Source organism: Neofelis nebulosa, chromosome X (genome assembly GCF_028018385.1).
Source record: "Neofelis nebulosa isolate mNeoNeb1 chromosome X, mNeoNeb1.pri, whole genome shotgun sequence".
Lineage (NCBI taxonomy): Eukaryota > Metazoa > Chordata > Mammalia > Carnivora > Felidae > Neofelis > Neofelis nebulosa.
In genome coordinates this window covers 101,458,132-101,746,489 of record NC_080800.1, presented here as the reverse complement: position 1 = coordinate 101,746,489, position 288,358 = coordinate 101,458,132, and the positions used below count along the sequence as shown (strand labels likewise).

The 288,358-nt window shown below is 40.4% G+C and overlaps 2 protein-coding genes, 1 long non-coding RNA gene and 1 pseudogene across 20 annotated transcripts; 2 read left to right on the top strand and 2 right to left on the bottom strand.

Moving 5' to 3' along the window:
* Positions 1 to 15,151: 15,151 nt before the first annotated feature.
* XIAP (X-linked inhibitor of apoptosis) lies at positions 15,152 to 72,701 on the bottom strand. 3 transcript variants are annotated; one of them, XM_058714353.1, is made up of 8 exons: positions 72,572 to 72,701; positions 72,183 to 72,309; positions 44,330 to 45,238; positions 43,170 to 43,269; positions 42,077 to 42,155; positions 41,360 to 41,402; positions 35,454 to 35,654; positions 15,152 to 15,195 (listed from the first exon to the last, which is right to left on the bottom strand). In XM_058714353.1, exons 3-8 carry the CDS (start codon positions 45,204 to 45,206, stop codon positions 15,167 to 15,169), a joined length of 1,329 nt encoding a protein of 442 aa, XP_058570336.1. In that variant the 5' UTR covers positions 45,207 to 45,238; positions 72,183 to 72,309; positions 72,572 to 72,701; the 3' UTR covers positions 15,152 to 15,166. The 3 variants fall into 3 exon arrangements, with proteins under 3 accessions (XP_058570336.1, XP_058570334.1, XP_058570335.1); XM_058714351.1 differs by lacking the exon at positions 15,152 to 15,195 and adding an exon at positions 26,963 to 27,905; XM_058714352.1 differs by lacking the exons at positions 15,152 to 15,195; positions 72,183 to 72,309; positions 72,572 to 72,701 and adding exons at positions 26,963 to 27,905; positions 71,950 to 72,083.
* A 74,331-nt stretch (positions 72,702 to 147,032) lies between these two features.
* On the top strand, positions 147,033 to 166,518 carry LOC131502589 (uncharacterized). Its single transcript, XR_009257085.1, has 3 exons — positions 147,033 to 147,370; positions 154,833 to 154,960; positions 165,592 to 166,518. It is a non-coding gene; the product is annotated as an uncharacterized LOC131502589 (long non-coding RNA).
* A 6,222-nt stretch (positions 166,519 to 172,740) lies between these two features.
* On the top strand, positions 172,741 to 287,355 carry THOC2 (THO complex subunit 2). Of its 16 annotated transcripts, none has more exons than XM_058713812.1 (40): positions 172,741 to 172,868; positions 188,303 to 188,361; positions 193,630 to 193,721; positions 196,799 to 196,850; positions 200,659 to 200,729; positions 201,600 to 201,721; positions 202,279 to 202,412; positions 212,898 to 213,064; positions 224,020 to 224,112; positions 227,258 to 227,413; positions 228,008 to 228,180; positions 229,396 to 229,591; positions 230,685 to 230,708; positions 240,776 to 240,817; positions 241,256 to 241,386; positions 241,484 to 241,585; positions 249,610 to 249,706; positions 250,297 to 250,390; positions 250,808 to 250,888; positions 252,482 to 252,578; positions 254,758 to 254,875; positions 255,365 to 255,544; positions 256,567 to 256,731; positions 261,147 to 261,422; positions 262,478 to 262,619; positions 263,076 to 263,233; positions 264,152 to 264,280; positions 264,633 to 264,764; positions 264,858 to 265,042; positions 265,536 to 265,714; positions 265,982 to 266,084; positions 267,004 to 267,434; positions 267,642 to 267,700; positions 269,336 to 269,467; positions 274,296 to 274,433; positions 274,776 to 274,845; positions 274,928 to 275,085; positions 277,279 to 277,355; positions 277,841 to 277,880; positions 286,513 to 287,355. In XM_058713812.1, the coding sequence occupies exons 1-39, from the start codon at positions 172,798 to 172,800 to the stop codon at positions 277,860 to 277,862; spliced, it is 4,908 nt and encodes a 1,635-aa protein (XP_058569795.1). In that variant the 5' UTR covers positions 172,741 to 172,797; the 3' UTR covers positions 277,863 to 277,880; positions 286,513 to 287,355. The 16 variants fall into 16 exon arrangements, with proteins under 16 accessions (XP_058569795.1, XP_058569794.1, XP_058569791.1 ...); XM_058713811.1 differs by having other exon boundaries at positions 284,441 to 287,355; XM_058713808.1 differs by having other exon boundaries at positions 277,835 to 277,880.
* LOC131502801 (tyrosine-protein kinase Fer-like) lies at positions 277,281 to 285,072 on the bottom strand (annotated as a pseudogene).
* Positions 287,356 to 288,358: the final 1,003 nt, after the last annotated feature.

Genomic DNA, 288,358 nt, shown 5'->3' with positions numbered 1-288,358 from the left:
CCTCGAGAATGTTTGTCCAAACATCTGGGAACCCTGTGGTCTAGTCAAGTTGACACATAAAATTAACCATCACAGACCCTCCCCTTGGCCACTTTCCCAACTTGTCCCTCTCCCTTCTTCCCATAGAGAAACATTTTTTAGTTTGATGAGCATTCTTCCAGATAAATCTTTTCTTTTTTTTAATGTTTATTTATTTATTTTGAGAGAGAGAGCACGAGCAGGAGAGGGGCAGAGAGAGAGGTAAAGAGAATCTCAAGCTGTCTCCGCGCTGTCGACAGAGAGCCGGATGCAAGGCTGCATCTCTCGAACCGTGAGATCATGACCCGAGCTGAAATCAAGAGTCAGACGCTTAACCAACTGAGCCACCCACGTGTCCCCTTCCAGATAAATCTTTTAAATACTTTTACCTAAATAGGTACAAAAATAAATAGTAGTGTAGTATGTTACATAAAAGGTATCATGCCATACATATCCTTTTGTGACCTGTGGTTTTCATTCAACATTATGTTTTTAAGATTTATCCCTGTTGATACATGCACTAATTCGTGACTTTTAACTACCGTATAATGTTCCATTGAATCAGCTACATTTTATTTAGTCATTCTTTTTTTTATTTTTAAATTTATTTTTGAGAGAGAGAAAGAGACAGAATGTGAGCGGGGGAGAGACAGAAAAAGGGGGAAACACAGAATCCGAAGCAGGCTCCAGGCTCTGAGCTGTCAGCACAGAGCCAGAGGTGGGGCTCAAACCCATGAACCACGAGATCATGACCTGAGCTGAAGTCGGACATTTAACCGACTGAGCCACCCAGGCCCCCCTTATTTAGTCATTCTTGTATTGATGGAGACTGAGATTGTTTTCTATTTGTTACTGTTAATGACAGTTCTTTTTTAAATTTTTAAAAAATGTTTATTCATTTTCTGAGAGGGAGAGACAGAATGCGAGTGGGGAAGGGGCAGAGAGAGAGAGGGAGACACAGAATCTGGAGCAGGCTCCAGGCTCTGAGCTGTCAGCACACAGCCGGACATGGGGCTCGAACTCACCAATCGTGAGATCATGACCTGAGCAGAGGTTGGAGGCACAACCGATTGAGCCACCCAGGCGCCCCTACTAACAACAGTTGTATAGTAAATATCTTTGTGCACACGTGGGGATGTTTCTCTACCTAGAAGTGCAATTGTATATAATTCTTTCAAGGGCAAAGAACTAGTTTAATGAAAACTGGTTCCAAAGTTTTAAGCTAGTCTGTTTGGTTTGTGTGCAATCTTGTCAACAGTTGCTTTTTGATAGAGAGACTTGCGATAGAGATAATGTGGCAGGGGATCAGCTCTTCATCCAAAACGGGCTTTGCTGGGTGGCTATCCTTTGGAGGAAATCACCGTAATTCAGAGTCCAGAACTCACTTCTGCAGATGCAGGGCCTGCATTTTGCTGGTGCACCCACTGAGACACCCTGTTTTCAGTATCCAGATACTACTGAAGCCACTTCAAGTATAAGAAGGTAGATTCTTCTTGTTTTCCATATTACTTCGTATTCTTTTTACGAGAATGTCTTCTCAAAGTCTTTAGGACTGCACTAGATTATTTATGTCTTCTGATGCTTGTGACTTTTAAATTTCATTATCGTTCATAACTATAAAGTATGAATTTTCAGGGGCACCTGGGTGGCTCAGTCGGTTAAGCCTCCGACTTCAGCTCAGGTCATGATCTCACAGCTCGTGAGTTCTAGCCCCATGTCGGACTCTGTACTGAGCTCAGAGCCTGGAGCTTGCTTTGGATTCTGTCTCCCTCTCTCTCTGCCCCTAACCCACTTGCATTCTGTCTCTGTCTCTCTCAAAAATAAACTTTAAAAAAATAAATAAAGTATGAATTTTCAGAGCTCACAAATGAAATTGCTGATTGATTTTATTGTTTTTTTAAATGTTTTTTATTTTTGAGAGAAAGAGAGCCTGAGCAGGGGAGGTGTGGAAAGAGAGGGGGACAGAGGATCTAAAGCGGGCTCTGCACTGACAATGGCGAGCCCATTTCGGGGCTCGAACTCACGAAGAACCATGAGATCATGACCTGAGCCCAGGTTGGACACTGAGTCACCCAGGTGCCCCTGATTTTATTGGTTTTCAGGCCTGGGTATAGGTGAACAAACTCCCTTATTTTGTAACTAGGTACTGTCACCCCTATTTTATAGATATGGAAACCGAGGTTCAGAGAGGTTAAGGGAATTTGCCCTAGGTCACAAAGCTCCGAAATGGTCAGGCCAGGATTCAGTCCTGGGTCTCATGGTTTCCAAGCCCTGTGCTTTTTCCATAGTACACTGCAGCTTTTCATGACATTTTCTTTCTCTATCCCTAACTCACTCTGTGACAATACGTATGAAAGCGCTTTGAGACATATAAAGAACCAAGGAAGTACTAAGTAAAACTACCATTTATCGACAACCTATTCTACATCAAGCACCGGACTAGGCATGGCACCTTATCTGTACATCTCATAACATCCCTCTAAGATAGATATTATCACCCCCAACTTACAGATGGGAAAACCGAGGTTCAGAGTTTAAGAGACTTGCCCAAGGAGCGTCAGGGCCTGGATTCAAACACAGGTTTATTAGGATGCAAAATACATGCGCTTTCCACAACTAAGCCACCTTCCAGTGTATCATTTCATTATACTTCTATGTATCATGAATATCTTCATTCTAGTCAAACATATCTTTTTTGGACAGCCTTTGTGTCCCTCTCTGGATTACCTTAGTAGTGGACTTCATTTCATTTCTTACCTTAATGGGGAGGAGTTGAAGGAAGAATTAAACTCTTGTTGTTATCTAGTGCCTTTTTCATTCCACTGTTGTATGTTTTTACTTAATAAAACGATTTTGCATGCATTTTTTAAACTGTTGACAGAACATCAGTAAACAGAAAATGTATCACCTATGAGCAGTCCTCTGTTCTTTTCCTTAATATAATTTGGGTCTTTATCAAAGTATGTGTCTAGTTCGGTAGGCATTTTTATCTTGAAAAAATGGCTAAAACAACAGAGTAAGAAGAATCATTCATAAGTTTCAGGAGTCACTCATCCATTCATTCGTCCATCCATCCATTGAGTGCACATTTATAGAGTGCCCATTATGTGACAGGCATTATTTTAGGTTCTGAGGATAAAAAGATGAATGTGACACAATTGCTATTCTCGAGAAACTCACAGTAGATGGGCGGAGACCTACAGGCAAATTGACAGTTACCATACAGTGTGATGTGTGCTCTGCCTGAGCAGGAAAGTAGTACAGTGATTTCAATAGTAGGTCCTTGAGCCAGGCACTTGGATTCAAATCCCAACTCTGTCACGTACTAGCCGCCACGGTAAGGATTGCCTTCATGCGGTCGGTATGCGAATCGAGTTATTCATGTGTGTGAGTGATCAAGAAGTATCATTATTACGATAGCAATAAGAACTAGGTGCTGTCACAACACAGATGAGAGGCACCTCATACATACAGAATGACAGGGGGGTAGAGGGCAAGAGAAGAGGGCAACGTTTTTTGACACAGAGTCTAGCATGGGCAAAGGCACCAAGACCTAAGGAGGCATGGAATGGATTGAGAAGCTACAAGAAGTTTGGATTGCTAATATATAAAGGGCGGCGGGGGTGGGGGGGTGGGGGGGAGTAGAGGGAGATTAGGCAGGGGCCAAATCACGGAGGGCCCTTGTAATCAGTGCTAACGACTGAACTCTATCTCGAGAGTGATAGAAATCCATGAAGGTTTGTGATAAAGAGGCTAACATCTGCAGATGACTTTGGTGGAAGTGTGGAGGACGGACAATGGGGTGAGACTAGTATCACGGAAACCTGTTAACAGGCTGTGACGATAGGTCAGAGGAGAGATGATGAGGCAGACCCTGGGCTAATGGTATGGCGGTGTAGATGGAGTATGGCCCAGTCAAGGGACATTTAAGAATTGTGATAAGCAGCACTTGGAGGCCATTTGGATGAGGTGAGTAGAAGACGAGTCTCCACTTCTGCCATTCACTAGGATAGGAAATATAGGAGAAGCAGTCAGGGGAGAGATGTTCTTGACTTCGGTTTTGAGTGCTTGCAAGATAGAATCTAAATTCCTTAGCATGACATTCAAGGGCCTCCACAATCTGGTCCTAAACTATATTTCCAACTGCATCTTGCCGGTATAGCTTCCCCCAAATCCGATTACTAAAAGGTATTCTTTCAGACTGGTTTCCTAACCCCCTGCCTCCTTCAAGTGCGTCAGGAGTCTGCCACAGTATAGTAAGGGGAACAGACATAGACACAGAGGGGTGCCTATATGGTTGGTTGAGCATCTGACTTTAGCTCAGGTCATAATTTCACAGTTCGTGGGTTCGAGCCCCGCATCAGGCTCTGTGCTGACAGCTCAGAGCCTGGAGCCTGCTTCGCATTCTGTGTCTCCCTCTATCTCTGCCCCTCCCCTATTCTCTCTCTCTCTCTCTCAAAAATAAATAAATGTAAAAAAAAAAAAAAGACATAGACACAAGAATGAGATCATGTCCATGAGATAATGTGATGGTTCTCTCCCTCTCCCTCTCTCTCTCTCATTCTTGGTCTCTGCGTGTGTATCACAAATAAGGAACAAAGAAGTGACATTTCAGCTGTATGATTGTTAAAAATGGCTCCCAATGAATGATGCCTCTCCTTGTTTCCTGTCCCTTTGCAGTGTGATTCTGTAGCTCCTCCTGTCAAGAAGTGCACTCTATTTCCCCTCCCCTTGAATCTGGGCTGACTGCGGAATTTGCTTTGACCAATAAAATGCAGCAGAAATGACATTCTGGGATTTCTGATCCTAGGCAGGTCTTAAGAGAACTAGCAGTGTCTGCTTTTGCTCTTGGAACCCAGTTACTATGGCAAAAAGTCTAGGCTATCCTGTTGGGAGGAGGCTGTGTGGAGAGAGAGGCCCTGGAGGAGGAGAGACCACATGGAGAGAGGACAGGTGTGACAGTGTCCCAGCTGAGCCCAGCCCCCCATGACCCACCAGCTGACTGCAGGCACAGGAGGGAACCCAGGCAAGACCAGCAGACCTGCCCAGACAACCCACAGATTCAGGAAATAATAAATAAAGTTGTTGAAAGCCACTCAGTTTGGGGGGAGTTTGTTATGCAGCAATAGGTAAATGAGAGGGACTTGGCAATTAGAAAGACGAATAAGAATTCTTTAGGAAGATAATGGAGGAAAGAACTTTTCCAGGCAGAGGGCATATTACGAACCAAGGCACAGAGGACTGAAAGGACACAGCCTATCTCAGGAAAGACAAATGGTATTTTGTGGTTTTAAAAAAAGGGAGGCCCGCCTGGGTGGCTCAGTCGGTTGAGGTCTGACTTAGGCTCAGGCCATGATCTCGCGGTTTGTGGGTTCGAGCCCCGCATCGGGTTAGCCGCTGTCAGTGCAGAGCCCGCTTCAGATCCTCTGTCCCTCCCCGCCCCCCACGCCTCTCCCCTGCTAGTGCTCTTTCAAAAATAAATAAACGTTAAAGAAAAACAAAACAGAAGGTGCGCCGCAGGGAGTGGGTAATGAAAAGGGGAAGCTGAATCTAAGTCTAGAAGGGAAAGGTGTTACCACTTGTAATTTACTGCTGAACTATGACTACATCACATCTTAGAATGTCATACAGGAATTGTGTTTCTCCGGTATTATTCCTTGTTGCTTTGTGAACCGTTTCTCCCAAACTTCCTCAAAGAAATGATTAGGTCACCATCTAGTTTCCTTCAATGCCTTCATGTAAAGATTACTAAGAAGCACGGTCAGAATTTAGCTGGTGACCAGTGGGTAGGTTAGTGTTGCCTTTCATCTTTCTTCTTTCTTTCTTTCTTTCTTTCTTTCAAGTAGGCTCCTCACCCAACATGGGGCTCGAACTCAGGACCCTGAGATCAAGAGTTGCATGCTCCACCAACTGAGCCAGCCAGGTGCACTGCTTTTTTTTTTAATTTTAATTTTAATTTTAATTTATTTTTAAAGTAATTTCTACACCCAACTTGGGCCTTGAACTCACAATCCTGAGATCAAGAGTCTCATGCTCCACCAACTGAACCAGCCAAGCACCCCCCCTTTCATTTTTCTTAAGTTTTCTTTGCTGTTCATTTATTAAAAAAATTTTTTGACGTTTATTTATTTTTGAGACAGAGAGAGGACAGAGTATGAACGGGGGAGGGTCAGAGAGAGGGAGACACAGAATCGGAAGCAGGCTCCAGGCTCTGAGCTGTCAGCACAGAGCCCAACGCGGGGCTCGAACTCACGGACCGCGAGATCATGACCTGAGCTGAAGTCGGCCGCTTAACTGACTGAGCCACCCAGGCGCCCCTGCTGTTCATTTATTAAAGAAGCAACCATTTATTGAATTCCTAGCATAACCCAGATACTTGGGATTCAGAAAAAGTAAGCCATGGTTTTTACCTTCTAGAAGTTTATAATCTGTCTGGCAAAATTGATAAGCAGTAGAAAATTATAATACAGCATGCTTAGCCCCAGAGAGGAAGAAGAGGCTTCCATATAATAATTATTAAGAGTGCCTTGGTGGCTTAGTCAGTTAAGCGTCTGACTCTTCATTTCAGCTCAGGTCATGATCTCACGGTTTGCGGGTTTGAGTCCCACATCGGGCTCTGCGCTGACAGTGTGGAGCCTGCTTGGGATTCTCTCTCTCTCCCTCTCTCTCTGCCCCCTCCCCACTCGCTGTGCTCTCTCTCTCTCTTTCAAAATAAATGAACTTAAAAAAAATAATCATTATTATCTAAGACAATATTGCATTTACAGAAAGAATTACCACCAAGACCCTTTATTTGTTTCTGAAATAATACACTGTAAGCTTTTAAGCAGCCATGAAACTGTGATTGGCCTGATGCTACCAGCTTGGGTTAGAGACCACCCGGGATACTTGAATGTCAATGTAAACTTTCCTCCAAAAAAGCCGAATTACATATAGTCAGATTCCCTTTCCAACTCCTATGTAATACGTTTCTGAAATCCTCACTTTTAAAATTCCTATTAATTATTTTCCTTTCATTTTCTTCTTACAGCCTAGCACTGGCTGTATGTTTTATACGTTTTTCATTCATGTATAATTTCTCAGCCATTCGGAGATCTTGGAATCAGTTCTGTGCTAACACTTGCAGCCTCTCCATCAGGTTTTCATTGCTTCTTTTTCCCATTTTTGCTTTCAGTCATTGTTTTTTCAATTCCTTTCACCCAGTCTTTCTTCTGGCTCCCTAGAAACTACTGTATAGCCCTTTAGTTCTTTTATAGTGTACCTAGCTGTCAGTTCCACTTTGCCCACGTGTCTTTGAAAACCTCTAGGAGAGAAGCATGTCCCTCTCTCACCATGTTTTCCCCAACACGGTGATCTTGACCCTGTGTCTGCTCTGTTATGAGCCCTCTCCTATTCCACACTGGCACTGAGATCCCTAACTCAGCCTGCAGGAAATTATTTTCCTCCTTGCTTGGATGATATCCTTCAAGTCTTTCTGAGGATGGAAAATATCATCCTGTTGAGCCTTCAGGATGTTGTTTGAAAGAATGCTGTAATTTGCCAGGAATATCTGCACAGTGGTTGGACTTTCAGTATATGCATTATCTGTTATTGTTCAGCCACACCTAGTTTTGCGTATTACACCAATAGGAAAGGAGGCAGAGATTTGACTTTGACCCAGAATTCTTTTCAGTTCTATATCAAGGTATTTGTTAGTTTGATGCTATCTGAATTACCTCATTATTGACTCCCACAGAATAATTTAATTGAAGAAGGTTTTCATACTCAAACAGATGGGCTGAGCTGGTTTTTCCTCTTTTATTCCCTCAACATAATAATTATCTAACAGAGTAAATCAACTGGAGTCTTTCTCACTTTGGTCCTATCTACTGTACCTCTTTGGTTCAAATATATATTCAAGTTTATTTATTTAATTTGAGAGAACACGCACGAGTGGGGGGAGGGGCGGAGAGAGAGGAGAGGGAGAATCCCAAGCAGGCTCTGTGCTGTCAGCCCAGAGCCCAACCGAGGGCTCAATCCCACGAACCGAGAGATCATGACCTGAGCCGAAACCAAGAGTCAGACGCTCAACCAACTGAGCCACTCAGGTGCCCCTCGAATATATATATATTCAAAACCTAGACTTAATATTTCTTCATTTACAAAACAAGCCTGGATCTACAACATTTGCTGTCACTTGATAGTCTTAATATGAAGATGTCACCTTTATAAGATTTATTCATTTCTCAAAAGAAATCTGAGCCAATCATTTTACAGTGATGGCACCTGGGTTAAGGTAAATTTCTGTCTAAATATCAGTATGATTTCCCTACCCTTATTCATAAAAATACAGTAAAACCTTGGATTGCAAGTAACCTGTTCTGTGAGTGTTCCACAAGATAGCAAGCATTTCTAATAAATGTAACTTGATAAACGAGCGATGTCTTGCAATACGAGTAGTATGTGATGCCGAATGTCACATGATCACAACTGAGCCAATGGTTCTTGAAATTCGCTGTGATATACAAGTGCTTTGGATTACAAGCATGTTTCTGGAATGAATTATGGCTCGCAAACCGAGGTTTTCCTGTAATTGTAAACAAATAATACAGAGAGATCCCTCGTACACTTTGCCTGGGTTCCCCCAGTGGTAATGTTGGGCGGTTGTTGAGTACAATGGTCAGGAAAGAATTCTTGAGACATTGTGTGGTGCAACTTAGTAATTTTATTTGAGTAGCACAGGGACGGAACCCTTGGGCAGAAAGTGCTCCACCTTGATGTATGAAGTTGGTGGTTATATGCTTAGTGCTCAAGAAGGAGGGCACGTGTAGGCAGGTCATAAAAGTCTTCATCAAATTTCTACTTGTAAAACTACTTTCATAAGATTTCTCTGGTGCTTATCATTCATTTTGAAATCAACCATCAGTGAGATATACAGGCAGTAATGAAACCCTTATAGAATGCAGCAACTAGCATGTATTTGATCCTTATTAAAACTATGCAGGCTATAGGTCAGCCTTCTGGGGTAAAGGTGAACATTTTTCTGCTTCCATCCCTCATCAGTAACATCTTGCAAAACTGTAGTATTGCTGGGAAGGAAGAAATTTGCGCTTCCCTTCAAGGTCCTAGCTGGACCAAAAATCACATTGACATGGGACAATTTAACAGGAGAAAATTAAATTTAGCTTTGTATATATGGGGAGTCCACGCAGGCATGAAATTTCAGATACAGGCAACATGAGGCTTAAATGACATTCTGAGCTAAGGAGAGGGGTAGGATCTGGGTATACAAATGGGAGGAAGACCATTAACAGGAAGGTGAGAAGAGATGTCTGGAAAACAAAGTTGCCCTGTTATACAGGTAAGCTTCTTAGGTAAAGAAGAATCTCTTGTAATAGCTCTCTTCCTGGTACAGCTAGTAGGCAGTTGGGGGTAGGTAAAGAGCTTTTCCCGAATCTGTTGGGTTTTTATATTGCTTTTAATTCAAAATAACCTTCATACCAAAGGGGCCTATCTTGGGGCAGCCTGCCCTTGGCCTCTACGGCATTATATCACAACCAGAACATTGACATTGATACAATTCACTGGTCTTATTCAGACTTCCCCAGTTTTAATTGTACTAATGTGTGTGTGTGTGTGTGTGTGTGTGTGTGTGTCTGTGTGTGCACGCATGCATACACATGTGCATGTGTATATTAATTTATATACAATTTGGAGGTGCCTGGCTGGCTCAGTCAGTGGATCATGCAACTCAATCTCAGGGTTGTGAGTTCAAGCCCCAACGTTGGGAGCAGAATTAACTTAAAACAATTTTTTTAAGTATTAAAAAAAATTTATACACAATGTTATCACCCATGTAGATTCATGCATCTACCAGCATAGTCAAGATACAGAACAGTTCCAGGGTGCCTTGTTGGCTCAGTCAGAGGAGTGTGCAACTCTTGATCTCAGGATCATGAGTCTGAGTACCACGTTAGGTGTAGAGATTACTTAAATAAATAAAACTTAAAAAAAAAAAGGCACGGAATAGTTCTAACACCACAAGGATTCCTCCATTGCTCTTTTGTAACCATACCCATCTCCCTCTGCCTTCCCCTCCCCAATCCTTGACAACCACTAAGCTGTCCTTCATTTCTTTTCTTTTTAAAAATTTTTATTTTATTTTTTTAATTTACATCCAAGTTAGTTAGCATATAGTGCAACAATAATTTCAGAAGTAGATTCCTTAGTGCCCCTTACCCATTTAGCCCATCCCTCCTCCCACAACCCCTCCCGTGACCCTCAGTTTGTTCTCCATATTTAGGAGTCTCTTCTGTTTTGTCCCCCTTCCTGTTTTTATATTCTTTTTGTTTCCTTTCCCTTATGTTCATCTGTTTTGTCTCTTAACGTCCTCCTTTGAGTGAAGTCATATGATATTTGTCTTTCTCTGACTAATTTCACTTAGCATAATACCCTCTAGTTCCATCCACATAGTTTCAAATGGCAAGATTTCATTCTTTTGGATTGCCGAGTAATACTCCATTGGATGTATATACCACTTCTTCTTTATCCATTCACCCATCAATGGACATTTGGGCTCTTTCCACACGTTGGCTATTGTTGATAGTGTTGCTATAAACATTAGGGTGCATGTGCCCCTTCGAAACAGCATACCTGATCCCTTGGGTAAATTCCTAGTAGTGCAATTGCTGGGTCGTAAGGTAGTTTTATTTTTAATGTTTTGAGGACCCTCCATACTGGTTTCCAGAGTGGCTGCACCAGTTTGCATTCCCACCAACAATGCAAAAGAGATCCTCTTTCTCCACATCCTCACCAACATCTGTCGTTGCCTGAGTTGTTAATGTTTGCCATTCTGACAGGTGTAAGGTGGTATCTCATTGTGGTTTTGATTTGTATTTCCCTGATGATGTGTGATGTTGACCATTTCTTCATGTGTCGGTTGGCCATCTGGATGTCTTCTTTGGAGAAGTGTCTATTCATGTCTTTTGCCCATTTCTTCACTGGATTATTTGTTTCTTGGGTGTTGAGTTTGATAAGTTCCTTATAGATTTTGGATACTAACCCTTTATCTGATATGTCATTTGCAAATATCTTCTCCCATTATGTCGGTTGCCTTTTAGTTTTGCTGATTGTTTCCTTCGCTGTGCAGATTTCTATTTTGATGAGGTCCCAATAGTTCATTTTTGCCTTTGTTTCCCTTGCCTCCGGAGATGTGTTGAGTAAGAAGTTGCTGCGGCCAAGGTCAAAGAGGTTTTTGCCTGCTTTCTCCTGGAGAGTTTTGATGGCTTCCTGTCTTACATTTAGGTCTTTCATCCATTTTGAGTTTATTTTTGTGTATGGTGAAAGAAATTGGTCCAGGTTCGTTCTTCTGCATGTCGCTGTCCAGTTTTCCCAGCACCACTTGCTCAAGAGACTGTCTTTATTCCATCGGATATTCTTCCCTGCTTTGTCACAGATTAGTTGGCCATATGTTTGTGGGTCCATTTCTGGGTTCTCTATTCTGTTCCACTGATCTGAGTGTTCTTGTGCCAGTACCATACTGTCTTGATGATTACAGCTTTGTAATACAGCTTGAAGTCCGGGCTGTCCTCCATTTCTTAAATTTTGTCATTTCAAAAATGTTATATAAATAGATACTATTCAAAAGTTTTGGGGGCACCTGGTGGCTCACTTAGTTAAGCATCTGACTCTTAATTTTTTTTAATGTTTATTTATTTTTGGGAGAGAGAGAGAGAGAGAGAGAGAGAGAAAGCGTGAGAAGGGAGGGGCAGAGAGAGAGGGAGACACAGAATACGAAGCAGGCTCCAGGCTCAGAGCTGTCAGCACAAAGCCCTACATGGGGCTGGAACCCACAAACCCGTGAGATCATGGCCTGAGCTGAAGCTGGACACTCAACCGACTGAGCCACCCAGGTGCCCCTAAGCATCTGACTCTTGATTTCGTCTCAAGTCATGGTCTCACCGTTTGTGAGATAGAGCCCCATGTCGGGCTCTGAGCTGACAGTGCAGATCCTGTTTGGGATTCTTTCTCTTCTTCCTCTCTCTCTCCCTCTCCCTGGCTCTGGCTCTCTCTCTCTCCCCCACCCTCCACCCCTGTCTCTCTCTCTCTCTCAAAATAAATAAACATTTAAAATTTTAAACAACAGAAGTTTTCTGCACTTCAAGTGAGAAGCATATGCAGTGTTATAGCATTTCGTAAAAGCCGAGCCCCCTTGGTGTTTTTTACTCCAGAGGGAAATATTTCTTACCTGCAAAGTAAAAGGAAACTTGACCCACTCTCTGGATATCTTAGTCTGGTAAAGTTCTAGTTTTGCAATGGTAACTGACGCCACTCAGCAATGGGCACTTCTTTGAGTAGTGGTTTCTATGAAAGGAAACTCTCCCCCAGGTAGTGCAGACATAACTTTGGGGTTCAAGAGAATGAAAGAAAGTGCCTGGGATTCATGTCAAAATTGTCACACATATTGCCCAGGCAGGTGAAGACACTCTTATCAAGCATGACATTCCAAGGGCTTAGAGATAACCTCTCGGAAGCCAAGAACAAAGGTCAGACCTCTTTTCGGGCAAGGTTAAATTCTTTCCTGCATAGTAAAATCAATTGTAAGATTATTACAAGATTATTTGAAGCTTTTAAACCCTTTAAAACTATCAGTTGCATTTTTTACTTACTTTAAAATAAAAATCATAACTTATTTTTTTACTTCAGTTATATAGCAAATAAAAATAAAGCTAATATTTAACTTTTGCTGGCAAGGAAAAAAAAGAAGGGAGGGAGGCAGTTCATCTGTATGTTCTTACATCTATCTTGCATTTTAACATCATCACTGCCAACAGACTTTATTTTCTTCTTTAAAATGGGGACATGCTGGGATGCCTGGGTGACTCAGTCAGTTGAGCATCTGCCTCTTGATTTCTGCTCAGGTCATGATCTCAGTTCATGGGATCGAGCCTTGGAGTCAGGCTCTCCGCTGACAGTGTGGAGCCTGCTTGGGATTCACTCTCCCTCTCTCTGTCTGCCCCTCCCCCATTCTCTCTCTCTCTCTCTCTCTCTCTCAAAATAAACATTTAAAAATATATTAAAATGGAGAAATGCCACAGACAGAAGGAAATTAATGAGACACACAACTATATGTAATGTGGGATCCTGGACTGGACCCAGGAACAAAATGCTAGGAGTGAAACTGGTGAAATTTAAGTAAGGTCAGCCGTTTACCGTGAAGTATTATTTTTGTGTATTGCGCCAATGCTGATATCCTGGCTTACATTATTGTTTGAATGTTACGGAACTTGGTCTGGATCACCCGGCACAAGAACCAAGTGGCATCCGGAGATCTCGGAAGGCAGGAGGTTTATTTCACACCGGTGGGCTCAGAGGAGATCACTCTCCAGAGGTCCGCACTCCAAGTGTAAGCAGAGGGAACAATTTATAGTCTGTCACTTCCACATTCCGCATTAGTAGTAATTTGGTGCCTGGGCAAGCAGGGTCGGAAGAAGAGCCTGGAAGGGGAGTCTTCGGTCAGGGACTGGAATTTCCCTATCAGTCCTGCCTGCCATCTTATAACAGATGTTTCCCTATCAATAATTCTGTGAGTTGTTACTATTAGAGAAAAGTTGAGTGAGGGATAAATGTGAAAATCCCGTATTATTCTTGCAACTTTTCTGTAATTCTAAAATGACTTCAAAATAGAAAGTTAAAGGAATTGTCATACATATTGACAGAATTCAAACTGAGCTCAAGAAAAAGCCTGATTTACACTCACAGTCTCATATTCCATTTTATATTCCATCCTTAGAAGCAAACGCTCAGAAAAAGCGTGCTTTCCTTTGAACATAAAGATGTCACTATGGATCCAGGGTCATTAGGATATATAAGCTTGACGTTTTTCCTGTGATGGGGAAGGATATCACATTCACTTGCTTCCCTCTCTCAAATGGCAAAATGGCAAAGCGAGTTTGTGGAAGGTGGCTCAGGGTAGAGGTCAATGGTCCTTTCTTCCAGTGTTCTCAGTTGGCTTTCTTTTTCTAGCTTTTCCCTTACTATCCAGAAGGATCCTGATGTGGTCACACGGTCTTGCTCGCATCTCCCCTCTAGTTTTCTGCTTGGCCGATCCCAGCACCCCTCCCTGCCCCCCTTCCCCCCCCCCTCCCCATTCAACAACTCAACATTTGGGTTTTAGCATCTCTTTTCTTCTCCTGCTGTGGAGTCATCTAAAGAATTTCACCTGCTGTGTGTTTCCCACAGGCCAATTAAAATGGGGGAGAGGGGAGGAGGGAAGGAATGAGAAAGGCATAGAAGAAATTAGCAAGTATTAAGCAAAGCCAATAAGGGTGTCCTTTTAGGTTTTGGAGAAGCCACTGAGATGATCTTTTACAACCTTTTGGGATTATTATCAGGGAGGAGATGAGTGAGTCGATTGGAAAATTGACAAATGTAGGTAGAGAGTGGTCTGGAAAACTGAACTCTGCAGAAGGAAAGACATTAAAAATCCTAAAGCCAGGGGCACCTGGATGGCTCAGTCAGTTGAGCATCCGACTTTGGCTCAGGTCGTGATCTCACAGTTCGGTGTGTGAGTTCGAGCTCTGTGCCACAGCCTTCTTCGGATCCTCTGTTCTCTTCTCTTTCTGCCCCTCCCCCACTCGTGCTCAAATAAACATTAAAAAAAAATCCTAAAGCCAAAGGATTAGTCTGGGTCCTTACTACTACTGTGGGCTGCATTTGATTGTAAAGGCAACTGCTGGGGCACCTGGATGGCTCAGTTGCTTAAGCACCGACTCGTGATTTCGGCTCAGGTCATGATCTCAAGGTTTATGAGATCAGGCTCCGCTTGGGGTTCTGCCCTGACAAAGTGAAACCTGCTTGGGATTCTCTCTCACTCTCTCTGTCCCTCCCCTGCACACTCACACACACATACATGCACACACTCTGTCTCTCAACATAAATAAATAAACATGAGCAAATAAATAAAGGCAATTGGCATCAGGGCTAAATATAGTAGTGGTAACTTGAGAACAAGGAAAATCTACCTGAGCTGGGTCATTTTGAATACCTGTTAAAGACCGAGGAGAGGGAACCAGTCAGAGACTCACCGCAGGGTGCAATCACGCGCCTTGAAAAAGCGGGGCTCATACAGGAATCTCAAAGCACGCTAGCTACCGACTTCAATTAGTTTTCATAACACTTCTGTGAGACCATCGCTTCCTACAGACAAAGGAAGAAACTGAGTCAGAAAGGTCACCAGGCCCCTTCAGTCATACCAAGAATCACCTGCTGAGTGGCTCCTATTTCCAATTTGTCATTTGAATTAATTGACCGTTTCCAAACGAAAAGGGGACGCTAGGGCGGTGCTTTGAGCGAATGTGGGCTTCTGTTTTTTTGTTCGGAAGCAAGGGCGGCTGAATTCCTTTTAAGACAGAATGCTGTTCGAAGAGTTATTATTCAATGGAATGTATGGAGATACATTAAAATACCCTCTAAGATACCTGCCAGAACACACAGATAAGCCTACAGAGCTTAACAGCCCAAGTGGGTCCTTTTGTCCTCCGTCATTAACCTTGCATACAGAACAAAACAAAACAAAGCAACAAATATGTCACATACAGTCATAAAGTTTTAGTATCTGGAACAGCCTTCAATAATAGATCTGTTAGCTCTGGTCACACCACTTTCATGAAACCCACTCTAATTATTGGTTCACACCCTCATTTAGCCTTCCGTGTTCCTGTTGTAGTGATAGGCTATACCACATGATCTAGCAATGTTGTCACACTGTATTTACACTCTTTTTTAAAAATTTTTTTCAGGAGTGCCTGGGTGGCTCAGTCGGTTGAGCGGCCGACTTCGGCTCAGGTCATGATCTCACGGCCCGTGAGTTCGAGCCCCGCGTCGGGCTCTGTGCTGACCGCTCAGAGCCTGGAGCCTGTTACGGATTCTGTGTCTCCCTCTCTCTGACCCTCCCCCGTTCATGCTGTGTCTCTCTCTGTCTCAAAAATAAATAAACGTTAACAAAGGTTTTTCTTTTCAGTATTTGTTTATTTTGAGAGAGAGAGTGCAAGCGGGGGAGGGACAGAGAGGGAGACACTGAGTCCAGAGCAGGCTCCAGGCTCTGAGCTGTCAGCACAGAGCCCGACGTGGGTCTTGAACTCATGAACCGCGAGATCATGACCTGGGCCAAAGTCGGACGCTTAACCGACTGAGCCACCCAGGCACCCCATGCTCTTTGTGTTTGTTTGTTTGTTTGTTTGTTTGTTTGTTTATTTTGAGAGAGAGAAAGCTCGAGTAGGGTTGGATCAGAGAGAGGAGAGAGCGAGAATCCCAAGCAGGCTCTGCAACGACAGCACAGAGCCCGATGCGGGGCTGGAACCCAAGAACTGTGAGATCATGAGCTGAGCCGAAGTCAGGTGCTCAACTGACTCAGCCACCCAGGTGCCCCTGTATTGACACTTTTTTGCTCCTTGGGTATTTCGAGTTAAACAACACCGCGTTTGCCAGTGGCCCATGTATTTATTATGTTTGGAATGGGGGAATATCTTGTGAATGATGAATGTAAATCTCTTTTTGCTAACAAGACTGTAAACTCCAGGAGGGCCATGCCTCCTCGGTCTTATTTTCTATCACTACCTCCCAGAATTTCTGGGTACACTGCAAACAATGCGCACTGTTGGCATGATTTCACAGGATTAAGAGACACTGGTAGAGGCCAGCAATGAAATGACACAAGGTTTCAGCTAACTCATGAAACAAGGTGGCTTAATTTGAATATATATTTCAAAGAAAAAGGTGCCTGTGTGAGACTCATATATTCCATTCAGCCCCAGCAAAAGCCTCTTACAGGTGATGGCTGCCTGGTGAATGAATATCTTTTCCCTTATCCCCCAACACACCTCACAAAACCTGCTTCAGAAAATATGGAACAGGGGCAGGGCACCTGGGTGGCTCAGTCGGTTAAGCATCCCACTTTGGCTCAGCTCATGATCTCGTGGTCCGTGGGCTCGGGCCCCGCGTCAGGCTCTGTGCGGACAGGTGGGAGCCCGGGGCCTGCTTCAGATTCTGTGTCTCCCTCTCTCCCTCTGCCCCGCCCCCACTCGCTCTCTCTCTCTCTCTCTCTCACAAAAATAAACATTAAAAAGAAAATAACAAACATGTTTCCTGCTCAGAAATTCAAAGCCCATCATACCAGCTTGAATCGGTCTCATCTGTAGGAGGAGACACGAAATATATCCTAAACGTGTCCCCCAGGACCCCTAGTGCACATGAAGCGCCCTTGAGAATTTGCAGTCAGTGGCCTCAAACCTCTCATTCAAAACCCCCATTTGTAGTTCTTCAGACAGGTCAGACTTTCTTGATTCTGGGCTCTGCACACGCTTCTCTCCTAGGCGGAACTCCCTTTCTCCACCTCCTTGCCTATTTCAAGGGTCCCGCCTTCAGAACACTTTCCCTGAGACCCTCCCCCAAACAGTTCGCATTACAGTTCCTTTGCCCTTCGGTGCTCTATGACAGAATGGATCCCCTAGCGCCTGGCACCCGGTAGGTGTTTAATATTTGTTCACAAAAAGGAATGAAATTTGGGGCGCCCGGGTGGCTCAGTTGGTTAAGCGTCTGACTTTGGCTCAAGTCACGATCTCGAGGCTTGAGAGTTTGGGCCCCGCCTCCGGCTGGCTGACGGGCGGGGCAGAGCCTGCTTGGGTTTCTCTGTCTCCCTCCCTCTGCCCCTCCCCCACTCACGCCTTCTTTCTCTGTCAAAATACATAAATAAACTTTAAAAAGAAGGAATGACATTTGTAGAAAATCAGTATGAATTCTGGATTGTATTATATTTGTCAATGCACAACTTTTAAATGAGGTTTTCCCAATCGGTTCCTTTATTAGTTTCTTCATCCATTCCTTCACTCAAAAAAATGAACTCAGTGCTTGTTAATGGACTAGACAGCATGCTAGTCATTTCGAACACAGTGATTAGGAAGACATGGTTCCTGACCTCCAAGGTTTGCCTTGGCAATGTAGTGAAAAGTTCTCTTTCTCACTTCCAAAGTTTTGAGATCAGAAACATACATTTGGGGGCACCCGGCTGGTTCAGTCAGTAGAGCATGCTACTCTTGATCTCAGGCTCGTGAGTTAAAGCCCCACATTAGGGGTAGAGCTTAGTTTCAAAAATCTTTTGGGGGGCAGCTGGGTGGCTCGGTGGGTTAAGCGTCCGACCTTGGCTCAGGTCATGAGCTCACGGTTGGTGAGTTTGAGCCCCACGTCAGGCTCTGTGCTGACACCTCAGGGCCCGGAGCCTGCTTCGGATTCTGCGTCTCCCTCTCTCTTGACCCTGCCTGCTCGCGCTCTGTCTCTCTCTCTCAAAAATAAATTAACATTAACAAAGTAAAAAAAAAAATTTTTAAAGAAACAAATTTTGGTTTTTTTAAAGTTACTTTAAATTTTGCAATTCTAGTCGAGTAGCCGCTAAGGACTACATAGACCTATTTATTACTTCTATGTGGTTTTCTGGTTTGGTATCATATGGCCAGCCAGGTCTTGCCATCGAAAACGGAGCCTGGATTTGGACATATATCCTCTAAGTTCAGACAGTGAGGCAGCCAATTTAGCTAATTCATGCCAAAAATTAGCTAAAAACATTCTCAGTGCCTAGAAGAACAGCTTGACTGGTGAATCACCATATGATTTAGGTGAGTCACATAACCTTTATGTCTGGGGTTCCTTAGCTGTAAATGACAGAGATGCTGGGACTATAATGAATGACAGACACAGTGCCATAGTGCAAGAATACCATACCAATTATTTTATTGTCCCTAAATTTAATCTGTTTTATACATTCTTATTTTCACATGTTAGAAAATAGAGTTGACCTGACTGCCTGAGTAGATGTGTTAGAGAGCCACTTGATTGGCAGGGTTTATGAATACAATTTCCACAATGGTAACACAGCACCAATTTCTCCAATTATCTCGGTGCCATTACCCATACACTTCTGATTTAAACACAAGGAGTAACCGTGTAGAGAGTGGAAGTCATTGAGATAATGTATACAAATGTTTTTGAGAGTCATGGAAATGACCACAAAACTTTACAAGTGAATTTCATCACTGGATATCCCTGATTAATCAGATACTGGTCCAGAACTGTTTCATTTTGTGTAAAACGAACCCACAATTAGTCCAGTAAACTCTAATTAGAGGAATGATTCCTTGGGCCTACAGAGAGGGTTTATACTTTTTGAAGCTCTTTCATGTACGTTTACTCATACGATCCTTGCAACAATCTTCTGAGGTAGGTGGAGAGGGATTATTATCCCTCACGTATTAATCTTTTTGTTGCATTTTATTTTACATATTATTTACATATATGCATTACATACATATAAATAATATTTACCTATTATTATATACCTAACCAAATCTTGCTTTATAACCCAGGCTTAGCATAACTTAATTCTTATAGGTCACATAACATAATCAAATGACAAACAAACAAACAAAAAACCTAGATGAAAGAAAAACAGGTTTTTCCAGATGAGTTAGGTCATTCTCTTAATGATTCACACAGGCCTTTGTTAAATTTCTACTAGGAAATCTAGGCACAATGTCCACGTAACAAAAAACGAGATGATTTTTCGTAAGTTCTTCTCCAATTCAGATTAATTTTATGGGGAAGAATTAGGCTCTTTTGTTTTGAAAAGAAGTTCCTCTGGAAAAAAAGGAAGTTAAGTTCCTCTGAAACATCAGTAAGTGTTCACGAACATACTTATATGTTCTTCGCTCCTCAATACAACTGTCAGAAATCTGGCAGAAGCAGAGCCTGATCGCTGCCAAACAAAATTCCAATATTTAATGAGAAAATACATTTTTGATGCTTTAGCCAAAAACGCAAAGCCCCTTATATAAGCTAATGGAATTAAAAAGAAATCCCTCGTACCTGGCAATGGAATAAAGTTAAAGAAATGCAGTGCACAGACTTAAAGAAAAGTAACTGGCAAAACTTTATGTAACGAATGGACGTCCGTAATTTTGTATGTGCAGCAGTCCCCCCTTAGCCGCGTGGGATACGTCCCAAGGTCCTTGATGCTTGAAACTGCGGATAGTACCCAACCCTAAATATACTATGTTTTTTCCTACACCTACATACCTATGATCAAGTGTAACTTATAATTTAGGCACAGTGAGAGATTAATAATAAAGAACAATGATAACAATAGACTGTAATGAAAGTTATGTGAATGGAGTCTCTCTCAAAACATCTTTTCTTCCCCACTCAAAACATCTCGTTGTACTGTGCTCGCCCTGCTTCTTGTGATGGAAGGTGATAAAATGCCTATGTGGTGAGATGAAGCGAGGGGAATGACGTAGGCATTGTGACGTAGCGTTACTGACCTTCTGATGATTCGTCGGAAAGAGAGTCATCTGTTTCCAGACCACAGTTGACCACAGGTGACTGAAACCGTGGAAAGGGAAACTGAGTAAGGGGAGACTACTGGAAAATATATCTTTCGAATATTGAATAAAGTTTATTATTCAATATTCAATATTCAATAAAGTTTATTGAAACGAAACTTAGATTTTGGAGCGAGATCATTGTTTAAATACTATTAACCTCAATTAAATCTACTCTAGCTGTGTTTTGTTTTGCTTTTTCAAATTTAAACTCCTTTGGGAAACTTTGAATGGGGAAAACAATGATCAGAGTCTGGTTTCTCTTAGATTTTTATTCCTTATTTGTTTTGAACCAGTATCCTTCCAATATTTATTCATAAGCCAAAGTTAAGTATAGGCCCATGCAAAAGAGTTTTTATGCTGTCATCATTAATTATGCTGCATACAACGTCTTGGAAATCGCAAATTAACCAGGATAAGATTGGGGGAAAAAAACACCTCTGAGCAGACCAAACCTATAGAAGCCAGATGTCCAGTTTATGTATTTGTTATAAGCAAATTAGCGGTTCCCAGGAATAGAACAGAAAACCACCGACTTTCATCTAGCCTGAAGACTTTAATTTTGGTTACAGTTAAAGAGACCAATAGTGACCTATGAGTGTGGATTTCTTCAACTCTAAAGGCTTGACGCCACTAGAGGAAAAAAGAATTCAGAACTGCTAGTTATTAACATTAGAGAGGCTTCCGACTTCATCACAGAGTAACTGTTCACATTTCATTGAAACTTTGGCTCTTTCTAGAAGTGCAGGTCTGTTCTGTACCATTTCAAGTGATTGCTGTCACACTAAGTGCTTACGAGTGTGTCGAGTGGGTCTTCGAATCTTTAACTCTTCCATGGCTTGATTGGAGGATAGTTTAACGGCACGGGCAGCGTGGGGCTATTCTGAATTTAGCAGTGAAAGGGCTGAAGATTTATACTCATAAAATTCAAAGAGTACTGTATGCAAGAAAGTTTTGTTGAAAAGTAGAATCAGAAGGGACTTTCAGGATGTATTTTGTGTCGCGTTTTGCTAACAGGAGAAAATACAGGACTGGATCAGCACTAAGAAGGAAAAGAAAGGTGAGGAGGACAGTCATTTGTAGAGGGCTGGACCAATTTGATTTCCAGGTTTCAGCCATTTAATTCTTTCTGGATTCGGACCCCTTACGATATCCCAGTGATTTCCAAACTTTAGCCTGCATCAGAACCACCTAGAGGGCCTGTTAAAACACCGAAAGCTAGGTCAAGCCCCAGAATTTCTGATTCAGGTTTGAGATGGGGCCCACACATTTGCATTTCTAACAAGCTCCTAGCTGACACAGATGCTGATCCCTGGACCACACTTTCAGAACAAGCCATCCATATGCCATGCAGTTAGCCTACTAACCGCATTATATATATATATGTACACATACATCTATACATACAATTTCTTTGTATTAAATAAACTCTGTGCCCAATGTGAGGCTTAAACTCACGACCTCAAATCAAGAGCCGCATGCTCTACCGACTGAGCCAGCCAGGTGCCCCTAGCCTACTAACTTTCAGTAAGTACATTTATTCTATCATCTATAAGCAAACTACAAATGATATGGTGAGAACATAGTTTTGGGTTTGTATTTTTTAAGATTTTGAAGTAATCTCTACACCCAGTGTGGGGCTTGAACTTACAACCCCGAGATCAAGAGTCACAGGTTCTACCGACCGAGCCAGCCAGGTGCCCCAAGAACATAGTTTTAAAGTATTTTTATTTTGTGTTTAGAGGGAGAGGGAGCGTGCACAAGCATAGGGGGAGAAGGGCAGAGGGAGAGAGAGAATCCTAAGCGGGCTCCCCGCTCAGGATGGAGCACGAAACGGGGCTCGATTCCACAACCCTGGGACCACGACCTGGGCCAAAATCAAGAATCGGATGCTCAGAGCCATCCAGGCACCCCTTTTAAGTATTTTTAAGTATTAGTTCTGAGGGGTTTATTTACACTAATTTTCAAAGAGGGGAAAGGGGGAATAAAGTTGCCTTTAATTCTTGTGTAGATGTTCATTAAAATTTAGCAATAGCGGGCAGTTAAAAATTCAGTGTTTGTAAAAAATGTTCTAATTACAGGAGAAATGACACAATGGCTAGGATTTGTTCTAGAATATGCAAGTGAACCAAGGATGGGGGATGGGGGAATCCCAGATGAAACGAGATGGGCAAAGTGTTGATATTTATTGAGGCTGAATGAAGAGTGCCATGGGATTAGCTCTGCTTTCCTTTCTATTTTTATGTAAGTTTGAAAATTTCTGTAAGAGAAAGCTTTTTTAAAAATTTTGTTTTTGGTGTCTTCTTTGGGGCTTGAACTGTAAGAGAAAGCTTTGAAAATTCACATCTTTATCAATATTCACTGAGAGTATAGTTGACACGTATGAAGAAAGGTAGACTGCATTTAAATGGTTTGTTCGAGATTTGTTATGGTGACTATATTATCCCTTGGGACAAACAGGCCACTCTTTGTGGGGAGGGGGTGTTACTATAGTTCATGTTTTTATACATCTTCAAAACTGTGCTTTTCATGCACAGACAGAATCCTACAAATTAATATGGAAACAGATGTCTGTTTTAACATGCCATGACTTGATGTGTACCTTAATGCCTGGTCCAATGGCAGAAAATATATATTATAGTTGGGTTTCATTTGCCTATTTTTAAGAAGGCTATTTCAGCTTTTCTGAGAAAGTAAAATAAATACAAAGTAATATGGTACCATTTTAAAGAATAGTGCTTTATTGAATAAGTTTTATTCACAGAAAAATAAGCTTTAATCTATGGTGACTGCCAGATTATACAGTGGAAAGCAATTTTCTTAGTTTTCCATACTGATGGAAAGGTTTCTACTAAATGAAAAAAGCCATAAAATTATATTCACAAATATAGCACTCTATCTCAAAACATTTCACATGATTATTCACAACACTAATACAATGACATAAGAACCTGTCATTCTGTCAGATTAGATAAAATATAACAGTAATGAAAAAAATGCAAAATCTTCTAATAAAAATTACATTAAAGCCTTTATTACAGCAAATTGAAAATGCAAATTTGTTACTAAGCATAGAGAAAATGACAAAATATACTTATATAGTAATCTTAAATGTTACATTAATGATACACAATAAGAATGTAGTAAATACCAAAAAAAACTATATGCATATCTGCAAACATTAGTCATCAAAATAGAATCTTACCACCCAAAACATTAATGTAGTATTGTACAATTTGAAGATATATGTATTTAAGATTGTCCTATGGTATTAGTCATAAAGTGTCATTTAATATGTAGTGAAAGCTACGGTATAGAAGAAAGAAGAGTTGAAAAAATAAACATCTGAGACCTCCCAGGAGAGGTAACTTGAAGTTTTTCACCTTCAAACTATGTCCCAGTCTGGGCTGCCACTGATTAGCTATACAGCTTTGAGTAAATCACTTCACTTTTGAGCCTCAGCTGCCTCACCTGTGAAATGAGGGGGATGAATCAGATACTCTCTAAGGTCACTTCTAGCTCTGACCCTCTATGATTCTATTAGGCCGCTAATGAAATTCACATTGTGCTAAGTGTACAAGAGTCAAACTGAAACTGATTATGAAAGTGGGAATAAGCCAGTTGTTTCCATTAGGAAAGCTCACCTGAATTTGATAAGAATAGTTTTTTCAAATTTTTTAAAAAAGAAACTTAAATATTTTTAAGGACTTGACCTATTTATTATAATTTACATCTTAACTATGAGAAACACCAAAAAAGAGGAGTTGAGAGTCACTGAAAGAGTTACCATCTAAGTGGTAGCCCAAATTTCCAGAGTCAAGGCAAACCCATGATGGGCGAGGGTGTGCTAGGAAGGGAATTAACATCTGTAGCAGGTATTTTACATACACAGTCTCCCCTGAACTCTCGTAATTTTGTAAGCTGGGTGAAGAAATAGCTCTCTCTTTTTAATCTTTAAAAAAAATGTTCATTTATTTTTGAGAGACAGAAGAGAATGCAAGCAGGGAAGGGGCAGGGAGAGGGGGAGACAGAGAATCCCAAGCAGGGTTCCACACTGTCAGCGGAGAGCCCGATGCGGGGCTCGAACCCACAAACCGTGAGATCATGACCCGAGCCGAAACTGAAAGCCAGACACTTAACTGCCTGAGCCAACCCAGAGCCCAGCTCTTTTTTACAGCAGAGTTGGCTTAAAAATAACTACCTCTGTCAAATATCCCCTCTCGTTTTCTTATTTCTCTAGGGGAAATGAAAAGCCTACCCTAGCTCTCCCGTTCCTGCACCTCTTCCCCCTCCTATTCAGCACCTGGGTAATCAGGACACAAATCGATGATTTGGGCCTAAGGAGTCCCATACATGCAACTAATGGCGTGATGGCAGTCTCCATTCAGAGAGTTCAAAATTCCAATTTTATCCACTAGAATGAAAACGGGAACAGAACCACCAAGATTTAAATAACGTAACAACAAAAACAAGATCATAACATGCAGGGCCAAATCATATTATACGCACCCATTACACCCACCCTACCCCACCTCAGCCCCTAGCCAAAAGGGAAAACAAACCCCAAAAATCCAAATCTAGCAGTGAAGGCAATACAAAACCGTTAATTAATAAACTGGGAGTTTACTTTATAAACATTAAACCCATTTTTCAAAAATTGAAACAAGGCTTTTGATCAGCACACCAAATTATTACGAATAAAGATAACTACTTATTACGGAACAACTTGACTCTTCACGTGACTGAAATGTAGTAAAATAGGTGGTGACTTCGAAATCTTTAGCGTGGACTCTAGAACAGAACAGGAATGTCTACATGCAGATATGGAGACCTATTTTGGGAAAGGGGAGGCACAGATTTGGATCTGGTTGTATTTGTGACCTTGCAAGTAATCATTTTTTTTGCACAACCGGATGGAAAGGATCCAGTGCTTTTTATAGTGAGAACACAAACATCGGTAAGTCTTTAAAAAAAATTTGATTCGAAGTTGGAGTGTGGAGTGATTTCAGGGTCTGAAGCAACAGCATTTCTAAACAATTCTTAAAATAAACTTGTTAGCCACATCAGCTTCATGCATTACATTTCACAGCTCACGGGGAGAAAAAAAAGGTCTTTCTGAACTCTAAACATACAAGTTTTAAAAAGAAGAGTTTTAAATGAACTGAGGCTCCCAGAACAGGAAAAGCCTTTTGTTAAAACAATTCAGTCCTTGGCCAACAACTAGATTGAACTAACTACCTGCCTCGGAGCTGACACGTTCTGGAAAATGCATTTAAAACACATTAACACTCTTCTCCCCTTATAATTTAAATCCCAAGCTTAGACTACATATGTAAAATTTAACTTAATGAGTATATAACTACGCCTGAGAGGATGTGCAGAAGGTAAAGAAGTGGGAACTTACACAACGGAACAAGAACAGGGCAGTCAGTATTTAATTTAAAAAGTTCTCACTGAAATTCGCAATGCCTTAAATGAGTATCACTGAAAATTGTCATCGACAGAGGTTAGGAGAACACGACGGTACTCTTTCTCTTAGAATATACAATGAAAACAGAACTTTGAAATTTCACTCTCAAATGTTTCTCTGCAGTAAAATGCCTCACTCACCTCTGTGACAGGTCAGTTTAAGAATCCTATTAAGAAAACCCTGGGTGTTCTAGGAAGCACTGTTAAACTTCCACTTTTTATCTATATTGACTCCTATTCAAGTTTTATTTTAAGATTTAAGCAAGTATTCTCGCTTTCCTGTCAATATTTTACAATTTCCAAGAGATTTTAAGGATCTTGAGAGAACATTTCAGAAGTATCCACTACTATTACTAATCGAGAAAAGAAAACAACTAGGTCAAGACTTGACATTTTGTCCTATATACATCTTAATTATCCTAACAGTAAAAACGCACATGAAACTTTAAGATACAAGACGATATGGGAACCTCAACACAGAAAGCTGTCACTCTAACTACAAGCAGTGTACAAACATGCGTCTACTTTTTCCTACATAAGCTGACAGATGTTTAAAATACTGGGTTAACAAAGATCTTTTAGTAAAGTGACTTAGGCAGGCTTAAACTAGCAAGGATTAAGGCTGAATCCTTACTAATTAATTGGAAGATCTGAGACATATTTTATATTTCATTTTACAAAATCAGGAATATTTATTTTGAAACAAGAGAAGACATGGTCTACCTGTCAGAAAACTACCACTCAGAAATATTTTTCATCCACAAAGCAGGAAAAAACATACAAACATTTAAATTTCACATTGGCATCAAAAAGGTTAACTGCTCTGCCTTCCTGGATTAGAAAAACTAAAGCTGAGCAATAAGTAGTTTTGCAGGCGTTTGAACATGCCTAAGCCTTTAAATCAGTAAAATACTTTCTAAAAATTCTGATTACAAAAGTAATACATACTTATAAAAAATTCAAACAGAACAAAATGAAAAAAAAAAAGAAAGTGAAAGGCCCCTGCAACACCCCCCCCCCCCCCCCCCGCCCCGGGACCCACCCCTTCCCATCAAGAGAAACCACAATTAACAATTTGATGCATCATCTTTTCAAATCTTTTGTTCTATACAAATACAAAACACACACACTTTCATCTGGCGCATTCTATACATAGTGTTTTGCCACTTCATTTTACACTTAATGTAGCTCTGACATCTTTCCATGTCAGTACGTGTTGGCTACATGCTATTCTATCCTTAAATACCCTTTTGACAATGGCAAAATCATTTTTTAAAATCACCCACCCAAGCACGTGTGTGTAATTTTAAAAGAGAATGGACAGAATCCTAAAACACAAAGACAAACGTCTAAAAATAATCTCTATCTTTCCACCAGTGTGGAACAGTTCATTCCTTTTTCACACAAAACAAATTATGTGATTGGGGAGATTAACTCTAATCTCCACGTTTACACAGAATGCTCCATTTGTTAAGCCTATATGAAAAGAATGAGAAATTCAGTTGATTAATTCACTTACACTTAGAAACCAAGTTAGTGTACTACAAATACACACTGCAGTCAGTTACAATATGATGCTTAGTCTAGTTTTCAATAACAGTAAAAAAAATAAGATATATAACATAGCTAATATCTCCCCCAAATCCAATCCAGAAATTCATATTTTAGATTACAAACTAGAGCAGCGTACTTTACATTTTGTCTACTTGGTAGCAAATGTTAATGGCATTCAATGCTGATTACTTAAAGTCGGTTCACATCACACACTCAATCAGGGTAATGAGAAGAACATAATGCGCCTAACTGTAGAGTTAGATTAAGACATAAAAATTTTTTGCTTGAAAGTAATGATTGTGTAGCACATGGGACATTTGTCAACTGCTTCAGCACATTGTTTACAAGTGACCAGATGTCCACAAGGAATAAAAACCACAGCAATATTTCTATCCATACAGATTTTGCAAAGCTTCTCCTCTTGCAGGAGCCTTAGCTGCTCTTCGGCACTAATCTCTGCACAAAGAGAAAAGAAATGGGTTAATTTTAGACTTCCTTAGCTGCCGACATTGACTGAAACAACATGAACCCCTACTACGTGCCAGGCACCAATCAGGTGCTGGGAGACAGGAGGACTCACGTGGGACACCTGTTCCTGAGTAGCTGGTGTGCCAGGCGGAGAGAAGGACGGGAGCGGAGGCTGTGCAGGGAAGCACAAAGTACAGAGTGATAAGTGCTATAATAAACTATGTATAAAGGACTCTGGGACAAGATGAGAGGCCAAGTTCTTCTGTTCAGATGCACCGGGGAGGGCTTCCTGGGCTGGTGGCTGCGCGGTGGGGACCTGGGTGATGTGGAAGAGTGACATTTACACACGGCCGGCGACTTGTCCGGCAGAGAAGCGAGGGTGAAGTAAAAGAAGGGACACATGGAAAGGCTACGGCTCACCCCGGAAGCGGAAGCGGATGGATGGGTCTGAGGGACACTTCTGAAGTGAGACTAGGAGGATGTGGTGATTGACTAGATGGCGGGGGGGGGGGGGGGGGGAATATGAAACGGGTTGATTGTAAGACTTCTAGTGTGGCTGGCAAGGGGATGGGAATGCCAAAAGGAAATCTAGAAGGAGGTACTGGCTTGGCATTTTTCAAGTTATTTTTGAGATGTCTGCAGGGCATCCGTACATAAAATGTCACTGGACAGCCATGTTTTGAGGTCTCAAGTCAGGGCTAGAGACAGAGATCTGGGTGACATCAGCACACAGGTGGCACTAAGGTACTTGCTTAATTCAGCTTTTCCCAAACTAGGTTTTGTGAAATGTTAAATATGTTACAAAAATGTGTTTTGTGGCCATAGTAACTGTAATGACCACAACCTCAATGATGGCAGCAGTTAACAATAATACAGTACTTATTACTATGTGCTAGACACTATTCCAAAGGCATTACGTATTTTAACAATCTTTGTAATCTTTGTATACGTGTGGTTTCCAAATCTGGCCTCACATGAGAATCACTTGGGGCATTTTTAAAAAATGTTTCTTCTATTTTGAAAGAGAGAGAAAGCTTGAGCAGGGGAAGAGCAGAGAGGAAGGGAGGGAGAGAGAATCCCAAGCGGGCCCCGTGCCATCAGCGCAGAGCCAGACGTGGGGCTCGATCCCACTGAACCGTGAAATTATGACCTGAGCAGAAATCAAGAGTCTGACACTTAACTGACTGAGCCACCCAGGCGCCCCAGGGCATTTTAAAACACTAGATTGCTAGGCTCCATTCACTAAATCTAAAATTTCTAGGGTTGGTTTTATTTATTTTGTTCTGAAATTAAAGCATGCAAAAAGAAACAGATACGGTTTTATACAACAACAATTTCTGGGCTTGCACACACTGGAGATTGGGAACCACTGCTATGAAGTACAGGACAGTACAACACAGTGTATGTCCCCTCTTAGAGAATCACAATGCATGTCCCTATTTAACTACAGAGCTCCTTTGTCACCACATTCCTTTTAACATGCTGGGGAATACTATTTTGAAAACAAGTCTGGGAAACAGTGGTTGTTTCATTCAATAAATATTTACTCAACACTTAACTAGGTTCTAGGGACTAGAGATACAATAATTAACATATCTAGGCCCCAGGCCCCTAATCGTTCATAGACAAGAAACACAAGTAGACAGGAAATTAGAGCGTAAGGATAAAGGCAATTACAATGTGTTATCAAGAACACAGGAAAGGTGCGAGTGTGTGCTGGAGTGTGTGCACACACACATAAATGGAAGGCCTCCTGGAGGAAATGATACTTAAACTGGGTCCTAAAGGATGAGGAGTTAACTAGGAAAGAGAGAGAGAGAAGGCCCTGGGGGATGGAGGCGGTGGGAGAAGAGTGTCTAGGCAGGGGAAATGGCATAAGCTGGCTCCAGGAGGAGGGACGGAACCAGACGTGCAAGTACACGGGTAAGGCTTGGGAAGAGAGTCACAGGGAAACAGCATGACAAGAGGCTATAGAAGGTTAACAGGGGCCCAGTCATGGAGATTTGGAAACCCATGGAGCGCCTGGGCCGCTCAGTTGGTTAGGCGTCCAACTCTTGACCTCGACTCAGGTCATGACCTCACAGTTCTGGAGCTCGAGCCCCGTATCAGACTCTGTGCTGACCGTGCAGACCCTGCCTGGGATTCTCTCTCTTTCTCTTTCTCTCTCTCTCTGCCCATCCCCTGCTCATGCTCTCTCTCTCAAAATAAATAAACATTAAAAAGAAAGATTTGGCCACCCATGTAAAGGAGTTTGGACTTGTTCCTGAGGACGCTGGGAGCCAGGAGGAGATTTGCGCTTTGGAGAGGTATGCCTGACTAGGGGTGGAGGGAAAGTATTATTTAATCTCTTTCTTCTTATTCTTTTTTAAATCTCTTTCTTCTTAAAAAGCAACCTAGAGGGCATAATCAAACCTATGCTCAAACATAGAATGCATCAGAGATAAGATCAAGTGCCTGTCCTCAAAAAGTTTAGTCTAAGGGGCAGGACAGAAAACAATGTTACAAATGCTCTAATAGCAGGTAAAATCGCGAAGAGGGAGCTCCAGAACGCTACTCTGGGTATGGGGGTAAGCTTGAAAGAATGACCTCTCAGTGGAGCTGGGAAGGAGGAGTTCACAAGATGGATTTAAGGGTGAGAAGGCATGGGGAGGTGTTGTTTAACGGGGACAGTTTTGGTTGTGTAGGTAAGAAGAGCTATGGAGAGTGGGTGCACAATGTCAATGTACTCAACACTATTGAACTGTATACTTAAAACCTTAAACTTTTTAAAGTTTATTTATTTAGAGGGGAGTACATGAGCACAAGTGGGAGATGGGCAGAAAGAGAGAGAGAGAGGATCTCAAGCAGGTTCTGTACTCCTCACCAAGTGTGACGTGGGGCTCGATCTATTGACTGTGAGATCATGACTTTAGCCGAAAGCAAAAGTTGGAGGCTTAACTAAGCCACCCAAGTGCTCCATAAAAAATTTTTTTAAGGAACGCTGGGGGCGCCTGGGTGGCTCAGTCAGCTAAGCGGCAGACTCTGGCTCAGGTCATGACCTGACCTCTGGGTTCACGAGTCAGAGCCCGCATAGGGCTCTCTGCTGTCAGCACAGAGCCCACTTCAGATCCTCAGTCCCCCTCGCTCTCTCTCTCTTAAAAAAATAAGGAAACCTGAGTTTTATTCCCAGCTATCTGAATGACGCTGGGCAACAGCATAACTAGCTTCAGTTTTCTCACTGAAGCGATGAAAGTTATTATATGATCTTTCAGGTTCATTTTGGTTCTGATGGTTTGTGATTCCATTTTACAGACCACAGGAGAATGAAATGTGAGGCCTACCAACCACTGTTATCATCAACCTTCTCTACCTCAGTTTGGCCTTATGTACAGCCACTTAACTCGGATGGTTTTACCCCCTCAGACCAATAGTTTACCTCTGAAAATTATAGTTCATTCAAGCCTTAAGGCAACTATCAGATTCTACATCCTTCACTTGGTGCCTTTCCCCTTCAACTTTCTCCAAGGCTTTCTTCCAGGTCAGGAGGTTCCTGGCACGTGAACTATGAAGGCAAGACCTAGATAACTTTAGATGGTATTTGCTAATATTTTTACTACATTATTTAAAACTTTCTAGAATATGGAGCACCTGGCTGACTGAGTCGGTGGAGCAACTCTTGATTTCGGGGTTGGCAGTTTGAGCCCCATGCTGGGTAGAGAGATTACTTAGAAAAAAAAAATAAAAACTTAAAAAAACCCATTTCTAGAATAAATTGATGTTACTCATGTTACTATCAGAGCAGATCCATGTGGACAGGCTGATAAGAAATATGTATGGTATTTGATTTTTATATACAGTAATACATACATAAAGGTTAAAATAAGCACTTTAGAAGTAAAGGGCTTTACAGCACACTATGTAATCTTGAAAAAGAAAGAATGAAAGATAGTATTTGGTACTGTTTTTAGAAGACCATTTACTAGGACATTCTCTGTCACACAGCCATTGGGATAAAAGCTAGCACTGGATGCAGGATTTCTCGGTAAGCAATAACAGTGTAGTTTTTCTAATAACTTCCACCTGCTCGACTTCAATTAGACCTGCCTTCTATTCTGTATAAAGATTCCTAGCGCCAGTCTTTCCTCCTCAGCCTTTGAGAAGAGGGATATGCAGCAGCCCTAGTGTGAGAAGACAGCCTGTATCAGTGACCCTGCCTCGCGATTCAGTGAGACTAAGGAGAGGTCAATTCCCGCCTCTGAGAGCTGCCCCTTGCTCAGACCCTGCTTCCCACACCATCCTAGCTTGCTGTGGTCTCAGTGATTATAGGAGCCGCCAAGGCCTCCTGCTGGCTAGAAAACAGACACTCCCCAGTGCACTCTGTCCCTGCCCCCCACTAACTCATTCTGTTGCATTCGACGCCTTCAGGTGTAAAAGCTAACACTTCAACTGTCAAACTTGAGTTATGGTTAAGACACAAGGAAAAAGGATACAATCACTTGAATTTCTATTGCAGTAGAAAGAGGACTGAGTCAGTGGTCCATTTTACCATCTCCAAGACAAGTGGAGCTATTACAGGTTTTAAATAAACGCATCGTTAGGAAAAGGGTGGTAAGCTTTCTGCTGCATGTTTTATATCAACTGATCTAATTTTATGTTTTTAAAAAAAAATTTTTTTAACGTTTTTTATTTTTGAGACAGAGAGAGACAGAGTGTGAACAGGGGAGGGGCAGAGAGAGAGGGAGACACAGAATCTGAAACAGGCTCCAGGCTCTGAGCTGTCAGCACAGAGCCTGACTCGGGGCTCGAACTCACAGACCGTGAGATCATGACCTGAGCCAAAGTCGGCCGCTTAACCGACTGAGCCACCCAGGCGCCCCTCAACTGATCTAATTTTAAAAGCCATTAAAATCATACTGGTTTTTGACTGAGGTAATTATCTGAATAATGTTTTAGAAGCATTTGAAATAACTTAAAGGTCAAAAGGGTCTATTTTTTTTAAGTAAGCTCCACACCCAAAATGGGGCTTGAACTCAGAACTCTGAGATCAAGAGTTACATGTTCTTCCAACTAAGTCAGCCAGGCACCCTAAAAGGGTCATTAATGTAAAAAAAAAAAAAATTAGTAAACTTTAAGGTTTATTAGCACTAGGGAGAATTTTCAACCTTTGGAAGAGGTGGTTAAGAGCTCAGAGAACAAAGATTATTATTATCTTTTTATTTTTTAGAGGGAGAGAGATAGTCCCAAGTAGGCTCCACACTCAGTGAAGAGCCCAATGCGGGGCTTGATCCCACGACCCTGGGATCAAGAGTCGGACGCTCAACCAACTGAGCCACCCAGGCACCCCTCAGAGACCAGTGATTATCACAACGTAACTCAGTACCCAAAATGTATTCACAATTTGAAACCTTTTAACCTTCAATGTTGCTGTCAAACATTAGAGTAGCTATCATCCTTAAAGAAGGAACCTGTATTTTTAATTTTTTTTCCTAAAGGGAGTTTATATGATTCTCTTGCACATTATTTAATACACTTTCTAGGGATGCCTGGCTGGCTCAGTTGGTAGACAATGTGACTCTTGACGTCAGGGTTCTTGAGTCTAAGCCCCATGATGGGTGTGGAGCCTACTTTAATTCATGTTTTTATTTACTTGTGAGAAACAGAGTGTGAGTTGGGGAGGGACAGAGAGAGGGAGACAGAATCTAAAGTAGGCTCCAGCTGAAAGCTCAGAGCCCGATGTGGGGCTTGAACCCACAAACAGTGAGATCATGACCTGAGCCAAAGTCAGATGCTTAACTGACTGAGCCACCCAGGCGCCCCAATATATGATTTACAGTGTTAGAGTGCCACTCATTCAAGCTCTATTTAGTAATATAGCACTTTTTATATGTTCACACCACATGAAAAGTTGCAGGACATTCAAAATCCGTTTCAACTACAAAACTTACAGATTCTATACACAGTGATAAAAGCCTTTTTTAAAAAATTTATTTTCAACATTTACTCGTTATTGAGAGATACAGAGACAGAGCATGAGCATGGGAGGGGCACAGACAGGGGGAGACACGGAACCCGAAGCAGGTTCCAGGCTCCAAGCTGTCAGCACAGAGCCTGACGCGGGGCTCAAACTCATGAACTGCGAGATCATGACCTGAGCCGAAGCCGGACGCTTAACCGACTGAGCCACCCAGGCGCCCCAATAAAAGCCTTTCTTTCTTGTTCTTTATCTGAACTAAAACACAAACCCACATTCTAAAATTTTTTTTAAGTATTTATTTTGAAAGAGTGCGCAAGAGACAGCACACGAGAGGGAATCCCAAGTAGGCTCCATGCTGTCAGCAGGGCTCGATCTCATGAACCGTGAGATCATTATCTGAACCAAAATCAAGAGTCGGGCATTTAATCAACTGAGTCACCCAGGTGCCCCCACACTTAAAATGAATAAATCAGTGGCTCTTACTTGGATCCCGATTAGAAGAAATCAACTGTTAAAAATGTTTTAAGACAAGGGGGAAAATTAAAACCAACTGATTTTCAGATGGTATTATAGAAGTACTGGTAATTTTTTAAATGGGGTAACAGTATGTTATGGAATAATGTATCTCCCCAAAATTCGTATTTTGAAGCCCCAAACTCCCAACGTGATGGTACTCACAGATTGGCCCTTAGGGAGGTAATTACATTTAGATGAGGTCATAAGGGTGGGACCCCCTCATGGAATCGGTTTGCTTTCTCTCTCCTTCTTTCCTTCCTTTCTTTCTATGTATTTTTTTAAGTTTTATTCATATATTTTAAGAGAGAGAGAGAGAGTGAGAGCGCACAAACAGTGTAGGGGCAGAAAAGGGTGGGAGAGAGAGAATCCCAAGACACAGCTCGGTCTCACAAACCATGAGATCATGACCTGAGCTGAAATCAAGAGTTAGATGCTTAACTGACTGATCTGCCCAGGCGCCCCTGTATGTATTTATTCTTAAAGTAAACTCTATGCCCAACCTGGGGCTCAAAGTCACAACTTGGAGATCAAGAGTCACATGCTCTACTGACTGAGCCAGCCAGACATCCCATGGACTCAGTGTATCTATAAGAGGAAGAGAGACCAGAGTGCTCTTTCTCGGCCATGTGAGGACACGCAGAGAAGGCAGCCATCTACAAGCCTAACCTGAGCACAGTTTAAGTTACTGCTTAACACATGGTATTAAGATTATGTTAAAAAAAATCCTTATCTGTTAGATATATATTATTTACAGGTAAATGGTGTATGGGATGCCTGGAATTTTCTTTGAAATACATAACAAAAAAAGTTGGGGAAGAAATCAAACAAGATTGGAAAACTGTTGGCAATTATTGAATCTGATCGATGGGTATGTCAGGGTTCATTATATGGCTTTCTCCACTTTTGGGTATTTTTGAATTTTTTATTGTCAAAAAGTCTTTTAAAATGTTTATCCTAAGGGGGATGTGAGAAGGAAGAAAATGAATGGGCCACAAAGTCATGTAAGATGCTGGCCATAAGGAAGTGCTGTTAGGTGTTTCTTGCCTTTTAAAAACAGTCACGCATACCTTTCTGCAATGAGGTCTGGCTTGGTTCATCCTGTGTATTGTCTTTCTGAGCACTCACTAGGTCTGTAACCAGAATCTCAAGTGATTTATAGTTGCTCCCAGATGTCTGAATTTTTTCTTCCATTACTTTCTTAATGTCTCTGAAATTGAATCCCATTCGTATAGCTTGCTGTACCATAGGATCTTGGAAGATGGCATCATCTGAAATAAAAATTGGTGAGAAAAAGGAACGTGGAATTTAAATAATTATTTTCATTAGCACAACTCAACAGCAAAGTATAGTTATAAAGGAACATATAAGCAGCAAGCAAAGCCCCGCTCCTCAAAAAAACCAAAAAAACCCAAAATGCTAACCAGCAAATCAAAGCTACTTTGGGAAGAAGATTTTAAAATATTTAAGCACTGAAGAATCTTTCAGAATGTTAAAATTGAAAATGCAGTATGTATTTTGTAGCACTATGAATTGAGATTAGGTGCTTTAAAGACTAAAACAGTGAACAATTAGGTAAAACTGAGAAGAAAAAGTTGAGTGCTTTGAAAATCAGAACTTTATCAAATCAGCTGAACTCATTAACAACTAACCTAAGTACTTAAAGAGTGGATGTCTTTCCCTTGTCACTAGCAATTATTTTGGAAAAATTGTGGGGAATACGGGGAAGTCCCAGTCTGTGACTTTGAATGTGTGTGTTTCCTATCTCTGAGACTTAGTTTCTGTAGCCAAGGGGGGTGAACTAGATAAGGCAACAAAATGAACAGAAATTCGCTTTAATGGTACTCAAAGTAAAATACAGGTTATATAGGGAACTGCTAAAAAAAAAAAAAAAAAAAAAAGAGAGACTTACACCCTCTGATTCATCAATTCTACTCGAGTATTAAAAATAAGTACAAAGGTCCACCAAAGACATCCACAAGAATATTCACAGCAGTGTCATTTATAACAGCCTCAAACTGGAAACAACTCAAATGTCTATCATCAGGTGAATGGATAAGTAAATTGTGGTATATTCCAATACTACACAGCAAGAAGGAAAAACAAACCACTGCCACAGACAATATGGACGAATCTCACAGATAAGATGAACAAAACGTCATCATAATGATGAACTAGTAACAAAGGAATACACTGTATGATTACATTTGTAAGATGTTCAAATCTAACCTATGGTAATAGAAGTCAGAACGGAACTTGGGGGTAGATACTGATTGGGAAGGGGCCTGAATGAGTTTCGGGCATGGTGGAAATGTTTTATTATCTTGATTTGGCTGATGACGACACATAAATGCATATTAAAATTCACTGAGTTGAATACTTAAGATTGGTCTATTTTATGCATTTTATTGTATGCAGATTATACTTCAATAAATGTTTTTAATTTTTAAATTTTTTAAGTTTATTTATATTGAGAGTCAGCATGTGTGCAAGCGAGCAGGGGAGGGGCAGAGAGAGAGGGAGATAGAGAATCCCAAGCAGGCTCTGCATTGTCAGCACAGAGCCCAAGGTGGGGCTCGAACCCATGAACTGTGAGATTATGATCCCAGCCGAAATCAAGACTCGGCTGCTTCACCAACTGAGCCACCCAGGCGCCCCTCAATAAATGTTTTTTAAAAAGAGAAACTGGAAAAGGATTTGACCATGAGAACTATTATATGGTAAGTAACAAAAGAAGTAAGAAACTAACTTAAGATTTCTGTTTGATAAAGAAAAATTCTGTTGGGAGGTTATAATGCAGACAAAAGACCATTTATGAGAATACTAATGCATCTGGATGAGAAATAAGGGCAGAAACTAGGGCAGAATCAGTGGATTTTAGACAATATTAAAAAGGTTGAATTCATCAGACCTGGTGGTTAATTAAATGTAGAGGGATTAAGGAAAGCAAAGAGCTTAAAATGACTCAAATTACTGGGCAACTCTGTGAACTGTGGAACTATTAACCAACTTGGGGGGGTGGAGAGCAGGACTGGATTCAGTCAGGGTGGTTTTTAGAAATGCGGAATTTGAGCTGCTTTTGAGATTTTTAAGTGGAGATGTCCAGAGATCAGCTGGACATCGCTCTTTCCTGGTTCTACTGTCCGCGTTTTGTTGTTTTTTTTTTCCAGCTTGTTTTGTTGGCTCCTTCTGCTCACCTTCCGCTTCCCTCATCGATGCACCCTTTTTAATGATCTCTCTGGATGCTTCCCCCCTACCACAATTTTACTTATTTAGGTGAGTTCCAGGTTTTAATATCCATGTACTTGGATATCCTGTAGGTATCTCAAGGTCACCTTGCTAAAAACTAAAGGCAGAGACAACAGGATATGAGAAACAATTGAAAGGACCCTTACCTTACACATACATAAAAATTAACTCAAAATGGATCAAAGACCTGAATGTAAGAGCTAAAACCATAAAATTCTTTTTATTTTTTAATAAAAAGTTTTTTAATGTTTATTTTTGAGAGAGAGACAGACAGACAGACAGACAGACAACACGAGCAGGAAGGGGCAGAGAGAAAGGGAAACACAGAATCTGAAGCAGGCTCCAGGCTCTGAGCTGTCAGCACAGAGCCCAATGCGGGGCTCAAACCCACAGACCATGAAATCATGACATGAGCTGAAGTCAGACTTTTTTTAACCCACTGAACCCCCCAGATGCCCCTAAAACCATAAAATTCTTAAAAGAAAACATAGATGACCTTGGATTAGGCAATGGTTTCTTAGATATAACACTATAAAAGCATAAGCAACAAAAACAGATCAACTGGATTTCATCACAATTAAAAACGTATATGCTTCAAAGGACACCAGCTAGAAAGTGAAAAGATAACCCACTGAACGAGAGAAAATATTTGCAAATCATATATCTGACAGGGGGCTTACATATAACAAACTAGAATATGTAAAGAACTCTTACAACTCAGTAACAGAAAGATAAATACAACAACTTAAAAAATGGACAAAGGCAATGAACAGACATTCTTCAAAGAAGACCTACAAATGGCCCATAAGCACATGAAAGGATTCCCAACATCATTAGCCATCAGGGAGATGCAAATCAAAAGCACAATAAGATACCACTTCACAAACCCACTAGGATGGCTGTAATAAAAGAACATACAATAACAAGCATTAACAAGGATGTGGAGAAATAAACCAGAACCCTTATGCACTGCCAGCGGGAATGTAAAATGATGCAGCCACCTTGGAAAACTGGCCATTTCTCAAAAGGTTAAATGTAGAGTTACTACGTGACCCAGCAATTCCATCCCTAAATATATACTCAAGAGAATTCAAAACCTGTTTCTACACAGAAATTTGCACACAGATGTTCATAGCAGCATCAGCATCATTCTTTTTTTTTTTTTCAATTTTTCTTTAACGTTTATTTATTTATTTATTTTTTTATTTTTTATTTTTTTTATTTTTTTTTTTAAATTTTTTTTTTTTAACATTTATTTATTTTTGAGACAGAGAGAGACAGAGCATGAACGGGGGAGGGTCAGAGAGAGGGAGACACAGAATCTGAAACAGGCTCCAGGCTCTGAGCTGTCAGCACAGAGCCCGACGCGGGGCTCGAACTCACGGACCATGAGATCATGACCTGAGCCGAAGTCGGACGCCCAACCGACCAAGCCACCCAGGCGCCCCATAACGTTTATTTATTTTTGAGACAGAGAGAGACACAGCATGAACGGGGGAGGGGCAGAGAGAGAGGGAGACACAGAATCGGAAGCAAGCTCCAGGCTCTGAGCCATCAGCCCAGAGCCCGACGCGGGGCTCGAACTCGCGGACCGCAAGATCGTGACCTGAGCTGAAGTCGGACGCTTAACCGACTGAGCCACCCAGGCGCCCCTAGCATCATTCTTAAAAGCCAAGGAGTGGAAACCCAAATGTCTACCAACTGATGAATGGGTAAACATTCATGGTATTATCCATACAAAGGAATATTTTTCCACCATAAAAAAAGAATGAAGTACTCATATAGGAGTACCAAAATGTGGATGAACCTCAAAGCCATATATTATGATTCCATTCATATGAAATGTCCAGAATAGGTAAATCCAGAGAGATGGAAATAAATTAGTAGTTGTTTGGGTTTGAGGGTGAAGGGGCAGCAATGGAGAGTGACTGCTAATGGGTATAGGGTTTCTTTTGGGGGTTACGATAATTCCCTGCAGCAATTAAATAGGTTGTGATGGTTCCACAACCTTGTGAATACACTAAAAACCACTAAAGTGTACAGTTTATAAGGGTGAAATTTTTGCTATATGAATTACATTTCTATTTAAAAACATTAACCCTAAACCAGAGCAAGAGTCTCATTTAGTCATAAAAAACACAGTGTGCATTGTAAAGGTGATTATTATCAAGAAATACTATAGAATCTTTGTTTCTGGATAATCTGAAAAATACAGGCTGGGATAAATGATTTCTTAAACTGTATTTTTTATGCTCATTACAAAACCTGTATCAAACATTATCAAAATGGCTCTCTTTCTTAAGCATATTCATGAGTATATATAGTTTTCTCTTGCCTTGTAACCCTTAGGATACTAAACAGATGATGCTATAAGGAGTGGGGAATCAGCAGGCATTCTCAATAAACTTTCTACTATTCTCGAAACATGATGCCTAAATTGAGAATGAGATCTACGGTGTGATGTAGGTTTCAGAAGACCTCGTTTACAGCCCTAGTTCCACTGACGATTTGTAAGGTAACTGTGGGCAAGACACTTAACCTCCTTGACTCTGTTTCTTCATCTGAAAAGTGGGGATAACAATATCATATTTTCTTAACATAGCATTTTTCTGGTTTTCAAAGATGCTTATGATGAGTAACTAATCTCTGAGATAAAAACCTCGGGGCGCCTGGGTGGCGCAGTCGGTTAAGCGTCCGACTTCAGCCAGGTCACGATCTCACGGTCCGTGAGTTCGAGCCCCGCGTCAGGCTCTGGGCTGATGGCTCGGAGCCTGGAGCCTGTTTCCGATTCTGTGTCTCCCTCTCTCTCTGCCCCTCCCCCGTTCATGCTATGTCTCTCTCTGTCCCAAAAATAAATTAAAAAAAAAAAAAAAAAAAAAAAAAAAACCTCTACCTCTCTATAAGGTAACAGGAGATAAACCGAACCGTGCCCCTCTGTGAAGAAACTGGGGAAGGCAGAAAGATGGCATGGGATAAGGAAGCAGGTAGGGCCGATCGTGGTGATGGCACATTAGCAGAGCACTGGATTCATGATCCTGGCTAACTGAAGAAGCACCAGGGACAAAAATACACTTAACTCTTCCTTTCGCAATTTTAACAGAAATGGCAATGGACAGCCTATAGCTGCTTCTCCTGAAATAGGAAAAGCTAACTGTCCAACTTCCATATGAATATTCTTTTTTAAAGTCTTATTTTATTTTTAATTTTTTAGTATAATTAATGTAACAAAATATATAATTATATAACTTATGGTTTAGTATAATTTTTAATTTTCCAGTAGAATTAATATAGTGTTATATCAATCACACGAATGTTCTTAACAGTTAAACATCGGACTTAAATTTACAGGCACTTGACTAATTCTTAATTCATAGCAATGTCATCTCAAATAAACACACCCTGATTACCTTGAAAGAATAAGCTTGTATTTCCAACCTATAAATAACAACTATAATAAATTGGCAATGATAGGGCTCCTGGGTGGCTCAGTCGGTTAAGTGTCCGAGTTTAGCTCATGTCATGATCTCGAGGTTCATGAGTTCAAGCCCTGTGTCGATCGAGCTCTGCACAGATGCTTAGAGCCTGGAGCCTGCTTCGAATTCTGTGTCTCCCTCTCTTCCCCCTTCCCCCACTCACTCTCGCTCGCTCTCTCCCTCTCTCTCAAAAATCAATGTTAAAAAAATAAATCAGTAATGAAATTAAAAGTATATTTAATAGGCATATTTACCAATTCTTTTGGTTAATGATGGCATTTTTTCAGCAGCTCTTACCTAAAACAGAAATACGGATTTTAAGTTAGAATTCTTTTTGGTAGAGGCAATTACCTCAATTTGAAAAGTTACATTAATCATGAATTTATAAATTGGCTTTATTCCAATGTTCACAAGAGGCATAAACTGATGAAGCTAGAAGTTAAAAGATCATTTAACCCAATCCATTCACTTTACAGACAAGAAGCTGAGACTCAAGGAGATTAAACAACTTGATGGAGGCAACAGAGTTCATGGTGGAGCCATAACGGCAACTCTAGCCCCCTGTTCTAGTCCACGGCCGTTCCCTCATGGTGCCAATACCTTGGCCACCCCAGGCCGCACCATCCACTTAGACACATTTTTGAGACTTAAAATATCATCTATGAAAAGTTTAAAACTATTTATGAGTATAAAACACATTACACAAAAGTCTAATTTCAGAAAGCTGAGGGATTAAGTATTTTAGTTCTTAAAGCCCAGTTCTGCTTACAGTGATAGTTCAATCAGCTCACAGGGAGTCTCTTCACAAATCGGCTTCAGAGTAAGAATAACAAGCCATTCTTCAAGATCTCCCCTTTAAAGCTCACCATACACTATTAATTTAAAATACTATACTGTGAATTTTACACCAAGAAATCATTGCAAAAGAAATTACGTATTTAAAAATATATATTCTACAATATGTGACTTACCATAGAGTCCTCAAGTGAATGGGTTAAATGAATATTGGTTACATAGTCTTGTCCCTTCTCTTCTAACAGATATTTACACCTAAACAATTAAAAGAAGGTTAAACTTTGGTAGCTGATAAATTAGTAAGGTAGAAGTAAAGATATAATCTCCATTATCTTAATTCCATTAACTTGCTTTTTGGTATTTCTAAGAAGTGGCAAAATAAAATGTTATTCAATTCCCTATCAACTGTCATTTTAAGGTCAAAAAATGTGTTCCCTTTGTTATGCTACTTTGTTAATCTTAGTGAGGCAAAAAATATCACCTATTAAATTATCACCTTAACATTTAAAAAATTTTCTTCAAACAGTTAATCTTAAATTTTATTTAGAGGATTAACCAACTGTACATTTTGAAGGAATTCTTTAGGCTTCTAACCTTTCCTTCTAAGGCTTTTTCAAGTTAAGATTTATTTTCAAACAACTGCTCTGAAGTTTTACGTTGTACTACTTTGCAGGCCACAAATTCACATCATTTACATACGTGTGTACTTGATTTTTAAAGAAGATGGAAAAGAGACGTTTAGCGTATGTCGCTATCATTCTAAGATGCCATTGATTATATGAAGCACGATTATTTTAAGTACCACCACTGCCAATTCAATTATGACCCACCTCCAGATGTGTCCTCATTTCAGAAATCTGCAAATGTGAACTACTGTGTGTGTTAGAATCACTGAGATAGAGTAAAATTGGCTAGGGGATGTCATGGGTTCTTAAGGAAACTCCTCGACAGCAAGGGCTCTACTGCCCATCATGAAAGAGCCTACCTCCAACAACAACAGAACCATATATTCCTAATCTGGCATTTAGAAACAGAATTATCTGAATGCCAGAGATACAATATACAAGCAATGAGTGCTTTCTCTGGTCACCAGAGAAGGCTTAGGACTTTTTTTTCCCCTATAAAGTAGGTGACCCCATTTTTATAAACCTGGTGTGAATTTCAAGCCATAGTGAGGGCAAAAATAGTTGAGGTGAAAAGTTATTCAAGATTTTCCTACTGCAAAGTGTCTAACTTGCCTGTTCTTGAATAAGCATTTAAATACCTTACCCTGGATACCACTTAGCATGTTGTTCCCAAGGGTCTTCACTGGGCTTCCAATCAGTTAGCCCTCCTCCACAGTGAAAGCATTTTACTTTATCACCTTCCCCTAAGAAAAGACACAAGTAAAAAAAATACATGTGTTTGTGCAATTAAAAGCTTACGCAAAACTACTCCTTTTAACACTGAAATTAACCATTTCTAAATACACGAAAGCCTCACGGCTTCAAAGAAGACATTCAAATTCACATCTAAGTAACAGACATGATTGTTTGAGGAGGAAACAGACACTAAATTCACTGAATTAATCTGAGGTATTTTACAGAAGACAAAAATAAAACTGTCCAATTTTTATGTGAAAAATTACAACTGTTACCTTCTAACATGTCATTTGGGGCCATCCATACTACACTCCTTCAAACTGAAACTTTAACAGTAAAGCTCAGCATAATGAAATTACTAGTAAGTTTCTCTACGGGTTATAGCTACGTGACACTAAATAAACCTTCATGGTTTCTGTAGGATACTATGTAAATAAAATATCGAAATAACTGCGAGTTTGTATTTTGGCACTGTTCAATCCTAAAGTAAATGGGTCAGATATATCGTGGTATAACTGAATATTCCTGGAAGGCATCACACTAATGGCCCTTCCTGACAAGTTTACACTAGTCCATTTGAGAAGTGCTTATTTGAAGCAATAAGGCATCATACAGGGCAGCTTTCAAACATATCGTCTATACATAAAAGGCAGATATCAATTTTAATATCGGCCACACTAAACTCTCGACGTTAACTCTTTTGTGGGGTGTAGAAAGCATGCACGTAGGCTATGCACTGAGCACACAGAGTAGGTGCTCGCTCCGTTATAGTCAGCCTTGCTGTCAGACCCATTCTTGTACCATCTTTTGCAGGTCACCCTTCTCCAAACAACAACCACACGAAGGGGAAGAGAACTCACAATATGGCGGTCGCTTTCACAGAAATGGAGTGCTTACATTGCAGATTCAACATAAGGGTTCACAGATTTAATAGTGATACAAACCATCAGGCCAGCCTGCACCTAAATATTTACCAGTTCAGGGGGCTACAGCAATCGATTTACTTTTTTAGGAACCCTGAGATAGTTGGAAAGTTATTTAACAGCCTGATTTTATAATAACGTTTACCTAAAGCATAAAATCCAGCTCTGGCAAGCTGCTCCTTGTTAACGGAGTACATCCACGTCCCAAAAGTAACGATCCGTGCTTCATAATCTGCCATGGCTGGATTTCTTGGAGCATTTGTCGAGTTTGGGAAATTCCTATCAGAACTCACAACATCAGATTCACTTCGAACATTCACATTCCGGCCCAAAACAAAGAAGCAATTAGGAAAGTGCCGCCTGTGTTCTGACCATGCACGATCGCAAGGTTCCCAATTTTTCAGTTTTCCGCCACAACAAAAGCACTGCACTTGATCCTCAATACCTGTGTAGTAGAGTCCAGCGCTAGCTAACTCTCGTGGGGTCAGGTGGGCATAGTCTGGCCAGTTCTGAAACGACTTTAATCTAGCTTCTTCACTATACATGGCGGGGTTCCTCGGGTATATGGTGTCTGATATATCTACAACCTGTCCAGTTCTCAAAAGATAGTCTGCGTGAGTCTCAGATGGCCTGTCTACAACAAAATGATTTCTGTTTCCCAGATAGTTTTCAGCTTTATACTGACCATTTTGGATACCAGGGTTTGTAGGTTGCGCAGCATGACTTTCAAAATAAAAGCCATTGATAAATCTGCAATTTGGGGATACTTTCCTGTGTCGTCCAACCGCTGAGTCTCCATATTGCCATCTATCTACTGCTGCGTGGCAGCTGAAGCAGCGCACAGTGTCTCCTTCGCCGGTATACAGAAAACCCGCTCGTGCCAGCGTTGATGCCGAGACAGGACTATTACTTGGAAAATTAGTGAAAGTCTTTAATCTATTAAACTCTTCTACAAAGTCTTCATCCTTACTGAGATCTGCAGGTACACAAGGTTTAGATGCTTCAAAACTGTTAAAAGTCATCTTCTCCTGAAAACAGGACTTGTCCACCCTTCCTAAAAAGAGAACATTACATGAAGAAATCCAAAGTGTGAGACGCAGCCAATATAATTTTGATATCAGAAGCTAATAAACTAACTACTGATGACATAAAAGTAATCATACAATCTCTAAGAAATATTCTAATTCTAAATATTAGAGTTCTACGTTACCACGTGATTCAAGTTACAAAGTAAAAACCTGCATTTTTTGTTTTTTAGAGGAAAGTAATATTTAAGTAGGTAGAACTATTCATTTTTAATTGCTTATTTTGCATAAATATGGAAACTATGTGATGCAGAATATATTAACATTATTAACCATGTAAAACCATTAATTAGGAAAAACAGAAAAGCATAAAATATGCAGATTCTTAAACTCCCTGCATAATTGTTATAATGGATCATTGTATAGTCAAGGCATCAAAGTTCAGCTTTAACAATTAAAAAAAACTGTGTATGTTCAGAATGTTAATGAACTAATTTTTAATATTTCTTTACTTCCCTGCAGAGCAAAAGATACCTGAGTTTTATGCACGGTATTGGTTCTAATATGTCCTTCAGGAGCATCAAATGTTTCTAGGGGCGCCTGGGTGACTTAGTCACTTAAGCGTCCGACTCCAGCTCAGGACATAATCTCACAGATCATGAGTTCGAGCCCTCCGTCAGGCTCTGTGCTGACAGCTCGGAGCCTGGAGCCTGCTTCGGATTCTGTGTCTCCCTCTCTCTCTGCCCCCCCCCGCTCATGCTCTGTCTCAAAAATAAAATATTAAAAAAAGTTTAAAGAAAGGAATATCAAATGTTTCTGATTTTCATGCATATGAAAATGGACTCTCGTAGTCCATTTTTTGTTGGAATTGGATCATTTCAGATATATGTATTACTGCCCTCTAGAGGGCAGCTCCAGAGAGATTCTGAGTATGCGTAGACCTTAACTGCAGTTACTTTTGCTATCAACTTCCCATGGTCAAGAAACAATCTGTTCAAATGGAAGAGAAGTACTAGTGTAGCCTCATTAAAGTTGCCAAATTATAGCTGTGTAACATTTAACCCAGAAAAAATTCTAAAAAAGAACTAGCTGGGTTATGAGAAGGGTGGCCAGATAATTTAGCCTCCAAACCTGGACACTCTGAAACTGAAAAATGATGTTACTAATAATTACACTGGGACAACAGGCATAAATCAGGGTTGCCCCAAGCAAACCTGGTTCTCCGGAATCTTGCACCCTTCCTAATACTGTGCTCAGTATATGCTTGGCAAAAAAAATTTAAAAAAGGACACAGTAATTTTTTTTAAGTTTATTTATTTTGACAGACAGCAAGAGAGCATACGCGTGCAAGGCAGCGGGCAGAGAGAGGAAAGAGAAGGAGAAACCCAAGCAGGCTCCATGCTGTCAGCACAGAGCCTGACACGGGGCTCAAACTCACGGAACCATGAGATCATGACCTGAGCCGAAATCCAGGGTCGGACATTTAACTGCCCGAGCCACCCAGGCGCCCTGGGACACGGTAATTCTGTCTCTACCACGTTATGTGCATTAATGGATTTCTTGGGAAGAATTAATAGCCCTGGCATTATGTTGGCACTACATGTCTCGGAACATCATCTCAGAGTCATGCTGAACACAAGGCTTCTGTCTTGCAGGCTGGCAATAAACTTCAGTTTCTCTTGGCCTTGTCAATTTACAATGGTATTAACTCCTACATATGCAAGAGCTCAGATATATCTGCAGGGAACAATTTTTGGAAGATAGTCTCCATGATTTTTCATCATTGTTTCCCAGATGTCTGAACGCATTTTGACACTAGCTTTAAGACCCCTCGTTGAATCAGAATAAGCTGGATGACAAAAATCAAGATTCAAAGAAACCAAAGCTGGCTGATATGCTGAGATGAAATTTAACAGGGATATTAAACATTACATTCTGACTTTAAAAATCTGTTGCACAGCTAAAGGAAAATGGAAACTTGGTTTGGAAAGAAGTCACGTGAAAGCAACTCTCTAGATTAATATCTTGGGATTTTAGTTAATTAAAAATTCATTTTGAGGGGTGCCTGTTTGGCTCAGTCAGTACAGCATGTGACTCTTGATCTCAGGGTCGTGAGTTCAAGCCCCATGTTGGGCACAGAGCTTATGTCAGAATATAAAAATTCATTATATGAGCCAACATTACATGGTTGCTAAAAAAAAAAAAAAAAAAAAACCCAAAAACAAAACAAAACTTAAAGTAACTCCAGGCTGCATTAATGTCCAGAAGTGCAACATCAACACAAGGATGAAGGGTTATAACAATCAACAGCAGTACAGAATGGATTGGGTTGCCTTGTAGATTCCTCCCATTACTGGAAGGCACAACGGCATAGACTAAGAGGCAGGACAAAACATTTCTAAGTCTATAATGACCCTGAAGAATTAATGCTCAATATAATCCAAAACATAGGAAAATTACCTTCTCTGAGGTGGTAAGTTTTATTTCTCAGGTCAATCAAAACAGACAGAAAATGTAAAATCAAGGATCTATTCTCATTTCGAGATAGTGGACATCTTGTATGGTTCAAGTAGTCACCCCATTTCAGATAATATTAGATAAAACTCCACCGTTCAATACTAGCAGGAGAATCTCTGTTTGAAGCTTTCAAGTGGAGACCTCATCTTACCAGGGGTCATTTCCATGCTAATAGTTTAGATTTCACTGTTTTGAAAAGCTGATATTTATTCAGAAACACCCAATTGAGCACTACATATACATTATCAGAGTGTGAGCTTTTGTTGCAGGGTGAGAAAGCAGAATTACTAGAGAGGTTAAGAGTGAAAGGGAGAAAAATGACTGACAAGACAGAAACCTTGGGTTTGGAGGAAGGCACCAAACGAAAAGGATGAGAGAGGATTTTTTTTTTTTTAAAGAAGGATTTAAACGGAATGAAGGTGGGAGAGATGATATTTAGAAAATGAGTATATATAGCACAGGAATTGTGAATAGAGAAGAAAACGGGGTATGAATACTGGAGAAGGGTGACCAAAAGGCTTTGGATGTAAACAGGTCTTAATACAATAAAGTATGCGGAGATAATTTAAGGCTTCTTTGTGAAAGCGTGCTTAGGCTTTGTATTAGGGAAGCAGAAAGGTAACAAGGCACAGAGGGAAAGATGTGAAAGAAAGCTGTCACAGGACTCGCAAATTTGTCTAGTTTAAGAACTTCTAAACCTCTGAGTCAATGACCTGGAATAGGCATGAGAACAGTGTTGCAAGTTTACAATGTTATAATGTTATTAAACGCCCAACTCTGGATTTCAGCTCAGGTCATGATCTCATGGTCAAGAGATCCAGCCCCGTGTTGAGCTCCACGCTGAGCATGGAGCCTGCTAAAGATTCTCTGTCTCTGGCTCTGCCCCTCCCCTGCTCACATACTTTCTCAAACAAAAAAGTTACTGAAATAAATAGCAACAGGAAGTAGATTAGTGGTTGCTAGAGCTGGGGGAGGAGGGGAATGAGGAGTAAATACACGTGGTTACTGGGTTTCTTTTTGGAGTAATGAAATAGTCTGAATTAGACTGTAGTGACGGTTGCACAACTCTGTGAATACACTAAAACCCACTGAACTGTACACTTTAAAATTAAGTTTATGGTAGGTGAGATGTATCCTGATAATGCTGTTTAAATGCTAGTTTGGTAATAGTATACACTTTGGAGCATCAGAGGTGATTTTCAGGCTAAAACAAAGGGACCCTTGCTAACGAAATTACTTTTTTATATGGAAACCTAGATGTTACAATACATTTTCGGAACTAGGCAGAGGCCTAAATCACTTCTATTTGAAGTGGTTACATATTTAACCTGTTACAAAGATCCCAGTTAATTTTTCTTTCAATTACATTCTTTAAATTCTAACGTGAAGTCTGATTCCTACCTCTTTTGATACTCTGAGGACCTCAATTCTTATGTTCACAATATTTTCTTAATGTCGTTCTTCTGTTGCGAATTGTTGTAAATCATCTTCTGAAGTGCATTTTTTTCTAACTTCTAGGAAATCAAACCAATTGGCTGTTTTTAGGAGCCAATTAGCTTCTTTCCACATTGTGAAGCACTGAAGCTATGTTCCTGAATTATGAAATTCTGTGTTTTTTTAACACTGGGTTTATTCATCTTACAGTTTATTTATTTATAAACTAATTCCAAATAGGTATAACTGCATTGACTCTGGTAATACAGAAGACTCTAATTCTTCATTTCTTCACATTGCAAAACATTCCTTTTGTTGTACACACACACACACACACACACACACACACACACACACACACACACACGGTGTGTGCTTTTGAACTCTTTTAATGTATTCAAGTAGTGTGAATTCTTTTGAATATAAGATACACACACATAGGTTAAAAGATTTTTATACACAGGACAGACTTGTGCACTTTTTATACAAAGATTTTGGATCTTCTTAAGTGGGATTGTTCCAGGAACACTGGCTACACTTTGGGAGAAAGTTGTATTTATCATGGACAGGTAGAGTTTATCCATATTATTTTCATTAGGCTATTTATTTCTCACACGTCCACTTAGACCAGTTAAGAGTAAGGCTGCCAACTTTCATTCTCTGCCTGAATTCTTTGGTATTTACCATTGTACAATGTGCACAAGCACTACAGTATGCATGTATATAGAAACTAAGAATATTATGAAGTACATAACTCCCCTATACTTTACGGATAATTCCCCCAAAAGCTATTTATTATTTTTTTATTTTTTAAATTAAGTCATCTCTGTGCCCAATGTGGGGCTTGAACTCATGACCCCGAGATCACGAGAGTCACGTGCTCTACTGGCTGAGCCATCCAGGAACCCCTATTAATTCTATGGTAGGGCTACTATGGATGCCTTTAGAACGTTTGTGTGCTATTAAAACAATGGAAGAATCAAATGACTCATTCTGAGGGACAGAGTCTCTAGATGGTTAAAAAAAAAAAAAAGATGAAATAAAGTCCTGATTAATTGGGGGGAAAAAAACCTCTAATGTTCAAGCAATAGAAAAAAAATCCTATGCAGAAGTATTTTTTGTGAGATTTAATATCAGAACACTACTCAGAAATGTATTTAAGTATTAAACTTTCTTTTTATTTTTTTTACTAAAAAATGCTTTTATTTTTAAAGTTTATTTACTTATTTCGACAGAGACAGAGAACTCAATGAATGGGGGAAGGTCAGAGACATAGACATAGACATAGACATAGACATAGAAAGAATCCCAAGCAGGCTCCACACTGTCAGTGCAGAGCCCAATATGGGGCTCAATCTCACGAATCATGAGACCAAGACCTGAGCCGTAATCAAGAGTCAGACACTTAACCAACTGAGCCACCCAGAGCTCCTAAGTATTGAGCTTTCTATTGCCTTACTTGAAACAAAAATTAACAGTAATTTTTTTAAAAAGCTGTTTGGGGGATACCTGGGTGGCACAGTCCATTATGCAGCCATCTCTTGATTTCTGCCTAGGTCATGATCTTGCAGTTCATGGGACTGAATCCTGCATTGGGCTTTGTGTGCTGACAGTGCAGAGCCTGCTTGGGATTCTCGCTCTCCCTTTCTCTCTGCCCCTCCCCCACTCATGCTCTCTCACTCTGTCAAAATGAAGTTAAAAAAAAGTTGTTTGGTAGTCAATTATTACTGCTTAGGCAATTTTTTAATAAATAATAGGTTTTTTTGTTGGCCCGTTTTAATGTTTATTTATTTTTGAGAGAGACAGACAGAGCATGAGTGGGGTGCGAGCAGAGAGAGAGGGAGACACAGAACCCGAAGCAGGCTCCGGGCTCTGAGCTGCCAGCACAGAGACTGATGCGGGGCTCAAATTCCGGAACCGGAACCGTGAGCTCATGACCTGAGCTGAAGTGGGACACTCAACCGACTGAGCCACGCAGGCGCCCCCTGCTTAGGCAATGTTTTAAAAATGTACTCCATAATATCATGAGTTTCAGTTATCACAGCATCTTAGAAAACGTAAGTAAGCAGTTTCATATGTGTACCAGACACTGATGAAAGTAATTTTGACTCTGCACAAATTTATTTAAGATGGCTAACTAGGAAATGGTCTCTGATGGCTGAAAATTAACTACTATAAATATCCATTACAATTTTTTGTTAGTTTTAATTTTATTTTAGAGAGAAGAGAAAACGGCAGGGGAGAGGCAGAAGGGGAAGGGGGGGGAGAGAGGGAGGGAGGGAGAGAGAGGGAGGGAAAGAGGGAGGGAGAGGAAGGGAGGGAGGGAGAGGGAGGGAGGGAGGCTGAGGGAGGGAGGGAGAGGTAAGGAGGGGGGAGGGAGGGAGGGAGAGGTAAGGAGGGGGGGAGGGAGGGAGGGAGAGAGGGGGAGGGAGGGAGGGAGGGAGGGAGAGAGGGAGAGAGAGAGAGAGAGAGAGAGAGAGAGAGAGAGAGAGAGAGAGAATATGAATGAATCCCAAGCAGGCTCCACACTCAGCATGAAGCCCAACATGGAGCTCAATCCCACAACCTCTGGATCATGGCCTGAGCTGAAACCAAGAGTCAGACACTTAACTGACTGAGCCACCCAAACGCCCCCACCCCCGGCCCCCATTAGAACTTTTTAAGTCAAAATGGTACCTGAATGACAAATCACCATTCTTAACAAATAAGTAGCAAAACCCTTCATGGTTTTATTTTTGTTTTTACCAAGCTCATAGATCTCTACGATCTATGTTTCACTCTTCCGGTGTCTGTAAGAAATTTATCCAGTCACTACTGGCTCACTTAATGAACTACATCTTTTTTTTTTTTTAATAAAAAAAATTTTTTAATGTTTATTTATTACTGAGAGACAGAGGCAGAGCATGAGCAGGGGAGGGACAGAGAGAGGGGGAGACACAGAATCTGAAGCAGGCTCCAGGCTCTGAGCTGTCAGCACAGAGCCTGAAGTGGGGCTCGAACTCACAAACTGTGAGATCATGACCTGAGCCCAAGTTGGATGCTCAACCGACTGAGCCACCCAGGTGCCCCTATAAACTATATAACTTCTTAACATTATTCCTGCAACCAAGGGCTTTGTTAACTTCTCATCATGAAGAAGCATCTAAGTAACTATACTGTGGCACAGTACAAAGGGAGCTGAGTGACTGTTACAAGTTGAATCCCGCCCCCAGGAAAGATACTTTTAAGTCCTACCCACTGGTTAAGAATGTGAATGTATTTGGAAATAGGATCTTTGCAGATGTAATTGAGTGAAGACAGGCTCATTAGGGTGGGCCCTCATCCAATATGACTGAAGTCTTTTCAAGAAGGGAAGAAACACGGCCACAGAGGCACGTGGGGAAGCCGGCCACGCAAAGATGGAGGCTGAGGCCGGAGTGCTAATGCACCTGTAAGGCAAGGAGCACCAAGGAGGAGTGGCAACTCCAAGAGCTACAACAAAGGCATGGAACAGATTCTCCCTAGAGCCTTCAGAGAGAACATGGCCCTGGCAACACCCTCATTTCCAACTTGTAGCGTCCAGAACCGTGAGAAAATAAATGTCTCTTGTTTTAAGCCACTCGGTTTGTGGTACCTTGTTATGGCAGCCCTAAGAAAAGCTAATAGGATGATGTTAAAAATACGAACCAGAATTATGTAAGCAACATAATCCTATTAGTTCCCACTGCAGTACTATCATGCTGGCTGAAACACATTATGTAATTAAATAAAGGCATCTGTTTAAAACTCAGAACACGCATGTTTCTAGAATCTCGTCTATGACATCTTTACTGATTCTCCCACTCCAAATCCCTCTACGTAATTTGCTGATGATCCAAGTTGTACTAGAACAAGATTTAGTAATTTCTGCATGTTTGTCCAACCTTCTTTTAAAAGTTTATCGATTTATTTTGAGAGAGAGAGAGAGAGAGAGAGCGAGCAAGCAGGAGAGGGGTGGAGAGAGAGGATCCCAAGCAGGCGCTGAGCCGCCAGAGCAGAGCCTGACACGGCGCGGCAGGGACCTTGAACTCATGAACTATGAGATCATGAACTAATCCAAAACCAAGAGTCACTTAACCAACTGAGCCACCCAGGCACCCATGCACGCGTGTTTGGATGTGTGTGTTTGTATGTTGTCAGCATGAAGGTCCTCTTGGGCAAGGACCGTGTCTTATCACGTCTGTATTCTCAATGCCTAAAACAACGCACAATATGCAGTAGTACTTAATAAATGTTGGGCAAAAGAATGAATGCTGCACCACTTCTATCACACTACTGCTGTCATTGTGCTGCACTGCCCTGGACACTTGAGATCACCGTGAGCACTAAAAACTGTTAGCATTTGCCTCGGAAATTGTTAATATATGCCTAGGAAATGTGACCAAAATAGTCAATACGTGTATACCATGCAAACGGTATCATTCTTCAGTAATAAAAAACCTATCCTAAAATCACATTTTAGGGGCACCAGGCTGGCTCAGTAAAAGGAGCATGTGAATCCTGATCTCCGGGCATGAGTTTGAGCCCCACCTTGGGTGTAGAGATGACTTAAATAAAAACTTAAAAAAACCCACATTTCAAAAATATTATAGGATTCACAAGCATTTTCATAGCAACACAATCAAAATTTTGTATGTGCTAATCATAAGACATAATTTTATTTTTTTAAATTTGTTTTACATTTATTTATTTTTGAGAGAGAGAGAGAGAGAGCACACAAGTGGTGGAGGTGCAGAGAGAGAGGAGACACAGAGTCTGAAGCAGGCTCCAGACTCCAAGCTGTCAGCACAGAGCCCTTTGTGGGGCTCAAACTCACAAACCATGAGATCAGACATCATTATAATTTTATCTTAAGATTCTTTCCCATTACATGCAGAAATATTACAAATTTTTCTCATCAGTTGCCTCTCCCCATAGGGATCTTGTCAAATAAGCAACATTCTCCCTGACCCAACTGAGGTCAATCCATCTTTTAATCACCTTAAGCATTAGCCAGTTATTTCCATGCTTAGAATTAGCATTTTGACTTACAAAGTTGTAGTATTTATGTAAACATAGCATAATATTAAGAAGCTGAGGGGCACCTGGGTGGCTCAGTTGGTTAAGTGTTGGACTCTTGATTTGGGCTCAGGTCACAATCTCACAATTCGTGGGATCAAGTCCCATGTCAGGCTCTACATGAGCCTACTTGAGATTCTCTCTCCTTCTCTCTCTGCCCCTCCCCTGCTTGCACTCTCTCAAAATAAATACATAAAAACATTTAATTAAAAAAACCCGGTATGTATGTATGTGTGTATATATGTATGTATGTATGTGCGTGTATATATATATATATATATATATATATATATATATATATATATATATATATATATTTTTTTTTTTTTTTTAATTTGAGAGAGAGAGAGAGACCGACCATGAGCAGGGGAAAGGGGCAGAGGAGAAAGAATCTCAAGCAGGCTCCAGGCTCAGCACAGAGCCCAAGGCAGAGCTTGATCCAATGACCCTGGAATTATGATCTGAGCAGAAATCAAGAGTCAGACGCTCAACTGGACTGAGCCACCCAGGTGCCCCAAGAAGCTGAATTTTAAAAAATGATACACCCTGAACAAAAAGGGTGTATCATTTTTTTTAATTCAGCTTTTATCCTATATTTACATACAAATTCAAATTTCAGTCAAATTGTTCATTTACAGTAGTGAGGTTCAGGGGCACCTGGGTGGCTCAGTTGGTTAAGTGTCTGACTTTGGCTCAAGTCATTATCTCACAGTTCATGAGTTCAAGGGCCACATCAGGCTCTGTGTTGACACCTCAGAGGCTGGAGCTTGCTTCACGTTCTGTGTCTCCCTCTCTCTCTGCCCCTCGCCCGCTCACACTCTGTCCTCTCTCTCAAAAATAATAAACATTAAAGAGATTATAGTAGTGAAGTTCTTCTAACCACAAGCATATTTTCTTTTAACTTTAAATGGGCCATAAAATATTTTGGAGATTACATTCAAGCAAATCAAAAGTTCATTCCCTAAAATTAAGTACTAGAGCCATTGAAATAACTAAATGGCATTAATGAGCACTTGGCTCATAAGCTCAGTTAATAAGATAAACTTATGAATACTGCTATATACAATTCTTGATCATGAAACCTACTTCTGTAAACATCCACAAGGGCATGCTGAGAACCAATATAGAGAATATCAATTACATGTTCCATACTTAATTTACAAAGTCATAGTAATACTCAAATTTGAGCAAAGACCTCCAATCTTTGCCTGATTATTGATAATAATTTACTCCACAGGTACAGTTTGCTCAAAATGGACACACAGTAAGGTATTCCCTCATTTTTTTTAAACAAATTATGCAACTGTGCTCCCCAAAATGTTCTGCATGAAGAATACACAGGTTTGGGGCTCAAAAATTCACTTAAGATCATAAAAAGGCTCAAGATCACTATTATTACTATTACTGCCTCTTCCATTTCACTGAAAACTGTTCAGACCATAAGACGATTTACAGTGCTTGCTAAACAGTAGCCTTTGATTAAAAAACAAACCATCTACAGTCCAAACTATAGATCCATGACACAGATGAATACTATTTATGCTTATTCAGAGCCCAGATCAAACCCTTTGTTAAAATCAGAACAGGCAGAAAAAAAATTTCAAGATGGATATTCATTCAGTCTTTAATACAAACACATGTTTTCCTTTTTCAAAGAGAGGAATTAAGAAAGAATCTTACTGGGGTACCCGGGTGGCTCAGTCAGTTGAGCATCTGACTTTGGCTCAGGTCACAATCTCGTGATTTGTGAGTTCAAGCCCCACACTGGACTGACTCGCTGCTGTCAGCGCGGAGTCCACTTTGGATCCTCTGTCACCCTCTCTCTGCCCCTCCCCTGCTCACTCTCTCTCAAAAATAAACATTTAAAAAAAGAAATAAGTAAAATAAAAATAAAAAAGAATCTTACTACCCAGGCTGTGGCTTTTAGTATATCTATCCTTTCAGAACCTTTTCTGTATGCATTGGCATATGCACATTATAAATATTTCTAGAGGAAATTTATTATACATGGTATTTTACAACTTGCTTCTTTTTCCATTTAATAATATATCCTAAGCATCTTCCTACATCAATCTTTATCTTGATTAGAACACTATTTTAAATGGATGACCAGTACAAATCCCTATTTCTGAACATTACGTTTACATGCATATTTTAAAAGAGAGACAATACACAACATGATCAAACAATGCAAGAAGTCATCTCATTCATGCCACCCCTTACCTTAAACCTCTGGTTCCCCTTGAAGGGTTTCAGAACAAGCCTTCCCAAAATGTGCCACTTTGGCATGTGGATTACTTTAAGCTGAAGTCAATCAAGGCCCAAAGACCCAGGAAAAGCTTTTACCTCCCCCTTAACTGCCTGAAGGAATTTAGATAGAGGGCTTGGTCCAGGAAGAGAACTACCATGAGAGATCACTACAAAGAATATGGGCTAGGTGTGGTTACGCTGGGGGAGGTTCTGCAGGGCCCGTAGATCAAATTCCTCTGGGTCTCCCTGTCTCTGGAGGCCAGGCAAATATTTGTTTATCAAACATTTGTTCTTCTCATCTTCTTGTAAACTGTCTTCCTCCCCTTTGAAGTCCCAGACCCCTACCCCTTTCCCTTATCTCAAGATGGCATGTAAGCGTCAACCACCTGACTGCCTGTGGATCTCATATTCTTATGTGGCTTCTGTATGGACTCAGATTTGCTCGTCTCCTGTTAGTCTGTCTTATATCAATTTCCCAGCCAAAGCACCTAGAAAAGTAGAAGAAACAAATTTCCTCCCAAACAGTTGGGTGAGCCAGGCAGGAGCAACTGTACTGGCTGATTACTGCTTGCTCCGCGGCTGCGGCAGCTGAGAAATTCTGGCACCTCTGATAAATGTGGCAGAAGGTAGGAATTCTTACCATGTCAGTCTTCTTAATCTCTGCCTGCAGGGCCCAGTGGAAATGAGAGTAGTGAGAGTCCTTTCTTTCCTTTTCTAAATTTAGATCAGTAGGAAAAAATATCTGTGGAACTAGTCCCTTGGGTGCAGCAACTCTGGTAAAGGTCTGAGCACTCCTGATTTTTATTGGTCTTTTTCCTCCCAGAGACGGTCACTGTTTTTGTCTCTGTTGTGTTGTTTGTCATAAGAAGGAAGGCCATGGGGTAGAACGCAGGCATAGGCCCTAGAAGCCTGCTGTTTGAGCCGGCCTCACTGATTGGTGAGTTCATGGTTCTCACCAGACCAGTGTCTGTTTAGACAAACTTTGCTGTGGGTTAATGAACACATGAGGTAAACGCTGTTGCTAAGAAACATCTTGGAAGCCAAAGCCACAAAATTGGAGGGCATGGGTCAAGTATTTAAGAACTGTTACAGCACTGGCCACCTAATCCAAAGTCTCCTGTGTTAGGATAAGTTGGTCACGGAACAGGTTAGATTTACACTAGGTCACTCGCCAACCTCAAAAAAAATTCCATGCCAGGTACTCTGTAAATCACACGATCCCCAACCCAGTGGCACACCCCTCTTAAGTATTAGTTTGGCTCCAAGAGACCCAAGGCTTAGCTAAAGCTGTTAAATACATATACAAAAAGCTAGATGAGGTTTTCCTTTTGTCTTGTTCTATGTCTTGAGAGGTTGAGAACATGCTCTCTTGTCTCTGCCAGCCAGAAGATGCATGTTCCAGTATGCATCTTGGTGACCAAATAGACAGGGTTCTGAGTCACAAGCAGCATTCTTTTCATCTGACTGTGCCAGCTCTCAGGGGAGTCTGTTATGAGGGGTCCCAGTCCATAAGGGGATTTTGTCATCTCAACCTTTGCTGTTTTGTTAGTGCTGGAAAAGCCCCATTCTAGTAGTGCCTGCCAGGTGTCAGATTAGTGGGTCTGGGACTGGAGGTGTCTCGTGTTCTTGTGGGAAAACAGAGATGCTGTTTTCACCACACCATTCTTACAGTCTGTAACAACAAAGGGCTTTACTTTCTCAAACAATCTTTGGGAGTGAACTTTCTGGATTTTGTATGGCCTGAATCTTTTACTCTCTCGTGGGATGCCTCTTGCATCCTTGGTTAAGCCATAAAAAGGCTTCCTGATTTGAATGGCTGTGGACATTAATAGATGCTACTTGTCAATGGCTAGATGATGGATCTTCTGAAATGAAAAGGTTCTATAGTTGAAAAAAGAATTCTTAGAGAGCTCTCATCCTAAACAATTGTCTTAATGGTACCTATGGGAAGACCAAATTAAAAAGTAGATACAAAGATGGGGCACCTGGGTGGCTCAGTCGGTTGAGTGTCCGACTTCGGCTCAGGTCAGGATCTCACAGCTCGTGAGTTCAAGCCCCGCGTCAGGCTCTGTGCTGACAGCTCGGAGCCTGGAGCCTGCTTCAGATTCTGTGCCTCCCTCTCTCTCTGCCCCAACCCACTTGCATTCTGTCTCTCTCTCTCTCTCAAAAATAAATAAACATTAAAAAAAAAATTTTTTAAGTAGATACAAAGAAACAGAAGAGCTAGCCTTAAGAGACTCCCTTAACAAAATGAAAAGAATGGAAATTAGACTTCGTACAAAAATTAAAGTCCCTAACATAAACTCCATTTCATAAAATCTGGCCCATCTCCTCAGCAAATTCCTTTAGCCCCCAAAGCTCCTTCACTTTCCCCAGAAAATCCCTTAAAACACCTAGCTGCTTGCTTCAGCTTCCCTTTCCCCACAAGATTTGCAGGGAGCACTCCAGCATGATCTCTAAGCCCAGGGTAGACAGGTTACTCATGTAAATACTAAAAGTCAGAAAATAAATTTCACAGAAACACCCAGGATGGACAATATGGCTCAGACATAAGGCTTATTTGGCTGGGTTCTATAATCAGGCTCCTCCAGCTTCCTGCCTTCCTGTGCAGTCCCAAAGAAGTCATGTCCCCCAGACAGGAGCAGATCTTTTCAATTATAAAGTCCTTTTACCTCTACTTTCAGAGGAGCCTACCTCATTTACAGAGGAATTAAAAAGACTAATGGCCATTTACAATCCCACACGTGGGGACCCTGTTTGGCCGCTAAGGGGTGTTCTTCCCACCAATGATTATGCAGACAAGCCAGACCATCCCCCTGAAAACCTCCCCACTTTGGATTTCTACTTAGGCCCTCCTACAAATATCAACTAAAGGCGAAGTTCAGGGACAGAAAGGGAGGCTTTTCCCCTTAAGGTGAGTCTGAGGTTCAACTGTACACTCAGAAAGAAGGCCTTTATGTAGACTTTACAAAGGCATATTGCATTAAACCCTGAAAATGCTTGCTGTTTATCTGCCTAAAAACTGACAAGATATTTAAAAGATTTTTTCAGGGGCACCTGGCTGGCTAAGTCACTAGAGCATGTGACTCTTGATCTCAGGGTTGTGAGTTCAAGCCACATGTTGGGCACAGAGCTCACTTTTACAAAAGTTACATATATGGGGGAGGGACGGGGAGGGACAGGGAGGGAGGGAGAGACATGGAGACAGGGAGAGACATTGAGACAGAGAGAGACAACACACAGCTCTGTGGTTGGAGACTAGCCAGACTGGAAGCTAATATTCAGAGCCTGACAAGAACTTTTTTTTTTTTTTTTTGGTCTCCTCCCCTAAGTAAAAGTAAAACTATGTACCCAGAGGGAAAGAAAAATCTTCTAAAGCCCTTATAAAAGGATTTATGTGTGGTTCAACCTACAAGGCCATTTAAATTGCAACCCAATTCTTTGAGGGATTGAGAGCAATTGTCCTTATCTTACAAATCTTCGCAGAACTAGAAATGCAACTCTAGAGGCAATTCAAAGTTCTGCTTATTCCTTTTAACCCATCCCAAATCCTCCCCTATTTATCTCACAAGGCTTGTAAATATTGGCCTTAGGAAACTGAACTCTTTCTCGGAGGAACTTGTACTCTTTCCCAGTGCCTTTGAGATTTAAGGGTAAATTCTTATCTAGACTATCCCCAATTTCACATGAAAAAAAAAAAAAGGAGAAAGAGAACTTTTCAAAATACAACTGCTAAAAAGGCACTAAAAAGGCACAACTGCTAAAAATTTTAAAACAAAAACTCTAAGGTCTATACTTGCGTCTGTCTGTATGTTTGTGTGTTGTAGATGGGAGGCATCTTCTACGTCCGGATGATATTACTAAAGTTAATGTGTACAAGAGTTCTATTTCATTGGCTTAAAATTCAGTGCTTATAAACAAAATACTACTTAGGTTCTCAGAAATATAACAGAAGGTAACCCAAATGCCTCTCAGGTTCATGTGATCTGGAAAAATACTCAGTACTGAAGCCAGTTGAAGTTCATTAGTCTCGGGGCGCCTCGGTGGCTCAGTTGGTTAAGTGTCCAACTTTGGCTCAGGTCATGATCTCGCGCTTTGTGAGTTTGAGCCCTGCATCAGGCTCTGTGCTGACAACTTAGTCTGGAGCCTGCTTCGGATTCTGTGTCTCCCTCTCTCCCTCTGTCCTTCCCCCACTCACGCTGTCTCCCTCAAAAATAAATAAAAACTAAACAACAAAAAAAAAAACAAAACAGGCATGTCTTTAGAGTTATCAACACTGAATATAATGCAGACATTCAAATTTTATTCTGCTTAGGTTTACTACTCAAATAAGTTCATGTTATAGCTCTTACAAAATATGTCAGCAAGAAAAATAGCTTGGGATAATGGCTGACTGTCTAATATCTCATGAAATTTTTCTGAGTAGTCTAAAGATAACTTTTGGGAGCAAGTGATTTAGATATCTGTGAGATTTAAGTGGGATAAGAGTTTTCAGGTGAACTTCTGAGTAATAATTATTTTATGGTATATGTACTTAAAACTAGCTTCTAAAATCTTTTCAATAACTTTCAAGTTTAGAGTTTGGCTAAGTCAAATGATAGAAATTTATTGAATATCTAGATCATTTCCAAATAAGATAAAATAATGAAACATTAATTACTGAAAACAGGTTTCTATCTACTTTTGGCTCCTATTACAGATAAACTAAACATAAATACATCTTTTTCTCTCTACCTGATCCATCCAGAATTTGTAAACTTAGGGAGTATTCTTATTTCCACGGCAATATAGTTACTTGCATAGGTTCAAGAAGAATCTGTTCTGCTGATAACAGGACACAATTGGAAACACTGTTTATAGTACCAAGGCTTTGACTGGAATGCTACGTTTGAGAGAGACATGCATAGACATAGGACCAGACAGCTTTAAGGAGCTAAGGTTGACTTTAAGGAGCTAATAAAGCCCCTTGGAAAAATCAGCCTGGTACTTTATTTACAGGGTCCCTGGTAGCCTTATGAGGTAAGGAAGGAAGGTCACTTTCTGGCAGGTACAGGAACCTAAGGACATCCTAGGAACCAGGATGAGAGGAATTAACCCAAAACTGTAAGTATTACAGGTTAAATCAGATGGCAGGTGTTTGGCTTGGCTTTCTACCCTCAAGAAGCTTTTAAAACGTCCAATCTGAGATTCCTTACGAAAAGTTTTAGCAAAGCAGATTAAAAGAACCTATATGATAAAAACCCTGAGTAGCGAAAGCAATCCTGAAAAAGAAAACCAAAGCTGGAGGCATCACATTTCCGGACTTCAAGCTATATTACAAAGCTGTAATTATCAAGACAGTACGGTATTGGCACAACAACACACACAGATAAATGGAACAGAATAGAGAACCCAGAAATGGACCCATAAATGTATGGCCAACTAATCTTTGACAAAGCAGGAAAGAGTATCCAATGGAAAAAAAGTCTCTTCAGCAAATGGTGCTGGGAAAACTGGACAGCGACATGCAGAAGAATGAACCTGGACCACTTTCTTACACCATACACAAAAATAAACTCAAAATGGATGAAAGACCTAAACATAAGGCATGAACCCATCAAAATCCTAGAGGATAAAACAAGCAAAAACCTCTCTGACTTCAGCCACAGCAACTTCTTACTTGACATGTCTCTGGAGACAAGGGAAGCAAAAGCAAAACTGAACTATTGGGACACCATTAAGATAAAAAGCTTCTGGGGGCCTGGGTGGCTCAGTTGGTTAAACATCTGACTTCAGCTCAGGTCATGATCTCACCGTTTGTGGTTCGAGCCCCACGTCAGGCTCTGTGCTGACAGCTCAGAGACTGAAGCCTGCTTCAGATTCTTTGTCTCCCTCTCTCTCTGCCCCCTACCCTGCTCATGCTCTCTGTCTCAAAACTAAATAAACATCGAAAAAGTAAAAAAGATAAAAAGCTTCTGCACAGCAAAGGAAACAATCAGCAAAACTAAAAGGCAACTGATGGAATGGGAGAAGATATTTACAAATGACATATCAGATAAAGGGTTAGTATCCAAAATCTGTAAAAACAAAAACAAAAACAAAAAACTTATCAAACTCAACACCCCAAAAACAAATAATCCAGTGAAGAAATGGGCAGAAGACACAGACACTTTTCCAGAGAAGGCATCCAGATGGCCAGCTGACACATGAAAAAATGCTCAACATCACTCATCACCAGGGAAATACAATCAAAACCACAATGAGATACCACCTCACCCGTCAGAATGGCTAACATTAACAACTCAGGCAACAAAAGATGTTGGCGAGGATGTGGAGAAAGAGATCTCTTTTGCACTGCTGATGGGGATGCAAACTGGTGCAGCCACTCTGGAAAACAGTATGTAGGTTCCTCAAAAAATTAAAAATAAAACTACCCTACAAGCCAGCAATTGCACTACTAGGTATTTATCCAAAGGATTCAGGAGTGCTGATTTGAAGGGGCACATGCCCCCCAATGTTTATAGCAGCACTATCGACAATAGCCAAAGTACCCAGATGTTCATCAACTGATGAACAGATAAAGAAGATGTGTATGTACACACATACATACAATGGAATATTACTTGACAATCAAAAAGAATGAAATCTTGCCATTTGCAACAACATGGATGGAACTAGAGTGTATTATGCTAAGGGAAATAAGAAAAAGACAAATGTATGATTTCACTCATATGTGGAATATAAGATACAAAACAGATGAACATAAGGGAAGCAGAAATAATATAAAAACAGAGAGGGAGACAAACCATAAGAGACTCTTAAATACAGAAAACAAACAGGGTTGCTGGTGGGGTGTTGGGTGGGGGGAAGGGCTAAAGGAGAGAGGGGCATTAAGGAGGATACTTGTTGAGATGAGCACTGGATGTTACTCATGATACATCACGAAATTCTATTCCTAAAATTATTACATTATATGTTAACTAACTTGGATTTAAATTAAAAAAGGAGCCTATATGATAAATCACTATTCTTGCTGCACTTATGTAAATAATCAGGCCAGGTTTATTGAGACTAGACTGAATTTGCAATTAAACTGATCTTACTGTGATTATCTTTGATAAAAATGGGGATGATTGCAGAGAGACAGTAATACACCATTATGAATATCAAATTCTAGTGCCATTGTCTCTTTAAAAAATTTTTTTTTTTTTAAACGTTTTTAATTTATTTTTTCGGGACAGAGAGAGACAGAGCATGAACGGGGGAGGCGCAGAGAGAGAGGGAGACACAGAATCGGAAACAGGCTCCAGGCTCCGAGCCATCAGCCCAGAGCCCGACGCGGGGCTCGAACTCACGGACCGCGAGATCATGACCTGGCTGAAGTCGGACGCTTAACCGACTGCGCCACCCAGGCGCCCCTAAAAATTTTTTTTAATGTTTATTTATTTTTGAGAAAGAGAGTGTGCAAGCAGGGGCAGAGACAGAGGGAGACACAGAATCCTAAGCAGGCTTCAGGCTCTGAGCTGTCAGCACAGAGCCCGCCCGACGTGGGGCTCAAACTCAGAAGCCATGAGATCATGACCTGAGCCAATGTCAGATGTCTAACCAACTGAGCCACCCAGGAGCCCCTATTAATTATCTTTTAGGTTCTACCTATAAACTGGACTGGATCTTGAATTCAGAAGTCTTCTCCAATATTTGGCTGCAACTCTCCAAACGAACATTTTTTTTAATGTTTATTCATTAATATTAATGAATGCACGTGCAAGAGAGAAGGAGTGGGGGAGGGGCAAAGAGAGAGAGAGGGAGAGAAAATCCTAAGCAATTTCCGTGCTGTCAGCACAGAGGCCAATTCAAGGCTCAATCCTGCGAACTGTAAGACCATGACCTGAGCTGAAATCAAGAGTTGGATGCCCCATCAAGCCACCCAGGCACCCCACCAAACTAACATTTCCAAATTTTTCCCACCCTTCTTTTTTAATTTCTTAATATGTTTGTTTATTTTGAGAGAGTGAGTGGGGGAGGGGCAGGGAGAGAGAGGGAGAGAGAGAATCCCAAGAAGGCTCCACACTGTCAGCTCTGAGCCCAACGCAGGGCTCAAACCCATGAACCCTGAGACCATGACCTGAGCCAAAATCAAGAGTCAAACACTTAATCAACTGAGCCACCCAAGAACCATCCCCCCCCCCAACCTTTCTGATTTGGAATCATCGAGAACTAATATTGTCCCTTTTCCAAAGCCATGCGATTTAAAGCTGGACAACTTGATATAAACTTTCGGAGAAATCACAACAGCTCACATATAAACAATTTTCATGCCTGTCGCTATGTGGACCACTCAGATCACCAGAGACATTCAAATTACAGACCAGGAAAATCTTTTAGAATGCCAGTGCCTGCCCTCACTCCATCTGAAGATGCTTTGAGCTGGACATCTACAAATCCTCTCAACTGGCTGCCTTCAGAACTCAGAAACTGGGACTATAATCTGCTCTAATTATTAACCTTTGTTTTTCTTTCATTTCCACAGAAATTGCTCTTATAAAATCCCAGATTGTTTGTACAATAGCCCTAACTTTGGAAGCCCACCTGCATCACCATCTCCTGAAATGAGACACCACTCTTTAACTGAACTGATGTATTCTCAGGACTAAGAGACCAATCAGTTCACTGAGATGGAGAAATGTACCAACTCAACTTCTGGGCTGTGAAACTTCTTGAGCAAGTTTCAGAGGCAGGTCTGAAGGGTTTCAGAACAAGCCTTCCCAAATGTACCACTTTGGCATAAGGGTTACTTCTTAAAAATTTATTATTATTAATTGATCATAATTTCTAGACCCAGTGTGGGGCTTGTACTCATGACTCAGAAATCAAGAGTCCATGCTGGCTATGTGCCAGGTGACAACACTTCCTTCATCTGTGAACACAGCCCAGCAAACTATCAATAGCAGGGCCTGGTATTGCAAGGTTTTGCCTTTTCATTCTCAAAAGATAATTTTTATAACTTATAACAAGGAGAGGGAAGGATATATTCTTGGCCCTTCTCTTTTTGCCTATCCTGAGAATTTGTGCCAGCCTTCTACTTTGTAATGTTACCGTTAGATTTACTAACTCTGAGCCACCCCAATGAGAAAGAACAAATCGTAAATTGATGTCGACACTGTTAATCACCAGGTTAAAAAAAAAGAGGGATACAGGTCATCTCCCAGTGATGAAAGCAGTCATCAGGTCATGTCCACAGTGGTTGGCCATGAACAAATGTCTTTTGGTCCTCTGCTTGGGTGGCAGTAAGTCGCCAGTAAGAGAGGGCTGAGAAACACAGGTGTAATGCCTGATTGCTACTTATTGTTAACTTGAGTTGAAAACAACAGGACTTTGTTGAAAATGATGCCTACGGCTGGAGTTCTGAACTGTTTAACTCACTTCCTTGTAAACATAATCAATTAATTTGGGGCCTGGTAAGAAGTGAAGAGTTTCCTGTAATCTTTGCCCCAAAATTTCCCTAATTTTTACTAAAGGGCAGCTCTGAATCAAGTACACTGTAAATTAAAATCATCTTACCCACAAGCAAAACTTGTTCACTATCACTGAATGCATTTGTGCTGACATAATAATAGAAATCACTCTTTCATTTTAAAGATATGGAAACGAAAGCATAAGGAAGTTAAATGATTTGGCTAAGGCCATAGAGCTGATTAGTGGCACAGAACTGGAACTTATTCTATTTGATATTTATTAAGATCAAGATGAACTTATCCTGACAGAGTGATTAGGACGCAGTACTTAAAAATCTGATGGTGATACAAGTGCCATACCAAGCGAGGTTCTTTTAACAGATGACTTGGTGAGAGCCTAACACTTACCCTAGATATTTCTCAGAATTAAGTACTCTCTTTCCTGATCATGTTAAGATCTGAAGCAAGTTCTAAAACAAATTCTTTATAAAAGCCAACATCTTTTCTTTTTCTCCAGTAAAAATACTTAGTTCTATCTGAAAGCCACTCAGCCGCCTATATATTTAGTGAGTGCTCACGTGTTCCAAACTATCTATATTCATTTCCCTCCATGCCATCATTTTAGCTACGTGTAAATATTTTTTCTAACCTACAACATGCTGAAACTAAAAAACGTCTAATTCCATTTAACAGAAGGTCAAAACCTAAGTATGAGCTTGTGTGATTCCACAGCCCATCCTCTTTTTTTCACCATGTTACTTCTGATAATAACTAAAATATGTATGTGATTTACATTGAGAATGTTTTCATTTGTGGTATCTAATTTAACCTATCCAACATATCCTAGCCCCATTTGAAATATGGGGAAACTGTGGTCTTCTGATTGTTACTCATCAAAGTTCATGCAGTAAATGACCGTCAAAACCAAACCCAGTGATTATAACCATTATAGGTCTAAGGAAATTACTGTATGAATTACTGGCAGAAGGGTTAGTCTGATGAGGTAGCAGAAAATGTTAGTTCCTTGCCCTTTCAAGGCTTGATAAATCAGCAGGTAAATCATATTGAAAGGTAAATCGTATAGCAATACAGGATTGTATACACAGCAGAGGCCTGTGTTTTGAGGCCAACAAAACTATTATAAGAATAAGTATAAAAGTTAAACCACACGTTAGTATTTATAGATTCCAAGGAAAGCACAGTGGTAGCAGCTTTACCCAGTTTAGAACATCAGCCTTAACTCACTCGGTTCAACCTCCGTATGACCATTTGAGGTCAAGCTATTCCCAGTCTATACAGGTAAAACCTCAGTTTTCACCACGACCCATATCCTTGAAAACACATTATAAAGGCAGATCATGATAAGTGAATCACACACATCCTTAACAAAGACTGGGTACCAATCATACAAAAATCAAACTCCAAAATGCATTATATAGCAGCATTAAAACTATACCATAATGAAAAATAATAAAAGCCCAGGCCAAGTCCTACAAAATCACCTAAAATATGCTTTTAGGGGCACCTGGGTGGCTCAGTCGGTTAAGCATCTGGCTCTTGATTTCGGCTCAGGTCACGATCTCACGGTTCATGAATTTGAGCCCCACATTGGGCTCCATGCTACAGTGTCATGCCTGCTTGGGATTCACACTCTCCCCCCCACCTCGGCCCCTCTCCCGCTCATACTCTCTCTCAAAATAAATAAATAAACTTTGAAAAATAAAGTATGCTTTTATCACACAAAGGACAACCTACCATTAGGTATAATCACAGCAACATAAAGCACAACTCATAAGTTTGGCCTCAAATTCTTATGGCGAATACAATTATCAACGACTGCTTTGGTTAATTTCTCAGAGCATGAAAAGTCCTTCATTTCAAATTATCTGGAAGGCCTTAGAAGTTTTCTCCCTTTTCATCTAATACATTTCTTTATCAACGCAGAGGAATTCAGTCAACAATTTTTTTTACCAGGCCCGCATTTGCTACATGCCAGCCACTGTTAACATACTGATGTTGGAGCTCAGCTCAAAGCAGAAGGTGCTCAAGGTGTGCTGTTTGGGTTGCCTCAAGCTGAAAACCATTTCCTAAGTGCTAGTTCAACATTTCCCACCTTAGCTCAATTTATCCAAAGATACCAAATTAGTCAATTTTGATCAAAGCGATACCATCAAAAAACGTGTAGCCAAGGGGCACCTGGGTGGCTCAGTCACTTAAGCGTCCAACTCTTGACCTTGGATCAGGTTGTCAAATCAAGTCCTGCATCAGGCTCCTTGCTGGGGCCTGGAGCCTGCTTGAGATCCTCTCTTCCTCTCCCTCTCCTCTCCCCAACTCTCTTGCACATGTGCACACTCTCTCAAAAAAAAATGTCTAAGAGATCTTCATCTTTTGAAACACAGCATGCAATGGAAGAAAAGCGTCACTACTAGAATCAGAGAAATGTGAACCCAAATCCTACCCCTGCACCTTAATAGCTATTTGGACCTTGGGCAAGTTACTGAGCACTTCTGAGCTTCCGCAAATTTCCCCTCCTCTGTACTATGGTAATCCCAGAATCTCAAGCCCAGAAGCCCAACTTATTCTTCAACCTATTCTATACCCATCCAAGTTGGTAAAATAGGCCATCTTTCAACACAGTAATGACCCATATATCATTCACATCTCCAACAAATTGAAATTCAAGTCTTAGCACTTGAAATTTTAAAATAAATGAAAATATTCAAATCAGAAAGGCAGAAAAAGATAAATGAAAGTAGAATTCACAAATTATTAAGGTTTATCTGTCCACCTTGTTCTTTTAAGAGAGAGAGTATGAGCACTGGAGTGGGGGAGAGGGGCAGAGGTAAAGAGAGAATCCTAAGCAGGCTCCAAGCTCAGCACAGAGTCCGACACAGGGCTTGACCCTACAACCCTGGGATCACGAATCAAGATCCCTGAGCCAGAGTCGAGAGTCGACAATCTACCACCATCGACCGACTGAGCCACCCTGACGCCCCTCCACCTTGTTCTTAATTCATTCTCACTTTAAGTATTTATTCCAAACAGATTTGGAATTGTTACATGGGATTTTTTTCCTTGATAAGATCTGAGATAATCAGTTTAAAAAAAACTACTATCACAGGTTTTGAATCTTTTAAATCAACTAGCCCAAATCTGTTACTTTATAAAACTGAAGAAACTGGGACATAGAATAATATGGAGGATAAATAAACACTACATTTTAAAAGACTTTTCATGACATAGGAGTGTTCAATACAGAATATTGAATGAGAAAAAAGGATTATGACAATCTACACACAATATGAGCCTAAATGAAAAAAATAAACATAAAAGAATGTGGATTATATTTATTCTTTATACAATTCTGAATTTCATAAATTTTCTATAAGAAACTATTTACTTTAAAATTTAAAATATTCACAATATTCTGTTTCCAATTAAATGGGGTATTTAATTCATAAAAAGTTATGAAGAAAATAGAAATGTGTAGGCACTGAAATATGTAGAAATATGTAGTGACTTGCTCACAATCCCACAGCTAAATGGAAACAAAGCCAAGACAAGAACCCAGGCATCAAATCCAGGGCCCTTCTCATTGTACCACGTGACCTCTAAGACACGAAAACAATATTTGCTGCCCAGTAATTGCAATGGAAGAACTGGTAAAAAGCTGGAAGCCTGGGACTTTTAAATTTTGTGAGCAATACATGCTCTTTTTTCCCCCTTAAATAAAAAGTAAAAGAAAAAGAGCACTTGTTCAATTCAATTATCAACTTATTTTACCAATACTGTTTTTGTCTCTTCAAATCTACTGCCAATGACCTTAAACTGTGCTACAGATTACATTTTATAATACTATTACCAGATTAGACCACACAGATAAAGCTGGAGAGTTGACAGCTCATGATAATCTCCCAGCCTCAAAAGAACAAGGACATCTATTTTGCCATATTTGTCTTTGGAACCCTGCACCACATAGTGCAATCCCTGGCATAGAGTAGGTGCTCAATAAATGTTTATTTTATAAAGCGTAACTTCCCACCCCTCACATTATCACTAGCTACCAGACTTTTAAATATTAGAACAAAACCAGTAAAATATCATAATTTCATATTTGTTGTCTGTAAGCATTTACAATATAAAGGATTTATTAAACAGATTAATGTTTACAACCAAATGTAAGGGGAACACGTCAGTAGAATATTTCAAGCACTGAACAAATTAATTTGCACATTACAATAATTCTTATCTATTGAAATGGGCCTAAACTTTACTCAGCATTTTTTTTTCTGTGTAGTTGGAGTCACTGAATGCACTAGAAAGCAATAAAGTTCCAAATATAGCACAAGGGGCACTGGACTAGAACCTAGACCCTAGTCCAAGCTCTGCCAATAATCAGATACATAATCTTGGGCAATTCACTTTTTCTTCTTTTGAGTCCTAGTTAACGTACTCATAAAAAATAAAGAGCTGAACTACAAATCACCAGGGATCCTTCCGATCTTAATTTTTTAAAATGATTTCTTATCCGTAAAGATTCTATATTCAGATATTTTTTCACTGCATCAAATACAATTATCTTGAATGTTAGTTTGCCATATTATTCGATAATCAAAACTTAGCACATTTCCTACAAATATAGAAATATTAGTACCATATATTCTTTTTACCATCTTATATTAGGAGCAACAGAAGAAAACAAGAAATGTGAGCATCTGATAGTCGGGCCTGCTTTGCCAGTTGGGCTGACAGGAACCACGGTGGATTTTACAATACAAACCACTGATACATAAATACACACACGTATATATCTATATATACATACAATGGGTGAATACTTATTTTTATTGATATACACATATGTGTGCAAATTTAAAAAATTGTATGTAATTATAAAATACTTGTTTATGGTAAGAAATCCAAACAGGACATTAGGCCACGTGCAAATTCAAAAGCGTCCCACCCCTCTCCATCCTCCCTTAAGTAGCCACTGTTAACATTTTTCTTGTGTACCCTTCAAGAAGTTATCCGAGGCCATTCAAATATGTAGATGCGTGTGTGTATAAATCTTTTTAAACCAAACTGCTGCCACTTCTTGAATGGTGGGGAAAAAATATCTCAAGCACTGGCTTCATAAAACGTTAAATACGTACATCGAAAGTGGTAGCACAGTTGTATGGTACCAAGTGTATACGCTTCAGAAGTGTGCAATGAACTGAATATTTAATTTTCTTCCTTGGAGGCTCTGGGCAGCAGTTGCGCAGAAAGAGCGGTGAGCAAGGAGCCAGACAACCTGGGTTCCAATCTAAGTAGTTGAGTAGCCTTAGACAAGCCTTGAAATCTTCCTGTGCCTTACTTTCTACTTTTGTAAAATATCAGTGTTGGACTAAGATCCCTTCCAACTCTGAAATGTTATAGTTCTAAGATGGCCGTCTGTAACAGTTCTATTGAACTGGTTTTAAGAAATGTGAAGTAAAAAAAAGAGAAGAAAGAAACACTATAGCAACCTCCAGCAAACTCCTTACAAGAGTACATTTCTATGTGTCATTAGCCATCCGAGGCATAGTGGGACAGACCTAGGGACAGAATTCGATTTGAAAGCAAAGTAGTAGATTATTAAAATCGGATAGGCAGGTTTTTACAGAGCTTTGATTGACATTTTTCTTTTTTTTTGGAGGTGGAGGGGGCTGTTTTAGTTTCAGCAATAACCACTCCCCCTCTTCCCGAAAACAATTAAGTGTATTAAGGAGTTAATAAAATGAAACTGAAAGTTAGACTGAATTTTGCTTTACTCACAGAATATGCTGGGGAGGTGACTAGGGCAGCAAAGATCGGAAAGAATTACTAGCTAATTTCCTCTCCCGGAAGCTCTCCGGTTCCTATTCTTTCTGCTTCATAAGCCCCCGGCAGGCACACTCCACCCAGCTCCGTACCTGCCACACGCATCAGATTCGGGGGTGGGGAGAGGGCGGTCCCTTTTGATAATTAAAAAAAAAAAAAAAAAAAAAAAGTTCTTTGACTCGATTTACCTTAGGGGTCACAGCGGTTGGGAGGGCACCGGCCCGCCCGAAGCCACGCACCCACCCACGCCTTCCTTCGGCGCTCCCGGGAACCTGGGCAAGGAGCCGCGGCTGGGCCACCCGCGCCGCGCAGGGGCGGCCTTCCCGCCCTCCCCCGCAGCGCGGGGCCCGCGGGGAGGGGAGGGGGAGGGGGAGGGGGAGGAGGAGGAGGAGAAGTAGGAACCCGTACGGGCAGTACCCACCGCGCCAGGAGAGTCAACCCGGATCGCCCGCGGCGCCCGGCGCGGTCCTGAGGGGAGGGTCCTGGAGAAGGGGCGGCCCGAGCCCCAATCTGGAAATGCCAACTCCGCTCGGCGGCCGGGCCCCAGCCTAGAAGGAAACGGAAGTCCCTTCGTCTCCCTCAGGCGCACCCACCAGCCCGCCCATCTCCCAGAGGAGCCCCGAGTCGGGGAACCCGAGGCGCGTCCGCGACAGGGCCTCAAAGAGACACCGGCCACGGTCCGACGGTCTCACAGCCCCGGCCGCGCCACTGGGCCCCCTCGCAGGCTTCTTTTTGCTGCCCCCGCTGGGAGGCCAGCCCCCCGCCCTGCAAGGCCCCTCCTTCTTCGCCCTCCGCCATTTTCGAACTTACCCTTCGGGCCCCGAAGTCCCTCGAAGAGCGCTGAGCCCTCCCGGGGCGCAGCCAAAGTCCCGCCACTTCCCTGGGCCGGAGCGGGGCTGCCAGGACAATCGTGGCCCTCTTCCCCCCCACCCACCCCCCCAGCTGGAAGCCCGAACCTGACCTGGCCGGCGCGCCTGCGCAGTGGGCACGTCGCAGTCCCCGCCCCCAGCTCAAGCGTTTCCTCTTTAGCCTCGGGGTGTTTTTTCCCACGGCTTTTACCTGCCTGACTCTAGGGTTGAGCAGCAGGGGAATTGGGGTAAAAGGATGAAAAGAGAGCGAACGAGTTTTCTTACTATAGACCAGGCACTGTGATAGGCTTGTGACGTGTTCTTTGTTGTGATTTTGGCAACCCTGTAAGATAGGCACTCTCTTATTAAATCCATTTTACAGACGAAATTGACATCCAGAGAGAATTAACTACTTCCACTAGCACGCAGCTAGTAAGTGAGGGAACTGAGGTTGGAATACGGTCCGTGTTCAGGGCGCATGGTTCAGTCGGTTAAGCATCCGACCTCGGCTCAGGTCATGATCTCATGGTTTTGTGAGTTTGAGCCTCACGTCGGGCTCTGTGCTGACAGCTCAGAGCCTGGAGCCTGCCTCGGATTTTGTCTCTCTCTCTCTCTCTCTCTCTCCTGCTTGCACTCTGTCTCTCGCGCGCTGTCTCTCAAAAATATGAAAATGAAGAGCCTGGAGGCTGCTTCAGATTCTGGTCTCCCTTTCTCTGCTTCTCGCCCTCTCTCACTGTCTCTCAAGGGTAAATAAATGTTAAAAGATTTTTCTTTTAAATATATGGTTTGCGTCCTAGATGGCAAGGGTAAAAGGAAAAAAGAATTGAAGACACTCAGTCGGGACAGGAAGGGGAATGGGAGATTAAGGAAGAGTAAATGAATAGGGAAGAAGCAGAAGGCAGGGAAACAGGAAATCTGGTACATAAAATGCTGATCTATCTTGGATTTATTTCAGATATGCTGTAAGATTGTCAAACAGACAAATGATTTTTTGTTTCACAAACTTGGGCTCCCTTATATGTTAGCATAGTGAGATGAGAGGTTCTGAATGAGAATATTTCATTGTAAGAGGAAGGTTGTAATTATCACCTGCCACCTGAAATCATGCTGCCCTTCTTGAGAAGGGAACTTGGAGGGAGAAGAGAGGAGAGACTTCTTTTTGGTTGTTAGGCTTTTGCTAAATATTAGCCCCTCTGATCCTCTCTTACTGTCATAGCTCTGGGAATCTCACATCTGACATATTGTGTAATAGCAATTGCAAGAAAATAGTTATCTCATTTATTTTTTTTAATGTTTATTTATTCTTGAGAGAGAGAGGAAGACAGAATCCCTAGCAGACTCTGCAGTCATCACAGAGCCCAGTGCGGGACTGGAATTCACAAACCGTGAGATTGCGTCCTGAGTGGAAATCAAGAGTCCACTGCTTAACCGACTGAGCTTAACCGACTGAGCCACCCAGGCACCATAGTTATCTCATTTAATTCTCACAGCAATCTTATGAAATATGTATCTAGCATTATTTCCATTTCACAGATGAAAACACTGAGGTTTAGAGAGATTAGGTGGCTTGCCCAAGTTTGTGAAACAAACTGTCAGCACAGAGCCCGATGTGGGGCTCGAACTCATAAACTATGAGATCATGACCTGAGCTGAAACCAAGAGTTGGACGCTTAACCAACTGAGCCACCCAGGTGCCCCCAATAGCTCAATTTTAGAGCAATTTGTTACCCGACAGTAAATAATTAATACAAAGGCTCTACACAATCACGGTCCTTCTTACCTTTATGTCTTCATTTCCTATTCTTTTCCCTTAATCTTTAGGTTGTCCTGCCTCAGGGCCTTTGCACTTGTTCACTCTGCCTGGAACACTTCCCCCAGATATCTTCATGGCTTGTCCTTCACCTCCTTCAAGCCTTTGCTTAATTGTCACCTTCTCAATAAAGCCTACCATGACCACCATATTTGAAATTACAACTTCTCTCATAGCACTCTCAATGTCCTTTCTCTGTTCTACTTCCCCCCTTCTGCATGGCATCTATCACTTTCTAACATACTATATGGTTATTTTCTTTATGGTGTTTATTTATTGTATGTCTCCTCCTTCCATCCCCTACTATGCTATAAGCTCCAAGAGGACAGGAATTTTTATTTTGTTCACTGATCTATCCCAAGTACTTAGAACAGTGTCTGGCACAGTTAGGTACTCAGAAGATATTTGTTGAATGAGTGAATAAAAATTTCATAAACATGCCAGACCCTTAGGTGAATTGTCAGTTGGGAGATATGAATAGCAAAGGCAGATACATCTGGAGTATGGTATTTAGGTTTTATACAAAGGGACACATAGAGGTGTGAAGTTAGAGAAACACAATCTAGGGGTGCCTGGGTGGCTCAGTTGGTTAAGTGTCCGACTTCTGCTCAGATCATGATCTCACAGTTCATGAGTTCAAGCCCCACATTGGGCTCTCTGCTGTCAGCACAGAGCCCACTTCGGAGCCTGTCTCCCTCTCTCTCTGCCCCTCCCCACTTGCCCTCATTCTCCCTCTCTGTCAAAAATAAATAAACATTGGGGTGCCTGGGTGGCTCAGTTGGTTGAGGGCTGACTTTGGCTCAAGTAATGATCTCATGGCTCGGGCGTGTGAATTCGACCCCCTGTGTCAGGCTCTGTGCTGACAGCTCAGAGCCTGGAGACTGTTTCCAATTCTGTGTGTCCCTCTCTCTCTCGCACTCTGTCTCTGTCTCTCAAAAATAAAATAAACATTAAAACCTTAAAAAACATTAAAAAAAAAACGAAAAACACAATCTATAGAGAGGTTGATGTTTTGTTGTAATTATTTTTGGTTGAGAAGAAGGAACATTTAGAGAGGGAAAGAACAAAGGTATATTAGCATGAACCACGTGAAACTGCCAATGTTCAACAATTGCCAAGTATCCCAAACAGCAATTTAATACGGAGAAAGGAAAATTGTTGGCATAAATACTCAGCAGAAATGAAAAGGAGATGGAATCAAGCATGAGTAGTGGCATTAGCCCTGAGTAGGAAAAAGGATGCGTCCTTAGAGGCTGAAAGCAATGAGACGCGGTAAGCAGAGACAAATTTTGGGGGTAGCCACCACACACCTCAATGGCAGCTGGATTCTGGGGAAAGTAAAATGTGTAGTTATCTGCGGAGAAGAACAGCCAAGGTTTAGCACTATAACACTTTTTTGCAAAGGCAGTTTAAGTCAAAGTCCAACTAAATAAAGAACAGAGTTGTTCTGAGTGAAGGAAGGTAGGCTGAGCCCTGACGTGTGGGCGTTACCCTCGGAGCCATCAGTTTCATGTACCTTCTTCTGGCAGGCAGGGGTACACACCTGCATAGGATTACCCTTGACTCATCACAGAACAGCCTCTGTGAAGGTCAGTCGTGCTGAACAGTGTCTATCAGCAGCACCTGCCCTGCAGTCTTCTGACTTTTGCTCGGGTGACCGGATCGCTAGCCTCTCACTGCCTCCTTGCTGCCAGAAAGACTGCGGCTGTAATTTCCTGTCTTTGAGCAGTCATAGAGACGCCTGGCCTTATCTCGCGCCAGCAAAACTTGCATCTCCAGCCAGCCCTCCCTTTTTTCCTTTGCCTTTATCTTCCAGGACTCAGTCATTCAGAAGTGACTTGCCTGTTTGTGGTAGAGATAGAAGAGTGCGCTCTCAACTTAAGCTAATGGAAAATTCCACCTGGGCTTTCTATATACGAATCTATTCCTATGGTTATACACAGTGTATTCGCTCTGCAAAAACCCAACAACAATATCAAGGTCAGGATGTTGTCATGGTGTGTCTGGAGTAGGGTGGAGATAAATGTTACTGGAGTTGAGGTCCAGGAGAGAGGCTAGCATGTTGGAGGGATCGTCGCCCAGGATGGTTGTGGGATTTGTGTTTAGGGAGGAAAACTATGAACAAAAGGCCACAGATGTCAAAGGATGCAAGGAAGTGTCCTGAATATACATAGATAATAATTGTTAGCATTTACTGAGTGTTTACCATATGCCAGGCACTGTCTTAAGTGCTTGGCATAGTTTGTCTCTCATAATCCTCTCAGTAACCCTATATGCTAAGTGTTCTTTGTTATTTTTATTCTTGTCTTGACTCAGAACCTGAGATGGTGCCTGGTATATGGTAGGTACTCGAGCCAGATCAGGTCACTCCTCCACCTTAAACCCTGCGATGGCTTCTCATTTGGTAGAGGCAAGCACTGGGAGATGTGGGAGTCTAGAGAAGAGCTTCAGATGGCGGAGAGTGGATGAGAGCTGGCTCTACACGGGACTTCAGTCTTGAAAGGGACAACCGAGAGTTAGCTAGGTGACACAGTGGGAGAAAGTCATTCTAATCAGACATGGTAGCATGTGCTAACTCATGGAAGTGGAGCAAAACAGCGTGTAGTTGGAGAATGGCAGTTAACGCCTTATGGCCGGACCGTACCTGCTAGTATTTATTGAGTGTTTTGTATGTTCACACTGTGTTAAATGCATTACACAGATGACCACATTTAATCATCGTGCAACTCTAGGAAGGTAATGTTATTATCCCCATTTGACAGGTAAGAAACCTGGGGACAGAAAGGTTAGGCGGTCCAAGGTCTCAAAACTAGTAAGGCGGAGGTGAGGGTAGGTGGTGATATGGGGATGGATGGAGCCTGACAGAGAGCTGAGGCTCTAGAGAGGTAGTCAGGGCCCAGATGAAATCCTTGTGTATTAGTCTACTTTAGCTGCCATAACAAAATACCACAGACTGGGTGACTCACACAGCAGAAATTTATTTTCTCATGGTTCTGGAGGCTGCAAGTCTGAGATCAAGGTGTTGGCAGGGTCACCGTTCTTTCGAGGTCTGTCCTCTTGGCTTGCAGATGGCTGTCTTCTCTGTGTGTCTAAATTTACATGGTCTTTCCTCTTGTTGTGTCCCTATCCTAATCTCCTCTCCTTGATGAAGACAGCTGTCATATTGGATTAGGGCACACCCTCATCACCTCATTTTAACTTAATTACCTCTTCAAAGGCCTTATCTGCAACTACAGTCACATTCTGAGGTACTGTGGATTGGGACTTCAACGTGAATTTGGAGGAGGGTACGATCTAGTCCATAAAACCTTGCGTGGCACATTCGATCATTTGGCCTCTATCATATAAGGCAGTGGTTCCCAAACCTGATGGTGACCCAGAATCACCAGAATCACCAGAACCACCTTTGTAATGCTACTCATTCTTGGACACTCCCCCTCCCCCCCCCACCCCCCCGCCCCCGGCGGCTGTGTGATTCAGAGTCAGTAAAACTAGGTTATGTTTTGGGGAAATGTAAAGCTTCCCCACAGTCTCCAGCTGATTCTGGTGCTGTGTCTATCTGGGCTATGTTTTGGGGAAATCAATTCCAGGTTGATTACAGATAGAAATGTGAAAGGCAAAACTTCAACATTTTTAAAGAAAATACAAGAGAGTACAATTTCATCATAGGGTAGAAAATGATTTCTTAGACTAGTGGTGTTCATGCTTTTTGCTCTAATGTCTCTAGAAGAATCTTGAAAAATTATGGATCCACTTTCATATGTTTCATGTGACATAAAAAGGTTTTCATTATAAGTTAATTACAAAGGATGTAATTTCCAGTATATTATAAAGATTGCATTTTTTAAAGGAATTTCTATACCCAACGTGGGGCTTGAACTCACACATCCCTGAGATCAAGAGCCTCACACTCCACCGACTGAGCCAGCCAGGTGCCCCTCCAATGTATTATAAATGTTGGCATAAAAACCAAATCTATCATTAGTTTGACTGAATTTTAAATACCATAGTGGTTTGGTACCCACTGTCATCCACTTGAAAATTAAAGGAAAAAGCTCTTCTGTAGGAGCCAGAAAATTTATATCTATTTTTGTCTTTAATTCATTTATCCATTCCACTTCCACCATAGAATTTTATGTTAATGTGATATATTTTATACTTCAAAGTCTTTTATTGATCACCCTATCATATTTCTTTGCAGCAGAACTGTGAATATAAAACATTTTTTTAAGGAAATGTCCTATCGACATATTTTTAGCTATTAAAACATTTCTTTAGATTGAGTTATTCATAAATTGGTATAAAATTGCTCAAAACATAAATATTTTATACATTGATAAGTGAATGGAAAACTTAAAAAGTCATATGTTATTAGAAATGCATCCTTGAATGAGCTGGATATTTTCCCCCTCCCGTGTATGGAGGGATGGATACAACCTGTTGCTGGAATGAGAGTTTAGGTTCAATTCTATTTCTGTTTTTATCTGATTGGATATGTGCACCGAGAAATTTGCTCACACATATAAGAATATGAAAATATAAATGGTATTGTAATAACATTGTAATTTAATTATCTGAACTCTTTCTGAGTTCTTTGCCAAAACTCACATGGCAATCCATCAGAAATGTCATTTTATGATCTATTGTCTGGCTACCGGATTAGATTTTCCTTCAAATTTGTTGAAAGCAAAAGATTGGAAACCACCTGACTGGCAAAAGGATTTGTTACTCATTCACTAGAGTCATTCACTTTCTCAGCTTCTAGGAATGATACCCAAAAGCCTTTTTAGATGACTAGTAATTATATTTCTTTACTTTTTCATTAACGGGTAACTTATTTAATCTGATATACTCAGAAAGGGTTGGGAAAATAAAAAATACTGTTAATTTGAATATTTGCCAATATAATATATTTTTTTCAATATATGAAATTTATTGTCAAATTGGTTTCCATACAACACCCAGTGCTCATCCCAACAGGTGCCCTCCTCAATACCCATCACCCACCCTCCCCTCCCTCCCACCCCCCATCAACCCTCAGTTTGTTCTCAGTTTTTAAGAGTCTCTTATGCTTTGGCTCTCTCCCACTCTAACCTCTTTTTTTTTTTTTTTTCCTTCCCCTCCTCCATGGGTTTCTGTTAAGTTTCTCAGGATCCACATAAGAGTGAAAACATATGGTATCTGTCTTTCTCTGTCTGGCTTATTTCACTTAGCATCACACTCTCCAGTTCCATCCACGTTGCTACAAAGGGCCATATTTCATTCTTTCTCATTGCCACGTAGTACTCCGTTGTGTATATAAACCACAATTTATCCATTCATCAGTTGATGGACATTTAGGCTCCTTCCATAATTTGGCTATTGTTGAGAGTGCTGCTATAAACATTGGGGTACAAGTGCCCCTATGCATCAGTACTCCTGTATCCCTTGGGTAAATTCCTAGCAGTGCTATTGCCGGGTCATAGGGTAGGTCTATTTTTAATTTTCTGAGGAACCTCCACACTGCTTTCCAGAGCGGCTGCACCAATTTGCATTCCCACCAACAGTGCAAGAGGGTTCCCGTTTCTCCACATCCTCTCCAGCATCTATAGTCTCCCGATTTGTTCATTTTGGCCACTCTGACGGGCGTGAGGTGATATCTGAGTGTGGTTTTGATTTGTATTTCCCTGATGAGGAGCGACGTTGAGCATCTTTTCATGTGCCTGTTGGCCATCCGGATGTCTTCTTTAGAGAAGTGTCTATTCATGTTCTCTGCCCATTTCTTCACTGGGTTATTTGTTTTTCAGGTGTGCAGTTTGGTGAGCTCTTTATAGATTTTGGATACTAGCCCTTTGTCCGATATGTCATTTGCAAATATCTTTTCCCATTCCGTTGGTTGCCTTTTAGTTTTGTTGGGCCAATATAATATTTTAAAATAAATGCTTCTATTTTATCTCGTCCCTTGAATATATTTTCATCAAAAGTTTTTGGAGCTGCTGATGTGAGTTTATTCAGTTTATGGAAAATGCCCCACTGTATAATCTAACTGGCAGTCAGTCCTATTCATCAACAACAAAAGTCAAATACTTATTTTGTTTTAAAAAGTCAGACTTTTGCTTTTCAATTCAAATATAAACGTGTTAATGCATTCCTTGTAACAACTATCTCATTTCTGAATTCGAATTCTAAGATAGATGAAGCTGAGTCTTGCCATGAAATTGCTGCCTGGATGAAATAAGGCACTGCCAGCTTCAGGATTTCTTACCAAAGCTCTCATTGCTTTCTTCTCATGGACCTGTCTCTCAGAAGCACAAAAAGACGGGAGAGTTTGACCAGCAGAGGCTTCCTCAGCATCAGTAGGTTTTAAACAAGTAGAGAAATTGATTGAATTGTACACACATGTCCATATCCTTGACACCTGGATTCTACAATTAGTATTTTACTATGTTCCCTTTAATACCCTTTTCCATCTACCTGTCCCTCTATCCATTGTCAGGGAGGAAGACCTTACTCTGCCCTCTAGTCTTTCTAAGTGGACTTAGAATCAAATTGTCATGAGACAGATTGACAGGAGAAAACCAAACTGAATAGACGTACATATGGTAAATCTACACTCGACAGAGATTCCAAAGACAGTGGGGTGACATGAAGCTTACATGAACTAAGGAGAGGGTAGGGGCTGAAGATACAAAGGGGAGAAGGCCATTAGCAGGAAGGTGAAAGGAGATGTTTGGAAAAACAAGGTCATTCTATTATGCAGGTAAGTTGCTTAGGTAAAGGGGAGTCTCTGTTGATAGCTCTTTTCCTGGTAGAGGCTCCCCTTTCCCACGTAAAATTAGGCAGTTTTGGCGGAGGCAGAAGCTTTTCCTGCTTCTCCTGGATTTTGGTTACTTTTAACTTGAAATAATCTTTATGCCAAAGTGGCCCATCTTGGGGCAGCCTGCTCTGGGCCCCTATACCAACGCATATCAACGCATCGTATGTGTTTATGCATCTTAAAGTAAGTTTCAGACATTAGTACACTTCACTCCCGAAAACTTTAACATGCATGTTATTTACTCTCGTTTTCTTTCATTTGAAACAATCTTCATTCTCACCCCAGAAGCGACCACTATTCTGATTGTTTTCTCTGGGAATTCATTTTCCCTGTTCTATAATTTAATGTACAGTATGTACACTTCAAACTTTTTTCTTATTTAAATCCAAGTTAGTTAACATATAGTGTAATCATGATTTCAGGAATAGAATTTAGAGATTCATCACTTACCGATAACCGCCGGTGCTCATCCCAACAAGGGCCCTCCTCAATGCCCATCACCCATGTGGCCCATCCCATCCCTCACCCACCTCCCTCCAGCAACCCTCAGCTTGTTCTCCGTATTTAAGACTCTCTTATGGTTTGTCTCCCTATTTTTATCTTACTCTTCCTTCCTTTCCCCCGTGTTCCTCTGTTGTGTTTCTTTTTTAAAAAATTTTTTTTTTCAACGCTTTTTATTTATTTTGGGGACAGAGAGAGACAGAGCATGAACGGGGGAGGGGCCGAGAGAGAGGGAGACACAGAATCGGAAGCAGGCTCCAGGCTCCGAGCCGTCGGCCCAGAGCCCGACGCGGGGCTCGAACTCACGGACCGCGAGATCGTGACCTGAGCCGAAGTCGGACGCTTAACCGACTGTGCCACCCAGGCGCCCCTCTGTTGTGTTTCTTAAATTCCACATAGGAGTGAAATCATGTGATATTTGTCTTTCTCTGACTTATTTCATTTGGATAACGCACTCTAGTTCTACCAGTACGTACACTTCTAACACCAATGTCTTGATTTGCTCCCTCGTTTGGCTCACCAGAGGTTTCATACTTAGCGGAATGAACAATACTAAGATTCAGACTGGGGAAAAGGGATACAGGCATTTGTGAAAGGAAAGGTGGAAAAGGAGACCCAGAATGAAGCCACCACACAGGCATTCTGAAATATTTCACTTTTGGGGCACCTGGGTGGCTCAGTCGGTTGAGCGTCCGACTTCGGCTCAGGTAATGAACTCGCAGTCCGTGGGTTCGAGCCCCGCCTCGGGCTCTGGGCTGACGGCTCAGAGCCTGGAGCCTGCTTCGGATTCTGTGTCTCCCTCTCTGTCTGCCCCTCCTTTGCTCGCACTCTGTCTCTCTGTGTGTCTCAATAATAAATAAATGTTAAAAAATGTTTTAAAAAGAAAGATTTCACTTTCAGGAAAGAATAGATATGAAAATGGAGGATCTTCAAAGCTGTCCATACTTGTAAACACCTTAAAAGTCTTCACATACCTTCAGGGAATATGTACCCTAGACCGAAGATCACTGTCCTGGATAGGGTGCATAAAGTATGACTGTAAAACAAAACAATGAGTAAATTTGACTGTGTTAAAAATGAAAACCTCTGCAGAAGAATAAACACCATAAACAAAGAGAAGAGACAAGATATTTACATCATGTAAGAGATATGCGATGAGCATGCAGAATAAAAAGAGCTGCTTCTTAAAGAAAAGCAGATGAAAGACAAACAGCTTAACAGAAAAATTAACTAAAGATAGAAGTAGATAATATATACAATAAAACATGTCTCATATGAAATTATGTTCAATTTCACTAGTAATCAGAGACATGCAGATTAAAACAATAAGAACCCAAGAGAGATGAAAATACATGTCCACAAAAAAAACTCGACAAGAATGTTCATAGCAGCCTTATTCATAATAGCCCCAAACTGAAAAGACACCAGAAAAATGGATAAACAAACCGTGGCATATTCATACAATGGAATTTTACTCAGCAATAAAAAGGAACAAACTAGGGGCGCCTGGGTGGCTCAGTCGGTTGAGCGTCCGACTTCGGCTCAGGTCATGATCTCGCGGTCCGTGAGTTCGAGCCCCGCGTCCGGCTCTGTGCTGACAGGTCAGAGCCTGGAGCCTGCTTCCGATTCTGTGTCTCCCTCTCTCTCTGACCGTCCCCCGTTCATGCTCTGTCTCTCCCTGTCTCAAAAATAAATAAACGTTAAAAAAAAAAAAAAGGAACAAACTAATGATAGAGGCAACAACCTGTATTAATCTCGGAAACATTATGCTGAGTCAAAGCAATTGTCCCCCAAAAGAGTACATACTGTATCTAGAAGAGACAAAACTAATCTATCATGGAAAAAAATCAAAACAGTGGTTACCAGGTGGAAGTGGGAGCAGGGGTTGAACTGGAGGGGAAATAGGGAACTTTTAAAGGGGGGGTGGTAATGTTCTATATTTTTACGGAGGTTTACATTACACAAGTGTGTATGCATTTGTTAGAACTCTGAATAGATAGTCCTGTGTATACATTTTACCTTAAAAATTTGTAAGCGAATGTTTAACTCTTGCAGACGATATGTATGCCGAAGTGTTTAGAGGTGAAGTTTATTTTTATTTTATTTTATTTTTTTAACATTTATTTATTTTTGAGACAGAGAGAGACAGAGCATGAACGGGGGGGAGGGTCAGAGAGAGAGGGAGACACAGAATCGGAAGCAGGCTCCAGGCTCTGAGCCGTCAGCCCAGAGCCCGATGCGGGGCTCGAACTCATGAACCATGAGATCATGACCTGAGCCGAAGTCGGACACTTAACCGACTGAGCCACCCAGGCGCCCCTAGAGGTGAAGTTTAAAGATGTTTTTAATTTACTTGGAAATACATAACAGAATATGATGAATTCAATTATGGATGGAGGGATGGACAGATACGCGATCAAACAAATATGACAAAATGCTCATAAAGCCACCGACTGAATTCACTGCACAATTTTTTAAACTTCACTGTATGTTTTTTTAATTAAAAAATTTTTTTAAACGTTTATTCATTTTTGAGAGACAGAGAGAGACACAGCGTGAGCAGGGGAGGGGCAGAGGGAGGGGAACAGAAGATCCGAAGTGGGGTCTGCCCTGACAGCAGCAAGCCTGACGCGGGGTGAGGTCATGACCGGAGCCCAAGTGGAATGCTCAACCGAGCGAGCCACCCAGGCGCCCCACCCTTTATCAATTGTTAGCAGGTTGCCACATTTGCTTTATCTCTCCATGTGTAAATATACACTTTTTCCCTGAATCATTTGAGAGTAAATCGCATGTAATCCCCGAATACTTCAGCGTCCATTTCCTAAAGGAAAAGGATTCTTCTACCCAACCACAATACAACGATCCCGCTCAGGACGTTTTAACATTTGTTACAATGTTATTGTCTGATTTATAATCCAGATTCAAATATCTCTAATTATTGTAATAATGGGCTTTAGAAGTGTTTAGAACTGCATCTAGAGTCCACTGAAGTGTCACAGATTGTATATAGTTGTCACTTCATTCAGTAAAGCTCCACAGCCTTTTTTTGTGCCTTTCCGGACATGGACTTTTTTGAAGAGCCCAGGCAAATTGCTTTGTGGGATGTCCTTACGTTTGCATTTGCAACATTTAAAAAGAAGAGGAACCGATCGGTTTCTAGGCCCCTCACTTAGTGTCAGAAATGGCAACAGCTTCCACTAGGTAGAAGGATGGAGACCTTGTCAATGGAATCAGCTGTAGCCTCAACCCATCGCGCTTCGGATGCAATCACAGCTTGGTTGTGTGGAGTGGCTCAAGGCTTGTCAAGCTTACACGTGAGACAAGGCAAGACCAAGGCCTGAGTGATTTGGCTGGGAAAGATACAGTGAGCGACTTCTAGACTTAGACATTTTATTACTTAAGCACACAGCAAAAAGAAGAAAAAGCCTAAGGTGCCTGCTCCCCAAGATCCTTGTTGCACACACTAAAAAGGACAACCCCGAAACAACAGTGTTTCAACATTGCTAAGGAGCCCATTCTGGGCTGCCACTGAGGGGTTTTATAGTCTGCAGCTCTATTCTGAAGACACAGGACAGAAAGCTTCCTATGCTGTCAGAACCGGGGAGGTGATGAGAAACGGTCTCATGACAGCCTCCCAGGGAAGATAGGGAGATGAGTGGGAGATGACCTCATAGTAGTTCCTTACGGAACTCCAGTGCTCTTGTGTTTCAGGAGGATCACAAGGCATTCTGCCAAAACTCAGAGATAGTTCAAGCCTTTGCCTGTGTGGAAATGCGTAATGTCACCATGGAAGAGCCATTGCCACGATAAGGCTATTTCTCTGTTGACAGTGGATAGAAACAGTAGCGGGGGCGCCTGGGTGGCGCAGTCGGTTAAGCGTCCGACTTCAGCCAGGTCACGATCTCGCGGTCCGTGAGTTCGAGCCCCGCGTCGGGCTCTGGGCTGATGGCTCGGAGCCTGGAGCCTGTTTCCGATTCTGTGTCTCCCTCTCTCTCTGCTCCTCCCCCGTTCATGCTCTGTCTCTCTCTGTCCCAAAAATAAATTAAAAAAAAAAAAAAAAAAAAAAAACGAAACAGTAGCAGCCGTGGCCTTGGGTGAATGCAAAGACTCAGGCCTCTCTCGCGTGATGTGGCATTGACCTGGATCGATCATGATTTGGAGGAAATCTAAGTTCAGATCTTTTAGGTAACTGGCTATATTAGATTAGTTCCTAGAACCCTTATGTTGTCCTAGAAATGGATTCACTTCCCTTCGCCACACTCTGTTAAGGGAGAGAAGGGATTAGTGGTAGTTCATAAGTTTGGCTTCTATGTTAATTGCAGTATGCTCTACTTTTTATTATTTTGTCCTTTCTAGAGTGTAGGCTCCATTTTCTCAATTAATTCTTTGGGTTTTCTTTAGACATTCCTGAGTGAAGCTCTCTTTCTATGTTAAGGAAAGAGCTCTTAACTGGTGGTTGGGCCTAAATAACAGTTGCAGCTAGATTTCTGTCCAGAGAGAGCACACCAAGTCAATAGTTCTACTTCAGGATGGTGTCTGAACAAGGCCCGTTCCTGTTTGGGTATGCTGCATGTTACGAGACATTAGGAAAAATTAAGACTAACGTTCAAAAAGTCAATAACCCACAGGAAGCCTGTGGACTATTTTAAACATACCGTATTGGAAACCTGAAAAAAAAAATGTATGCCAATGATCAAAAATACTAGGCACTTGGGAAATAAAATATGCTGCTTGGTTAGTTGGCAAAGTCAAAGGGGCTATTGTAAGGGGGGAAAAGGCATCTTTCAAAAAATGGAAATATAGCTTCTAATGAGGAGTCTGGAAAATATGGCAGCTCAGATACAAAGTAGAAATTACATGGGCTAAAAAAGAATGAGGAGTTCTTTGCCAGGGACTCTAAAACCCCTCTCTGAAATATATCCAGGAGAAAGCCAGCTAGAGAATCAGTGGGATTACAAGGATTAAAAAGGGATTTGACGTGTGGCAGGAGCCTGGGAGGTGGGGGTTTCAGGTTGCTGGTGGCTTAAATGGGAGGGCTTTTGCAAAGCTTTGGGTGAGGCCCTGGTGGAGAGGTGACTAAGAAAGTTTTATCTTTCTCTCTCTCTCAGTGTCTTCTTTCTACCTCCTACTTCCTTCTCTCCCTGCCCTCTTCCTGAATCTGCTTTGCTTTGCTCATGAATGTCCCTTATCTGCTTCTCCCTGACTGGATCTTGGTCATTTCCAAATTGTGGTGCCTAAGGAGAGGGCAGGATGCTAGAGCGTGGGTTCACTCTGTAGGCACACATGTTCTCACCTAATATTGGTAGTAAGAGTTGTCTGCACCTAAGTAGCTCTGATCAGGACTCAGGGAGGGGCGAATAGTCTCACCAAGGTCCTTTGCTTCTTCCTCTGGTGTTTGGAGAGGTTAGACAACCGGGTCACCCTTGGCCTAGTAGGGTTTAGCTAGGGGAGGCTGACACCTGGTGGTTACACTTGGGAGGTGCAGAGGAGTTCTTAGTAGCCCCACCCCTTTCCATTTACTCACCATTTATTGAGCTATTAGCATGATATGAATCATCTCATTTAAAACACACAACAACCCTCTGAAGTATCATTATTTTAACTTGACATATGAATTATTTGTGTTAAATCTTTATGAACTGATTTAAGCAATGGGGTAAGGGATTATCATTATTTTCTTCTTTACTCGGCTCCTGCGACAGTACCTACCACATGGTAGGTTCTCAGGAAATATTTGTTGAAATAATATTTTTTACTTATCAACATCATGAAACTTTAAGAGGACAGTATCTTTGTAATAGAATTGATGTGAATACAGTACCACCAAGCCAGATAAGCCTAGACTCAGTCTGTTGCAACTCTGGCTTAAATGCTCTTTCCTAGAAGTCTCCCCATCTCAGATACTTGGAGACCAAGTCTGCTGCTGGGAATATTTCAAATCTATTGAAACTCTACTCATCTGCAATCATCGTACACTCTATCGTGGACCTCACAAGGCTGAGTTTCTGTTCAAATGCAGCCATTTCATATTGAGAAACCACCAGAAAACTACAAGTTTCATTCAGCTGAGGCTGTTCAAATGCTGCTTTCTTAGACTCCTCTACCCGGACATTAGGTGCCCAAGATGGATTCTTGTTGATAGGAACACTGAAGATGTCTGGGACGATGGCCGATTTGTTAGAGAATCAAGTGGCAACATTCGGCGAATGACAGAGAGAAAGAGAGGGAGAGAGACTGACTAACCAGTAGGTTGTTAGATGACCACAATGAAGAAGAGAAAACGAATAGATGGGATGAACCTCAAGAAAGCAATGTTGGAAGAGTTATGGCCTGGAAGTAGTGATGAAATAGTAGGAGAATGCCAACCCTCTCTCTAGGTCCTGTGATATATGGAAATGCAGGGGAAGTGGTGCGTTGACGGGGGGGACCATGTTTCATTTAAGGTCACAAAATGGGAGAGTTTCCGTAGAAGAGTTTGCCTATCTTTGAGAATTGTCTAGGGCCAAATAGAAAGGTTTGGGAGGGAGAGGTGCAGTGGGAGTTTGGGTGGGTGAGAAAGCACAGAGCGGTGTGGAGACGAAAGGAAGAGAGAGGATAGATGGTCAGAGGAGGCTTCATCTCGGATAGTGGCCAAAATGCTAGAATGTAAAGAAGGGTGGTATTAGCTTTCCTCAAAGCTAAGGCAGCCTGAGGCCCTTGGTTATGGTGGGAGACTGGGACACTTGGAGTCATTATTTTAAAACTCATCAGGGAGGATTCAAGTAGAAATGGGGGTTGCAGAGATAAAATCAAAGCCATATGAGTGAATAACCTTGGCAGGTAGAAAAGACAGGGAGCAGAAGGTGAGTGGTGCCTTGAAAAGGCTGAAGAGTCCAAGACTACACGTTGGCAGACCCCATGTGAGAAAGAAGAGTGTTTTTAGAGGTCAGTACGCTGCCCCACAAGAAATGCTATGCTCTTAGCCCCACAAACTTTATTGAGCTCCTGGTCTTCTGATTTCAACATCTTTTGGAAGACGGCTTTCTGAAACTTCTTGGCAGGCTCTTCATACTTCCTTTTCAAAGTTCTTGTTGATCTTCATGGAATTGATTAAGGTCTGTGCTCCTTGAGAACATGGATTAACATGTTTATCTCTCAGATGCCCCTCTATTTCTGTCTCTGCCTATTTGACTGTTTTCATGATGGGAGTAAAAGAAGTAAAGCACTTGAGGATCCAGAGAGATTTTGAGGTGGCGGAGAGGGAAATTGAGGAAATGCATGTTGATGTTCTCACTGTTTCCTGTACAATGGAATGCATGGTCATGGGCTGAAGGTGAGGGGGGTAATTCTTATCTCATATGGTTGTAAGCATGAAGCAAGATAGCAGATGTGAAGCATTTAGCACAATGTGTAGTTTGATGAATTGGAGTTTTATTATTTTTTTAAAGTGTATTTTTTTTTTAGTAACCTCTACACCCAAAGAGGACCATTCTAGGGAAATAAAAAGAAATCCTCAGCATGTAAGCAGCATCTATACAAAAAGGAAGGGAATAGGAACAAGGTGTGTTAGTTTCCTGCGACTGCTGTAACAAATTACCCCAAACTGGGTCACTTAAAACAACAGACATTTACACTGTCACAGTTCTGGAAGCTGGAAGTCTGAAATCGAGGTGTCAGCAGGACCTTGCTCCCTTCAAAGGCTCTAAGGAAGATTCCTTCCTTGCCTCTCCTTAGCTTTCATTGGTTGCCGACAATCCTTGGCATTCCTTGCCTTGTAGACACATCAGTCCAATTTCTATCTGTCTTCACATGGCATTCTCCTTTCTGTGCATCTCTGTGTGTCTGTGTCCCAAATTTCCTTTTCTTATAAAGACACCAGTCATATTGGATTTAGTGCTGGCCCTAACCCAGTATGGCTTTATCTAAACTTGATGACATCTGCAAAGACCCTATTTCCAAATAAGGCCACATGCACAGGTTGTGAAGGGGCGTGAATTTGGGAGACACTATTCAACCTAGCACAAAGGGGAAATGTAGTCCCTCAAGAGCTGGTATTACCAGGACAGAAAGTGTACTCCGAGTTTCTGAGACTACCACTGGGGATGGCAGAGGGGTGACTGGTAGAGAAACTAAAGAAGAAAGGCAGAATTAATGATGATGGTGAAAGCAAAGGTCTTCACTACTTGTTCGTTATCCAGATTTCTCACTATCTGGGTAGAATGGATGTCTGGGGGGCTCCCTGGCCTGCAGACTGAAGCTATTAATGTGACCTATGTGGTCATTGTGTATAGAAACTAGTGTTGCTTCGGAATGAGCCTTCTGGGGCGCCTGGGTGGCTCAGTCGGTTGAAGCGTCCGACTTCGGCTCAGGTCATGATCTCACAGCTCATGAGTTCGAGCCCCGCGTCGGGCTCTGTGCTGACACTTGGAAGCTGGAGCCTGCTTCAGAGTCTGTGTCTCCCCCTCTCTCTGCCCCTCCCTTTCTCATGCTCTGTCTCTGTCTCTGACCTTCTCTCTCTCTGTCTCAAAAACAAAAGAAAAAAACATTAAAAAAACTAAAAAAAAATGAGCCTTCTGTATGGAGGAGTGAGTTAGGCCGTTCCAACAGAAATTCAGGGTATGGAAATGGGCAGCTCAGTCATACTGCTGATGGGATGTGTAGCACCCACCCAGACAGGGGCCCATATCCCACCACCATTCGGCATATTAGAATTTGGCCCCTTCCTGGAGCTGGGTCCATAGCTACACAAATGCTAAAAAGCAAGGTCCACCTTCACCTAAACTCAAACCAAGGTTCACATATATAATACCATTTAAACTCTTTAGAACCAGCCTCACCCTATGTCTCACCACTAGTCAATCCATTGCCAGACAGCCCATGTAGTGTCCCTAGCACTACTCATCAAGCCGAAGTGAAAGCTCATACACTGGCCACTATATGTACACATCTCACCTCTAAACACGTGGGGACAGCCATATCTCCCGAGAGCCTACAGCCATTCCAGTCTCCAACATAGCTTGACAGAGTCCTGCTCAGATCAGTGCTCATTGCTCATTCCCACACAGTCCTCAGCAAGTCAGGAGATAGCTCTTATCTGAGAACTGGGATGCTACTCACACATCTTCAAAGTTTTCCATGAGATTGCAAGAACGAACATTGTCAAAATGTCTGTACCCAAACCAGTCCGCACATTTAAATGTTTATTTATTTTTGAGAGAGAGCGAGGAAGAGGCAGAGAGAGAGGAAGACAGAAGCTCCAAAGCAGGCTCTGGAATGAGAGTGCAGAGCCTGATGCGGGGCTTGAACTCACGCGCCGTGAGATCGTGACCTGAGTTGAAGTCAAGACGCTTAACCGACTGAGCCACTCAGGCGCCCCAGCAGTCTACACATTTAAGGCAATCCCTACCAAAATATCATCAGCGTTTTTCACAGAGCTAGAACAAACAATCCTAAAATTTGTATGAAACCACAAAAGACCCCGAATAGCCAAAGCAATCCTAAAAACGAAAAGCAAAGCCGGAGATATCATGGTTTAAGGTGTTAAGATATATTACAAAGGTGGAGTCATCAAGACAGTATGGCACAAGAACAAAAACAGACATAGAGATCAGTGGAATAAGAAGAGAAAACCCAGAAATGGACCCACAACTGTATGGTCAACTGATCTTCGGCAAAGCAGGAAAGTATTTCCAATGGAAAAAAAGACAGTCTCTTCAACAAATCGTGTTGGGAAAACTGGACAGGAACATGCAGAACGTGCAGAATGAGTCTGGACCACTTTCTTACACCATATGCAAAAATAAATTCAAAATGGATGAAAAACCTAAATGTGAGACAAGAAACCATCAAAATCCTAGAGGAGAACACAGACAGCAACTTTTTGGGCCTCAGCTGGAGCAACTTCTTTCTGGACACATCGCCGGCGTCAAGGGAAACAAAAGCAAAAATGAACTATTGGGACCTCATCGAGATAAAATGCTTCTGCACGGGGAAGAAAACAATCAACAAAATTAGACGAGATCAGGCGCATTCAGGGTGGTATGGCCATAGACCAATCAACAAAATTAAAAGGTAGCCTACAGAATGGGAGAAGATAATTGCAAATGATATATCTGATAAAGGGTAGTATCCAAAGTCTACAAAGAACTTACCAAACACAACACCTAAAAAACAAAGAATCCAGTTAAGAAATGGGCAGAAGACATGAATAGACATTTTTCCAAAGAAGACATCCAGATGGCTAACAGACACATGAAAAGATGTTCAACATCACTCATCATCAGGGAAATACAAATCAAAATCACAATGAGATACCACCTCACACCTGTCAGAATGGCTAAAATTAACAACAGGTGTCAGTGAGGATGCAGAGAAGGGGGGGGTGTTACTCTTGCGCTCTTGGTGGGAATGCAAACTGGTGCAGCCACTTTTGAAAACAGTATTGAGGTTCCTCATAATGTTTAAAATAGAACTACCCAATAATCTAGCAATTGTACTACTAGGTATTTACCCAAAGGATACAAAAATACAGATTTGAAGGGATACATGCATTCTAATGTTTAGAGCAGCATTATCAACAATAACCAAGCTATGGAAAGAACCCAAATGTCCACTGACTGATGAATAAAGAAGACGTGGTATATATATATATATATATATATATATATATATATATATATACCATATATATATATATATATATATATATATATATACCATATATATATATATATATATATATATATATATATATGGCAATGGAATATTACTCAGCCATCAAAAAGAATGAAATCTTGCCATTTACAATGACATGGATGGAGCTAAGCAAAATAAGTCAGTCAGAGAAAGACAAATACCATATGATTTCACTCACATGTGGAATTTTAGAAACAAAACAGATGAACCTATGGGGGGGAGAGAAAAGAGGGAAAAAGACCACAAGAGACTCTTAAAGATAGAGAACAAACTGAGGGCTGATGGAACAGGGTGTGTGGGGGATGAGCTAGATAGGTGATGGGTTTCAGGAGGGCACTTTTTATGATGAGCACTGGGTATTGTATGTAAGGGAGGAATCACTGAATTCTACTTCTGAAACCAATATTGCACACTGTATGTTAACTCACTAGAATTTAAAAAAAAATTGAAAAAAATTAAATTTTCCACGAAATAGTCCTGCACCAGACCAGAACCCATACTCATCAGTGTGTAGCACACCAGTGGACAGATTTGAACCCAGAGAAGAACAAGAACCATAGCTCACTAGCAAGTCTATACACATACTTGCTTTAGCACGTCACGGGAAGGTTAGCACAAAGACCAAGACTTACCTGTACTTCCTCGAGATCTCTGTATTCTACAGAATGTACAAAGCCAAGACCAGAGAACACACTTATCCCGTTATTCATTAAGCCATCAGGAGCTCCACACCCAGAACAATAATCCAGAGTCATTCCATCACTCATCACCCTAGGAGACTTTCCCTAACAGGACAAGGGTCTATATCGCAGATCACTTCTTAGCAAACCAAGAGAAAAAGGCTTGTACAGAAAAGGGATAATATATACCACCGTTGAACACCATACCAGAAAGTCCTTGTTGACCAAGATCGATAACTATGTTCACACTTAGCTCATCAGGCAACAGCCCTCACTTGGATAAGATCCTATACCTATCATCATAAATATCAAAAGCACAATCGAAACTAGACCATCAAGCTCCCATACCACCACTTAGCAAAGTGGGAGCATTCATACAGGCGGACCTAGACATCTATTCATCAAAGAAGGAATGAGCCCCTGTGAAGAACGACGCCGTTACACGGCCATACCCCACCACACCACCACAGAGCCCATCTCAGAGGAGCGTGTATTGTCTTACCAAACCACGTGGCCCGCTATGAGACAGCGTCAACCTAGAACACAACCCTCACCCGTGCCACCCCTCCACACACCAGAAGACCAGAAGACGTTCTCTTCCCAGACCACACTTTGTGGTTACGCCAGACCTGGGCACACCGGGACAAGGCCTCCACAAAGACAAGCGCTTAAACCTAGATCATCGCTCAGCCCATATGGAGAGTCCCACTCCTCAGCTACCACCAGGTCTAGGGCACATACCTTCATCTCCTCTTGGCACCATTGGTGCCTAGTCCTTCCCATCCACTCCACCACTGTGCACCCTAAGAGGCAGCATTTGCCCAGGGAAAGGTCATTTCTTTTTTTTTTTTCTTTTTTTTTTTTTTATTATTTATTCATTTTTGAAAGACAGAGACAGAGCACAAGCAGGGGTGGAGCGGAGGCGGGGGGTGGGGGCGGGTTGGGACACAGAATCCGAAGCAGGCTCCAGGCTCCGAGCTGTCAGCACAGAGCCCGACGCGGGGCTCGAACTCACGGACCGTGAGATCGTGACCCGAGCCGAAGTCGGATGCTCAACCGACTGAGCCGCCCAGACGCCACGGGAAAGGTCATTTCTTTCTCCCTATATCAGTGCTTCACACATGAAGAGATAGTCCAGACCGAACTGGGGCCTATACCACCACGTGATGAACCAACAGACAGCCTCAGCCAAACACAGAGCTCGTGAACACATCACTGCTCAGCAAGTCACTGGACAGTTGGGGTCATCAGACCACTGATCTCTGTATGGAACATAGTCTGTCCAGGTCGGGGCTTGGATAGGCGACCGCTTGGTACAGATGATGCAACCTCAGAGGGCATAGGACTAAGTCCACACACCCCCATTTGACACACCGGGAACCATCAGAACATGAGTCAGACCTGAGCCATTGCTCAGGATACTAGGAGAAGGGCCTCCCCAATCAGACCTGGACACAGATCCCTGCCCGGTGCTCAGCAAACCGGACACAGCCCCAAGCCATACCCCATCCCACCACTTGCTCAGCAGAACAGAGTGTGATGCTGGCTCCAGCACCAGCTGAAACAACTGGCTGCAGGACAGTATCTTCCCTGTTCCTGTACCCAGCATGGCACAGGACAGTCCTCGCGGAGGATCTGCCCGCTTGCCATGCCCTCGGAAAAGGAACTCGGTGTTCTTAGCTGCTAACGAGAGTGCAAGAGAGACTTGGTTCAACCTGGGACCTCAGTCTTACCCCCTTGCAGCATGTCTGGACCCAGCCTCCATCCAGAACCCTCTGTTGTATCTCTTCGTTCTTCTTCACTCCTCTTCTACTGGGTCCTTCCCCACAGCCCCCCTTGTAACCTACTGAGTCTCTCTCTTCCATCGGAAACACCAAAGCCAGCTCTGTCTCCTTCTCTTTCTATTCACGTCAGAGCCAAGCTTTTAGAAGAGCATTCCGTAGCCCTGCCTCCACCTCCCCACTTCCCATTCATTCTTCCACCCCCGTAAGCTGGCCTCTGCCATCATGCCTCGGCTGTGCAACCCTCTCCTGAAGTCACCAGTTACTACACCCAAAGTTCGCTTGTCCAGCCTCACCTCCTGGACCTGGTTGGGGGATCAGACACTGGGTTCCAACTTCTTGCATGAAACCCTCCCCTCCCTCATGTCTTTGGATTCTATTCTCGCATCCCCCTATCTTTCCACATGCCCCTCATGCCGTCCCATGTCCCTGGTGAATGCTGTACTCCCCCAGTGTCCCCTTTGCACAACTTCCAGGTGAACTGTGAGTCTCCTCTTCGGTGACCCCTCCCCAGGAAGCTCTGGCTGATCCCACCCACGGTACCTGGACTTGCCTCTCTAGCACAATGTGACCTTGCATTCTGGGGGGGGGGGGGTTACATCTCTCCCCTTTTAGAGCTTAGCTCCTCACAGGCAGGAACCTCCCGTCACTCACCTCTGAATCCCCTGTTCAGGGTGCAGAACCTGGTTCCGAACCAGCGCTTGATAAAAGTGTGTGCCTCTGGAGCTGGAGGGCTGTGTGTTTGGAAGCAAGGGGGCAGCTAGGACCCGTGTGCAGGATCCTGCATGTTGCTGGGGTGTGGGGGGGAGCTGCTGCAGAAGGTGGGAGGGGCCGTCCAATCAGGCCCGCTCCCAGCAAGTGGCAGCAAGGGCCACCTCTAATAACCCCCATTAAGGGCTCAGTAAATGCGTGTTGAATCAGCTGAGAGGCGTCTGCACAGACTTAGCCATCATGAGAGGTGTGAAGAGCCCTTGAATTCCCGCTGTTAGTAAAGATAATTTGGCAGGCAGAAGAGAGGGAGGTTGCATGAGCGGCTCGTAGAGAGAAGCGCCCAGCTGCAACAGAATATGAAGTAGTGGCCCTACAGTTTCAGGTCAAGTGCAGGGCTCTGAGGGCTTCTGGGAAGTGAGGGGAGCCGGGCCCCTTCCCGTACACAGAGCCAGAGCGCTCTCCGTAGTGATGGCTGGTACACATCCACACTCTGACGGTGATCCCATCGTACAGGCGAGGGGGCGCTTTCAGGGTGACCAGCCGGCTCAACTTTCCTGGGACTGGGTGATTTCCAGAGAAGCGACACTTTCGGTTTGCAAGCCGGGACAGAGCCCCAGGCAAACTGGGACAGTCAATCACCCTTCGTGGCAGTGGAAGGAGTATCAGGCTCCCTTTTCTTCTGCTATTTAGAGCACAGGAAATCAAGGGTGCATTGGTTTGAGGTGCAACCCCATGAGGGTATACCAGTGGAACTGTGAGCCTGTATCCAGTTTGCAGGGGGTGGGGTGGCGGGGGGGTGGGGAGGGTTGCTGCCTGGAGGTGGCATGGGTTGGCCCGCTTCTGGAGGGCTTATCCTGAAGGAGTTGGGTCTCAGCCCTGGTTTGGGCAGGGATGCTGTGAGGGTTGATGCGTGTATTAACCTTCTGTAAGGGCCAAACCCTATGTGCAGGCTGCATACAAGATATGTGATAAGCCTGAAATTACCCTGTGCTGTTTTGCCACAGTATAAAACATACCGATCACTGGTATGGCTTCATGACCACAGGTCCCCGAAATTTTAGGGCAGTTTGTACTACAGTGTCAGCATTGTTTTGTTTATTGATTTGTAATTGAGAATAAAATCACATCACATAAAATTTGACATTTTAAAGTGTACCATTCAGGGCGCCCGGGTGGCTCAGTCGGTTGAGCGTCCGACTTCAGCTCAGGTCATGATCTCACAGGTCATGAGTTTGAGCCCCACGTCGGGCTCTGTGCTGACAGCTCAGAGCCTGGAGGCTACTTCAGATTCTGTCTTCGTCTCTCTGCTCCACCTCTGCTCACGCACTCTCTCTATCTCTCTCTCTCTCTCTCTCTCAAATATAAATAAACATTAAAAAAAGTTTTAAAAAATAAAGTGTGCCATTCAATGGTTTTTAGTGTATCCACAATGTTGTGCAACCATCACCACTATGTAATTCCAGAATATTTTCTTCACCCCAAAAAGAAAGTCCAGGCTCCCAATTTCCTCCCCCTTCTGTCCCCTGGTAACCACTGATCTACTCTGTCTCTGTGGATTTTCCTATTTGGGAAATTTCATATAAATGCAGTCAAACAATATGTGGCCTTTGTGACTGGTCTCTTCTGAAAAACGCTTTCAAGGCTCATCCACGTTGTACTTCTATCAGTATTTCATTCCTTTTTGCGGCTGAACAACATTCCATTTATGGAGATATCACATTGTGTCTATCCATTCATCGGATCGGTTGGTGGGCATTTGAGTTGTTCCCCTTCTGGCTTTGACTAACATTGCTGCTCTGAACATTCAGGTACAAGCTTTCGCGTGAACAGAATGTTTTCAGTTTTCTTGGGTACGTACTTGGAATGTAATTGCTGGGTCACATGGCAACTCTCCATTCGAAAATTTTAAGGAATTGCCAAACCGTTTTCCACATTTTGTGCTATTTTACATTCCCATCCTGTACCTGAAGATTCCCATTCCTTCTTTTTTTTAATGTTTATTCATTTTTGTGAGAGAGAGAGAGCCTGCGCGAGCGAGCGAGCGGAGGAAGGGCAGAGAGAGAGGGAGACAGAGGATCCCAAGCAGGCTCTGTGCTGACAGCAGCGAGCCCGATGTGGGGCTCAAACTCACAAACCGCGAGATCATGACCCCAGCCGAAATCAAGAGTCGGGCGCTCGACTCGCTGAGCTACCCGGGTGCCCCTGAAGGTTCCCATCTCTTTATGTCCTCGCCAATACTTGTTATTTTCCATCAAACATAAATTATATAAAAATAAATTATAGCCATCCTAGTGGATGTGAAGTGGCATCTCGCTGGCATTTCCCTAATGAATAACGGGGTAGAGCCTCTTTTCATGGTCTATCGGCCACGTATCGCATATCCTGTTCGGATAAATGTCTCGTTCAGGTGTTTTGGGTATTTTTTAATTGGGTTCTTCTATTCTTTTTCTTTTTATTGTTGGGCTATAATTGTTGTGTTGCTGAGTTGCATATTCTGGGTACTGGAGCATTTATTTTTTACAATAGTGAGGTTCATGATCTGCACGTGGTCTTGATGCCACACTCTCCACGCCCGCCCGGGGCTCCGGGGTGGAAATTCTGTGGTTCCAGATCTGAGAGGAAAGTGCATCCTGCCACGGCCTCAGAGAGAACAATTGGAGCTTGCACCTGGCCTCTCCGCACTGCTTGCTGTGAGACAGCCTTTGCCTGCGATGCTTAGCCTGTTCTGGAACCTCCCGTATGGTCGTCTTCGCTGGTAATGAACCCTACGTTTGTAAGCATTGTCACACTGGGTCTCTGGGTCTTCTGTAGCAGGCCAACCCCGTTTTCACTCCCGGGAGCTTGAAGAAGGGGGAGTTGTGCTTGCTTCTTGTCTGAAGATCTGGGGAAGCAGGAGGATTGTGGAACGGAGCCACACCAGCGTGCCACGAAAGAACTGTCATGTGCCATCTAGACACGCGGCGTCTAGACGTCTAGACCTAGCAGAGTGGCCCGAGGTCTGTCTGATTCCGAAGCCCACCCTTTGGATTACTCCTCTGTACTGCCTTTTATCTTTTCTTTAGGGATCCCTGTCACAAAGGAAGTCTTCCCATTTATTTTATCGCCTTGTCTCTCTTTTCGGAACTGAGACTTGGCATGTTTTTCCTTCCTTCTTTCCTCTCTACTTGCCTTCCTCTCTTGATTCCCTATCTCCCTTAGTCCTTCTCCCTTCCCTTCTTCCTTCCTTCCCTGTTGTGCTTCTTTCTTTCCCTTCTCTTAAAACTCCTTTTCTTGGAGCGCCTGGGTGGCTCAGCCTGTTAAGCATCCGACTCCTGATTTCAGGTCAGGATCGCAACCTCACTGTTGTGAGATCGAGCCCCACGTCCATGCTCAGCATGGAGCCTGCTGGGGATTCTCTCTCTCTCCCTCCACTTCTCAACCCCACTCATGCTCTCTCTCTCTCTCTCAAAATAAACTTTAAAAAATAAAATTCCTTTTCTTTCCTTCCTGCCTGCTTCCTTCCTTCCCTCCTTCATCATTTACCATTGGGATTCTCCCATTGACTATGCCGTGATCTTGCAGCCCTGAGTAAATACCTCACTTAACCCACTGCTTCACAGTATCTTGTAGAAGATTCCTCTTAGCTTCCTGCATCAGCATTGCTGGCAGATCATGGAGAACACGCCCTATCCCACCTTACAAGTATGTGACAGCCAGGGTGAGATAGCATGCTAAGAGCACTGCCTACAAATGGAAAGTGCTGGGTATTTTCCGTGGGTCTCTTTACCTTCCCAAATCCATTCTCCACCTTTTCTGCCCTCCCCTATGCCCCAGGAGGCTAGCCTTTCCCTGCTCTGTGTCACATGGGCTTTCATGCCTTCTGGCTTCTGGTTGGGTTTGGCCAGTGGCAGGCACTGACATGAGATTGGGGGGGTGGGGTGGGGTGGGTTGGGAAGAGAGAGAAATCGGAGTCTTTATTCTTTCTGTTCCCTTCCTGCCAGGCCGTGGTTCTGGAAAGGGCAGCATTCCTCAACGGCCACGACTGCTGTTGGGCAAACCTCTTCCCCACCTTCTCCTCTCACCAGGCTCTAGTATTACTTCCCTCTCTTCCTCTTCTGGCCAAGGGGTAGCAGTGATTTCCCTCTGTTGCCAGTCCCTGAATACCCCGCCATCCCTTGTTGCTTCACTTATTCCTGCCAACATCTTCATTCAACTCATCTCGGGTAAACCCTTTGAGTGTGCCATCTGTTTCTTGCCGGGACCCCGCCTCAAACAAGCAAGGCAAAGAGCTGCCCTAGAACTGGGGCCAGGATGGTGCCATTTCCATCAAGCCCGGGGCTCTCCTCCCCACCAAATGGGAGTACTCGTTGTCATGGGCATAGGTACTAGAAAAATAGGCGAATACAAATCTGAAGTAGGGGTGCAAGAGACACTCTTCCATACAAGGCTCTTGGGCTTTTTGTGAAGAAGTGACGTACAACGGCCAGGCTTTGCTAGGACTACCAGACCCTAAACAAAGAGGATGGTACAGAATCACGATTCACTCCTGACTCGCTGGTTTGGGTCAGGGTGGCTCAGGTGCTCTCGAATACAGACTCCGTAGGAATGAACGATGTTATCTGAATCAGAGTGAGTGATAGATCAGGATGTCACTTTAGTCCTTAGTAGGGCAGTGTGAGTACCGGGTATTTCCTTTGTCTACATTGTTCCCAAGCCAGCTATATGACATCCTCTATGACCTCCTGGAATGACAGTAACCATCTGAGGTGACTACCGTGGGTCTCCTGGTTTGTGCTAATTGTTCCCGTGGCTGGAATTCAACCATGTCTGTGCATTTCTCGTAACTTGGAGGGGAGGCAACACAAAGATCTTTATTTGCATCAGTGTCAAATTGCACAGGGCACCTGTGTAAAGGAGGTTTTCATGGGCACCTGGGGAGATATGAAAATAAAGAAGATGGTACCTTATATTTCTTGGGTGTTGATTTCCGTGCCCAGCCACAGAGACACGTATTGGAGCCCTATGTAGAGAGAGGCTAACTGTAAAAGCTGTTGGATCTGGTTTCCAGCTGAAGAGTGATGGTGCGGGAGGGAGCAGTCCCCTGATGCCTTGATCACTTGCAATTTCAGTGGTATAAGGAGGCTAGACTCTTCCCACAGATGTGGTGGTAAGAAAAATTATGCAAAACTTGCAAATAAGGCAAAAGAGTGTCCTTTCCATGTCCTATTGGATGGAGCCTTATGCAACGGGTCTGCCCGAAGATGATTTAATTCTCTAGGAAAATGCATTTTGTTTGACTTTCCATTGACTATTGATTAAGGCCAACTCTTTGGGAAGTCTCTATTCACTTGCAGATTTTTGTTTGTAGAGATGCAAGTGATTCTGTCCAGGAGAAAAGACAGCACCAAAGGTAACAGTTGTATTTCCCTACAGGACATTAATGAGTATTGTATCCAATTTAGTAATCTTATTCTAGAATTATTTCTTTTAGGGCCTGTAAGTATGCACTTATTTTCAAATTCTCCTTTGAACCAACTTACTATACTGTTATTTCTTCATTACGGAGTTAAATAAAATTGGTATAGGTGCTAACTTTATTATTTTATTATTTTTATTTTTTATTCTTTTTAGAGAGAGAGCACGTGAGTGGGGGCGGGGGGGGGGAGAGAGAGAGAGAGAGAGAGAGAGAGAGAGAGAGAGAGAGAATCCCAAGCAGGCTCCACACTCAGTGCAGAGCCTGACGTGACCTGGAACCAAATATTGGATGCTCAACCGTCTGAGCCACCCAGGCACCTCTAGGTGCTAATTTTATATTTTGTAAGAGTCATATTCTTTTTTAAAAATGTTTATTTATTTTTGAGAGAGAGACAGAGACAGAGACAGAGTGTGAGCAGGAGAAGGGCAGAGAGAGAGGGAGACAGAATCCAAAGCAGGCTCCAGGCTCCAAGCTGTCAGCACACAGCCTGATGCGGGGCTCGAACTCACGAACTGTGAGATCATGACCAGGCCGAAGTCAGATGCTCAACCCACTGAGCCACACAGGTGCCACTTTAAGAGTCATATTCTTAACTTTCTAGAGATTAGACTTTGGACACCGGTGGCGGTGGCAAGGGTGAGGGACTCTGAAGGTGTTTTATTGAGCAACGGGTATCATGTGAGAAGGAGAATGGTGGGTGCTATATGTTAACTGTAGAGGACGGATATGTTTGTAAGGACATTAGGAACACCTCCCGAGGACTCCCAGACATCACTTGGTGAAACAAATATTGTACCCAAAGTTCCTGGTTTTATCTTGACTGTGAGGACGAGAGGAAATCAGGAGAGGGAGCCTGCCCAAGTTTCACTGAGATATTATTTCAGAACCTTTTCAAGAAAACTTCCAGTTGGATATCTTTTTGCCAACTCTGATTCAGTGTATCTAACACTGAGCTGATCTTTTCCCTCAAATGTTCTCCTACCGTTTTCCCTACTCTATGGAATGGCACCTCTGCTCACCCAGTCCTTCAAGCTAGAAACTGGAAAGTCCTCTTCGACTTTTCCTGCTTCTCCATCTTCTACCTATAATCAGTAAAGCCAGACTAAATAAAGAGGTAAACTGAAGCAAGCTGGAATTACTGGAGATTGAATTTGTTCAGGAACAGCAGAGGAACTGCAATTTGGGAAACGCAGGCCAGTCTGGTGAAGGCTTGGGGTGGGCTGGCTTCGTGGGCGGAGTGCAAAGAGTGGGGGAAGTCCAGCCCCTGTCAAAGCAGTAAGTTCGCTGGCTTGAGGATGGGGAGAGATTCCTGGTGGGTGTTCGTTGGTCAGGAGATAAGCATCAGTCTCCTGTAAATCAGGAGGTCTCCGATTCACAGAGAACTGGTCTCTCGGTTCTTAAGTTCCATTCTTCCAAGTGTGCGTCTGTAAGATTCTCCATTTTATATCCTCCAGTTTCATTTTATTCGTTCGTTTGTTTAGTAATCTCTACACCCAATGAGGAACTTGAACTCACGACCTGGAGATCAAGAGCCACATGCTCTACTAACTAAGCCAGCCAGGCACCCCCTCCAGATTCATTTTATTATATTTTTATTTAAAGATTAAACAATTTTTTAGTGTTTATTTTTGAGAGAGAAGGGGACAGCGTGAGTGGGGGAGGGACAGAGAGAGAGGGAGACAGAGGATCCGAAGCGGGCCGGGCGCTGACAGAACAGAGCCCGACGTGGGGCTCAAAGTCATGAACCATGATGAGCTGAAGTCCGACGCTTAACCGACTGAGCCACCCAGGTGCCCCTCTTTAAAGATTTTTAAAATTATTTTATTTTTAAGTAATCTGCACCCAACATGAGCTCAAACTCATAACCCCAAGATGAAGAGTCACATGCTCTACCAACTGAGCCAGGCAAGTGCCCGTCCAGTTCCATTTTACACTGAAATTTTTTTTCTACACTCGAGTCTTCCTAATTCTGTCTCATAAACATGTATCCCTTCTTGTTCAGTCTTCCTGTTACTGCTTTTTCAATTCGGTGCCTTATCACCTCTCACTTGATTAGCCTCCTCACCTGCTTCAGGTTCACCTTTCTGATCACCCATCCTGCCGGTGTGGTTTATATAACGTTGCCGGTTTCGTGTCACTAAAAGAAAATTGTAATCCTGTTACTCCTCTGATTAAAACCCTTCAAGGGAAGCCAGCGTAGAAGTGGAGTTCATGGGATTTGACGATGGAATGAACCAAGCAATCAAGGGTGTGGGAAAAAAAGAATCTTCAAGGGTTTCTTGCTGCTTACAGGGTAAGGTCCAGTCCAGGCTCTTAGCACTAAGGCATTTTATAACCCGGCTCAACCTGCTCTATCAGCCTTGTCTCCAGACCTTCCCTAGCAAACATCCTGTACAACAGTTACATTGCACTTCCTACCGTGCTCTTTCCAGCTTCCTTGTGTTTGTGCTTTCTGTTCCCTTTGCCCCAAATGATTTCATTTGTCTTTTCTGCTAGGTATATTCCTCTTCACCTGCCAAACTCCTCCAGGTCGAAGTCATGGGTGTCTCCTTAAATTTTGCACCCTGCACGCCTTACTTACCCCACCCTGGTTCTGATGCTGGGAGCCCTTGAAAATACCCCTATTATGTAATATTAAGTGAAAGAAGCAAAGTGAAATACAGTACATATAGTAGTCTCCCGTTCATTCTAGAAAGAAGGAGGGGTACCTGGGTGGCTCAGTCAGTGAAGCATCTGACTCTTGATTTCAGTTCAGGCCATGATCTCATGGTTCATGAGTTTGAGCCCCATGTGAGTCTCTGCACTGACGACGAGAAGCCTACTTGTGATTCTCTCTCTCGCTCTTTCTCTGCTCCTCCCATGTTCTCTCTCTCTCTCTCTCAAAATAAATAAACTTAGGGCCTATGGATATTTAAGAGAATTTTTTTTAATGATAGAGAAAGAGAGAGAGAGAGAAAGACAGAGTGAGAGGGGGAGGGGCGGAGAGAGAGGGAGACACACAATCCGAAGCAGGCTCCAGGCTCCGAGCTGTCAGCAAGGAGCCCCACGCGGGGCTCGAACCCACAAACCGGGAGATCGTGACCTGAGCCGAAGTCAGGCACTTAACCGACTGAGCCACCCAGGTGCCCCAAATAATAAAACGTTTTAAAAAGAAAGAAGGAAAAATTCTAAAAACATTCATGTATCTGTTTATCTTTTTTAAAAGAAGCACAAGACAAATAAACCATAAAACGACGAGGTTGATTACCGACAAGAGGTTGGGTCAGCGAGCAGAGTTGGTGCAGAGAAGATGTGGGAAGGAATGACACTCCGGGGGATGCATTACTGTATAGTTTTCACTTCTAAAGCACATTAATATTCTATATATTACAAAACAAAAAGTAAATAAGCAAGGACGAGAAGGGGGTAACATAATTCAACTGAAAGCAAATGAACCGCATCGTATTTCAAATAACCACCCTTAAGGTGGAGGTGGGGGCAGGAGAAAGGATTAATCCAAGTCATTTACGAACTTGCAGTCTGAGGCGAGGTGGGGCTATGAGGCAAGCCGAACCGCAAACAGACCCTGAACTCTCTTCAGCAGGCTGGGTTTTCCTAGCAGTAACGGGCAAAACAAATCTGCAACGACTCAAGATACAGGATTGAGCAAATGAGTAAATGGGTTGATGTAGTTGGGAGTTTCTCTCTGTGAAAGAAGGGACATACAAATGTGAAATGAGGGAAGGCAAGAAAGAACCCTGTGAGAATGGATTGGAATTGGGAGGATTGGTGTGAACTCATTATTTCTGAAATACGTACATATATGTATATATGCATGTTATTGTGCTCGGTTACATACATACGTATGTGTATGTATATGTATGCATATATTTCCTAGTTCTGTCTGATGGAAGGGCCAAGAGGCAAAGACACCCCAATAGTAATGAGCACACCTAATGCTCAGATCTTTATCTCTAATACTGTTTCCTCCCCAAAAGGAACCAGGCTCCTCAGAGTAGTAGTGGCAGATTCCAGGGCTGGGACAGAGTAGGGATGAGATTGAGAGGCTAAGAGAAAAATTACCAGGTGTACTCACAACTGCAAAGAAAAGATCTTTCCCCTCCCCCGCCGTTCCCGAAACCAGCCAGGGCGCGCCCGGTCGTAGTCTGACATAAAGGCGGGAACCAATTAAGTTCTGCTGAATGGTTTGAAATAAAGGCGGGAACCAATCTAGTTCTGCTGAGCGTTCAAATTCAAATGTTATAGGTTGACTTGTTTGTGCCTGTCTATAAAAGAAGCTGTAAGATCCTTGCTCGGGGCCTCTTGCGTCACCGAGTGCGCGGAGGACCAGGTTCGAACCTGCAATAAACGACCCTTGCCGCTTGGCTTTGGCTCTGGACTCTGGTGGTTTGTTTTCGGGGGGGGGGGGGGGTCTTTCGAATCGGGGCATATCAAGATAAACCTAGAACCATAAAGTAAGGAAGTGCTTTAGAAACAATGAAGGCATGTCATAAGTATACAGGAGCCAGCTCGAAGGAGCTCCCATTGGCCAAGTCTGGGAATATTTGAGCACCAAAAACGTTAAGTATAGTGACAAACTATAAATCATTGAAAAAGATAGAAATCTGTGAGTCCATACTGACAATCCGTCCATCCATCCATCCATCCATCCATCCATCCACCCATCCATGAGGAAGAGGGGTAGGCTCTTGTTTAAAGTAGAGTATCAAGTGCCCACTGATTAATGTGGAAAGAATTCTGAAGAAAAAAAAAGAATTCTGGAATAGGAAAATTAACGCTTTGTAACTATCGTAGTAAAGATTGGATCAGGCAAGGATCACCAAAGGGTACTAAATCCAGGGGGAATTTTTTGGGGTGTCTGGCTAGCTCAGTCAGTAGAGCATGCAACCCTTGTTCTCAGGGTCATGAGTTCAACCTCCAGCCTGGGCATACAGCTTACTTAAACAATTAATTAATATATTAATTAATAATCCCAGGGGTAATTTTTTATGAGGAGCAGGATATTCGCATTGTTTTAAGATGTCTCCTCTACAGGATTGTTTACTAGTTTCAAGGAAGAAAAAAATAATTATGCAGCAGAGAAATCTGACAATCCCTTAAACTAGGTGATTAAAATCAACATCGCTGGGGTGTCTAGATGGCTCAGTCGGTTGAGCATCAGACTTGGGCTCAAGTCATGATCTTGCAGTTCATGGGTTCAAGCCCCATGTCGAGCTCTGTGCTGACAGCTCAGAGCCTGGAGCCTGCTTCAGATTCTGTGTGTGTGTGTCTCTCTCTCTGTCCCTCCCTCGTTTGTGCTCTCTCTTTCTCAAAAAGAAACATTAAAAACACTTTTTTAAGTAAAAAATAAAAAAAATCAAATTAACATCACAGATGGAGGACAAATGGACATCATACCTCCAGTACTAAAACCCTGAGAAGGACACAACATTGCCTATGGAAGAGTTCAGTCAAGAATACATACACTGGAATATTATTCAGCCATAAAGAGGAATGACATACTACCACATGGGTGAACCTTGAAGACATATGTTAAGGGAAATAAGCCAGGCACAAAAGAACAAAAGAACAAATATCGTATGATTCCACTTATAGAGTATTCTAATTCACAGAGAAACAAAGTAGAATGGTAGTTATCAGGGGCTACGGAGAAGGAGGAGGGGAGAATGGGGAGTTATTGTTTAAGAGGTACAGAGTTGCAGTTTGGGAAGATGAAAAAGTTCTGGAGATGGATGATGGTGTTGGCTGCACAATGTGAATGTACTTAATGCCACTGAACTGGACACTTAAAAATAGTTCAGCTGTGGGGCACCTGGCTGGCTCAGTCTGTAGAGTATGGGACTCTTGATCTCAGGGTTGTGAGTTCCAGCCCCACATTGGGTATAGAGATTACTTTAAAGAATACATAATTTCAGGGGCGCCTGGGTGGCTCAGTCGGTTGAGCGGCCGACTTCGGCTCAGGTCACGATCTCGCGGTCCGTGAGTTCGAGCCCCGCGTCGGGCTCTGTGCTGACAGCTTAGAGCCTGGAGCCTGTTTCGGATTCTGTGTCTCCCTCTCTCTCTGACCCTCCCCCGTTCATGCTCTGTCTCTCTCTGTCTCAAAAATAAATAAACATTAAAAAAAAAAAAGAATACATAATTTCAGTGTAATCATGAGGAAATATTAGATGAACACAAAATGAGAAATGTTTTATTTATTGGAAAGGAGGGGATGTATTCTTCAAAAATGTCTATGTCATAAAAGACAAAGAAAGCAAAAAAAAAAAAAAAAAAAAAGGAAGGCACCTGGCTTGCTCAGTTGGTAGGTCGTGTGGCCACTCTTGATCGTGGGATTGTGAGTTTGAGTCCCATGTTGGGGTAGAGATTACTTAAAAATAAAATCTCTTAAAAAAAAAAAGACAAAGAAAGCCTGTGGGAATGTTCCAGTAAAGGAAGCTAAAGAGACATGATGTTGGTTTACAAACTGAAGTATTTAGGGGTAAGGGCAATGATATATAATACTCTTAAATAGTTGAGGGGAAAATACAGATAGATAAAGCATGCAAATGATAAAGCACATGGGGTAAAAAGTTAACATACGAATCTGGGTAAAGGTGTTGGAGGACGTCATCGAAAGCACATGACCCCCGACCGACCCATGAGCTAGACCCAGGCAACCGGAGGCCCCTCACCTCCTTTCTTGTCCTTGGAATGTATGTTCTGCCCACTGTTCCCACAGTGGGAGCTGTTCCAAGAACATAGCCTTGAGAGAATAAGGTGTTGTTGAGACCATTTGGACTATATGTGGCGGAACCCCATTAAAGCTTCTATATAAGTTTTTAAGATTTGGGGGCACCTGCATGGCTCAGTTGGTTAAGCATCCAACTCTTGGTCTTGGCTCAGGTCGTGATCTCATGGTTTATGGGATCAAGGCCCATGTTGGGCTCTGCACTGACAATGCAGAACCTGCTTGGGATTCTCTCTCTCCTTCTCTCTCTCTCTCTCTGCCCTTCCCCTGGTTAGGTGAGCTCTCTCTCTCTTTCTCTCAAAATAAATAAATAAACTTAAAAAAATACACTTTCAAGATTTGGTGGGTGGGTACAGAGATCTACTCATCTTGTAGCCACCCAAGATGAGGCTTGCGTGTAAGTTCTCTTGCTTATTAAACCTGCCATCTACCAATCTAGAGTGGTTTGCCTCTTTTTTTGGTCTCTCACTGCCCTCTATGTACTGGGGCCAGCTTTACAATTTACCCAGGCAGCTCCTAAGGTCTCAAACCAACAAAAGGTATCTTTGATACTATTTTTATTCTAGCATGCTTGCTGCAAATTTGAAATTATCTCCAAATAAAAAATCTAAAAACAAAACAATAGTAACTTTATAAGAGTGTGCCATATTGTGATCGTGGCTCCACTAGTCTGTGAGTAATCACAGACACCAATTATGTCTTTTTTTAAAGTAATCTCTACACCCAACATGAGGCTCCAACTCATGACCCCGAGATCGAGAGCCATGTACTTCGCTGACTAAGCCAGCCAGACTCCCCAGACTATGTCTTAATCACCATTGTCAGGGCCTGGGAGTGGGTGGGTGCCTTCACAGGACAGGGCAAATGGTAGGTATGCAATGCATGTTTGATGATTGACCATAAACATTTGCAAATGAATGCCCTGTAAAGGTTGTGCTGATGAGGGTTATTTCCTGGGTGATGTTAGGTAAGGGTTCAGGCAAGTTAACAAATCTATGCTGGGGGCACCTGGGTGGCTCAGTCGGTCAAGCATCTGACTCATGATTTTGGCTCAGGTCATGCATGATCTCAGGGTCTTGAGATCAAGCCCTGCATCAGGCTCTGGACTAGGTATGGAGCCTGCTTAAGATTCTCTCCCCAGGACCCCTGGGTGGCCCAGTCGATTAAGCATCAGACTCTTCATTTTGGCTCAGGTCGTGATCTCACAGTTCATGGGTTTGAGCCCCCCATTGAGCTCTATGCTGGCAGTGCAGAGCCTGCTTGGGATTCTCTCTCTCTCCCTCTCTCTCTGCCCCTCCCCTGCTCACACACTCTGTCTCTCTCTCTCTCAAAATAAATAAATAAACTTAAAAAAAGAAAGATTCACTCCCTTTCCCTCTACCCCTCTCTCCCTCCAACCGCAGCATGCTCTCTCTCTGAAAAAAACAAACAAACAAACAAAAAAAACCTCTGCTCGTTCTCCTATCAAAAGCACTTATAGGTTTATTTTTTGTGTGGTTAGTATTTCTTTTCTTTTTTTATTTTATTTATTAAAAAAAAATTTTTTTTAACGTCTATTTATTTTTGAGACAGAGAGAGACAAAGCATGAACGGGGGAGGGGCAGAGAGAGAGGGAGACACAGAATCGGAAGCAGGCTCCAGGCTCTGAGCCATCAGCCCAGAGCCCGACACGGGGCTCGAACTCACGGACCGCGAGATCGTGACCTGAGCCGAAGTCGGACGCTCAACCGACTGAGCCACCCAGGCTCCCCTCTTTTTTTAAATTAGAGTATAACTGACATACAACATGTTAGTTTCAGGTGTACAACATAATGATTTGGTATTTGTACACATTGCAAAATGATCACCAAAATAAGTCTGGTTACCGTCCATCACCATACAGATGAGTTAAGAACTCTTTTTTTATGATGAAAGCTTTTGAGATTTACTCTCAGCAACTTCCAAATATGCAAGACAGTATTATTGGCTATAATCATCATGTTGTATACTAAGTCCCCATGGCATTTATTTCATAACTGGAAGTTTGTACCTCTTGATCCACTTCACCATTTTACCCACTCCCCTCTCCCCTCCCTTCTGGTAGTCACCAATCTGTTCTCTGTATCTATGAGTTTTGTCTTGTTCATTTGTTTTGTTTTTTAGATTCCACATATAAGTGAATTCATACAGTGTTTGTCTTTCTCTGAGTTATTTCACTTAGCAAAATACCCCTCAAGGTCCATCCATGTTGTTGCAAATGGCAAAATTTTATTCTTTTTTTATGGCTATATATGTACCACATCTTCTGTATCCATTTATCCACCAGTGGACACTTAGGCTATTTCCACATCTTAGCTATTGTAAATAATGCTGCAGTAACATAGGGAATGCATATATCTTTTTGAATTAGTGTTTTCATTTTTTTTGGATTGCTGGATCAAATCCAGAAGTGAGAAGTGAGGTTGCTGGATCATATGGTAGTTCTGTTTTTAATTTCTTGAGGAACTTCCATACTGTTTTCCATAGTGGTGTAGATTTCTTGACGTGATTGCCTCTTCCCTTCAGGGATTCATCTGACGTCACAGGAATGCCTCTGTAAAGCATGTGTTATGGATTCCTCAGTTGTGAGTATGTTAAGGCTTTCCAAACAATTTTGTGCAGGCTATGTTGAAAGTTACCATATCCTGTTATCTCTGTAATTGAGCAGACACCCTGAAAAATTTGTGAACACTCCCACACCACCTTCACAAAAAGATATGGTTGTAAGCCACAAAAAAGTCACATGATTCACTGAAGAAACTATCCAAACAAGTGCCTGCCTCATTATATATGCCTCTAATTAAGAGAATGACTCATCAGTAGTCTATGACGTTTAATTGTTTTTACTGCTGCTTTTGACTATTTAAAGAAAAACACCATAATTCACTCATTCATGAAATTAAAAAAATTGTTGAATGTCTACTATTTGAGGGGTATTATTCTGGTCACTGAGAACCACAAAACAGGTATGCCTCTGATGTCATGGAGTTTACAGTATGGGGGAGGCAGATATTAGACAAGCAAGGGTATCAGAGATTACCTTTGTAAAACTCAACATTTCAAAAAAGATAAAACAGATTCCCAGGCTTAAGACTCACTGTTCCAAACTGAGGGTTGATGGGGGGTGGGAGGGAGGGGAGGGTGGGTGATGGGCATTGAAGAGGGCACCTTTTGGGATGAGCACTGGGTGTTGTATGGAAACCAATTTGACAGTAAATTTCATATATTAAAAAAAAAAAAAGACTCACTGTTCCTAGAAATGATTTCTTTAGGAAGTTTGGGTATATACATCTCGTGGTTTCGCAAAATTCTTAGTCTTTCTATGTATCTCCTCCTTCGGTTGAAAGTTAATGCTGTTGGCTTGTCATTAATAGAAGTAATAGAATTAGCTCGACAGGAATTTTCTCAGTAACGTAAGAAATAAGTCCTATATCAGTGGCCAGTGGGAACAGAGGGCACACGCAAATTTTTTGAAGGAAGCATTTAATAAAGCAACTACTTGCAAAATTTAGGTAGTATGTCGAGAATCTGCGAGTGATATTCCAGAACCTGGGGCTGGCAAGGTTATTTACATCCTTATACCTAAAGCAGCAGAGGGAAAGAGTGATTTCTTGAACCAGGGAGGGGGAGAGCAAGTGCCATGTGGCAAAGGCTACCTGACAGGCTGAACTATGACCTTCAGGTGAGGGAAACAGCCGGCCTCTCAGGGAAAAAGTCATAGAGGTAAGTACCCCAACTTCATTCTCCTCCATGCCTGTGATTTCTTGCCTGTCCTCCCCATTGGCCAAACCCAACTGAAAGCCAGGGGCAATGGAGCTCATGGATGTATGTATATGGGTCGGGACAGAACAGAGTGGGGAGTGGATCTAGAGGGAGCAAATCAATAAAGGATAAGCAGCGCACATCCTTATTACTCTTTTCTCATCACAACCTGTGTCTTGAACTGTTTGACCGAACCTATCCTACATTTTCTTTTCTAACATCACCATCTCATAATCCCCCTTTTAAATGTAAAACTGGGGGTGCCTGGGTGGTTCAGTCGGTTAAGCGGCTAATTTAGCTCACCTCGTGATCTCCAGGTTTGCGAATTCAAGCCCTGCATCCGTCAGGTCAGCGCAGGGTCTGCTTTGGATCCTCTGTCCCTCTCTCTCTGCCCCGTCCCTGCTCACATGCATGCAATCTCTCTCTCTCTCTCGCCCTCTCTCAAAAATAAATAAACATTAAAAAAGAAAAAAAGTTCATCTTTGGGAGCTAATGCTTGTCACTTTTTCTTCGTTGTTATAGAGGCTGCTTTTATTTTTTTAAGTTTATTTATTTATTTATTTTGAGAGCCAGAGAGCACTTGAGTGAGCAAGTGGGCAGGGGAAGGGCAGAGAAAGAGGGAGAGAGCGAATCCCAAGCAGTCTTCTTGCTGTCGGCACAGAGCCTGATGTGGGGCTCGAACTCACAAACTGTGAGATCATGACCTGAGCCCAAACCAAGAGTCAGAGGCTTAACCAACTGAGCCACCCAGGTGTACCAAGGCTGCTTTTAGACAACAGGCTTGAGCAATGGAAACTTGATGGGGGCAAAAGGCCCCATAGGACTCCAACCCCCTGGCTGAGTACAAACAGGCCCATTAGGTGACCCACCCCAAAATATCCATAGGCCCTGGGGCTAAGGTTGTTCTAGTTCTGTCAAAAATGCTGCTGGTATTTTGATAGGGATGGCTTTAAATGTGTAGACTACTGGGGTGCCTGGGTGGCTCGGTTGAGCATCAGTCTTCGGCTCAGGTCATGATCTCACTCATGGTTCATGAGTTTGAGCCCCATGTCAGGATCATTGCTGAGAATGTGGATCCTGCTTTCGGATTCTGTGTCTCCCTCTCTCTGCCCTTCTCGTGCATGCTCTCTCTCACTCTCTCAAAAATAAATAAACATGAAAAAAATTTTAGAAATATATCCACAGGCCCTAAGTAACCAATGAGTTACTTACAACCAAGCTCGGTTACCAAAAAAGACACAATTCCATTAGCCTCCGTACCTCCTCGTCTTCCCCCTTTAAATACAGCCCCCACCCACTGCCTCAGTGCAGACAGTCTCTGCCTTGCTGTCCTGCCCAACACTCCCTTGTGGCATATTCATTAAACTTCTGTCTCCTTACTTCTGCCTTGGGTGGATTCTTTTACCACCCGTGCCACCGGCTCCCACCTCATTGGGTTGCCCCACATTTGGGTGACCCCAACGGTTGAGAGAGACACCACAGTTGTGACTTTTGGCTTTCTTCCTCCCTCCCTCATCCCTTTGACCAAGATATTTTCATCTGCTCTGGGTAACCCTGCCCAGTTCAGCACACGTTCTAGAACATTGTTTTAGCAAAGGTCCTCGTGGCAAGTTTTGCTTTAGCCCTGTGAGTGGTGAGCACATGTGACGGAATGAGATGGGAAGCACTTATTTGTGTCAGACTAATAAGTCAGTCATCACTCCAGTTCTGTTTACCTCCACCCACCGCCTCCCCTTGCCTGACAACCTCACCCACGATTAGAATCATTGAGAACAAAGACACCGGACTCCAAACGACCAGGTTCAAAGATACCTCATCAGAGGAAGGATGAAAATGGTTGGAGGACTATGAACCTGAAGAACTAGTATTTCTTGCCCAGGCTGGATGATGAAAACAAAACAAAACAAAAATTGGGGGAGGGGGATGATGAAATTTTTAAAAAGGTAGGCTAATAAAGAGTTCTGGCATGCATGGGAGAGATAAACTCCAATTTCAGTTTGGTGGCTACCTTTGGAGAGGAGGTAAAGAGATCCAGGCAAAGGACAGAGGGAGCTCCAACTGGGGCTTTTCTTTCTTTCTTTTTCTTTTCTTTTCTTTTCTTTTCTTTTCTTTTCTTTTCTTTTCTTTTCTTTTCTTTTCTTTCTTTCTTTCTTTCTTTCTTTCTTTCTTTCTTTTTAGAGAAAGAGAGAGCAGGAGCAGGGGAGAGGGGCAGAGGGAGAGACCAAGAGAATCTTAAGCAGGCTCCATGCTCAGCATGGAGCCTGATGCGGGTCTCAATCCCATGACCCTGGTATCATGACCTGAGCCGTAATCAAGACTTAGGCGCTCAACTGACTGAGCCACCCAGGTGCCTCTATATTTTATTTCTTAATGGCTGAAGCTCTGAAGCATATGTAAGAAAATGCTACAATCTGATAGTGAATGGTTGGGTGCTGCTTATGCAATTCTTTGTGCTTTTCTCTGGGGGGGGGGTTATGGTTCGGGGGCGGGGGGGCACAGGTGACCAAGGAAAGCAGACAGGATGTAACGAATAGTGCAATCATCTGTTTACCAGGGTCCCAATGGGGTTCTGGCAGCATGTTTCTTCAGTCTAGCCACACACAGGCTACCTGCCCCACAGGGCTCTGGGATCATGATATGCATAGTTTGGAGACCTGACAACGTTTGCATTCCTAGCTCTGGTCTACAAAGGAGGTGGTCCTCTGTCTCAGGAGCCAGTGTGTAGAGCCCGCCTGATCAGGTCAGATCTTGGTTTGGGCACTCACTTACCGGCTGCGTCACTCCACCTGTCTGCATCTTAGTTTCATCATCTGTAAAATGTGATAAGAATGTCAACCTGTGTCAAAGGGTTGTTGAGAGGATTACGGCCACAGACTAAATTTTATGATATTTTTATGCTACTATTCTCCCAGACAAGCCGAACTAATGGGAACAATCCTCTAGTGTGAGAAGTAAGGGAGAGGATTCATTTTCAGAAATATTAAATGAAAACCGTGCTGTCTAATTAACAATAGGTTTACAACCTGTTGGAAATATGTACGAACCCCCCTGCCCCCACCACGGTGGAATCCCAAACCCTTAGACACTTCACTTCCTGGTTCTTTCTTCCCCTTTCCATTTTGTGGGCTTATTTTCGCGGGCTGTGCAATGAGCATGTGCCAAAGAACAAAGGGAGGAAGGACTGAGAGTCTCTGCCTCACCTCAGAGAATGTATGTTTGTTCCAAGCAGACTACTTTTTGCCCGACATGGGCATCGGCGACATCTGGGTAAGGCTGTAACCTCTGTAGTACCCAGCCATTGCAATGAGGAATCAGGGGATGGATGTGCACGCTAGGAGATAAATTGCCTGCTGTAACTGCCCCGAGTGCCTGTCCATCAGACACTCTTTAAAAAAATTTTTTTTAATGTTTATTTATTTTTGAGAGAGACAGAGACAGAATGCAAGTGGGTTAGGGGCAGAGAGAGAGGGAGGCACGGAATCCGAAGCAGGCTCCAGGCTCCGAGCTGTCAGCACAGAGCCCGACGCGGGGCTCGGGCTCACAAGCTGTGAGATCATGACCTGAGCCGGTGTCGGACGCTCAACAGACCGAGCCACCCAGGCGCCCCCATCAGACACCCACTCTTGCAGGAATGTTGATTAAAGCTTCACTTCACTGTGCTCCGAGTCTCCGCCTCCTCCTTTGATTGGAACAGTGGGCTTATTTCTAACATCTAGCACAGGGGTTGGCAAACTTTTTCTACAAAGGGCCACATAGTAAACATTTGAGGCTTTGTGGGCCATATGATTTCTGTCCCAACTAGTTAACCTGGTGTTGTAGAGAGAAAGCAGTCATGCGCAATACCTAAACTGGTGGGTATAGCTGTGTTCCAATAACATTTTATTCATTATATCCATTACTAACCAGTGGAAGTCAGGGGCCTGATTTTGCAGGGCTCAAGAAGGGATTGGGGGAACAGAGACTTCATCCTGTGGGGAGAGGGCATACATCGCAAAGACAGGGTTTGAGGGTAGGTGTGAGGGACAGACTCCTGAATGGGAAACAGCTTAAAAGGGGAGAATTGTGAGCTGGGGAGGAAAAGAGAATTAGGGAAGAGTTTTCTAGATTATTTGCAATTTCATGCAGGTGTGGCCCTTCTGGGTTCTAGGGATCCTGATGTACTGTCCTCAGTCCTCAGGACAGCAAAGCAAGGACTAGTGTGGCTGAGGCCCCTAGGCTGATCATCTCAGTCCAGGAGCTACTTATCCATTTATCACAGTGTACCCTGAAAACTCAGTTTCGGGGAGCCTGGTGGCTCAGTCAGTTAAGCATCGGACTTAGGCTCAGGTCATGATCTCATGGTTCTTGAGTTTGAGCCCCATGTCGGGTTCTGCTCTGGCAGTGCAGAGCCTGTTTGGGGTTCTCTTTCCCTCTCTCTCTGCCCTTCCCTGCTCATGTGCCCCAATCTCTGTCTCTCTCTCAAAATAAATAAATAAGCAAGCCTTAAAAAAAAAAACAAAAAAAAAACCAACTCCCAAATGGAGTCACTTGCAAACCAAGACTTAATTGCAAGACTTAATGTGACCTTTAACCAGTCAATCTGGAATTTCCTGATCACCGCTGGTGAAGTAATTTGCATGATAAGACCCCCTGCCCTTCTCCCTAAGGGAAGGTGACCTTGCCCGAAACAGTCTTTTCTTTTGTTAATAACTTCCTTGTTTCTGACTATAAAGGCTTGCATTTTGTTCACTCTTCTGTACACAGGATGCTGCCTGATTTATGAATTGTTGAATAAAGCGAATTAGCTCTTCAAATTTCGTTAGTTAAATTTTGCTTTTAACTGCACCAAGACAAAGTGCCAAATTAGGAAAAAAAGAGTACCCAGGGTTCCACTCCTGATCTTCCCACCGACCTTACTGGATGCACAGCTACTGTTCAAGGTCTTCTACATGGCAGACCAGGTAATTCAAACCAACCCTCTTTGTAAAGACAAGTAAAAAAAAGTGGACAAAGCACATGAAAAAGTGTTTAAAACTATAAGAAGAGAGGCGCCTGGGTGGCTCGGTCGGTTAAGCATCAGTTTTAGAAAGGCAAAACGATAGGTCAATTTTAATCATAATAAACATGGATGCAAAAATCCTAGGGGTGCTTGGGTGGCTCAATTGGTTAAGCCTCTGACTTTGACTCGGGTCATGATCTCATTAATGGTTCGTGAGTTTGAGTCCCGCATTGAGCTCTGAGCTGATAGCACAGTCTGCTTGGGATTCTCTCTCTCCCTCTCTCTCTCTCTGAACTTCCCTTGCATGCTCCCTCTATAAATAAATAAATAAATTTTCAGAAAATTTAAAAAAAATTCTAAACCAAATTTTAGCAAACCAAGTCCGGCAAAATATGGAGGAAAGGACAATATATCTTAAAGAAGTTGGATTTATGACCAAAAATGCAAGGATATTTTGACATTAGAGAAGCAGTTGTTTTAGTTAGCCATATTAACATATGAAAAGGGAAAATCATGCGGTAATCTCAGAAGATGAAGAAAAAACATAAAAAATTCAATATCAAAGGGCTCCTGGGTGGCTGAGTTGGGTTAAGTGGCCAACTCTTGGTTTTGGCTCAGGCCATTATCTCTCTGTTCCTGGGGTTGGACTCCGTGCTTATAGCACAGAGCCTGCTTGGGATTCCCTCTCTCCCTCTCTCTCTACCCCTCCACTGCTCATGCACGCACTCTCCCTCTCTCAAAATAAATAAACTTTAAAAAGTATTTAAACACATTCAATATCCATTCAGGGGCACCTGGCTGGCTTGGTTGGTAGAGCATGCCACTCTTGATCTTGGGGCTGTAAGTTCAAGCCCCACATTGAGTTTAGAGACTACTTAAAAATAAAATCTTAAAAAAACATCAATATCCATTCATAATAAAAACTAATAGCAAAGTAGGGATAGACAAGAATGTTCTTAATTTGATAAGGATCTTAAAAATTATTTTTTAAATGTTTTATTTATTTAATTTTTTATTAATTTTTATTTATTATAAATTTATTTATTAAATTAATTAATTTAATTTAATTAATGTTTTTGAGAAAGAAGGAGAAAGAGAATGAGTGGGGGAGGTGCAGAAAGAGGGGGGGAACAGAGGATCTGAGGCATGAGGCGGGCTCTGTGCTGAAGGCAGTGAGCCCGATGTGGGTCTTTATTTCACAAATTGTGAGATCATGACCCGAGCCCAACAAAGTTAGAACACTCAACCAACTGAGCCACCCAGGTGCCCTGAAAAAAATTTATTAAAAAAAAATTTTTTTTTATGTTTATTTTGAGAGACAGAGAAAGGGAGATGGAACACACATGTGCGAACGGGGAGGGGCAGAGAGCAGGGTGAGAGAATCCCAAGCAGGCTCAGCGCTGTTAGGGTGAAGCCTGACTTGGGGCTCGATCCCACAAACTTTGAGATCATGACCTGAGCCAAAATCAAGAGTCAAATGCCTAATCGATTGAGCCACCGAGGCGCTCCACGATCTTGAAAAATTTTAAAGCCATCATCATATTTAATGGTGAACAATTGAAAGCTTTTCCTCTGGGATCATAAACATGACAGAGATGCCCACTATCATCACCATTTGCCTTTAACATTGCAGTGGAGGTCCTATGCAGCGCAGCAAGGGGAAAAATGGTATAAGGTTTTGAGAGGATAAACCAGAATTTTTATTATTTGTATATGACATGACTGTGTGTGTAAACATTCTAAAAGTACACACAGATCAATGATCGGAATTAATGGGACTGTTCAACAAGGATGCTGGATAGAAGATCTGTATATAAAATTTAATTTTTTTCCGCATAAGGACAACAAATAAAAAAATGGAAATTAAAAAAAAGATACAATATGCCAATGGCATCATTAAAAATATATGGAATATTATGTTGAGGAATTTTGAAGTAAGTGTACTCATTGTGGGGGGTCCACAAAGGCTCCCTCTGTGGGCCACCGATGTGGGGTCTCCTGATAAGATGGGGGGCCATCAGGGGGAGACCAGTGGCACAGACAGTGAAAGAATTCACCCAAGGCAGAAAAAAAGAGATAGAAGTTTGTTGAATATGCTGCAAGTGAGTGGCGGGCGGGACAGCAAAGAAGAGACTATCAGCAACAAGATGGTGGCTAGGGGCCACAGTTATTGGGCGGAGTGGGGGAGTATGGGGACGTATGGAATTTTCCCTTTTTTGGTAATCTCAGGAACTGTGCCTAGTTATAATTGGTCAGTTAGGGCCTATGGTTATTTCGAGATGGGTCGCTTAATGAGCCTGTTTGCATGCAGCTTGGTGGTTGCTGTGGGCCCTTTTGCCTTCATCAAGTTGCCATTGCTCAAGTGTATTGCCTAAAAGTGGCCTCTAATCGATGTCTGCAATTTACTTTGCAATACACCAAGAACGACATGGATTAATGGAGGATAGAGGGTTGGGGAGGTGAATAGGTACATGACCAAGGAAGTACAGTGAAATGTTAATGGTAGAAATCAAGGTGGTGGGTATATGGGTGTCCACGGTAATATTCTCACACCTTTTCTGTATTTTTGAAAATTTTCATAACAAAATGTTGGAAATGCCTTGAAATAAATATAACAGGAGATGTTTATACACTCTATGGATAAAAATATAAAATATTAAAAAACATCAAAGAAAACAAATTTAAAAAATTTAAAAAACATTAAAGAAGGGGTGCCTGGGTGGCTGAGTTGGAACATCTGACTCATGATTTTTGGCTCAGGTCATGATCTCATGGTTTGTGAGATTGAGCCCCATGTAGGGGTCCACACTGACAGCTTGGAGCCTGCTTGAGATTCTCTCTCTCTCTCTCTCTCTCTCTCTCTCTCTTTCTCGCTCTCCCTCTCTCCCTCCCTGACTCAAGCTCACTTTTGCTCTCTCTCTCAAAAATAAATAAAATAAACTTTTTAAGGAAAACATTAAAGACCTAAACAAATGAAAAGATACACTGTGTTCATGGATCAGAAGACTAAATATTGGTGTCACAGGAAGTCATTCAGAGGATATGACCACCCAAGACAAGCCTTATATGGAAGCTCCCTTGCTTATGAAAACTACCACCCACCAATCTGGAGTGCTCTGTCTCTTTTTTTGGTCTCTTCCTGCCCACTGTATTTGTGTGTGGAGAGGAGGCAGTTTCAAATTTCACCTAGGGAATGAACCAACAATTATAAAAACATCAAAGGATCTATAAATTCAATGCAGTGATCTATAGATGCAATGTAATCTGTAGGTTACAACTAAAATCCCAGCAGGCTTTCTTGGTGGAATTTGACAAGCTGATTCAAAAACATACAGGGCAATCCATAGGACCAAGGATAGCAAGGCACTCTTGAAGAACAGGGAGGGAAGAATTACTATAGCGGATATCAAGACTCATTGCAAAACTATATTGATTGATACAGTGTGATATTAATGCAAATAAAGATAAGTGAGCCAGTGGAGCAGAACAGAGGGCCCAGGAACAGGCTGCTGATTTTAAATGCATTAAAATTAAGAAATTCTCTTTATCAGAAAATACCATAAGGTGAAAAGACAAGTCACAGAGTAGAGTAGACAGATATTTGCAATAAATCCAGTAGAAAAAAAAGGCTGTTTTCCAAAATGAATCAAGAATTCCTACAAATCAATAAGACAAAAGGCAACATAATGGAAACATAGGCTAGAGACATGACTCCACAAAATTGTAAATCCAACTAGATGATAAACATACAAAAAGTTGCTTAATCTCATTAGTAGTCAGAGAAATGCAAATTGAAACCACAATGTGATGCTATTGCATACCCACTTGATTGGTGAAAATTAAAAGCCTGACGCTAACAATGGCTGACAAGAAAATGGAGCAATAATGAGACTGTAAATTTTTGCAACCATCTTTGAAAATTGTCTGGTATTATTTACTAAATTTGAACATATACATATTTCATGAGTGAGTAGTTTCACACAGGTTTATACCTGGCAGAAATACCTTACTATGTACCCCAGATATATAATATAATATAATATAATATAATATAATATAATATAATATAATATAATATATACAGGTATGCTTAATAGAAGCTGTCCTTCAAAAGTAGAATAAATAAAATATGCCATGTTCATCCAATGGACTATTATATGCCAATGAAAACAAACTATAGATACAAACAGAAACTTATGGTGTGTAAAAAAAAAAAACTTATGGTGTAGAGGGTTGAGTTGTTAGTTCCTGTTTGGTCACTTATATGAGTGAGATTTGTATCATGGCTTCCAGGGGCAGCAATAAAGTTAAGGTGCCTTTCTGAATGGCCTTTCCAACTGTGCTTCACAGTAATATATGGCTAAGCCGTGTTTTGTATAGACATATATGTATAAGCCAAGTGCTTAGGAAAGGGCATCCCATAATTGCTGAAGAGTGGAATAGATTTAGGCTCTGTTTTGGCCTAGGGATGGTGCCCAGTTTGCTAAATGCTGGAATGCAGATGAGTATGGGCCCTGCCCCCATCCTTGGGGAAAGCTGTCTTCTCTTCTACAGTCACAGTATGAATATAGGCTCTTGGCTGAGAATGTCCTTGTAGGCCCTTCAAATATGTTGAGAAGCTGCATGGCTATGGGCCTGGTCTAAGCTGGGGCTGACTTTGGTCTGCTAGATGTCGTTGCCAGTATGGCTAAAGGACTATCTCTCAGAGTGCTGTGGCGGTTACTGTAGCACCATGACTTGTACGTGCTCACTAAATGCTGATTTAATAAATGAAAGAATGAATGGTTGAGTGAAATAGGGTATACAGTTGACTCTTGAACAACACGGGGGTTGGGGTTCCAGTACACACCCCTGTGTGGTCGGAAATCCATGTAACATTTTTGACTTCCCAAAAACTTAACTAACAGCTTACTGTTGACCAGAAGCCTTGGCAAACAGTTAGCTGACTAACACACATTTTGGATGTTATACGCATTATGTACTGTATTCTTACGGTAACGTAAGCTACAGAGAAGAAAATGTTGTTAAGAAAATTAAAGGAAGAGAAAATACATTTACAGTACTGTACTATATCCAAAAAAAAAAAATCCATGTATAAGTGGACCTATGAACTTCAAACCCGTGTTTTTCAAGGGTCAACTGTACTTTTTTTTCCTTTTCTCTCTGGTTTATTTTCACCTGTCGACTCAATACCGTTTATTTGTTAAGAATTGCGGTCTCCATGCCCGGGATCGAGTTAAGCTCATCTGTAAATGCTGGCCCCACCACCCTGGCACCCAAGGGTTGACTGTACTTATATGAACGCTGTTCTTGGCAGATGCTGTCTCTTGGTTTGACAAGTGGTGGTATGGTCTTGGTTTAATTTAGACTTGAACTCCAGTGTGCTTAATTACGGTTTTGGAATGGCTCTGGAATGGCGGGAATCATGGCACAGATTTAGACTTCCTGTTCTAGGGTTGGCTCATGTGTTAGGCTTATGTGGTTTGGGCCCTGTTATGGGTAGGGACCATCCTTTGCTAAACAGTCATATGGATATAGACAGGAGAAATCCTACTGATCTGGTATGTGTTAGAAGATTGCACGCTCAGCTATTTGGGGAGTGGGGGTCTGCATAAAGGTTCTGAACTAGGCAGAGGGCCATCCCTCACCTTACCGGCTACTATGGTTAAGGACTGTGGGCTATATAAGGGTTCCTTCATGTTGGGCTAAGACATGATATGTGAAGGAATCCTGGACTGAGCAGGGACCATGTATAATTGCTGGGCTGTGGTATGCATATGAGTGCTGCTCTTGATAGAAGATGATTTAGAAGGAAACAAAATCAGTCAAGGAAAAGGGATTGTTCAAAATATGATGAAATATCACTTAAAATACTGCTGCAAAAAGTCTAATAAGACACCAACAAAAAGAATACCATCAGGTACTAACCATGACCATGTGGAATTTATCTTACAATGCGAAGATGCTGCAGTATGATGAAATATATTAATATTATAATATTTATTATATTAATAGGTGAAAGGTAGAAAGATATGATCCTGTAGATATATGCCCAAAAAGACATCTGAGAGAATTAAATGATTCCTTACCATAATATTTTATAAAACCTTACTTAAACAGGAATAGATAGATATTGCCTTAATAGGATAAGAACAACTGACCTCAAACAACAACAACAAAGCAAGCATCATCTCTCATATTTTTTTTTTCTGAACTACCTACTTCCTGCCTGTATTTTTATGGCTTGATCAGCACTCAACGGGGTATGCCCTACAGCAAAGGATTACAGCTTAGAATTAAAAAAAAAACAAACAAAAAAAACAGCTTTAAGTTTCAACCATCTTCTGGAATTGAGAATAACCTTTCAATATCTGGCTCTGACAGAAGTCAGGATGCTGCCCCTGCAGACAGATGTGTGAATCTGTGTAAATAAAGTTGTCCTGGAAACCGATTGGGGAGGGGGGCTGAATTGGAGCTGCAAGTGGGGCAGCTGGTGAGCACGAAACTAAAGTATTCCTTTTTTGTGGGCTGAGAATGTGAGAGAGAGGGAGTGTCACAAGATTATGAAACCCAGAACTGAGAAGTGTTCTGTAATGAATGGTCTGGGCTGAGAGTTCTGCCTGCGTGCGTGTGAGCGAGAGTGACAAAGGGAAAGAGGTTGTCTGGCATGGAGCCTGTTGGATACTTGAAATATTTAAGTGCTACTTCAAGGGCCAGAGATGAGGAAGCTTGGGTGAAACCATCAACGAGGATAGATGAGGTGGTCTATACTGGAATAGCTAACGATGTCAGCTCTTAGGCCCCATTTTCCTCACCACCTAGGTTGCCATTATTTGGTTTGCTAGTTTAAAATGATAGCCTTTGACTGCCACCTATGGCCTGTATAGCAATCACTAAGCTACTTCTAGATTTCTCCTTCACTCCTATTTTGGGTTGTACTTCTACTTTGTCAGAGAACATTCCTCAACTCTTATTCTCTTATTTTAGTCTTAGATTTATAATTAATAACTACTAAATTCTCATTATCTGTTCTTTTTACCAAAAATTTCCCACCGTCTCTTAGTTGGATGAAACTTGACCCCTAGTAGAATCCTCAGAAAGAGTTTCTGAATACAAAATGGAGGCACCAAGGGGCGCCTGGGTGGCTCAGTCGGTTAAGCGTCCAACTTCGGTTCAGGTCATGATCTCGCAGTTCGTGGGTTCGAGCCCCGCGTTGGGCTCTGTGCTGACAGCTTGGGAGCCCGGAGCCTGCTTCGGATTCTGTGTCTCTTTCTCTCTCTCTGCCCCTTGCCCGCTCACTCTCTCTCTGTCTCTCAAAAATAAACATTAAAAAATATTAAAAAAATGGAGGCAGCTGGGTGGCTCAGTCGGTTAAGCGTCAGACTCTTGATCTCAGTTCAGGGCATGATCTCATAGTTCCTGGGTTTGAGCCCCCCATCGAGCTCTGCGCTGACACCGTGGAGTCCGCTTGGGATTCTCTCTCTCCTTTTCTCTCTGCCTCTACCTCATTCTCCCTCTCTCTCAAAATAAATAAGCTTAAAAAACAAAATGTCTTCAGTTTTTGAAAGTTTAAAACTAAAATCTTTGGCTCATAATTTTTTTACTTGAGTTTCTTTAAAGCGTTTCTTCACTCCTATCTTACTTTGTATAAATCCTATCAAGTGTTTGATGCTGCCTAATTTTCTTTTTTGTAAGGTCACTTTTTTTTCTCATTCTTTTTTTCCTATAAATCCAAAGGATTTTTTTCTTTATCATTAATGTCTGTTTTCTTAGACTGTGTCAGAATTGATGGTCAGTTTTCCCAACTATAAAATGGGCTCTATTTGTTAAAAGATTTTATTTTTAAGTAATCTCTACACTCAATGTGCAGCTCAAACTTACAACCCCAACATCAAGAGTCGCATGTTCTACCAACTGAACCAGCCAGGTGCCCCTAAATTGGGCTCTTTAAATATGTAAAATCGGGTGTTCTTTCATTCTAGACAGTTTTGTTAAGATTTTAACCTCAAAAATATTGCTTCTGTTCATTATTTGCTTTCTCCTTTTAAGAGATTCCAGATATATTATATCTAGCAGTTTCCTCTTTACCTTTTCATTTTGTTTTGGTTCTCCTAGCTCTTTTTCATTGTCATTCTTTCTTTCCTTTAACGTATTATTCAATATTATCCATTCTCCTTCGGCTACTTTGTAATTTGGTCTTCTGAGTTCTGAGATGATTTTGTCTTTTTCTTCAGTTTTTTTTTTTCCTGAGTTCAGTCAGCACTCTCCTGCTTATTTCTATTCTGAGTTTTTGATTTTTGATTCATAGTATTCTTTCATATCTGTAATTACTTGTTTAATATATTTAACTCTTTTTTTCTTATAGTAGCTTTGTGTGGATGTTGGGTTCCTTTTCCTTTTTATTTTATTTATTTATTTATTTATTCATTTAGAGAGAGGGAGGGGCAGAGAGAGGGGGATCCACAATCAGCCCAGAGCCCAATGCAGGGCTGATCTCACTACTTTGCTGAGATCATATGCTGAGCCGAAATCAAGATGTGAATTCTCAACTGACTGAGCCACCCAGGGGCACTGGGTTCCTTTTTTAAATCATTATACATTGCTGGGAGTTCCTGGTTCAGCATTAACAGTTGATTCAATCGAAAAGGGGTTTGGATGCCTTATTGTTTTATTGGTTCAAGAGCACCCTCTCCTGTTGATATGATGAAGCACAATTTCTTTAATAAATGGTGCTTTTGTGGGGGAAGGGGCATTTGAACTTCTGATTCTGTGATGCTAGTCCTCCAACAAATACTTCTCCCTTCCAAGTTACTGCCGCCTTCTTTCTTAAGTCTTTTGTTCAGTGGAGTTTTCAGGTGCCTTCCTTTTGACTGTTAGTGTTCAGATCCACCAGGTCTCAAACCTGTTAGTATTTAGTCAGGACGTGACTTTCTCCTGAGTATGAACTCTAAGTGATGTTATCTTGTTTTACTACTGCTGGTACCCTGAAGAAGCCTCCTGTTCTCCTCACAATTCCTGTCTGACATTTCATGTAAATGGAGCTGTATAATATGGGCTCTTTGTGACTGGCTTCTTTCACTTGGCATGTCTTCAAGGCTCACCCATGTTGTAGGAGGCCATAGTTTATGTTGGGATTCACTCTTTGTGTTACGTATTCTATGGTTCTTGACACGTATCCTCAATTATGTATCATACAGAATAGTTCACTGTCCTAGGGGCACCTGGCTAGCTCAGTTGCAAGAATATGTGACTCTTGACCTTTGGGTGGTGAGTTCAAACCCTACAGTTGGGTGTAAAGATTACAAGGGTGGGGGGAATACTAAACTGCTCTAAAAATCCTCTGTGCTCCACCTATTCATCCCTCCCTGTCCCAAGCCCCAGGCAACCACTGATCTTTTTACTGTCTCCATAGTTTTGCCTTTTCCAGAATGTCATATATGTATGTGATTCATACAGTATGTAGCCTTTTCAGATTGGTTTCTTTCACTTAGTAATGTGCATTAAGATTCTCCCATGTCTTGGGGCGCCTGGGTGGTGCAGTCGGTTAAGCCTCCGACTTCAGCCAGGTCACGATCTCGTGGTCCGTGAGTTCGAGCCCCGCGTCAGGCTCTGGGCTGATGGCTCGGAGCCTGGAGCCTGTTTCCGATTCTGTGTCTCCCTCTCTCTCTGCCCCTCCCCCGTTCATGCTCTGTCTCTCTCTGTCCCAAAAATAAATAAAAAACGTTGGAAAAAAAAATTAAAAAAAAAAAAAAGATTCTCCCATGTCTTTTTTATGGGTTGATAGCTCATTTTATTTTTTTAGCACTGAATAACAGTCCATTGTCTGGATGTACCACAGTTTACCCACCCACTTTTTGAAGGACATGTCGGTTGCTTCCAAGTTTTGGCAATTATGAATAAAGCTGCCTTGCTCCTTTTTCTGTTTCCCATATCTTGCTTCAATTTTGAAAGATATTTTCACCTGTATAGAATTGGTGTGACTAACTTGGCAGTTACTTTCTTTTAATGCTTTAAAGATCTCTTTCCAGGGGCGTCTGGGTGGCTCAGTCGGTTGAGTGTCCGACTTCGGCTCAGGTCATGATCTCGAGGTCTGTGAGTTCAAGCCTCCCGTCGGGCTCTGTGCTGACAGCTCGGAGCCTGGAGCCTGCTTGGATTCTGTGTCCCCCTCTCTCTCTGCCCCTCCCCCGCTCATACTGTGTCTCTCTCTGTCAAAAATAAATAAACATTAAAAAAAAATTTAAAAAAAGATCTCTTTCCATTGTCTCCTGGCTCCTTAGTCTGTAGTGGAGAAAATAAATTCATTTGAACAATTTTGTTTTAGTTTCTCTTCTGGTTAATTGGTTCAGTTTTTAGCCGTGTCTAATCTACTCTGCACCTTATCTACCAAGATCTTGGTTATAATTTTCACTTTTATAATTTCTAGTGGGTTTGTTTTCTTTTTAAAAATTTTTTTAATTTAATTTTTAATTTTTTTAAATTTACATCCCAATTAGTTAGCATATAGCACAACAATGATTTCAGGAGTAGATTCCTTAGTGCCCCTTACCCATTTAGCCCGTAACCCCTCCCACATCCCTTCCCGTTGAAAGGGCAGGCCTACGCAGGCCAGGCCGACTCCATCTTGTTCTGTGTCCTTCACCTTGACCACACCTCCTCCCCTTGAGTAACCCCCCCCCCACCTGCCTAACAGGACTCGGACCCTTCCCCAGCCAATCGGCTGAGGCCGTAGCCATTACCTCACCAACTGCCCCTAGGCCCCAATAAAACCTTTGTCCTTTTGAAACTCGCTCTCTCTCCCCGGTATCTCACCACCTCGTCGGTGCAGGTAGGGGATTGAGCTCGAGCTAGCCGAATAAAGGCTCTTTTGCTTTTACATTGGACTCAGCTCCCTGGCGGTATTTGGGGATCACGAATTCTGGGCATAACACCCGTAACCCTCTGCTCTTCATATTTATGAGTCTCTTCTGGGTTTGTTTTCAAAACTGTACTATCACTTTTATAATTTCTAGTTCATTGAGAAGCAATTAAATAAAGCTTTTCTCAGTATCTGGCATCCTAGTGAGTCTGTTGTTCTGCTGGTTCTTCCCATTCTGTGCTGTCTCTCACTGTGTGTCTGGCTACCTTGAATTATGTGTTAGATATCGTATTTGAAAATTATTGACAGAAATAATTTGAAGTCTGGAATATTATCTTTTCCTAGAAAAGATTTGTTTGCTCCTCTCCAGGTGCCTGGGGGTACTAAGAATATGGGATTACTTTAACCCAAATGTAAACCTTGATGTTTTCTGAGCCATTTAAATAACAAAAGCTGAAATGCAGACTTTATGAAGACTGATTTACTTCGGGGTCATGCTTACTCTGGAGTGTGATCCTCTATTTTCCAAGCCCAAAGCAGGGAATAGTCTACCCTAGATTCTAACTTTTTTTTTAAATTTATTTTCAAAATTTGTACCCAAGTTAGTTAGCATATAGTGCAACAATGATTTCAGGAGTAGATTCCTTAATGCCTCTTACCCATTTAGCTCATCTCCCCTCCCACAACCCCTCCAGTAACCCTCTGTTTGTTCTCCATATTTATGAGTCTCTTCTGTTTTGTCCCCCTCCCTGTTTTTATATTATTTTTGCTTCCCTTCCCTTATGTTCATCTGCTTCGTCTCTTAAAGTCCTCCTTTGAGTGAAGTCATATGTTATTTGTCTTTCTCTGACTGACCAATTTCACTTAGCATAATACCCTCCAGTTCCATCCATGCAGTTGCAAATGGCAAGGTTTCATTCTTTTTGATTGCTATGTGTATATATATATATATATATATATATATATATATATATCACGTCTTCTTTATCCATTCATCTGTTGATGGACATTTGGGTTCTCTCCATACTTTGGCTATTGTTGATAGTGCTGCTATAAACGTTAGGGTGCATGTGCCCCTTCGAAACAGCACACCTGTATCCCTTGGGTAAATTCCTAGTAGTGCAATTGCTGGGTCGTAAGGTAGTTCTTTTTTTAATGCTTTGAGGACCCTCCATACTGTTTTCCAGAGTGGCTGTACCAGTTTGCATTCCCACGAGCAATGCAACAGATATCCTCTTTCTAAGTCTTGCTGATTATTTCCTCCCTGTGCAGAAGCTTTTTATTTTGATGAGGTCCCAGTAGCTCATTTTTGCTTTTGTTTCCCTTGCCTCTGGAGACGTGTTGAGTAAGAAGTTGCTTCGGGCAAGACCAAAGAGGTTTTTGCGTGCTTTCTCCTCGAGGATTTTGATGGCTTCCTGTCTTACATTGAGGTCTTTCATCCATTTTGAGTTTATTTTTGTGTATGGTGTAAGAAAGTGGTCCAGGTTCATTCTTCTGCATGTCGCTGTCCAGTTTTCCCAGCACCACTTGCTGAAGAGAGTGTCTTTATTCCATTGGATAGTCTTTCCTGCTTTGTCAAAGATTAGTTGGCCATACGTTTGTGGGTCCATTTCTCGGTTCTCTATTCTGTTCCATTGATCTGAGTGTCTGTTCTTGTGCCATACTGTCTTGATGATTACAGCTTTGTAGTATAACTTGAAGTCTGGGATTGTGATGCTTCCTGCTTTGGTTTTCTTTTTCAAGATCGCTTTGGCTATTTGGGATCTTTTCTGGTTCCATACAAATTTTAGGATTATTTGTTCTAGCTCTGTGAAGAATGCTGGTGTTACTTTGATAGGGATTGCATTGAGTATGTAGATTGCTTTGGGTAGTATCGATATTTTAACAATATTTTTTCTTCCTCTCCAGGAGCATGGAATCTTTTTCCATTTTTTTGTGTCTTCAATTTCTTTCATAAGCTTTCTATAGTTTTCAGTGTATAGATTTTTTCACCTCTTTGGTTAGATTTATTCCTAGGTATTTTATGGTTTTTTGTGCAACTGTAAATGGAATCGATTCCTTGATTTCTCTTTCTGTCGCTTCATTGTTGGTGTATAGGAATGCAACCGATTTTTGTGCATTGATTTTATATCCTACAACCTTGTTGAATTCATGAGTCAATTCTAGTAGTTTTTTGGTAGAATATTTTGGGTTTTCCATATAGAGTATCATGTCATCTGTGAAGAGTGAAAGTTTGACCTCCTCCTGGCTGATTTGGATGCCTTTTATTTCTTTGTGTTGTCTGATTGCAGAGGCTAAGACTTCCAATACTATGTTGAATAACAGTGGCGAGAGTGGACATCCCTGTCTTGTTCCTGACCTTAGAGGGAAAGCTCTAAGTTTTTCCCCATTAAGGATGATATTAGCATTGGGTCGTTCATATATGGCTTTTATGATCTCAAGGTATACTCCTTCTATCCCTACTTTCTTGAGGGTTTTTTATCAAGATGCTTCTTACTATTTTAATTATTATATCATACTTTAAAATTTGTCACCTTATAATTGTTTTAATATTTAGTAGAGCAAGATTTCCAACTTATTTCTTTTTATAAAATTCCCAGATATTCTTGCATATTTTTACTTAGACGAATCTTCAATTTTTTAATGTTTATTTATTTATTTTTGAGACAGAGAGAGAGAGAGAATGAGCTGGGGTGGGCAGAGAGAGAGGGAGACAAAGAATGGGAAGCAGGCTCCAGGCTCCAGGCTCTGAGCTGTCAGCACAGAACCCAGCGTAGGTCTTGGTCCCACAAACCACGACATCATGACTTGAGTTAAAGTCAGATGCTTAACCGACAGTTATCCAGGCTCCCCTACTTAGATGAATCTTTAAGATCATTTTTTCAACTATCCAAAAAGTACCATGGGGTTTTAAAATCAAGATTGCTGTAGGGACACCTGGCTGGCTCAGTTGGTAGAGCATGCAACTCTTTATCTCGAGGTTTAAGTTCAAGCGCCATGTTGGGTGTGGGGATTACTTAAAAATAAAATCTTTAAAAAAAATTTTTTTTAATGTTTATTTATTTTTGAAGGAGAGAGAGACAGAGTGTGAGTGGGGGAGGGGCAGAACGAGAGAGAGAGGGAGACACAGAATCAGAAGCAGGCTCCAGGCTCCGAGCTGTCAGCACAGAGCCCGACGCCAGGCTCGAACCCACGAACTGTGAGATCATGACCTGAGCTGAAGTCAGACGCTCAACCGACTGAGCCACCCAGGTGCCCCAAAAATAAAATCTTTAAAAAAAAAATCAAAATTGCTATAAATTTATAAATAGATTTAGAGGAGTTACTGAAACCTTTGCAAAAATTTGATCTCTTGATGTCTCTCTGGAAAAAATTAGTCTCCTTTATATAGGTTTTACACAATTTCCTCATTAATATAGTATTTATGGGGCACCTATAATGTGTAAGGCACTGTTTAAGATGCTGGATGTAAAAAATAAATAAAGTTCCTTTTTTTGTGTGGATCCTGCAATCTAGTGAGAGAGAAAAACAGCATTATAAAAACAAATAAACGGGGTGCCTGGGTGGCTCAGTTCATTAAGTGTCCAACTTTGGCTCAGGTCATGATCTGATAATTTGTGGGTTCAACCCCCGCATTGGGCTCACTGCTGTCAGCGTGGAGCACACTTTGGATCCTCTGTCCTTCTCTCTCTGCCCCTCCCCCACTCGCACACATGCATACACTCTCAAAAATAAATAAACATAAAAAATAAATAAATAAAAATAAACAACAAATAGACATATAGTATGACAATTGGTAAAGCTGGATAAGAGGATAGAGAATTAAGGGAGAGGAATGCTACTTTTTAAAAAAAATTTTTAACATTTATTTTTTGAGAGACAGAGAGAGACAGAGCGTGAGCAGGGGAGGGGGAAAGAGAGAGAGAGAGGGAGACACAGAATCTGAAGCAGGCTCCAGGATCTGAGCTGTTTGTTAGCACAGAGCCCAACACGGGGCTCGAACTCACGAACTGCGAGACCATGACCTGAGCTGAAGTTGGACACTCAACCGACTGAGCCACCCAGGTGCCCCTAGGAATGCTACTTTATATAGAATGGTCGGGGAAGCACTTTCTGATAGGTGAAACTTGATCAGAAATTTAAAGGAGGTGAACAAACCAGCCATGTAAATATCAGGGCATTACAGGCAGTAAGTACAAAAGCCCCAAGGCTCAAGTGCAATTGGCTTGTTTGAGGAACAGCAAGGAGCTAGTACAACTGAAGTGCAGGTGTTACTGTCTAGGTGGTAACTAGGGGCCAGATTATGAAAGTCCTTACAGGTCATGGGAAAGATTTTGAATTTCATTCTGAGTGAGTTAAATTTTTTTAATGTTTATTTTTGAGAGAGAGAGAGAGAGAGAGACAGAGTGCAAGTGGGGGAGGGGCAGAGAGAGAGGGAGACACAGAATCAGAAGCTCCAGGCTCGGAGCTGTCAGCACAGAGCCTGATGCAGGGACTTGAACTCAAAAACCGCAAAATCATGACCTGAGAAAGTCAGATGCTTAACCGACTGAGCCACCCAGGCACCCTTATTCTGAGTGAGTTTAAAAGCCGCTGGGAGGTTTTAAAGAAAGAAGTGTTCTGTCTGATTTATTTATTTATCTATTTGTCTATTTATAGTTTATTTATTTATTTTGAGAAAGAGAGAGGGAGAGGAGCAGAGAGAGAGAGAATCCCAAGCAGGCTCCATGCTGTCAGCACAGAGCCTGACATGGGGCTCGAAACCATGAACCGTGAGATCATGAGCTGAGCCAAAATCAAGAGTCAGATGCTTAGTCGATTGAGCCGCCCAGGCACCCCTGATTTATTTTTTTAAATGACAGTATTTTTTTTTAGTTTATTTATTTATTTGGTGGGGGGCAGAGAGAGATGAAGAAAGGGAATCCCAAGCAGGCTCCACACCGACAGCATGGAGGGGCTCGAAACCGTGAACTACAAGACCGTGACCTGACCCAAAATCAAGAGTCAGATGACTAAGCAAATGAGACACCCAGGCACCCCTGATCACTGTTATTTCTATGCAGCGAATAGGGGAGCAAAAGTGGAAGCAGGGAGACCACTTAGATCTAGGAAAGAGATGTTGGTAGCTTGGGCTATGGTGGTAGTGGTGAGGGTTCTGTGTGGTCAGAGCACAAAGAACTGAGCCAGGGGCCTCTTCTATCGTAGGCGTTTGCCAATCTAGAGATGCTCCTTAAGTGAGGGTGGCAGGTGAGACAATGAGTTAGTGACCTGAAGCTACCAGAAAGGTAGACCTTAAACCCTGGATGACCTCTCTGTCTCTCTGTCTCTCTCTGTCTCTGTCTCACGCACCCACACCCACACACCCGCACCCACACCCACACACCCCCCCACACACACACACACACACAGGAAACAGTGGACAGGCAAGCAGTGCTTATGAGTGGGAACTAGGAACCAAAGAGATGGAGCTCCGTTGGAGCTGAGGACCAGCCAAAGGGGGACTGCTAGCGCAACACAGACCCTCTTCTGGAGAAGGGACTCAGAGGACTGTCCTCTGGAAATGGGGAAACAAACAAATCTTCAAACATCAGCTCCAGACTGCTAAGGCCTTCAGAGGAACCGTCACTGAGGTGAGATTTGAGTGAGGTGAGACACCCACAGAGGTTAGCAAAGCATGCAGGGATGCTTTCATCCTAAGGGGGTTTTCCTACTCCCAAGAGAAGCTCAGTTGCTTTTCTGGTGGCCTCATGGAGCTAGGAGTACAAAAGTTGAAATCTAATGGCCAACTAATCTTTGACAAAGCAGGAAAGAATATGCAATGGAATAAAGACAGTCTCTTCAGCAAGTGGTGCTGGGAAAACTGGACAGCGACATGCAGAAGAATGAACCTGGACCACTTTCTTACTCCAGACACAAAAATAAACTCAAAATGGATGAAAGACCTAAACGTAAGGCATGAACCCATCAAAACCCTCGAAGAGAAAGCAGGCAAAACCTCTTTGACCTTGGCCGCAGCAACTTCTTACTCAACACATCTCCGGAGGCAAGGGAAACAAAAGCAAAAATGAACTATTGGGACCTCATCAAAATAAAAAGCTTCTGCACAGCGAAGGAAACGATCAGCAAAACTAAAAGGCAACCGACGGAATGGGAGAGGATATTTGCAAATGACATATCAGATAAAGGGTTAGTATCCAAAATCTATAAAGAACTTATCAACTCCACACCCAAAAAGCAAATAATCCAGTGAAGAAATGGGCCAAAGACATGAATAGACACTTCTCCAAGGAAGACATCCAGATGGCCAACCGACACATGAAAAAATGCTCCACATCACTCATCATCAGGGAAATACAAATCAAAACCACAATGAGATACCGCCTCACCCCTGTCAGAATGGCTAACATTAACAACTCAGGCAACAGCAGATGTTGGCGAGGGTGTGGAGAAAGAGAATCTCTGTTGCATTGGTGGTGGGAATGCAAACTGGTACAGCAACTCTGGAAAACAGTATGGAGGGTCCTCAAAAAACTAAAAATAGAACTACCCTATGACCCGGCAATTTCACTACTAGGCATTCATCCACGGGATACAGGTGTGCTGTTTCAAAGGACACATGCACCCCCATGTTTTTTTTTAATTTTTTTTGCACCCCCATGTCTATAGCAGCACTATCCACAAGAGCTAAAGTATGGAAAGAGCCCAAATATCCATCGATGGATGAATGGATAAAGAAGACGTGGTATATATATACAATGGAGTATTACTCGGCTATCAAAAAAAAAAAAAAGAAATCTTGCCATTTGCAACTACGTGGATGGAACTGGAGGGTATTATGCTAAGTGAAATTAGTCAGTCAGAGAAAGACAAAAATCATATGACTTCATTCATATGAGGACTTTAAGAGATGAAACAAATGAACATAAGGGAAGGGAAACAAAAATAATATAAAAACAGGGAGGGGGACAAAACAGAAGAGACTCTGAAATATGGAGAACAAACAGAGGGTTACTGGAGGGGGTGTGGGAGGGGGGATGGGCTAAATGGGTAAGGGGCATTAAGGAATCTACTCCTGAAATCATTGTTTCACTATATGCTAACCAATTGGGATGTAAACTGTAAAAAATAAAAAATAGAATTTAAAAAAATAGTAAGAAGCAGAATAGAAGGCTTGGAAATAAACCAAGTGCATACAACAATTTAGATTTTGGAAAGGTGGCATTTTGAAATCAGTAGAGAAAAGATAACATTGTCTAATTAAGGTGTCTGGAAAACTAGCTAACCAGTTGGAAAAATATAAATGATGTACTACCTCATTCCTTATTCCAAAATACATTGAAATGTATCAAAGATATAATAGAACCATAAAAATAGTGTAAGAAAAAAATGGGTGAGGCTTTTGTAAGTGTGGCTCAACACCAAGAAGCTGTTAAGACCAAAAAGACATAAATTCAACTACATTAAAATTTTTTTAAACGTGCAAAGCATAAAACACCATAAATAAAGATAAAAAAACAAATTGGGAAGATATATTTGCAACACATATGACAGACAAGACTTTATTTATTTAATATAAAAAAGAATTCCTACAAATCAATAAGGCCAATAACACATTAGGAAAATAGACAAAGGATATGAGAATATACAAATGTAGAAATGTATGAAAGATACTCAGGCTCATTAATAACCAAGGAAATGCAGGGGCATCTAGGTGGCTCAGTTAAGCATCTGTCTCTTGATTTCAGCTCAGGTCATGATCTCATGGTTTGTGAGTTCAAGCCCCACATTGGGCTCTGCACTGCTTGTGCTTCTCTCTCTCTCCCTCTCTGCCCCTCCCCTGCTCATGCTTACTCCCTCTCCTTCTCTTTCAAAATAAATAAACAAGGGGCGCCTGGGTGGCGCAGTCGGTTGAGCGTCGGACTTCAGCCAGGTCACGATCTCGCGGTCGGTGAGTTCGAGCCCCGCGTCAGGCTCTGGGCTGATGGCTCGGAGCCTGGAGCCTGCTTCCGATTCTGTGTCTCCCTCTCTGCCCCTCCCCCGTTCATGCTCTGTCTCTCTCTGTCCCAAAAATAAATAAATAAATAAATAAATAAACAAAAACTTAAAAAAAACCCCATAGAATTGTAAGTCAAAATATTTCATTTGACCTACCCATTAGGTTGGCAAAGATTTAACATATTGTCAATTCCCAGGGTTGACAAGGGTGCGAAGAAACTGTCACTCAACATTGATGAGAATATATATTGGATCAGTATTGTTGGAAAGCATTTTGCATATCTATAAACATTGTATACCTATTAATATTTTAAAGGTCCAAACTCTTTGATCTAGTCACTACACTTTGATGAAGCTGTCGTGTAGAATTACTTAGATGGATATATAGTAATGGTCATTGTGGAATTATTTGTCAAGATGAAAAATTAATGAAAAACCCTTAAATATAGGGCACTGGTTAAATAGATCGTGGTAGCCCATGTGGTAGAATTCTACATAACAAAAGAATTGGGTAAGTTGCTATTATAAAATTTTTGAAACTTTTTAAAAAATAATAATCTTGGGGCGCCTGGGTGGCGCAGTCGGTTGAGCGTCCGACTTCAGCCAGGTCACGATCTCGCGGTCCGTGAGTTCGAGCCCCGTGTCAGGCTCTGGGCTGATGGCTCGGAGCCTGGAGCCTGTTTCCGATTCTGTGTCTCCCTCTCTCTCTGCCCCTCCCCCGTTCATGCTCTGTCTCTCTCTCTGTCCCAAAAATAAATAAAAAACGTTGAAAAAAAAAATAATAATAATCTTTATTTTTTGAGCAGTTTTAGGTTCACAGCAAAAGAGCAGAAAGGACAGAGCATTCTCATATATCCCCTGTCCCCACACGAGCACAACCTCCCCACAATTGTGGTACCTTATACCACAGCAGTACATTTGTTACAACCGATGAACCTACGTTAACACATCATTATCACCCAAAGTTCATGGTTTACATTATGGTTCATTCTTCATGCTGGACATTCTACGTATTATGGATTTTTAAAAGCAAGTGTGGAAATAAATAGCATGATTTCATTTTATAAACAACTTTATATATAAATATATCTGTGTGCATATGGTATGTGTGTGGGTTTGTGTGTGTCAAATTTGAATAAGAATTGTCCTATTTGGGGATTTTAGCTAAAGCTCAAAGCTGAGGTCCACTTTCTAAAAAATGGGCCGAGGACCAGCCAGGCAGTCCCTCCAGCATTCACAAAAATACAGAAGGGGTTCTTCAGCCATCATCCTTACCACCTCACCAAGTCCATATGAAGAGAAGGACAGAAATCTGAGGCAAATTCATTGACACACAAACGAGACATCAGATTGAGGAGTTAACAGACTACAGGCATTAACAGACTAAGGTGATGAATGTTGTAGTTTTCCCATTCAAATGTGGGGGATCCAAGGGAACCTCTCAGATGGCTCTTTTAAAATTTTGTTTTTAAAAATTTATTTTTATTTTTTAAAATTTATTTTACCTTATGTTTAGAGTTTATTTATTTATTTTGAGAGAGACGGAGATGGCCCAAGTGGGGGAGGGGCAGAGAAAGAGGGAGAAAGGGAATCCCAAGCAGGCCCCGCACAGCCAGTGCAGAGCCCGATGCGGGGCTCGAACCCACGAACTGTGAGATCATGAGCTGAGCTGAAACCAAGAGCCCGACGTTCAACCGACTGAGCCACCCAGACCCTCAAAGTTTTTTTTTTAAATGTTTATTTATTTATTTTCAGAGAGAGAAAGAAAGAATACGCACTTGTGCCCGCGAGTCCGGCAGGGGGGCGCAGAGCGTGAGAGATAAAGAGAATCTCAAGCAGGCCCTACACGATCAGCGCAGAGCCAGATGCAGGGCTCTAATTCATGAACTCTTGAGCGGAAACCAAGAGTTGGCCGCTTAACGGACCGAGCCACCAGAAGCCCCCCGCCCTCCTGCCGCAGGTAAACCCTTCAAAAACTAGGGTGACCGCTGAGCTGCAGAAATTTGGAGACTGTTAATTTGAGTCCTCTGGGAAACAGGTGCTGAGAGAGAGTTAAGAGTGTCCAAAGCTGATTGGGTAGGTAACTCCTGGGAAAGATAAAGCGAGGGAAGGAGAATTGGAGAATTGGACAGGGAAAACTTGAGATGATGATACACATTTCACACCTGTGAAGAGAAATGGTGGGGGTGCGGGTGGGGGGGGGCAGAATTGAGCAGGGAAAGCCTGCAGATGGCGATGCGGATAGGACACCGGTGAAAGCAAAGCGGGCAGAGAGTAGGACTGGGCAGAAAGAACCTGAGACCACGATGCAGATCTGACAAGGTTTCAGCCAAGCCAATGGTGAGCTCCAGAGCCAGGATTGCCTGTTTTGTTTTTTTTTTTAACGTTGATTTATTTTTGAGACAGAGAGAGACAGAGCATGAACGGGGGAGGGCCAGAGAGAGGGAGACGCAGAATCCGAAACAGCCTCCGGGCCCTGAGCCGTCAGTACCGAGCCCCACGCGGGGCTCGAACTCACGGACCGCGAGATCGTGACCCGAGCCGAAGTCGGCCGCCGAACCGACGGAGCCACCCAGGCGCCCCGAGGATTGCCTGTTAAAGGAAGCACGTGCTGGGCATAGAATGGACGGGTAGGTCCTAGTACCGCTGCCACGCTCAGTCTTTGGCTGGAGGATGCCATCCCCGAAAGAGCATCTTGCTTAAAACACTGCAGTGGATCCTGAATGAAGTCCAGAAGGAAGCTGCACTCAAGCTGTTGTGAAGTTGTCCCGCTTTCGGCAGGCAACCTATTGAGGTGAGGGGTCCCAAGCAATAAGAGTCCGTGGGGTATGCTGTCAGGGATAGGAACTGAAGGAAGGCGGCAAGAAATCAGCAAGAGAGCCCCGTGTGCAAATTGCATTACTGTGCGGTGTGGCGGTTTGGGGGGCATCTCTGAAGAATCCATGTAAGTGTCCTCCTAACCTCCACCTCCCCCAAAGCGAGCGTTTTGAATATCTGCCCCACGGAGGACATCAAGACCGGCCTATTTTGGCCAGGAGAGAGCGACAAAAGAAAGACCCGATAAGTGAAAACAAAAACAAAACACCAGAAACAAAATCCTCGTCTCTTTTTCTCTAACCTCCCCGCCGCTGCCCTTACCCTAGAGGACCCAGAAGCAGCTGAGCGAGGGGGGAGAATGAAAGAGCAGTAGAGGTCAGTCTGGACCCGGGATGGGGGGAAGACACTGGCCAGAGTGGTTGGAGACAAAGCTGTTTTGTATTTACACTCTACCCAGTTAAAAATATATGCATAGGTCTAAACATACATTGGAAAAAGTTCGGAGAGATACATATTGTTGTTTATCGTTATTACTAGGGAGTTAGGGGAAGTGAAAGGTGGAGCACAATTTTATGTTTTACTTTATATGCTTCTGTATGAGTTTTTTTTTTTTTTTTAGACGTTTATTTGTTTTTGAGAGACAGAGAGAGACAGAGCATGAGTAGGGGAGGAACAGAGAGAGAGAGAGAGAGAGAGAAAGTGGGAGACACAGAATCTGAAGCAGGTTCCAGGCTGACAGCCCAGAGCCCAACGCGGGGCTCAAACTCACAAACCGTGAGATCATGACCTGAGTTGAAGTCGTTGCTTAACTGACTGTGCCATCCAGGCGCCCCCTGTACGAGTTTTGTTACATCAAGCACTACCTACTTTCAAAACGAACGAAAGTAAGTTAAATAAAACAAGTTGTTTGAAATAAACTAACTGAAAATTATTTCATTTAATTCCATTTAAATGAATCTCAAGCAGGATAGACATAAAGAGAGCCACGACTACATACATCATAGTAAAATCAATTCATTCTTTATATTTTTGGGGTTTTTTTTTTTTAGTGACCGTTAAAAGGTTTATCCTCAAATTCTGGGACGATGGCAGCTTGAACGAATGTCCCTGGCACACTCTTTCTACTCAGTTCTGCTTGAGAATAACACAACAGCCAGGGTAGGCAAGGTGACGGAGGCTGGAAGCTGCATCTAAGGCCGTACTTAAGATCCACTAAGTGGGGATGAAGAACCGATTCGAGCCAAGGTTGCACTCTTCTTGGGCAACCTCCAGATAATGACTAAGCATGGCAGGGGTGCCAGTGCCTGACCATTTTTGCCCAATGTGGGCACTTCAAATAGGAGATCTTTGCCCTGGAGTTACTCCGTCGGTTGGCTGAAACTGGTCGATCACCTTAGAGCTGGGTGAGAGTCAACGGATAGTGGTAGAGGATGGGGCATATCTGTTGAAACCTGGGACAATGACACTGATTTTGTGGTTCTCTGAGAAAGTCCAGCCTATCCTTTGAAGCTTGGACCTGCCAGCCCTCTTTCCTGAGGTACGACGGGGGCTTGATTCAACGGTGGACCTCCAGGAAAACGATTCTGTTGGCCTGAGTTGCTTTTAGTCCTACGGTTAGAAGAACTTTCCACTTGCATTCAGGGAGACATGGGACAGAGAGGCTTGCTCCCTGTGCCTCACCAAAGGCATAATTGCTCTTCATGTAGTTTACCTCTGACCCACAAGAACAAAAACTGCTTCACCTTTCAGCATTCGCTGGTTTACCACTGCTCAGGAGACCCTAATTGCCTGACCTGATTGCTAAGGAGTCAAAAATCACAAGCAGGCAAAGAGAAAGAACCCATTTAAGAAAAATTACTAACTAGAGGGAGGAAGACTAACTCGAACAATGAGCCAGGTGGCTCCCATTAGTGTAGAAAGGAAGAGCCAGAGTTATTAAATAATTAAACAAGTTGATATTTGTAAAATGTTTCAAACAGTGCCCGGCACACGCTATGCGTTGTATACATGGTTGTCAAATAATGAACCATAAGAAAAAGCAGTGAGAACGCCCAAGGATGTGCATGCAGTTAGAGCACAAAACATGACACTGTAGAACTAGAAAGTATGGTTTTAGAATTTAAAAATTCCGTACACAAGCTGAAAAGGGGGACGGTCACTAACGCAGAGCCAAATTACTCATCTGGAAGATCAACTGGAAGATACATCTTTCAAGAGAGAACAAAAATATAAAGACACAGAAATCATTAGGGGTAAGAGACTTGGAAAACAGATCCAGGAGACTTGTCATGAAAATAATAGGAGCTCAGAAGGATAAAGTGGGGGTACCCGGGTGGTTCAGTCAGTTAAGCGTCTGACTCTTGATTTCGGCTCAGGTCATGGTCTCAGGGTTCTTGAGTTCAAGCCCGGCATTGGGCTCTGTGCTGACGGTGTGGAGCCTGCTTGGGATTTTCTCTGTCTCCTTCTCTCTCTGCTCCTCCCCCACACACTCTCTCTCTCTCTCTCTCAAAATAAATAAATACACTTAAAAAAAGAAGAAAGTGAACATAAAGAAGGGAAGAAATAAATAATAGAAGAAAATTTCTCTGAGTTGAGGAAAGAGTATGGTTTGCAGATTGAAAGGGCTCACTGAGTCTCACGAATGATAACGAAAAAACACATGGAAACCTTTTCTTGTGACATCCTTGCATTCCAAAGATAAAGAGAAAATCTTACAAGGTTCCAAGCAGAAAGAACACTCTCTGGCTTCCCACTGGCTTTGGACAACAGGAGGCACTGTGGATGGTTGGAGGCAGGGGATTAGGGAGAAGCCCGAGTAATTCTTCACCTCCCTCTCTGCCGCAGGTAGCATCTCTAGCAGTGATTACAGCCCCTCTGTAGCCCCAGCTCCTACCAGACAGGCTTCCACTGGGTAACCCTGGCCCCTGGGCTCCCTTGAAACCACTTCCTGCCTTTGACTCCCCGGCCTGGGGGTAGTAGTTACTCTCCGCTGTTCTTTTTTTTTTTTTTAATTTTTTTTTTTTTTAACGTTTATTTATTTTTGAGACAGAGAGAGACAGAGCATGAACGGGGGAGGGGCAGAGAGAGAGGGAGACACAGAATCGGAAACAGGCTCCAGGCTCTGAGCCATCTGCCCAGAGCCTGACGCGGGGCTCGAACTCACGGACCGCGAGATCGTGACCTGAGCTGAAGTCGGACGCTCAACCGACTGAGCCACCCAGGCGCCCCTACTCTCCGCTGTTCTTAACCGCTGGCTGCCCCTTATTGTCACCTTTTCGATTTACCAATTCTTCCATTACTTGTGTAATCCATTCCCTGTGTTTTTATCTTCCCTCTATTTTATTTATTCATTTATTTAGTGATCTCTACACCCAACGTGGGGCTCGAACTCATGACCCCAAGATCAATAGTCACATGCTCTTCCAACTGAGCCAGCCAGACACCCCGTATATTCCCTTCATTTGAAATATTCAGAGCCGTTTCTATTTTCTGGTTGGACTCTGACTGACACACTTACAAAGGCAAATAAACTAGGATTAGACTTTTAATCTATGACACGGAAAGCCAGAAAGCACTGGAACACTATCTGCAGAACACTATCTATAGTTGGGAGAAGAGAACTTCTGGCTAACAATCCTACACCGGGCTGTGAAGGGCTGCTTCTAAAATGGCTCCCAGTAATCTTTGCCTCCTGGTGCTCACTCCCTTGTGCAATTGCCTCCTTTTTTTTAATGTTTGTTCATTTGTTTGTTTGTTTATTTATTATTTAGATAGAAAGCCAGTGCAAGCAAGGGAGGGGCAGAGAGACAGCAAGAGAGAATCTCAAGCAGGCTCCATGCTGAGTGGAGCTCAGATCCCACATTGAGTGGGGCTCGATCCCGCAAACCACTATATTACGACCTGACCCAAAAATCAAGAGTTGGATGCTCAACCGACTGAGCCACCCAGGCGCCCCTAATTCCCTCTTCCTGCATGTGTGTTGGTCCTACTGACTTGCTTATCACACACAATGGAAAAAATGATGGCACGTCACTTTCATAATTAGGCTATGAAAAACTGTGGCTTCTGTTTTGCTTACCTTCCCTCTCTGGCTGTTCTTGTACTCTGATCTAGAGAGCCACCTGGCAAAGAATTGAGGCCCTCAGTCCAACAGCTTGGCAAGGAACTGGATCCTGCCAATAACCATGTGATGGAACTTGGAAATGGATCCTGTCCCAGATGAGCCTTGAGATGAGACCACAGCCCCAGCTGACAACTTTGCAGCCTGTGAGAGACCCTGAGTGAGCACTTTGAAATCTTATGAGAGACTGTGAAGTAGATGACTCGGTTAGGCCATGCTATTCCTGACCCGTAGAAACTGTGAGATCAAAAATGTGTGTTGCTTAAGTGGAGTTTTATTTTTTTTTTACGTGGAATTCAAGATTAAAAGCAATAAGCAATACAAAAGGCACATAAATTGTTCAGCCTTTAATGAAGAGGTGAGCCATAAACCTTTACGTACTTAATTGTTATAGCAGCTTAAGATTTAAAGCAAAACTCTTAGAAACACAAGATTTTGACAAAAACCACAACCACGATGTGAGATTATAATATACCTCTTTCGGAACTTAACTGATCAAGTACACAAAAAATAAGCTAGAAAATAGATAAGTTGATTAATATAACCAACAAGCTCAACGTATGACTATATATATCCATATGCATCTACAAATGTAATTATTTTCTCTTTTAAAAGTTTATTTATTTTGAGAGAGAGAAAGAGCAAGAGATAGCCAGAGAGGGAGGGAGAGAGAATCCCAAAGAGGCTCTGTGCTGTCAGCATGGAACCCAACATGAGGCTCAAACTCATGAACCATGAGATCATGACCTGAGCCGAAATCAAGAGTCAGATGCTCAACTGACTGAGCCACCCAGGCGCCCCTAAAAATGTAAATTATTTTCTAATGCCCATTAATTGTGTGTATCATCACAGAGGGAAAACTTCATAAATTTAAGAGAATTTCTTTTAATATTTTATTTATTCATTTATTTTATTTTATTTTACAGAGTGCAAGTGAGGGGAGGGGCAGAGGGAGAGAGAGAGAGAGAGAGAGAGAGAGAGAATCTTAAGCAGTTCCATACTCAGCATGGAGCCCACATGGGGCTTGATCCCACAACCCTGGGATTATGACCTGAGCCAAAATAAAGAGTCGGATGCTGAACTGACTGAGCCATCCAGGAGCTCCAAGAAGGGATTGTAGAGGCTGCATTTTCTCATTATAATCCAGTGAAATTAGAAACGAATAATAAAAGATGACCAAAATATCTTCACTATCTAGAAATCGAAGAACATCAATTTAATCCTCGATTAAAGAGGACGTAAAAACAAAATTTATAAAAATGTTAGGAAGTAACAAAATGTGAATATACCAAAACCTATGGGGTCACCTAAAATTTTACTTAGAAGATTTACAGCTTTAATATTTTATTTTTTAATGTTTATTTATTTTTGAGAGAGAAAGCACAAGCAGGGGAGGGACAGAGAGAGAGGGAGACACAGAATCCGACCCAGGCTCCAGGCTTCAAGCCGTCGGCACAGAGTCCAACACGGGGCTCGACCCCACAAGCTGCGAGATCATGACCCGAGCTGAAGTCGGATGCTTAACTGAGCCACCCAAGCACCCCACAGATCTAAAGCTTTAAATCAGGAATCGCAAAAGTGCTCAGCATCTAGGTAGGTGAGGCAGATGTGGGAAGTGGCTAGACGTAAAAGTAGAGGTGGGGCCTATGGAGAATTAGAAGGTCCATGACTGCCCTAAAAGCATTGAAGGCCACCAGTTTGTGATTACCCATTTCAATGCTTTCACTATTGAAACAGAAACAAAAGAAGATGCAAACTAATGTACTAAAAGCACAATTGCAAAGCTGCAAAATTATCTAAAAGAAAACATGAACCGAATTAATAAAGATAAGCTCGGGGTGCCTGGGTGGCTCACAGGTCTGTGAGTTCGATCCCCACGTCGGGCTCTGTGCTGTCAGTTCAGAGCCTGGAGCCTTCTTCGGATTCTGTCTCCCTCTCTCTCTGCCCCTTCCCCACTCATGCTCTCTCAAAATATGAATAAACGTTTTTAAAAAATAGAAAAAAAATACAAAGCTCAAACTAGTGAAATAGAAAATTGTTGCAACGGGGCGCCTGGGTGGCGCAGTCGGTTAGGCGTCCGACTTCAGCCAGGTCACGATCTCGCGGTCCGTGAGTTCGAGCCCCGCGTCGGGCTCTGGGCTGATGGCTCGGAGCCTGGAGCCTGCTTCCGATTCTGTGTCTCCCTCTCTCTCTGCCCCTCCCCCGTTCATGCTCTGTCTCTCTCTGTCCCAAAAATAAATTAAAAACGTTGAAAAAAAAAATTTAAAAAAAAAAAAAAAAGAAAATTGTTGCAGGTTGGGTTCCCTGGGAAACAGATGCCCGGGAGTAAAGGATCCAAAAGGTTTCCTGAGGAGGAACATGTGTGAAGAAAAGGGGGTAGGGCATGTTGTTAGCAACGCAGATGTGACAAAATCTCTGCCAGATCATCGGGGAGCTCCATAACGAAGACCACCCATTAGAAGGGTCCCGCATGGGGCAGAAAAGCCTATGCCCCAGTACCACCACCTTGCCCGGTCATTAGCACTGGGCATCCCAAGAGCAGTGTGACCCTCAAGTCAAAATCCCAGGTGGATTCTTAAGGTACTCACAGCTGGTAGCACACCTCGCAGCTGGGAAGTTAGACCTTTCTTTCTTTCTTTCTTTTTAAAATTTTTTAAACATTTATTCATTTTTGAAAGGCAGAGAGAGACAGAGCGCGAGTGGGGGAGGGGCAGAGAGAGAGGGAGACACAGAAACAGAAGCAGGCTCCAGGCTCCAGGCTCTGAGCTGTCAGCACAGAGCCCGACGCGGGGCTCGAACCCACAAGCGGTGAGATCAGACAGGAGCTGAAGTTAGACATTCAACGATTGAGGCACCCAGGTGCCCCATTTAAATCAAACTTTCAATGCCAGGCTTCCACTGCCCTGTAAACAAGAAAGCCATTAAAAAAAACATGTTTTATCAATTCTTGTGTGCTTATTTTTTAAAAATTTACATTTTTAAATGGAGATCAAGGTCTTCATTTTTTTTTTTTTTTTTTTTTTTGATTGGCATCGTGTGTCAGGACTGCCAGATCAAAATTTGGGTTGTTTCAAATATCTTAGGTATGTATTCAACTAGTAGCTCCCTACAATTATTTGTGATCAAGATAGAATTTCTTTTTAAGGTTATTTTATTTATTTATTATTATTTTTTAAATGTATTTTATTAAAAAAAAATTTTTTTTTAACGTTTATTTATTTTTGAGACAGAGAGAGACAGAGCATGAACGGGGGAGGGTCAGAGAGAGAGGAGACACAGAATCCGAAACAGGCTCCAGGCTCTGAGCTGTCAGCACAGAGGTGGTGCGGGGCTCGAACTCACGGACCGTGAGATCGTGACCTGAGCCGAAGTCGGTCGCTTAACCGACTGAGCCACCCAGGCACCCTTAAGTGTATTTTAAAGTTAGTTAACATACAGTATAGTCTTGGTTTCAGGAGCAGAACCCAGTGATTCATCTCTTACACATGACGCCCAGTACTCATTTCAACAAGTGACCTCCTCAATGGCCTTCACCCATTTAACCCATCCCCTACCCACTACCCCTCCAGCAACCCTCAGTTTGTTCTCTGTATTTAAGGGTTTCTTATGGTTTGCCTCACTCTCCATTTTTATCTTATCTTTCCTTCCCTTCCCCTATGTTCATCTGTTGAGTTTCTCAAATTCCACATATGAGTTGAAATCATCTATCTGTCTTTCTCTGACTTATTTTGCTTAGCATAGTACCCTCCAATTCCATTTTTGAATACTTGAAATTAAGATAAGGCTACTCCTGCTAGAAAGCAAGAGAGGAACACTGTATCGGTTTGAGGTCAATATCCCCCAAGATCAGGAAGAGTATCTTGGGAAGGGCTGGGCTGGGACCTTGGACAGGGTATGTGAACCTGCACTGGACCCCTGAAGATTCAGAGATTTGGGGGACCCAGATTGCCCCAGCTGCCCCACTCACTGAGATTTCCTGCCAGTTTCTACACTGGCTTGACTGGCATAATTCAAACAGGAAAAACTCAGAGCCATTCCAATTTTCTGGAGCTCCATAACATCAAAAAGAGCTGATGGGATGTATTCCACACACTGTATTATGGAATTTCTCTAAGGAATTGCTAAAATATATGGGGTCCCATTGTTTTGTAGTACTCGTACATATTTTATCTAGATTAGATTCTAGATAGCGAAAAGATCCATTAATTAGCTCGGGAGATTTAGCCCAGCAAGTATGCAGAACATTTGACCTCAATGTCAGAAATGGAAGAAACTGCACTGTCCAGTATACTGATCACTAGCCACACGTGGGTACTGAGCACCCAAAATGTTGGTAATTCCACTGAAAATGTGCTGGAAGTGTAAACACATGCAAGATGTCGAAGACGTGGTATGAAAGAGAAGAAATGTGAAATATCTCATAATTTTCATACTGATGAATACTGATATATTTTGGATATATTTAAGAGAATATATTAAGGTTTATTTGACCTATTTCTTTCAGCTTTTTTTTTTTTAAACATAGCCACTAGTATTTAAAAACACACACGTAGGGGTGCCTGGCTGGCTCAGTGGGAAGGGCGTGGGACTCTTGATCTCAGAGTCCCGAGTTCTAAGCCCCAAGTTGGATGTCGAGACGACTAAAATAAATAAAGTTAAAAATCACACGTGTAGCTCACATCTGCCACTTGAGTCGTATTTCTATTGTACAGTGCTGCAACGGATATTTACTGTGACGTTTCCTGAATTCCTGTTCTTAAAAAAATATATATTTATATTTTAAATTCCAGTATAATTAACACACAGTTTGAATTCCTGTTTCTTTGACTCACTTGGAGTTTCAACCAGCACAGGAATATTGGTAAGCCCATCGTTATGGCTTGCTGTGGCTTTAACTGTATAAAGGCCGATGGGTGTCATTAATTACTGTGTTCATCGTCAACTCTCCGTAATCTTTTGATTAATGGGGAGGGAATATGAAGACATCCGGCGTCTATGCACACCGGAAAGTGCACGTCGAGAGAGGGGAACACGACGGGAAGGTCAGAAGCAGGGGCAGCAACAAAACAACAAAACCCGCGGTAAGTTATCCTGCACCGCGACTGGCTCCAGCCAGTCCTTTCGCGGACCGACCTGTGAAGGCCAACCTTCGAGGTGTGCGTTCGGCTGACATCCTGTGGCTGTGTGCCACTGCGTACCGCCCGAGCACCCGGCTGGACATCAGCTGCCGAAGGACGAGCCCGAGCGGCGGCGGCTGTGCGGCTGGAGCCGCTCCAGGAGGGACCTGGCGCCACGAGCCCGGCGCGGGGCGGGGGAGGGGCGGGGTGGGGAGAGCGGGAGAGGGGGGAGGGGGCGGAGGCGGCGACAAAGGAGGAGGCGATAGCATCCGGGGCCGCGTCGCCGGAAGATGGGGCCGGCGGCCGCTGCCCTAAGCCCGGAAAACCCGGGATTTGCCACTTCCGCGCGGCGGAGCCGATGCCCCCGGAGCCGCTCCCGCCGCCCTGTCGCCTCTGCTCCGAGTGACCGGGTCCCCGGACTCCGCGCCCGCGCGCCTCCCGCCTGACCCGGGGCTGGGCCCGCCCGCTACCCAAAGCCCGCGTGTTCGTAAAGGACACGTAACGTAGATTAACTCTAGGCTAGCTAGACTAAGGAAGGAAGAAAAGGAAGAGGAGGTAAAATGCTAGTAATGACAATGTAGATAAAAACAGATATATGTTAAAAGACTTGAAAGAGAATCTCGTGTGCAACAGAATCTCGTGTGCAACAGAAAGAACGATGGATTTCCTGGCAAACTATAAACTACTGAAATTGACCCAAGAAGTAGAAAACCGGAAGAGAGCAGTAACTGTGGACGGGCATTGAAAGTCAGCGGGTTCAGTTGGTTTTATAGCCAAGTTCTCGATCACCTTTAAATAACAAATAATTTTGATGTCAGTTGCTCCCTTCTAGATTAATGTTTTTCAAAACATCTGTGGTGCAGGACCCGTTTTTAAAACATTTACATTTGTGGAGATCTGCTTTTGTGAAATTTAATAAGAATATTAGAGAAATAGGCGAAGTACAAGCACAATTTTTAAAATTTAAGATTCATCGGAAATAAATTACGTTTCATTAAATGTAATGAAAACCAATTTAGCATAGGGACAAGAAAGTAATTACAAAAGCGGAATGCAGTATTCTTTGATGAATCCAGCAATCACTGCTTGGGTGTCATAACGATGCCAAATTATTATAAACGTTTGTAACCGCTCTCCATTTCTGCACTTATCCCATCATGGGTCGGTAACAAACAGTTCAGAGACTGGCACCAGTTCTCAGAGCACAGAAAAAGATGGAGAGATCCCAAATTCATTTTGCAAAGCTAGTATATCCTTACATATGGTTATAGGATATTAAAATATTTGTACAAAATACACACAAAGCCCAAACAAAATATTAATAAACGGAATCAAGCAGTGTAGCAAAAAATGATTCAACATTAGGAAGTCTATCAACATAATTTATGACATGAAAAAATTAAAAGAGCAAACCCGTAGTGTCCTGTTAATAGAAACGGAAAAGGCATTTAAAAATTCAGCAGCCATTCTTAATAAATATTTCCAGTAAAATAGAAATTTTAAGTAAACCATTTAAATATGATGAACATGGCTTACCAAAACTCAACAGCAAGCATTATACTAAATGAGAAAACAGTAAAATCATTTGCATAAAAATCATGAACGAGAGAAGGATGCTGTCACCACTATTATTCAACATTGTTTTGGATGTTCTAACTAATCCAATAAGACAAGACAATGGAGTAATATATGTAGTCTACTAATAGTGGTCGTCAAACTTCTGTTCTCCCCTTCTTTCTTAGGAATATAGTTTTGTCTTCAAAATTCTATTATCTTCTTCCTTGGAAATACAGTTTTAGCTCAGGACATGGCAGAGAGACTATTGCCCAGGTTCTCCTGAAGCTAAGTGCAGCCATATGACTGTGTTTGCACCAGTGGAATATGCACAGATGTGATGAGGTCAATGTAGAAATTGTTTACCCTAGACTTTTCTCCCACCTTGTTCCACATGGGCTGGGATGTAGATGTAACAATAGCTCAGCCTCAATCATGCAGATGAGTACAACACTCCAGTAGATGGTAGGGCAATGAGATGAAAGGAACATGGGTCACTGAATAGCCTGGAGGAGCAGGGTTATTTGTTCCACCAGCCTGGACTGTGTATGAAAGAAATAAATTTCGACTGGGGCGCCTGGGTGGCTCAATCGGTTAAGCATCTGACTTCGCTCAGTTCATGATCTCGCAGTCCATGAGTTCAAGCCCCGCTCAGGTTATGATCTCGCAGTTTGTGAGTTCAAGCCCCGAGTTGGGCTATGTGCTGACGGCTCAGAGCCTGGAGCCTGGTTCGAATTCTGTGTCTCCTTCTCTCTCTCCTCCTCCCCTGCTCACGCTCTGTCTCTCTTTTTCTCTCTCACAAAAATAAATAAACTTAAAAAAAATTTTTTAATTAAAAAAAAAAAAGAAATAAACTTTGATCTCATTTACACCACTATATTTCTCTGTCTCTCTCTCTGTCTCTCTCTCCCCATCAGGTGTGTTCAGCTTTTACCACAACTAAAATGATAGGAATTTACATTAGAAAGAATGTGCAAAAAATTATATTTGTAGAAAGTTACTAGATTCTAGTTTTACAAGAACTACCAGAAGTAATTCAAGTTTTTGGTAAGGTGGTTAACTATATGAAAATAGGCAAAAACTAATAATACTTCTTTGTTATCAATAACCAGCTAAACATAGTAAAGGGAAAATATTCTATTCACAACACTGACAAAAATGTAAAATACTTGGGAACGAGTGGAAGAGGAACTATACAGAATTTATATGATGAACATAAAGTAAGATCTGAAGAGGGGGGCCTGGCTGGCTCAGTTGGCAGAGCCTGTGACTTTTGATTTCAGGGTGGTGAGTTCGAGTCCCACGTTGGGTGGAGAGATTACTTAAAAAAAAAAAAGATATGAAGAAATGGAAAGACATAATATTATAAGAACAGTTATCTTCCCTGAAGGACAAATATAATGCAGTTCAAATAGGGCTCTTATAAAAGTCTCATATTATTTCATTAATCATAAAAATTAATATTTTATTCTTTTAAATGAGTTAAATGTTCATACGGTTCTAGTTCAAAAGTTACCAACAGGCATGCAGCTCTCTTTACCCCTCCCCCACCCCTCCCCCAGCCAGTCAGTTATCTTTTGCTTGGCAATTTAGGTCACCAGTTTCTCCCAGGTACTTTCAGAGATATTTGAATCATTTTTTAACACAATATTCACATTGTTCTTCATATTGCTTTGTCTTATCAATGTAACTTTTGAGATGTACATAGAGAGCTCGATTCTTGTTCCTTTGTGCATACAGAGTTTCATTTTAGCCTGACGCAGGGCTCTATCCCATGACTCTGGGATCATGATGTGAGTGGAAATCAAGAGCACTGGGTGTTGTCTGTAAGCCAATTTGACAAAAAAAAAACAAACAAAAAAAACAGGAAAGATGAAAGAAAGAAAGAAAGAAAGAAAGAAAGAAAGAAAGAAAGAAAGAAAGAAAGAAAGAAAAATCGAGAGTCAGATGCTCAACCGAATGAGCCACCCAGGCGCCCTGCAGCATGTGCATTTTAAATGCTTGTACATATTGGGGCACCTGGGTGGTTCAGTCACTTAAGTGTCCGACTTCAGCTCAGGTCATGATCTCGCTGTTTGTGGGTTCGAGCCCCTCCCCCCCCCAACTCTCCACTCTCTGTGCAGAGAGTGCAGAGCTCTCTGTGCTATCAGTGCAGAGCCTGCTACGGATGCTCTGTTCTCTTCTCTGCCTCTCTCTCTTTCTCTTTCTCAAAAATAAACGTTAAAAAATTTTTTTTGGTCTTTGCTCTTCTGTGAAGTGTCATTTCATTTTACATTTTTCTAATTATGATGAAGTTTGAACATGTTTTCATACGTTTAAGGGCCATTTATAGTTACAATTTATGAACTGTATGCTCATATTCTTTGCCCATCATTCGACTAGGTGGTTGCTCGTTTTCTTATTGATTTTATTGTGACTCTTTATATGTTATGGAAATTGGTCTTTTGTGAGATTAGTTGCAAGTATATTCTAGGAGATATTAAAAGTATCATAAAATCACCATGATCAAAACAATGTGGTGGGGCACCAGGGTGGCTCAGTTTGTTCAGCGTCTGACTCTTGATCTCAGCTCAGGTCTTGATCTCAGGGCCATGAGTTCAAGCCCTGCATTGGGCTCCGCACTGCCCATGAAGCCTACTTGAAAAAAACAACAACAGTGTGATACAGTGATACCATGTTAGTGAAATATAATTTATTATATTATATATACTAGTGAAATCTATATTATATTATATATTAATGAAACTTAATGAAATATAATTGCCCAGAAACAAGATCCAAATATACATAGTAAATTAATAGATAACAAAAGTGGTACTTTAATTCAATTGTTTGAAGACTCGATGTCAGCACAATTGGCTATCCACAGAAAACAGGGCCGTGCCCCTGTATCGTACCGTATGAAAAATATAATCTAGATGAATGAACAATTTTTTAAATAAAATGATTTTAAAGCAATTTTAGATTTAGAGAAAGATAGCAAAGATAGCATAGAGTTTCTATATACCTCACATCCAGTTTCTTTTATTAACGTCTTACATTAATATAGATGGTACATTTGTCGTCGTTTTTTGGTTGTTGTTTAATTGTTCCAGCTTTGGCTATCAGGAGTGCTTTCAGTTTGGCTCCTGTGTCCCTTTGACACACCTTCATCATTGTGGATTTTCTGGAAGCACTTTTCTTGCTTTGGGGCCACTACAACTTGTTGCAGGCTCGTCTTGTACATTTTCTACTCTGGTTTTAGAATCAGCCGTTTCTCCAGGGAGTCTCTGGGGCCTTTTCTTGAAGAATGCTATCAGAAACCAAAATCGGGGTGTTAGGTATGCTCATTGCTGCTGAGGTGTCATTGCTTCTAGGTCCTCTCAGCTGACAGAGCAAGGAGATGTTTGTTTGTGGGTAACCGGAATACATATATACGTATTTCTAAATATTCCTTGTGTAGTTATCCATATCTAGATTAAGCTAAACATGAATTCATACTGATTTCTAACTCCACTCTGTTACCACATAAATCATACTAGCTTCCTCTCACCTTACTTCTCTGAAATGTTGGATGAACAATTTTATTAAAGAAATACAAAATATTTGAAAAAAATACAAAATATTTGAAGAAAATTTGGAGAACTTTTATTGAGGTCTAGGAGAACATTTTTGGATGTCAGGGAAACCTTTGCAAACGAAGCACAAAATCCAGAAGCCATTAAAAAATTTACACATGATTGACTATTTAGATTAAAAAAAAATTTTATGTTCCCAAACAATGTAAACAAAGTCAAATGACACACGCTATATGATATATATTTGCAACATATATAATACATATAGGGATGATATTCCTCGTACACAAAGAGTTTCTAGGAGGTAAAAGCCTAACTGAAAAAAAAAATGGGCGGGGTGCCTGGGTGGCTCAGTCAGTTGGGCGCCTAACTCTTGGTTTCCAGTCAGGTCATGATTTCAAGGTTGTGAGATCCAGCCCTGCATCAGGCTCTGTGCTGGGTGTGGAGCTTGCTTGGGATCCCCGCTCTCCCTCTCTTTCTTCCCCTCCCCTGCTCGTGCTCGCACTCTCTGTCTCTCAAATAAATATTTAAAAAAACAAATAAAAATATTTATTCAAAAACACTTACTAAATACCTCCAATTACAAGGTCCTGTACTGGGCCTAGGTATTAAAAATGACCAAGACTGTCTTACAGCTCCTGCATTTGAAAAGCTAGAATTTTTATGAATAAACCTTTATAAAAAAAAAAAAAGGAAAAAAATGGGCAAAAGATATGAATGAACAACTCATGAAGAGAAAATCTAAATGGCCAGTGAATGAAAAGATGTTCAACCTCCCTAATGGTGATGGAAATAATTATAGTAAAATGAGATACTGTTTTCATCATTAAGATTTAAAAGTTAAAGGGGGCACCTGGCTGGTTTGGTTGGTAGAACACGTGACCCTTGTTCTCAAGGTTGTAAGTTTGAGCCCCATGTTAGGTGTAAAGATTACTTAAAAATAATATCTTAAAAACAAAAGATTTAAAAGTTAAAGGATTAACAACATCGTATGCCATCAAGGACTGGGGAAAATATCACTATCAACTTTGCTGGTAAGAAGTAAGTCAAGGTAACCCTTTTGGAGAGGCATCTGAAGGTAGATTTTTTTTTTAAGAAAATTTTTTGAGTTTATTTTATTTTTAGTAATTTCTACACCCAACACGGGGCTTGAACTCATGACGTCCACATCAAGAGTTGCATGCTCTTCCAACTGAGCCAGCCAGGTGCCCCTGAAGATAAATTTTTATAAGTGAAAATACACATACATTTTAATTTCGCAATCCTTAATTTCAGAGTCTATATAAATAAAAGCACTGATTCATTAGGTTATACACTAAAGAATGCTTATGGCAGCATTGTTATAATGTAGAGGCAAATCTGAAAACTACCTGAATGTTTAGCAGTAGGGGAATGGATATCCATATTATCGAATCTGACACAGCTATTAAAATAGGAATTAGATATACAATTTATTGGCCTGGAAGAATTTCCGTAAAGCCTCATAACATGAAAAAAAAGATTATTGCAGAATAGTGTATCTGGCATGATTTTGGGGTGGGGGCAGTACAACCAAAAACAGTGGCAACAAAAACCCTGTATATGTGTATCTTTTAGTGTGAACCGAGGCCAGAGAGGAGATGTGTTAGGTTGGGTTTTCCCACTGTTAGACACTGATGTAAGGGTTTGAGTGTAACTAGTCTATTTGGGAGGTGATCCTAGGAAGGAGATAGAAAAGTAAGGCAGGGAAGGAAGGAAACCCATGCGAGGTGCTTTAGTGAGCAGGCATGGCTGTGGGCAATTGGGTCTCAGTCCTACTGGGGATTTCTAGGTGACTGTGGAACACACTTCAAGGTTGTGTCACCTGGGCAGGAGGTGAGGAAGCTGGCAATATTCCCTGCCAGTCCCATCGGGGTATGGCATCACTTCTTATTTTGGCTGGGTTGATGGAGTTTCAGAAGGTTTCACTTAGCCATTTCTATCATGATGGCTTTTACTTGTCATGTGAGGGCACAATTTGAGGGTTCTTCTAACTGCTGCATATGTTTCTTCCAATAATACACTTAAGGACCAGAGAAATGACCATGGATCCAATGGTGTGGATCCATTGGATTCACTGTGCGACTTGGGCCAGGGCTCTATTTCCTACCAAGTCTCCATACATCCCACTCTAACAAAGGACCCCATGATGGTGCCTTAGGTTCCCTGACATCAGCTCCCCAAAATATGGGTATTCTTCCCCCCTCCCCCAAACAGTCACACAGATAAATGGCCTAGGTCCTGTTGATGCAGAGTAGCTGGAATCATAACTGTATATATTTGCTGTGGCGTTGCAGGGTCCTTCCTCAGGGGGACTTGGCCTTTCTTCACTTGATCAGTCCTGGGTCTGGGAACCTGCTCAGGGATGGAAACTAAAGGATCATGATTTTTCCACTGCAGCAACTGACAGTAGTCTACTGCTCAGGTATTCTTGATTTGTTTATTTTTATTTTTAGTTTTAGTTTTATAAGCAGTACCCTTGCTGGGTTCTGTTAGGAGCTGAATTGTGTTCCCCCCAAATTCACATGTTGAAGTCCTAACCCTCAGTGTCTTAGAATGTAATATATTTGGATATAGGACCTTTAAAAAGGTAATTAAGGTAGAATGAGGTCATTTGGGTGGGCCTTAATCCAAATTGACTGGTGTCCTTAGAAGAAGAAGAAATTAGGACACAGACAACAAACAGACTGAGGGGCAACCACGCGAAGACTCGGCGAGAAGGCAGCCATCTGCAAGGCAAGGAGAGAGGCCTCAGAAGAACCTGACTCTACCAACAATTTGATCTGGGACTTCTAGCTTCTAGAACTGTGAGGAAATAAATTTCTGTTGTTTAAGCTACTAAGTCCTGTATTTTGTTAGGGCACTCTTAGTTAACTGGTACAGCTTGCCGTATATATTGTTCCCAGGAATGCCATCGTTTATGAGCCATCTCTACCGACCCCTACAGGTCAAAGCCCCATCTTCGCCATTCCAGACTTGGTGTCTATAGTGGTTACTACACTTACCTTGACTGTGACAGTTAACTGCTGACACTTGGTGTCTGCTATTCTAGAATCCTATCATCCCCTTTGACACCTAGATGTGTCACTATCTTACATAATAGTCTCCCCTATCATGAACCCCGACCCGTAGAAGACAACCGCCATGGAGCTTTTCAATAATGCCAGTAACACATTCCTTGTTGTCTTAATAAAAAAAGTGTCCTCTGGGCCCTGCCAGGGGACACCATCAACTAGTGTGTTTTCTGGTCTTACGTAAGAAAGCCACTCTAGTTTGCCCATCCCTCTGAGCTTTTTGCCTCTTCTCTCAGTACTCTGTCAAGGCAATTCCAACAACTCCACTTCATTTACTATACAGGCTTTGATTTTTCCAAGTTTCAAGGAGCCATTCCAGCAGCATACTAGGATGGACTCTGTGTGTCCTTGCCAGGATGTGAAATCCTGAGTCATGGGAGATTGTTCCAATATCAATACACTCTTCCATATCCAGTGTTATATTCTTCCCTGGTTCAGGACCTTCAAGATCCATTCCCGGGTTTATTGTCTCAATTCCAGCAACTGTATATTCATCAAGTCCTACAACTGTTCAGTGAATAATCTCTTTTATCTCCTACTAGAAATGGTATTTCCCTGCTTGGGCCATACTAAGAATTGTCCCTAGCTCTCTGTCTCTAGAAGAAATATGCGGAAGTGGGGGCAGATCTTGAGAAAGACAAGCATCCTCCTCCTGTGTAACTTTACTGCCCTCACAATCAAATCTGGGTCTGGAAGAGATCAAAGTTCCCACGGAGGCCTTCTGCTTCCATACTGTTCCTGAACTTAGTGATTGGCTGACCAAACCTGTCATCTGCTTTCTTTAGCGTTTCTAAGGCCATCGATAACAGCAAACCAACTCCCTGATTCTCAGTTTTCATCTTTCAAGGGCTGGCGCTATTGCATGAACCAGTGCATTTCCTTCCATTTGTGTCCTATCCCAATCCAGCATAGGTGAAAGTCTCATCAATTGTAATTCTACAACATGCCAGGGACTGCCACCACTCTACTTACCGGAAGTAATGAGGTCTTTGTATTCATATGCTGTACAGGTAATCCAATTCAAGAATCCCATCCTGAGGGTCCACTTCAAAAGACCACTTTTGGTACTGACTGTCTTACTTTGGATGAAACAGACCCTCCGATAAATTGTTGAGAGCAAGTGGTTTATTTGGAAGGCAACCCCAGGAATCCACGGAGGGAAGTGGGGAAGTGAGATAGGGAAGACATGGAAAACAATACAAGGTCTGTTTATGAGCAGGTCAGCGCTGTGGGAAGCCGGGAGTTGATTCTATTGGGACCTCAGGAAGACAAAATAGAACATGCCTCGGGTTTTCCACCCGGGAAACAAGGAAGCTGGGATATTTTTCCTATATTCATGCTCATCACTGATGCGTCTGCTCCTATGGACCTTAACTCCTTGCCACTTCTGGCTAAGCACACTCTGTGGCCAAAAAGTCCTCGGGCACAGTCGCAGGTGCTCACAGTAAGAAGTCACTGAAACAGAAACAATGAGTGCCTAGGGGATAGTGGGAGAAGCATCGGACACAGGATGTGAACCTTTTCTTTATACACACTGTGTCCTTTTTCTGGTCAAGGAGCGCGCGGGCCCTGTGTACTGGCTGCCAAGGGGCAGGGAGATGAAAGGTTTCCTCCTTTAGACTTTGAAGTGGGTGGTACAGCCCACCAGTGCTGGACACACTGGGAATTGGATGGTGAACAGAAAAAAAAAGTCCACTGTGTCTACATGTCATGATCGAGTTAGGTCTCTGGGATATTGTCTCATAGTTGCTTATACTGACTTATCACTCAGAGACGCTTTGTCTGCATGTAACTGAATAAATACAAGAGCTGAAAAGTGTGGGTCTGTGGGTTTTTTTTCCCTCATAGAGCTAGAAGGCTGGAAGTCAGGGGCTGCTGGCGTTTGTTCAGCAGTTCAACAGTATCGGGGCTGATGGCTTTGCAGTTCTCTTGGCCTTTCCCTCAGTGTCACTAGATGACCTTTACAGCTTCCCATTCAAGGCAAGAATAGGGAAGGAGAGGAAGGGACTGACTTGTGTCAGGACAGCAAAAGTTTTCCCATAGAACCCACGCATTAGTTTCCTATGCCTGCCATAACAAATCTCCATAAATGTAGAGTCTTTTTTTGTTGCTGTTTTTAAAAATTTTTTTAATGTTTTTATTTATTTTTGAGACAGAGAGAGACAGAGCATGAGTGGGGGAGGGGCAGAGAGAGAGGGAGACACAGAATCCGAAGCAGGCTCCAGGCTCCGAGCTCTCGGCACAGAGCCCGACGCGGGGCTCGAACCCACGAACCGTGAGATCGTGACCTGAGCTGAAGTTGGACGCTTAACCAACTGAGCCACCCAGGCACCCCAATGTAGAGTCTTAAAACAACACAAACTTATTATCTTCCAGTTCTGGGTGTCAGAAGTCTGAAGTGGGTTTTGCTAGGCTAACCCACAGTGTTGATAGGGTTGCATTCCTTCCGGAGGCTCTAAGAGAGCATTAGTTTCCCTGCCTTTTCCACCTGCCAGACGGTGCCTGTATTCCTTGACTGGTGGCCCCCTTCTGACTTCACGGCCAGCCATCGTATCACTGCCACTCTGCTTTGGTTATCACACCGTCTCTGACTTTTTAGCCCTCCGTGCCACATTTAAGGATCCTTGTAATTACATTGGGCCCAACCGGGTCAGCCCTCTTCTAAGGTCAACTGATTAGTAAGCTGAATTCCATCTGCAACCTGAATTTTTGCCACGTAACCTATCATATGCATAGGCTCTGGGGATTAGGATATGATCGAGGGGACCATGATTTGCCTACCACAACCCACTTTTGTCTCATTGCCCAAAATTCCAGCTAGAAGGAGGCTTGAGAGTGGGAGGTGGGTTAGCTGAGCAACAGTGTCGGCCATACTAGCACTTCTCAAAGTTTGTAATTACATATTTCTTGCATGATTTTCTCCCCTCATAGATCCTATTTCCATGAGAGCAAGAACCATATCTGTTTGGCTCACCATTGTATTTTCAGCATATAATGTCATACCTAACATATAGTAGCAGCTCAGTAAATTTTTGGTGCATAAAGGCATGAACAAGTTCATAGATACACACACACACACACACACACACACACACACACACACACACAAAAGTATACCATAGCATTTTCTGGGTCATAGCCAGGAATTGGAAGCAATCTGTTCGTCTGTAGGAAACTGGTTATACAAATAACTGACTTTTTAAAAAGTAAACCCCTGCTCCATGTTTACAAAGGAATATTCAGCCTTTATAAATAATGACACCAATCTTAAATGCGGTGACATGAAAGAATGTTCGTTATTTATCACCGGGGGAAAATGCAAGTTGCAGAACAGCATGTCTCATATGACCCTATTTGTGTGATAGAGAATAAACGAACCTTATTGCCCTGGGGAGGGAAGAACACAAGGAACCAGAAAGAACAAAGAGTCTAATTCTTGGCTTTGAATTGTTCTGGGAACACACACTAAGCACATTCCTGTCTCATGGTCTTTGCACTGATTGTTCTTTCTGTCTGGAATACTCCTCCCTCACATATTAACATATTGATATTAATTAACATTTATGTTAACATATTAATAGCTTGCTCTCCCCTTTCATTAAGTCTCTGTCCAATGTCACCTTCTTAGAGAGGGCCTGACTTCACCACCCTGTCTTTTTTTTTTTTTTTTTTAATTTTTTTTTTTCAACATTTTTTTATTTATTTTTGGGACAGAGAGAGACAGAGCATGAACGGGGGAGGGGCAGAGAGAGAGGGAGACACAGAATCGGAAACAGGCTCCAGGCTCCGAGCCATCAGCCCAGAGCCTGACGCGGGGCTCGAACTCACGGACCGCGAGATCGTGACCTGGCTGAAGTCGGACGCTTAACCGACTGCGCCACCCAGGCGCCCCACCACCCTGTCTTAAATAGCATGCCCTATACCACTCTCCATTCCCTTGATCCACTTTATTTTATATGACATTATGTATCTATTTGTTTAATTGTTTATTTGTTTATTTATTTAGGTAATCTCTACCCCCAACATGGGGCTCAAAGTCACAACCCCCAGATCAAGAGTCACATGCTCTACAGTCAGGTGCTCCTTGTTTAATGGTTTATTATATTGCTTCTCCACTTGAACATAAATGCCATGAGGCCAAGGATCTAGGTGATTCTGATGCAGGTTGCCGAAGTGCCTCAGTTTAGGAATCACTTTTTTTTTTTTTTTTAATTTTTTTTTTTTCAACACTTTTTATTTATTTTTGGGACAGAGAGAGACAGAGCATGAATGGGGGAGGGGCAGAGAGAGAGGGACACACAGAATCGGAAACAGGCTCCAGGCTCCGAGCCATCAGCCCAGAGCCTGACGCGGAGCTCGAACTCACGGACCGCGAGATCGTGACCTGGCTGAAGTCGGACGCTTAACCGACTGCGCCACCCAGGCGCCCCAGGAATCACTTTTTTTTTAAGTTTATTTATTTTGAGAGAGAGAGAGAGAGAGAGAGAGATAGCAAGGGAAGGGGAAGGAGAGGGAGAGGGAGAGAGAGAGAGAGAGAGAGAGAGAGAATCCCAAGCAGGCTCCCCGCTGTCAGCACAGAGCCCGCTGCGGGGCTCCAACTCACAAACCATAAGATTGTGACCCAAGCCGAAATCAAGAGTTGGACACTTAACTGACTGAGCCACCCAGCAGTTCTCAAAGTGTGGTCTCCAGACCAGTAACATCAGCATCACCTGGGAACTTGTTAGGAAGGCAAATTCGCAAGTGTCACCCCAGACCTACCGAGTCAAAAACCCTGGGATTAAGGCCCAGCAGTCTGTTGTTAACAAGCCTTCCAGGTGACTCCAATACCCACTCAAATCTGAGAACCACTGACTTTGCTGTTGTTGTTTTTTATAATTTTTTTAATCTTTATTTATTTTTGAGAGAGAGAGAGAGAGAGAGAGAGAGAGCGCGAACATGGGAGGAACAGAGAGAGAAGGAGACACAGAATCTGAATCAAGCTCCAGGCTCTGAGCTGTCAACACAGAGCCGGATGCGGGACTCGAACCCACGAACTGGGAGATCATGACCTGAGCTGAAGTCAGACGCTCAACCGACTGAGCCACACAGGCGCCCCTTTGCTGTTGTTTTTTAGGCAGCACTCCCTGGCTCTTTTTCCTAGGGATCTTTTCCAAATAGAAAGAGGCTAACTCTTCCTTATTCTTTCCTCTATGCTGCTCCTAAGAATGTTCTGAATAAGATAGAAACACTGAAATGCTGTGTTTAACTTACCTTAATTTAACTTAAATTTTTCTTCAACTTGACTGTCTAGAAAAGGGGATGACAGTAAGCACTTTTGGCTTTGTGGGCCACACAGTCTGATGCAACTGTGCAACTCTGCCAGTGTAGTGGGAAAGCAGCCATGGACAATATGGAAATGAATGAGCACGGCTGTGTGCCAATAAAACTTCATATATGGACACTGAAATTTGAATTGTCAGCAATCTGGTGGCATAATGTGTACGTAGTGTGCTATTATTTTGCATTTCTCCGGTTACATTCATTTGGCCTCTTCTGTGAAGTGCTTGCCCATTTCTTTTGCCCCCTTCCCTATCTGCTGAAGGGAAGTCATTCCAATGGGCAGTACCCTCAGTCATTCATTTTGTATGGAGGGATATGAAGCCCTGATGTACGAATGCACAGTGAATCCTGAAGACTGGCAAGTATCTTGTCTCACTGGAGGCATAGAAAGAACAACGCTGAAATACCAGTGACAAGGGTGTCTGGCAAAGAGATATGAAGATGGGCCCCTGGGGTTGGCTCAAAGTGTGCATATCTTCATCTCACGTTAATATTCACCAAAGAACATCCATTTCAGAGTAGATTCAAAACCAACCAGAAGCCAAACTTCTCCTTGGCCACCACAATACTTGTGCAATGGGCCCCGGAATAGGTGGTTATGCGAGCAGGGAGGGAAGCAATGCATGGGCCCAGGGGCATGGGCTTCCCCTCCCCAAGGCTGAGTTAGCTACTACCCCTGCTGAGTGCCCAAGAAGCCAACAGGGGAGACCAGTGGTGGGTCCCGTATACAGTGCTAGCGACTAAAGGGACGCTAGCCAGCCACCTTATGGTCTGGATTACCTCAGACCCCTTCCACCTTGGAAGGGACAGTGAGTTGTCTTTAATGAGATTGATACATACTTTGGATTTGGGTTTGTTTTGCCTGCCTGTACTGCCTCTGCCCAGGGCTACCGCCTCCTCATTTGCTTCACAGGTTTCGCTCTCCAGTAAATGCTTTGCATCCTAACTCAATTTCAGCTTTGGCTTCCTAAAGAATGCAATCTGTGACAACCTCTTTTCTAGGGGAAAATGAGACACTTGTAATGCGTGGCATGCGCTGAATGATGATTACTCAAATTATCAGTGATGGTGGCTTGAAATGGAATACAAGTGGAGGGCAAAGCTTTGGGAAATCAAGTGGCTAGAGCACTTAGTCCCTATGGTGACAGCAATGATTGCAAAGGATGTGGCTAGGGCTAACTGCTTCTGATGACCGTAGAGAGCTTATACAGAAAAGAGGACAAATGGAAAGCCTTGAATGCACAACACAGATCATAGTGGAAAATCAAAGAGCCTCAATGTCACCATTCAAGTAGTCTTTATTCTCCTGGAACTGTAGGAGAGATATGCCTGAAGATCATGCTCAGGGGCTGATTATAAATGTTGCAGAGGTACAGCATCAATTAAACATATGGCCTTGTTAGAACTCTTAGGTTAACCGAAGGGCACTCCTGGGGAAAGAATAGAACCTTAACACATTGGGTGGAAATATTTGGGCATAAACAGAAGAGGTTGAGAAAAATTTTGCCTCCACATTTCCCTGAACCTTCCTTGCCAGTAGAAGCAATCATACATCCTTTGTCTAATGGTACCAGCCCTTCCTCTGCATAAAAACCACTTGGTGACTTCCATTGGGGTGTTTGCTTCACAAGAAATACTGATTCTCCTCAGGACCAACCCCCACAACAATTCATTGCCTCTGCTCCAATAAGAATCGTTGGATTTCAGTGTAGCCTGTAGGCCCATAGATCCCTGAAGTGGATCTATGATGTGCAATCTGCTCAGTGCCTACTTCTTAACTATACTCATAGACTGCAGTAGAGTTTCCTGGGTTGCGGGATTTTCAGTTTTAAAACTGTGACAGTACCAAGAAAATTCGGGTCAGTTGGTCACTCTACTGGGAGGACACTCTTCACTAAGGCATTAAGAAATATATTGGTGAGGGGAGCACCAGTATTACTGAAAAGCTTTATGGAATATCTTCTGTAGGCCAGAGATGATAGCAGGAGATGCTTCAGTGGAACTGGACACCCTGATTTCAATAAGAATAGTGGGGTCTTAAAGGGTAGAGTCTCGGTGATGGCACTTAACTGTCGGAACTAAAGTGGATGCAACTCTCATAAAACACAATGATAGAGTGTTTTGACTTCTGTCTGTTGCAGTGAGCAATTATGGAATTTTCTGGGAATGAAATAGATGTGATATAGAGAAGCAGAAAAATTCTAAGTCTGGTGGGCAAAAATGTTGCAGACTCTTGAACTCTTACTCTGTTCCCTGATCTACTAAGCCAGTCCACAGATCTGGAGATCTTCATTAAGGCGAGGAGAGATCTCTTTGAGAAGGGACCTTACTGTAATCTATCACAGATGTATACTGCAAATCTCCTCCCAAGTTTTCCTCAGACTGGGGCCTGTAGTCATTTACTAGGAGGCCATGACCAGGGTAAAAAAAAAAAAAAATCCAGAATCTTCTGAGGTCTATAAGATTCTGGCTCTGAATTGATGTAATTACTGGAACCACAGGATGCCATTGTGGTTCATGTCCAGAGTGGGGACTTATGGAGTCAGGTGATAGATTAGGTCTTGGTCTGAGTTCATTTCAGTGGGAACTTGGACCCATCTTGGCCAAATCACCACACGTTATTTTTCTGACTCATGATCCACGGAGGGAGAGCTCTTATTATAGGAAAGGTGAAGTACTATCCCCTGAAACTGTATGCCTCTCTCCTTTCACCTGTACTGCCAAGAAAGTAAACCAAAGCAACACCAAATTCCTGAGGCAACTGAAGAGATAGAAGCCACCACCAAAGACCTGAACAATGAAACTGATGACTCCAACCACATGCCCCTGTATAACTTGCCTGTTCGGCCTGTGGGAAAAGGCATATAAGTTTTGGAGAATACTTGTATAATTATTGTTAAATTAATCGGGTTGCGACTCCAATGAAACCGTGTTTCTTAATGTGGTATCTTTACCGGATCAAATCAACCCAGCCTCTGGCACCTACTGACCCAGCAACTATCATCAGCAGAGATAATCAGAAATAGTTTGCACTCACTCTCTTACCTCAGGGCTATCTCCAACCATGCTGTTTTCTGTCATAATCTAGTCCAGAAGGAAGTTGTCTTTTTATTCCACAGGCATAATACCGATCCATTACATTTGTGGCATTATGCTAATGAATCTGAGGGGCAAGAAGAATCAAGTGTTCTAGATGCCTTACGACCAGAGGATAGGAAATAAGCCCTGTGAAAGTTCAGGGGCCTGCTACGTGGATGACCTTTCTAGGGGTCCAGTGATCTGGGGAATGTCAGAATATCTCTTCTAAAGTAAGAGATAAGTTGTTTTTCCTTGCACCACCCACCACAAAGAAAGAAACCAATACTTGATGGACCCCTCTGGATTTAGGAGGCAACACATACCATGTTTGGCCATGCTGCTCTAACCCATTTACTGACTTACCTGTAAGGCTGCCAGTTTTGAGTGGGATCTGAAGCAAGAAAAGCCTCAGCAACAAATATGAGTCTGCGGTACAGATGTTCTATGAAGCCTCAATAGAAGCCTCCTGGCACAGACTCTTAGGGCGTTGAGGTAAGGCCATGCTCTCCTTAATTGACAGTGATTCTCCCTTTGAAAGGCAATGCCTCTATTGCTGCCAGGCCCTGATAGTGACTGAATTACTGACCATGGGACACAGGAGACTATGTGACTTGAACTGGCCATTATGAAATGGGTATTGTCTAATCCACTCAGTCATCAAGTGGCCATGTGCGGCAGCATTCCATTGTTCAATGGGAACTGTGTTTGAAATCAGGTCTCAGAAAATCGGGAAGGTAAAAGTGAATGAAGAAATGGCTCAGGCTCACATGGTACTTGCTCCTACTACCTGACTGCCTTTGCATCATACCTATGGCCTCAAGAAGAGTTCTCTATAACCATTTAACAGAGCGAGAAAATGTAGGCGTATGGCTTTATAGATGGGTCTTCATGGTAGGCTGGCAACTGGTAGAAGTGAGTCATAGGTGGCTGGCAGACCCACTCAGGGATGGCCCCTAAAGACAGAAAATCCTCCCAAGTAGTACATCTGATTGTCTTCTTTGGTGGAAGAAGAAACAGCCTAATATATTGATGTAGACTGACTCAGGGGCAGAGTCTAACATGTTGACTGGATGGTGAAGAATGTGGAAAGAACTAGATAGGAATTTGGTGATAAGGAGGCCTAAGAAAAATGTATATGCACAGGCCTATTAAAATGGGCCAGAGTGTGAAGAGATTTGTGTTTCATATAATTGCCTCCAGAGGACATCCACCATGGAAGAGGCTCTCAGGAATCAGGTGGCTAAGATAACCTATTCTGTTGATTTTAGCCTCTTCGGCTACCATAGTGCTTGCTCAGTAGACCCACGCACAAAATGGCTGCGGCAGCTGGGGTGGGGTGTATATATGGGGTCTTCCCTCCCTGAAGCTGATCTGTCTACTATCACTTTGAATTGGTAATCTGCTTATCAGCAGAGACCAGACACTGAGGCACCAGCATGGCACCATTCCCTGGGGGGACCAGATAGTCATCTGTTGGCAGATTGGTTACACTGAACCCCTTCCATCACGGAGGAGGCACCGACTGTCTTCACAGGAATAGATACACATTCTGAATATGAATTTGCTTTTTTCATTCTTGCAGAGCTTTTGCCAGCACCACCATGTGGACTCACAGAATGCCTGATTCATCACCATGGTATCCCACCCAACACTGCTTCCAACAAAGGAACTCAGCTTAGCTTGAAGGAAGTGTGGCGATGGGCTCATCACCATGGAATTCATTCGTCTTATCATATGTTTCACCACCTAGGAATACCTGGCTTGACAGAATGGTGAAATTTCCTGTGGAAGGCTCAGTTATGGTGCCATAGCCTGCAAGTTTGGGGGCTGTCCTACAGAGCCTAGTATATACTTTAAACCAGAGGCCAATATATCATATCATCTCCTTTGTAGCCAGAATGTATGGGTCCAGGATTCGATAGGTGGAGGTGGGATTGACCCCTCTCCCTGAAGAAATATTTACTTCCCATCCCTACATCTTGGACTCAGTGGGTTAAGAGGTTCTAATGCTGGAGGAAGAGATGCTTCCACCAGAGGATGCCTGAGGATTCTGATGTTTTGGAAACTGACACTGCCTTCTGGCCATTTTGTGTTCTTCATGCTGCTTAACTAACAGGCAGACAATGGGTTCATTGTATAGACCAGGGTGGTCCATCGTGATCACCAAAGGCGGATTAGATTGTTACTATACAATAGCAAGGAGGACTATGTCTAGCACCCACGGACTTCGCTGGGGTGACTCTTATCACTCCCTTGCTCAATAGTACCAGTCAACGAAAACTGGTAACCCAGTCAAGGTAAGATTATAAGGACTCAGATCCTGTGGGGATGAAGGTTTAGGCCACTCCACCAGGGAACGTATCCTGTGCTACTGAGATGCTGATGGAAGGTAAGGGAAACGTGGAGTGGGTGGCAGAAAAATTGAAGCAACGATTATCAACTTAGTGCCTCCTTCCAGCTACAGAAGCAGGAACTATAACAACTATGTTTTATGTTTAGAGCCCCCTTTCCCTTCCACTTTATATGAAAAGTACCAGTGGTCATTAATATTTTAGATTTCATGTGGGAGTATGAATGAATTGTCATCCCCCTGCAATGGTACAGTAGCTGATAGGAATTTGTACATTCCATTTGAGGACATGGGTTTTTCATCTGGACAAAGGGCAAGAGTGGTGTGGAGGGGCAAAAGGAATGGTCAATGCTGGGAATTCTGTTTTCCCTTTCAAGATTCACTTTATACCCTTCTCCAACCTGCTCTCTCCCCTGACCCATATTAACTGCATTTGCCAGGCTCCCCCACATTACAGCTTTTAGTAGCTATCGGCCAATGGGAAGTATCAATAGGAGATCGAGTGGTGGAAGGAGAGAAAGGTCAGGGAATTTATTCCCCACATTCCCTCCGTAAAGGGATGTGACGTGGCAATGATTCCTGCAGGAACGTGCAGAAGGCCACAGTTCCTGTTGAATGTTCCTTTCCTTATTATTTTATTTTATTTTATTTTATTTTATTTTATTTTATTTTATTTTATTTTAATTTTTCCTTATTTCCTTAGGTTTTGGTAACCATTCCCTCTCCTTGCCCCTTTAGATTTGGGGGTGCTAATGTCTTCCCGTGTTGCTAGCCCTGAGGTGCTTCACTATCCATTGTTGATTTCCCTTAATCCTGCTCACATCCTTGTGCGTGGTTCCTTCATTAAACTGTCTTCAGGGGCGCCTGGCTGGATCAGTTGGTGGGACATGCGACTCTTGATCTCGGGGTTTTAAGTTCAAGCCCCATGTTGGGTGTAGAGTTTACGTAAACATAAAATCTTAAAAAAAAACCAAAGCTGTCCTTAATTATCCACTTTGAGTATGTTGTTTCTTGTCATAAACCCAACTGATACAATTCCTAATATTTGTGTGTGTGTGTGTGTGTGTGTATAATTCCTAATATTTGTGTGTGTGTGTGTATATATATATATCTTCTCCCGTTTTTGTAATTAGTCTTTACAGAGGTTTATCAGTTTTTTTTTTGTTTCTTTGTTTTTTTTTTAAAGTTTATTTATTTTTGAGACAGAGAGAGACAGAGCATGAACAGGGGAGGGACAGAGGGAGACACAGAATCGGAAGCAGGCTCCAGGCTCTGAGCCATCAGCCCAGAGCCTGACGCGGGGCTTGAACTCACAGACCCTGAGATCGTGACCTGAGCTGAAGTCAGACGCTTAACCGACTGAGCCACCCAGGCGCCCCAAGGTTTATCAGTTTTATTAGACTTTTCAACCAGCCAATTTTTGGTTTTATTGATCTTTTGTATTGGCGATTTTCTTTTTTTTTATTAACATTTGTTATTTTAAAATGTCTTTATTTCTGCTTTCATTTACTCCGTTATTGGTTTTGTAACTTCTTTTTGTTTTGTTTTTGTTTTTGTAACTCTTAAATTGGATGCTTAGCTTTTTAATTTCCAGCCTTGCTTCATACGAAGGTTTAATGACATAAATTTCTTTCTAAATACCACTTTGGCTGCAAACCATCATTTTTAAATTTGTTTCTTTCCCTTTCTTTGTTTCTTTCTTTGTTTCTTTCTTTGTTTCTTTCTTTGTTTCTTTGTTTCTTTCTTTGTTTCTTTGTTTCTTTCTTTCTTTTTAAGTAGGCTCTATGCCCAACGTGGGGCTTGAACTCATGACCCTGAGATCAAGAGTCACTTGCTCTACTGACTGAGCCAGTCAGGTGCCCCTATTATTTTTGATATGTAATGTTTTCATTATTGTTGTTAAGTATTTTCTAATTTTTAGTATGATTTGTTTGACATGTGATTTCAAGTATGTTTTTAAATTTCCAAACATAGATGTTTTCTTTTTTTTTAATTTTTTTTTTTTTAACTTTTATTTATTTTTGGGACAGAGAGAGACAGAGCATGAACGGGGGAGGGGCAGAGAGAGAGAGGGAGACACAGAATCGGAAGCAGGCTCCAGGCTCTGAGCCATCAGCCCAGAGCCTGACGCGGGGCTCGAACTCACGAACCGCGAGATCGTGACCTGAGCCGAAGTCGGATGCTCAACCGACTGAGCCACCCAGGCGCCCCCAAACATAGATGTTTTCTTTATCTTCTTTCTTGTTATTGGTTTCCAATTTAATTGCAGTGTGGTCACAAAATGTGAAATGTATGAGACTGATTTCTTTGAAATGTGTTGACATTTTTTTAACCTAGTGTATGATTAACTTTCACGAATGTTCCATGCACTGGACCACCACTAGATGACATATTGCTTTTGTGTGAATTAGGAAAATATGCTCTTTCTTCCAGATGGATGTAGCACCACACCTGAGCATGTGGTTCAGCAAGTGGAGCATGGGATGGGTTTTGACCCCCACTTGTCCCCTTGGCTAGGTGCTTTTGATCAGTGAACAATCTGTACATGGTGGCTCATTCACATGTTCTTGTAAAGAATGTTTCTTTTTAAAAATATTTTTAAAATGTTTATCTATTTTTGAGAGAGAGAGACAGACACAGAGCACAAGTGGGGAGGGGCAGAGAGAGAAGGAGACAGAATCTGAAGCAGGCTCCAGGCTCTGAGCTGTCAGCACAGAGCCTGACACAGGGCTCAAACCCACAAACTGCAAGATCATGACCTGAGCCGAATTTGGATGCTTAACCAACTAAGCCATCCAGGTGCCCCAAGAATGTTTATTTTCTAGTTGCTAGGTACAGTGTTTTCTGAGTATCTACCAGAACAAACTTATTTGATATTTAAATTTTCTGCATCTTTCCTGAGTTTTTGTCTGCTTCATCTATGAATTTATGAGAGAGATAAATTAAAGACTCACTCTGGTGGTGGATTTGTCTATTTCTCCTTGTAGTTCTGTTAATTTTTGTTTCATATATTCAAAGCTGTTGAGTTCATTCAAGATTAGGATTATTTCTTTTTTTTCTGTTGAATTGAAAATTTTATCAATATATTGTAAACGTCTTTATTATTTTTCAGTATTTTTAAAAGATTTTATTTTTAAGTAATCTCTACACTCAACCTGGGGCTTGAACCTCAAGCCCAAGATCAAGAGACATATGCTCTACTGACTGAGCCAGCCAAGCGCCCCTTATAACCTTTAAATCTAGTAATTATTCTCCCCTGGAGTCTATTTTGTGTGATATTAATCTAGCTGTAACAGCTTAATTTTTGTTGATCATAGTATTTGCCTGGTGCATTTTTTCCATCGTTTTTACTTTCAAATTTACTGTGTACCTGTGTTTTAGGGGTGCCTCTTAAAAATAGCTAGACTTCTTTAAATGCAGACTGATAATCTTTACTTTTAACTAGAGCATTTGGTTCATTTACATTTTATGCAGTTATTGATATATTTAAGTTTAAACCTACCATCTTCCTCTATTCTCTTTGTCCCACTTTTCCAAAATGTTTTTTCTCCTTTCTTGCCTTTTTTGGGAATTGATTGATTTTGTTTCTCTCTCTTTCAATTTTCCCCCCTCTGGTAGTTTGGAAGGTATATAATATCCTATGTTAGTGGTTATCCTAGATATTTTAATATGCATATTTAACATAATTAAGTCTTCAGTTAATAGAAATCCAATACTGATACACAGCACTCTAGGGGACAATTCCACAAAGGCTACAGTTTTTGCATTCATTCTTCCATTATTTTATCTATTTTGTCTTGTTTTGCTTTACCTTACAATGACCTAAAATTAACCTATCACTCCATGCATCAGACTGTCAACATTGAAACTACCTAATCCCTAGCCTTCACCACAGACCTCGGTCCCTGCCTAGTCCATTGGTATCCAGGAGCCGGTGACATCCCCAGTGAACAGTACTCTCAGCTGCTGAGACAATACCAGACACTGATAGCAAAGAACAGGCAAGCCAACAACAAAGATGCAAAAGATATGATAGCTTTGCAATCTTATGGCACAAACAGCCAACTGGCTCTGAGGAATCCCTAAAGGAGTCATCATAACATGGAAAATTAGTTCTGCAGACTCTGGGAGAAGGGAAGATCAAGGCTCCAAAGGGCATCACTGCAGTCAGGTCATATCATATTTGTGGCATACTGAATGGTACACATACTGCACACAGTTCAGCGTTTGGAAGGAGAAATCACTGCGATAAAGTGGCAAGGTAAACCACGATACAGCAGAATGTTGTCAGTGGCTCTCAACAGGGGGTTATTTTGTACCGCAGGAGACATTTTGCAATGTCTGGAGATATTGTTTTAACAACTGGTGTGTGGGGAGTGGGGGTGGGGGGGGGGGAGGGAGGGAGGTTCTACTGACATCTAGCGGGTCGAGGCCAGGGAGGATGTTGCTAAATAATCTACAATGCACAGGATCCTCCCTGTCCTCTGCAAAGAGTTACCTGGACTCACATGTGGATAGTGCCCACTGCTATAGATTATAGAGTGAAGTATACATAAGCAGCAGGATAGCACTGAAGCCATCCTGTAATAATGATTTTACATTTTTGTAAGGGAGGATGATGGTACAACAAAGATTCACTATGCCTTTCTGTGCACTTTAAAAATATTCCATAATAATGAAAAATGAAAAGATCAACGGGCACTCATATCTCTGAACCTCCTTGAAAGGGCAAAGGGTTTTTATGAACAGATGTCCTTGAAACAGAGCGGTGTATGTTTTCTAATGAGTGGCTTTAGGATTTCGAAATCAGACAGGACATTAGGAGACTAGATATAGTTGATGAAAAACAATCATGAACAACGTAGTATTTTCCCAGAACTTCTGAATACAGCCTATCCCCTGAACAGCCTTTCAACGCAAATAAACATGGTCTATTTGGCGAAACTTGCCAAATTTAGAAGATACTAGTTTAAAGTTCGTACCTTAATATATGTGTGGTAGGATTTCTTCCTTTGGTTGTCTATATTTTCTAAAATTTCTCCCAAACACGTATCATTACAACCTTTTTATTTTGAAAAGTTGCACAAATGGAACAATCCCTGCCTGTCCTTCACACAGACTCCTCAAATGTTAACATTTTACATTTGCTTAATCATCCTACAGTTTTCTTCTGAAACATTTTAGCGTAAGTTGCAAGGTAATGCCCCATTATCTCTAAATACTCCACGAAGTATTTTCTTAAACAAGGACTTCCACGTTAACGTAGTACAAGTATTAAAATCATGCAATTTACATTGATATAATATTATTACTTAGTCTATAGATATTCAAATTTTGTCAATTGTCCCAATAATGCCCTTTTTAGCAAAACAAAAATGTTCTTTTTCTGGCTGGGGATCAGTTGTCCTGTCTGTTGTTTCTATTAATCCGGAGGAGTTTCTCAGTTTGTCTCTTTGTCTTTCGTGACTTTGACGATTTTGAACAGTGCAAGCAAGCCAGTGATTTTGTAGACTGTCCCTCAAGATGGGTTTGTTTGATGCTCCCTCATGAGTAAATTCAGGGTATGCGAATTTTGGCGTGATGAACGCTACAAAATTGGTTAGTGTTTTTCTTAGCACCTTATCAGGAGGCACATGATGCCCATTTCTGGGCGTGCTGATTTTCGTCATAGTTAGGACGGAGTCCGCCATGTTTTCCCACAGTAAAGTTTTTATTTCGCCTTTGAAATAGTATTTAGTCGGGAGATACTTTTGAGACGGTGTAATGTAAGCAAGTTGTTTCTTATGGTACTTGCGCCCCCTAGTCTTGTGTAAGGTTAGAGTGACAGAAGCCGATTACAGTAGGGTGTCAGCAAGGGTTTCCAAGGGTCAATTTCTCTCTTCCTCGCTAGCTTGTCTCCCTTGTATTAGCATAATGCCTAGCACATAGTAAATGGCTGCTTCTTCTCTGATTAATTTCTTTTTTCTCAGCAGTTGGTAGGGTGTATTGTAGCTGATCTGCTTATGCTCGTCTTTCCCACAGACTGTGAGCTCGCTGAGGGTAGGCACAATGGCTTATTGCTTCTCTATCCCCAGTGCCTAGCACATATTAGGTGCTTGAAAAATACATGCTTGAATTAGTGGCCTGGAGTAGGTATTACGGAAGAAGAGAAGCTGAGCCGGCCCGGGGATGGCACTTTTTCCTGTTCTAAAGGGATGCCAGGGCAACAGGGCAAGGGTTGTAGGGGGCGCGGTCGGCGTGGTCACTCTGCAAAGGGACCCACGGGTCTCAGCCACCCGGTTGGAGGCAGGGCCTCGGGTTTCCGCGGGTGGGGAGGAAAGTGGGGCGGGAAATCGAAAACCGAACTCGCAGCTCCCGGCATTCCCCGTGGGCGGTGCTCCCCTTTGACCCCTCGCTCGCGTGCTACACATCCGGGCCTCTGCTACTAGTGAGGGGAAGATGGCGGCCGCAACTGTGGTGGTTCCCGTAGAGTGGATAAAGAACTGGGAGAAATCAGGGAGAGGCGAATTGTGAGTGTCCGGGCTGGAGGCGGGCGCACGGCCGGGCCGGGCCCGGGCGTCAGTCGTGCTCTCCCAAGTGGGGAGAGGTTGGGGGGGGGAAGATGTGCCCCCTCCCCCATCCGGGCGGCGGGTGTGGAGGGTTGGCTAGGAGTTTCGAACTCGGGGAGGAGAGGTGCTGGTCACCGCCGCCGACCTCCTACCTTCCCTGGCCTCCCCGAAATCCCCGTTGCCCGCTGTAGGCTGTCCTCCTTTAGTCTCTTACCAGAACTCCCGTTTCGCCCCTGCGGGTCCCCGCGCTCCAGCTCCGTCTCTTTTTGTCCCCCTCTTCGCTTGAGCTCACTTGGTTCCTTTCTTTTTTACGGGGCCGCGCCGGGGGGGTTCGGACTTTTTGTCTCTCTGTCCCATTTCTTCACTCTGCACCCGTTCGACTCCGCAGTTTGGAGCCCGGCGCCTCCTCTGCCCGAAGTCCGAGGAGGGCGAACCGTCCCGACTCCTTCCCCTCCTCTCCGCCCGCCGCCGCGATGCCCGGGGCGTCGCGAAGAGCCCCGCTTGGCACCTCTCGTCCTCCTGGGGAGCGGTCTTTCGGATCGTCCCGGCCTCGGGCGGCGCGGCTGGCCGTGGGAGAAGTGTAGCTGGGATTACCGCTTTCCCCGAAGACCTACCGGCATTTCTTTGCTCCGTCTTTTCACTTTAGAGCTATTTCGGGTCTGATTCAACTTTCGTCATTAAATGTTTCCTAAGCCCCATTTTGTCCTGGGACTGCAACTAATTTTGGCAACTCTCCAAGGTTCTCGAGTACCTGGAATAACGCGTTTCCTTTAGTCATAAAACTTGTATTTTTTTTTTTCCCCCGGTAATACAGAAAACAGTAATTTGCCATACCCGCGGTTTCCTCGCCCAAAATTTCAGTTTGCGCTCTCTCGGAAAAAAAAAAAAAAAAAAAAGAAATCGTTTAAGCAGCAAAACAAACCCCAGATTCAAAAACAAGTAACTTATTTCTAATTTCTTTCTCTGAATCGCGTTATTAGCTAAAGCTCAACATTGTATGAGATTAACTCTCTTTGGCCATTTTTGCGGTCTTCCCCCCCCCCCCCCCCCGTTAGTTAGTTTACGGTTGCTCGTGTTGCTCGTGCATAAGATAACGAATCTTTGGAACTTCGTTACTTCGAACGAAATCGGGGAACGCGTTCCCCGATCTTGAACGTGTAATATTGCCAGCCTGTATGGCCTCCCCACCTCACCCCCCGCTCCGCGCGCACTCGCAGTGCTTTATGAAGTCTTAGCAGTGTGAGCTCTAGAATTGTATTTCCTGGGTAAGCGGCGGTCTTAGCCACTTAACTAGCTGAGTGACCTTGGGTAAGTTCCTTAACCACTTTGACCGTTTCCCCTTGAGTAAATTGGGATTAATAAGTACTCTACTCAAAGGATTGTTGTGAAGACTAAATAATGCCTCTAAAGCACTTGGCTTATAGTAAGTGCTCAAGTGATAGCTATTAAAAGTAATATCATTCCAATCTTTAGATATTTAAACTTCTCTGGACAGCTCTTGCTCTTAAAGTCTGTACCACTCAGGTTAGCAGTTAATTGGTCTTTGACTTTCTCCTGTGTACTCTTGTACTCTAACGAATTGAGAGACCCTTGAAGAGGGAACTATGTTTCATATTTATTTTGGTTCAACCCTCCCGCGCCAGCCCCCGCCCCGTGCCCGCCTCCCTACCCCTCTCCCCCTCTCCCCCTCTCCCCCTCACCCCCTCACCCCCTCACCTTCCTGGCGTTTGCTTAGAGTGCTTATTGGTTTATAAAGTGAAAAGTCTATTTGATAAACATTCATTTGTAACTGTTAGGAACATGTTCCAGATTCTTGTACATGCTGTTTAACAAATAGCTATTGAGTCCCTTGTGTGTAGGGAAGGCAGGATGGGAATTTACCTAACCAAACCATTATTTTCATCTGTATTAGATTAGGATAATCTCCCCAAACTGATAAATCAGTTCACTATTTTGTTTAGTTATTTAGGGTCTGTCATCTTTATAGATTGCTCAGCTTCCTCCTTCCAGCTGTTTTTGACAGTTTTATTTCACCTTAGAATGAGTGGTATTAGGGATAGAAGGTGAAATTCTGCTTGGCTTCTTACTGGCAGTGGTTGGAGAAAAACAATGATGTAGGAGATTGAAATACCTTGTCAAAATGAGATTTTGGTTTCACTTTATGTATATTTGCATGATCCATGCTCCCTGTATTGTTCCTGAAGAGCTTTTTCAAAACTGTTGTTAGGGCTTATTTGTATGTAGTTATTCCGTGCTTTGAGGAGTGTAGTTTGAAGTATAGTAAATTCAAATCAGTATAGTCAGTTTTATAATTGTATTCTGTTATATGAAGAGTGTAAAGTTGTTAGTTGTGTGGCAAAATGAAATATTTTAAGTAGGCAAATACATCACCATCCAGTACTTGGGCTTCATTTATCTGACCTCTTTCCCTTCTTTGAAAACTTTGTTGTGTACAGTCTGACTTTGGAGTATTTGTACCTAGCATTTTCATTTTATTAGAATGAATGGTGTTGTAAATATATTACCCCAAATCCTTTCCTTTGTCTGAAAACAGAGCCTCTTAAATATAAACCAGTAACTGGAACTGTTAATAACAAAATGAAGGTAGTGCGCCAACAAAGTATTAGTGAATCCTTTTAGAGATTTGGCTTTTAGAATATGACCAATATTTAAGATAATGTCTTGGGTGGGTTTTTAGTTTTTTATGAGGTAAATTAGCAGATGAGCTTTAACTTGACTGAAAACTACCTTTTTAAGAAAAATGCATGGTGTATTTCATGAGGTTGTTCATTTCTTGTCTCTCACTTCCTACCAGTATATTTTGGGAGTTGTAGTCAACTTCAGGAACATAGTGCTAAAGCAACACATGAGAGTATGGGGCATTTAGTAACTTGCAGAGAGGGCAGTTTCTTAATTGTGCCTCATGGAAAGCAACTATTAAGATGGAAAGTGTTGGCTTTGAAGAATAAGCTTTGTTAGGTAATCATAGGAAAGAAAAACTATTTTGCTTGTCTGAATGGTCCATCACACACCTAGCTAACCTATTGTTTCGAGAGATACTGATGTTTTTGATGATAAATTATAGAACTCTTAGGACTACCAAAACATAATTGTTGTCTTTCTTAGTAACACTTAGAACTATTCTTACAAGTTTCACAACTAAATGTAAACTTTCGAATTCTGCCACACGTGAAAAATACACATTTAATCACTTTAATTTTGAAATTAGTTTCTTGACAACTTTATGTTAGCATAGGACTTGCCGCGATTATGCTAACAAACTTGGATGTACTGGTAGATCCAGTGGTGAATTCTGGTTTTAGTAGAAATCATTAACACAGTGAACTCAGCATTCTTTTGTGTCACAAGCAACCTTACTGGAGGATTTATGTTCCAGGGTCTTAATCGGAAGATGTTAGCCTTATGTCCATACTTGGTCTAGTTTAGAAATATTTTTATTTGTTGAATATTATCTGTTTGTTTGAAGATCTTCATTATTTTTCTTTTTAAGAATTTATATATTAGAATTTTTGTTAGATATTACCTTATTAGTCATTGGTAATTATAATAAACTTTTAAAATTTAATTGCCAGGTGTTGTGATTGCCATTCTTTTTCTTCTGCTACTAAATGATTTTATACCTTCCAGAACTTCTCTGAGTGCATGTGGATGTTCATTAAATGTCTGACCTGAATTTTTTGGAGGGGTGTGTGTGTGTGTGGGGGGCGGTTATGGCAAATAATCATTCTAAGAGATTTGTCTTGGTAGTTGGGTCTTTTTTTTTCTTCAAAAGATGCTCTAAATTCAGCTGAAGTTTTATCTGAAACCCTTTCTTCGTATTTTAGTTTTCATTGGCGTTTATTTTCTCATTTTGATCTGTATTCACAAGTTAAGAATAAGTCTTGGTCCATTTTCCTGGTAAGAGAAATGCATTTTTCAAAAAAATGTTGTAGCAAACATCAGGAGATTTTTCTAGGCTATTGCTTTCTTTGTTAGAAAAATTATTCTCCAGCGCTTAAATATTAAGGTAGAGAGAGTGCTATTTAATGTACTTGTGTGCAGGAACCTTTGTTTTTTTTTAAACATTTCCTGTTGCCTTTCCTCCTCATAAGTGAATATTTTCATTTTCATAATTGCATGATTCAAGATAAAACTGCATGCCCAGTATTCATTTTTGTGGGTTATATTTCTATTCTGGTAATGGTAGTAGAGGTAGTACTTTGCTTCACCAAATTGAGCCTTTTTTGTTGTTTTGCTTTTAAGAATTAATTGAAGCACAGATCAACATCAGTGTGAAGCCACCTTTGAGATGTTGATCATAACATCTCAAGTAGCTCAGGCTTGTGCTCTTTCCTTTTTTATTGAAAAGCGGGATCAAGTGAGGTGGAAAGCTAAATACTCAAGTATTCACAAAATACTTGAGTCCTTGGAAGAACCTAAGACATTCAGTTTAAGTTTCTTTGACAGAAAGTAGATTCTGTCTTTGTTCTCAAGGACCTGAGACAGCATCTCCACAATAGTACCAAGTTGTTTTAAAAGTGGAAAAACTGGTGAACTCAAGTATTTGGAGGTTTTTAGGGAAATCAAATAATCATTTGGACTGAGGAAGAATATTTGATTATTATTTTTTTTGATGTTTATTTTTGAGAGAGACAGTGTGAGTGGGGGAGGGGCAGAGAGAGAGAGTGACAGATAGACAGACAGCATCTGAAGCAGGCTCCAGGCTCTGAAATGTCAGCACAGAGCCTGATGCGGGTAGGGCTCGAACCCAGGAACCATCAGGTCATGACCTGAGCCGAAATTGGATGTTTAACCGGCTGAGCCACCCAGGGGTCCCCAATATTTGATTATTTTTAAAGCCACATTAGAGGCACCTGGGTGGCTCAAGTTGGCTACGCGTCTGGCTTCAGCTCAGGTCATGATCTCATGGTTGGTGGGTTTAAGTCCCGCGTCAGGATCTGTGCTGACAGCTCAGAGCCTGGAGCCTCCTTCAGATTCTGTGTCTCCTTTCTCTTTGCCCCTTCTCACTTTGCACTCTGTCTCTCTCAAAAATAAATATTAAAAAAAAATGCACATTAAGTGGGTAACTGTTAGAGGTAGTTTTGTTTTTTTCTCCCTTTATAATTTAGGGAGTTCTCCCCTTACAATTTATAATATAAAAACTGATTAACAGGTGTGGTAAGACATGCAGCATTTAGAAACAGAATTGTTTCAGGATATGTACTTGATGATCTTCTATTTGTGAATTACTTAGGGAGAAGAATATGGACAAATCTTCTGATTGGGGGAACATTCTTAGCAACTGGTTTAGTTTCCTCCTACAACTAAGGAAGAACTGTTTTATACTAGGGAAATAAAAGTATCTTATGCAAATGAATTGCCTTACCCTAATAAACCATTAGTGATTCCTTACACAATTTGGGTAAATCTTTGAGATGCCAGTTAATACTTCACGATGACATTGTCACCTGAATCCTAATGAATATGTGGCCTTGTGACTGGCAAGATGGAATTATATTTTCAATTACGGTATTTCTTAAAATTGTCTAACATTGGCTGTACCATTGGATTAAGTGGGATGAAGTGGGAACGCTGACATTCCCCCCTTCCCACTGGAAGGATTATTGTGAAAGATATATGCATTAAGCTTAGTAAAACAAATGGAAAATGAAGCTACTGAAAATGTGAATAAGCAAGTACATTCACCATAAGAAGGAATACTTGGGGGTGCCTGGGTGACTCAGTCGGTTAAGCATCCAACTTCGGCTCAGGTCATGATCTCAGGGCTCATGAGTTGGAGTCTGCATCGGGCTCTGTGCCAACATCTCAGAGCCTGGACCCTGCTTCAGATTCTGGGTCTCCCTCTCTCTCTGCCCCTCCCCTGCTCATGCTCTGTCTCTCTCAAATATGATAAGCATTAAAAAAATTAAGAAAAAAAGGAATATTTGACCTTGCTTTTTAGTAGCCTGGGTACAAAGGGAAAGATGGTTACTTGATTCCATTACATTCTTCTGTCAAAAGCCAGTTTCCTACTACTACTTTCTAAAGGGAATTGAACCTTTGGGGACAGTTAGAATCACAAGGAACTGTTTTAATACTTTATAGCAAATACTGAAGTGATCTGGTTTTTTTTACATGTTTATTTTGAGAGAGAGAGAGAGAGAGAGGGAGAGAGAGAAAGAGAGGGAGGGGCAGAGAGAGAGAAGAGAGGGAGAGAGAATCCCAAGCAGGCTCTACACTGTTAGCACAGAGCCTGACACACACAGCTCAATGCAGGGCTTGATCTCATGTGCTGGGGGATGGTGACCTGAACCAAAATCAAGAGTTGAACATGCAACCGACTGAGCCACCCAGCTGCCCCAGTATTGAAGTGATCTTGATACACTTTCTTATATATTTATTCTTAACAGAAGCGATCTTGATACACTTTCTTATATATTTATTCTTAACATAAAAGCTACATGGTAGACATTTTTTGGTTACATTTCTCATGCTTGTCTGAAGCAGATATTTCTGTGTTGGGGGATGGTGACCTGAACCAAAATCAAGAGTTGAACATGCAACCGACTGAGCCACCCAGCTGCCCCAGTATTGAAGTGATCTTGATACACTTTCTTATATATTTATTCTTAACAGAAGCGATCTTGATACACTTTCTTATATATTTATTCTTAACATAAAAGCTACATGGTAGACATTTTTTGGTTACATTTCTCATGCTTGTCTGAAGCAGATATTTCTGTGTTGCGTATTGGAAGGAAGATTGATTTTGCTTTATATTTCAGATAAGCTTGTGGTAGGTTTAACATTTTGAGAAATTAAAAGCTTAACCACTGTTCTCAACACATTGGAAGGCCTGTTTAGTTTTCCAGGGAAGTAGTTGAAAGTACTTGCGGTAAAACTTAAATTAGTTTATTTTACCATTTATAATGTGCTCTCTGCAAATTTTTCTTTGTTTTTATTTTTTTAAAATAGGAGTTGGTTAAAAACTAATAACTAAATGAGATTTTCAAACTATGCAGATTTCATCTCATAATTATCCTCCATTGGCAAGGCCTTTTTATTCTTTGATTTTGAAGATGGTTTTGTGACCTACAACTGAATTGTTGTTAGGAAAAGTTTATTGACTTTAAACTACTTTACTCTGCTCATCATGATGATGGAGTATTGAAATAATAAAAAGACACAGAATGGTGAGCTGCACCAGCATAGATAATCTGCAAAGTAGATGATCACCCACTCTGTGGGTGATTGTGATGTAACATATTTCACTTTAGGTGTGATATAGAGTCATATTTTCTAAGTCTTAAAAATTATTTGTTTTATTGATTATGGCAAAAGTATTGCTGGACCTAAAAGTAAAAAACATGTGCATTCATGGGTTTTCTTTTTTGTTAGAGCCTTGTGCAACTTGTAGTAAGGAGATTTCTTTTTCTAAATTGTGCAATTAAAAAAATATTGAAAAGTGCATAAAACTTAAATGTAGAGCTTAAAGAATCAGTGTAAGATGCACACCCATGTAACTCTCACCTAGGTCAAGACAACATAACTGCCCTTCCAGGTTGCACACTTTTTACCTTTCCATGGTAACCATTTTCCTGACATTTATGATTTTCTCTTCCTTGTCTTTAGTTTTTTTTTTTTTAATGTTTGTTTATTTTTGAGAGAGAGAGAGAGTACAAGTGGGAGAGGGTCAGGGAGAGAGGGAGACACAGAATTCGAAGCAGGCTCCAGGCTCTTGAGTTGTCAGCACAGAATGTGAGGCTTGAACTCCTGAACCACGAGATCTTGACCTGAGCCAAAGTCGGATGCTTAACTGACTGAGCCACCCAGGCGCCCCTTATTTACAGTTTTACTACCCAGTGAGCTTAAGTTTGTTCTTGAAAAATTTTCAAAGTTTATTTATTAAATTTTGAAAGAGAGAGTGAGAGAGAGCGCACACACAGTCAGGGGAGGGGCAGAGAGGAGAGACACAATCCCAAGCAGGCTCCACGCACGCCATCAGCACAGAGCCCAGTGCAGGGCTGGAACTCATGAACTGTGAGATCATGACCTGAGGTGAGATCAAGAGTTGGTGCTTAACCAACTGAGCCATTCAGGTGCCCCTGTGCCTTGAATTACTTATAAATGGAATCATAGCGGGTGTGTTTTCTTGTATCTGGCTGCTTTTGCTCAACCTTATGCCTTTAGTATGCATTCATGTTTTTGTAAGTATTTGTTATTCTTTGATTTTCATAGTTACAAGATGCTCCATTGCATAAGTCTACCACAGTTTCTCTTGTGCACTGATAAACAGTTTTGCTGTTTCGAATTTTCAGCTATTACCAACAGTGCCAGTGGAAACATTGTTATATAGGTATCTTGGTGTACACAAGCATGTATTTTTGTAGGATGTATACTGAAGTGTAGAATCACTGGGTTCTAGATTGTGACAAACTGCAGCTCTGCTATAAACTGTGAATCTGTTTCAAAATATACTCCCAATAGCAGGTGTATGAGAGTTCACATTGCTTCACATCCTGGCTAACATTTAATATTGTCAGACTTAAAATTTTTTGTCAATATGATATGTATGTGTATGTAGTTTATTGGTGCTTGTATTTTCATGGGCATCTTTTTATATATTATTGGCCATTTGGATTTTTGATTTCTTGTGAAAGGCCTCTCTATATTCCCCCCCCCCTTTTTTCTATTGGGTTGTTTGCATTTCTTTCATTGATTTGTAAGAGTTTATATAGTATCTATTTGTGCCCTTTGTGGGTTATAATGTATGTGTGGCAGATACCTTTTGTTACTCTGGCTTGTATTTCCATTCTTAAAATGGTACTTTTTGATGAACAGAAGTTACTTATTTTAATGTCAAATTTATTGATCATTTGCTTTATGATTAAGTAGTTTTTTGTGTTTAAGCACTCTCCTCATTCCAAGGCAAATGAACTTATCCTATGATTTTCTGGAAACCTACTATTTTGCTTTTCATTTTTAAAAGTTTTTTATTTAGTTTTGAGAGAGAGAGCAGGGGAGGGGAAGAGAGAGAGGGAGACACAGAATCTAAAGCAGACTCCAAGCTTTGAGCTGTCACAGCCTGACGAGGGGCTTGAACCCAAGAACTGTGAGATCATAACCTGAGCTGAAGTCAGATGCTTAACTGACTGAGCCACCCAGGTGCCCCTTTTGCTTTTCATTTTTAAGCCTTACCTAACTGGAGTTGATTTTTATGTGTGCTGTAGAGTAAGGTTTGCATTATATTGTTGTGGATGATATGTATGAAGAAAATCCAGCCTCACACAGATAAGTAGTTGGCAGAAGGAGGAGAATTTTAACAGTCTTTTCAGGTAATTGTAAATATTCTTCTTTGATATCATGTCAAAATTTGTCAACTGGTAGTTTCTTAATGATTTGTTGTAATGCCAAATCCAAAACTGCATCAGTGAACTTTTTGTACTTTGTTAAATTAAAGTGCATTTGTCTCTCTTTTACTTGGAATCTTTTACCCATGCGTTATTTTGCAACATCATGCATTGATTGATCAATTGGAAAATACTGGTTCACTGAATGATGCAGCTCTTCCAAATACTAACACAATACATTGTATTAAATAAGAAAACACGTTCTTTAGTATCATCACTGAGATAATCAGGAAAGATTTATGAATTGGGAGCTAGTCAAGTCTGTGGTGGCAGCTCTAAGTTTTCAGAATTCAAATTTTTATTTGAAACCTTACATTTTATCATTGGCAACAACAAATTCTCTCAGTTGTTTTCCTTGAAGTGACTGGCTCAGTTGGTTTATTTTTGAGAAAATGCCTGCCAAAGACCCAAGTCTGAATAACCATGGTTTGAGTTGTTCTTTCAAGTAAAGATGGCGTTCTATGAAAAATCAGCTCACAATTTAAATAATTGCTTAAGTGATTTTCCTGGAGACAACCGTAGTATTTTGGTGTGTGTCAGAAATGCTCTGTGTGTACTTTCCATTTTTCACATAGAATATTAAAATACATGTTCTTAAAAAAAAAAAAGACTTGCTCTCAGGCTCAGAATTTCACTAATATGTTTTACTGCTTCATCAAGCACATTTTTTTATTGTAGATAAAAACACATAACAAGAATAGCCTTAACACATTTTTAAGTAACAGTACCATATTGTTAAGGATAAGCACAATGTTGTACAACATATCTCTGGATTTTTTTCGTCTTGTGCAACTGAAGTTTTATACCCATTGAATAGCAACTCCCCATTTGTCTTTCCCTGTAGTCCCTGGCAAACAAATTATATTTTTTGCTTCTGTGAGTTTGATTCCCTTAGATACATCTCATATAAGTGGAATTGTGCAATATTTATGCTTCTGTGACTGACTTATTTCACTTTGCATACTGTCCTCAAGGCTCATGTATGTTGCAATATATGACAGGAATTCCTTCTTACAGCTGAATAATATTCATTTGTATGTATATGCCACATTTTCTTTATATGTTCATCTGTTGATGTACATGTAGGTTATTTCTACTTTTTGGCTATTGTGAATAATGCTGCAGTGAACATGGGAGTGCAATACCTCTTTTTTTTTTTTTTTTTTTTTTAAAGTAGGCTCCATGCTCAACTTGGGGCTTGAACTCAGGACTCTAAGATCAAGAGTTGCACACTCTACCACATGAGCCAGCCAGGTGCCCCTCAGAAATACCTTTTTGAAATCCTGATTTCAGTTCTTGTGAATAAATACCCAGAAGTGGGATGGCTGGATTATAATTCTATTTTTAATTTTTTGAGGAACTTCCATACTATTTCTCATAGTGGCTGTACCATTTTACATTCCCAGCAACAATGCACAAGGGTTCTAGTTTTTCTACATCCTCCCTAATACTTATTTTATTTTTTACATTTATTTATTTTTGAGAAACAGTGAGACAAAGCGTGAGCGGGAGAGGGGCAGAGAGAGAAGGAGACACAGAATCCGAAGCAGGCTCCAGGCTCTGAGCAAGCGGTCAGCACAGAGCCTGATGTGGGGCTCGAACCCGTGAACTCAGATCAGTGAGATCATGACCTGAGCCGAAGTTGGATGCTCAACCGACTGAACCACCCAGGCGCCTTATGTTTTATTTTTTTTAAGAATTAATTTTTTTGCAGCAATTTTAGATTCACAGAAGAAATGAGAGGAAGGTACAGAAATTTCCCATTTACCCCTTGTCCCCACGTGCATAGCTATCTGCCTTATTTTCAACATTCTCCACCGGAGTGGTACCGTTGTTACAATTGATGCATCTATATCAACACATCACAATCACCCAAAGTTCATAGTTTACCTTTGGCTTCACTCTTGGTGTTGTACATTCTAAGGGTTTGTATAAATGTATAATGACATGTATCCTCCATTAGGGTATCAGGGTATTTCTACTGCCCTAAATATCCTCTGTGTTCTGCCTGTTCATCTCTGGCTGTCCACAACCCCTGGCAGCCACTGATCTTTTTGTTTGGTTCTTTTTAAATATTTTCTATCCTTTTGTTGAAGATCTCATTTTATTCATGCATCATTTTCCTGAACTCATTGAGCATCTTTATGATAGTTATTAAAAAAAATTTTTTTTTTTTAACATTTATTTATTTTTGAGACAGAGAGAGACAGAGCATGAACGGGGGAGGGGCAGAGAGAGAGGGAGACACAGAATCGGAAGCAGGCTCCAGGCTCTGAGCCATCAGCCCAGAGCCCGACGCGGGGCTCGAACTCACGGACCGTGAGATCGTGACCTGAGCTGAAGTCGGACGCTCAACCGACTGAGCCACCCAGGCGCCCCTATGATAGTTATTTTAAATTCTTCATCAGGTAACTCATACACCTCTAATTCTTCAGGGTCAGTTTTTGGAGACTTGTTTTGTTCCTTTTACTGGGCCATTTTCCCTGTTTCTTTACATCCTTTTAATTTTGTGCTTGTATGACTGTATTTGAAAAAACACTCTTTTCTTCCAGTGTTTATGGATTGGCATAGTACAGGGAAAGGCCTTAACCAATCATCCTGGCTATTGGATCATCTGGGGGCTTCTCAAACCTTCTCTGTGGATATGTCTTTTGGACTTATGTGTATAGATTCCATATTAAAGGTATTTTCCAGTTTTTTCCAGAAGCTTGTACTCATTTGCTTGGACTCCTTTGGTGTCCATCTGTTGTCCTGGGCAGTGGCAGCATACCATCCAGCTCTTTTTTGTTTTTAGTGGCCCCCAGGCGGCTAGAGTATGTTGGGTACTGTCAGTGCCCTAGGTCAGGCTAAACAGAAGTTCTTCAGGCAGTCCACCCAAAAGCTGGAACGTTGGGCACATGCTCCAGTCTTCTCTTTGTCCCCTGAGGGAGAGGTTGCTGAGCTGTATTGGTTTCTGTTTGCTGTACTGTGGATTCTCTGGATCTGCAGCTCACCACCCAGCTGTTTTTTGTTGTCAGCAGGCCTCGGGCACCTAGAGTACGCCAGGTCCTTGTGTGCTTCGTGATGTTACGGAAAGAAACTAGTCTCTCTGGCAGCAGCCCCCACCCCAAGTCAGAATGTTAGATGTAAAGTCCAGTCTTCTCTTTCCCTCCCCAGGGAGAATTCGGGAGCTGGGAGTTTTTTTTTCCAGTTGTGTGGTGCTGTGCCAGGAGGAGGGACAATGGTGAAAGGGTGACATGAATTTTACTGCTGGCTTTGATGCAGTTGTTTTAGTGCTCACCTGGAGCCTCTTAAGTGGTTTCTGAATTTCTCATAAAGGGACTTGGCATGTATATTGTTGTTAAGTTGGTGTTTCTATAATTTTTATCCTCTATGGGAGGAAGGAAGGCCTGGGGCTTCCTCTTCTGCCATCTTGCTGATGCCACTCCAATTAAGTACCTTTTTAAGTGAAATGAAACCAGCTCTTGTTTTGTGAATGGTCATGAAAAATAAAATGAAACAGTTTAGTAACATCTTACATGGGACTGGCTTTATGCTTTCCTTTGATCTCTTGATCACGAAGAATCAGTGAGGCAATTTGATGCAAGTGCCTTTGATATGTGCTAAGGTGCCAGCAGTCTTTCCTTCCTTTTATTTTGAACCGTTAGTGCAAATGTTAATACCGCAAAGAGGGGAAATGATGTCTTAGTATTATTATGAATATGGTTTTGACCTTGCAGAACTCTAGTAAGTGTCTTGGGGATTAGGGGTTCGTGAACCACACTGTGAGAGCTGCTGTGTTACCAAATTATAACTGTTCCCTTCTATCCCTATTTTTGAATCTTTTTAAAAAATTAGTGTGGGGCACCTGGGTGGCTCTGTTGTTTAATTGTCCGATTCTTGATTTCAGCTCAGGTTGTGATCTCACCATTTGTGGGATTGAGCCCCGTGTCATCAGGCTCCTCTTTATTCACAACTTGGAGCCTGCTTGGGATTCTCTCTCTCTCCCCTCTCTTTCTCCCCCCCCCCCCCGCCATGAATAAATACAGTTTAAAAAAACCTAGTGAATGAATGTTGAATTTTGCCAAGTGTCTTTTATGCATCTGTTAACTCATGATTTTTAAAAGTCAGTTTGATGTGGTGAATTAATTTGAACCAACTTTGTGTATTTGGGATAAACACGTTACTTTTGAGGGATTTCAATATATTTTTCCATTTATCTAGATATTTAATACTGCACATGTTTAAATATCACAGGACCCTATTATTAACTATCAGTTAATATTCATTTAGAATTACCCATGTACCTGCCACATTTTCCTCATTTCTTGTTGTAACTCTAAAGTTCTCTCTGTAATAATTTTATCCTGCCTAAGAAATGTCCTTAAGTATTTATTTTAGTGCGTGAACTCAGTTATTGTTTGTCTGAACTTCAGTCATTATTTTGTCTTTTCTTGGAAGTATGTTTTTTGAGTATAGAATTTTTAGGTGGGCAGGTACTTTGTTTCAGCACTTTGGATGTATCTTTCCACTATCTCTTGTATTCATTGCTCTCGTTGAGAAGTCCTGAAGATAGTCCCCCCCCCCCCCCCCGTTCTTAAATGATTTTGTCTTTGATTTTCTCTAGCTTTACTATGGTATGCCCAGTTGTGGATTTCACTTCGGTTCTAGAAAACTGAAGTCTTGGCTATTATTTCTTCAAATAACTGCTTTTGCCCTTGTTCTCTCTTTCTGGAATTCCAATTAAGCTTATCCCTTTTCACTGTATTCTATGTATCTATCCTTCTTTGCAACATTTAAGTTAATCTAATGAAGAGGTTTTTAAAATACAAGTATTTTTTCAATTTTCAGGTTTTTTTGTTTTTAAACTTTATTATTGGAAACAAATCTCAAACAGATGAGAAAGTAGAATACCAATGAAATCATCAATCAGATTCAGTAGTTCTCAACTGCTGGCCGATCTTGTTTCATCTAAAACCCCACCCGTTTTCCCATTCTACTGAAGTAAATACCGTTACATCTGTGAATATTTCAGCATTATCTTTTAAAGATAACTTTTTATAGAATTTATAAGATCTTTATAAAATATTCCAATTGACTCAGAAATGTTAATTAAAAAAAATACTTGTTTGAGATAGGGTCCAAACATTGTGATTGATACATCTCTTAAGCCTTTTTTTACCTTGAGGATTCCCTAGCATCTTTAATTTTTCCTTGCAGTATATTTATTGAAGGGACTGGGGCATTGTCTGTAGAGTTTTCCACAGTCTGAATTTAGGTTCATGGCTTTTTTTTTTTTTTTTTTTAAAGACAACTTCATAGGTGGCTTGGTGTATTCTTTCAAAATCAGGATCAGGATACACATAATGTTTGATTGTCTCTTGTGATGTAAACAGTTCTTGATAGATGCTGACTTAGATCCTTCAATTTATTAGGAATCTTAAAATGGTTATGTTCTTCTGTCATTCCTTCTTTATTAGCTGAAATACTTCAGTACAGAGACATTTCTTATCAACTACAGGTTCATATGTGAAAAACAGAGTAAGTGCTTGATTTTTATTCTTTTATTTACCACTTTTCAAAAATAATGAATTGGGGGCGCCTGGGTGGCTCAGTCGGTTAAGCGTCCGACTTCAGCTCAGGTCACGATCTTGCGGTCCATGAGTTCGAGCCCCGCGTTGGGCTCTGGGCTGATGGCTCAGAGCCTGGAGCCTGCTTCCGATTCTGTGTCTCCCTCTCTCTCTGCCCCTCCCCCGTTCATGCTGTGTCTCTCTCTGTCTCAAAAATAAATAAAACGTTAAAAAAAAAAAATAATGAATTGATTTACTAGCATCCTCCAGTTCTGACCAATTAGGGTTTTTAGGTTTGTTTTATTCTCATCATAAACTAATGGATCTAAACATATCTTATACGTTTCCAAATATTTTTAGTTGATATAATATACTCTATAAGGATCATCTATATTAGGATTGGAAATTAATACATATTATTTCTGTTTTATTCTAGTTTGCATTTATGCCGGATCCTCAGTGAAAATAAAAGCCATGATAGTTCAACTTACAGAGGTAAGACTTTTAAAAGTATCATAGCTATTATTTCTGGTCTGGTCAACATTAATAGATGTCCTGTTTTCTGTTAAATTGTTATGAATTAAAAACAAAACGTTTGAGATATAGTTCATATTATATAAAGCTTTTATGTGAATATATTACAGTTAGGATTAAAACTATAGTTATGGTAAGACTATCTCTGTATGGATGTTACTTGATCTGCATAATAGTCATATGTTGGCTTTTATAATTGCGACATGATGAGCTAAATATCAGCAGTTGGTAGCTGTATTAAAAATTGCAGAGGCTAGTTATCAGTCATAAACAGAAGAGAAAAGCTAGCCTGGAAAAACTATTCTGATCTTGTTTGCACTAGGAAATTTCCAGAAACTGAGGTTGTGTTTTTACTAAAGCTGGTTATGTTTAGGTGGTATCTAGGGATCTTATTAAAGACAGTTGTCATGGAAAACATTAAAAGCAAAGGAGTTGTTTACTGCATATCACAAGTATGATTTATTAAGTAAAATGTAATTAAACAGGATGTAAATTTTAAAGGATTTTACAATTTATTTTAACATTTATTAATTTAAAATCAGGCATTGGATTTAGAAAAGGAGAGGCAAAAACAAAAGCAGTTATGTCTAGTAAGTTTAAAGCATTTTCATATGTAGCTTTCACTGAGGGTAGAACCTGTAACATGTTTTCAATCTGGAAAAAATAATTTATAATCAATAATTTATTTTAAATAAAGAATGACTGAATAAAATTAATTATAGTTATATAAATTATGTCTGTGAAAAGACAATTAAAAGCCATGTTTATAGATTTATTTTTGTTTTATCAAAAATTAAATATTATCTTAATATGAGAGTGTATATTTTTTAAAGAATGCTTGTATTTTGCTAGTGGAAAGCATTTTTTTAAACAAGTGAATTAGCCATTGCTTTTCCTGTCATTTGGGTAAGACCTATTTTAACACTTAACATTCCTAGCCCACACCCCCACTTATTTTCCAATTTATCCTGCTTATAAAGTTGCATGATCATTTATAAAGATTTCTGAGGTTGCTATAATGCCTTTTCTTTTGAATAAATTAGTTGACTGCCAGAAATGTAAGAAAGTAAAAAAAAAAAAAATTCCTTTCTAAAAGCACTTGGGTACTTAACTTTTTTTCTTCCTTATGTTTTTTTTAGGTTTGTTTATTTATTTTGAGAGAGACAGAGAGAGAGAGAGAGAGAGAACGAACAAGCGGGTGAGGGGCAGAGAGAAGGAGAGACAGAATCCCAAAGCAGGTTTCACGCCCTCAGCATAGAGCCCAATGTGGGGCTCGAACTCATGAACTTTGAGATCATGACCCGAGCCAAGATCAAGAGTCAGATGCCTAACCGACTGAGCCACCCAGGCTTCCCTATGTTTAAAACAAGTTTATAACTTCTCAGTTAACGTCTGTCTTGTTTATGATTAAAATCTTACGTGGGTAGAATAAGAGAAAGAATTCTCAGAAAAACTATAAATAGTGTAACACAGAATGATTACTCTTCAGTTTTAAATGGGACTGTATGGATCTTTAATAAATATCAGATTATTGTTAATTTGTACCGTTGTTCTGATTCACATATGAAACCAAAAACAGTCATGAGTGTGGCCTCATTGGCTGAATTGCCAGTGCTCTCTTTCACCTGCCCTTGCATGCTTTCTCAGTATGTACATTCTTTGGCCAGTCTCTGCCACCAATGAGGCTTTGGTCTAAAGGCCTCAGTTGGTAGTCTATGCAGGAAACTAACTGAATGTTATTTCTTCAGAATTTCATTTAATCTGTAAGGGGGATTGCGTTTGGGTAGTGTTCCCTCAGCCCTTTCCCTTTCTGCCCTTCCTTTGAATTTGAGGGAGGCAGTTTCCCTTGCACAGACTACTTCTCCTTTTTGTAAGTCCCTTCCCCCTAGTATAATGATATTGTAATGATGGCTGATAAACATGAATCGTCCTGACAGAACCAAGAACTAGCGTCTTCAGTGTTCTAAATCCCACAGAGAATATCTAAGAATCTCTAGACGTCCCCTTTACTTTTGGCTATCCTTAAAACTAATTTTCTGAGGGGTACCTGGCTGGCTCAGTCGGAAGAGCATGTGGTTCTTGATCGCCAGGTCGTGAATTCGAACCCCACGTTGGGCGCAGAGAGTACTAAAGAAATAAGTAAATAAACTTAAAAAAAAACCCCTGCTTTTTCTGAAATGTTGGCGTTAGGATAAAATCTTTATTTTTGTGTATAATGATGTTTGTTAGGTTTTCCTTCACATTGTAAATGTAATGGTTTTCAACGTTAGTATAGAATTTACAGGATTTTGTGGGGTTAGCCTTGGTAATCTTACACTACCGCTTCTTGTTTTTCTGGCTAAATAAAATACGATAGACTTTCCTAACCACTTAAATGGGTATTTAAAAACATGTGAATTGAGGACTGTCTTCGCTATTTTGTGGATGACATTGTGATTGTTTTATGTCACTTGATGTCAGCAAAATGACCTGGGCTATATGTTCTCTAATCTCCTTCTCTGAATAAGATTAGTATTCCCTCAGCCCCTAATGAGCCCATATTCTTCTGGGAATTTAGTTTATGATGCTCAACTTGTCCTTCTAAGAGTGACTGCTTTTTTGTTTTTTAAGTTATCTGAGTAACTTTTTTTATTTTGAATTTTTTAAAAGATTTTTTTATTAAAAATTTTTTTTCCTTAACATTTATTTATTTTTGAGAGACTGAGAGAGACAGAGCACGAGCAGGGGAGGGGCAGAGGGAGAGGGAGACAGAATCCCAAGCCAGGCTTCAGGCTCCAAGCTGTCAGCACAGAGCCCTATGAGGGGCTTGAACCCATGAACTGTGAGATCATGACCTGAGCCTAGGTCAGACACTTAACCGACTGAGCCACCCAGATTTTATTTTTAAGTAATCTCTACACCCATCGTGGGGCATGAACTCACAACCCCAAGATCAAGAGTTGCATGCTCCACCAGCTGAGCCAACTGGGTGCCCCTGCCTGTACCTTTTTTTTTTTTAAAGACTTTATTATTTATTTTATTATTACTAAATTTTTTAATGTTTATTATTTTGGGGAGAGAGTGCACATGCACACGAGCGGGGGAGGGGCAGAGAGACCAGGAGATACAGAATCCAAAGCAGGCTCCAGGTTCCGAGCAGTCAGCACAGAGCCTGACATGGGGCTCGAACTCCGAACTGTGAGATCATAACCTGAGCCGAAGTCAGATGCTTAAGCGACTGAGCCACCCAGGCTCCCAAGATTTTATTTTTAAGTAATCTCTATACCCAACATGTATACCCAAGTGCCTCTGGATAACTTTAAATGAATATTATTTGTTACAAAAGCATTTTATTATTGGAAATTGAAAGCATGAAATTGACCTCATATTTCTACCATACTAACAATAGAAATTTTTTTCTTTGCATTTTGGCTTTTGTATAGTTTATCATAAGTATAATGAAGGCATATTTATGAAAAAGGTGCTCGGCCATGTTTAATAATGAATTCTTCATAAGGAATTGGGATACTCTGGCTATATTTCTTTAGCAAATAATTTAATGGACAAATTGATTTCATTGTAAAATAATTATAAATTAATAAAATTGCAAATAAAGTTGTTTAAAGGGGTATCGATATAAGTTTTGATTTTTATACTCTTCCTTTTTTTTTTTTTTTTTTTTTAAATTTTTTTTTTCCAACGTTTTTTATTTATTTTTGGGACAGAGAGAGACAGAGCATGAACGGGGGAGGGGCAGAGAGAGAGGGAGACACAGAATCGGAAGCAGGCTCCAGGCTCCGAGCCATCAGCCCAGAGCCTGATGCGGGGCTCGAACTCACGGACCGCGAGATCGTGACCTGGCTGAAGTCGGACGCTTAACCGACTGCGCCACCCAGGCGCCCCTATACTCTTCCTTTTTTGTGACTAGTAAAAACCAAGGGAGAAGATTTTTAAATATTTGATGGTTTACTTGCTATTTTGCCCTGAAAGATTTTTGATTCCCTTCAAAAGGGGATTATAAATTGACTTTACTTTACAACTGTTTTTTAGACTTCTTGTTTTTCTACTTTTTTCAGTTTTTGTAGTTGACACATAATGTTACATTAATTTCAGGTGTACAACATAGTCATTCAACAACTCTGACTCTATACATTATGCTATTCTGACCACAAGCATAGTTACCATTTGTCACCATACAATTGTTTTTCTACTTTTTAAAAAAGTTTGTTTATTTTGAGAGAGAGTGTGCAGGTGCACATGCAGGAGGGGCGGGGGGAGGGTGGAGAGGGAGAGAATCCCAAGTATTCTCCACACTGTCAGCATGGAGGCTGATGCGGGGCTCTAACCCACAGACCGGGAGATCATGACCTGAGCTGAAACCAAAAGTCGGATGCTTAACCGACTAGCCATCCAGATGCTCCTGTTTTTCTACTTTGGATGGGAGAAAGGAGGTAAAGTTTTCAGTGTATAGGACTAAAGAAAAATATGGTTATAAAGAGGTATTCACCTGACCACTAACTCCCCTTGACCCCCAAATTCCTCCTCCAGGAAAGGAGGCTATGGTAATAGCAAATGAGACTACTTGTGGTTGACAGTTCTCGTTAGACTGCCATTTTATGTATGTACATATGTAATTATTTAAGTTTGAATTCTGATGAAAATAGAGGAGAAAAGATCTAGATTTGGGTAGAAATTTCTCTGACAGTAGGATATGGATAAAACTTAATTTTATATTGACTATTATTCTTTACCTGTTGCCCTGAGATTGAATTGCCTATAATCTGAATATATTTAGAAAAATCTGTGAAATTTCCTGGTGAAATAAATGGTTAATTTAGTTTATATCCACTTGCTGGAGTTCAATGCTGTCCTTAAAAATAATTTTGGAGACTTTGGTAGCATGAGAAAATACTTTAAAAGGTGTTTATGGAGGAATCAAAATACCACATTATGTGCACTGTGGATGCAAATATGTAAAATATGTAGACATGTAGAAAAAGATGGGAAGGAAATGTTTAAAGCAGTAGTTACTGTAGTGGAGTCCAGGTTAACTTTTTTATACTTTTAGTATTGTGTTTTTGTGAAAGTAAAAGGAAAAAAAACATGCTAGAGAAAAGCATCAAAAGTGTATTTTCTCATCATTATTGATACTTATAATTCTGAGAAGTAGGAAATATAGAGGTCTTCCCTCAGAGGGTCTTTTATGTTCGAGAGATTGTGTTCTCACATTCCTTCTTTTATGTTCAACAGATTTCCAGCAAGCTCTTTATGAGTTATCATACCATGTCATTAAAGGAAATCTAAAGCATGATCAGGCATCTAATGTTCTTAATGACATTAGTGTAAGTATATATACATATGTTTTCTATTTTAATAATTATTACATATTTGTTTTAAAAAAAAATTTTTTTTTAATGTTTATTCTTGGGAGACAGAGCACGAGTGGGGGAAGGGCAGAGCGAGAGAGGGACACAGAATCTAAAGCAGGCTCCAGGCTCTGAGCTGTCAGCATAGAGCCCGACGTGGGGCTGGAACTCACGGACTGTGAGATGATGACCTGAGCCAAAGTCGGACGCTTAACTGACTGAGCCACCCAGGCGCCCCACGTATTTTGCTTTTGATACAAAGATCTCTAAAGTGTAAAACTTGCGTTTCATTTTATTTAAAATTATAGTAATGTTTTAAGGCAGTATTGGTAAGCCGTTGTTGCTAGGCAGAACTAAAGATATTTTAATCTTTTTGTCTCGTTGCGAGTACAGCAGAAAATGTTAGGTTAGCTGGGAGGGCAAAAAAAAAAAAAAATCCTGCATTATAATGAAATCAGGGTATACCTAATTAAAAATGCTACTATAAAAATAATTTGGCTAGAATATTTTTCTCCCAATATAGCATATCAAAGCATTTTCTTTTGTTTGTGGTTATGTTTAGATATTAAATATATTTTTAAAACTTGAGGATTAAAATTATTTTTAGAGACAAGTCGAATGTGGGGAGGGGTGGGAGGGGGAGGGGGAGAGAGAGAGAGAGAGAGGGAGGAATATCTTAAGCAGGCTTCACGCCCAGCTTGGAGCTGATGAGGGGCTTGATCTCACGACTGGAAGATTGTGACCTGAGCTGAAATCAAGAGTCGGTTACTGAGCCACCCGGGCACCCCTAAATTATTTTACATTGAGGTTGCATAGTTCTTTTTTTTTTTTTCTTAACGTTTATTTTTTTGAGACAGAGACAGAGTATGAATGGGGGAGGGTTAGAGAGAGAGGGAGACACAGAATCCGAAACATGCTCCAGGCCTGAGCTGGTGGCACAGAGCCCGACGCGGGGCTCGAACTCACAGACCGCGAGATCATGACCTGAGCAGGAGTCGGATGCTCAACCGACTGAGCCACCCAGGCGCCCCTACATAGTTCTAACTAATGCTCACTTGATGCCAATTTTCATGTGTTTGCTGTGTTAGAAAATATGAATAACTAGATTTTTTTCTAACCTTTTTAACGTGATTATTATTTCACTCTTTCATTTATTAGAGAATTTAAGTTAGATTCAGACCAGATACTTTTCATGGGTGTTTGGTATTTGAATTGTATGATGAGCTTTCAAATTGTTAAGGGTGTTAATTATTGTAAACCAGTAGTTAAGTTTCTTCACTTAAGTGCAGTGTATTATTCTGTTATTATTAGGCTTGGTTTTAACCTTGTATAAATAAATTACTTACCCAGTTGAGAAGAGCTTTTGTAATAAGTTCCAGTGAGGTAAGACCTGGAGCTTCTTGATACCAGTATGAATTTCCCCTGTGTTGTTTTAAGCTTCTGTAGCCTTTTGCTGTTAGGATAGGTAATCTCCTTTGTATGCTTTTTGTCCTTTTCAAGGATAGTCTTAAGGAACTTCTATGTTTAGCTGTGGGATTTTTTCCACCTACATACAGTAGAGGCCCAGTATGAGTTTCTCTTTTATTCCTAAACTGTATCTATTTGACTACAGCAGTATTAATTCCTATTGGAGTAGTCTGTATCTTCAACAACTAATATTCCATGTTGAACACTCTGGTCTGGCTCCCTCATTTCTGGTCTTTGAGTAGCCTGAGTACTTGCATTCAAGTAGACTTAGTGAAAGTTCATAGCCCTTAAACTTTTGAGACTGAAGTCTGGTATGCAATTAAGGTTATTTCCTTCTGTAAATTGGCCACTGGTATAGAGTTTAGTGTATTTATGGATTTGATTCTAATACTTTTTCCCATTTTTTGAAAATGAATAGTTCAAATGGATTAAAAAAAGTTTTTTTGATGTTTATTTATTTTTGGTAGAGGGAGAGAGAGACAGAAACAGAGCGTCAGCATGGGCGGGGCAGAGAGAGAAGGAGACACAGAATCGGAAGCAGGCTCCAGGCTCTGAGCTGTCAGCACAGAGCCCGACACAGGGCTCAAACTCACAAATCGTGAGATCGTGACCTGAGCCAAAGTCGGACGCCCAACCCACTGAGCCACCCAGGTGCCCTGAAATAGATTTAATATGTATTTTGTTCTTACTTAGCTTCCCCTTTCCTTTGAGTCCTTCTATATACTTTTGCAGCTGGATCTTTGCCATGGCTTTCTCATAGTCTTGTATCTCACTGCCCCATATCTTCTTAGCCATGGAGGCATATCTTGCGTGTCTCTTACAGCTGCCAGTTTTTTCGTTAGAATCATATTTTTTTCCTTTGGTATCTGAAAAAGGCTAGTTTAAGGGTTGCTGTAGTGCTAGCAAACTAATTGCAATGATTGAACTATGATCCTTACTAAAGTCAGGAGACAAATCTAGAATAAATGTTGAAATTTTCATCCAGAAATGAGGGGAGAATTTTGGGTTTTTTCAAAGGCTACAAACATCAGTGCATAAAGAAAATAAAGATAGATTTTTGGTATTATTTTCATCTTCAGAAAATCTTGAGTTCTGGAACGACAGCTTGTAATTGTTTTTGTGTTTTTTAGATTTCTGTTCTGATACTGCTAGGACTTTCGCCTAGATCAGTGTTAATTCAGGCATGAGCACAACGTTTAAAGTTGTAGATGAAAAATGTACCATTTTTAACAGTCTTGTTTTAGGTAGGTGTAAGGTACTCCAAATTCCAGTGGTTTCTAACATGAATTTCTTTGGAAAAATGTCACTCATTTGTGCTCTTTAATATTTCCTGAAGTGCTTGCTTAGGTTTCTGTTTTTTATGAAGTTACTACACTGTAGACATTTAAACATTTTTTTTCCAAGTGTTGTCTCCCTCTTTCTGTTTTCTCTGTATTATGAAACTTGAAGAATTTTATTATTTGTCACCATAGTGGTGTTGGGGTTTTGTTAGGTTTTAAGTTTTACTGAAGAGTGTTATTCTGAAGCCATACTTGCTGGTATGCTATTCATGTATTTACTGTGAATAATTATATTTTTATAATTAGGAATTTCGTGAGGATATGCCCTCCATTCTTGCTGATGTATTCTGCATATTAGGTAGGTATTAAGCCTTTATTTCACCTGTGAAAGTGCTGTTTGGTAAATTAATATACTGTGTTAAATAAAATGCTTTCTTTCAAACAAATGTTTCTACAAATCTAGATTGTATTATTTTACTTTTATAGAGAATGTGGTGTTGTAAGTCAAATGTGAGTATAATCACTGTTTATAAACTAGCTTTAGATGGTTTTAGTTTATAATTCAAATAGTTGGGAGTTTTTTGGAATGTATGTTTATATAAAATTGAGCTAAATTAAGTCATTTCAAGTAAAAAAAAAGTTTTCTGAAGTTCAGTTAGTCTGAATTATTCATATTTTAGTAACCACAGGATTAATGTTCTTCACTTCAGGTTATCAATGAATGTGAGAATCCCAAACTTAGGACACTCAAGAGATATTTACTTTGCTATTATATATACTCTTTTGGTTCTTCTTAATTTTAGAAAGAGCAAGAAGAGCCAAAGTAATTAAAAGTACTTTTGTTTTGAGGATGAGAAACCAGCTTTGGAAATAGCAATTTCTCTCTCCAGAATAAATAAGAACTTATGCAAGATGGAAAAGAAATATTTCTTTGACTTAGAACAAAGGGTAGTGTCTCTCCATGGGAAGCATGGATTTAAAAAATAATATATATTATAAATTTATTTCTCTAATTTTAGATTTGAATTAAAATAACTTTGAGCAGTTTTCTCCATCAGTATTATGCTTTCTAGAACTGTGATCTAATAGAAACCTTTAGCAGACATGATAGTATTCACTTTAAAATAAGATATCCTCTGAGAGTTTGTCAAGCTGGAGTGAATTAATTTAGCTCATTAATCTTAATTCCTAGAATAGGTAGGTTACTTAAGTGTCTTACTGAGAATCTGGGAATTTGATCTCAACAAATCTAAATGCCTGGTGCTTGATCCTTCAGGATATTTAAGATTTCATAACAGCAGTAATGTCAGGAACAGGTCAAAATGTATGTGGACTGTGAGTGATAAATGAAAAGAGCAAACCACTGATAGGGTGACCATATTGTCCCACTTTGTCTTGTTTTCCATGGCATAATTAACAGTGCCTTATTTCAGTCTTAAAACTGTCCTGGTTTGGATCATAAAGTGTATGTTCATACTGTCTGTTGAATTGATTTATGCCAGCAACAACAAAAAACCTCTTAAGCTGAATTTTTAAAGCAGGCAGTAAAGGTATTACATTATGTTACATATAAATATAGCATGAGACAAGTTTAAAAAATTAAAAAAATTCTTTTTACTATGAAATTGTAGGACTGAAAGTGATTTGTAGGTAACATTTTGTGGAAGCTGTTGTTCCTTGATAGTGTCAGGAGTATATTTTATGTCTTTCTTTGGGTGATCATAGGTTAGCTTACTAGTAAGTTCTAAGAATTTCTTTATTGGTTTATTCTATTAGGATATATTTTCCTTTCATAGTTATTTAGTAATATGAATTATTGTTACAAGTCATTGCTTTTTACTGATAACATGAATTTATGAGGATTGTTTGGTTTCTCTTGGGAAATTTCTTTTAGCCTATCAATTTTTACAAGCAAGATTAGAATGGCAAACTTAGAAAGAGAATTTCACTCACCTGTCCCCTCACTCACCCACCCCTACCCTTAGCAGAAAAAAAAAGATCCAAGGATGACCCTAGACCAAACTAGGGGAATAGGAGTAAGAATGGAAGCTACCTGTAAGATAGTGATAACGGTAATAACGTAGATGCCATTTTTGGAGCACCTTTTATGTTCTAAGTATTATGTTACGCATTTAATTTCATTTTAATCCTCACAGCAACTTCTGTAAGGGAGGTTTACAGATCAGAAAATTGAAGCTCAGAGAAGGGATTTTTCAAGGCCTTTTATTTAGCCAGTAAGGCAGAGTTTGAACTTGGGTGTTTTTGATTCCAGAGACCATAATCTTTTTACTACATCATTTTATCTTTCTAATATTTTAACAGTTATAAGAGAAATCAGTGCTGTACTTTCTTGGTTAAGATAGCAGCTTCTTTAAAAGACTAATTATGTAAGGATGAGGGAACCTGAGAGCTATGTTAACCTGGAAGGGGAAGTCTGAAGTAACTTAATGCACTGCTGGGATTTCTGAGCTGGATTGGGTGGTTGGTGATCCTGGGGCCTAGAGTTGGAAATGGCTGAGGGCTTTTTAGTAAAATCTTAGGGGAAATTAAAGAGAATTTACCAAGTACTGACTCAAGGTTGATGAGTCAAAGATAATGAATGAATTTATTAGAATAGTTTCATAAGTTAGGACAAAAAGAATAAAGAAAACAGGGAAGGCATACATACTTGTGATAATAGAGTCCTGTATTGATTGTTGAGGTGGATCAGCAGAGAAGTTTACTGAGGTCCTATTAAGGAGTTCTTAACATGGACAGAACCCATAGAGCGGTATTTTGATCAGGTCACGTAGCTAAGAGGAGAGCAGACTTGGCTTGAAGAGAATGAACCTGCTACCCAGGTGCTCTGATCTTAGGGACTTTTCAGATAGATCTTAGGGACTTTTGGGCCTTGGTAGATAGATGTTGGTTAAAAGAATGGGTCCAGTTTAGTCTTGACCCCTCAAGATTAATATTCTTGAAGTTCTAGGTTGAGGAGGGACCAGAAGACCAGACAACAGGGAAGCAGCTAGGAGTCCCTGGAAGGGATTGATGAGATCCACATGGATTAAAAGTCTTATTGAGAGGATGAGATTGTATTACAGTTACATTGTATAAATTATACCCTGAAATTCTCTTAATACACTTGAGCTAACCATGTGCTTAGCTACAGTGGCCAGGATATTGGGAAATGGCACTGTCGAAGAAGGGAAAGGGGAGTAGGGCCAGGAAAATGGATATGTTTGATGATAAATTCCTTTCTCTTTTGATTCTCAGTGATGGCAATAGAAAGTAAACTGAAGCAAAGCAGTGGTAGGACATCTGGGTAGAACTGTAGAACCCTTAGAAGACAATTTTATTACATCTCTAAAATCGGTGCCTCTTCTAAATTATGAGTTGAGTTAAAGCAGTAATCCTGAGATCAACCTTGTAATCCTGTCAATCCTCCTTGAATTTTTTTTTTTTTGGATGCTTGGCATTAAAAGCTAATTGTTTTATTTCCTACATCATAAAATTGACAAATTTTCTGAATAATTTACTGAAACTCGGGTCTCAGTTTTTAACTATTTCAGTAGGAAGAAAATAAAAATCATGAATAAATTTTTATTTGCTGACCAGAATTGTAATTCAAAATAAGATGTTAAAAATATTCTTTTAATACTGTCTCTTCATAGAGTTGATGGCCAGGTAGCTTGGTTAGAATGTGGTACATGGTACCAAGGTGGCCAGAGTCAAGGGTTTGATCTTCACAAGTAAGAGGATCTTTAGTGTTAGAAGGGATCTTTGTTCTCACCCAGTCTAGCTTTCCACCTAAGGAACAATCGTTCTTTAGTATCTCTGATGTGTGGTCATTTAAAATTTGCTTGAATATTTCCATTTTTGAGAACATTAATTTTTCGAAGTTTTGTTGCTTCTAGTGCCATAGCATGTAGTTCCTGTGTAATCAACTTACCGTTTTATGGGTATGCCATTGGTCCCAGGGTCAGTCTCCAGCATGAGGAGAAATTAATCCTAAGCATTCATATGCATATGAAGGACAGCTCATGCTTACTTTATTTACACATTTTTTTCCAAATTCAGAAAGAGGGGCTTAAAAATTAGTTTTAAAGAAAATAAGTATCCTATTATAGTGCTGTAAAGAGTCTAGAAAAATCAAACTTTTGTCTTTTTTTCTTCCATCATTATAGATATTGAGACAAATTGTTTAGAAGAAAAAAGCAAGAGAGACTATTTTACACAATTGGTATTAGCATGTTTGGTAAGTTATAAAAAAATACTTTCCCTTTCTAGATTTTTACGTTGAACAATTGTAATCATAGTTAATCATGTTAATGGAGGAGGATAGTGACACTCACTTGGCTATTCATTCATTATAAGGTGAGATTTGGATTTTGAAATCGAATGCTTTGTAAAATTAGACATGCTGATTATTTCTATGAAATATGGATGCTTCATATCACTTAAACAATCTGTATATTTTAAACTTTTGGTTATATTCATGACCTAGAAAGTTCCTAAATAAGGAAAAAGGTAAGCATCTATCAAGTGAGTAGAAATGATGTGGACAGCTTTTAAACTGAACAGTTTTTCATAAACTCTTTATTAGGCAAGGAGAAAAAGAATGGAGGTAGTTTAAAAATAATAAATTCAAGAACTTGTCATAATCATTGTCTAGTAAACCATTTTGTGTTCATAAATTTAGAACCGAGGAGAAATGCTATTACTCAGACCTGGAAGAGTGTCCTTGTCTTTGCTGTGCTAGAATTTGACTTAAACAGTAGAAACTAAAGAAGGCTGAAGTGCTGTATTAGTCTTAAAGAAAAATTCAGTTGACAGACTCTAATCAGAATTTCATCTGTAGTTCTTACTTGTAGGCTGTGTACAGCACGCATGTAATTTTTTAGTGAGTTTTTAAAAGAGCTATATGTCACATATTTCAGTATTTGGGGAGTCATCCTTTTTGTTAAATTGAAGTTCCAAGATTTTTTTTTATAAATTAAAAGTTGTTGATATATGTTTAATGTGATTTTTAATATTCTTGTTTGGGAAAAATTATTTTGAATACATTAAGATTGCATATGCATTGGAATGCTAAGGAATAAATGGCCTTTAATATTTTTTAATACAGTATTTAGTTTCAGACACAGTTCTAAAGGAACGCCTGGATCCAGAAACATTGGAATCATTAGGGCTTATTAAACAGTCACAGCAGTTCAATCAAAAGTCAGTTAAAATCAAGACAAAGCTCTTGTAAGTACATGTATCTTTATGTTACAGATCAAGTATCTGAGTATGTTTTCTTAGTTCTCATTTTGAATACTAGAAATTTCTAAAGGCAGTTTGAAGATTTTTTTTGTTGCTGTTAGCATGTATTGTGTTTTTTCCCTTTTAAAAATAGCCTATGATTATTGAGTCAGCAGTGAACTTTACCTGTATGAAACCAATGTTAACTTTTCTCCATATTAGAAGTTAAAATAATAGTGCTTTTATTATTATCAATAAGATAATTTACAACTATGGATACACTCTAGTACATCTTAGTGATGGAAATAGTGGTATGTTATTGTTCCTTGAGATTAGCAGTATTCTTTCTTTGTGTTACTGGTTTTCCCTGTATGATTAACATTGGGGTGTCTCTTGTGAGCCACTGTTAATTTTTATTTTAAAAGCTACATGAAGAAGTAAACTTTGAACAACCATTCTTATGATTGTTGTAAATCAGAGAGATAAGAAAATTCAATGAGAAGAATACAGTAATTTTTAATTGAATTAATTTTATCCCCCTTATGATGTTTATCTAATTTCAGTTATAAGCAGCAAAAATTCAATTTGTTAAGAGAAGAGAATGAAGGTTATGCCAAGCTGATTGCTGAATTGGGGCAAGATTTATCTGGAAATATTACTAGTGATTTAATCTTAGAAAATATCAAATCTTTAATAGGTAAGACAAATATCTATATACAGTATGTGTTACTAAGTTTTTTTTAACTGTTGGAGAATATCCATAAAGAGAAAGTGAGTGTGTTCCCTATAGGTTTCTTTTTTTTAATTAAGAAATGAGAGAAGTGTCTAGCTTGTACTTTTAAGATTTTATCAATACTAACAAAATTTGGGATGATATTGGGGTGCCTGGGTGGCTCAGTTGGTTAAGCATCTGTTTTTTCTTAATTGAAGAATTTTTTTAAAGTTTATTTATTTTGAGTATTTTGAGAGAGAGTGCACACGCGTGCATGCATGTATGCTGGGGTGGGGGACAGGGAGAGAGGGAGAGAGAATCCCAAGCAGGCTCTGCCCTGACAGTGCAGAGCCCAGCTTGGGGCTTGAACTCATGAACCGTGAGATCCTGACTTGAGCTGATATCAAGAGTCCAACGCTTAACCACCTGAGCCACCCAGGCATCCCTAGTGCCTGACTCGTTCTCAGCTCGGGTCTCAATCTCAGGGTCGTGAGTTTAAGCGCTGTGGTGGGCTCTGTGCTGGACATGAAGCCTACTTAAAAAAAATTTGGGATGGTATTTATGAGAAATCTTTTTGTGACAGTTACCTCTGTGTTGGTATTAGTTTCTGCTCTCTCTAGTATTTCTAGCTTTAATTTTTAAGTATTTTTCAGTAATTTTATAGGCAAAATAAGCAAATGTGGAACTTTAATAAAATCTTTATTGAACTCTTGAAACACGGAGATATTTAGTTCTTTTGAACTTGATTTAAAAAATATCTTTATGAGGGACTTTGATACATACCTTATTTTGTCTTTACAACAGCCTGTTAAGTGCAGCAGATGTTGTAAAAGATAGGGAAGTGTTATTCTCCCTACCTTTTAAATAGAGAATTTCTTTAGCATTACTCTTTTTATTTGCATTGAGTGCAGGAAATCATTGGCTTCTATAGAAAGGAGGAGTGAATGGTAGAAAAGTAGGGTAATCCTTATTTTTCTGAATGGAAAGAGTTTTTGCTTATTTTTTAGGTGTGTGCTATCTTAAGGAAGATTTCACAGCACCTAGATGTCTTAGATTTTGAGACCTGTTGGAGAAGTCCTGTTCCCTGCTTCACTGATTATATTTTAAGGGATGTTTATGCTCGACTTCTCAGTTTTTTCTTTGCTTTTGAAATTCATGTATGACTAAGAAAGAGAGAGGAAGTGTCCCAATCCTTATCCCCTTCCTCCATTCTATATGTAGGGTCCCAGACAAAGCTAGATTTACTATAGTTATCTTTGTTTTTAGCTTAGGCTTTTGGTGATCAGCAGGTATAGCATGTAAGAAGTTTTTATTTTATTTATTTATTAAAATTTTTTTTAACGTTTATTAATTTTTGAGAGAGAGAGAGAGAGAGACAGAGTGTGAGTGGGAGAGGGCCAGAAAGAGAGGGAGACACAGTATCTGAAGCAGGCTCCAGGCTCTGAGCTGTCAGCACAGAGCCTGATGTGGGGCTTGAACCCATGAACTATGAGATCATGACCTAAGCCGAAGTTGGATGCTCAACCGACTGAGCCACCCAGGTGCCCCTATTTTATTTATTTACATTAAAATGTTTATTTATTTTGAGAGAGAGCAAGGAAGGGGCAGAGAGAGGGGGAGAGAGAGAATCCCAAGCAGGCTCTGCATAGCTCCAAGCCCAACACCGGGCTTGAACTCACGAACTGTGAGATCGTGACCTGAGCCGAAATCAAGAGTCGGATGCTCAACCAGCTGAGCCACCCAGGCGCCCCAGGAGCTTCTATTTTAAATTTACCCTTTAGTTAACATACAGTGTAATATTAGTTTCAGATGTAAATAAACAACACTTCTGTACAACACCCAGTGCTCATCACAAGTGCACTCCTTAATGCCTATCACATATTTCACACATTCCCCTACCCCCTTTGAAGTGAGTCTAGTTCTGGCAGCTGATTTACTCTCTCTGCTACTTTCTCCTGTTAATTTACCACCAAGACTGGTAGCCCATGCCTGCAGGGCTCTTGCTGATCTGTGTGGCAGTGACCATTTTTAAAAATCCTCCTACAGGGTTTCCTTTCTATTCTTTTCAGGATAGGCTCTACATTTTTCTTGTCGCATTTTGATCTAGTTTCAGATGCTTGGCAGTATTGCTCTCCATTAGGTTTGTCTTTCCTTACATCTTGCCATGGACTCTTTTAAGATGATATTTCTCACATAAAAATTTTTGTGCTATGGGGCACCTAGGTAGTTCAGTCAGTTAAGTGACTTGACTTTGGCTCAGGTCATGATCTTGAGGTTCATGAGTTCGAGACTTCAGGGTCTCTGTTGTTAGCACAGAGCCTGCTTCAGAGCCTCTGCCCCCTAACTCCTCCCCCCCTCCCCCGTTATCTCTCTCAAATAAATAAACTTAAAAAATTTTCATTGTGCTCTGTAAGTTCCTCATTGTTTGTGTTTTATCTGTTGTTGACTTTTTTTTTTTTTTTTTTTTTTTTTTTTTTGAGAGAGAGAGGGAGACCGTGCCTGCCCAAGTGTCCACATCGGGGAGGGGGCAGAGGGAGAAGGAAAGAGAGAATCTTAAGCAGGTTCCATGCTGGGCATGGATCTCAGGAGTGATCTTAAACAACCGTTAGATCATGATCTGGGCCCAAATCAAGAATTGGACACCTAGACTCCTGACTGACGGAGTCTTCCAGGCGCCCCTGTTGACATTTCTTGTCTATCCTTGTTTCTTTTAAGTTTTGTCCTTGTGGGTTTATACCTTTTTAGTCCTTTGCTATTTTAGGAACATTTCACAGAAGGATTTTCTTGAAGGTATGCTTTTATCTAACTGGGGAAATAAACACTACTGTCTTATCTTGAACTTTGCTCTCATACGGAACAGGTTATGTTACTGTCTCTGAAGAACAATGTGGTAGTCACAACTACAAGCTCACGATATATATGGATTTTCCATGAATATAAACAATTTGATTTCTTGGGCTAAACCCCTATTCTGGTTTATCAGCTGTACCCCCAAGCACATTAGACCAGAAGCACTCACATGTTACCTCCTCAGTATCGCCTTCCCTGGCCACCTCCCTCAACACTCCCTTTCATTTACTAGTTTTCCTTCTGAGCACTATCACCATATAATATGACATGAATTTTATTTTCTACCCCCATGGGAGTGCAAGCTCCACAAAAGCAGTGGTCTTGTTTGGTTAGTATCTCTAACCTCAGTGCCTAGTGTGTAGGTGCCAAATAAATACTTGCTGAAAAATGCGTGCATCTTTCTCTCTTTCTCATAGAGTTTACAGTGATTTCTTCACCTCTCTTCTTTGACATGTAGAATTTTAGTAAGCTCAACTCCCTGACTCAGGGTTTCTCTCTGGGTAGCTGAGTCCATCCTCCTCCCCATTGTCTGAGAAAGGAGTTTTTCATCGACGTGAAAATTGAGGTTAAGACTCCAGTTCCAATGAGTATTCTTTCAGTGTTAAAAATTTATTGGATTTCCCCTCAATGCAGACTCCATGCAGGCCTTGTCTCATCTGGCCAAAGCCGTTCACTGACACAGTATCTTATTTTTCATGGCATCTCTGGATGAGTTTTCCCTTGTTTATTCCCATTGATTTCTCTATAGGAGCAATCTGGACATAACACCTCTTACAAAACTATCTCAGGTCTGATTTCCTTCACTAACCATTGGCAGAACTGATGCCTAGTTTGAGAGGTATGCATTTAAATGCGCTTAAATTTCAGGACACTTGGTCTGATCAGAAGAACTCCTTATTTATCATACTTTAGTTAAAACCTAGTCATTTGTTCCCTAAAAGATTCTTCTGGCACATTAAAATGTGTATATCCTAAACAAAATAAACAGTGTTTTATATCCTGTGAGACAGTGGCTGTTTACTTCATGAGTAAGCGAAGAAGCAGAATCATTGAGTCCACCTGATGGTTGTGATCTCAAGTCTGACACTAGATTTTAAAAACTTATGAAATGGAATGGATAGCGATTAGTAGGCTCTTCAGCTACCAAGTCATAGACCCCACGCAAATGAACCCTGCATCCAGATGGCAAAAAGCATCTTTTAGAGGTCACCTGGGTGGCTCAGTCCATTAAGCGTCTGACTATTGGTTTTGGCTCAGGTCATGATCTCAAAGTTCGTGGGTTCAAGCCCCACATCGAGCTCTGTGCTGATGGTGCAGAGCCTGCTTGGGATTCCCTCTCTCCACCTCTCCCCTGCTTGCTCTCTCTCAAAATAAATATAAAAATATTTTTTTTTTTTTTTAAATTTTTTTTTTTTCAACGTTTTTTATTTATTTTTGGGACAGAGAGAGACAGAGCATGAACGGGGGAGGGGCAGAGAGAGAGGGAGACACAGAATCGGAAACAGGCTCCAGGCTCCGAGCCATCAGCCCAGAACCTGACGCGGGGCTCGAACTCACGGACCGCGAGATCGTGACCTGGCTGAAGTCGGACGCTTAACCGACTGCGCCACCCAGGCGCCCCAAATATAAAAATATTTTTAAAAAATCTTATAGAAATTCAAAGAAAGATATCAGAGATGGACTCCTTTGTTGAACCAAACTATAGGCACTCTACTTTTCTGAATGCCCTTTAAATAAAAGTAATAGCTGGGTACTCTTTTTCTTTCTTCTAAATTAGAGGTCAGCAAACTTCTATAAAGGGTAAAATAGTAAATATTTGCTTGCTTTGTGGGCCATATGTTGCCCTATTCAACTCTGTTGCAACTATTCAACTCTGCTATTGTAGTGTGAAAGCAGCCATAGACAATATGTAAATACATGTGTTCTAGTACAACTTTATTTATAGAGACCGACTGTATTTGACCCACGGGCCGCAGAATGCTGATTTCTGCTCTAAATCAAGAGTTCTGGCTAAAAATTAGTCTTGGGGCAGGCTAACTGGAGTTTAGTTTTAGGGAGTGCAAATGGTTCTTCCCGATTTTGGGTTTAGTGGTCCAGGATCTGTTTGGCCTAGACTCTAACCCTTTCCTTCTCACCCAAAAGCAGAACCCTCTTCACCAAGCCTTGGGACCTTCATTTGTTGTCTTGTGTCCAAGGCTGTAGATTTTGCTGGGGGTGGGGAAGCCTGGGGTGGGGGCCTCTGCACCTTCAGTCCCACAGGTCCTCTTGGTTACTTGGCAAGTGACCAGAGAGCCATTAAAAACCAAGTAAGACGCCAAGCCAAAGGATTCTTGGGCAATTGTGGGACATTTAACCCCTTTGACTAATTTTTCTTGAGTGTACTTTAGTGTACTAAGTATATACGTACTTAGTATTTTATTGGACCAATAAAATATTTGTATTGGACCAACTACAAGTATTTGATTGGACCAATCTGGATATAAGGGCCATTCAGCCTAGAGGCATCTTATCTCTGTGTCCCTTTGAAAGGGAAGCCAGTTGACTGCTTCCTTTACCTATGTTTTTGCTTTATTGAAGTTTCTTTACTATTATACTAATTACAAAGAAGTTGTTTTTTCCACTGTGACAAAGAAGACGGCAGTTGCTGTTCTCAAGCATACTGTTTTGTTTTTTTTTAAACATACTTTTTTTTTTTTTCCTTACAATTATACTTTTGTTAGGTACGTTTCTCTGCATCTTGGTCCTCTGGTTCTTTCCTTCAGATGTGCAGTTTTTTGCAAATACTACTACTTCTTAGAAATAGTCCAGCATAGGTTTTTATTAGCTTGTTTTAGTCCGTTTGGACTGCTATAACAAATTACCACAGACTGGGTGGCTTCTGAACAACAAAAATGTATTTCTCCCAGCTCTGGAGGCTGGAAATCCAAGATCAGGGTGCCAGCGTGGTTGGGTTCTTGGTGAAGGCCTCCTCCAGGTTGCAGACTGCTGACTTCTTGCTGCATCCTCACATGGTACAAGAGGTAGGGGACTTCTCTTTTTTAAGGGCATTACTCTCATTCATGAGAGCTCTGCTCTCATGACCTAATCACCTCTCAAAGACCTCATCTCCCAAATACCATCATATTGGGGATTAGAATTTCCACATATGAATTTGGGAGGTGGGGCACAAGCATTCAGACCTGGCCAGTTTCTGAAGTCATTATAGATGCCAGATCATGTCCTTCTGTTCACAGCATGGTTTTTCTCTGTCTCATAAGGTCGTTTCTGTTCAGAACATGATGATTGAAGCTATCTTTCTGTCTTCTTGTTTGAAATGTACAGGCTGGACATCTCTCCCAGTCTTGTTTACAATGTTACCTTGGGATTTTTTTTTTTTCTGTCCGGAATCTCAATTTGGCCCACTGCTAAAACAGGCATTGTCAGTTTAATCAATATATTTTTTTTTTTACTCTAGTTGCAATCACTTGCTCTAATATACTAGTCATCTTGTCTATCTTTCGGGGGAAACTTGAGTTCCTTTTCAGTGCATTGCTTCAAAGGCCTGTCATCCAAAAGGTGTGAACTCTTTTAGGCCTTTTATTGATCTCCATATCACAAGCACCTGGCACATAGCAGGTAGTTATTTAATGTTTATTTAAATGAAGGAATGAGTACATTCCAGATCTGTCACTTATTTTTCTACTTGCTCCCTTCCAATATGGTTCCGTTTGTTCCTTGAAAGCCATAAGGCATTATATGTGTGTATATATCCTTAATGTAGCTGGTGATCGAGGTAGGGAGCTAGGCTTCTGCATTCTTTCAAGAGCACATGACTGTTGATGCTTGGGCTAGACAAAAAAGCCTTTCTAAGACGGTTGAGCACAAGAGTGCCTATGTTCTACCACAGCTGCCATTGGAAAAAAAAATTATTTTGGACATTCTAAGCTTACTGATTATTACTAGAATCTTATTCTATATGAAATAGCTTAACTGTTACTTAGCAAATCTTTAAGGCTTTAAAAATCATTTTCTAAATCCTGGGTTTGGTTACTTGTAACATCTTATGGAGCAAAAGTCATTCTAATTGGTTGGACTAACTTATGACACCTGAGACACTTAATAGAAAACTCAAAAACCAGTTTTTCTTTTGTGAAAGATGCAAAGGTTGATATCTGTTATAAATAGAAGTACATAGCTTTTCTTTTAGATGACTACCTTAAATTGAACCCAGAAAGAAATTGGTAGCTCACAGTGCAGGTCGCTGATAGAATAGCCTTGATGCTATTCTGTAATACTGTTAAAAAGACATGAGGGTGGTTCACACTAGCATGCTGAAGGTCTCAACTTTTGCAATGTTAATGAAACAAAACATTTTCTATGTAACATGTTGCTGTTCTAGTCCTTATTTCACAGGTTTTGTGTATGTAGCTTAAGAGGTAATTATAAACCCACAATTTGATCAAAATTATATTTAATATATCTTTTTTTCATCTCTGATAGAGTATTTTTATTTAGTGATTGGATTTTATATTTAGTAAGTTAAGAGCAGTTATAAAGCTGGAGAATTTGCTAGGTCTTGCTTTCATAATCTTTATTGTCAGTGTTAGAGCGGGTTGGAGGCATTTTTTTTTTCCAGCTCTATTCAGGCATATTTGACATAAATAAACTGCATATTTCAGGCATACAATTTGAGTTATAATGTATGTATACATCTGTGAAAACATCACTGCAATCTAGATAATGCACATTTCTGCCACCTCCCGCCCCCCCCACCCCCCAATTTTGTCTTGCACCTTTGTATTTCATCCTCCTTCACTGTGTTTCCTCCTCTCCAGGTAACCACTGATCTGTTTTCTGTCACTGTAGATTAGTTTGCGTTTTCTAGAATTCTTTTATAAATGGAATCATACAGTGAGTATTCTTTTTTGGTCTGGCTTATTTTATGCAGCATAATTATTTTGTGATTCATCCATGTTGTTGCTTGTATTATTAGTTCTTATTATTGCTAAGTAATTATTCCCCCTTACATACTACAGTTATACTGAACTACAGTTTGTCCATTTATATGTTGATACACTTGAGCGTGTACTATTACAAATAAAGCTGTCATCAGTTCTTGTGTACAGTCTTTGTATGAACGTAGACATTTATTTCTCTTGGGTATATACCTAGGAATGAGATGGCTGGGTCATAGGGTTTAACTTTTGAGGGACCTGGCAGTTTTACAAAGTAATTGTACCATTTTACATTTTATATTTCCACCAGCTGCTTTTAAAAATTCCATTTGCTAGGTGCCTGGGTGGCTCAGTAGGTTGAGTGTCTGACTCTTGATTTCGGCTTGGGTCATGATCCCAGGGTCGTGGGATCAAGCCTTGTGTTGGGCTCCATGCTGAGCATAGAGCCTGCTTAAGATTCTCTACCTCTCTTGCTCTGCCCCTCTTCTCCAAATGCTCGCTCTTGCTATCTCTCTGTCTCTCAAATTATAAAAAAAAAAATTCCATTTGGTATTTTGGAGTCACTTTTACATTCGTAAGCCATACCTTTTGGGGGTATAGGGAGAGGCAAAAATATTTAGAAGTTTTCTTCTCAGACCTTCAGGTAAATATTTCTTTGGAGAATTTATGAGAATCTGGAGCTCTTTTCAGTAAGACATGATCCTTTGTTAGTCTTTTTTCCCCTTGGTATGAGAAATAGAAGAATATGTTTTCTTTGGATTTTATAAAAAACAAACAAAACAATAAAACGAAACACTTTTTATATTTGGAGAGTTTGGTTTCGTAAGTGATTGCTAAGATGCTATGAATCAGATATTAATTTTACAGCATTAAAGATAAGTGTGGAGTTAATAGAAGTAACTCAAACTCTCTTATAAAATAGGTTATATAAGAATTTTCTTTGAAAAAATCTCTTAACTCATGTATAACACACTGTGTTCAGAACTAACATTTCCAAGTTCAACAGTTGTTTTTTTTCCTTCCTCCAGCATTAGAAGAAATCAGTATTTATTTGCTTGCCCCAATGAAGTGGCTAGCTTGCATTTAGGAGCTACGTCTAATGAAAAATGTAACTTAAAATTCTAGAATTCCATTCAGCTTGATGTACAAGGCCTGTGGGAATTGATATACATTGAGGGAAGAACAGATTGATATCTCATGCTCACTCTGGGTCATAGGCATTCATTTTATTGAGAGGAATGGTGGGTATAATCTGTATTGTTTAAATTTATTTGTCTCTTTGGGGCACCTGGGTAGCTCAGTCGGTTGAGCATCCGACTTGGGCTCAGGTCATGATCTCGCGGTTCGTGGGTTAGAGCCCGGCATCAGGCTCTGTGCTGACATCTCGGAGCCTGGAGCCTGCTTCGGATTCTGTCTGTCTGTCTCTCTCTCTGCCCCTTCCCCGCTTGTGCTCTTCTCTGTCTCTCAATAAATGTTAAAAAAATTTTTTAAATTTATTTGTCTCTTTTTTGTTGTGTGTAAATGTTTGCATTCTCATAAATTGAGTACACATATGATATGACTGCACTATAATGTAATTTTGGTAACAAGTGAAGCCGAATGCAAGTGAAATTAATAATGTATCAACAATAGGGTGGCTGAGGGGCGCCTGGGTGGCTCAGTTGGTTGGGTGTCCGACTTCGGCTCAGGTCATGATCTCGAGGTCTGTGAGTTCGAGCACCGCGTCGGGCTCTGTGCTGACAGCTCGGAGCCCGGAGTCTGCTTCAGATTCTGTGTCTCCCCCTCTCTCTGCCCCTCCCCCGCTCAAGCTCTGTCTCTGTCTCAAAAGTAAATAAACATTAAAAATTAAAAAAAAAAAGAATAGGGTGGCTGATAGGAATGTCTTTTAAATCTGTGTCCATCGGCCCTTGTTAGCTTACCCTAAGAGATTAGCAAGGATAAGTAGCCATCGGCATCTATTCAGTGCTTGTTTTGCTTTCCTTGGCTACCTACATTGTCTGTTTTCGTCCTCTCTTTGCTTGTGTTATCTATACTCTTTTGTTATGTCCCCAACCCCTTGGTATTCTCTCATGTCTTCAGTATCAGTAGTATACCTGTTTTCTCTTTAGAATGCTGCCAGAAACCACAGATATAAATCAGTGGTACAGTTATATTTTGTAGTTTTGTTGTGTATGTAAGATGAACTAAGAAATGATTCTAAAAATGATATTCTACATTTATGAACCTGAGCTTTTAACTATTTACCAACATTCCAGGTGCTTCTGCATAAAACATTAAAGAAAAACCTTTAGTTGCCTAACTTGTAAATACGTTGATTGTCATATTATCCTGAGAATTAAAAATGTGGATCTTTTTCACTAGCCTGGGTAATCAAGAACTGAGACAGTGTGGTATAGAAGAAAGTTTACTTAGTGTCACAGGTCCTGGGCTCCAGCCCCAGTTCTCTTATTAACCCACTTTGTAATCCTGGGCAAGTCCTATTTCTCATCTGTAAAATGTGGGCAGTGGACTTGATCATCTTAAAAATTATAAAGATTTTCCTCTGGTGCAGGGGAAGCAAACTTATAAAAGAAGTTGTTCTTAAAAACATTTTGTCTTTTTATGTAAGTTGTCCCTGAAAGCTAATGGCTTTATTAGAAATGATGTATAATCACTTTTGAATTTGTGTATATCTCATCTGTTGCAGGATGCTTTAATCTGGATCCCAATAGAGTTTTGGATGTCATTTTAGAAGTGTTTGAATGCAGGCCAGAACATGATGACTTCTTTATATCTTTATTAGAATCTTACATGAGTATGTGTGAACCGCAAACACTGTGTCATATTCTTGGGTTCAAATTCAAGTTTTACCAGGTAAAAAAATGTGTGTGTGTGTGTGTGTGTGCGTGTGTACACAGATGTATGTATATATATAGAGAGATTAATCTCATGGTTTTATATTTGCAACTTACATTTGTAAATTGGTTTTAGCTCAGCCATTCTAGCAGAGGTGGTAGATAAATGGATAACTAACAATGCCTTGTGCTAAGTACTATATTAGTAGTATGATTGGTGTGATGTGAAAGCCTAGAGGAAAGCATGATAAATTTTTGCTTTGGGGGAGATGGAATCAGAGAAGACTTTATAGATATAACCCTTTTTTAACCTGGTCCTTGAAAGATGAATAGGAGTTTGTTGAAGTTGTCTGTTCAGAAGTAACAAATAGTGTGAGTGAAGATGTGGCAGTATGAACGTATATGACAGATTGAAGAAATGATACATAGTCTGATGTGGCTGGATTGTAATATGCAGGGAGGGAAAAGAAGAAACAGGAAGTAAAGTTGGAAAGGTAGGCACACTTTAGATTGTCAAGGGTTTAGAATTCTGTTGTATAGACAATGACCATGGGAATTTTTTAATGTATGTTTTACATCATTTTTCACCTAGCAAGTCTGTGCCTCTCATTATTTCTCTTTAAGTCCTTCTTTCATGTTATTACTACTGTTACGTTCTAAAAGAGATTGAATTGACACACTGCTCAAAAACCTTTGTCTGTAGGATAAAATTCAAACTTCTAAATGTGGCAGAAAAGGCTCTTCGCAATCTGGCCCTATTCTATCTTTCCAGCCTTATCTTTAGTGTCCCCCCCCCCCCCCCAATCTGATATTCTAGTCATATTAAATTACTAGCCATTTCCTGAACTTAGGTATAGATGTTGCTATGTATAGACCCTTATTTACATGCAGTTCCTTATAACTAGAAAACTGTTCTTACCCGTCTCACCTGTCTTTTCTTCATCTTGAGGATTCCTATTTATTCTTTACGATCAAGTGCTACTTGCTCTGTAAAGTCTTGGCTGGCACTTTACCCATGTGGAATTAGTTACTTCTTAATCTCGTCTCCTAAAACTTGACACAGATTTCTAGCACTTAGCAGGTTATATTAGCATAAACTATATCTGTGTCCTTTGCCAGACTGTGAGCCATTTAGGGCAGGGTCTTTCTTTTACTAATTTCTCTGGATTAATTGACTGCTTAGCCTACAATAAATGCTCACTAATTGTAAATGAGCGATCTGTGTTTTTAGTAAGCTAGTGCTCACGATAGCATGGAAGATTTTAACACAATAAGGCCTTTATTGTCCTTTTGGTATAGCTTTGCTAATTTGTCTACCTGCCTGTGATATTCAGTCAAGAAATACTGATTTATGGGGTGTTTATGATGTGCTGTTGCTTTGCTAGGCAATGATGATACTCTGGTAAAGAGTATCTATTCCTGGGGCGCCTGGGTGGCGCAGTCGGTTAAGCGTCCGACTTCAGCCAGGTCACGATCTCACGGTCCGTGAGTTCGAGCCCCGCGTCAGGCTCTGGGCTGATGGCTCGGAGCCTGGAGCCTGTTTCCGATTCTGTGTCTCCCTCTCTCTCTGCCCCTCCCCCGTTCATGCTCTGTCTCTCTCTGTCCCAAAAATAAATAAAAAATGTTGAAAAAAAAATTAAAAAAAAAAAAAAAAAAAGAGTATCTATTCCTGTCGTCTGGAGCTCAAATTCACATTTCTTTTAGGTTTCTCAAAAGATAACACCACTTAATGCCTCTGCTTATCTTGCATTTTCTATTCTCTGGGATGCTCCAGAAGAGAAATCAGATCAGAACTTCATGTAACATTTTGATACCAAACAAGACACATGGCAGGGTTTCTAGGCTGGAGTACTTCACGTTTGTCCAAAAATTAGCGATGGCAGCTTTTCCTGTTCCTACCAGCAACCAAGGAGTCCACTCTTAGTACAGGGAAAGAGAAGTTGAAGTATTCATCACATCTTAAGATGTGCTGTGATTGCTTTGGGTTTGAGAACATGAAGCCAACTGCTGAAGTGATAGGGTAGCTAAAATTTAACTTGGGCATAATTAATTAGAACATAGGTTAGGGCTTAGGAGACTAGGTTTCAGAACATACTACAGTGAATAATGATGACCTGCTGCATAACATCAAGTATTATTAGTTGAATGTGAGTTTTAGAATTTAAAGATCTTTATATGAAAATGTTCCTCATAACGATAACACTTTTCAGCTGAATTAAAATATTGGGGTTGACAGTGTTGGAACAGTCTTTTTTTTAAAATAGATGTTCTTATATAAGAAATACCCAATCAGGAGACGTTTGATTTAGAAGTAACCTATTATTGGAAAGAGTAACCCTTGTATTGGCTCTGTGTAACACCATTCTTTTGTTTCTGTTGCCTGAGCTATCTTGTTGTGCAAATCTGCAGTCTTAAGGACCACTGAGGATAGAGGAAGAAATGTCAAAGATATTAGATAAATTGTGGTCTGGGAGGTAAAGTAAGGACAGCCATGAAAATGAAGAACTGCTTAGGGGATGTAACCCTGGGAATTGGCATATATGGTCACCCTTGTGTATTGGTCCCTTGCCTGACCCCGTCCTCCCCTCTTCCTTTCACTGCCTGAAAATGTTTACTCCCCTTGCCCACAACCTGTATTTTCAACCAGTTGGGAATTATTTGGATTAACAGGCTTCTTCCCCCCCCCCCCCCCCCCCCCCCTTTAATGCTAGGACTTCTAGACAGAGCTAATTATTATCTGCTGTGAAGTCTGTGAGAGTGATTTTATTCTAGTTCCAGCCTGGGATCAGCTATACTTGATGTTTTGACTTGGAAGGATGGTAGGGGATATAAGCAGTTTTAGAGCACATTTTGGAAAATTTGGCAGGCACATCTGCTTGATTCCTGTCACAGGGATGGCTGTAATAGAGGGCTTAAGGATAGCATGAAGATCAGCGTAAAGGTCAGAAAGAAAGGTGTCCTAGAAAGTGTGAGGGTACCAAAAGATAAACTTGGCTGGAGTTGTCTTGCCACAGGAAAGAGGAAGGAGATGATGACTCTCACCCATATCAAGGCCCTTGATTTCTGGATTCAGAACACGGCAATAGTAGTAATAGTGGTGTCATGGTTAGGTACTATTATAACCTAAATTCACTCACTTAAGTAAGAAATGTTAATCAACGGGGCTGGTTCATTCGGTGGAGCACGAGACTCTTGATCTTGGGGTTGTGAGTTTGAGCCCCACGTTGGGTATAGATATTACTTAAATAAAATCTTAAAAAAAAGAAATATTGATCTAGCACTTTTTATGTGCCAGGCAATAATGTTCTAGGTGCTGGGACTACATTTGGAAACAGATAGAAATTCTTGCCTTCATGACGCTTATGTTCAAGGTAAACTATGGTATGTTAGAAGGTGATCAGTGAGATGGGACAAAAAAAGAATGTAGAGCAGGATAAGGAAGAGTGGGAGTGCCAGAGTGGTAGGTTGCAACTTTACATAGAATAGTGAGAGTATGTACCTCATTGAAAAGGTACATTTAAGCAAAGAAACAAAGGATGGGAGGTGTAAACAGATATTTGGGGAAGAGCCTCTAGGGAAGGAGAACAGCCAGTGCAAAGGCCTTAAGGTGTGAGCATGCCTGATGTGCTGGAGAACAGCAAGGAGACCAGTGTGGCTGGATCCGACTGATTGAGTGGGAGTGTGGTAGGAGATGAGGTCAAAGATGAGAGACCACATCACATAGGGCTAGTGCCACAAGGGTTTTGACTTTGATGCTGTGAAGCTCTTAGAAGATTTTGAATAAGAGAGTGATGTGACCTGACTTAATTTTTTCATTTTGTTTCTCTTTTATGTTTTCACTTTATTATGAACATTTTCAAACATATAGAAAAGAGCGAATAATGTAATGAATACCCATAATCCCATCACCTAGAAGTAAGTTTATTAACATGTTGTTATACTCTTTTTGGAAATAATTTATATTATAGATACCATGAACGTTTACTCCTAAATACGTGAATTTGTACTTTTTAAAAGTAAAGACTTTTTCTATATAACTGTGATACCAGTTTCATATCTAACTAGACTGTTAGTATATAATAAACTCAGACCATATCCAGATTTCCCATATTGTCTCCCAAATAATTTTACAACTGTTTTGTTCAAACAACGATCCAATCAGAGGCCATGCATTGTATTTGATTGTTAGGATTCTTCAGTCTCTTTTAATCTAGAATAGTGTGTTCCCCCCACCCACCTTCCTTCCTTTAATGGCATTAACTTGTTGGGACCATTACTGTGGAAGACTCCGTTAGCCTTCCAAGCATTAGATATATCTGGTTGCTTTTCCATGGTTGGTTTAATTTGTTTTTTATTCCTTGTTTGTCTTGTGTACTTAGAGTTAGGTCTAAGAGCTTGACTGTGTTCAGGTAAAATATTTAATGGCAAAAGGCTTCATAGGTTGTGTTGTATGTTTCATACCGTAACGTCTCATACCTGCCTGATTTTTAATGTTCCGATAAGTTGATGACAGTCTAATTCCTTTATTCAACAATGACATTTCCCCTCACGTTAATAGGAAGTTATCTGTAGGTTGATACTTTGGCACCATGTGAATATCCAGTTTTTCATTAACCTTACATTAAGTGGCTTAGAATATGTGGATCATCTTTTCCTGAATCAGTTATTTTCTTAGGGGTTCCAAATTACTGACTTACTAATGTTACCGTGTCTTCTACATTTATTAGCTATTATTCGTCTGTAAAGAAGAATTGTTCCTTCTCAACTTGGCTTGCTTGTTGTCCTGAAATACAGTTCTACTGGAAAGGCAGGACAAATGCTTCATTCTCCACCCCCATGCCCCATTAATTACTAGCTTTCAGAGTAAAGAGTTTCTTTAGTGGCCGCCTCTAATGGTGACATGAGTGGTATGTGTGTATGTGAGAGAGAGAAAGATGAGAGAGACAAAAGACATTGTGTACATGTGTGGTTTGACTTAGGTTTTCAAAGAAGCAATATGGTTATGGTAACAGTTGGAAGTTAATGAGCTTCTGAATATATTTTGAAGGGTAGAGCCAGTAGTATTTGTTGATTGATTAGATACACAATGTCCAAAAGTAGAGTTAAGGCTATTTCTAACTTTTTTTTGGACTGAGCAGTAAAAAGGATGGTGTCATCATCAACTGAGGTAGAGTAAATTTCGGGTGGAATGGGTTTGGCGTATTGGGGGTAGGAATCAGGAATTCAGTTTTGCATATGTAAAGTTTGAGATGTCTTAGATATCCAAGTGAGATGTTGAGTAAATAACTGGATGTATAAATCTGGTATTCAGGAGAAAGGACTGCATTAGAAATAGAAATGTAGGTGTCCAAAGCATGTAGATGATATTTAAAGTTGTGATACTAGATGAAATCATCAAGAGTTAGGTATAGGAACACAAGAAGAGAACCCAGGGCCCAGCCTTGGCACTCCAATGTTAAAGGGCCTAGGAAAAGAGGGGCAATCAGCAAAGGAGATATAGAAGGAATGTACAAGATAAGAGGAAAACAAAGAGAATGTAGCATATTGGAAGCTAAATGGAAGAAGGAACGATGACCTCTGTTAAATGCCTCATCTTAAAGAACTAAAATTTGGTCATTGGATTTATCATCGGGGAGGGCAAAGCTAGCCATTTTGGTAAAGTTGGGGTGGTGTTAAAGAATAGGGAGAGTGGAATTGGAGATAGAATAGACAAATCTATAAAGGAGTTGTTACAGAGAGGCACTAGCTGGCAGAGGAAGTGAGCTCAAGAGAGAAGGTGTTTTGAAGATGGGGGAGAGAACATATTTTTATGCTAATGGGAATGATTGAGTAGAAAGGAGGAAAACTGGTGATACAGGAGAGAGAGGACAGAATTATTGGAGTAATGTTCTTGAGTAGGATAGAGAGAAGAGTTTATGGTATAAATGGATGGATTGACTTTAAACGGGAGCATAGAGAGTTCATCTAGAATAACGGTTGGAAAGGCAGCACATGTAGGTACAGCTGTTGGTAGGTGGATAGATGTGATGGTGGAAGTTTGTGGAAATTTTAACGATTGTTCCAGTTTTCTTGCTGAAATTGAAAACAAGGTCATCAGATGAAAGGATGAGAGAGGAGGTATTGAAGGTTAGGAGAGAATGTAGAAAACAGTTTATATAGGAGGGTAGGAAAGGGAATGGATGAGAGAAATAGAGTATGATTGTCCGGCAGCATTAAGGATCCATTTGAGGGTGGATATGTGAAATTGACATTTTGAGGGGGTTGTAGTTATTGGTAATATTAAAGTTTAGGATATGGAGTGAATGGCTGAGATGGGAAATAGGAGAAGATCTTTGAAAGAGAGGAGCTCAGGGTGCCAAGAGTCCAGCATGATGAAGTATCATTTACATATATGTGAAAACCTCTAAAAAATTAAAGGAATAGAGTCAGACAGAGTGACAGTGAATCAGAAGCTATAAGATCATTGCTAAGTGAAGGGCTGTGACCCACGAGTACATAGATGGCAACAGTAGGACCTGACTGAAAACAGAGCTCTGTCCCTCAATAAAAGCAACTAATGAACTGGCAAAAATTGTCAATAAACTTTTAACAGAATTCTGGATTTTAGTAAAAATAACTTACAGCAACTGAAGAAAGGCTTAGTGAAGAAAGAAGCTGCTGCTTTGGGCTAAGAGAGCACTGTTATCTTATAAATTGCCTGCCTACTGTCCCTCAATGATGGCCATGAAGATAGAAGCCTGCACTCCTAGTGTAGATTGGTAATGCCAGAGGACACAAAAAATTGTGAGTTGCGACCTCTCTGGCTTTTCTCTGAAGGACTGGTATAAGGGCCTGTTTTGTTTTGCTTGACTAGGAACATCTCCAGAGCTGGGGTGGCTTTTGCCAAAAGGATTTGAAGGCACAGCTACTAGCTTTTGCGGCCTGGAACAAGAGACAGCAGTGAGAGAAGCAATAGAGAGACTGAAAGCCTGGGAAGAAAGAAGTTGGATAAGGAGATAGCATGTGCCAGGGAATTGGAACAAAAGGCCATGCTTATGTCCAGAACTGGATAAGTACTTAGAAAAGGGCTGAAAAGATCCTAAGCTTTTTCCTCTGGCTGGCATTCAGGCTCTGTGCAAGCAGGAAGTGAAGACTAGGAATTGTAAATGGCTTGCCCAAGTGTTGAGGCATGCCCGAACACAGAGCCAGTATGCAAAGACTGGGAGAGTGTTTTTTCTCTTTCTTTTTTCTTTTTTTCCGGGCTTCGGGCCCTTAAGAAAACTCAAAACAGTAGCTGACCACTAAGCTAACAACAGATTTCAGTGGCCACACACGACAATAATATAGACTTTGTAAGTCGTCACTAAATAAGACAACAACAGTAATCCACATTAAGCATCAACAAACCCCAGAGATGGGGCATAATTTGATTTTCAGAGTTGTCACATAATAGTCAAAATATCCAGTTTTCAAAAAGAGATAATGAGGTATGCAGTGAAACAAAGTATGGCTCATTCACAAGGAAAAAAATAAAACAAATCAAACAGAAACTATCCCTGAGCAAGCCCAGGAGATGGAATTACTAGATAAATAATTTAAATCATCAGTCCTAAATATGTTTATGATCTATAGGAAACCATAGGCCAAGAGCTAAAGGAAACCAGACAGAATATCAGTAAAGAAATAGAAATTATAAAAAAGGAACCAAACAAATTCTGGAGTAAAAAAGTAAGATAAATGAAAAATTCACTAGAGAGGTACAACAGCAGGTTTGAGACGGCTGAAGAAACAACAAGCCAACTTGATGAGCCAATTGAGGTTATCCGGTATGAGGAGCAGAAAGAGAAAAGAATGAAGAAAAATGAACAGTCTAAGAGACTAGAAGACACCATCCAGTACCATTATGTGTATTGGAGTCCCAGAAGCAGAGAGAAAAGGGACAGAAAGCATGTTTGAATAAATAATGGTTGAAAATTTCCCAAATGTGATGAAAGATGTGAATCTACACATTGAAGAAGCTCCACAAACACCGAGCAGGATCAACGCATTAGAGATCCACACCAAGACACATTATGCTCAGATTGTTGAAAGACAAAGATAATTTTGAAAGCAGCAAAACAGATATGATCCCTTGCATACAAAAGATCCTCAATAGGATTAACAGTTGGTTTTTCTTCAGAAGGCATTGGGTGGCATATATAAAGTGCTGAAAGAACAAAACTGTCAGTAAAGAGTTCTGTATCCAGCAAAACTACCCTTCAGAAATGAGAGATTATGACATTCTAAGATAAACAAAAGCTGGGGGAGTTTGTCACTAGTAGACCTGCCCTACAAGAAATGATAAGGAGAGTCCTTCAGGCTGAAATGAAAGGATACTAGACAGTAATTTGAAGCTATATGAAGAAATAAAGAATATTGGTAAAGGTAACTACATAGGTAAACAAAAAAGCCAAAATTACCAATATTGTAGTTTTTGGTTTGTAGCTCCTCCTTTTTTCTCATGATTTAAAAGACAAAGGAATAAAAACAATTATAAATCTAATTGGAACATAATGTAACAATATAAAAGGGGGAAGGATTGAGATGTATAGGTACAGAGTTTTTGTATACTATTTAAGCTAAGTTGGTATTAGTTCAAAGTACACTGTTAGAAGTTTAAAATATTAATTGCAGTATCCACTAGGAAAATAACTAAAAAACAAAGGAAACAAGGGAATCAAAAAAGTACACTACAGAAAAAAATCAAACACAAAAGAAGGCAGTAATGGAAGAAATGAGGAACAAAAAATGATATATGTAGAAAACAAATAGCAAAATGGCAGAAGTCCTTCCTTGTCAGTAATTACTTTAAATGTAAATGGATTAAAATTTAGTAAATGGATTAAAATTTGTAATTAAAAGGCAGTTTGGCAGAATGTATAAAAACATTCAGCTGTATGCTTATCGCAAGACTCACTTTTAGATCAAAGATAGAAATGTGTTCAAAGTGGAAGTATGAAAATAGATATCCTATGTAAATAGTATCCAGGAGAGAGCTGGGGTGGCAATTCTAATATAGGGCAAGATAGACAAAAATTTTTACAGTAGACAGCAAAGGACATTATATATTGATAAAAGGGTCAACCCATTAAGAAGATAAAACAGTTATAAACACACGTGCACCAAATAGAGCCTCAAAATACATGAAGCATACACTAACAGAATTGAAGGGAGAAATAGTTCTACAGTAATTGTTAGAGATTTCCATACCCCCTCTCATTAATGCATAGAACACCTAGACAAAAGGAAACAGGACTTGAACAGCCACTGTAAACCAATTAGACTTAACAGACACACACAGAAAACTACCTGGCAACAACAGATGACATATTCTTCTCTAGTGTACACGGGACTTTCTCCAGGATAGACCCTATCGTAGACCACAAAACACTTCTCAGTAAATATAACACATTGAAATCATACAAAATATTTTCTTTGACCACACTGGAATGAGACTAGATCACAGCAGTAGTGAGGGAGAATGACTGGAAGTTCAGAGCTGAGTGGGCTTTAGGGGAGGGTGGAGGGAGAATAAATACTCTGAAAACAACTATAAAAGAGCAAAGATGGCTCGTACCCCACCTCTACACCTAGTAGTGTGAGGGTCTGGGGAAAATAGCCACCACTTGACTGGGTTACAGTGAGAGTAGTGTTCCTGTAGAGTGTTAGGGTCTGTTCGAGCAAGAAGGTGAAGGGAACAGAGGAGAGGTTCAGGATATATAGGGGGTTTTGCTGAGGATGGATTATGAATTCCAGAGGATTCCATGGAAGTTTTTCAAGAATGCAGAAAGGTGGGTTAGGACAGGACAGGGATTGTGCAGAGCAATATGAGGATTAGAGTATGGGAGTTGATGTTTGGCCTGGGAGTCAGGGGCTTCTTGTGAACTCATTAAAACAGAGATAATGGGAATAATGAGAGTGTTCCTGGTGGATCCAAGTCAGATAATAAGCTTTTGTGGGTTTGCTCTGAATCCCTGACCATTTGTTTTTATGGGAAAATGTTTTGATACTAAATAATCATTTATGTATTTAGAATTAAACTTGTTAAGTTGAAGATGTACCTGTCTTAATAGAGTGAACAAAGACTTCTTTATATGATATCCATTAACAAAGACTTCTTTATATGATATCCATTAGTTTGGTTAGCTTCCTTTGTTATGTCCATAACACCTATCGCAATTGTGGGGAGCCTCACAAAGAACTTGTTTTCAGCGCTGAGTAGAAGCAGAACATAATGTATTGTCACTGTTTGCTTTTTATTTGCATTTTGCCGTTTAGTAATTGCCAGTTGTCCTGGCTTCAGCCTTCCATTCATCTGACCCTAAGCAGTTTAAAAATTTGGAGAAAGTCTTTTTGTTTCTGTGTAGGGTCCACAGGGCCGGCTTGGTTGGAATTGACCATGCTGTATTTTAAAATGTTGATTTATCCATGTGTAATAAGTATAGAGACCTGTTTGGAAGGGTAAATCAATTGACAAGCAGATACACTTAGCACAAAACCGCAGAAATAAAAGAAGGGGGAGAAAAGTATAAAGCAGACACAGATAGTTTGGCACTTCCAAATTTGTCATTCTTGTCTGTCTGCATCTCCACTGAGAACTACTTGGAAAAGTGAGTTAAGAAAACACACATAAAAACTGAAACCAAAAGTAATTATTATGCAGGGTAAAATATCACTTATTCTCTTTAATTTTCAGATTTTAAAAAAATATTAGCATGTACTGTGAAGTTTGTCCATTTTTGAAACCTTTCTTTGTGTTCATCAGAAGATGAAAAGGGCTGTTTACCTAATTATCTTTGTCCTCAGTTCAGATGTTATGTATGATCAGGAAGAGCAGTGAAGCTTATTGTTGATCTAGAGTTATTTGATGTAATTGTTCTTAGTTATTGGTAGGTAAAGAATATGATTTTAGTTGTACTTTATGCACTAAATAGAAACTTTTTTTTTTTTTTCAAGGAACCAAATGGAGAGACTCCTTCATCTTTATACAGAGTTGCAGCAGTCCTTCTACAATTTAATCTTATTGATTTAGATGATCTTTATGTACATGTAAGTCAAGTGGGCTGCTAAGGATATTTGGCTGTCTATCCCAGGGGTGGGAAGAGGAGTAGGCAGCCATATAGTACTTCAAGATTGGTCCTAGGCTCTCCGGTTCTGATTTTGGAAGCCCTAATGCATTATTGCTTTGTGTTTACTTTATGAAGTGAATGAATGTAATTCTTTGACAAACTGTGGAAATTAAGTACCTTTTGTCACAGAGTTTGAGGTTGGCTATGAAATTAAAGCTGTTAATGTCAGCAAGGTGTATCTCATTGAGAGGGAGCCAAGTCCTAATCAATGTGGTTTTAGACTTTTCTGTTATACACAAATTGTCAGAAATATGGGATTACCTAAGATACTTTTTCCTTCTTCCCAAAATGTTAATTGTAGGCATTCAAGATGAATGGGGAACTGTATATTTAAAAAACAAAGAAACAGTGATTGCCATTTAAAACCATTTAAAAACCATCACAACCATTTAAAATGGTTTTCTTATGTTTTTAATGTTTTTAATGGTAATAAATGACTGGTATTGTGCTTCTGTTGCTGGACCCAGGATCTGGAAGGGTGTGTATGTGATCGTGATTGATGACCTTCAGTTTAGCAACAGTTTAGCCTGTCAATTTGAAAAAACTAGGTTTGTAGTATAGAAATTCCTGTTTATTTGGTTATATAGTAGGATATCTATGGACTTAACTCTGTCCAAAGCTGACAATATCGTCATTGTCTTTGAAATCATTTTCTGACTTCCTTGTCTGTCATGTACTATAGTTACAGACTAAAACTTAGTCTCTACCTTGGAAGCAGTCATAGTCTAGCAATGGACAAGACATTTTGCATTATATAGTAACTACTGTATTGGAGGTACTCACAAAGTGCTGTGGGGGCTCAGTATAGATAGTAACCATGTCTGTTTGGGGGCATTTTGGAAGGCCTTTCCAGACTAGTGTGATGTTGAACTGGGATGTTGGTAGATGACACGGTGTTGGCCTGGCTTTAAAGGCAGGAAGCTTTGGGGCGCCTGGGTGGCGCAGTCGGTTAAGTGTCCGATTTCAGCCAGGTCACGATCTCACGGTCCGTGAGTTCTAGCCCCGCGTCGGGCTCTGGGCTGATGGCTCGGAGCCTGGAGCCTGTTTCCGATTCTGTGTCTCCCTCTCTCTCGGCGCCTCCCTCGTTCATGCTCTGTCTCTCTCTGTCCCAAAAATAAATTAAAAACGTTGAAAAAAAAAATTAAAAAAAAAAAAAATAAAGGCAGGAAGCTTTGTAGGTAGAATTAACTGAGTATAAAGGCAGGAGTATTGAAGGGCTTCATTATTATCTTAGGGGAACATCAGGAAGCTCCGAGTACTTGGAGCCTCGGGTAGTTTATGGGGAGGTGGATGAAGATGGAGAAGAGTAGGTTGGGGCTACACTTTCCAGGGCCTTTTAAGCGCCATAGTAAGGAGTTCGGATTTTTTCTTGTTGGGAGTAGAGAGCCCTTCAAGATTTAAAGTAGAAAAGTGATGTACAAACTGAGAACATGGAAAATTTGTCAGTAAAAGGGGAATTCAAAGACAGGTACGAGTCTATAGGCAAGTATAGACTGGTAGGACAAATGGAAATATGATAGATGGTGATAGATTTATTACTGAAATGTTTGAGTTTGACAATAAATGCAAGTGGCCTAACTGTTCCTGTTAAGGTGTCAAAGATTTTGAGATGGGATTAAAAACCAGTTTATTGTTTATTTTTCACGAGACTTCTAAAACCTAAGGACAAATAAAGGCTGAAAGTAGAAGGGTGGGAAAAATATACCAGGGAAATTATTGCTGTTACAGACAAAATAAACTTTTTGGCAAAAAGAGATGGTCACTTCATAATTTAATAAAGTTGTGTTCTCTAGGAAGATAAAACAGTTGTAACTTTGTATGCACTTAATTGCATATTCTCAAAATACAAAAACTAGAAATTGAGAGAACTGTAAGAAACTTACAGGGGTGCCTGGCTGGCTCAGTCGGTAGAGCATGTGACTCTTGATCTCGGGGTTGTGAGTTTGAGCCCCACATTGGGTGTAGAGATTGCTTAAAAAAATAAAGTGTTGAAGAAAAAGAAACTTACAGTTCATTATAATGGGATATTTTTAGAGGCAGTTGTATTAATCTAGGTAAAAGATGAGGACCTACAGCAGGTACATAAGTAAAGCAATAAAAATGGGTTTGATGGCCAGTGGAGAGCAGAAAGAATGAGAAAAAGTCTTGCTTACCTCCTTGCATCAGTCCTTAGTGACTTTTCTCCCATTTTTGACTAATGGGATGAAGTCTGCAATATGTAGCTTAATCTTTCACTATGTTTCTTTTCATTGTTTACTGATTATTCACTTCGCATTAGACTTAGTTACTGAAATATATTATGCATTTCTGAGGGCAGGAACACTGAGTGCTTAGAAGAAACTAGTAAATAACGATTTGTTGGCTGTATTTTTCTGTGTCTGGGTTTTTTATTTATTTTATGAAATATCTACATTAACCATCTTCCACGTGTAAAAGATGGCTGTACTAGAGATAACGTGATCCTTTTTCATAATGGGGAGTTGACTGTACACGTGCTGCTTTCTCTTTTGTAATAAACTAGAAACTAGTTTGTGACTTAAGTCAAATAGTAGGTATTAGGAAATGAAAAGTGAGATGTCAGGTTGTTCATAATTTTTCTACTTGAGATTTTTCATCTAGAGGAAATAGATTTACCCCTTCATATAATTCAGTAGCTAACCTCTCCCAAATTGGATCCTTATGAAGTACTTTTTAAATATGGAATTTGGCCTTTAAAGGGGAACTCTGATATTTTTCATGGAACAGGCATACATTTTCTTGGGTACATTAATAAATTGAATGGTAAGCATCACTGTTGTATTATTGTATTAATTTAGGACCTCTAACAAAGAAGACAAAAGAACTTCGAACTGCTACTTGATTTTAAAAGGTGTACAAAATTCAGGTACTTAACCTTGTTAGATTATAAGGAAATAATTGAGAGAAGCTTATTTTGAAAGCAAACCATGGCCATTAATAGACTAGGCCTTATTTACAGTTTTATTAATTCAGGGAAGATAGTGTTTGCTTTTTATATGTGCAAACAGTATTAGCTATTTTATGAAACATTAATGAACCATTTTTAGCTTCTTCCAGCTGATAATTGCATTATGGATGAACACAAACGAGAAATTGTAGAAGCTAAGCAAATTGTTAGAAAACTTACGATGGTTGTATTGTCTTCTGAAAAAATCGATGAGCGAGAGAAAGAAAAGGAAAAAGAAGAGGAGAAAGTAGAGAAGGTATATAGTTCATTTTTATAAGATTAACATTGTCTTCTGGATTTGGAATTTGAAATTTAACTTGTAATAGTTCATCAACTTATGGGAGAATAATTTATTAACTTTAAATGTAGTGAAATCTGGTTTTTGGAATACTAATTTGCAAAGGTGGTTTTAGTTTTAATCTTATTGGCACCTTCCCAAAAGAGGCCGCTATGTTTTTCTTATACACATTTCAAAGTGTATTCTAAGTAAAATATATGACTATATTTGTGCTCTGTGTATTAATGTCTCTCAAGTCCTAAGGGGATTCTCAAATATGAATGAATTCTAGTTCCCTGTGGCACAATAAAGCATTAAATAGAACTTGATTTAATTCCAGGTCTATAAACTCTCATGCTGGGTCTGCTAAATCAAAGAGCAAATCCTGTTGTTTTTTTCAATAGCTAAAAAAAACCTTGATTTTACTTTTAGGAAAATACTGCGTTTTCCATGGTGGCAGCCGTTGTTGACATACAATATTGTCGTGTTTAGCTCAGTTTTTTAAATTAAAAAATGCCGAGATTTATTGGTGCCTATATTCTGAGGATCTTCACTATAATTGTTCATTTTTAGCCTCCTGACAACCAAAAACTTGGTTTGTTGGAAGCCTTGTTGAAGATTGGTGATTGGCAGCATGCACAGAACATTATGGATCAGATGCCTCCGTACTATGCAGCTTCACATAAGCTAATAGCCCTTGCTATTTGCAAGCTCATTCACATAACTATAGAGCCTCTCTACCGAAGGTATGTTACTGTATGCTTTTCTAATCATTGAGGTAGAAATAGCTTAGGACTACAAAAAAATCTGCATGTTTATCTTGTCTCCTCAAACAAGCAAATACTTCTGTATGTTTTATTAGAAGATAAGAACCATTCAGAGCGTATCAGTCTTATACGTATTAATCAGTGACTTGTCTCCTAATGTCTAGACCAGGTGGTGCAGAATGCGTGCTGCAATGCAGTCTAAAAATTGTAGCTTAGATGTCTAGGTTGGGTGTGCTCCATTGAGAGTGAAAACACCATTCTTCTGTTCTTGACTTTTCCTCCTCTCTTGGGGGTGGGCAGAGAATTCCTAAGGTTTTTACTTAGTGTAATTTCCCTCTGTCCTGGGTTGAGTGGCTCTGAGTGAGGACATTGCCTCTCTGCTTGCCTGGCATATAGGCTGCTGTTCTGAAAATTGCTAGTGCAGCCTTTCTCATCATCCCTAGTTACTGTGTCCGTCCACCCGTCCTCTAGCCCTCAGCCTGCTTGCAGGTTACTTAGGAGCAGTACTGGCAGCAGCTCTGGCTTCAGCCCCACAGATCAGAGCCTGCGTCCAAGGCCCCAGTCTTGTGACTCGTGCGTAGCTGCCGGCTGCTGCCTTCAGTGCCACTGGGGCTGTGGACCTTGAAGGCTTCTTCTCAAAGAGTGACCCCTGTGACTCCACAGCGGGACACCTGCTCAGCAGGTGAGAACTCTGGGCATGCTGTCCTTTTTAGTGTGACACCTTCTTTCATTATGCTGCTCACCTTCCCTACCACCACCCACCTCATAGTCTAAGTAGGGGAACCCAGACTGAGAAATGTTTATTTACTTGAACCACTGTTGTTATATCCATATTTTTCTGTTTTATCTTCCAGTGTCTCTGAGGTCCATCCCTTGTTCCCCATTCCCATATCCAAATTCCTGATACTGGCCAAGTTTAATTAACAACAAATTCATACGGTGTATGTGAAATGTTACTTGAAATCTGCGTTTCTCTGATTTCCTTATGCAGTTCATTGGAAACATTCTCTAAGCTCTGGCTTTTTCCAAATGAGTATTGTTTTTGTCTTTTTCTACCCGATAAATTATCTGTATTAATGAAGTTAGGCACAAGTGATATATAGAAAGCAAATTTGAGCAAGAAAAGCTTTACTTACTGGTAACTTAAAGTGGGGTATTACATAGTATACATATAAATTTTGCTTCTTTTTATAGAGTTGGCGTTCCTAAAGGTGCTAAAGGCTCACCTGTTAATGCTTTGCAAAATAAGAGAGCACCAAAACAAGCAGAGAGCTTTGAAGATTTGAGGAGAGATGTCTTCAATATGTTCTGTTACCTTGGTCCTCACCTTTCTCACGATCCCATTTTATTTGCAAAAGTGGTGCGCATAGGCAAGTCATTTATGAAAGAGGTTAGTAAGATTTTTTTTTCTTCCAAGTAGAAAACTGAGTTTTGGAGTGAAGGTGTTCTGCGTATATTTGTGTTATGTGTATCACTAGGAATAAAAAGAAAGTGAACTTAATTTAAGAAAAGCATATTTTGAGTAAGGTTTGGGGAAAAGTCCATTGTGTCCTAACCACACACACATGCGCGCGCGCGCACACACACACACACACACACACACGCACACGTTAATCTAGGTAGAATATTAGTCAAGTCCCCCGCATAGGAAAATATACTTTGGACAAGTGATTGCTTTTTGAATCCCCTTTACTTCTGATTTATTTTCTTGGCTGCAGTTTTGAATCATTGTCATTATTTGTATGAAGTCAGACTGTTGAGGAGCCATTCTTTTCTAGTAAACTTTGTGTTGAAATAAAATGTACAGAACATAACGCAAGTGATGATTGTACACCTCAATGACTTTTTTCCCCAAACCAAACAGCCAGGTATCCCCAACCCGGATGAAAAAATAGAACAGTACCAGTACTCCAGAGTTTCCTTTGTACTCCCTTCTAGTCAGTACCCTAAGGGTAACCATTTTTGCTATTTTAAAATTTTTAAATCAGCTTTGAGTTATAATTTACATACAATTTACTTCACCAATTGGAAGTGTACAATTTGATGAGTGTTGACAAATGAACACAGTTGTGTGTCCACTACCACAATCACAGAGAATATTTTCATCACCCCGGAAAGTTCCCTCTTGCCCCTTTGCCTTCAATTCTGTCCCTTTGTTACTGGTTCCTGGCAACTACTGATAAGCTTTCTGTCACTATAGTTTTGCTTTTTCTAGAGCTTCGTATAGATGGAATTGTATAGAATGTACTCTTTTCTGTCTGGTTTCTTTCACTGAATGCTTTTGAGATTCGTGCAAGTTGTTGCACGTGGCAGTAGCTTTATTGCTGAGCAGTATTATACAGACATACCAGAGTTTATGCATTCACCAGTCGGTGGGCATTTGGGTTGTTTCTAGTTGGGGGCTATTGTAAATAAAGCTGCTATGAATATTCCTGTACAAGTCTTTTTTTTTTGGGGGGGGGCGTATGTTCTTGTTTCCCCAGGAATGGGATTGCTGGGCCATATGGGTAAGTGTATGTTTAACTTTTTGCCAAACTGTTCCAACATGTCTGTATCATTTTGCATTCCTGTATATGACATCCAATGGCTCCACATCCTCATCAGTACTTGTTATTGTCACTCTTAAATTTTAGTCATTTTAATGGGTGTGTGGTGGTACTGTTGTGCTTTTAATTTGTTTCCCTGATGATTGGAAATGTTGAGCATCTTTTCATGTTCTTATTTGCCATTTGTAATCATCATGTATCAAATTGTCTATTCAGATCTCTTACCCATTTTTAATTGGGTTGTCTTTTATTATTTCTTTGATTTGCCTTTTCATTATGTTAAATGTCTTTGGAAGAGCAAAATTTTAAATTTTGATTAATTCTAATTTAGTAGTACTTTTCTTTTATGGTTTCCTCTTTGTGTTCTAAGAGATCTTTGCCTAACTTAAAATCTTGAAGCAGAAAAGAATACATAATTTATTTTCAATTGTAAAACAAGGCTATCAAAAGGATTTGCAAATTGTTACAAGCACAAATACAGTTTTCTCCAGTGTTTGGTGATTGCATCTAATTTTAATTTTTGACAACAGTAACTGTATACAAAATTTATCAGCTGTTGTATATTAATCCCTTGACACCTGAAATATTTGATTTGGCTTTGACTGCTTAGCTGGTAGATTTTTTTTTTTAATGCTCACAATTATACAGTGTGTAAAGGTACTAAAGCAGTCTGCTAAGTAGTTTTGTTACTATACAGATCATTTATTGTATAACATGTACAAAAAGGAAGTATAATGATGTTTCATTATCTTAATCCTTATAGTCTGAAAGGGATGAGTTATGTTAACTAGTGCCTGTTCAGAAAAACAAAAGGGTCCTGTCTTTCCTAATGCCTCATATGGGGAAGCATATGAAGTCAATTTGTCCCGTTACTGCTGATGTTAGTATCGACCACTTGGTTAAGGTGATGGGCTACCAGGTTTCTCTAGGGTACAATTATTCTTTCTCCTTTGTTGTTAATATGCATCTTGGTGGGGAGATACTTTGAGACTCTGTCAACAGCCTCTTTCTCATCTTACCTTCACCCACTAATGCTATTCTCTTTAACTGAACATCTTAATGTTCAGATCTCTTGTTCTGAAATTCTTTCTTTGGCTACAAGTATTATAAACCTGTGAGCAGGAGACCAAACAACTGACTCGTGGAAGTTCTATAGTAGACAGACATATGCATAAATGTATACAATGTTGTTACGAAGATGTGCAGGTGCTAGGGTGGTCACCCTTCCCCTCTGCCATCTCCACTGCAGCTCTCCTGTACTTCTGTTCTGTCACAGTTGTGCCTGGTGCCTGCCCTTAACTCCAGTCTCTATTTTTGCAGAGGTAGAAGGGCAGAAAGGAAGAGGAAAAATGTTTATTTTGATCACAGTGTGGGAAGAAATCTGTCTTCTCTCATTGCTAAGGTTGTGGTAGGGAAAGTGAATCTTTCCAATGATCTGAGTTAGAATTTTGGTTTATTTTTACCCATAAAAATATTTCACTATAACAAATCATTTGTCCTGTGTTTTCAAGTTTAAAAGGCTTTTGTTGCCTAGCTAAGAATTTAACTAAGGTTTACAAGATTGTTCCTAGAGGGCAGATGCGACCTTGGTTCCAAGTAAACTTCTTTAACAGTTCTCTTATTTATAAGCTTGAGGGTTGCTTGTATATATGAATAATGCATATTTTAAAAATATAGGTTATATACTTTTACCAGCTGTCATTTAGCAGAATAGTCTTCTAGCCTACAGTTATTTGTAATAATTTATCTCTGTGTATTTCTTAAATTTGAGGTACATCACATTAGGACCATCTAGTACAATGATCTTCAAACTTTAGCATATATTAGAATCACCTGGAAGTCATCTTAAAACACATTGTTGGGTCCCATCCTCAGAATTTCTGATGCAGTAGGTCTTGGGTGGAACCTACTGAAGAGAATTTGCATTTCTAACAAGTTATTTCAGCTTTAAAAGAGGGGGTAGCCCTAAAGAAGATTTCTGTATGAATGGACAGACACATTTTGCTATCTTTAGTTTTTTTTAATTGCAGAGCATAGCTTTAATGTGGCTCACCTGACATATTTCAATGTTTTTGACAGTAGAGTCCCTTGGTACTTTTTTTTTTTTTTTTTGCATCCAGCTGATGTTAATGGATTAAGTTGTTTATGACATTGATAGCTAATATTGAGCTCTTATTCTGTGCCAGGCCCTATACCCTTTATGCTTTAGGTTAAGTAAATTATCCTAGGTCACATAATTAACATGGGGCAGGGCTGAGACTTCAATCCAGGCAATCTGGATTCAGAGGCCAAGCTCAAAATCTCCACACTCTCCTGCCTATACAAATACACTGTCTGAAATTAAAGAAATGGTAGGTTATCTAAATTTTCTAGTTCTTGAAATTCCTTGCTATTTTAAATCAGATCTTTGTTAGTGGTATTTTGTTATTTTGTTTATCTCTGAAATCTCTGTGTTCATGTCAGTCTGTGTATCTCATCTCCAAACTGCTTTCTTTGACGGGGGTGTGTGTGGGGGGGTGCTATTCATGTTTCCATTGTAGCTACAGCATTTCGTTTCATCTTAATATGTATAGCTGTGTTCAGAACTTCTTTCTGATATAGTGAGAGTGAATCCTCTTACCTTTCCTGCCTTATTTATGACCAGTCCTCTCCCCTGCCAAGCTACAGTCTGAGAGTACTGGGTTCTCCTTTCAGTGTTTTCTCTAGCCTATGATAGGAGAGCGGATGAGCTTGGTGAGGCTGAGTATAGCCCTCGTTTAGAGTACCTCTGCTTTCTCTTCTGAGATCCTCTTACCTATCCTGTACTAGGCATGCCCAGCCCAAGTGAGTATCCAACTCCTTTGGGCTTTGACTCCCTCAGCCAGCTCAGCACAGTTCCTTTGAAAGATGGCGGGCTTTAGCAGCTGGTTCTTCCTTTGCTGGAGTCCTGCTGGGCTTGTATTCACAAGAGTTTTCCCTCAGTCTACTCACTTACCTTACATGTCTTATTGCCTGAAGGATTTTGTTGACTTACCTTCCTTGGTCTGTACTGCTTCTGGGATTGGGTTAAGGGCAGGAGCTATACCACACTGTGTCTACTACCAGAATATGTGTGTGTGTGTGTGTGTGTGTGTGTGTGTGTGTGTGTGTGTGTGTGTGTGTTCCCTTGAAGTTAATAGCATAGTTTCCCCTTTTCTTGCTTGGTTGGTGGTGAATACTTTTACTCAGTGAAAACTGGGTGGCTCAGTTGGTTAACTGTCTGACTCTTCTTGATCTCAGCTCAGGTCTTGATATCACAGTTTGTCAGTTTGAGCTCTGTGTCAGGCTTTTGCACTGACAGCACAGAGCCTGCTTGGGATTCTATTTCTCCCTCTCTCTGCCCCTTCCCTGCTTGTGTTCTCTCTCTCTCTCCCTCAAAATAAATAAATAAACTTAAAAAAAAAAAACAAAAACAAAAATCCCAAGACATACCTTGTTCATTGCATTAGGGATTAGGGGAGAGAAATTCTGTGTTTATGCTTCACTCTGTCATCTTGATTCATTTGTCTGGCAAGGCTCATACATTGTTTCTTATGTTGGCCTTTGGTAAAAGCCGAAGTGCTTTAAATTGATTCACAGATGAAGTTTAGAGAAACCTAGAGTCAGAGGGTCAGAATATTCTTAGACTGGGCATTAGATGATATTAGGAATAGCTGGGTAATGATACTGTAGTACGTGGAAGAATGTCCTTTTTAGGAGATGCATACTGAATTATTTTGAGATGAGATGTCATGTCTGCTATTTTTTTTTTTTTTTGGTCAGTCAAAAAAGGGGGCAGTCTACAAAGTAGGCATATAGGTGTTTATTGATAGTGTGCTATCCATTCAACTTTTATGTAAACTTGAAATTTTTAATAATAAAAATTTGGGTTTCTAGGAACAGAATCTACCTTAGACCATTGATTCCAAAACTCTAGGAACTAGTTACTTTAGAATTTTGGGTTGATGTTTTTTGTTTTGCTTCTCAAAATTGAAGATCTACCCTGGCAGTGTAGGTTAGAGCCCAAAATTCATATTCCTTTTGGATGAAGGTACAAGTACAGTGGAATTATACCATACTTGTACTTCATCATGCGAATGTGGCCAGACTTGTTCCATCAAAACACTCGGTGTGTATATCTAGGAGTAAGGGTGAATTGGAGAATTTTTGTTTTCTCTCTGTTTGGTTCAGTTGCTCAGGTCTCTTGCCACATTCAGTGGGAGTCTATTTTTTAAAGTAATGGGTTTTCATGTGACATGGCCCCTAAATACAAGCCAATTACTTCATTTCATGTTCACGTGATTTCATGTTCCCATCCCATGTTCATTTTATAGTGATTTCTTCTAATACTACAGAGGAAAAACAGTCTTGTGTTGGACTTGAATGAAAGATAATGTGTCTGTGTACATTATAGATAATTTAAGAGATTTTAAGGGTAATTGTAAGTATGTGTAGTTTTCATTGTACGTATTGACTTTAGAACCTAACTTGCCCACAAAGAATCTTTATTTAGGGCTGTCCCCCAAACAAATTAATTAAGGCATTACGCATTGACTGTTATGTTAACAGGTTTCATCAGAATGATCTGTTAGCTACTTGTTAGTTATGTGACCTTAAACTGGTCATTTTTTTAAAGCCAAAGATGAGTGGTAATAATTTGCCGTATCTATTCCTGGGGTTGCAATGAGAATCAAATGAGATCTAAACGCTAATTAGATACTAACGTTAATTAAGTATTCAAATTTAGAGTTAAAAAATGTTGTCATGAATTCCTTAGAACATAGTAAAGTTGTAACTTTTATAAGTTGTCCCTATACTAGCTTTTGATGATTTGTTTTAAAGTGGTAATATACTGGGGCGCGTGGGTGACTCAGTTGGCTAAGCATCTGAATCTTGATTTTGGCTCAGGTCTTGATCTCACAGTTCGTGGGATTGAGCCCCACGTCAGGTTCCATTGGGCTCTGGGCTGACAGCACGGAGCCTGCTTGGGATTCTCTCTTTCTCTCTGTGCCCCTCCCCTGTGTTCATGCATGCTCTCTTTCTCTCTCCCTTCCCCCCTCTCTCAAAATAAATAAGAAAATATAAAAAAATACAGTGTTAATATACCTTATTTCCATCTTTAAATAATAGGTACTACTTTAAAGTACCAACGTCATTTCCCACAAGAGCAGATTTGATTTTATATAGGAATGCCTTTGGCTTCTTTACATTGTGGTGGTAATCAGATGTCACTCCCCCACCCCCACTGTGGAAATTTATAAATTAGTAACAAAAATTTTCATCAAATGAAATTTTTATTGCTGGGGTTTTGTGAGTGGAGTAGTCAAGGGTATATGGACATGTCAGTTTCCAACTTTAAGTGGATACAAATATTGTAAGGATATTTTTAAGACGGGTGCCTGGCTGGCTCAGTTGGTAGAGCATGCAACTGTTGATCTTGGGGTTATGAGTTCAAGCCCCACGTTGGGTGTAGAGATTACTTAAAAAATAAAATATTTAAACATATTTTTAAGACAGAACCTTGCATTATAATTCTTACTGTCGAAGAGACACTGCTATCGTTGGCACCGTCTGTTAAGCTCTTCTGTGTACTTTTGCTGTTATAAGCCTTATATAAAGCAAATGAACTCTGCATTTGGTAGACCAAATTGAATCTACAACATCCTTGCTATTTAATGAGGCTGAGCAAGGAAGAACTGTTAGGATGTTTATATTTGTCCTTATATTGTCACATGTACTAATTGGTTTGAACTAAGGTCACCTTCACTATTACTGGGTATCTTAATGTGACAGTTCTAATCAAGATGTAGAATCATACTTAAGGTAATAAATTACAAATAAGGTCTTAATTTTTGCCATTAGCTGTGCTTTTTACTTAAGAGAGACATATAAACATACAAGGATAGGCAGATATTAAGCCTATTAATAGGCAAATGTAGACTATGTACAAATAGTATAATTTTAACAATATATTTTATACAAGAAAGAAGATAGAATTTTTAGTGTGTATCAAATGCACATTGTAAGCAGTTGAGTCAACAACCCCCGTGCCTCCTCTCAAAGACTGTTTTCTGAAATTGAACTTCAGTGTTCAGTTTCAGAAAAAAAATTCAAAGTGTATAAACATAAAAAATATTTGTGAAAAACTCTCATCTCTTAGAGGTTTGGCCATTTGTCTCTGTGGATGCTGTTTGATTCTGTCTGTAATCCTTTGGCTCTTACGCCAGGTCCTTAACATTTTGGTGTGTACCAGCCCAATTTTCAACTGCTGACACCTGCAGGTCTTTTGTATGAGGGCTTTTCTGGCCCTGGGAGCCTGTGTAAGCAGTATAGAAATTGGTGTCCTAGAATTGCTGGAGAACTAACTCACCTCATTTCCTCTCCCTAGCTCTCAACCAGTGAAATGATAGGAATTGGTGTATACCTATCATGCCTTGAGATGGGATAATCCTAAGATGTATTTCTACACAGACCCTCTAAGTCCCCAGTGGGATTAAGCTCCCATTAAACCACAGGAATAATTTCCCACTGGGAGTTCCTAGGATTACTTCCCAAATAAACTATGGCAGCACTTTGAATAGAGTCTGCTTTTGGGGAAATAGAAACTAAAACATGGGGGCATATTCCTTTAAATAAATTCAATATGAAAACCTTAATTTTCCCTAAAGATAGATTTACAAGGCAATTTTTTGTTTTACAAAAGACTTCTGTTATGAACTCCATTTATAAAGAGAATTCATTTAAATAAATCACATACTCGTATTCATTAAGTGCACTGAAAATGCCCATTTTTACACATAGCTTGTTAGAACTATGCTTGTGTAAAACAGTACAGTTTCATGTCATAATCAGCATTTTAAGCAAAGTAATTACTTTTGGGGGCAAATTTTATGGAACCAAGTATAGCTATTTATTTGTTTGCTATATTTTCATGTTTAAACCACTCCCACAAGTCCATTTACTGCAGTTTGAATGCTACACATGTGGTAGGTAGGGAGACCATGTGCTTTGTTGTTTAAACCAGGACACACGGGATAGAAAGGTTGTGCCGTTACTTATGCTGGGATAAAAAGAACGAGCACATATGGTCATTCTGTGTATAGGTGACCATATTATTAATTCTTTGGTACAGATTTGCAGTCTTAGTACAGATTTGGATTGATTAAAAATGAAGTGTGTTGGAAGATAGAAGTTTTTCCTTTAGTATCTCTGTTTTCAGAAATTATGTAGTATCAATATTACTGATTATTTCTAAGCATTTTATAACGATTTAAGAGTTTCTGATCAAAAAATAAAAACAAAGCTTTGAACCAAAACATTGAAAGGCAATTCAGTTCTCTCTTCTCCAGGTTCAGTAAACCCTTGTTCCTGTAACTTTTGACCTATAGGTTATATTTTCCTATTTCTACGTTATTTTCGTGGGTCTTCTTTGGATCCTTTCTAGCAAAATGATTTTCCTGATAGTTTTAAGACACAAATGTGAAGTTCTTAGCCTAGTGTATGGCACATAGTACTCAATAAATGGTAGTTAATAAGAATGAGAAAAATAAGGAAGGTGAAAATAGAGTCATAATTTACTTAGATGTAGCTTCAGGTTGAAATCTAGTCACAATCTTCAGTATTTTACTTTTTTCCCCCTTAAATATAGTCTAAAGTAGCATTTCAAATATTCACAGGTTAGAGGTACTAAAAATAGGTCGTTAGTAATAAAAGTAATTTATCTAATTAAATCTACAATGTTTTCCCAAGCTTTATTTCTTTACTCTCCAGAAGCCCCCTCTTGGTGGACCTACATTCTTTTTGTGCCCAGTTTTGTTATGCAGTCCTGTCATCTGCTCCCTCTTCACAGGGCAAGAATGGAACCTGCTTGGGGCCATTTATAGCTGATAGTTTGTCTCGGCATAATTATGAGTGCTTGATTTTATTCAGACTTAAAACCTCAGCTCCTAATAGTACATTGGCAAGCCTTACTTTTGATCTTCAAGAGATTGTCAAAGATAGGAACTGTCTTTGTCAGTTTCTCAAAGATAGGAACTCTGTTCATCTTTGAATTCCCGGTGTCTGGCACATAGTAAATGAATGAATGAATGAAGCGGATGTCTTCTGTCCACCCCCCCTTTCTTCCTCCCATTTCTTCCTGGGCTGGCCATTCAATAAAACTCTAGTGTTGTACTGTGGGAATGGAGAGTTTTTATTTACACTGAATTAAACAGCAAATTAAACTAAAAGAAAAAGCATCAGGGGAGTCTAATGTGTGTTTACATTCTTACCAAACAAAAGGAAATTACTTTTACTTGCATGTACCTTTTGATTTTTTTTTTTTTTGTTCATCTTTGTTGTAGTTAGCCTTTGATAGAAATCTTTCTCAGTGCTCTTCTCGATAGTTACATTGTGTTTTCCTTTTTTTTTTTTTTGTCTTTGTCAAATTTTCTTGGTTATGCAATCTACAGAATTGACATAGACATTAGAAAATTTAAATAGGGAATTAGGACAGTTTAGTAATACTGTAAGAAAATTTTTTATTTCTATGGAGGAAACTACATGTAGCTTTATTAGAATCATAGTATACTAGAAAAGGAGTAGCTTTTATCCCCACCTAGTTCTTCCAGTTATGACATACCCTTATTTCTGCCTCCCACTATACACCTAATATGCCACCAGAATTACCCACCCCCAGTCCGCCAACAAAACCTAAGCAGCTATTACTTTGTTTTCTGTCAGGCCACTCCTTCATAACCTGATCCTTATTTGCTGACCAGGAAATATATTGACTTAACATTTGTTTCTGTGAAAGGGAACCGTATCTTTTTAAACTGTTGATTAAAGGGGCGCCTGGGTGGCTTGGTTGGTTAAGCGTCCGACTTCGGCTCAGGTCATGATCTCACGGTCCGTGAGTTCGAGCCCCGCGTCGGGCTCTGTGCTGACAGCTCAGAGCCTGGAGCCTGTTTCAGATTCTGTGTCTCCCTCTCTCTCTCTGCCCCTCCCCTGTTCATGCTCTGTCTCTCTCTGTCTCAAAAATAAATAAATGTTAAAAAAAAAAAATTTAAAAAACCGTTGATTAAAAAAAGGATTGTGTATGTTTTCCCTTCAAGGTGACATGGCAGTCTCCTGGAATTAGTCTTAAGTGAAAATGTTGCACAGAAGTTAGGCTTCTCTGTAGTGATACCCATTAAATTACTCAAGTATGAAAGCGTAGATGCACAAAACACCCCTTTCTGCCAAGAAAATAATAAGCTTGTTAGCTGCCTGTTAGCTTTTCCTCTTCCCTCACTTGGTATTGAGTTAAATCCTTCCCAGAAATCTAGATTGTCCTTGATTATCAGTGCTTCAGTTGTCCTTTTGGCCTTTGCATGGTCCTCCAACTGTCCACCTGCTTATACACACACAAGTATTACTCACTATTTCGTTTTGAATGAATGGACAGCATCAGCATCAAACATGACACTTCAGTGGTTCACTGCAAATCATTGATACAAAATGACCCAGGTTTTTTCATTCTGTCCAACTTAGGCAATGGTTTTGTCTTTGTTATTAATATTTTGGGCTTATTTCTCATTGAGAGTTTAAGTAATGGTGAATTGAAACATAGTTTAAATTGCTTTGGGTTAAATTTTTTGTTGTTGTTAATGTTTTAGTCTTTTACTAATTCTGTAGCGGAAAACCAGAACTTCTGGATGGAAAAATGCAAATGCATTATAAACTGAGTTGTGCTGGATACAATCTTACAGTAAATACTTAAATCAGTTTTAGGATGCTTTGGTTTTTGATAATGAGGTTGAGAAAAGAATTGGCTTATGAAATTGACATTTAGAATTCATGAATGTTGCAAAATGATTTGGAAGTTAGAAGTATAGGTGAAATTTTTAAATGTTAATTGGTAACGCTGGCTATATTTAAAATCTACATTTGTTTAAAAAGTAAGGAAATAATTCACAACCATGGACAAGTTAATTTTTTCACATTAGAAGCTAAATTGTGACATCATAATCTTAACCTTTTTGCATTTTATTTATAGTTATTTTTAATTTTAGTTTCAGTCTGATGGAAGCAAACAAGAAGATAAAGAGAAAACGGTAAGAGACAAGAAAAATCCAATGTGTCTGATATTTGTCTATGTATAGCATACTGTAAATTTTACTGTGGTCAGACTTTAATCACCTATGTGAATATTTTGTACTCTACATGCTGGATAGAGCTTTTGGAATATCATACAGTTATCGTTTAAGATTGACAGTTCCTGTTTTGGAAGATTACCATGTTGAGAAGGGAAGAGGGATTAATGAGTCCCTCCTTCTCTTGCTGCCCCTTTCCTTACCTCACCTCATTGCTTTCTTAGATGGAGAAACACAAATATCCATTGTGAAAAGGACAGTGATAGTGTGGGGAATTAGGTGTGTTTTATGAGAGGAAGGAATGAAAGTTTTTCCAAGGCTGGCATAAACTTGTTTTTTCTTTTGGGGGGGATTAATAAGGACCTTTTACTGAAATAGTTTTTCCTCCCTTCTTCGTAGGAAGTTATCCTTAGCTGTTTACTTAGCATTACTGACCAGGTACTACTTCCATCTCTTTCTTTGATGGACTGCAATGCTTGTATGTCTGAGGAACTATGGGGAATGTTTAAAACATTTCCCTATCAGCATAGGTAAATACATAAATTTTTATATTTTTCACTACTATTCTAGTGCATTAGCCTCTGAGTGTTTAACTTTTCCTAATTCTTCATCTCATTGTTTTTTAAGGTATCGTCTGTATGGCCAGTGGAAGAATGAAACTTATAACAGTCACCCACTTTTAGTAAAAGTTAAGGCCCAAACAATAGACAGAGCCAAATATATCATGAAGTAAGTTTTAATTTGTTTTTCTTCATATTAATCTAACGTATATCTGAGTCTAATTTACTTTCTTTTAACCAACTTATGTCTGAGTCTCAATTCTGAGGAAGCCCAGGAGTATGTGCTGATGGCATAGTTTATGATATACTGCAGATAGAATGACTATCAGTTTTTGTGTTTTTTTTTTTTTTTTTAGCTCATTTTGACTACTAAGTTTTTATAGTTGTCATGTTTGCATAGCTGTAAAATCCAATAATCCTCTTTAATGAGGAGTCTTTTTTTAAAGGACAGCCTACTATGGCTTTTGCCCAATTTGCGTAAGACATTTAATGACTTGTACAAGGTGATCAAAGTTCTTGAAATTTCCTCTGCCAGAAGTTATTATAATGAAGATTTTTCTTTTTTGGAAGATCTAATGGAATTATGCAGAACTATCTCCTTGAGTTAACTTTTGAAAGTTTTTATTTTTTTCATTTGTGTGCTTTATTTTCATGTCATTAAAAACAGAAGAGTGATGTTATTTTACTTCTTGGTAAATTGAAATTTAATCATCAACATCATATACTTCAGATTAGAGTTGGTTTATATACTAAATACACTGCTATATTGCAAGTGTTTTCAGCAAGGCTATTGATTGTCGTTTCTTTTATGTTTGTGCAGTGGTATGGTTATTCTAATTAAAATAGTTCACTCTCTAGTTTAACTAGATTCAACAGTATGCAATGATAGTGTTTGTGCCCAGTGATATCGTCCCTGGCTACAGTCTGCTGGGGAAACAAGTGTGTGCACAACCACAATCAGATCTAATAGTTGCTGTTATATAGTATGTATAATGTTCTTTGAGAAGATAGAGAAGAGAGTGAATTATTTCACCCTTGGGAAGTTGGGGAAGGCATGGAAGGAGATACTAGAATTGGTCCTTCCAAAAGACTTCGGTCTTAAGATTTCCCCAAGTAGAGTTTCTAGCTTAACAACAGCAGTAAGCTAATGTTTATGGAGCCATTAATATTTGTGTGTGAGGCCCTGCACTATGTGCTTTATAGGGATTATTTAATAATACAGTTGACCCTTGAACAACATCGGTTTGAACTATGCAGGTTCACTTATATGTGGATTGTTTTTTCAGTAAATATATTGGAAAATTTTTTGGAGATTTGGAACAACTTACAAATCACATAACGTAGAAATATTGAAAAAGTTAAGAAAAAGGTATGTCTTTAATGCATAAAATATGACTAGTAGATACTAGTCTTTTATCATTTGCTACCATAGAATATACACAAATCTATTATAAGAAGTTAAAATTTATCAAAACTTATATGTATACTTAACAGACCATACGTGGTGCCATTTGTAGTTAAGAGACATGTAAACGAATGTAAAGATTTAGTATTAAGTCATAACTGCATAAAACTAACTATAGTACCTAGTGTACCATTGTAATAATTTCGTAGCCACCTCCTGTTGCTATGCAGTGAGCTCAAGTGTTGTGAGTACCCGCTTAAAACACTGTGTGGTGCTAATCATCTGTGAGCAGTTTCTCTCTCCAGTAAATTGCGTTATTGCCATAAAAAGTGATGTCTCACGGTTCTTATGTATTTTTCGTGCTTATTGCAATATCATAAGCCTTACATAACAGCCTGGGACCCGTATGAATTGCCTCTAGTGCTGCCAGAAGCGCTCCCAAGTGGAGCAGAGTCATGACATTACAAGAAAAAATTGCTTAATGTGTACCATAGATTGAGGTCTGTGGCTCAGGTACCCGCCATTTCAAGATAAATGAATCCAGCCTAAGGACTGTTTTAAAAATTTTTTTTAAATGTTTATTCATTTCTGAGAGAGAGAGAAAGAGAGAGACCGAGTGTGAGGAGCAGGGGAGGGGCAGATAGAGAGGGAGACACAGAATCTGAAGCAGGCTCCAGACTCTGAGCTGTCAGCACAGGGCCCGGTGTGGGGCTCGAATCCACGAACTATGAGATCATGACTGAGCCGAAGTCAAATGCTTAACTGACTGAGCCACCCAGGCGCCCCTAAGGATTGTTGTTTAAAAAAAAAGGTGCGGTGGCGTGGGGGGGGGGGGGGTGGGCAATTCATGAAGCCATTGCTACAGCTATATGAGCAGATGTGAAAAATTTGTACTTTTTGTGAAATATTTTTTGATCTCGTATTGAAAATGCAGCTGTTTTTATGGGTGCAGGATTACCATAAGGAAGAAATATGTATAGACTCTAATATTTGAGAAAATGCCAAGTCATTTTATGATATAGGAAAGTGAAGGATCTGAAGCTGGAGAATTTAATGCCAGCAAAGGATGGTTTGATAATTTTAGAGATGTTTGGCTTAAAAAAATGTCAAGATAACAGGAGAAGTGGTTTCTGCTGACCAAGAGGCAGAAAGTAGATGAGTTCCCAGACGCCTTTAAGAAAATCACTGAGGGACACCTGGGTGGCTCAGTTAGTTAAGCGTCTGACTCTTGACTTCGGCTCAGGTCATGATATCATTGTTCGTGAGTTTGAGCCCCGCATGGGGCTCTGTGCTGACAGTGTGGATCCTCCCTTTCCCTCTGCCCCTTCCCCATTTGCTCTCTAGTTCTCTCTCAAAAAATAAATAAAGTTAAACTCAAAAAAAAAAAAAAATCATGGAGAAGGGATATTTGCCTAAACAGGTTTTTTTTTTTAACTTTTTAATGTTTGTTTATCTTTGAGAGCGAGCGAGCATGAGCAAGGGAGAGGCAGAGATAGAGGGAGACACAGAATCCAAAGCAGGCTCCAGGCTCTGAACTGTCAGCAGTTCAGAGCCCAATGCGGGGCTTGAACTCACAAACCACGAGATCATGACCTGAGCTGAAGTTGGATGCTTAACTGACTGAACCACCCAGGCGACCCCTGAACAGATTTTTAATGCAGACAAAAGTTACCCTATTCTGGAAAATAAAGCCACAAAAGACCTTAAGGAAGAGGCGCAAGTACCAGGATTCAAGGCAGGAAGTGATAGGCTAACTCTACTGTTTTGTGCAAATGCAGTTAGGTTTATGATCTAGAGTGCCCTTATCTATAAAGCTGCTAGCACTTGAGCCTCGAAGGGAAAAGATAAACATCAAGTGCCAGTCTTTTGGTTGTACAACAAGAAGGCCTGGACAACAAGAACCTCTTTTTCTGGATTGAATCAATCCAATCTTTTCAGTTGATTGGTTGAATCAATCAATTGATTCAGATCAACTGGTTCAGTTGATTCAATTGATCAGGGCTTTGTCCCAGAAGTTGGGAAATACCTTGCAGTAAGACTGACTTTTAAAGTTCTTTTAATAGGGGTGCCTGGATGGCTCAGTTGGTTGGGCATCTGACTTCGGCTTGGGTCATGATCTCACAGTTCATGGTTTCAAGCCCTGCATCCGGCTCTCTGCTGTCAGCGCAGAGCCTGGAGCCTGCTTCAGATTCTGTGTCTCCCTCTCTCTCTGCCCCTCCCCTGTTAGTTCTCGTTCTCGTTCTCTCTCTCTCTCTCTCTCTCTCTCTCTCTCTCTCTCTCTCTCAAAAATAAATAATAATAAAAAAATTTAAAGGTCTTTTCATATTGGACAGTGCCCTTGGCCGCCCAGAACCCCATGAATTCAACACCAGAGGTGCCAAAATGGTCTACTTGCCCTCAAACACAGTGTCTCTAGTTCAGCCTCTAAATCAGAGGGTCATAAGGACCTTTAAGACTCATTACACACAGTACTTTATGGAAAGGATTGTGAACACTATGAAAGAGAACCCCAATAGAGAGAACATTATGAAATTCTGGAAGAATTAGTTACACCATTGAAGATGCCATGATTGTTGCAGAAAAGCTGTAAAAGCTATCAAGCCCAAAATAATGAATTCTGATGGGGGAGGGAGGGAACTGTGTCCAGATGTTGTATATGACTTCACAGGATTTGTGACAGAACCAGTCAAGGAAATCATGAAAGAGATTGTGGATATGGCAAAAAAGGTTGGGAGTAAATGGTTTCAAGATCTGGATTTTTCAGAAATTCAAGAGCTATTAGACTCCACATAGCAGATGACTTGATGGAGACGAGTGCTTCTGAATGAATGCAAGATGAAGAAAAAGATGTAGAAGAAGCAGTGACAGAAAACAGATTGACCTTAGACAGTCTGGCAGAAGGTTCTGATTATTCAGGACTGCTTCTGACTTCTCTTATGACATGGACCCTTCTATGATATGGGCACTGAACCTAAAGCAAATAGTGGGAGAAGAATGGGTATCACATTGAAACATTTTTAAAGTGGAAAAGCAAAAAAGTCAGGCAAATTACCATGTACTTCCATAAAGTAACACTGAGTGTGCCTGCCTCAGCTGCCTCCCTTCCACCTCCTCCGCCTCTTCCACCCTGCCATCCCTGAGACAGCAAGAACGGCAACCATTCCTCTTTCTCCTCCTCTTCGGCCTACTCAGTGTGAAGGCAGCGAGAATGAAGACTTCATGATGATCCACTTCCACTAATAAGCATCCTGTGATACAGTTAAGAAACTTACCTGTTGTGTTTGTGTGTGTCTCTGTATGAAAATCTAACCCTGTGGGAAGAACTATAAGAGATGTTTTTCTGTCCTCATCATGTAGGACATTGTGTGCGAGACTTGTATGGAAGTGGATAGGCTGTCCTTACGTAGGCATTCGGTGAATGATATTTAACAACATTAATAATGTGTTCGTTTTCTTACTGGTTTACAACTTTGCTTTCAAAGAATTGTTATTACTGTAGTATGCCTTTCTCTTGTAATTGGACAAACTGCCTATCAGCCTATCATCACAGGTAAGTGGTTTTCTAAATAAATGTAACAGTGTTTCCAATACTGTATTATGAATATGAGTGTAATGCTATATGCCATTAAAATTTTATAACGATTCATTCATTAGTCTATAGGCTAGGCTACCACGAAGCAATTGTATCGATTATACTAGGCTGTCCTAAAACCAATCATATTGCTGCTGTTTCATTATCAGTGTATGAATCATTATACCTGTGAATGAATATGAATTTCTTTTCCACATTATCTTTTCATTTTTGATGTCTAGTGTTAGTACCTACATCTACAGTGTTTTATATCATATAAGATAATACTGATGTAGGTACTGACAGACTGTTCACCTTGTAAATAGATGATGTAAACTTAACAGTATTGATAAATACGATACAGTACTGTAATTGTTTCCCTTATGATTTTCTTAATAGCGTTTTCTTTAGTTTATTGTAAGAATACAGTGTGTAATACATACAGAGAATATGTGTTAATCGGCTCTTTATGTTATATTGGTAAGGCTTCTGGTCAACAGTAGGCTGTTATTCATAGTTAAGGTTTGGGGGAGTTAAAAATTATACACAGATTTTCAACTGTTGGGGGTTATTGCCCCTAATCTCCATGTTGTTCAAGGGTCAACTGTATGTTAGATCTTACCAAATCTCTTGAATCTGTCTCTTCCACTCTGTACTGCCACTATAACTCATTTCTTTTATCTGGAGTATTATGGTGCCTTGTATTTATTGTTTCTTCAAGATCCCTTGGTGACTAACCATTGCCTGCAGATTACGATGTGTCAACCTTTATGGTGTGGTGATGTGAGACATCTTTTGTGATCTGTCCCTCCCCATTTCCAACCTCTTTCCCTGCCAATTCTACCTCCAACCGTACTGAGTCCAGTTAAGTTTCCCTCAGTGTGCTGTGGTCCTCTTTATCTTGGCGTATGTTTTTCGTTTCTTTTGTTGGTACAGGTTTTCCCTTACCTCTTTTTCCTCCCTAACTGGTGACCTCATCCTTGGAGGGTGGGCTCCAGTGTTAACCATCTCATGAAGGCTTCTGTAGCACATACTGCCAAGCACAATCGACTATTCTTTATTTGCACCACCACTGTCCCATATGCATGTGATGCTATCATACCACTGAGATACATTGCTAGGATTATTTGTCTTTTATATAATTATCTAATCTTCTGAATAGTTTATACATGCACATTGTTTAAATTTCAATAAATACAAAAAGGTAGATAGTAAGAAGTCTCACACCCTACCCCCCATCCACTCAGTCCTCCTAAAAGGAAAAAAGGAGCCACTGTTTACTTTCTTATTTATTCTTCCAGATATTTTTATGTGTATACAGGTGAATACAAAGATACTGTTCTCCCTTTTTGTACTATTGATAGCATATAATTAGTACTGTTCTGTAATTTGCTGTACTTGTTAGAGAATGTAAAATGTAAAAAATAGGTTGACTCTGTCTCCCCAACTGGACTAAGCTTGAGAGCAGGAGCTATTATTCATCCTTGTATTCCTAGTGCTTAGCTCTTTGCCTGTCATAGAAGACATTAATAAGAATGAATTGATTAATAAAAATATTTACCACAGAAGGATATGTGTAGAATTTTTAATGTACTTGGGTTTTTGTTGTATTTGTTAGTTGTAACTATTTCACCAGGCTTGAACAATATGATTTTGGTATTGATTGAAGTTTGTATGTTGGGAAGGGAACATATTAATTTATTACTTGCAGAATTTCACAAATTTTGATTACTGTTTAAAAAATGAATTTTCTGTAAGGCATTCAGTAATTCATTCCACAAATGCTCACCGATTGTGTTCCATATGCCACACGCCGTGCGTGGTAGCTTGAAGGGGAGACAAAATCAAGAATCTATTCCTTTTATTATTTTTATTTTTATTTTTATTTTTTTTCTCTCCAGGGTGGAGGCAGAAGGGAATGGGATAAAAAGTATAGAGAAGAAGGGTTTGCTTTGGCAGTAGGATGACCACTTGAAATAGTAGGCTCAGAAGTAAGGACAGGTGGTAGTAAGTTTGAAGGTGGAGCAGAGTATAGCCAAAGTTTAAAACTTGATAGATCTCTCTTCTGTGGGGGAAAAGGGAAACTGGGCCATGGAGAATGGGAAAGGGAAGCAGTTGATGATGAAATAATTTTGATTGATGGGTCAGTTTTGTCATAAGAAACTTCTTAAGTTTGTTACTTCCAGAATTGTTCATTCTTTGAACTATCAACTGAATTCATTATTTGCTTCTTCATATTGTATTTTCATTCTAGAAAGCTTTGAGTTGTCAGCTTTTTAAGTTCCTAGATTTGTTTTTAAAGTTTATTTATTTATTTTGAGAGAGAGGAGAGAGAGCACAAACAGGGGAGGGGCAGAGAGAGAGAGAGAGAGGGAGGGAGGGAGGGAGGGAAGGAGGGAGGAGAGAGAGAATCCAAAGCAGTCTTCACACTCAGCACACGGCCCAACATGGGGCTCGATCCCAGGACCGTGAGATCATGACCTGAGCCGAAATCAAGAGTCGGCTGCTTAACCACTGAGCCACCAGGTGCCCCTTTAAGTTTGTAGATGTATTATGTAATGTTAGAAGAATTTAAGATGCTGTGTAATAATTTTGAACTGTAAGCATTTCATAGATGTAAGTTTTCCAGAATGTTAGTAAAAGAATACTGAGCAGAGGAAGAATTAAAGAGGAAGAAAAGGAGTAGAATTGATCTTTCAGAAATGGTTTCCTTTCAAAAATTATTTACATGAAAACCAGAGAACTTCCTATATCAAGGAATGCGGCATTAGCTATTACTCTATTAGGGTAACTGAGACAGATGGTATGAGGTATTCATTGCATTACACTAAATTTTGTATTTTAATCCCTAAGCTGATAAATGAGCCCATCTAAATCTAAAATAATTCTGATTTGCTACAAGAGTTTTATGTGCTCGTAGAGTACATTAGGAGTTTTTGCTTATTAGACTTACTGTAAAATGGAAATGTGTATATTACAAATGTTAAGCATCAATATAAAATCTTAATGTCCTTTGGTAGAATGCCTAATCAAAATAGCCTAAGGCCTACAGTAAAGTATATGAAGAATTTGGTTGTTTACGTAGATCCATTTTAGATACTTGGGAAATACCTGTTTTTTCTTTTGTTTTTGTTTTTATGATAAAACAAAGCTGTCAACATTGTGAGGGAAATGACTTAATTAAGATGATCCGTGCCACCTTTTTCTCCTCTTGTAGGCGTCTAACCAAGGAAAATGTGAAGCCTTCTGGAAGACAAATTGGGAAATTGAGCCACAGCAATCCAACCATTTTGTTTGATTATGTATGTTTTGAGGTTAATATTGTTTTAAGGGATATTTCTTTTTGTTATCTTTAAATCAGGACAAGTGGAAATGGAATGATGAGGTTTTAAAAATGGTAGTTTTAGGGGAAAAAAAATCTTTAGTAAACGAGACATCATATAATCTAAAACCAAAACAGCATAGAATATATTTAACACATTGATCTAATTTTTTGGTAATATATAACAATGCTACTGTTATAAATAATCTAATACTGTCTTATTTACCATATGTTGATTTAGAGAAATATTAATAAAGAGATGCATTATATATGATTTTAGTTGTTAGAAACATTTGAATAGCATTTCATTCAAGCATAGCACTTTCATATTTAGAAAGAGATTTCTAAAAGACATTTGGCATTTATCATTCCGAAATTCAAGTTATTCCTGGAATTGTTTCCTAATTGGAAAATGTAGCTTATGAAAATATTTTCTAAAGAAACGGAATAGATCTTATGTAAATACAAAATAGAAGCTACTTTATTTTTAAGCATGGTTTCTTAACAAATATAGCCATAATTTAGCACAGAACGCCTCTTTTGATGAGTTAGTGCCATCTATTCTTTGCTCTTATCTTCCAGATCTTATCACAAATACAGAAGTATGATAACTTAATAACACCTGTAGTAGATTCACTGAAATACCTGACTTCATTGAATTATGATGTTTTGGCCTGTATCCTTTCAAGTGAACTAACACATAGATTTCACATTTCATAGACCTTAATGGTGAACATTTTAGTTTCATTATTTTTTTTCATTGTAAGTTCCATTAGTAGGCATATGAGGTTGATTCAGGTGGCTGATCTGAAGGTTGGCCAGCCAGGAGTTTGTGTATACGTGTCGATGTTGTATATAGGGAGAGAACAATGTTATGTTTACTAAACATCGTGATACAGGTGAAATCTGTCTTGCTTGCTGAAAGATGGAAAAGTGGCTAAAGAAGAAAAGTTGGTACTACATGGAGTGTAATTTTCAATGATTTATAATAACTTGAAGCTAACAATTGTTTTCCAAGGTGTGGTATTTTGTTGTTTTAAGGGGCTTTATTAGAGATTGTAGTGACCTAAAATGTTTCCTTAATGTATGAAAGATTGTATCATCGAAGCTTTAGCTAATCCGGAAAAGGAGAGAATGAAACATGACGACACAACCATCTCAAGCTGGCTTCAGAGTAAGTATTTTTATTTTTCCAAGGATGAAATTTCCATCTGTTGCAATTGCCATGTTATATATTCTATTACCCATGCTAAGAGCCTGTTTGTCAAGAGGTGCTGAGAATACTTAGCCACTTGGCTTGTTCTCAAGCTGGACGTCCAAGTCTTTGGCTGCGTAAGGAAGTTCATATAGTACTTATTCATTTTCCAACTCAAGAGTCCAGTATTGGCTATGATCGAATTTGTGCAAGCATTCCTGGGGAGATGAAAATTCCCTTCTATTATTTCAGTGGAATTAATCTTAAAGGAACTATTGTCTTTTCTCTCTATCCTGACGTTTCAGTCATCTTAAAAGAACAAAAACTTGTTTGTTAACAAAAAACACTACTTTTTTTTTTAATTTCTTATGCTTTTGATTTCTAGCAGTGAGTTCCCTTTTCTTTCAACCTATCACGTTTGATAGCTGAATCTTGTAGTAGCTCCCCATTGCCCTTTAAAGTCTGAAATCTGGATTAAGTCATGTAAGTAAGTTCTTTTGGAATCAAGTCCTTACTCAGTGTATTAGCCTCATCTTTTGCCCCTCCCCAATGTTCTAGGTTCCATTAATACTGAACTGGTACTTTCCATGGCCTTTTTTGCACGTGTTAATTGCCTCTACTTGGAATACCCTTCCATGCTGCAGCCTCATTTCCTCCACCACGTCTTCTACTTATTCATTAGATTTCAGCTTAGAGGTCACTTTTCTTCAGAAGGCTTTCCCTATTAATGTTCCTACCCAAAGGTCAGAATTAGGTGCTCTGTTTCTGTATTCCCATGGAACCTTTTACTCATCATAGTTATGACAGTTCACTTTTCTGTATCCCTCATTAGACTGTAAGCTCCTTGAGGGCAGGACTTGTGTTTTGTCCATTATCCTTTAGATGCTCAGCAAATAATTGTTGAAAAGGCTACAGATCACTTGATTTTTACCGGGATCTCCTCTTCTTGTCTTGACTGGGGTTTTTCTCCTTACTCATGATGTGATAAGGACTATTGGTAAAAATTGGTCGTTTGTTTGCTTCTTGGTCTGGCAATGCTTTACCTGTTTGCTTGCCTCTCCACAACTAGTAGCATGTTTCTAGATAAAAAGAGGTTTTTTGTGTGTGACTCAAACATTTGAGAGGCAGGTGTTTTGTTGATCATTCAAATTTACTGAGTGATCTGCAAGATTTTGTTGTGGCCTGATTAATTGTTGTGGCCCAACAGGCTCTGGAATCAGGTCGTATAGGTTTGAATCATTGTGCTACCTCATACCAACTATGTGACATGTTCCTTATTGATAGGTTGATAACAACCTGAGATGATTATTGCAAAAATTAAATGAGATAATTAACATTAAAGTACTTAGTACAGTGCTTTGCATATGTATGCTCAAGAAATATTAGCTGTTATTAATTCTAAAACTCCATTCAATGGCATCAGCAATACAAGTATTCCTAGCTCATTTTGTTTTAGAGATTGAGTTAGTTGAGAAATGGCACTTAATATTGTGTTTTTTTTTTTTTGTTTTTGTTTTTGTTTTTTGTTTTATGAACTGTTTTTTAAAAGCCCTATTTTTTTATTTCATATAGGTCTGGCTAGTTTCTGTGGTGCAGTTTTTCGTAAATATCCAATTGATCTTGCTGGTCTTCTTCAATATGTGGCTAATCAGCTAAAGGCAGGCAAAAGGTATTCATAGCAAATTATATGTAAATGAAATTCAGTAATTAGAGTACTTCTGGTGGTATTGGGATATTGAGATTGCTATTGTCCTGAAAAACTGTTGGTTGTAGGCTTAAGTAGAATAGTTGCTCACTTATATATATGGAATTCTTTAATTAAAAGAAATTGTAATTTCATACATAAATACTTTTTTACACAAATGTAATATTTGGCCATATATATAATTCATTAAAAAGACAATTCATTTTGACTACCTATTAGGCTCTTGAATAAGTGGTTAGTTAATATGGTATATTGTAAATCTTCTTATGACAAGACATATTACATTATTGATTATGCTGCTGGACAGTAATTGAACTTTACATTAAGCATATGGTAGGAACATGTTTATTTTGAGGGTGTATATAGTATTTTTGAAACAATTTTTTAAAAAAATATGGACTTCAGAGATTACGTACAGCTTGCATACCTTTTGGATAACGTTCTCTTTTCTTTATAAATACTGAATTTTATTGTTTTATTCTGGACCCATATCACTGCTTAGAGTTGGAATTAGTGTGTATCTTAAACTTCCTCAGCAGTAGACGGACTAGACTCGAAGAACTGGAAATTGTTCCTGAAAACTTTCTGGTAGAAAGCAAACAAAAGTTTTAAAGCTATCTGCTGTTCCACACAAGTATTACCTAAGTAATTCTTGACAGATTCTTATTTTGGATTAGAGAACACTGAAAAAAATAATTAGATTTTAGGATTTTATCAGCACATCACACTCTGTGCATCTGTCCACCATTCCTATACATTTTACTCTTCTGTGTCTATGGGCCAGGAGAATGTAATGTTATTTTTAAGTCTATAGCTCAGTTTTCTGTACTGTGAATATAGTTTTTAATTAAAAGATAGTTTAAAGAAAAATTAAAATATTTCGTTGGTACTTGTTGCATACTAATTTGCCCGGAGGGCTCTCTTGTTTTCAAAACCTATGTTTAGGGAAGGCAAGACAAGTTGAGAGAGTAAGCACTCAATAAGAATCTTCAAACACTGCCTTTTATCTATTTTTAACTTGTGTCTTGCGTATGTCTAGCTTTACGTTTGGGAACACGTCTGTATTTGTTTTGTAGGAAAGAAGGTTTCCACTTAATCTTCATTACTTAACTAATTAAAGAGGATCTTGAAAGTCATATGTTGTTATTTCCATTGATAGTCCTAAGCTTTGAGAATTAAAATGAGTAACTGTTGGCACAATAACAAATGTTTTTAAGGCTGTCATCTTAGGCTCATACACTGCAACTTGGAACTTCGTTCCCTTCCTTTTTTTTCTTTCTCCTATCCCTCACTCCCTCCATTCCTTCCAAGTGTGTGTGATTGTTTAGAGAGATGGCTCTATACCGTCAAATATATATATTGGCCACCTTGTACTGGAGGATAAAAAAATGCTGTGAAGAAGTGAAGGGGATTAAGAGTACACTTACCATGATGAGCACTGAGTAATGTATAGCATTGTTGAATCACTGTATGAGTAAAACTGACATAAACTGTATGTTAATTATACTTGAGTTAAAAAATAAATAAAAAACATTTAAAAATGCTATGAAGGGCTTTTGGGCCAAGTGATAAAAAATAAAAGATGAACTATAGATTAAAGTATTGAATCAGTGTTAGATTTACTAAAGTTGATAACTATGCTGTGGTTATGTAAGAGAATAATTATATTCTTGGAAATACATTCTTAGGAATTTTAGGGGTAAAATGTGCCCTTAAAAGTGATGTTACTTACTAAGTAAGTTACTCTCAAATGGTTTGAAAAAATTGTGTGTGTGCGTGTGTGCGCGTGTGTGTAGAGGGAGAGAAAACACAAACGATAAAGAGAACAGGAGTCCAAATGTTAATAGGTGAAGTCAGGGTAAAGGGTATATGGCAGTGCTTTGTGCTATTTTTTATCTTTACGTACTGTCTGTATGTTTGAAATTATTCCCAGGAAAATGTTAAAGCAAACATATTACATGTCTCAAATATTGTTCAGTATAGTTCCAGGAATGCAGTTTTTCCTTAAAAACCACATTAGCCCCTTTCCGCTCCATATTTACATACAAGCAATTTAGGGATTCTCAGCATGTTAATTATAATATATTGTAACTTTTATGTTTGAAGTTTCAACTCTAGACTGTTTCTTATTTTTTCCAAATAGTTTTGACCTGCTTATATTGAAAGAAGTGGTACAAAAAATGGCAGGAATAGAAATAACAGAGGAAATGACGATGGAGCAACTAGAGGCCATGACTGGTGGAGAGCAACTAAAAGCTGAGGTGAGAGTTGCTAGTTTTTTTATGGACTTTTTAAGTTCAAAATAGATGCATGCTCATACTAAAGAATCCAAACAACGCGTAAGTACATGAAGCCAAATGTCAAAGCCATGCACAACCCTCCTCTCGTGACTGTCCTCATCTCCCTTTTGAAAACTGTGATCTACTAGTTATTTAAGCCCTTTCAAACAGCTGAAACAAAGTATAAAAGACAGCAGTGCGTCTGTAAGGGAAGTAAATACCAAGTGTTCTGTGGTCCTTGATATCCTAACTGGTGTTAATCTGAACATCATCACTCTGTTGTTGAATCTTTAAACTGGCGACTGTAATCAGCAATTGTGTCACTAAAATAAATTTGTGAAGAGAGGAAAGGAACGTAGAATAAGTTTTTAATCTTCAGGATTGTAACTGATCCTCTTCTGTGTCTTTTTTAAATCAGATAGCATGTGTTACATACTATGCGCTGGTAAATTTATGTCTTCTCTTGTGCAGGGTGGTTATTTTGGCCAGATCAGAAACACTAAAAAATCCTCCCAGAGATTAAAAGATGCACTATTGGACCATGATCTTGCTCTTCCTCTCTGTTTGCTTATGGCTCAGCAGAGGAATGGGGTAATCTTCCAGGAAGGTGGAGAGAAACATTTGAAACTTGTGGGAAAACTCTATGATCAGGCAAGTTAAAGTGGCTTTTGTGCTTGTGTGGATTTCTTTTTCATCCTGATAGTGGAAAATATGGAATGTGGTATAATTTTCATTTATTTATTTATTTTTTGTTTTTAAATGTTTATTTTGAGAGAGAGCACGCGCAGGGGACAGACAAAGAGAGAGGGAGAGAGAACCCTAAGCAGGCTCTGCGCTGTCAGCACAGAGCCCAACGCAGGGCTCAGTCTCAGGAACTGTGAGATCATGACCTGAGCCAAAATCAAGAGTCAGATGCATAACTGACTGAGCCACCCAGACGCCCCAGAATGCGATATAATTTTTAAAATGTCATTTGCACATCATATGAGTGTGAAACAGCTCTAATGTAAAATAGGCATTCTTGAACTAGGGCGTATTTCTGTGCAAATTATGGTATTTAAGAGAAGGCTCTAGGAAATGTAATCATATGTATAAGATTTTCAATTTAAGTAGTTAACTTCAAGTTATTTGCTCTCATATCTTTTCCCGATCTCTGGAAATCTGGAAATTCAGTCAGAACAAAGTAGATGTGATGTTTATAAAATATTTCTGTAAATATTAGGCACCAAAACCTGTGATTAGCCTACAAGATGTGTTTACCACCAACTGTATTACAAGGGAAAAAAAGAGATCACATATATTTTATAAATGAAGTTTTCCTTTTTTAAGGGCAGGGAAATTCTGTATACGTAAAACCGTTGTTTTATGTGATGTAGGGGAAGTATATTCTACTAAAAGTGATGAAATAATAGCTTGGAACTTGAGACCTGGTTGAACATTAAAGCCTTAGATTGATGAACTTTTCAGGGCCTTGGTATCTTTTGTGATAATATGATTACATGATGATGTTTATAGATTGTCTTTAAAGTTCTTCTAAGTTGTAAAATTTGAATTCTTTATTGTTAATCAAAATATTGTTAAAATGACATATCGTAATCATTTTGGAAAATGTTTATGTCGGTTGTGTAAAGTGGTAGCACATTTGTGTTTTTTGTCTTATTTTTTAAATTTAGTGTCATGATACCCTGGTGCAGTTTGGTGGGTTTTTAGCATCTAATCTAAGCACAGAAGATTATATAAAGCGAGTGCCTTCAATTGATGTGCTCTGTAACGAATTTCATACACCCCATGATGCAGCATTTTTCCTGTCTAGGCCAATGTATGCACACCACATTTCGGTAAGTGTAAGTGTCTTTGCTGCCATTCAAGAATGATTCCAAAGTAGTTCTTAACTATAAATGTGTTTTAGTTTGAAATAGATATAGATTACATGTCTCTTGGAGACATTTTTTTAAGTTTATTTCTTTTGAGAGAGACAGAGACTGAGTACAGAGGGGGGAGGGGCAGAGAGAGAGGTGAGAGAAAATCCCAAACAGGCTCCACACTGTCAGCACAGAGCCCAGTGCTGGGCTCGATCCTATAAACCATGAGATTATGACCTGAGCCAAATCCAAGAGTCAGATGCTCAACCCAACTGAGCCACTCAGGTGCCCCTTGGAGAGTTATTCTTTTGTTAACGTTCATCTCTGAGAGGTGTATGATGAAAATGCTCCCTCTAAATGTAAGTCTCACTGGTGCCATAATTTTACTGTTACTGTACCCCCAGTTGTCCAGGTTGATGTCATATGGGCCCTTTAGAGCTAACAATAGTGCTCAAACATTAGTGTAGATGAGCGTCACCAATGAAGCATCCTAGAAACTCGTCCTGTGTCCCCAGATTCTAATTTAGTGACTTGCATAGTACCTGGGAATTTGTTTTGTTTTTGTTTTTTAATAAGCACTGGTTGATTCTGATGCAGGAAAATATGGTAATGTCATTCTGCGGAATACTCCCATGGAATACAGAGGGTACTATTTCTTCAGTTGACAATATCCCTGTCAGATGGTTGACTTGCTGTTCGTACTGCCTTGAGAGAAATAAAGAGACTGACAGAAAGACTTAACCACCCCAAACACTCTAAAAACTCTTGTAGTTTGTGCTGTGTAACTTCTCAGAAAGGGACATTCATGGTTCTTGTTTTCTTTCTCTCCCCTCTAAATGAGACGACTAAAAAGAAAAAACGACAAAAGCAAACCAGAGCCTTCCCAAGCAGAGTATCCCACTAGCGACTGTAAGGATGTTGGGGGAAGAGGACACTGCCCTCCCTCCTTTTCTCTCTCTGCCACCTGGACTCTTGCCTGCAAAGCAGTGACCTGGAAGGGGAATGGGCTTTTCCTTTCCCTTCGGACCATGGTCAGCCCTCTGTTTGGAAACCGTGGTACTTCTCCACTCTGACTGGAGCCCCAGTGTAGTCTTCATCTTTGCGTAGGCTTGAATTCTGGCCCTTCTGTTTATTTGTTGTTGTCTGTACTGGGTAAGGCTTTTCACTCCAGATTTTGGGGAAGATCTCTGTCCTTTCTTTTAAACTAGGATCCTTCTTTGTTCCCAGTAGAAACACAGAATTGTGTAGTATAGGTGTGGAGAAAAGATGCTGAGAAATTTGGGGTCTAATTGATCATTTAATCAACCATCAGCTGTTAGTGTTTACATATCAACTGGTGCGGTGTCACACTTCCCTCTAACAACTGTTAATTGATTTAATTATCACTTTCAGCATTATGCAACAATACTGTTGCCATTTCTGCTATCTTCTCTGAAGGGAAAGGGGGACAAGGGGTAGGATTAGGCCTCTTTTTTCCCTTTAGAATCTCTCAATCCAGGAAATTGTATGCTCTTTTTGCATAGTTATGTCTTGTGTTGTTGCCCCATCCTGCAGTAGGTCAGTCTCAGCTATGCACCAGGGGACCTGATTTCTTGAAGGACTGAGGTGGGAGAATTGCTTCATCTCAGGAATTCTGACCTGCCCTGTGCTATACTGAGAAGTGAACACACTAATCAGCGATATTGAACCCTAGCAAACAGGAACACCTGCTTGCCTGAGGTTGGCTGAACTTTTCCAGGTCAGAAAATGGAGCAGGTCATTCCTACCAATAGCTACCTCTTCTGTAGCCTGTGTAAAATATTATGTCTTTGTCATTTAAGAGATACAAATTCTAAACTGAGAAATGTCATTTCCCCGTCAGGGTTGCAGAAGAAAACAAAGGGCCATATAGAGGTGACAGTACAGCCAAGTCAGGGATAAGTCTGTTACTGACAGACCACATTGGAAAGGGAGTTCTTTGGAAACTTTGGTTGCGCTAGATGGACATCCAGATTTCCGTAGAGGAGCCTTGCGTTTGCTTCTTGGGTGAGGACCTCCCTTGAAGAAACTTCGAGGAGAGGGTGTGAACGTTGGGGGACTGCTGGGTCCCTTCCGTAAATGGACTACCATCGGGCCCTCATGGGAGTGATTTAGCCGACCAAACACTGTTCAGGTTACTGGGCCAACAGGAGCTTTTTCAACAGTCGTTAGAAGTATAGCAATAACTGTGGATATCAGTTCTAGTCATGGATTTAGTGCCCCAAGTGACTTGAGATGTAGAGCTGTTATGCCTCTTTATTTGACTGAAGGTGTAAGCTTGAAGAGGGAGTTATACTGACTTCAGATGAGGAAATCTTCATCCTAGTTAAATATGAAGTACAGCTGTCTTTTCTCATCAAGCCTTTTTTTTTTTTTTTTTCCTTTTTAACTAGATAGGGACTAGGTGGGTGCCTAGCAATAGTAGTGATATTCAGAACGAGACGACTGGGGAGACGGGGGCTGTCATACCACATCATTGCCCCCTCATGCCTATAACTTAATTTTCAGTTTTAATTGTTGAGACCCACCTTGCAACACAGTTATGAAAGAAAGGCTTTCCCCCAGTTCATGTTCTAGATCTTGCCCAAATCAGGTAGCCAAGCTATCTTGTACAGATAGTTTTAGCGCTGATTATCCTACGTTTTGTTAGAACCTCAGCAGATGTCATTCCGCCTCACATAGGTTCATATTAGTCACCATCAACAGGACCTGGCCTCAGAGGTGAAAGACCCTTCCTTATCCTGGCTATTCTCTCGGGTCTATGATGTAATTGGGGCTTCTCTCTCAAAAGTAATGTTCTTTGTAATTTTGTCACCTGTGTAGTTCTCTAAAATGGGGTAACAGGAGGTAAATCTTCCACCTATAGAATAATTGTAAGATTCTCTGATTGTAATTCTCATAATTGTAAGATGCTGCTTAAGTTACCCTCTGGAACCAAGTACTTGGTATGTCTTCCGTCCGGTTAGCCTGGGGTAGAGAGGCACTCCGGAGGGAAGACAGTGGGACTGTAAGGAGCCGAGCCTCTTACCATCCACAGTCCAGCCCTGGAAGTGGAGCCTTTGATGTCTGACCTTCTGGTTCTGGGTTCCATGTTCAGCACAAACTGTGATGATTTAAATGCTTCTTTATTTAACATAAAGAAGAAGTGAGTTTTAGATCTCCTGTTAGGTTCATCTTCAGGGATGATGCCTCATCCCAACAAAATTTTCATCCTAAAGAGACGGAAGGATAGGAGACAGTAGCAACAACACTTTGTATTCTTCTTCTTATTTTTTTGACCTTTGGTATTATACCCTATGAACTGATATGTAGTTCCTCCCATTGTACTAACAGCTTCTTTTCCTCCTACCATTAAGAGTATGGCCTTCCTCTGACCCTCCTCCAAAATTAGGATAAACCAGTCAGGCCTAAAAAAAGCTGCAGAGCCAGTTCCCACATGCTTTAAACTCTAATCTACCATATCCCTTCATAGAAAGTCTTATTTAGCTTACCAGCAGGGCGACCAGCTCGTCCTGGTTTGCTTGGGACTGCCAGTTTTGGCACGGTACTCTTGCATCCTGGGAATCCCCTCGTTCACTGCCAAACCTGAACACTTAGGCACCCTACTTGGCAGTCTTATAGTAACTTTCTCATACCCTTTCTTTTTTTTTTTTTTTTTTTTTTTAAATTTTTTTTTAACGTTTATTTATTTTTGAGACAGAGAGAGACAGAGCGTGAACAGGGGAGGGGCAGAGAGAGAGGGAGACACAGAATCTGAAACAGGCTCCTGGCTCTGAGCTGTCAGCCCAGAGCCCGACGCGGGGCTCGAACTCACAGACCGTGAGATCATGACCTGAGCCGAAGTTGGACGCTTAACCGACCGAGCCACCCAGGCGCCCCTCTCATACCCTTTCTTAATGTTGATCGAGATTCTTAATTGACAAATTGTAACGGCCAGTAGGGGCTATGTGTAGTGATAAAACATTCTGTGCTGGTTAGCTATTACTAGTTCCATTCTGCCTCTTTACTGGTGTTAAGACCATTTACTGGGTTCCCTTGAAGATCTTAAAAGCAGGAATGGAAAACCTACATGTTCAGTCTTTGATATAGTAGTAAGAGAGAGTAGGGTGGGTGATCATGGATGGTGGAGTGGGCACACATACGCTATTTTACTTAACAGGTCAGGTTTAATAAGAATCTGCTGAAAAGCTCCTAGTGAGCACACAAGATTGGAACAGCTTCCAGGGATGATTTATCTTAAAATAAATGTTGGTAAGAAATCAGAATGTTTGGACTGGTCATCTTCTGATTCTTGAGAAGGGAGCATAGGTTCTTATACTTTGAAAGTCAATGCTATAAATTGTGTTGTGTTTGTTTTTACATTTTATCTCCAGTCGAAGTATGATGAACTTAAAAAATCAGAAAAAGGAAGTAAACAGCAACATAAAGTTCACAAGTACATTACATCGTGTGAAATGGTGATGGCTCCTGTCCATGAAGCAGTGGTCTCCTTACATGTTTCCAAAGTCTGGGATGACATCAGCCCTCAATTCTATGCCACATTCTGGTCATTGACAATGTATGACCTTGCAGTTCCACACACCAGCTATGAACGGGAAGTCAATAAACTTAAAGTCCAGATGAAAGCAATTGATGACAATCAGGAAATGGTAGGTTTTTGTTCTAGTAGCCCAGGTACAATAATTTCATGGTATTAATTCAACATTACCCATACTTTGTATTAACTCAAGTTCCTTAAAGCTATGATCTTACTGCTATATAATATTTTCTAAGTGAGTTAGTGGTGACCTCTCAGTGGGAGGGGGCAGGGGCTTGGTGAATACATGGAGGTTATGATCATACAAAAGGTATTATGAGTTTGCCTTTTTTTTTTTTTTTTTTTTTTTTTTTTTTTTTTTTACCGAAGACTATGTTAGCAACTTAAAATGATCTGTGTGACTCCAATTACAAGAGCAGTAGGAGTTCCCAAAAGGAGAACTCTTTTAGCAGAAGGCTTTGTGAAAGAGGTGAGTCTTAAGCTGGGTAGGCTTTGAAGATGGATTAGGTTTGGAAATAGGGAGGCAGATTGGCCACTTGAGAGCTCCAGCAAAGGTGCGAAGTAATTTAAGGTTTAAAGAGACCACTTTTATTCTAGTGAACGGGCTTAGTGATCAATTCGAATGGTTAGGATGGGGCCAGATTATGTAGAGCAGTGGAAGTTAGGAAAGAAGACTAATAAAAAGGAGGGCTGTATTAGATTCCTCAGCAGGGAAGTGATAATGGTAAAAATGGTACTTTGGAAAAAGCACTCTTGACAGTGGTATGAAGGATGCGTTTGTTAGGGCGAAGGGGCTGGTGTTAGGCTGGAGACCAGGTAGGTGGCACTTTGGGCAATTCATTGTGAAGTACTGAGGGATTGGGAATGCATGAGACTTTATAAGCATTTGGGATGCTGGAGTGAAGAAGGAAGAGTCAAAGATGACTCCCTGCCACAGACTAGAAGTACCAGTGCTGGAAAGGTAGCCTGTTTTGATGGGAAGACGACAGTTTGGATTTGGTGAATGGTGGTGAATGGTGGTGAAAGCACACTCAGGTGGACTCCTCGATACCCCTGTGAAGTAATGAAGATGAAGTGTCAGCATTTATCTCTTTTTGAATTTTTTAATTCAAAGAGAGGGAGGTAATGTTCCTGTAGTTAGAAAAGTATCTAACTTCTACATTGTAGCCTCCAAATAAAAAGAAAAAGGAGAAGGAGCGTTGTACTGCCCTTCAGGACAAGCTTCTTGAAGAAGAAAAGAAACAGATGGAACATGTACAGCGAGTTCTACAGAGACTGAAACTGGAGAAGGACAACTGGCTTTTAGCAAGTGAGTGGTTGGACTTGTTAAATTCCTGCTCCTGCTAAACTACAAAAGCAAACCTCTATGACTTCAGAGGTGTTGAAGTGTGTTATGTTTGTATTTCAACTCAGTGTTCACTATCCCGTTCTTGGGTGATTCATTAATGCAGAGTCGACCTCACATGTTCGCTGAAGGAACTGATTTAGTTTGCTGGTGAAAGTAATTATAAACTACAATATTGGCAGCTTATCCTTCAACCTTTCTGGATGAAATCATATTTCTGGAGAAATTATAGATAGAAAAATGTCCACAGAGTGAAAATGAAAGTCTTATCCCAGGCATGACCTTTTGGTTACAAACTATAGAGTTTGTGGTTTTTTTATAGCATTCTCTACACTAAAATTAATATGTTGTCATGTTTAGTGGCCTTGAGGCACTTGAGGAAGAAGTTTACCACTTAATATATTCTTCCCTTATTTTTAGAATCTACCAAAAATGAGACCATCACAAAATTTCTACAGCTGTGTATATTTCCTCGATGTATTTTTTCAGCAATTGATGCTGTTTACTGTGCTCGTTTTGTTGAATTGGTACATCAACAGAAAACTCCAAATTTTTCCACACTTCTTTGCTATGATCGAGTAAGTTCCTTTTATTGCAACCTTTAAAAAAAAAAAAGTCTCACACAAAGATAGCTAAACATGATCAGCTATAGAGGTATTTATTGTGTGTGTGGTTAAAAGCATGAACTCAAGAGCCAAGTGCCTGAACTTGAATCCTAGCTCTGCTACTTTCTAGCTATATGATCTTTGGCAAGTTTTTTTTAACCTCTCTGTGCCTCAGTTTTCTTACTGTAAAATGGGGTAATAGTACTTGTTTCAGAACATTATTGTGAGGATTAAATGAGTCACTACACACAAGCTCTTTGAATAGTGCCTGACACGTAATAAGCACCCCTAGTTAATCTGTTAACTCATAATATGGGTTTATACGTTTGTCAATAATAGGTAGAACTCTCTTCTTCGTTCTTAACCTTCACCCCCTCAAAAAACAACAAAACGGCTTACACCTTTGCACACACATAAAAGCAGGGATGCTTTTCAGTATGGTCACATTTATGTAATTTTGCATCTGGCTTTTTTCTTAATAAATTACTGCATTTATGGTTTAAAAATGTAACCTGTGTCACAGCATGTCAGCTGCCTTTTTCTAGTTTCTATGAACCTCGCCTCTGCTTACTGTCCCCTTAACCCCAGTAATATCTATGGCTAAGTCTTTGTTGAAGAAGTTATGTTGTAATAATAATTACAGTTTTTTCCTCTGTCATTGTATATCAGCTTTTTAAAATAAAAGTTTGTTGTTGCTGTTGCTTTATGAATGTGCCATTTCCTCACAAAAGCCAAAAATCTTTAAAGGTTTCTGGAATTGTGAATATAAAAGGGGAAGATATATAAACTAACCTGTTTAGCTTATTATGATTTGCTGTAACACAACCTTTTAACATTTTGGACTAATTTTGACATTGACTTGTTTTTATTTTTCAAACATTTTTCCTGTAGGTTTTCTCTGATATAATTTACACAGTTGCAAGCTGTACTGAAAATGAAGCTAGTCGATATGGGCGATTTCTTTGCTGCATGTTAGAGACTGTGACCAGGTGGCACAGTGATCGCGCCACATATGAAAAGGTATGGCTAATAAACACCCTAACATTTTACCCCTGTGTATAACAACCACTCGCAGTAATCTTTAGGTTGTTCAGTTTTGTGAGTTTAAGATTGAGTTGTAAAACAGTTTTTAAAATTTAAGCATAATTCATTCATTATTAAAAAGTTCTGTTTAAAAAAGTCATATCTCGAACTGACATGCCAAATTAATACTATCAAATAAGCTTAACATTTTTGTGAAAACTACCTATCATTCAGATCTTGTTTTTGCATGGAATCATTAAACTAGTCCTCTTAAGTTTTCAGTTCCCGCTATTTTGGGGGCAGAATTTTTCTTTAACAGCCTGTTTTTTTTTTTTTTTTTTTTTTTAAGGAATGTGGAAATTATCCAGGATTCCTTACTATATTACGAGCAACTGGATTTGATGGTGGAAATAAAGCTGATCAATTAGACTATGAAAATTTTCGACATGTTGTGCATAAATGGCATTACAAACTAACCAAGGTAAAAAAAAAAATTGTGTTTCTTGAAGGTGGTTTTTTTTTCTCTTTATACTTAATATTTTCATAATAATAGGTCTTAAAATGTTTGTTGTAGGCATCGGTGCATTGCCTTGAAACAGGCGAATATACTCACATCAGGAATATTTTGATTGTGCTAACTAAAATACTTCCTTGGTACCCAAAAGTTTTGAATCTGGGTCAGGCTTTGGAAAGAAGAGTGCATAAAATCTGCCAAGAAGAAAAAGAGAAGAGGCCAGATCTATATGCATTGGCTATGGGGTAACACAATTATACTTTAATGTGATTTATGAGACTAGATGACAGAAGGATTCTGAAGACTTTAAAATGTTTTACAGTGTTGAAGTTTATCTTCTGCCTTACTTCAGGAGATTATGGGAGATTATGCGATCATGTTCCCACAGGCTGGTGAGAGTTGTCACTTCTGATTATCAGCTTCCGGTCTATACTGGATGATAATTTCAAAAGTCATATATAGTATGTCTTGGTTTGGAGGAAATGTAATTTTATCATCAGTTGATATTTGGATCTTCAGTAGTGAAAAAAAGACAGTTTGAGGATCAGTTTACATTTTTATTTTTAAGAAAGCATCTGGGGCTCTCTCTAAAGACCTTCAGGAACTTACTGAAAATTAATATTTTTTATTCTCTGGCACCAAGTAGGGTGAATAATTTGCTAATTTTATTCTTTTAAACTCCATGTTTGTGCTTTTTGATTTGTATTTGTATATTTAAACACTTTGTGCGACTTTCAGCTACTCTGGGCAGTTGAAAAGTAGAAAGTCATACATGATACCTGAAAATGAGTTTCATCACAAAGACCCCCCTCCGAGGAATGCAGTTGCCAGTGTACAAAATGGGCCTGGTGGTGGGCCTTCTTCTTCGTCGATAGGAAGTGCATCCAAATCGGACGAAAGCAGTACTGAGGAGACTGGTATGCTTATTTGTAGAAGTTTATAAGTGATACATTTCGTTTGAACAAACTAAGGTGTTTTATATCACGTGACAAGTAAAATGCTGGCTTAGTATTATTTTTTATTCCCTAGGTAGGAGTATGTAACTATCAAGACTATCAAGAAGTAATTAGCCCTTTGTTTCTTTAGAAAGAATGAATTAGAATTCATCTCTAATCATTTTGCTGTGAAATTGTACTTTATTTACAATTAGGGACTTGTCAAATAAAACCTTACCTTTTTTTCAGATAAATCAAGGGAGAGATCTCAGTGTGGTGTGAAAGCTGTTAATAAAGCTTCTAGTGCCACACCAAAAGGGAATTCAAGCAATGGAAACAGTGGCTCTAACAGGTAGGAATGCTGTGCTGTATGTCACAGTTCTGAATTCTTACATGATTAATCTCATTAGCCATGAATGAAAGAGGGTGGTAGTTGAATACTATGAAAGTCATTTATGTTGGACTTTTGAATTTTTTAAGTACCCCTAATTTGATGATGTGCGTAACCATCCTCCATATGTTTTCTATAATGCCAAGACTGACACTGTTTCCCCTGCTGAGTTACGCAGGTGAAGGTAGGTAGTGAAGTTAAAAAAAAAAAACATTTTAGTATTGGGATGCCTGGGTGGCTCAGTCTGTTAAGGGTCTGACTTCAGCTCAGGTCATGATCTCGTAGTTTGTGAGTTTGAGCCCTGCATCAGGCTCTGTGCTGACAGCTCAGAGCCTGGAGCCTGCTTTGGATTCTGTGTCTCTCTCTCGCTCTGCCTTTCCCCCGCTTGTGCTCTCTCCCTCCCCACCCCCCCCCCCCCCCCCAATAAATAAACATTAAAAAAAATTAAAAGAAAAACCTTTTAGGATTGAGTACTTGCTATGGGCATGCTGGGTAAGGATAATTAACATAAAAGAAGCCTACACTGATTTAGACCAGGGATCCATCCAGCCAAGTAATCCAGTTCCTGATAGTAGCACCCTTGGTTGGTTTGTGGGATAAGTTTTGGCTAACCTTGTAATCCTCAGAGGTTATGAACATATACAGAAAACGGCCTGCCATCAGTTTAATCATTCTTTTTAATATGCTGTTCATGAATTTGGTCATTTATTATTTATTGGATAAAGAAGTACTTCCTTTTTATTTGTCTTAAAGTCGTTTAGTTTTCAAAGGGCTACTCTTAGTTCTGTTATTTTTGAAGTCCATAGGAAACCCTTCATGGTTTATATAACATGGAGTGTGTTTCTTGACTGTCTTAAAATCTCATGTTTTTATTCTTAAGCAGCAAAGCTGTTAAAGAAAATGACAAAGAAAAAGGGAAAGAGAAAGAAAAAGAGAAAAAAGAAAAGACTCCAGCTACTACTCCAGAGGCCAGGGTACTTGGTAAAGATGGTAAAGAAAAACCGAAGGAAGAGCGGCCAAATAAAGATGAAAAAGCAAGAGAGACGAAGGAAAGAACACCTAAGTCTGACAAAGAGAAAGAAAAATTCAAGAAGGAAGAAAAAGCTAAAGATGAGAAATTCAAAACCACTGTCCCCAGCATAGAATCAAAATCGACTCAAGAAAAGGAAAGAGAGAAGGAGCCATCCAGAGAAAGAGATATAGCAAAGGAAATGAAATCAAAGGAAAATGCTAAAGGAGGAGAAAAAACACCAGTTTCTGGGTCCTTGAAGTCACCTGTTCCCCGATCAGATGTTGCAGAGCCTGAAAGGGGCAAGTTTGCCTTTCTTTACATTTGTTTACTTTTGGTTCTTGTTAATGTGTAATAGTTAGTTCTTGTTTTCTTGTTCTGGCAAGTTATCTAGGGACTTTACTCGGGGGAACTAATACTTGATGACCTTAAAAGTTGGTGATTTTTCTTCAGTGGTTGGAAAAAAAGTAGAAATCTTACTGTGACCATTTTTCTTTTTGTGCTAACAGAACAAAAACGCCGCAAAATTGATACCCACCCTTCTCCATCGCATTCCTCAACAGTAAAGGTTAGTATAGCCTGAGGAAGGCAGCGTCCATGTTAGGCTCACCTGGTTGGAATACGTGTCCTGACTTCCTTCAAGTCTTGTGCCAAGTATTCACTGGAGCCACTGGAGGTTTTATATTGCATTAGAAAATGAATTTTTTACATATTGGTGGACTGATATTTTTTCCTATTGAGTATTTTTATTATAAAAATATTAAAACTTCAAGGACCTAGCACTAATTTTGTAGTGTTTCAAAGTGCAAGAGAAATTTTACCCAGAAGTGCCTCACTGCTTTAAGCAGTCATTTTTGGAGCGCAATGGTAGCTACAAGCAAATGAATCTTTTCGGCAGAATGAAGCCTATTTTTCAGCATAAATATTGAAGAATATATAGCAGTGAAGACTTCCTGGATGATACAGGATAAACAAGATACCTCTGAATTCATCAAGCTTCTTGATGAGCATCATACCGATGTGTGCCTTCTAAGAAGGAGTCTTGAAAGGAGTTCCATTTTAAAGTCTCCTTGGTGATCAGTTCTCCTGTAGTTGTGTATATTCAGTGAGCATGCAGCTTCTGTTGTATCTTCCCTTGGAGGTTTGTTTATACCCATTGGGTTCCCAACAAGTTGAACCTTGCGTTACGATAAAAGCAGATGTGGCATCCAATCCTACCACCCAGCAAAGAGAAACCCCAGGCATTCAACTGCAGCACAAAATCGTGGGTGTAGCCTTCTTGAAGACTCAGGGTAGCCATTCCTTGCTCCATATTTAATTTTAATTCTAAAGTCATCTAATTTCATGGAATCTTTGAATTTGCAGTACGTTGAACTTTTAAAACTGTAAGTTAACTAATTCTTCGTCAAGAGCACTGTGGTGGAATACCGTAATTTCTTTCTTTCTTTCTTTCTTTCTTTCTTTCTTTCTTTCTTTCTTTCTTTCTTTCTTTTCTTTTCTTTTCTTTTCTTTTCTTTTCTTTTCTTTTCTTTTCTTTTCTTTTCTTTTCTTTTCTTTTCTTTCTGTCTTTCCTTCTTTCCTTCTTTCTTTCCTCCTTTTCTTTTCTCCTTTCTTTTATTCTTTTCTTTTCTCCTTGCTTTTATTATTTCCTTTCTTTCTTTCCTTTCTTTCTCTCTCTCTTTTTTCTTAAGTGCTTTTTTTGTGGGAGGCATGAGATTCACCACCAGAGGCACTTTGCAAAAAAGTGATTACTCTTTTAGACGATACATGTTGTTTTCTTGTTAATATAATGCCACTGAGTTTTTTGGGCTAGGTTTAAAAATGCTTGTATTTATAGTAGAGTCATAAGTAAAGTAAAATTTGAAACCTCCCAAGTAAAGAAAAACTATGAAAACGTAAGATAACGTTCTTCCACAGTGACCTCCACTATTTTAGACTTTCTATGGAGGGAAAAAAAATGTTTTGTTTTCTTAAGCCTCTTAACATTACTTATAGCTTAAGTACAGTGTTATGAAAAATGTGGCATTGACACTTATTTTTAAATTATGAGCAGATAAAGATTTTTATTTGTTATTACATTGAGTACATATAATTTAGTTATTTTTTTAACATTACAGTTCCATTACATGGTTTTGCTTTTGTTTTTTATTGTTGATATTCATATTATAATTGACATCATGAGATTTATCCTCACAAGAAGTAGCTGGTTTATTTCCAGGTTACAGCCATACTTCCCAAAGTTCCTCTGGGTTCTGAGAACTATGCCAGCTCACCTGTCATCTCCATTCATTTTCTACAGGACAGTCTCATCGAACTCAAGGAGTCTTCAGCAAAGGTTTGAGTCTTTTAAAATCATCATGCCTAAGTAAAACAAAAAAAATTCTTTACTTCATTTATTTAGTAGATACCTTCACCCTAGTAAATTCAGTAAGCTAGTAGAATAACCTTTAAAAATAACTACCACAAACTGAAACAATGGATGACAACGGTCCTTTTTAATGAGATTGTTACCAAATGCGCGTAATGTGGCAACACTTCCATAATATCTCTCTGCTTGCTGTGTTATGCATTCTTTTATGTTTCAAGATCTGGAAATACGTTTAAGGTTTGGGGAAGGGGTTGTTGGTTTGTTTTGGGGAGTAGGCTTACTTAATTTCTCAAAACAAATCTGTCAGGTTGTTTTCTGACGTTTTAGGACAACCCAAAAGGCCAGAAGAGAAATTTGATGCATTCATGTAACTGTTCTAAAAACTGAGCCCATTCCAATCCATAAAATTCTATATTGCCTCTGCCGAGCTACCCTTTTGGTAGTTGTAGCGTAATATCAAGAAATACGGTTAATGTAAACTAATCATTCTCTTGGAGGGGAATACTCAACTTGATGGTTGCGTGTAATTACATGTCAGTATTAATTCTTGCCTATTACTCTACTTTCTTGAGTATTCTTCTACTAAAAATAATGTGTAGTTTGTGTATCTTACTGCAGAGTTCATTTCATTATTGTAGTTGAATTGTCCATTGTTCATGTTATTTTGTCTACTTATTATAATATTTGTACCCTCTTTCACTTTGATTTTCCACTTTGCCTCCTCTTATACCTGCTAAGTATTATTTCTTACTGGTGGACCAACACAAAACGAAATTTTGAAACAAAGCCAGTTGACATTATTAACTGCTTTTAGATATATACCTTTATAATGAAATGTCTGTGGATATGGGGCAAATAAGCACACATTTTTTAATAGTTTAGGTTAGCCAGTGTGCCTTTGTGCTGAAACTGTAGCATTGTTTTTAGAGTATACTGTATCAATCAAAAGAGTATTAGCTGTACTGTGAATGCTTGCTTTTAAGGTAAAACTTTTTATTGGCTAAATTGTATTGCAGTATAGTTGGTTTTCATAACCAGTTTGGGATTGTGTATATCAGTCTTAACCATCAGTGCCTTGGTGTCGGCTATTTTAAATTCATTGGTTAACAGTGTTACCTTGTGAATATTTATTTCCTGAAACATACTTTAAAGCAGTTTGAAACCTGCTGTGATAGTTAACTGGATTTTCTAATCAACGATGAAAATGATGGTTCCTTACATTTGCAGAAGCCTTTTGAAAATAAAACATGTGAGATAAACATGTTATCTCATTTCATGTTCATAACAGTGCTGTGAGGTAGATAGAACAGGAGGGTAGTGTCTTTTTGACAAATAAGAGACTAAAAAAGTTCTTGATCCTTTCCCAGTGGCGTGTAACTTGTCATACCAGAACTTGGACTAAAATTAAGATGATCTTCAAGTATTCCTACTACAATGAAAAAAATGGCAAAAAAAAAAAAAAAAAAATGTATGGTCCCTTGATTCTTAGCACCCGTTTCAACAGTAGTTGAAAGGAGTTCCTAATTCTGTTAATGCGTTTGCCTTGTTTTTAAAATTATACTACTACAAATCAATCTCCCTATCCCCCTTCAGAAAAAGATAGTGATTTTCTGGGTATTTAAAATTCAGTAGTTATCCACATTCAACCAAAAATTTTTGAAAATGGCATCTGAATGCACTTAAAATCAGGTGACTCATACCACTTTTCAGATCCTTAGTGTTTGGTATGGTAACTTGGTGATGTGATTAGGTGTTCAATAAATATTTGAAATGAACTCTTATGCTTTTGGACTTTGGTAAAGCATTCAAAGGTTAACTGGTCTGCACAGTAGTTGATGTTGCATTTTTCTTATATGTCTAGGAAGGTACAGTAGCATATGAATGTCTTAGAAAAACAACTTTACCTGACTTTGATCTCTAAAATTGACCATCTGTATAAACTCACCGTTTCTGGGTAGCTTTTCCTTTTTCAAGGATTTGAGCAACGTGTGTCTCTTTCTTTCGTGTTGTCACCCGTACATATAAAATTGTTTCTGTGTGTTAGTTTAATTTTTTAGTTATGCTTTGTCCCTGGGATCCTCTTTTTTTTTTTTTTAAAGTTACTTTCTATTTTTGCTTTCTAATCCATGGTAAAAGTAATACATGGATTTGACTTTTCAGGTGGATTAAAGGGAGAAAAATCTAGCTTAATATGCAAATCTTTTCTGTCTGTTTACCTTCCACCCCCAATTTCCAATTGGCATACTTCCAGTTTGGTCACTTGTGTTTTCACCTAGCAATCCTAGCAGCTGTATTTGATGAAGAAAGTGTGAAAAGCAGCATCCTCCTTTACCCAAGCTTCTCTATAATTTAGCAGGGCAGCAGTAACCATCCTCAAAACAGAATTCAGGTTTTAATTTTGTTCATCTTAAAGCAAGGATTTATAATCAAACGGAAGCCTAGAAGTGAGGCCATCTTTATATACGGTAGCCTTAATAAAGTCAGTGTGGCAGTGTTAACAGATTGTGAAAATCAGTCCTATTGTTTTTTGGACCCATTGATCCCAATGTCAAGAATAAAAGCAAATCAAAAGCACAGTCCAACAGCGCTATCTGCAGATCAATTTAACAAATCATTAATTTTGTTTGGCAAACAAGTATTGAGTACTTGGTGTGTACAAGGCATTAGGAAGTATGTAAAAGTGAAAAAGACACATTAATGAGCTCCCCTACCATACTGGAAACTGTGTCATGGGCAAACATAAGTGACATGAAATTAATAGGGAATACTTGTCACAAAAAACGTTGATACAGAATAATCAAGAGATCACCACCAAGTGAGTTGCAGAGTTGAGGGATGATTGAAGTGCTGATGGCTTTTGAGCTTTCTGTGAAGGTTAGTAGGATTTTAAGAGATTAAGATCAAAGTGAGCAGCCATTGTGGTCAAGAGAACTGCTGGGATGGACAGGGAGTTAAGGAGTCACTGGTAGCCACAGCATAGAGTGTATTGAGTTTGCCCATAGCAGGATATAATTGTGCAGAGATTGCGAAGAGCTTGGAAATACCTGAGCTAAGGAGTATGCATTTTATTCCACAGGCAATGAGAGACTGTCTGTTGTTGTGGAAAAGAGAATATTGTGATCAGAACTATTCTTAGAAGGGTAGGAAGAAGGAGTAGGGTTAGGTGTGTTCCTAAACTAAGAATGTATTGGTTTTTCAGTTCCCTGCAATACAGAATTCAAGTTAGGCACAATTAAAAACTTTATTCCTTTGGAGGGGGGTGTGTGTGTGCGTGGGTGTGCTTGTGTGTACTTATTTGTAATCACACTCCCCTCCCCCCCCCCCGCTTTTTTTTACTTTTATCAGGAGAATGAATACTTCCCTTAGAGAAATCTTTGAGTATTGCAGGAATATATTATTTCTTTTGTCTTATCAGTTTCATACGTAATATTAACTTAAGATATGAATAAACCTCACAATTAGAAAATCTTGAACTGTTGCTTAGGGGATTAACCCAGCAAGAGCACCTTTCGGACAAGCACTTTTATGACTGTTTTTCATTCTCTTACTCTTTGTTATTAATAAACATTTTGTCTATTTCAGTTGATCATCAACTTTTAAACACTGACATTTTAAAGAATCTACTTCTGCATTCCTATGGCAGTATTTCTGACCAACTGAATTGAAAATATTTGGTGGTGTTCAATAAGTGTTTCTTTAATTTTCAAATGGATGGTTGTCTTTTTTTCCATGTATTCCTTTGAATACCAAAAGATTTCCTCATGTAAAACTATTTGACTTTTGACTCACTATTCTTTTCATTCCTAAGGTATATCTAGGATTGCGTAGTTATTGTAATGAGTTATATTTTGTACACTGCTGCCTAAGACTTGTAATGTCTTAAATTGAACATAAGCTTATAGCACAGTTAAAAATGCTGTAAGGATAGGAATCTGATTACTTAATGTTTTCTAGATTTCCATATTCACTAGGTTATACTAGTAAATTATACGAGATTTCCATGTTTACAACTTGCATAAGTTATTAAGATTATCTCTTAATTATTTAGGTAGTGTAGTTTTGATCTGTGGCTGTTTATTGCCTGTGGGCCTTTTTGGCAGAGAAAGAATTCATCGTTTTTCAGTCTTGGGAGTTGTTTTATCATCCTCAGCTGGCCAAATGGTTTTCTGAGCCATTAGAACCAGTAAGACAAATTTCCCAGTCAGTTGTGATTATTTGGTAGAAATTGGAGTGCTTTAAGAAGTAGGGAGTATGCAGCCTTTACATTTATAAAAATAATTTAGGGTAGTGTTTACATGGTATATGTAGAGGCAGAAAAGACTTACTAGTAAAGTCCTGGCTAGGTTTTTATACTTTTGCTTGCTGTCATCGGTTGCCTCCTAAGTGGATGGCAAAACTGTTTAAAATTTCCATGATTGTGTGGAGGTTTGTATTTTTTTCTTAACAGTAGAGAAAGCCCAGACACTTTCACATACGGACTCCTGTAGAGGTAGTGGTTATAGATCTTCACAACAGAGCTATAAAAGGAACTGTCGCTTGTAGATTTACTAATGAGTCTCAGTTAAGGCAGGAATGAACTGATTGAGTTTAAATGAATAATTTTGTAAGGCCAAGAATTGAAGTCTTTGCATAATTTGTGCCATGTTCTTTTATTTCACCTCTTGTAACCCAGACAGCTGACCAGTTTTGACTTTGGGTCTAACTACCAGTTGTCTTTCATTAAATAAACAGTCAAGCAGGTTATGCCGATACTGGAAAACTAATAATCTTTAGTAATATTGCCTTAATTTAACAGCTCTACCTTAATCATACTCCTCCACCACTGTCCAAGAGTAAGGAGAGAGAAATGGACAAGAAAGATTTGGACAAGTCGAGGGAAAGATCCAGAGAAAGAGAGAAAAAAGATGAAAAGGACAGGAAAGAACGGAAAAGGGTTTGTAATTTTTTAAAAACTAGTTTGGAAAGCCGTTATATCCTGTATGGTGGTGTGTTTGTTGTCTTTTTTGAAGTACTAGTTTCTTGCCTGGCAGACTGTTAATTTAGTGTTTAAACTGATATTTTCACCCTAAAGTGTGTTTGAATCTTCTACGGTAATACGGATCTTCAGCCTAATACTCCCTGCCAGCTCTGCCCGTCTCTCATGTCATTTTGCCAAGTGTGGGACACTATTGGCAATACTCTCCGGCTCTAGTTAGCTGTGCCCTTGTGTAAAAGTAATATTTTAAAACAAAAACATAACCTCTTGATCAATGTAGTTCACACTTCTTGGTTCTAGGATCATTCAAACAATGACCGTGAAGTGCCACCGGACTTAGCCAAGAGGCGAAAAGAGGAAAATGGAACAAGTAGGTAGATTTATTAATACGTTTGAAGCAATCATCAAACTGAATTGGAAAAGGCTTTCATGATTCTCTTTTGTAATTTTAGTGGGGGTTTCAAAACACAAAAGTGAAAGTCCATGTGAGTCTCCTTATCCAAATGAGAAAGACAAGGAAAAAAATAAGTCAAAATCTTCAGGCAAAGAAAAAGGCGGCGATTCGTTTAAATCTGAAAAGATGGATAAAATCTCCTCCGGTGGCAAAAAGGTAAATTGGGAAAACAAAGGGACAGAACGCTTTTTCTTAAAAGTTTGACTCTCTGAATATTAGCACATACGGAGTTTTTTGGTAATCTGATAATCTCTTGTTAATTATTTGAGGGTGGGAAGAGGAGGCATTGGGGGAGGGCAGTTTATCTGGCAAATTCGAGCCAGTACGGTCCCAAACAAATTACTGGGAGAGTAGAATTAGTTTATCAGTGAAGTTTCCTTTTCCTTCATTCCACTCCCACCTACTTCTGTTCATTGACTTTTAGCTTTTCCTTTTTGTTTTCTTTCCCCCCCCCCACTCCACCAACAGTGATTTTAGTTTCTTTACATTCATGAGGTTAAAATACGGTCACATGTATTCTCCCTGATGATTAACACTCTCATAAAGTCTTTATTAATTGTGATTTTTAAACATTTTTGTAACATTTTCTCCTCATAGACTTAATGTGTATGCAACTTGTATTTGATTTTCAAACTAAGTATAGTGTGCATTCTCTTAGATACTCATGGATGATATTCAGAATACATTTCCTGCATTCTGCTTCCATATCCTACTTCCTTCCTACATATCCTTCCATATCCTACTTCCATAAAGTAGGCAAGTCATTATTAAGGTGTAAAGTGTTTTGAAAGCATTATTGTATATATAGGCATAGTTCTTTTTTATCTTTTGTTTAATATTTTTTTAAAGTTTGCTTATTTTGAGAGAGAGCGTGCACGTGCACGCAACTGGGGAGGGGCGGGGTGGGGGTCGGGGAGAGAATCCCAAGCAGGCTCTGCACCGGCAGCACAGAGCCTGATGGAGGGCTCAAACTCACAAACTGTGAGATCTTGACCTGAGCCGAAGTCGGACGCTTAAACCGACTGAGCCACCCAGGCGCCCCTGTAGTCATAGTTCTTAAAAGCAGTTTTGGAAAATTATAAGGTGATTGTTTTAAAGTCTCTATATGCTTTAAAAGTGAGGCTTCTCCTTTTAAATAAGTATTTTTTTAATTGAGGTAAAATTCACATAACATAAAAATAATCATTTTAAAATGTACAATTCAATGGTATTGAGTATATTTACGGTATTATGCAATCAGTGTAGCCAGTTCCAAAATGTGTTTATTTATCACTCCAAAGAGAAACTCCATGCCCATTGAGCAGTCATTCCCAATTTCCCTCTCCTTTTAGCACCTGCCAACTACCAATCTGCTTTCTGTCTCTATGGGCTCACCAGTTTGGGATATTTCATATAAATGGAATTGTATAATAATGTGCCCTTTTGTGTCTGACCTGTTTCACTTAGCACAGTATTTTTGAGATTCTTCCATGGCGTAGCATGTACCGGTGCTTCATTTCTTTTTATGGCTAAATAATATTCCACTGTACGAATATACCACATTTGTTCATCCATTTGTCAGTCGACGGACTTTTTTGTTGTTCCCTTTGGCTGTTGTGAATAGTGCTGCTATGAATGTGTGCTGCTCTGAAGTGTTTGTCTGAAGACCTGTTTTCAGGTCTCTTGTCTGTATACCCCGGAGTGGAATTTCTGGGTTTTATGGTAATGCCATGTTTAACGTTTTGAGGAACTGACAAACCATTTTCCACAGTGGCTGGACAGTTTATGTTCCTGCCAGCAATGTACGAGGGTGCCAATTTCTCTACGTCATTGCCAAGACTTGTTATTTTCTGTTTTTTTAATTTTTATTTTTAATTACATTTTTTAAAAATATTCTAGCCATCCTAGTGGGTGTGAAGTGGTATCTCATCATGGTTTTGATTTCACATTTTCTTAATGACGAATGATATTGAGCGTCTTTTCATGTGCTTGTTGGCCATTCATATACCTTCTTTGGAGAAATCTCTTCAGATGCTGTGGCCACTTTTAAATTGGATTGTCTTTTTGTTGCTCAGTTGTAAGACTTCTTTATATAGTCTGGACACTGGACCCTTATGAGCTGTATGGTTTGCAAAAATATTTCCTCCCATTTCTGTACATTGTATTTCACTTTCTTGATAGTGTTCTTTGATGCATGAAAGTTTTTATTTTTGATAAAGTCCAATTTTTTTCTATTGTTGCTTGTGCTTTTGGCATCGTTAAATACGTTTTTGAAGAAAAATATGTGACTGGTGGGTGATAAAAAGGGGTTTTGAGCTGGTTTTTATATTTGGTTTTCGCTTCCCCAACTAATTCCACCATTCCTTATAGGAGTCCAGGCATGATAAAGAAAAGATAGAAAAGAAAGAGAAACGGGACAGTTCAGGAGGAAAGGAAGAGAAGAAACAATATCCTTTTCATCTTATTGGCATATTTAATCAGTGTAACGGAAAGCTTTGATACTGGTCACGTTTAGAATTGTACCCTTGTAGTATGCGGTCTGAATAAAGTTGAAGGGCGTAACTAGCCTTTTAGTAGTCTCTTCAGTTCACCCTCTCAAGTCTATGAAATGTGGAAGGGGGAGACTTGATATGTTTTCTTTTTAACTTCTGTGGTGACTGAGGTTGTTTTAGGCCACCAAGATTCTCTCTGGCTGTATTGCCACCGAGAGGAAGAAAGGGAACAGAGAGTCCTTTGGGCTGGGGCGTGGGGAATAGAAGGGCAAGATGATGAAGCAGATGAGCAGGGCTGGTAGAGGTTGAGGCTACCCGGCTAGTCAGAGGCGAGTAGAACCGCGAGCTGAAGGATTGATTGCACTAAAAGTTGAGACACCATTCCTTTCTTGTTTTGTTTTTTCAAAGTTGTTTTCCCTTAATTTGTCATCTACTCATAAGTCCTCGGACAAGCACAGATAATGAAGACTTTCAATCAAGGTGAGTGTTCTCTCACCTCCTTTCGTTTAAAGGGAGAGATATAAAATGAGGTCTGATCATGCTGAGGAAACTAGATACGTTTTGCAGGCTACAGCTAGAAGTTTGCACCTAACTGTAACGACCAGGTCTTTGGGTATAGATGTAAAATAAGATTCACAGTTATTTTGAAACTGTTTTCATCTTCAGCTTGCTGATTAGCCACACTGTTTTTTTTCTTAGCACCAAGATATATTTAAGAACATCTGGCTTTCTCTTCAGCACTCATTCCCGTCTTCTCTGGATAATTCTTTACCTTTTTTAAGTACGTACAGCCTTGTAGGTGGTGCTGGCATCTGCACTTTACAGGTGAAGAAATGGAGACTCTGAGAGGTTAAGCTGGAGAGGCTGACAGAGATACGCGCTGGCACAGCCAATATTCAGAGCCTAGGTTTCCTTGCCCTTTAGTGTTCTGTTGTCCTTTTTGCCTTTTCATGCGTACGTGTTATCCAGAAATTTCTAAGTTTCTGTGCCTCATTTTCTACCACAACCCATGTTTTTGCAAGGTCAGAAAATACCGTCTGTGCTTTTAGTTCTGGAATTTAAAATATGCAGCTTTGTTTTCAAGGTAACTATGCCTTACATGAGATTTAAAAAGTGTTTAACCATCTTAAATAAATGGTATGTGGACAGTAGTTCACTCTGTCTTAGTGAAAAGAGTGTTCAGAACCCAATACAGTCTTTTTCGAGCACTCGGATCATCTGAATAGCTGTTGTTCGGTGATGCCTTAGGATTATTGGGATGTGTAGGCTGCTTTGCCCTCTACGTTTAATGGCTTGAGATGACTGTATTTGAAGGTCTTGACTTTGTGGTAGCTCCTTTTCTTGCTTCCCTATTAGCTGTCACTTCCTAATGTATGCTTGCTATCTAGACCCTCCCCCTAACATTTGCTGCTGCTTTTATGAAACCAGAGAGAGAACCAAGGCTGTTCACAGTTAAATTAAGAGTCAGAAATGTAGGAAAGCCCGTTCTGTATTAGGGTATGAGTTTTAGGGAATGGGTTTTGTCCTGTGTATTTTGGCCGCAGGGTGGGGACTTGAGTTTGCCAGATTGGTAATGTCCTGATGGGTGGTGTGCCTTTCCAGCTTTGTTATTGTCTGCTTGTTATCTATGTAGTAGAATGGGGTAAATGAGAGTTAGGAGAGAACGTTGAGAATTTAATAGACTTTCTTTAAAATCTTTAGAAAGATTGCCCATTCCTCAGTTCAAGTCATCCTCTCCCCCAACAACTAGCTGTTTTCCCTAGTGAACTATAAACTCTTAATCTTTCTTCTTTTTTTACTCTTCACTTTACTCTTTCTTTTGACGTTTTGCTTTTTAAAAAACTTTTTTTTTCGTGTTTATTTTTGAGAGAGAGTGCGAGTGGGGGAGGGGCAGAGAGAGAGGTAGACAGAGAATCGGAAGCGGGCTCCAGGCTCAGAGCTGTAAGCACAGAGCCTGACATAGGGCTCGAACCCGTGAACTGCGAGATCACGACCTGAGCCGAAGTCAGACGCTCAACCGACTGAGCCACCCAGGCACCCCTTGCTTTTTAAAACTGCTTGCTTTCACCTGGTCTCATTTTTAAAAATATTTTATTTATTTTTGAGAGAGAAAGAGACAGACACAGAGACAGAGTGCAAGCTGGGGAGGGGCAGAGAGAGAGAGGGAGACCAGAATCTGAAGCAGGCTCCAGTCTCCGAGCTGTCAGCGCAGAGCCCGACGTGGGGCTCAAACCCATGAACTGCGAGATCATGACCTGAGCCGAAGTTGGACGCTTAACCGACTGAGCCACCCAGGCGCCCCTCACCTGGTCTCCTTATTAAAGAGAAGGAAAACACCTACCACTTATATATCTTCATTAGAAATGAGTCAGCCATTGTGACTGACCACTTTCACCGTGATTCTATACAACTCTCTCTTTACTCAGTACCTAAATATTATTCTTTGGCACGTGAAAGTTTTACTGCAGATTTCTTTGAGTTCTTACTCACATGGGCCATGGATTTTGTACTTTACCTCTCTCTATACTCTTTCAGGACCAAAGGCATGAAAGATTGGCTTGGGTGTTAGATGTTAGGTCGGTGGTCTTGTAACAAAGCTTCTCAATTCAGATATCCTTTTACGATACATTTGGCTTGATGTTCATCCTGTTCAATTTCTTCTTGACCACTGTGTCCTGTACTTTCTCCTTGGGTAGATTCTGAATTTTGTGAAGCTCTGGTTGATTTTTTCCTTCTTCTGACTGTTCTGGCTGCCTCTTTTTTTTTTTTTTTTTTTTTTAAAGTTTTATTTATTTAAGTGATCTTTATACCTCACGTGGGGCTGGAAGTCACAACCCCGAGATCACGAGTCTCACTGTCTTGCAACTGAGCCAACCAGGCGCCCCCCTGGATGCCTCTTCCTATTTGGATACATTCTAGAATTGGTCAAGTCTTTCTGTTCTTCTTTTTCTTTCAGAAGTTTCATCATTTCTGATTGGCACCATTTACCTTTAGGCTACTTTAAATCTGCTGCTCCCTGCTTCCTGCTTCCTGCTTCCTTTAATGTTCTACAGAAAAGAGAACTGCGACGCGTGTCACATTTCCATGATTCAAAGATGTTATTTTTTAAAGTTTACTTATTTATTTTGAGAGAGGGAGAGGGAGAGAGACAGAGTCACAGTGTGAGCGCGGGAGGGGCAGAGAGAGCGAGGGAGAGAGAGAATCCCAAGCACGGAGCCCAGTGTGGGGCTCAAACCCACGAACCCTGAGATCATGACCTGAGCCGAAATCAAGAGTTGGATGCTTAACCGGCTGAACCACCCGGGCACCCCGTGAAAGATGTTGTTAATTGTTGGGGCGCCTACGTGGCTCAGTCGGTTGAGCATCCAATTTCAGCTCAGGTCACCATCTCGAGTTCGAGCCCAGTGTCGGGCTCTGTGCTGAAGGCTCAGAGTCTGGAGCCTGCTTCGGATTCTGTGTTTCCCTCTCTCTCTGCTCCTCCCCCACTCACGTTCTATCTGTCTCTCAAAAATAAATAAATGTTAAAATTTTTTTTTAATGTTATTAATTGCAAGATTCATTGTTGGTTTCTAGGACTTTTTTTTTTTTTGAGTAGGATGGATAGGGAAATGACATTGATTTCTAAGTATCGCCCTGATTTGAGAAAAAATACAGTGAGATAAGAGATAAGATTAGAGATAAGAGAATAAAATACATAAATGTGACCCAGATTAAATTCCTTCCAAAGTCTTCTGTAATCTTTTCCTATCTCATAATTTTTATTGGTAAAATCCTTTTTCCTTGTTCTCTGAATCTTCTGTTACTTGTTATTAACGTTTTTTTGTCCACATTTATCTTATCTCCTTGATTTAGTCTTTTGAACACTACTAGCTGCTTTGCCTTTATTCCCCGAGGTTTAATCTCTAAGAATTCCTGCCTATTAAAATTTGTCTCTTACAACAATCCTTTAGCTTCTCAGTATTTATTTGATATGTGTGGTCCTCAGTTCATGAGTGTCAAGGTTAGCTAACTTTTAAGAGTCCTTTGTGAGCCAGATGCTGTGCTGAGGCTTGCTCCCAGACTTTGAGAAGCTCAGTCTTCTGGGACTTCAATTTTTGATTTCAGAGAACATGAGCAGTGAAGCGCTACCCTGTCCATCTGCAATCGTAGTGTCCTAACGCTCCAGTTGTGATCCCCCACTCCATCCAGGCCCGATCGGTCTCCAGTTCTTCTCTCACCTCCAGTATCCTCCTTGTAACCTGTTTTATCCTTTAAACCCAGGGTTGCAGATTCTTAGCCCCAGGGCAGAATGTGGCTTGTCAGTGTATTTTCTTGGCCTCACACAATATTTAACATTGTTTTAATTGATTTCCTTTAAAAATCAGAAGAGTTGACAAAATCCGAATTTCCGCTTTTCTCGAAGAATTGGAATATTTGGCAACATTGTGTCCTGCTAGACCTGCCTAGGTGCTGGCTACCTCCCCCCGCCCCCCCCCCCCGCCCCCACCCCTTATATAGAGAGTGGGTCTTTTTTTTTTTTTTTTTTTAATAGTTTACCTCAATCAGTCCCCACCCAGTTGACTTCATTTGTTTCCATTACGTATTAGCCTCTGTAAACGATTGATTTTGCAATTCCTGTTCTCAGCCTTTTTTCTTCAGTCCATACTTGGAAATTGACTTCCTAAGTGCTCAGAGATGGCTCATTTTAGGAACATGTTGCCATGGTGAGGCACAGTCCTAGGTACTTGTAATATGTGTTGGAGTGGGGAGTGTGCGGTTAAGTTTCTTTTTCAGTTTCCCATTGCTTACATGTGGGCATGTAAGTTCGCCTAGAGTCCTAGCCACAGATTCCTGTGTAATGTACGAGTATGTTACTTATCCCCCTCCTTCGATTCTGATCTTGTTGAAGGCAGTGACTTCATCCTTTCCTTCTAATCACACAACGAGGTATTTTTCTTTATTACCTGCTATGTTTCAGATACTCTGTTAACTTCATATGGAGAGCTATGGACAGAAGTATTACGTATACCTCTTTGGGATTGATGAGAAAGAGCATTGACTTTTTATTGCCCTCAAAAGGTGGTTCACTTTACTTACAGTATTTGATATTACCCTGTTTAAAAGAAGTTTTCTTTGTATACTGCAACGTATTTTTTGAGGGCGGGTTTACATGCTTTTATTTGGGTCTGTATGTAGTAATCATTAAATGTGTTAGAAAGTTTTGTTAGGAGATTGAAACGATAGACACCGACTATTTTTCTCTTCGTTACCATCACTTATACTCTTTAATGGGTGTGCATTCTTTATACTGCTATTCGTACGTACCAAACAATTGGGCAGAATAGGAGGAATTTTCTCTTTTCCTTTTTTCCATTTAAGGTAGACCAAATGTTGACTAGGTGCTGTGCTGTTTCTATCGGGACATAGGCATGAGCACTTAGAAGAGGGCTCCCATGCCACATATACCTCTGAGTGTGACTGTCCCTTACACGTGCCATTATCCTAAGAGGCACCCCTGGGTGTGCTAAGATTCAGTTCATCAGAATCCCAGTTTAATTCTGTGTTACATTTCTCTACATGAAACATCTTGGGAAGTGTGTTTATTGTGATAAGAATTCCTAGGTAGCAGTGTAAGGACAAATGAAAGGAGTAAAGTGGCATTAGGATGGTTGTCGCTGTGTCTTTCTCCTGTATCTTCTTTCTTCCTCATAAATGTTCATTTGACTTTCTGTCAGCTTCATCCATACATGCCTTTCTACTGCATGCGCGTGCGTGCGTGCGTGCGTGTGTGTGTGTGTGTGTGTGAGAGAGAGAGAGAGAGAGAGATGGAGGGAGGGAGAGGGAGAGAGAGAGAAGTAGGATCACGAAATCCTGACCGTTTCAGAAACTCGTGAAAATGAAGGTAACTAAGCTCTCAGATGCCTCCTTTGAGGTGAAGACACTTAACCAAAAACAATCTATTTTGTGGGTTCATATTTTATAGTTTCTCTAAAAAAAATTTTGTTGCCATTAAGAGGGCTCTTTTATGAAGAATCTATGTACTATTGAAACATTTCTTTAGGACCTTTTTGGTGAATCTGATCTGAGAGAGAGAGAGAGAGAGAGAGAGAGAGAGAGAGAGAGAGTGTGTGTGTGCGCGCGCGTGCGTGCGCGCGTGCATAAAGACATACCTCTGGTAAGAAGGCTGAATTTGTGTTTGCCTCTCTTCTCTACTTTGATCACCAGCCTAGCTGTACTTTTCTCCAGACCACCCTACTTTTGAAACTTGCTTCTTGCTGTCACAACTCTCTATAAAGTTAACATTATTTAAAGTTGGCTGCCTCAGCTCTGAGAGGGTGTTCTTTGAGGGCATTCCATGCATGGTTTTCTGATGCCCTGACAAAGGAGGGGAGGGTATGCTGGAGCATCGGGGAGATTGCAACCTTACTAATACATCAGGGCCTATTAATGGGGGTGTTGGGGGGAGGAAAGAAAAAAACCTCAGGATGTCCTGTCCAGATGATACCCAGTAGAAAGTAATGTTTACAGATGTAATCTTGTCTTTCTGCAAACGTGGTATTACCGGTGCAGTTTGTAGCACCGATAGAGCAGAGATGTGTAGGGTGGAGGACAGACGACCGGACCAAAGCCCGCAGTAGAAACTCTGTGAGAAACCTCCACAGTCCTAAGTGTGAAAAAGATCTGTGTTATCTCTTGCATTTAGAGTCTGTGCTTTCTTGTTTACAATTGTTAAAGTGGCACATGTTTAAAAAAATAGTAAATAAAAAAAAAATCTTAGGAGAATGTTCTGGGTAATGTGGTATGAACGCATGGGTAATAAGAAAATATTACTCTGCCGGAGGATAGAGTCCTAAAGGCTGAGTCTGGCACTGTTTCATCACTATATGACTTTCTTCTTGATGGCAGTTCTTTCTGAAGTTCACTGAACTTGGGGTGGTTTTCAAGTTTGTAATCCCAGCACTTCAGCATTGTTTTATAAGTACGCTCTGGACATTGCTGAGAGACTGACATCCAGTATCTTCTTTCCACTTGCTCTTGTGCTTGCTGATTTGTCATTCCAGGGTATGGACAGACCCCTAAGCTGAAGGTCTCCCAGAGGAGGATGCCAAAGCTCCATGCGTCACTCTCAGAACGATATCTCCCATAATTAAGAGCTTCTGGTGCTGTCCATTTAATGGGAATCTGCTTTAAGTCAGAAGATGAATACACACCACCATCCTCTTGACGAGACATTCCAAAGTCACTGATTTTCAGAACGTTATTTTCACCTCCAGGCAGTTTCTTGCAGCAAGGTCCCTGTGTATACAATTTGTACTCGAAATTCGCCATCCAGAAGCAGCATCTAATGAAAATTTCACTAACTGTTTTAGTTCATCCTTCTTTCTCAGAAGGGAGAGGAAGTCGCCTCCTGGAACCAATTCCTTAATGACATACATAGGCTGTATTTGTGTGCAAACTCCTATAAGTTTGACAATATCAGGATGATTATATCGCTTGAGGATTTTGGCACCTTGTAAAAATTTTAATTTCAGTTCCCAGGAAAGATCATCTTTACATGTTTTAATGGCAACAGCAGTTTTATCCTTTAATGTGCCCTTAAATATACGTCAGCAAAAGTTCCCTTGCCCGGTAATTCTCCTACTGTGACATCATCATGACTGAGACCCTCATTTCTTATTCTAGTTATGGCCATCCCGATACCATGATAATCTCTTTATCGCAACACTTTTTTTTTTTTCAATTGGAAAAATTGAGATAAAATTTATATGACCTAAAATTTGCCATTTTAAGATGGTTTTTAGCATATTCACTATGTTGTAGCCATCGCCACTAATTCTGGAACGTTTCCATCACCCCCAAAAGAGGCCCCATACCCGCTAGTAGTCGCTCCCGGTTGGTTCTCCCCTCCCCCCAGCCCCTGGAAACAACTAATGTACTTTCTGTCTATATGGATTTGCCTGTTTTGGACATTTCATAAAAATGGAATCATGCAATGTGTGACCTTTTGTGTCTGGCTTCTTTTACTTAGCATCATGTTTTCAAGATTCATTCATGTTGTAGCATGTATCAGAACTTCATTTCTTTTTATAACTGAATAATACTCCATTGTATGAATGTGTACCACATTTTGTTTATCCATTCATCCGTGATGGACAGGAACAATGATTTTTAAGTATTAAAATTGTAAGTTCAACATTAGTGTATCCACAACTATAATTGGTAATGTCAAGGTTATACATGGTGTGAACAGAATGCTGTATAGAAATGATGTGTAAATTATTTGTCAGCATTTCATGCAAGTGTGATTACTTTCCAAGGCCCTTCTAGCTCTGGTTTTATGAAATATGTGAATGTAGTATTTTCGTCAATAAAGTTTAATGCTTTAAGCATTAGTTTAAAATTTGAGAATAATGTTAGGCAGATATGAAGTTATTTGCCACATGTTGTAACGATCATGTTTTGAATTTATTTCAATATGCAGTATTTGAAAATGTCAGTACATAAAGGAAATGAGTATAATTAAGTCAATATATTTTTAAAGCAATTTTTATAATTTAGCAGACATTGCATCTTAATATAAGTCACTATTAAAATCGTGTCCTTGTGAAAAATGTGATGTCATTTTTCTCTTTTTTTTTTTGTTGGTCATGTAAAATCGGTTCCTTTTCATTGCCGTGTGTTCTGTTTCCTTTTGACAAGCTGTTGCTTGCCCCTGTGGAGTATTTTACTTGTTTCTATTTCATTTTATCCTCCCTCCCTCACAGAATGTTCAGTGGTTTTTTTTTTTTTTTTTTTTTTTTTTTTTAAGCCCTCACAGTGTACCTATCTTTAATGGTTTCGGAGAGTGGGCAATGAGAAATACACAAATACTTCATTCTTATCTAGAGACTTAATTCAAGCCTTGGTTATTGACAGAGCTCATTGGCTTTTATTTCTTAAGTCTTCCTTCTTTCTTTCCTTCTTGTTTTCCTCCTTTCCTCCTTTCCTCCTTCCCTTCTTGCTTCCTTTTTCTCTCCTTCCCTCCCTCTCCCCCTCCTTTCCACCTGTTCCTCCCCTCCTTCCCTTTCTCCCTGTTGCCTGCCTTCTTTTCTTCCTTCCTTATCTATCAATATAATCACTTTGTTTCTTTCAGGTGAGATTGGAATGAAATGGTTCAGCTGTGACCAGAAATTTATTTTCCTGAGTAGATTGCCAAGGATTATGAATCAAGAGGGCCCATTTGCATCTTCTTAAGTTATTTAGTTATCTGCTTTATTGCTCCATGCCGAAAACTTAAAAATTGTTGAGTTGTGCATTACTGTATTTAACTTGTTGCTTAGTTTTCTACATGTTTATTTTCAGTAAATGGCTGAAAGTGTTAACTGTTCCATATTTTTAGCACAATGTGCTGCATACAGTTCCCAACAAGCAAATAAGGCTACTTGTGTACAGAATTTCACTTTAGGCTAACTATAAATATTGCCTGGGTTTAGTTGTTTTGGTTTTTGTTTGATTTTTGTTTTTGTTTTCTTTCGATCTGAGATGCTTCCTTTTTATTGCTTGAAACTGAAAATAAACAATTATTGAACCATTTTGAATTTACCTCATTTTAAAACTCAAGTTTTAATTTATTTTTTGGCCTGTTTTTAATATTAGTCCCTAAAAACAAAGTGGGAGCAGTGTCTTATGCAGTGCTTAAGAATCATTTTATATAGTACGTGTATGACATTAAAACCTGTTTAAAAAAGAAAAAGGTACTAGCACTCACTTGTCCCTTGCCATTTTTTTCTTGTAATTATGTTAGACAAATCTGGGGGGTAAAAATCAAAAACTTAATTGTGTTTTAATTCTACAGCTACAGGAGCTTTGTATTGCTGAACTTTCGTCTGGAAAAGTTTCACAGTGACATTTTTAAAAGAAAATTTTTTTATCTACTGAATTCTACCAGTGTATAACCTTTTTTCTAAATAAACAATAGTTTTCTCAAATGATTGTATATCATTGTGTATATTGTTGCTTATTCACAATAACTTAGCAAAGATAATTCAGTAGGGTTCCCAGCTCTCTCTTTTCATTTCTGTCCTAGTCCGTGGTCTACAGTGTTTTGAAATGATATCTCACCTAATAATATGAAAAAATCTTATTTGCTCACCTCTGCACCGGGGCGGGTAAACAGTGGGCTGAAACCATGCCTAGAATTATCCATTTACTCTATTTCTTTGGAACCAGTGATACCTGTGCAAATTAATTTTTAGAGCATGACAAGGCTATAATTTTTTAAAGGATTGAAAAATGCTGAGCATACTTTAGAATTGGCAAAGGGATACAAATCTTGATGCCCCTTTTCAGGTAATTGTAATTTGCAAAAATTGATGGGCACAATAATTATGGGAGAATGATCCATTCAGTGACTGTTGAGCACCCATAATGAGCCTGGCATAAAAAGAAACTCTACATTGTTAAAATGATTTTGACATTGAGAAAATAACTGTGGTTAACCTCAAAATCATTGGTCTGAAACCTACCGGGGAGGAGGGGGGCTTCCCAGTTATGTTGCATTCACATTTTAAAGAATACAGGATTGTGAGTTTGAACTAAAAAGTTCAGTACTTGGCATCAGTATCTCTTCTCCTTATCCCCCATATTATTGAATATAGGTGAGCTTTGGTTGTATCCTTGCTAGAAATACATTGAGGGTAGAAAATACTAACTTTGGATTTAACTGGGCCAAAATCGTTTATGTTGGAAGTAGGAAATCTGTATTTGTGTAGTGATAGCTATTTTTAAGCATCTACTGTGTTTTGGTACAAAGGACTATTAAGACGTAACTCCTGTACCTAGGGTACGGGGTAGCTTGAGACACAAGGGCCAAATGAATGCTATTGGAGGTCAGCAAACTATTTATGTAAAGGGCCAGATAGTGAATGCTTGAGACTCTACAGGCTATGTATATACCCTGTTGGAACTCCTCAGCTGTGCCACTATAGCATGAAGCAGCT

Coding starts and splice junctions, on each gene's coding strand:
- XIAP (XM_058714351.1), bottom strand. CDS start 45,206: ATGACTTTTAACAGTTTTGAAGCATCTAAACCTTGTGTACCTGCAGAT. Junction 43,270..44,329: donor AGCTGGATTTTATGCTTTAG/GTAAACGTTATT, acceptor GTCTTTTCTTAG/GGGAAGGTGATAAAGTAAAA. Junction 42,156..43,169: donor CATGCTAAGTGGTATCCAGG/GTAAGGTATTTA, acceptor TTAATTGTTTAG/GTGTAAATATCTGTTAGAAG.
- THOC2 (XM_058713808.1), top strand. CDS start 172,798: ATGGCGGCCGCAACTGTGGTGGTTCCCGTAGAGTGGATAAAGAACTGG. Junction 241,387..241,483: donor ACATTTCCCTATCAGCATAG/GTAAATACATAA, acceptor TTGTTTTTTAAG/GTATCGTCTGTATGGCCAGT. Junction 261,423..262,477: donor TTGATGACAATCAGGAAATG/GTAGGTTTTTGT, acceptor TCTACATTGTAG/CCTCCAAATAAAAAGAAAAA.